Here is a 288,358-nt window from a genome sequence, read left to right as displayed (position 1 = left end):
TCTGAAGGCCATGGTCTTAAGGCCCAGAGACCTTTCTAGAATGAGATCATTTTATCCTTAATGAGTTCTAGGGAAGGAATGTCTTGATGGTCAGTTTTGTTTTATTTTTTTTGTAAATGAATCTTCAAGATCAAATGTAGGAGGGTGAAAAGATTGTATCCCAAATAAAGTCTATGTGTTATATAGTTTTTAACTGTTTATGGTTTTGCTTTTTAAAACAGTTTTTGTATATCATTTGAAAATTTAAATGAGAGTTGAAGGTTGAAATCAGCTGTTTTTTTTTAACTTTCACTCTACTAGTAGCAGTGTGGCCAAGGTAACACAGTGAGGTGAAAGATGCTTGGGCTCTTTTTATGGTCAAGCTGGTTTTGAGTCTATTACTAGCTGTGTGATCTTGGACAAATTACTTAAACCCTGACTTCCAGTTTTCTTAACTATTAAAAAAAAAGTTGGGGAGTATAATAAGAATTATAGATAATGTTTGGTGTGTGTATGTCTGCCATTTGGTAGATAGGTGCTTGCTTTGTGGTAGCTGAGAATATTGTTAGTAAGTTGAACATCTGTATTGTAGCTATAGAAACACAGTCTTCCTTATGGCTGACTGCTTAATAACACTTCCACTACCTCGCCCTGGGAGTAAGAATTGGGTTCAAAGTGCTGTTTTGCCAGTTTGGTAGCCTTAGAAATAAAAGCAACCTTGATGGGCCTCAGTTTCATTATCTAAATATTGTCATAATCATAGTCTTTATGTTCTCTAAGATCTCCTTGAATTCTAAAATTCTGTGATATTAGGAAGATAACGTTTAAGTAAAATGTGGAAATTTCTAATCTTGACATAACATTTACCAATGACTAACTTTTCATAGCAGCTAAAGTTCTTGTATCATAAACAGAAAAAAGAGTTACTTAAATGTCACTAAATTTAGAGTAAATTTGAAACACTTGCCTTGTTCCAAAAAAAAATAAAATTGAGCTTTGAATTTTAATACCTGCATCCTCTCATTGTAAAGAATTCTTTTATTTGTTTTAAAGTTGAGCAACCTCTTGAGAAGTTATTTCTCTTAATAAAGAGTCCATGTTTATAATAGGCCATTTTCAAAAGACCTGCATACTGCTCTGTTTCCGTCCTCTTTTAGAATACAGTCATTGCTCATTTGAATGTTAGTCTGCCAGGTTAACTAAGAGTACCACTTATGCCTCTTTAACTTGTTTCTTAACTCCAGAAGTTTTACTCAGTTATTAATAAGCCACGAGATTTTTGATTTGAACGATAAATCATAGTGGGACAACCAGACAGTATATGCCTGTTGAAACACACAGTATACTTCTTGCCACAAAGATTTGAGTAAATCTGATTAAACCTTTAATTTCTAGCTTTATAGTATTGTGATTGGAAAAGATGCTTGTTATTATTTCAATCTTAAATTTATCGAGGCTTGCCTTGTTTCCCAACATATGGTCTGTCCTTGAGAATGTTCCACGCGCACTTGAGAAGAATGTGTATTCTGCTGTCTTTGGATGGAGTGTTCTATATATGTCTACTGGTCTAGCTTTTCATTTAATTCTGCTGTTTCCTTGTTGATTTTCTGTCTGGGTGATCTATCCATTGATGTGAGTGGAGTGTTGAGGTCCCCTACTATTATTGTGTTATTATTAGTATCTTCTTTTAGTTTTGTTGATAGTTGCTTTATGAACTTTGGTGCTCCTGTGTTGGGTGCATAGATGTTTATAAGTGTTATGTCTTCTTGATGGAATGTTCCTTTGATCATTATATACTGGCTCTTTTTGTCTCCTTTACCTGTCTTATCTTGAAGTCTGCTTTGTCTAATATAAGTGTTGCAACAATTGCTTTCTTTTGTTTGCCATTTGCTTAGAGTATCATCTTCCATCCCTTCACTCTGAGCCTGTGTTTGTCATTGGAGCTGAGATTTGTTTCCTAGAGGCAGCATATTGTTGGGTCTTGTTCTTTAATCCATCTCTCCACTCTGTGTCTTTTTATTGGAGAATTCAATCCATTTACATTTAAGGGGATTATCAGTATATGGGGGCGTAATGCTGCCATTTTATCACTCGTTTTCTGGTTCTCTTGCATTTCCTTTGTTTCTCCTCTTGCGTATTTTGGTCTACAAGTCGAGTTATGTAGTTTTTTATGTTGTGTTTCTTTGTTTTCCCCTTATTTATTATTTGAGTCTCGGTTCTGCTTTTTTGTCTAGTGGTTACCTTGAGGTTTGTATTCAAAATCTCATGGATAGATAGTCCCTTTTCTGATGGCCTCTTATTTCCTTAGACTAAATCAATTCAGTCCCTTTCCTCTTCCTCTCCTAAGTTGTTTTTCTCACTTACTCCATCTTGTTATATGAGTTTGTGGTTAAAATGACAAGATTATCTTTGTTTTTGGTGTTTTCCTTCTCTTTGTCTTTAATGCTATACTTGAATATTTGCTATACTGCTCTGATTCTGTCTGCCTTTTTATCTCCTTACTCTGTGCTTGTAACCCCTTTCTACCTTTTTTTTTTCAAGTATGAGGGCCTTCTTTTTTTTTTTTCCAGAAAGATTAGCCCTGAGCTTAATATCCACTGCCAATCCTCCTCTTTTTTGCTGAGGAAGACTGGCCCTGAGCTAACATCCATGCCCATCTTCCTCTACTTTATATGTGGGACGCCTACCACAGCATGGCTTGACAAGTGGTGCGTAGGTCCGCACTGGGATCTGAACTGGCAAACCCCAGGCCACCGAAGCAGAATGTGCGAACTTAACCACTGCACCACTGGGCCAGCCCGATGACAGTCTTCTTGAGGATTTGGGGGGGGGGGGGGTCTCGTGGCTACGAACTCCCTTAGCTTTTGTTTGTCTGGGAAAGTTTTTATTTCTCCATTCTTATCTGAAGGATATTTTCACTGGATAGAGTGTTCCTGGCTGAAAGTTTTTGTCCTTCAAAGATTTGAATGTGTCATTCCAGTCTCTCCTAGCCTGTAAGGTTTCTGCAGAGAAATCCACTGAAAGCCTGATGGGGTTCCTTTGTAGGTTATTTTCTTCTGCCTTGCTGCCCTTAGTATTCTTTCTTTGTCGTTCACTTTTGCCAGTTTCACTGCTATATGCCTTGCAGTAGGTCTTTTTACATTGACATATTTAGGAGATCTGGTAGCCTATTCCATGTGGATTTCCATCTCCTTTCCTAGGTTTTGGAAGTTCTCTGCTGTTATTTCTTTGAACAAGCTTTCTGCTCCATTCTCCTTCTCTTCTCCGTATTGAATACCTATAATTCTCATGTTGCACTTCCTAATTGAATTGGTTATTTCTCAGAGGCTTTCTTCATTTCTTTTTAGTCTTAGTTCTCTCTTCTCGTCTATCTGGAGCATTTCAACGTCTATCTTTGATTATACTGATATGCTCCTCTGTCATGTCCACTCAAGTGTTCAGGAAATCCATATTTTGTTTTATTTCTTCCATTGTGTCTTTCATCTCCAATATTTCTGATTGATTCTTTATAGTTTCAATCTCTTTGTGAAGTAGCTCCTAAACTCGTTGAATTGTTTTTCTACATTCTCTTTTAACTCATTGAGTGTTTTGATGATAGCTATTTTGAATTCTTTTTCATTTAGATTACATATTTCTGTGTTCTCAGGACTGATTTCTGGGTATTTGTCATTTTCTCTCTCATCTGGAGATCTAATATAATGTTAGGTATTGCTAGAGGGAGTGGCTCTGTTTTTTCTCATCCTGGTGTTATTTGGTTGCAGTTACTGCCCATCTCCACTGGGTGGGGGTCAAGAGCTATGTATTTTGAGCACTCTGCCTTCAACCAAAATCCTAGCTGCCTGAGCCATGCTGGGTGGATGGGGGGAGGGACGCTTTCTCTTGCACGCTGTTGGAATTTGCTTCCTCTGCTCTTGCTATCTGCTCTCCTGGAGTGTTGGCTTGATAAGGTCACCCCCCGTGAAAGCTTTCACCCTGGTAGAGGGCTTCCCTCTGGGCTGCAACGGCCCTCAGGGATCCTGGATGTTCCCACAAACGAAAGTCCCTTCCCCTGTTCCTTCCCTCTCAGAGGCCTTCTGTGGTCCTGGATCACAGTCTTTGGGCGGGGAGTGAAGTTTTCTCTTACCCCATTCCACCTTCTCCAGGGGAGGCTACACCCTCTCAGTCCTTTGTCATATGGCTGCGTGGGTCTCTCTGATGTTTTTTGTGTTGTGTTTGGATGGCCTCTGTTGGAGTATCAATGACCTTCTCGTTGTATGTTGGATGGGAGAGATTACTGGGAAAGCTTACTCTGCCATGATGCTGACATCACCCCTGATTAAACCTTTAGAGTTAACTTCCAGTCTATAGGAAGTGTAAGGAATAGAGGAATATATTAACGCCAAAAAGAAACAAGATAGATACAGAATCAAAGTCAATGTAATGAACAAAGAGATAAGAGTTTTAATAGATTAAATGGCTTATTTTAAACTATTTCTGGGTAGGTTCACTTTAGCGTAAGCTACATATTGCTCAGAAAGAGTGAATATTATTCAAATATTTATTTTCCTTTTGTGATTATTTTGTTTCAAAGCCCATAAAATCCTATAGGTTTTTTTTTTTTTACTAAGAAGGACTTTCTAGACCAGACTTTTTTGTTTTGTTTTGTTTTGTTTTGTTTTGTCTGAGAAAGATTTGCCCTAAGCTAACATCTCTTACCAGTCTGCCTCTATTTTGTATGTGGGTTGCTGCCCTACCATGGCCATGAGTTGTGTAGGTCCGCACCTGGGAACTGAACCAGGGCCGCCAAAGCAGAGTATGCCAAACTTAACCACTACGCCAACCAGGGCTGGCTCCAGATTTATTTGTACTTTAAGGAGCGTGATGAACTTAACGTTGTCTAGTAATAGGTGATTGTAATGTTCATAATTTTTTTTTTGTCAGGAAAATTTGCCCTGAGCTAACATCTGTTGCCAATCTTCCTATTTTTGCTTGAGGAAGATGGTCCCTGAGCTAACATCCATGCCATTCTTCCTCTGTTTTGTATGTGGGAGCTGCCACAGCAAGGTTTAATGAGTGGTGCATAGGTTTGCGCCCGGGATCTGAACCTGCAAACCCTGGGCTGCCAAGGCAGAATGTGCGAAATTAACCACTACACCACTAGGCCAACCACCATAATTTTTGGCCGGGGGTGGGGGCAGTTTGTTAAATGGATGAAACTCTGTAAGACATTGTTATCATACATGTAGGTTCTTTTCTCTCACAACTTTTCCGGTTATGGGTATTTGTGAAAGACACTGTGTAAAAACTGCTAAGTTATATACTCTTCTAGAAGGCAATGAAAATGAAGTTCTGCTTTGTTTAATCTCGTGTACATGTTTATTATATTTAAAGAACACAGTCAACTACTAATTTATTATTTCTTTTAGCATTTAAATCTTAATGAAATTTGTTACTGCTCCAGATTCATAATAAAAGGGCTAGACTTTTACTGTCCCATATAGTAGCTACTAGCCTGACATGACTTTTGAGTACAGCCCGTTCAAATTGAGATGTGCTGTAAGTGTAATGTATGCAATGGGTTTTGAAGACTTAGTATGAAAAAAAGAATGTAATATTTCAATAATTGTTTTATACTATATGTTTGAGTGATATTTTAGATATGTTAAGTAGAATATATTATAAAAAGTTATTTCACCTGTTTATTTCTACCTTTTTTAATTTGACTACTAGAAAATTTTAAATTACCTATGTGGTTCATGTTATATTCTATTGGGCAGTGCTGGGCTAGAATATCACAGTTTTCCTACTACAATGAAACCGTGAGGTGGGGATTTCTGGTCTTTGAGAGATCACAGTGAATGCATAGTTTTAAATTTTTAAAAATCTTTTGTAAAAATAAAAAAAACTGGAATCACAAAAGAAAAAGGCTAATGACGGCCTCTGCAGCAAAACTAGATGAGGAGGTATCCTCACAAACCCCGGAATATGGGTAGGTTGGGTAGCAGGACCCACACAGATTGCATGTGGAAGAACTCCTGTGTGGCAGGAGGAATAGAAGGGGGAGCCCAGAAACACAGAAGTCACCAACAGCTCCCAAAAGGAGAAGACATCACTTTGGTTGGGAAACTTGAGCAAGCGATCTGGGAACAACTGGCAAAATTGCCTCCGGTCACAAGGCAATGCAGAACAGACCATGGGGGTTAGATTAGAAAGTACTGGGGTGGATTTTAAGAATCTCAGAAATTTCTAACAAAAACTGCTTTTGAGAAAGAGTGCAATTCTAAAGAAATGCTGCCAGAAATAGAATCCAAAATGAGCAGCGCAGAAACATGAAGTTTGAAAGTAAGGGAAAGTTGGTATTCAAGCTAGGGGAGGCATACATAGGAGCTCAATTTCAAAACAGTGGTTCTGGCTACACAGAGAGGCCGTGGTTTTGAATAGTTGACTTTAAGGCCAGGGAGGGAGCCTGCAAGCTATGAGGCTAGGAAAGCTACTTATGCTCACCTCCACCCCCTATGTGGAAGTGTCCTCCTACTGCACATGAAAACCATTTCATTTAGACATGAGAAACAGAAAACAATTTCATTTAAGCCCCATAAAATGTACTGTAATCAAAAAAGATTAATATGACGACAGTGAAAGCATATCAGAAAAATATGTTCACAAAGCAGATGAAAACTATAAACTGCGTTATAAAATAAACTAAAGGAAGGTAATAATATTATTCAACTATGAATAAAGCAGCATAATTCAGAAATAGAAAAACTTGGAAATAAAGTAATAAAAAGAAAACTTTTAGAGCAGAATAGAGACTAAATTAGAAGGAACTTAAAAAATAGACAATACAGTAAGTACAAGCAAGAAAAAGGGAATATGGGAGAGAAAAACAAAAAGAATTTGAGAGAAAATTACAAACATAAAAAGATAGGAAGAGAATAATAATAGTGTAATCAGAGTCCTTGAAGAAGCACAAAACAAAAGAAATATTTAAAACAAATATCAACGAACCATTTATTGCTGATAGGAATGTACAATGGGTTCAGCCACTGTGGAAAACAGTTTGACAGTTCCTTGAAAAGTTAAATATAGAATTATCACATGACCCAGCAATCCCACTCCTAGGTATATACCCAAAAGAATTAAAAACAGGTACTGAAACAAATATAGGAATACACATTTTCATAGCAGCACTGTGCATCATTGCCCAAAGGTGGAAACAGCCCACATGCCCATCAATGGGTGAATAGATAAACAGGCGGTATATACATACAGTGGAATATTATTCAGCTATAAAAAGGAATGAATACTGATGCATGCTATAACATGCGTGAACCTTTGAAAACATTATGCTAAATGAAGGAAACCAGACAGAAGATCATGTGTTGTATGCTCCCATTTGTATGAAGTATCTGTAATAGAGGAATCCAGAGACAAAATGCAGATTGGTGGTTCCCGGAAGCTGGGGACAGGGAGAATGGGGAGCGACTGCTTGATGGGCAGGAGGCTTTCTTTTGAGGTGATGACAGTGTTCTAGAACTAGATACAGGTGGTGGTTGTACAACATTGTGATTATAATAAACACGGAATTGTTCACTTAAAATGGTTAATTTAATGTTATATGAATTTTGCCTCAATAAAAAACAAATTACCAACCAATTCACTCTTAGCAAAAAAAACTATCAACAAAATTTTCCTGTAATAACACAGGATTGAATCTGCATATTGAAAAAGTACACATGGACCTAGAATGGTTAACACCAAGCTATATTTTAGTAAAATACTGGGCTTTAAAAATAAAGCAGACAAAAGACCAAATCACTTATAAGAGAAAGAAAAGATTAGGGTTGGATATCTCAATAGCAGCATTTCATACCAGAAGGCAATGGAGCAACATATTTAAAATACTCAAGGAAAGAAAATGTGAGCTAAAGATTTGATATTCAGCCAAACTGACTTCAGGTATAAAGACTATAAATAAATAGTTATGAACATGCCAGAAATTAGGGAATATCATTATGAGACCTTTCTGAGAAATCTAGCAGACAAGAGAATGAGCTGAAGTCATCGGAACAGCTTTGGTAAAATGTCTTTTCTAGTGAAACTAAGACTATTGGAGTTACAGATGACAAAATACTATTTAAATGTTATGTGCTGTATGCCCTGCAATACAAATACAGAGCAACTATCAATGGGATAAAAGAGTGTTTTGAAAGTAGTGTAAGCTTGTAGGTGTATAATTGCTCATAGTTATTAGCTGGAAATAGATAACACTTTATTAAATGCTGGAGAGGAGTGAGGGAAGGGTGAAGAAAATGTTACTAGCTAATTTCATGACTGTTGATAGCAGGGATGATATCTTAAATACAATCTAAAGAGGAAATTAAGGATATTATCTAAAAGTAATTATTAGAACAAATGTACAAAGCTTCCAGAATAATAAAATATATGTATTTTAAAAGCTAGCGAAGAACAGTGAAGATTTTACGTGTGTATGTGCTATATACAACTATAACATGAAAAATATGATGAAAGGTTAAAAATAAATAGGCAAAATTATACCAGGTAAATGCAAATAAAATGAAAGCAGAGGTTGCAAACTCGATAACAGAAAAAGTAGAATTCAAGCCAGAAAGCTTTTAGTGTGAGGAGGAAACTATTGACATATTGAGCTACATTAAAATTAAGCAGTCTGTTCATCAAAGGACACCGTTAAGAAAGTTAAAAGACAAACCACAGAATGGGAGAGAGTATTTGTAATTCATACCCACCAAAGGAGTTCATAAGAATATGTGTGTATGTCTGTGTGTGTGGGTGGAAAGAAAGAAAGAGTGAACTCCTATAAATCAGTAAGAAAAAAAATAGACTGGGGCTGGCCCCGTGGCCGAGTGGTTAAGTTTGCGCGCTCCGCTGCAGGCGGCCCAGTGTTTCGTTGGTTCAAATCCTGGGCGCGGACATGGCACTGCTCATCAAACCACGCTGAGGCAGCGTCCCACATGCCACAACTAGAAGGACCCACAGCGAAGAATATACAACTATGTACCAGGGGGGTTTGGGGAGACAAAGGAAAAAAATAAAATCTTTAAAAAAAAAAAAGAAAGAAAGAAAATAGACAATCCTGGGGCTGGCCCCGTGGCTGAGTGGTTAAGTTCGCGCGCTCCGCTGCAGGCTCCCCAGTGTTTTGTTGGTTCGAATCCTGGGCGCAGACGTGGCACTGCTCATCAAACCACGCTGAGGCAGCGTCCCACATACCACAACTAGAAGGACCCACAACAAAGAATATACAACTATGTACCGGGGGGTTTTGGGGAGAAAAAGGAAAAAATAAAATCTTAAAAAAAGAAAATAGACAACCCTGTATAAAAATAGCCAAGAGACTTGAATAGACACTTCACAACAAAGGAGAATATCCAGTGGTCAATAAACATATGAAAAGGATGTCAACCTTATTAGTGATCAAGCAGGTTTAATTAAAACTACAACAAAATGCTACTACAGACAGAACCCAACTTACGATGGTTTGACTTATGATTTTTCAACTTTACAATGGTATGACAGTGATACGCATTCAGGAGAAACCACACTTGGAATTTTTATCCTTTTCTGGCTAGTGATGTGCCGTAGGATACTCTCCAGTGATGCTGATGCTGGGCAGCAGCAGTGAGGGTAAATGACCAGTTCACTTAGAACCATTCTATACCCATCCAACCATTCTTTTTCATTTTTGGTACAGTATTTGATAAATTATAGGAGATATTTAATACCTTATTATAAAATAGAGTTTGTGTTAGATGATTTTGCCCAACTGTAGGCTAATGTCAGTGTTCTGGCCATGTTCAAGGTAGGCTAGGCTAAGCTATGATGTTCAGTAGGTTAGGTGTATTAAATGCATTTCCATTTTCAGTATTTGCAACTTAGGATGGGTTTATTGGGTTGTAACCCCATAGTAAGTTGAGGAAGAGCTGTACATTCCTGCCAGAATGGCTAAAATTAAAAAGCTGACAATGCCAAGTGAAGACAAGGATGTGAAGCTATCAGAGTTCTCATACATGGTGGGCATGTCAGTTGCTACCATCACTTGGAAAATTGGCCTTTTCTACTGAGGTTTAACATATTCATACTCCAACCCAGAAGTTTCCCTCCTAATATATACTTAACAGAACTGTATTCAGTATGTACCAAAAGACAGGTTCATAGCAACATCAGTTTAATTGTCAAAAACTGGAAACAGCACAAATGTCCATGAAAACTAGAATGAGACTGATAAATTGTATGTTAATTTAGTGAATACTGTATAGCAGTGAAAATGCGTGAACTGCAGCTGTACAAAACATGAATGAATTTCATAAACATACTCTTGAGGTAAAAGCCAGAGGTAAATGAATGCATACTCTATGACTCTGTTTATATAACATTCAAAAACAGGCAAAACTGTCTATGGTGTTAGAATTGAGGGTATGACTCTGAAGGTTTCCTTTGTGGGTGGAAGTGGAGGTAGTGACTGGGAGGAGGTCACAAGGAGAGTCCTAGGGAGCCAGTACTACCCTATTTCTTTATCTGGGTGGTAGTTAAATAGATATGTTTATTTTCTGTAATTCATTATATATGTATTTCTCTAATGTAAGTTACACATGAATAAAAAAGTTGTAAAAAAGGAATGAAGTTCTTCTGATATGGAGTGATCTCCAGGAAGTAAAAAAAAGTAAGATGCAGGACAGTTGTTCATATTATGAAACATTTTGATTTGGTTTATAACGTGCAACTTCATTTTTTATACCTCTCATGATGCCCCTGACTGGTTATTACCCAAGCCACAATCTTTGGCCATCTGCTTTCCCTTAAACTTGGTCTTAGCATATTAGTTCACATCTCTGTGCTCCTAGTCCCAATTCATCACTTGTTTATTTATTTCAACATTCTATGGGATAGTTTCTATTGGTTATATCATAGTTGACACAAAAATCAACATGTCTAAAACTTAAACTCGTTGTCTCTTTTTCTCAACTCTAAATTAGCTACTATCCTAATCTTACTATTTCCATCCATGGCTTTACTGTTCTCTAAACTTGAAATATTTGAGTTATTGTTGACCTAATCGTCCACTGAACATCCAGTCTGTAAGTGTCGCTGACACTTGCCTTTCAGCATTGTTAAGTGCTTTATTTCCGTTTACAAAGTTACCATGGATAACATGTCATTTATAAAGCTACAATAGGGTGTTGCTGGTGTTCCTGTCTTTACCTCCTTACCTGTAAATGTTGTGTTGTTAAAATGTTATTGAGAGAAAATGTTCCAAACTTATATAGTGATGATGCTTGCACAACTCTATGAATACACTAAAAACCCTACTGAATTGTACACTTTTAAAAGAATGAATTTTATGGTATGTGAATTGTATCTCAATAAAGCTGTTATTTAAAACAAAAACTAAAGTGCCATTGAGAGCATGTGTTGATTTCCTATCAGATTAAATCTCAGTTTTGGTTCATCATCCAAAGCCGTTCATTGTATCCGTTCTCTTTCCTACCCAGTCTTGTCCAGCCTATCAATGTATCATTTCTCTAGGTAGTCTAGTCTCCTTGATAATACCATCTTCCTGTTCTAGTAAATGTTTCATATGCAGGATTAATAATCTTACAATAGTCAAAGCCATGGATATTATGCCTTGTTTAAAATTAGGGAAACTTGAATGGAGACAGTGATTTATCTGGAATCACAGGGTTAGTATTTGAATTCATCTCAAATTAAAGATATTTGTTGAGCATCTTTTGTGTGCTAGGCAGTGATTGGTGCAGTTGGAATATAGAGAGATAATCCAATCCTGTGGTCCCTGTACTCAAGAATTTACCTAAGATGCTTCTAGTCTCTCTCTGCTTCTGCTAGTCATCTTCCCATCTCTAGACTGCTTTACTACTTCTGTTTTGTCCTTCTTGTCATTTAACTTTAAAGCCCTTTTAAACTCTTTTCCTCACTAACCCTCTTTAAAACCTTACTTTAATTTGAATTCCTTGGGACCGTGCCAATTCTATATATATCTGTAACTTGCCACATTTTTCTTTAGCTGGTTCACATGCATATTTATCACCTCAGTTGATATGAAAGTTCTCAAGGGCATATATAATTATCTATAATTTAAAAGATATTTTCCACAGTTTCTTTCTCGTTGTGCCAGCATAGTTCTGGGCCCCAGATGCTTAGTAAAATTATGTTGAATTAAATAGAACGCTAAGGCCTGGTCTTGATCTTTAATCTGCCGGCTACTTGGGAAAATGAAACACACACAAGGGGCACATCCTGTCCCTTCAAATTGAATGGGTGACTGGTTCTGTTACACTGTAACAGTTAACTGTATGTCAGATTTACCTCTGGTCTTTAGGCCCAGTATAGCCTCAGTAGCTTATACCTTAGCACCTAAAATAACTTTGCTAGAGAGTGGTTGGGCTGATTTGGGCTGGTATTCTCTGGGGTGAAGACAGAGCACCGCTTATTGGCCTCTCCTCTAATATACTATTACTGTTAGTGGACCACTATAGCACATATTGTCTCTACAAGATGATAAACTATCCCATACCTGTGTATTTTCATGAACTTTGTAGATAAAGGTGAAGCAGAAAAGTCTCGAAGTGAGCAAAGTAAAATGGAAGTAGCATTCTGTGTTATTAGAAGATGTTTTATCATAGAGTTCTCTTGCCACTCAAATATCTTACTCATACTATTGACTTGTCAGTTTGGGTGGATATCCTATAGCTCCGTCAAATAGTGGTCTTCTCGTATTCATCTATTCATTTTAAAGGTGTTGTCCCTATGTCATTCTTGAATAATAATTATTAGAATCAAAGAAAATTAAGCATACTTACTGTTTTTTATTGTTGTTTCATAAGGCGCAGTTGGTGGATCTGAAATCTGAACTGACAGAGACGCAAGCAGAGAAGGTCGTATTGGAGAAAGAAGTTCACAATCAGCTTTTACAGTTGCACTCCGTTCAGCTTCAGCTTCATGCTAAGACGGGTCAAAGTGTTGACTCTGGTACCATTAAGGCAAAATTGGTAAGTAATTTAGAGGGTGACATATACTTAGATGTATTTTAGATGATGAAGAGGACAATTTTTAATGAAGCTTTTTAATTATAAAAGGTAATATGTGCACATGGTGGGAAATTTAGAAAAATAACAGGAAATGTACAGATCAATGTGACCATTAGCAGTCTTATCCCCTACAGGTGAATATTGATAATATCAATAAACAACTGATACTTAGCATAAGATTTTTCCTATTTAAAAATACATGTATGGATATATTTAAAAGATGTTTATTATAACATAAATAGTTTTTTCCCTACTGTATCGTTAGGATTAACTTCAGCTGCATATAACAGAAATTCCAACTAACAGTGGGATTATTTTTGAATAGTACAAGTTATTTTCTTTCATTTTCTTTCTTCTCTTAAAGAAGCCCTGAGACAGGCAGTCCAGAGGTGATATGGCAGCTCCACAGGTGTCAGGGATCCAGGTTCCTTTTGTTGTGCTCTGCCATTTTAGCCCATGATTTCTCTTCTCGGGATTTCTTCATGTCTATATTCTAGGCAGGAAGAAGGAACATCTAAGGGAAGTGCAAAAGGATGCTTCCCAGCTGCATTAGCCTTCTTTAAAGAACTTTTCATGAAATCTTCCTTAACAAATTTTGGCAACCAATTTAGCCATCTCATTGGCTGTCCCTAGCTGCATGTCAGTCGCATGGCCACCTCCAGTAAAATTGGAGTTCTGTTAATCAGGAAGAAGGGGAAAATGGAGTTGGGTGCCAACCACTGGCTTGTTTTTTCTTTTGCTGTTAACATACTATAAGTATTTTCCCTGCCGCTGAGCACTTTCTAATGTTGGCATAATGTTTCATTGTATAAATTTTCTGTAATTAACCAATGCCCTCTTAATCCATATAGGTTGTATAAAAAGAAATGTTTTTGTAACTCATTTCGGTTCTACCTCATGTGTATTTTAAGTTTGACTGGTTTTCAGTTAATTCCATTTGATTGGTTTAGTTAGTTTCTAATACTGGTATGTTAAAATTGATTTAAATGAATATTTACATTCTCCTAAAGTCCTTTTAAATTCTGAAATCCTATGAATCTAAGTTAGCAGTGTTTTTTTTAATTGAAATGAGTCAAGATTCCTAACTGCTTCTTTGGAGTATTTGATGTTAACATTTAGAAACAATGTACATTTTCACTAGAGAAGAATTTATCTGAAGTTTTAATAGTAGATTTGAAACAGGCTGCTACAGTGGAGAGACATTGAATCAGGTAGGTTAATTCTGATAAAATATTTTAATCGAATATTGTCTACTTGCTTATGGATTTGTAAATATATTTGTTCTAACAAACTTTACCCAAATGGTAATTCAACATATGAGAATTTTCCTTGTAATGATTATACCACTAGATAAATTCTTTTGTTTGATATTTTTCTAATTATAAAACTTTTTTCTTATATCTTAAGTCTGTCCCCTCTGTGGAGGAGCTGGTAAGTATGCCGTTTCTGTTTTGCTTTAATATGTCATGCTGATGTCTTCTTAGTGTTTTATTTGCATATTACATGTTGTCACTTTGTATTTGAAAATGATGTTGATGGCAATTTTTTATTGTGTCAATACCTGAGAAGTTAAGAGGGTGGCCCATTGCTCTTTTCTCACTACACGTAGTTAAAAGATTTTTCTTTTGTTTGTGATTTGTAGCCATTATTTGTGGATAATCAGTTTTTGACTTCTGAGCCTTGTAACTTGCTCAAACCTCTACTTCGGAAGAGCAATTGGTTTTCCCACTCTAGTGTTGTGAACATATATTAAACAGGCCTAGTTTGTTCTTCCTTTCCCCAGAGAAAGAATGTGCATGTTGGTTTCTTATTCATCCACTGCATGTGTTTTAACTTTTCAGCAGTCTTGAGAATAATTGTGTGGGCTTTGAAACAACTGAATTTTGAAACCCATTATCAGAAATTATTTTAGAAAATAACAGTATATAAATTCTTAATTTTACCACTACCACAACCTAACCAGGTTCCATTTTGTCATATGGCTTTCCTCCTTTTGAAAATATACTATTTGGATATCTGAATACGAAATGAACTTCTTGGCTTTTACCTAATAATAAACAGGTTAAAAAAAAGTTTTTTCTTTAAATCTAGAAGTGATTAACTGCAGTTTTCTTAGTCCTGTTCTTGCTTGCATCTGTTAATTTCAGGCCTGAGAATTTTTCAGATTCGTTAGGGGTTTGAATTATTAAAGCAAAGTGATGGCTTAATGTGTCTCTCGTATTTCATAAGTATTATCTAAATAGCTCATTAAAGTAATTGTAAATAGGTAATCCTCAACATAAAGTTTATTTAGCCCATAAACCAAAGAATTCTTGGTCTTCTAGGGACTCTTTTTCTGAAACAAATAGCATTAACCACAATAAATGTCATAAAAAAGAATTTTGTTCATCTTATCCAAACTGTGGTTTCTTTTGGAACTGATACCTGCCCTTTCAGGAAATAGGTTCTGAAATAAATTGAAATTTTAATAATTCCAAAGTTGTTGTAAAAGGAGGATTCTAGATTATTAGTTCTTCAAACTCCTTTAAAACAGTATCTAGAAATTATGTCCTAATGGTTATATTTTTTTTACAGAAGTTGAAAAAGCCTGCTAATTAATCTTCCTTCTTTTACATACATATCACATTTTTGATCAAAGAAGTGATAAATATATCCGACATTTGGTAGTTGTCATTCATTTTAGCTTGTATATTATTGTTTTGTTTTTAAGATTGTGATACTCACTGCCTTGTATTTGAAGATGTTATATATTGACGTTTAAATGTCATATATTGATATATGGTTGTCAAAGCAGTTAATTTAGTACCAAGTATAGTTAAATTACCAAAACAGTTAATTAGTACCAAAGTATATTCCATGAATTGCTAAAAGTTTGCTTAAGTTTGTTTCCCAGCTTCTTAATATCCAGAATTAAAAGAGAAATAATTACAACGATCAGTACCCATGCAATAGTAACAATATCATTTGCCATTTGCTCAAGGGAAACAATTTTTCCTGTTGCTAAGGTAGATCTTGAAATCTCATAAAGGGGACACGGCAGTATAGTGAACATTGCCTTCCACATCTTGTCAACAAATATAACCATATTTTCACAGGGTTTATAGATTCCATAATTTAATGAGTCAGTAAGAGCACTGTCTGACTTACAGAACAGTAAAAGCAGTTTTACTTAGGATACATACAAGTTTGCAGTGTTTGGATGGTTTTCTTGATCCAAAAATGACCCTTAAAATATCTTCTGGGGCCCTTATGCAACTCTCAGAAGGGTTTTGTTGGGCCATACAATTTGTGTGTGTGTGTAAATTCAAATTTGATTGACCTTAGGCAGGATTTTGTACCTTCCATTTTCCACTCTACTTTGTCCTGTATCCGCCTACCTGTCCTGTCCTTGGATCCTGAAGGCATTTACGTTTATAACCCTTATGATAAAAATTTAATGGCAAAGATCTTGAGGTTATATTCTCTGGCTAACACCTGTTAATTCACATATATGGACTATCTACCAAGCGGTATATAGGATGGCATCCTTTTATGAGAGCTGAAATGGATGTGCATCCTTCCTCATAGTAGGCAGGTGAGGTTGATATTTTCCTCAGAAAACAGTTCTTCATTCATTTTAACTTATGAACGAATAGATGAGCCAGATCCCAGAGTTCAGTGCTAATTGACACCGTAGATACGCTTATCTGTAGGAATGGATAATGTGTGAAAGTTTTAATGCAGATGTTACCAGCATTTTTCCATGACCATAAAGTTTTTTTTTTAATTAGAATATCTGTTCTAATTTAAGCTTTGTAAGTTTCTTGTAGTCCTCTAAAATCTGTTAACTATAGAATGTATCTCTATGTAGCTGAATGGTTTTGTCTTGCTCTATATAATTGTTGCATTAAAGCTAATTAAATGTTTGGGCACAACCACCAGAGTGATTATTTTTATTTTCTTTTACTTTCTTGAGTCATTTTCAGAAAATAGAGAGCAGATGCAATTATTCATTGAAGCCACTCCTGTTAGTATGTGTTAGCATGAACTTAGCGAAGACTACTTCTCTTAGTATCTTCAGTATCAAGATACCCCAAAACATGCAATTGCCTTATCTAGAAGTGGTTTGAACACCTTTAGGTACTAGTTAAAAAAGAACTGGGTGCAGATCTTTGTGTTCCATTTTACAGAAATGAAATGGTATCATATTTATCATATGCTTTCATTGTTGGTATCATAGACTGTGCGCTTTTGTGTATTTTAAGGAACCTGGTCTATTGCTAAGGAGTCTTAAAAGTATTATTGCTACATTATCTTTCTTTTAAAAAATTACAATAGGAGAGAGAACTTGAAGCAAACAAAAAAGAAAAAATGAAAGAAGCTCAACTTGAAGCTGAAGTGAAGTTATTGAGAAAGGAGAACGAAGCCCTTCGTAGACATATAGCTGTTCTCCAGGCTGAAGTCTATGGGGCAAGACTGGCTGCCAAGTACTTGGATAAGGAACTGGCAGGAAGGTCTGTACAAATAGTACCATTTGTCCTCTTAGCTGACACATTGGATCTTTAATGAAGTTGGCTCTTATCTGTTGTGATAAATTAGTCTTTACCGTAAGAAGTATTTTACAGTTGGCTATAGCTTACTGTTGTTAACGAAGTTAATATTGGTAGGGTTATATATTGCAGATTTATTTAGTCACACTAAATAAGTATTTCTGGTGCGCACACACACACACTTTGATGGTAACTTGCTGTGAAATGCTGACAACTCTAGAGCTGCATTTTCAGCCGTTCCCGGCCTTGACACCGGAACAGATGATGTTCACGTGGACAGCTCGACTTCCATAAGGAATTCTTTCTCTGATCACTGAAACCCAATGTTTCTTGCCCCTCAAAAACATGTTGGAATGACAGTCATTTTATCAAAGTAGAGTTCTGTTTGCATTAATTTTTTATAGTGAATTATTCATGAACTTTGGTAATTTATTATTAGTATTAAATAATTTTCTGCTCATTGTTTTAATGTCACATTAAGAACTGATGTGGAGCAAATAAAAATGATATATATCCTGTTGAAGTGCACATTTTCTAATAACTTTTACCACATTTAAAATAATCATTTTATAAAAAGAAACTATCATTAGAAGAAATGTACAGTGAGCCTCATCTAAAGACTAGTATCCAATAATACCTGAGTTTGATAACCTACCTTGATTGCATGCCAAACAGGAAAGACGTTAATTGACATTAGTCTCATAAATTATTCTTTAGATGTATTTGAATTAACTATATGATTAAAGAAGGTCTCATTTCTTCTTTTTTTTTAAACTAGTTATCGCTTGAAGACATCTGTCATTTTCAGAGTTTTCATGTTTACAAAGCTGAGAGACATCAGGAAGTTCCTGAGTATTAGTTTTATTATCGCCTTAGATTTATGCAAAAGCTACTTTTGTTTAGTGATTCTTCTGAATTACCTCTATAGTATGCCTAATGAAAAACTAACTGAATTAACTCTTTTCCCGATATGAAGGGTCCAACAAATACAATTACTAGGACGAGATATGAAGGGACCCGCTCACGATAAGCTTTGGAACCAGCTGGAAGCTGAAATACATTTACATCGTCACAAAACCGTCATCAGAGCCTGCAGAGGACGGAATGACCTGAAACGACCGATGCAAGCACCCCCAGGCCACGTACGTTCGCTTTATTACTGTTCTCACTCAGCCTCTTCCTTCTTTCTTTAGTCAGAAGTCTTCCCTATTTTTTTTATTCTAGTGCTATTTAAAACCTTTATTTAAAAAGTGAAAGTGGGATTAAACTTATTTAAAACAGACACATATTTAAAGTTTCCACAACCCATAGCTCTTTATAGAATTACTAATGCCCTGAAAGTGATATTTCTGAAGACAGGTGAACTGTTGCTAGCAAATGCATATTGCTAGTACTTTGGCTCAAAATTCAGAATTTTCCTGGATCATGATTAGGCATGTTTAAATTTATTTAAAGTTTAGCAGAAAGTGTGGTCATACTGATAAATTGGCCAATATTTTGGGTAGTTCTTTAAGGGAATTTTTGGTAACTAGATTCAAATATAGTTTCTGAACTAGCATTTACACCTGTTTGGTCTTGAATTAAGATGGAATTTGAGATCTGTATCCAGTTGTCTGCTTCTGTATCCATCATTGTACAGGAGCTTTCCTTTCTATCTGGATAAAGCTTTATAAAATTTCATTACAACAGCTGCTTGATAATACAGACTTTAATATAATAAAAGCGTGTCTAACTCCTACCCAGTGGTTTACATATCGTAGTACCAGATAAAGGATGGCCTTAAATAGTAAAATTATTTGTTGCCTCGGCAAAGATTATTGTAAGAAGAATTGATATATACATGGAGTTGGTAGGAGAGAAGTGGGAATTGCAATAAATCTTTATTCCATTGTCTTCTTTGAAACATTGGTGGTCCCCATTAACTTCTAGGCAGTGGCCAGCTGGCAAAAGTTATTTTATGCTAAATAAAGGAGTATGAGCCTTAACCTGATAATCATGGGATTTTAAAATAAAATGGTGGACTTAATAAGATTTAACGTTATTTTGACCATTACTTTGGTATAGTGAAGAAGATATTTTGGAAGAAGGCCTAATTGGAGTCGAGATACATTAGACAGATACTAGAGAAATCCAAGGAGAAAGTGATGAGAGCAGGGGAAGTGCATTTGAGAGGAAGGACAGGTTTGAGAGGATTAGAATCAATAGGACTTGGTGTCTAACTGCTTTTGTTTAAGTAGGTGAGTGAGAATTAAGAGTCTAGGTTTTTGGTTTGGGCAACTGGGTGAAATGATAAAGCAAATAGATTGATAAAGCAAATAGAAGAAAAGGTAGGTTTTGGAGAAAAGATGTTGAGATAGTTTTAGACATGTAAGTGTTTGAAGTCCCAGTGGGACAGCCAAGATATATCCAGTTGGCTATATGACTCTCAAATTCAAGAGAGAAGTCTGAGTTGAAGAAATATTAGGGAAATCATCCATCTCTTGTAACTGAAACCATGGAATTGATTAAGTCACCCAGGGAAAGTATATAAAAAGTGAAAAGAACAGGAGGCCAAGGATGGAAAGAAACTTTTATGGAGTAAGGGAAAGAAGTGGATTACCAAAGGAAGAAGCCTGAGATGGAGCTGTTAGATACAGGCCATCGTGGAAAGTAGTGTAACAGAAACCAAGGAAAAGAGAGTTTCAAGGAGGGAGTAGTGAACAGTATCAACTTTCTGCAAGGTTCAAGTAGGGTAGTGACTAAATAAAGTATTCATTGGATATAGCCATACTGGTTACCAGTGACTGTGGAGAAGACAATTTCAGTGGAGCAAGTTGGGGCAAAACCCTAATTATGGTGACTGGAGAAATGAATGTGGGAGCCAGGGAAGTAGATGTAGTTAGGCTTAACTTTGTTTGGAGGTTAAGGAAAGATGGAGGGGGGATAGTGGCTAAAGAAGATGGGGGATGATTGAAGGGTTTTTATTTTGTTTTGTGTTTCTACATGGTCAGTATTTTAAAGCTGGAAGAGGCTTAGAATTTATTTATATGCTGAACAGGGAAAGAGTAAAGCTACCAGAGAAAGAATTACTGACGGCACAAGGTCCTTTATTTAAGAGGTAGACACCACACCTCAAGGGAATGAAGAAGTAATTAATGATCCAGTTGGCAATTTATGTTTCAATCCTACGAATCAGTTAAAATGGATGTAGATCTTTAAGATAGTTTCTAGTGAAGATGAACAGTTACCCCCTTTTATTTCTTGGAGATATTTGTTCATCAATTCCTGGCGATAGTTTCTTTTGTAATGTCCTACAATTTAAAAAGAGAGGTATTAGTATTAAAGAAATGAACAAAAGGGTAAGAAAATCATCTATACATTTCACTGTATTAACAGAACAACTATTTTTGCTTTTCTGTCTGTTACTGTCTTTATACTGTGTATCAATTCCAGGAAATTAATAAAGATTTCTAGAAGCAAATTACATAGCGTGGGTTTATTCTATTTGGTATATTATTTAAATAGTACTAATTTTCCTTCTTTTTTCCCCCCAAATAAGGATCAAGACTCTTTAAAGAAAAGCCAAGGTGTTGGTCCAATTAGAAAAGTTCTCCTCCTTAAGGAAGATCACGAAGGCCTCGGCATTTCAATTACAGTAAGAAGTAGTGCTCCCAGTCTCCTTTGCTACAGTTACCTAGTATAATCATGCTTCTTTCTTGGACATCATTGGCAAGCAAAGTATTCTGGATATATTTTCTAATAATAAATTTATTCCCATGGGCACCAATGCTTTCATGTAAACTTTTTTTTTGTATGTAAATCTTCCTAATAACTGTGATATATTACTCTAGTAATAGTATTACTGTAGTAGAGGTATTGCGTTAGTAAGCATAGTTTACATTTTCATTATGACTCAGGTCATAGTTCTGTCCCATATCCTGTGATCCCTCCAGGAGCCTTTGAGAATGGATGTGACTATTTTCTTCCATGTTAAATGGCTCCAGATTGTATTGTTCTTTTCTCTATAGTATGTGTTATCTTCCTCTTGTCTCATTTCTTTGCTGTCAGATTTCACTGGCCCTTGGGTCCAAGTATTCTTCCTTTTTAAATTTGATACCTTCACAAACAGTTGTCTTGGGCAGCATTCCTGAGAGCAATCTGTTATAAAGTACATGTATTTGGAGTCATTTTGCTGTTGTTGAGAGCTGTGTTCCAGATGAATGGATACGATGGCTTTACTCTAATTTTCATTGGGTAATACTTAGGCACTTCCTAAGGTCATTTGCTTTCTGGTATTGCTTAATGTAGGAATGTTTCTTATAATAAAAAGTTTATCCGATGGGTACTTATTGAACACCTACCTTTTTGAATGCACTGCCCTGAAAGAGCATAAATTTAGTAGGATAAATTATGTATATATGTATACATATATATATATGTATATATATATATATACTCGCACACATGCATGAATAACCATGGCACAAGCTAGAAAATGAAAGGTACCAAATACTGCATTTCATCATTTCTATGTTTCACATTTAACGTCTCTTAAATTGAGATTCATCTTAGAATCTTATAGTTATTTTTGTGGTACATAAAATAATGGTGTTTTTATCTTTCATAGTGATTTAGATTTGATAAAAATCTGTTAGTGCTGTGGACTACTAATACATAAAATATTTTTATTTATGTTTAAAAGAGTTTAGCCGATTGTAGTTTTTTAGTTTTTCAGGGGTTTTTTTTTTTTGGCTCTGGAATGTGTTTTAGAAAAGCATATGTATGTTGTTAGTCATTTTAGTCAGAGGTAACTCTTTGGTACTCCTAATAGTTAATTTACTAATACCTAAGTAGCAAATAAGATTTCACTCAGCATACACAGTATTGGTGCTTATTGAAATATATTTCTGGGGCCTGCCCTGTGGCCAAGTGGTTAAGTTTGCATACTCCACTTTGGCGGCCCAGGGTTTCACTGGTTCAGATCCTGGACACGGACATGGCACCACTCATCAGGCCATGCTGAGGCGGGGTCCCACATGCCACAACTAGGAGGACCCACAATTAAAATATACAACTATGTACTGGAGGGATTTGGGAAGAAAAAGCAGAAAAAAAAAAAAAGATGGCAACAGTTGTTAGCTCAGGTGGCAATCTTTAAAAAAAAAAAAAGAAATACATTTCTAAGAAAATATTTTATTGTTAGAATAGTCTGTGACTATACAAAGAGTAAACTAATTTACTGCTTTTGTTTATTTGTTTTTTGGTTAGGGTGGGAAGGAACATGGCGTTCCAATTCTGATTTCTGAGATCCACCCTGGGCAACCTGCTGATAGATGTGGTGGGCTGCACGTTGGTGATGCTATTCTGGCTGTTAATGGAGTGAACCTAAGGGATACAAAGCATAAAGAAGCTGTAACCATTCTTTCCCAGCAGGTGAGTTCCCTTTACCTTTACGTAATTAAAAGTGGATCTGTCAATTGGTTCTTTTTGAATCTGTTGAATATTTTATACTTTCCTAGGAGGTTTCTCAAATACTGAAGTGTTTATATAAAGATACTAGTTTCCTTTGATTTGGGGCTTTTATCAAAGACATTCAGCCAGATTTACTGAAAAAGGAGATTTTATTTGTTCTTTTCCACAGCTGTGTAACTTTGAGCAGGTTACTTGAGTCCTCATCTGAGAGCAGTAAGGATTAAGTATGTTAATACACATAAAGTGCTCAGAGCAAGACCTGGCACTTAGAAAGCCAAACAGCATTAGTGACTAAAACACTGTACAAATATATTATAGAAAAAACAATGCTAGAAGTGTATTGATTTTATAGTCCTAAATGTTAGAACTGAAAGTTCCTTAGAAATCATTTAGCCCAACCCACTTACTCTAAATGAGTAAACAAAAGTTCTTAGAGATCCAATGATTTGCTCAAAGTCTCAGAGCAAATAAATTAGAGAGTTTGGATTCATATCCAAGGGTCATATTTGTTATCCAGTATCCTTAAGGTGTTTTGTTTTGTTTTTTCTTTCAAGAATAGGGTTAAGGGAATTCGAAAGACGGTGGTAGTACACTGAGATGTTTGTTGGATCATCAGTGTAGTATGCCAGTGTTGAGTTGAATTTCCGAGTTGGAAGTGAATTTCTAGCTCATTTGGTTCAACTCTACATGATGCATAAATCTCTACAGTATCGCTAATTAAATGATTGCATTTAAGGGAGGGTTTGTTGATGATAAAGCAGTCCATTCCATTGTTGTATATTGCTGATTTTGGAAAGCTCTTCCCTCTTATTAAGCCTAAAATCTGTGTCTGCATTACAGCTACCCACAGACCGAATTCTGTCACCTAGAACTTTACTGAAGACTTCTGCGTTATCTGTCTCACCAAAATGATATTTTTAAAGCATTATCTGTTAAGGGAGATCTAAGAATGCAACCCTAGCCTCTTTAAGTTAGTGTTTTCTTAACCCAACTTTGCTGTCATCCAGTGGCGTAAGAGTGGGTGAACAGCAGCAGTGGTAGGCAGTCATAAAGTTTTAAGGAAATGCTAATAAGCACATATTAAAATTCTGAAGCATAACTTTAAACTGCTGGGAAAGAGCACCAAAGAGACTAACTTAGTGAGGAGCAGTGAAAAATGGCATGCTTTCTTCTGAGCAAAAGCAGGCCATAATTTTCAGAGTTGTAAATACCAGACTTGTGTGTAGTGATTATAGTCTCTTATAAAATGACAATTATAGCTTGGAATTTTTTTTAATGTAAAATAATCTGTAACTTTTCACTTGAACATGAAGTTGTTAAAGACTAACAGTACACATATTCCACGTGTAGTCCAGTGTGGTAGGAAGAGCAAAGAGCAAGGACTTTGGAGTCAGATTTCTATTTTTCTGTTTTTACTTGTTCATCGTATTGGAAGTTACCTGCTCTCTCCAGGTCTCACTCAGGTTTGTCATTCATGTAAAAGAGACTACAATAGGGTTATTCTGAGGATTGAAGGATATAATTTTGCACAATAAATAAAGGAATTTCTGTACAATATTACTGAACATAATACCTTGATTAACACTATGTCTGGTACTCAGTGAAAGTTAAGGAACAAAACCCATTCAATAGGACACAAGACATCATTGTACAGGTTTCTTGAATTAGTCAAGGAAGAGTTTATGCGATGCCATTAAGTGCAACTTTAATATCTGACTATTTAGATGATTTGCTGAATTGCTGTGTAAAGTACAAAATGGCAAAATGACTTTTAAACAGAACATTGGTTCCAAAAATTCTGTAAATTGAATAGTTAACATCCTTTTTTATTTTAGGTCTATTAACAAAAATATTGTGATCAGTAGAAAGAGCTATTGTAATATTAAAAAGAAATTACTTGTAGAGAGGATTCGTGGGGTTGATCTGGACACTTCTGAAGCTTCTAAGTTCTCCTCCATCTCTCGAGATTCTAGAATTTCATTATTTGTTGTCTTGAAAGGAGCTGCATCTGAGGGCTGACTACTTCTCCCCAGCCCAAAGAATTTGGAAATCCTTTTTTAATTACAATGTTAATAACTTGACTTCCTCATTTTCTTTCCCCATTTTAGAGAGGAGAGATTGAATTTGAAGTAGTTTATGTGGCTCCTGAAGTGGATTCTGATGATGAAAATGTGGAGTATGAAGATGAGAGTGGACATCGTTACCGGCTGTACCTTGATGAGTTAGAGGGAGGTAGTAATCCTGGTGCTAGCTGCAAAGACACAAGCGGGGAAATCAAAGCGTTACAAGGTAAAAATCACTCTAAAAGTTATTATTAATTATTTACTATTAATAAACTTTTAAAATATAAAAGCCTGAGATGTTCTCAGTAACACTGATTTAATGATTCACTAACAGAATGCATGGCTTTCCCTTGCTTATACTTTTATTGTACGCTGGTAACTATGCCAGAATTTTATTTACATGTAAGTTTTCCTAGATTCATCTTGGGCTTTAAGACAAGTACGTTACTTGAACTACAAGTGATCCTTGAAAAATAAGTAAAATTCAAGTTTTGTAGACTCTGAAAAAAGACCAACAATACCTTTTAGAGTAGATATATCCTAATGTCATCTTACTGTCTTAATGAAAATTCTTCTGTCATAATACAATGATTTATTAACTAAATATGAGTAAGTGATTAGACTGTTGTCTGTGATTGTTTTTAGAATCAGTATATATGATCTTGAGGAGTTTTGGTTTGGTTCGTTTGCTATCATTTATGCATATTTTAAAGAAAAATTGTTGCACTTTCTTTTACATAGAGCAAAGGTTCTTAAATTGTGATCCGTGGACTTCTGGGTCCCTGAAACCTTTCCGGAGCTTCATGAAGTCAAAACTTTTCATAACACTACTAAAACATTTCTCTTTTTTTGCTGTGTTGATATTTGTACTGACAGTGCAAAAGCAATGGGGGTAAAACTACTGGTGCCTTAGTACGAATCAAGGCAGTGACACCACTGCACTTACGACACTTCTGTACTAGTGACGCCACTGTACCGGTACTCTTTGTTTTCTTCCTTGCCGTCCACTCAGAGTAAAAGAAGAAGAAAATGCCAGTTTCACTTAAGAATATCCTTGTTGCAATAGTAAAAACTGTTCCTTTTATTAAATCTTGATCCTTGAGTGCATGTTTTTTATATTCTGTGTGATGAGATGGGAAGTATGCATAAAGCACTTACTCTGCATGCTGACCTACGATGCTCGTCTTGAGGAAAAATACTTCAGTGATTAAGTTGCTAGCTGAATTAGCCATGTCTTTCATGGAAGGCAATTTTTACTTGAAAGAATGACAAGTTATGGTTATTCATGCTGTTTGGCAGCCATTTTCTTTAAAATGAACAAAGCGAGTCCATCACTTCAAGGAAAACAAGTGGCAATACGGTTATGCACTGCATAACATTTCAGTCAACGATGGAGCACGTATACAATGGTGTCCCAGAACCTTAATACCATATAGCCTAGGTGTGTAGTGGGCTGTACCATCCAGGTTTGTGTAAGAACACTGTGATGTTTACACAATGACAAGATCACCTAATGACGCGTTTCTCAGAATGAATCTTTGTTATTAAGCAATGAATGACTATTGCCAGTGATGAAATGTGAGGTTTCAAGTGAAAATTAGAATTTTGTAACATGCATCAACCACCATGAGCTTGACAGCTTCCCAACACTTAAAGAACTTTTCTAATAAGATTGCTGGTGATATTAATGAATGCGATATTTGATATGGTAAAAGGAAATGTGTCAGTTTTTGGAATTGCTACATAACTGAGTGATCTTATGGTTTTCAAATGAGCAGTGCATGATGTTATAAAATCCTTTATGGGTAAAAGAGCCATTCAGAGTGCAGGATAAACAAATGGATTTTAATGTAACAGAGTGTGAAAAGTTAATTGATAGGGGTTTCAAATTCTGTATTGTCAAATTTTGGTATAATACCAAAGAAGAATATTGACAGTTATCTGAAAAGGCTGTTAAACTACTCTTTCCTCTTCCAACTACATATCTGTGTGAAGGTGAACTTTCTTCATACGCTTGTAGCAGCTTGAGCAGAAGCAATTGTGAGAATCCAGCTATCTTCTGTAAAGCCAGACATTAAGGATCTTTGCAAAATTGTAAAATAATACTACTCTTCAGACTAAATTTTTTGGAAAATAGAGTTATTTTCACTAAGCAAATATGTTATTTATGTTAACATTTATTGGGTTTATTGTCATTTTTAACGAATAAATTTTTTTAGATTTCTGTTTTAATTACTAATATGGCAAATATCAGTAACCCACATAACATTAATAACCCACACGAACAGAAGCTCTTTGGAGTCCTCAGTACTTACTAAGAGTGTAAGGGCATTCTGAGACCAAGAAGTTCGAGAACTTCTGGGATAGAGTTTTATAGTGAATGGATGAACTTTTACCCTTTTGGTAAGCCTGTATGTTATGAATTATCTACACAAAGACATTATTATTAAAGCAATGATTGCTCTCCCCATGTATCTTGAACAAAACCATTGTGGCAGGATGTCAAAACCTTACACTGTTGGGCTGTTCTCCCTATGATCTCATTGTCTTTCACCCTTTGTGCTATTTTCTGTCAGGACTAGAAAGCTTGTGCCCTCCTTTTTTGCAGCTGAGGCTAAAAGACTTCTCTGTCACCTATGTAAATTGCAGACCACTTAAAATGTGACTCAAATACCCAAAAATGTATATACTCTTAGGATATTATTATTAACTGACTCAGATCACAAAAAATAAATCCTTTGGTTATTGTTTAGCACATGTCCATACTTCATAGCTCACTAAACAGATGACATGGTCAACTCTCATTTACTTGTAAGCCTATTATCTATTCTGTAGATTAACCAAAATTAGTTTTAAATTTTATCTGGACATTGTCTTGCCAACAAACTAGAATTTTAGCGATAAACTAGCATGTGCCTCAGTGAAATGAAGTTAAATAATCTGAAAGCAAAATGTAAAAGAAAATCAATTTATAGTTCAGTAGCAGTTTGTGTAAGTGTTGACTGAATTTTATGATTGTGTGTATCGATTCTAAGTTTCATGGAAAATATGCTGGGAAATTTTATACAATTTTTAGATAGGTCCAATAGATAATATTAACAAATCCGTCCAATGTTATCTGCTATAAGAAGGAAGCACTTGATTAATCTAGGGCCCGTTATTTGCCTTATATTACTATCATTAATTATAGTGGGCCTGCCTTTGTGTTTGCTCAATAAAATTGTGACTTTTTTTTAGACTTAGAGAATGTCTGCTTTGTTCTCTTTCTTTCAGGATTTAATAAGAAGGCAGTAACTGATGGACATGAAAACGGCGACCTAGGAACTTCCAGTGAAACCTCACTAGAAGACAGTGCTTCTAAGTTAGATGATCTGCACAGTGTGTATCAGAGAAAATCTTCTTAAATTGACTGTACCCCCTGCAAGGTTGTTAATGAGACTGTTCTGAATTTGGGGCATTAGGGAAGATGGTGACAGACTACACAAGATCAAGGGAGGCTGTTTGTTGCCTAAATGAAAGGCGGGTACCTCAGGGCTTCACGTGAGCAATTCTAGATGCATAAAACTCCATGTTTTCTGCGGTATACGGTAATTAGCTATTGCATGTAAAGCAATTTGATTTCCTGAAAATTGTAAAGCGCCAAAGCATGAGTTTCCCAAAGGGATATTACTAGGCTCTTAAGTACCAGGTGAAGCACTACTGTTTTGTTTGGTTCCTTTCCACTTAGTAGAAGGACAGTGCTAACTGGAATATAAGAAATAGCCTTTAAATACAAGAGAATAAATGAATTCATATTATATATTGCAGAATGTTAAGTGCTGTGTTTCAAAGGACAGAACTTGACTCAATGAATTGCAGAAAAGTAGGCTTGACTTAATTTTTTTTTAAACTGAAAGAATGATTTTAGGTTTTTTTTTAATTTATTGTGCATCCTGATATCTAAATCAGTTCTTAATCATTTCTTGTAATGAGTTTGCCTTTCAGCTTTATTCAGTGCAGTACGAAGCAGTTTTCTTTAAGGAATCCTTTATCAATCAATGCTGCACTAGAAATAGTTTTCAAAAAGTTGTTGTACATCGTACTTTCCTGGTTTTTAAAGAAATGCAAATGAGGGTAAAATATCTGTTCACAATTATGTTGATCTGTGTGCATGGTTATTGGAGCATCACGTGATTACTGTTTAGTCTCAAAGCTTTTTTTTTTCTGGGATCCACGAAAGACAGTTTTACACATTTTGAGTTGTTCGCAAAGTTTGTCTTGTTGTGATAGTCCTGGCACTTAAAGATACATTTTTCTGGCAGTAAAAGCTTAAATTTATTACTATGTCAACAAAATACGTTACATTCAAACAGCAGTTTTTTCTCAGAGTAACTGATTTGCCAATCATCTCAAAAGCTGAGGCACTGGTCATCAAGACAGGGGAAGACATTTTGATACAGTAATTGCTTTGGTTGGGCGTTTCACGTCAGTGTGATGTGTGACTAAAGCGCTTTTCATATGCAAACTACAGACGTGCTCCATCTCTTATCCCAGGATGCAGCATAGAGTGCCTGCCCTCTTATCTGCAGGCCCCTGAACCCAGCTGGGGAGTAAAACATTGCATTTAAAGAGGTGATAGTTTTGCCAATATCACTGTTTTATTAAAGGTTACACATATTAGGGGATATTAAGTGGGGAAAACCTACAAGGCTTTTAGAGTATTATCAGTATCTTCATTTCTAATACTCAGATGTTATGTGCACTATATATTTGTTCATAGGTAAATCTATAAAATGTATATACTTTATTTGGTGGTTTTGCTATTTATGAATTTTTGTTTTAACTTTTGCTCATTTATGGCTTGTTTGGGGTGGGGTTTTGTTCATCTGTATATCACCATGTTAATTTGTGATAGAGATGCAATTCATAGTGTATGTTGTTATGATATTAAAATGCCTTAGTGTAACGTTGCCTCTAAGCAAAAGCTAGTGTGTAATTGTACAACTGACTGAGCAAGCTACATGTTACTGTTTGCTCCTGACAGGCTAGGCCTCTTAAAAGAAAAAAGTATTTTTTTCTTTCTGCATTCCCCCTACTCCAGACACATACCCCATGCATGACATGAGATCTGCAAACTGGATTTTAGCCGGTGTGTTCATTTACTCAAAAAAATGTCCATGGTAGCATATCTGAAACTTTTTTGTTGTGACTTGGACCGTATTATTATTATTTTTTTAAAACACAGATGGGATGGGATGACCTTGGCATTTTTTCAGAGAATATCCTTTATTTACTATGACTGAATCCTTAGGAAATACTAGCTAAAAACCTTTTGATTTTCAAGAACTATCTAATGAGTCTATAAAGAGTTTTTTAGAGCCTTGAATTGGCATTTCTGTGAGGATGCTGTGTAATACAAAGGAATGTATAAGATGCGATATAAACTCCTTGCGAGGGCTGATTAGCAGAATGAATAGTTTTCCAGGTAGTTTAAAATTGTACAGGTCTGTTGCCTTTCCTTCCTGCTTCGCCTTGGTTTGCAGGCCTGTGCAAGAGCAGTGTTGGTCAGAGGGTCCTGTGAGCTGCCTGGTCGGTGTTCAGAAAGGACCCAGTTCAAAGTTCCTTTTAGAATATATGGCTTTTGGGGGATAAACTAAGAATTATAGACTTTTTCCAAAGGACTGAATGAGAAGCGGTTTTTATATTTTCACACTTACAGGAAAGAAACTCATAACACTCAGGTTTCTAGGACAAAACCAAACAGATCAGGAGAGAACTGTTGCAAAGCCATTACAGTTAAAAAGTAAAAAGAAAAATACACAAATGCATACATAAACAGAATAGCTGAGGAAAACTTTCAGTAGAGTGTGAAGGTTGTGTGTATGTGTGTATTTACATTTTGACCTCTACAGTTCTCTTCTACAATATCTCTTGTGAATGAGATGGAAAAACAACATTTGAGTTAGGAGACTTGTTAAAATAGATTGAAAGAAGATGAAAATTTTTTGAGTCTCAGTAATTATAACTGAACAATTGCCAAAAATTAGCACAGCTTGTCCTTGGTGTTGGTTTTATTCCCCCAACAGTGGACTTATTTTGTGTTCGTGTTTAGAAATGAAATATATTGATTCACGTGTAAGTTGCACATTATTTGACATCTCCATTATGTAATCCACTATTCCACCTATCCAGTCTTCCCCTTAGGGTCAGCCTCAGATCTATAGGATTTATGACAAATGTATTATATCTAGTTGAGTTGAGTTGAGTTTAATATTTTTTTATTAGCTTGTAAATAAAGATGGCATCTTCTACATTAAAATGGTATTGATCTCATTAAAAAAATAAACATTTCACGTTTCTTTCACATTAAATATTTTGGTTTATTATTTATTTCCATAGCTTCTGTTATTTGTACCAACATGTCAAAAAGTCCATGCAAAGGCTGAACCTAGTTACTATAGTGGAACATCTTTTTTTTGGTAGGAATTAACTGTTTGATCTTGGGATCTGTTTAATATGAGTTAGCTAAAACCATGTGGGTTGGCAGGAGCTGCCAGAGCAACTGTGGGACCAATTCTGTGTTGAAACTTAGCAGATGGCAGAAACCCTGGTCACCTTAGGTTAGTTTTTTGTTACAAATATTGATGGCCAATGTTATATATGAGGATAATGTTGATAAAAATTAGAAGATGAAACCTTAGATACTATGTCAGAGGATGTTCTTCAGTTTTGTCATCTAAGCATATATAATTTAGAAGTTCCCAAATTATTTGTAAAATAAGTTTTAGAAGCATCTGTAAACATTGTTCAGTCTCTTTGCATCAGAAGTTTTACATATTGTCATTTATAGTCAGCCTAAGAACTAGGTGTAAAATGTTTAGGAATACCTTAAGGTATTTGAAGTCAATCAGGAAGATAAACTTACAAATGGTATTTTACTCTAAGTATTAATTAATATAAATCATATTTCAGAAAATTACCTGCCGTGAACATTTAGAAATACTTATTTTTTGTCATGGACTGACCTTGATTTAGCCCTAATACAATGTGCTATCTTGGTGTCAGTTTAAAGTCCCCACTCCATGAAGCAATTTGGAAAAGTCTTTTTCCAGAAGTCACTTGCATAGGATATTGTTCAATTTATGAAATGTAAACGATTATTTGATTTTCATTGTTAATCAGTGTTCTGTTTTCGGTGGTTTTATAACTATTTTTAACTGAAAGGTATTGCAAATTACCATGTGCTGTTGGTGCTAAATATTTGTTGGATAGCAGATCTTCAGGCATATTTCGAGAGCTATAACCACTGTTGTGAGTGTCTCAGATCTCCAGCAGGAGGGAGCATAACTGACTGAAGGAAGGCCCGGTGGCTGCACTCTGAAATCCGTCCCTGTGTCAACACAGAGGCTCCGCTTCTCACGCTGCTGCCAGCCAACGACTGCTCGTGACGAGGATGTTATGACTCCTGACTTGGGCTTGGGGCCTCCCTGACGGTCTTGCCAGACTCCTTTAGGATTACGTTATAGTCTAAGATGCTTTCACTGAACCTTCCTCCTTTCATTCACCTGAGGTCATACTTGTGTCAGGATCTGGTTGCCTCCCAGCCTCCCACCAACCCCAGCCCCCTCCCAATTTTCCCTCACCAGCGTTGCCCTAATAAATGTCATACCACTGATTTCTTCTTGGTCTTGGCGCCTGCTTCTTAGAGAACCCAGACTAACACAAGTGGACCTGGAGTGACATCTGACGAAACAGGTTAATAGGAGATTAGGAACTGGCTCATCCCACACTCAATGGGTGAAGAGGATGACATCCTGGTCAGTAAGTGGGGTACATATGGTCCTTAGCACAAGCTCATGGCTCAGTTACTAAATATTTCACAGATGGTGTGCAGAAAAGAGGTAACACAGCAGGCTTGAAACTGTTTCCCTCAGAAAGACCTGCTTAAAAGGTTCGCCTTTGACCAGTGTCCAGCAGTTTGGATTTGGGGAGTGTTCCCCCGATTTCCTAGCTGTAAGGGTGATTTACTGTGCCTGAAATGTGTGTAGAAACAAGAGGGTTTATGTTGATCATCTGCTTTCCTTCTGGGAATCTGGATTTTGGTACCTGCCAGGCAGAGTGTGCCTATGTGGCTGAGCCTGATGAACAGCATGGTGACTCCCCTGCCCAGGCTCAGGCAAGCCTCCCTGGGGGGCAGTACTTTGTTCGTGATACACATCAGTGCTGGAGCAAAGAAGCTCATCCTACGTGACTCCATTGGGGGATGAATCCTGGAGTTTGTGTGTGGTTTCTCTGGACTTTGTTCGTGGGCCTTTTCCTGTTACTGATCTTGCTTGGTGTTCTTTCTCTGTAGTAAATCATAATTGTGAGTACAGCTCTGCTTAGTCCTGTGGGTCCTAGCAAATCATGCAAACTGGGGGTGGTCTTGGAGACCCCAGATACAGGTGGTAACTTGGGCAAATGTCCCCAGGGAGAGGAATTCTCTAGAAGTTCAGTGATTCAGGCATTTGATAAATATGGGGAGAACAATGTCTACAAGAACAGCAGAGTTGGCTGGTCACTGCCAGGTTGAATTGATGACCTTTAGAAGGGTAATGAGAGACAGGGCTGTTATCAACTGGTAATGCCAAAATATGAGAGCCAGAGGACCTCCGGGGAGCTTAAAGGAGGCCTTTTCTCCTGCAATGGAAGGGTTGAAACAGCCGAGCTTCAGGCTGAACGTCTAATTGTTATGTCGCAGAGGTTCAGAGAAGAATGTTCAGCCAAGTTTGGTCTGTTTTGTGAAAGTCAGGCCCCTGGTGGGGAAACCTAGAAGCCTGAAACATGCCATGGGGACTTTTGGATGGACGCCCCTGAGGATGTTGACTCCACAGTCCCTACGGCACCCTCTGGTCTTGCAGAAGTACTCCACCCTTCCCTAATAAGTCACCTGTGCTATGCTAGAGATGCTGCAGAGGCTGCTACCCCACCCCCTCCCCCATCCCCTCAGACAATAACTGCCTCTATCTACCTGGGAAGGGAGGAGAGAGACTAGACACCAAAAATGTAAGAATTGCTAGCATGTACTGACAGGATCCAAGGGCGTGTTACTGGGATTGGACTTCCAGAGTGCTGATCAAGGACTAAACTCTCCAGTTAAAAGAAGGAATTTCAAAGTGGAAAAAATAATCCAGCAACAAGTTGTCTATAAGGAACACACCTAAAACATAAGGACACAGGAAATATGAAAGTGAAAGGATAGAGATACAGTGGCCATACATTTTCCAAAGGCAAGCTGAGTTAGTTAAATTCATATCAGAAAACGGGCTTGAGGAAAAAAAAGCATTATCAGGGAGAGGGAAAGCTACTTAAATTCTTAAAGAATCAACTCACTGCAAAGTTAAAATAATTCTTATCTTGTATATACCAATTTAAAATAGCCTCAAAATATAGAAAGCAAAAATTAATAGAACCACAAGAAAATTATAAAAAGCAATCACAATAGTGGGAGGTGACAACAAAACTTTCAAATAGGAAAGAAGAAAGATTTGAACAGACAAGATTGTTTTAAAGTACAAGTTAATAGGGTATTTGATTGTAAAAGACCTCTGGCTTATAAATAGGAAGACAGATGAATGGACTGCAAGAAGAAAAATTACATAGACAAAATGTAAAACAGACGCTAAAACTTGGATTCTATGCTTTGGGAAGGTAACATTTGCAATTTGCTAAAATGCCAGCAGGGGGCAGCAGGTTCCAAATGTGATATTCTACTTCCGCCTATTGTTAGAGCCGGAAGGCTTTATGAAGATTATCAAATAAAATACTCTTTATTATGAGGAAGAATAAACTGAGGACTAGAAAGTTATATCACTTGTCCAGGGTCATGCAGCTAGCCTCAGAGCCGGGACTCAATCCGTCTCTTGAGTCTACTTTAACAGGCCGCATCCAAAAAGGGAAAGGGGAAATAGAGATGAAATCGTCAGCTTTTCAGGTCCTCCCAATAATTATCTGTATTTCTCTTAAGTGGTGCAAGGTTTGCTGGACCCTAGGATTGATTCAGTTTTGATTTTTTTAAATGATGGTTGAGCTGGATCTGAATATCACTAGAAATAGTTTTCTTTGGTTGAGTGGCTGGCTGGTAGAATTCAGGAACTCCTGAAGTTACACAGTAGATTCCCGGATCCTTGAAACTACTGCATTCCCCCTCCCCCATGCACAAATGCCCAACTCCTGTGTGCGTAAGTCCCGTATTCTTTAGGAAGCAAGCTTGCAACAAGGATATTTGTGACATTTGGGGAGGTGTCATTCTCACTCGGTGCCTTTAATGTCATCCTCCCCACTGTTAAGGGTATTGTGAGCTCTACCAGGGGTTTTAACAAATGGCTTGTCGGCTTCTGAAAGCAAAAAGACAGTAGAACTAAGAAAAAAAAAAAATCAAAAACTGAATTTTTCAGGGGAAAAAGGCAATAAAATAGATAAACTGCAGGCTAAACTAATCATGAAAAAAGAGTAAAGGCAAACGTAAAAATAAGAAATAAGGGAGAAATAGCCACAAAAGCAGAGGAATCTAAAAGAATAATAAAACACTATTTTGTTCAATTCTATATGAATAAATTTGAAAACTTTTCTAAGCGAATGTAACTTATCAAAACAAGTTTTCAAATCTAAGCAGATTGCCATAGAAAAAATTGTCGGAGTGCTGCCCCCCTCAAATCACCACAATGTATGATTTGACAGGGCACTGCTACCAAACCCTTACAGAGCAGGTAGTTCCAACGCCCAGCAAGAGAAGAACCTAAAAAGTGAAGAACACTTCTAAATTGTTTTTGTCAAGCCAGTGAAACCTGACAAAGACTGACATAAAGAAAGAAAACGAAAGGCCTGTCTCACAAAGGAATGTTAATGCAAAAATCCCAAATAAAATGTTATCAGCGCAAATTCTGCACCACTTTTAATGCACTCATACACCATAACCAAATATTTAATATTAGGACACCTAATGATGTAATTAATACATGGCTGGGTCTACAGAGGGGTCCTAGGGAAGAAAATAATTTGCTTCTAAGTCTGTAGATGCTGAAAACATTGGTCAAAAATTCAACATCCATTCTTGGCAAGGGAAAAGGAATAAACGTATGCTTTCTTTACATAATAACATATTCCTCAACATAATCTATCTCTGCCCCAAACTCAGCATCATGCTTAGCAGGGAGATACTAGAAGCATTTAATATGGCAGTGGAGATACTGCCAATGGAATTAAGTGTACGTATAAATACTGTAAAAGAGGTTGCCCCAGCACTATTTGCAGACATTATGATCACACTTCCAAAAACCCAAGAGAATCAACTAAAAACTACTAGGAAGAATAAGAAAATTTAGGAGCTGGCCCAGTGGCACAGTGGTTAAGTGCACACGTTCCGCTTCGGTGGCCCGGGGTTCGCTGGTTCCAATCCCGGGTGCAGACATGGCACTGCTTGGCAAGCCATGCTGTGGTAGACGTTCCACATATAAAGTTGAGGAAGATGGGCACAGATGTTAGCTCAGGGCCAGTCTTCCTCAGCAAAAAGAGGAGGATTGGCAGTGGATGTTAGCTCAGGGCTAATCTTCCTCAAAAAAAAAAAAGAAAATTTAGTAAAGGAGCAGCATATAAACAGAAATTAAACAGGAAGAAAAAATATATATAATAGCTAATACCAACATGGTACTTACCATGGGTCACACACTGTTCTAAGGGTTTTACATGTATTAACCCTTGTAATCTTCACCACAACCCCATAAGGTATATACTATTATTATCTCCATTTAGAAATGAGGAAATGGAGTCAGAGAGAGGTAAAATAACACTTTCTTGGTCACACAATTGGAGCAGAATTTGAACCCAGGCAGTCTAGTCCCAGAATTCACATTTTTTCCACTAGGGCTATATTGGCTCTTGATATGTTAAAGGAGGGGGGGGGAGGGTGGGACCATTTTCAATGACAACAACAATGAAAAACAAGCACAAATTAAACAAAAAATGTGCAGTATTTATATAAAAACCATTTAAAATGCCCTGAAAGGATGCAAAAGAAGTCTTGAACAAATGGAACGGTTTACTATGTTTTGCGTACACGTATAACTGATAAAAATACAAATTACATTAGGAAAAGAATGAATGAGAGGTAAGGCATACGAAAATGTGAAGCATAGGAAGATCATGCTTGGAGGAAAGAGGATAGGTAATTAGAGGGGCTTGGGATATTAAGGGAGAATTCTTTACACGTGAGAACACGTTTATAGGCTGCGAGGAAGATATCAGTTGAGAGGGAGAAGTTGAAGATGAGGAAAAAGGGGGTGATCGGAGCAAAATCTGAGATGATGGAGGAGGCAATGAGAATTGGGTCCCAGGAGAAGGTTCCCGACACCTTTCCCATGGACACAGGAGGGAAGGAGGAAAGGACTGGAGTGGACACAGCTTTTTTATGGGAAGACGGATGAACAGGCAGTTGTAGGATCTGATTTTAATGACTTTTCTAGGTGAAGGAGGTGGCAAGATCTCAGGGTAAAGGGAGAGTGTGGAGAGTAGTGTTGCTTTGGAATAGTTGCTGAGGGGGATGGGAAACGAAGCCCATCAAGGATAAGGGAAAGGGTTGAGGAGAAATGGGCCCCAGGTAAATTGGAAGCTAAGAGTTTGTAAGAGCCCTGGTGTGAACAGTTATGCAATATCCTTCTGCTGCTGTGAAGGAGATACGGAGATGATATCCTGAAGGGGGCTTAAGCTGCTGGGGCCTCAAGGTTTGGGGTTCCTGGAAAGACAGTGCAGTGAACATGCTGAGACAAGACAGTTCAAGTGATGGATGGGGAAGGAAATGCAACTTAAAAAGTTTAACAACCAAAGGAAAATGACGGGATCTAGGCATTATTTTTTTTCTTTGTTTTTCTTACTGAGGAAGATTCACCCTGAGCTAACATCCTCTATTTTGTATTTGGGTCACCAGCACAGCATGGCTGATGAGTAGTGTAGGTCGGTGCCCAGGATCTGCACCCACGAAACTGGCCTGCTGAAGCAGAGCAGGCGAACTCAAGCCCTAGGCCACTGGGCCAGCTCCCCCATTAAATATCTTAATGAAATCAGTGAATAAGTAGGATGAAAGGTAATGAATCAGAAGATTAGGAGGTTTTGAACAGAGGCAGAACTATTAAGATTTCAGAGCTGGAGTTTTTGCTGATAAGAAGAGTGTGGACATGTGTGAAGGTGGTTTAAAATGGAGTGGAAGACAAAAAAACCATGCCAGTGACCATGTTGGACACTGAATTCTCCAACATGACTGTAGGGGAAGAACCGAGAAGACCTTGACCTAGTTGGACATCCTCAATGAATGGAGAAAGTGGCTTGGAAGATATTAGGTGCAACAGAGAAGACAAGATGGGAGAGTAAGGCGGCATGCGTATCATGAAGGTAGAGAGTTTTGAATGGAAGTGAAAGAGTGAGGATGGAAAGGGAAATGGCATCAGGAGGAAGGTGTGCATTCCCTCCGCGCCACAGCGAGCACATTGGTGGAAGAGAAAAGGTAACCTCCACTTGAAAATGACTCTAAGGAAAATGGTGTTGGAGGACAGTTTAGACTTCAGGTTGGGCAGAAAGAAAAGCAGTTAATAGGGATTAATCACCTACTGTGTGCAAAACACTATGATAGAAATCAGACTTCACAACAGCCCTTTTATAATCATTTCCACGTTAGGGATTAAGAAGTGGGTTTAGAAACCACCAGTGTTAGAAGATAAGCTGAGGTATATTAAAAATTTTAAGTCTATTTGAGCATTCATGGATTCTAACAGGGTATCTCCAACCCGGAAGCGGTTAGGAGCGCCCCTCCAGAGGCACCAGGGGAAAGACGTAAACAAAGTGCGGAAGCAAATCATTTGATTGGCTGTAGCTCAAAGCCTAGTTGGCTGTTTGTGATTGGTTGTCCTTACCGTTTAGATTTCCTAACCTTGAGGCATTTACAAGTTTCGACTTTGGTTTGCTTCCGTAGGCCACCACCGCTTTAGAGCCACCTCAGTCTAGGGGCCTCCTTGTTTAATTAAACAGCAGTAATGTGCTTGAGATGGGTAGTTAAAAAGATGAAATCCCAGGTGAAACGAGTTCTATATGGTTCTAAAGCCTGTGCTATTTGCAATAGATACACCATCTCCTGCCTGTTGAGGAGACATCATCCCAGCAAGATGGCAGAACAGGTAAGATGAAAACCTGTCTCTAAATTCCTAGGAATGCTATGTAAAATAGAATCAGAATCCTTAAAAGGCCCAGCTCATCTCAAGAAACAAGGAGAAATACCCTGGTGTCAGAATCAAAGAAGAAATTGAAAAACAGAAACACTGGAGCGTCTGGGCTGGGGAGGGTTTCAGCCACTCAGATGCTGGGAATTCAACCTCCATGACGGGATAGGAGACAAGATTTGGGGTTAGGCATGGCAGGGAGTTGGAACAGAGAAAAGGTGAACCCCCCCAAAATCTTCCCGATAAGACAGTGAGACAACAAAGGAGGAATGGCCCCGGATGACAAGGAAGTCTCTTCTGAGAAATTAAGAGCCTGGGCCTGTGCCTCACTCAGGTTTGGGTTGAAATTTTCAGTACAGTCTAGGAACCACCATCCAAAAGTTAAAATGAAAACTGATGCCGGGCTGGCAAGATACCTGGTTTAGGGTTGCCAGATTTAGCAAATAAAAATACAGGACATAAATAATTTCTTAGTATAAATATGTCCCCAGTACTGCACAGAACATAAACTAAAAAATTATTTGCTGTTTATCTAAAATTCAAATTTAACTGAGTATCCTGTATTTCATCTGGTAACCCTACCTGGTGTACCTGACAGATACAAATGCAAAACCACCGGGAACAGACATTATTATGAGATTTTCACAAGGAGGGAAAAGCCCCGCTAAGAAAGGTTTCAAAAATTTGAAACCAAACAGAGAAACATGCATCATGAACGAGGATCAGTAGAAACAACAAACAGGACGGAGCCTCAAGAACTTGTGACCATTCATTCATGGAACAAATATCTATTGAATACTGATCTAAGTGCTGGGGCTATGCAAGGAACAAAACAGACAAAAATCCATTCCCTCAAGTGGGAGAGAGATAATTAGCAAGAAAATAACTAAAAAATGCACTCTGTATTAATGATAAATGTTAAGGAGGAAAGTAAAGCAGAAAAGGAGATAGAAAATGTGTTCAGGGAGAAATCTACAGGTTTTGGAACCGGAGAGGAAGGAAGACTTCATGGAGTTTACATCTGAGTGCAGACTTGGAGGTCAAAGAACAAACTGAGCAGATATCTGGCGAAGAGCTTTCCAGGAAGAGGGAACAGCAAGCGCAAAGTTTTCAGGATGGGTGTGTCCCTGGCATGTTATAGCCAGGAGGTCCACATGGCTGCAGTGGGGTGAACAAGGTGGGGAGAAGTAGAAGATGGGGTCAAAGAGGTGACAGCATGATGGGGGTGCAGATCACAGATCTGTCCTGTCCGATTCAGTAGCTATCAGCCACATGCAGCTATTTACATTTACTAAATTAAATTAAAATTCAATGAAATTAAAAATTTATGCCTCAGACACTCTAGCCACATTTCCAGTGCTCAGTAGCCACCTGTGGCTAGTGGCTACCACATCGAGAAGCTTGGAGAACATTTCCATCATTGCAAAAGTTCTACTGGACAGCATTGAGAAATATAAATCATTGTCCAGACTTTGACTCTTCTCTTACCCTAAATGAGATGAACATAACAGAACGATCAGAAAGAGAACATGAAATTAGTGTGTTGCAAATGATTAAAAGAAGGAACAAAGCCCAAGAAAATACCAAGACAGTGTAGAAAAGGGCAGATTTGAAAAAGAATCAACAGACCGAGAAACTAAAAAAGAATTGAAATCAAAACCTCAGTGGCTAAATTAAACAGCAGATTAGATAGCAGAAGAGAGAATTAGTAAACTCGAACATAATATGTAATCTTAGACAGTGCTTCCTGTGGGCCAGACAGTGCTCTAAAACCTTCATTTAATCTTCACAACAGCCACAGGCAGGTGGATAGTATTGTTTTTCCCCAAGTAACAAGCAAGGGAACAGGCGCCGAGAGATTACAGCTTCGTGTCCAGACAATCTGAAGTCTGTGCACTCACCCACCACGCCATATGGTCTCCCAGGAGTTTACCCAGATGCAGCCCAGAAAGATAAAATGATGGGTAATAAGAGGGATCAAGAGATTGGGAGGGGTACAATGAGAAGGTGCAGTAAGTGTCCAGTGAGTTCCAGAAGGGGTGAGTAAAGAGAACAGCAAAGAGGCAAGTAGTATTGGAAAAAATGATGGCTGAGAATTTTTCATAGTTGATAAAGATGAATCCTGAGATTCAAGAAGCACAAGTCCCAAGTAATACGAATACAAATGAATTCACAACTGAACACATGGTAGTAAAATCGCAGAATACCAAAGGCAGGGTGAAAATCTTTAAGGCCTGTAGAATTTATTCCCAGAACAGGGAGAGGCTGGGAGAGAGACCATAGCGGAAGAGATCTGTAGCGGGTAGTGAACATTGGGGTTTGGGTGCAAGGAAAGCGCTGAGTGACTGGCTGGGCTGTGTTTGCAGCAGGGACCACCAGCAGGACTGGATTCAACCCTAGCTTCCCATTAGCGGGACTCAACTGCTCCCAGGTCCTGGTGGAGCCTAGGCATGCTCTCTTGAAACTCAGCTAAGTACAGGGGAACATTGCTCTCAGAACCTTCATAACTATTTCGTGCCTGAATGAACACAAGAGAAGCATTTTGAGAATAGTGAGGCCAACCAGTGGCGACACTTGGACTGCTGAACTGATGTATCTATGAAAGGCTATTGTGAGTCTATAGTTGTGCCCCTAATAAATGTGATTTCATTTTCCACTAAGAATCCAAATCAAGTATAATAAACACAGAACAATCTCTTACCATACTTTCTAGATGTTTTCTAGGCCGATCATAAATATTAAATAAAAGTTTAAATAAGAGTAATAAAGTTCAGATCAAAGTTTCAGCTGCCTCTATGGACAGTGTAGTCTTGTCTGTCAGGGTAGATGTGTTCCAGCCACAATTATAAGTGACAGAACGCAATCTTTGCCTCCCAATAGGATTTGATAACATAGAAGAAACCAGACAATTAGAATTATCTCATTCTTGCCTTATCATATGCAAAACAGTGAAAAAGAAAGACCTAGTCTTTTCATGCTCTTATCCTCTAGTTGAGGCTTGGCAGTGGGCAGCATGTGTCAGACCTGTCCACTCACCCACTCTGGTCCACAGTGAGGCCATCTTAAGGAAGTGCTGTTCCAGAATAAAGTACTGTTTTCCCCTTTCTGTCATGATTACGTCATGAGTTCAGAGAAGAGATGTGATGGATGAACACAGCTCCATTGTAAAGAAGGCTACCCTTAGGAGCTATACAAGTCTGTTCTTACGGACTCAGATTTTAATACTAAAATGCTACACACAGCTCACTAAGGGCCTGGATCAGAAAAAAGGCCTATTATAGAACAAACACTTTGATACATATTGTCCCAATTAATCCTTATCTGTAAACCTTGGAAGAAGGCACATTAACATCATTTTTACACATGAGGAAACTGAGGCTCAGGGTTATATAATGACAGACTGAGTATACAAATGGATCATAGCCAGACCATGAATAAAAAAAGATCTGTGACCCACAACCTACAGCAGTAAGCGCAGGAAACCAACCCCTTATCCACAGTCACCAGCCCGGAAAGCCAACCCGCTATAAGTCAGACTGGTAGAGAGTCAGACCACTATCTCTGGTAACAATCAAGGAAGCCAAACAATAATGCCTGCAACAATCGACCCCAAATTGCTACATTTGATTAATAACTGACAGCTTCCCTCATTTTTGTCCCTGCTTCCAACTTCGGACCAACCAGAGAAAGCCAAAAATAGACCCCCAACCAATTAAATAGGACACCCCACTTCTGGTTAATCCATCCAGCTCCTCCAAACAGCGCACACCGGAAGTCTTCCCTTTTTCCACTGTAAAGCTCTCCCACTCCTCTGCTGCCTTTGGGTCTCTGCCAAAATGCAAGTGATGGTGGCTAACTCCCCTGCGGCAGGAAGTTCGGAATAGCCTTTGTTTGTTCTTATTTGGTTTGTCTTCATCTGTTTCCACAATAGCTGGCCGAAGATCCCTCCGCTATCGTGTGGCAGATCAGGATCTGGAACCAAGACCTATCCCACTCGGAGCCCCTGTTCTTTCCACTGTCCCACTTGCCCTTTAATGAAGACTGAGCCTCAAGCGCCTTCAATAGCCAGCCCAGCAAGCAGGGCACCAATGAGAGGCAGGGGCCCTTTGATTTGGCATAGTTTATTGTAATTAGTATGCATATAAAACCATGTAAACGCCACAAAGTAAACAGTTTACCCTCCCCAATAACCAACAGATAGTCTCCAGGACATTCCAGCACCCTTACTATTTTAACATTTATATGTTTCACAGAAAGCCATAATCATACAAACAGGATTACAATACATTTTTTAGGGAAAGGATTTTTTGGTCCACATTTTCTGTTAAAACACACACACACTTTCCTCTTTGGCAAAAGAGGTTAAACCCCCCACAGTGAACAGACAAAGCAAACTCAGATAAAAACCACTTCATATGAGGTACAGCTGAGGTCTGGGCTCATCGGGAAGGACAGACACAGACTCAAGGGGAAAACTGTTTCTTACAAAATCAGTTCAGTTCCCAACCATCTCCGTAGAAAAGCTCCACGCAGATCTGGCCTGGGTCACTTTTGTAAGAACCCACTTCAAATCACTTTTCTGTTTCAGAGTATAATGTGCTATTTCTGAAGAAAGTCATGAAAAGCGTGGGCCTCTGACCTCAGCAATACTTTTAACCTGAGGTACAAAAGCCTCGGACACAGTAATTCAGGCTGTCATTGCCGGGCCACCTTCATTCAGTTTGTTGGGAGAGCAGTTTTGGTTGCTCTGAAGTCTCAGCCTTTGGCTTGGCAGACAGTTTGAAAAGGTGGACTTGCATGTGAAAGCCACACGGTGTCTACCAGGCCCCAGGTGAGGAAGAGGCAAAGTGTGAAGAGGCCAGCCCCTCAGGCCAGGGCAGTGAGGGCCCCCGGCAGGCCGCAGCAACCTCCTGCTCTGTGCCAGCCCTGACAGCCCCCCCACATCCCCACCCAAAGTGGAGTCTAAGGAACAGGAAGCTGCCGAGGTGGTTGTGCTTGTTTGTTTTTTTAAAAACTATAATCATAATTGCTAACAACCACTCTGGTGTGCTTTTCATGCTTCAAGTAATTTCATTCCTTCCAGGAGAACGTTAACAACACTCTTAGTTCTAGTTATCAAAGGAAAGGAAATGAGCCACACAAACAAGATTAAGTTTAAACAGACCTGCTGCTAATACAGTATCAGATAAATTATATTTAAAAAGTGAGCATACTATTCTATATGTATTTGCAACAGCTGCATTCTCTCACTTAACCTCTGTGCGGAACGAAAATCTGATAAAGCTAACTTAAGTTACTTTAATTCTTGTTAAATACAACTCTGTACAGATTGCACATTTTACACCAAAGCAGCTCAATATCACAGTTAGGGAAATGAAAATGCCATCTGAAAAACCAACAGACTCTTGCCCTAAGGGTCAGAACAAAACCAGCTGCACAACGTTGTAAACAGTAGGAGAGGTGGTCCCAAGGATTCCACCGCAGGATCCTAGTAAATTGCACGCACGCACGCAGACACGCACACTTGAACCCATCTCCCTTCTTCCAGTGCCGCACAGCCCGACGCTCAGTACCACAGCAGGTTTCTTTCACATTGTGTTCACAAAAGAGCGGTCATGGCCGTCTGGTTGAGGGGTCGGAGGCAGTCTCTGGGGGTCGAGTAAGCATCACCGGTGGTGGGATGCAGCTGTGGCTTCTGATAGTTGGCATCAGCGCGGTCCGCGGTTACGCAGCCGCTGGCCTTGGGCTTATCGTAGCCCGGGTCCGCGGGCGCGGGGCTCTGCGGCATCTGGTAGCCCGCGCTCGTGGCGCCGGCCCCGGCTGCCGGGGAGAAGCTGCCAGAAGACAGGGAATGTTTGTGCGCTGGCCTGAGCCCCGGGACGCGGTAGCCGCTCTGCGCCGAGAAGGTGTGCGCGCGGGCCAGGTGCCGCTCCACGATGGGCGTGGCGTACTCGGGCTCGGGGTTGGTCAAGGGCAGGGCGTACTCGTGGCGGCCGGCCGGGAGAGGGCGGTCATAGTGGCTGCCAGCCTCGGCGCTCGGCCCTGCCTCGCCCGCCTCAGTGTCCATCGGCCGGAAGGTGGAGCCCTTCCTCGTGACTGTCCCGGTGCCAATCATGAGAGGCTGCTGGTAATCTGCAATGGGAAGAGCAGACCAGACACATTTGTGCAGCGCACTGATACACCGACGAGCCAGGTGTTTGCAGAGGACGTGCTCTGCTGAACCAGCTCTCTGCTGATGCTGATAACGTGTACTAGGCACGATGAAAAAGACGGAGATGTCAAAGGCATAGATGCCACACGCAGGGGCTTAGACAACCATACTCCTGCTTTAGGAAGCCTCAGAGGGTCACAGGAACCCCGAGAGGCAGAGATGACGGTTAACCATCTCTAGGGGTATGAGGAAAAGCACTTCATGGAGCTTTTAAACTGGCTCTTGAAATGCCAGATTTTGGAGGTGGAGGTAGTACTGTGAGAAAAGGGAAAAATGATTAAACAACCTATTAACCATGAAAATAATCAAAGTTTGATGTGGCCAGGGTATGAGGGACATGGAGTAGTTTAACAGGATATAAAGACCAAAATTGTAGGTTGAGACCAATGATAAGGATAACACTCACATTTATTGAGCCCTTATTTCTGTGCCAGGCATTATTCTAAGATATTAAGATATCAACAAATTAAATCCTCAATAACAAAAAAAGTACTATGAGGTGGGGACTATTACTCTATTTTTACAAATGGAAAACGACTTGAGACAGATTAAGTAAATTTTCCAAGACCACAGAGCCAGCAGCCAATGGAGTCAGAATTCGAACATATGTCCCAGGTGTGTGCTGTTAACCATATTCTAGAGCATGGAGAGCACTGAGTGTTTTGCTAGGAAGTTTGGGTAATTCTGTAGAAACCTACCGAGGATTCTAAATAAGAGAGTGGCACAGTTAGAGGTAACTCTGAAGGCACACTGAAGAAGGAAAGATCAAAAAATGAGAAGGAAAAAGCAAAGAGAAATGAAACACAAAACTCACAAACTAGGGGACTCATGGTAGCCTTGGAAAGGCCACACTTTGGAGACAGGAACCAGAGGAATTTATTACCAGTGATGTAGGCTATGAGGAAAGAGGGGAGCCAAGGACACTTCCCACATATTAAGCCCAGAAGACTGGGATGCACATTTGCGAAGCTGCTTAGAAAATGAACGCAGGGAGCATATGTGGGGAGGGTTAGGAACGATGAGTTAAGATTGTAGACCCCCTGAGGAACTGTGACACTTGCAGGTAGAGCCGTCCAGCAGGCGGAAATTACTGACTTATTGGGGACTGGGAGGGAAATCTGGGCGTGAACAGCAAAGTGGACAAATACTCAAGGAAGGGCTCTGCTGGAAGTTCTGGAGTGGAGTGGGGGAAACTGCCTGGGGGAGACTGCAAATGAGTGGGTGCAAGAGGGGAACCTGGGGCCTTGTCCATTTAAGAAGCCCAAGAACGACCATGAACTGAGGAGGGGGAACGAAAGGAAGAGGACAGAAAAGGGGTTCTCCCCTCTCCTCGCTTCACCCCCAAGGTAGAACTTGAACTGTCAGGGACAAGGAACAAGGGGATGATTTTGGTTGTAGGGATTCTCTCTTTGCCCCTGAAACGACCCAAGCAACTTCCACACTGGTACCTTTCAGATTTGGCATATGCACGCTTCGCCTGGGAACTTCTGGTTCGGCAGGCCTGGCGCATGGCCTGAAAGCCTGCATCTAGCAAGCTCTCCTATGATGCTGATGCTGCTGGTCCTCAGACCCCACTTTGAGTAGCGAGAAACTAGGGCAGTGCTACTCAAAGTGTGGTCCGCAGACACCTACATTTCAGAGAACTGTTTGTGACAGGTCTGCCAAGAGATAAGCACCCACCTTGAGAGCAAGTGTTTAGAAACTGACAGCAATTTGAGAGAGTAATTTTATGTCCATTGAATATATTTTAAAAAATCAGAGCTTTGTATTTTGTATGTCTTTTTAAAAATTTCATTATTATTACTACTTTATATTGTATTTTACAAAAGTATTTGTCCTCGGAATAGAAATTTAAAAAACAAAAGCAAAAAACAGATCCTTCCCCATAGACGGCTTGGGAAACTCGACTTTCGACACTGGCTTGTCAGGGACACTGAGGCCATCGTAACACCAGACAGGTTCCTTCATCTCCTATCTCCTTTTCCTCAAGGGTGGGTGCTGTGCTTAATTCATCTTTCTAGTCCCTCTTGCCTAGTGCCTTAATCAAAACCTTGGTAACAAAAGTAGATAAATTAAGGGCTTCCAGATTTTAGTGGTACTTCAGTGCCATTGCTCTGGATGTCACATAGCCACTGCTGGTATAAGAGCCTTGGCTGACTGGGGCTTTTAAGAAATATCTGTGTGAGTTTGTAACTCTGTGCAGGGTGCAGAAAGAAAACTTCACCATTACTGATTTATTGAACCCCATCTAAACAAAAAGATTTTACTCTTATGTCTCTCCTGGTCTCCCTTCCCCCCTAAGCAAGTACCTCCCATCTAATAGCGCTGTCACGGAGTGGCACACTTACCTGCCATGTCACTTGTGATGAGATCTAACTTTTGAGTCATCTCCTTTTCATTATCATAGCTGATGGTAAACTCAGCTGACTGATGTCTGGCGAAGGGATATTTAATCTGCTTCCAGCAGTCTGGAATAAAGATAACATGAAGCAAACTAGTGTCTCAGAAGTGCAATGCACATACTCCATCATGCGTTCCTCCGTGAGCCAGAGGGCAGGCTGCCCCTTTGCCGGCTGACCATGATAAATGCACAGCCACCACTCTTCAGGTGTGTGGTGGAAAGAGCATGCTGAGGACATTATGACAACAGCAAACACTATCCCAGACAGGCTGTCCACTGTGCCTTTAAATGTATTTGTGTACACATCAGGTCCCAGCTTGTCCCTATGTTAGCACGTCTGAGCATGGTTTTCCAGAATCTGAACTGACGTGGCATTCATGACCCAGAGGAGTCAACACAGCTGGCTGTTTAAACCCTGTGGAGGCGGAGTTCCAAGTGGTCCTTGAGGTTCTCAGGGCTCCCGCCCTGTTGCCCTCCCTCTGGACCACAGCTGACTTGTTGCTTGGGCATCCTGCATCCTAGGGATTCTCTGGAACCTGAACATGAGTCCTGCCTCGTCTTTCCCCCACTTTCCCAGAGTGGAAAACACAGCGGAGCCTGGAGATGCTGAGAGCTAGATGATGCTCACTTCACAGACGGGTTTTTATAACTTCTCCCTGGTGACAGGCAGTGTGGTGGCCTAAACTCCAGTGGCCAAAAAAATGAATGTTGATAAATGATGGAATGATGTTGAACAAAAGTAAACTGGCCATGAAGACTCTGAATTAAAATAGAGATAGGATTCAATATATTCCTTCCTTGTAGATTTGCTGACTTAAAGGCTAGAGATCTTATTCTTTTAATCATATAAGTGTGGGCCACAGACCTGTTTTTAATCAGCGGAACCTGTCTCTTCCTCAAAGACAGAATAAAACTGTAGATGGAGTTTTCAACCCACCTGTTTTCTGAGCCGTAGCTGATCCATAAGGACTTCCTTTCTTCTTCCTCCTATTGAGACAAAAAATCCTACTGAAAAGGTTTCTAAATGATAAGTACTGTTTATAAAATAATACTTGATACATTCTACCGCTACCCAACTTGTTTTTAAGACAGAAGGAAACATTTTATCTTGGAAGAAGTGATGCTGCTTTTGTATACATAACATCTAAAGAGTCAACATTGTGGTCTTGTGATGGTTTACACAGTTAGAGAAGAAATTCAAAAACGTAAAGTCACATACTTTCTAAGGGCAGCGAAGAGTCCCATTCCAGCAACCAGCAGGGCAAGGAGCGCCAGCGGAAGAGCAACGGTTGTGACGTTTATTCCTAAGAAGGGGGAAACCAGTACATTACAGCAGAAGTGAACGGCAACCAGATTTCATGATCTGAAACCGAATATTGATTTGAAAGGTCATTGGCGGCTTAATATGCGGGCAAAATAAATACATGCTAGGCCTTTACTGATATTGGAAAGCAAAAGGAGAGGACTCAAAATCCTGGCTAAATTTTAGGAAAATAAAGTTTACCTTTTTTTTTTTCCTCCAAAAGTAGTTTCCAATTTTCCCTGGGGATTGACATTTACTCTGAGCTTTCTGCTTGGATCCCATTTACACACCAAAAGTTAGAATTGAGGGGGAAGGGTTAACGCTGGCCTCCCCGCCGGGAGCTGTTCAGGCAGGGAAATGATTTAAGCTCAGCGTGAAGCTCTCGGCAGGGCTGGTGGGCGGGCTGGGACCTGTACAATAACAGAGGCAGGAACCCCGGGCTCCGCATCACCAGAGCTTTAGAACTGTGGGCTGAAAGGCAGGGCAGCCTGCTGACCTCAGACAGCAGTTCCACTTTGCTGCATGAAACACCAGACTGTGTCTTCCTACAACCTTTTCTGCTTTTTTAAAAAAGGAGGGCACTTTATTTAACAGCCACTAGAGCAGGCCCCAAGCTTGTGGAAACTATGCAAACTAAAGGAGAAATGTTTATTCTTCACCCTTCTTTATTTGTGATCCCAGGGAAGAAAATAAAGGGATAACCAGGAGTAGAAATGTGTGGTTCATGAAAGGGCGAGTAAGGAACTTAGAAAGGAACAAAATTTACGTAAATAACAGCAGTGCTATTTATTAAGAGTGGAAATTTGGGAAAAATTTAACAACTTAAATATCCAACCATTAGGGAATGGTTAACTAGATGATGGGATATAGATGATAGCCGTACGAAAATATACTCTAAAGGGGCCGGCCCGCGGCCAAGTGGTTAAGTTTGCATGCTCCCCTTTGGCGGCCCAGGGTTTCGCCAGTTCGGATCCTGGGCGCGGCACAGACATGGCACCGCTCGTCAGGCCATGTGGTGGCGGCATCCCACATGCCACAACTAGAAGGACCCACAACTAAAAAACATACAACTATGTACTGGGGTGATTTGGGGAGAAAAAGCAAAAAAAGACAAAAAAAAAGATTGGCAACAGTTATTAGCTCAGGTGCAAATCTTGAAAAAAAAATCACACATTAAAAAAAAGAAAAAAGAAAATATACTATAAAGATAATAATTGTGCTTTTCAACTATTAATAACATTGAAAAATGCTCATAATACAATGTTAAGTGAAAAATACATGCTACAGAACAGAACATATAGTATGCTACCATTTTGTCTCAAAGCTGTAAATATAGTTGACTGGATATAGCGGAATATGGTGATCTCTAGATCTGTGGATGCTGATTTATGGCTGCTTTTTATTTTCTTATTTATATTTCTCTTATCTTTCCAAATTTTATAAAATTAATATTCAAATTATTTTATATTCTGAAAAAATAAATGTACTTTTAATGTTCATTGCTTGAACAGATTGTACATTTATATGTTCAAAATTTGGAAAGTATAAGGTACAGAATATAATATCTACATTCTTACTTCTGTTCCTTCTCTCAGGAAGCAAAATTATGTTTCTTGACATTCTTCCAGAGACACTGGAATGGACATATATATTCATTCTTTATTTCCCCCTTTTGACACATGTGGTAGAGTGCTACATAGATCCCAGGCTTATTTTTTTAAGTTGTCAATATATCTCAGAGAGCTTTCTATATTACTAACACATTCTTTTTTATGGCCGCAGAGAGTGTTCCATGGTATGGATGTGCTATTATTTTATTTTTCCATAAAATATTTACCTAGTGTTTCAAGGGCACATAAGTTTGCTCCCAATCTTTTTCTGCTTACAATATTGCAGTGACTAGTGTGGACATACATCATTTTACACATGGACAGATACCTCTGGACCATCTGCTTCTGGATATGTATATGACAGAGAAAAAAAATTTTCTTGAAGCTACTGTAATATCAGATGGAAGACTAGTTACACTCCTTAGGAAACCACAAAAGAATAACTGCTCTACCTTTTGGTATTTCTTCAGAGGGGATGGCTTCTCCTTTAGTTGAACCAACAGTATCTGAACTTGTTTTGCGCCACACCATTGAATCATTACCTGAGAGAGACAAGATGTTGGAAGGGTCACAATAGTAACAGCAATTCGTGAAAGGAGAAGACCAGAATCCAATAACTCACTGACTCACTCTGAGTCCTACCTTGTGTAATCTGGCAACCTATGAGCTCCACTTTCAGGGCTATCCTCTGGTGCCACGTCTGGGGGACAACTCGCACATATCTGGCCACAATGGGAGGGATGAAATTGTTCCGCACTGGATCCCGAAAATTAGAGTTGCCCTGAAACACCTGTAGAAACAGGTAACTTTTACCTAAAGATTCTATTAGTTGGTTTTTAGGTCTATCAACCTACTCATACCTGGTTATATGAAACCAAAGCCAGGATTCAATGACTGTTGCATTTTTATAGACACTCTTTTTTTTGTTTTTAATTTTTTATTTTTTGAGGAAGATTAGCCCTGAGGTAACATCTGCTGCCAATCCTCCTCTTTTTGCTGAGGAAGACTGGCCCTGAGCTCACATCCGTGCCCATCTTCCTCTACTTTATATGTGGGACGCCTACCACAGCATGGCTTGCCAAGCAGTGCTTGGGTCCACACCCGGGATCTGAAGTGGTGAACCCCGGGCTGCCAAAGCAGAACGTGCAGACTTAACCTCTGTGCCACCGGACCGGCCCCCAGACACTCTTGATATTGAAGATACAAGGCTTTGCAAACAAAGGCCAAGTTATCTAACTAGGGTGGTGCTGTGAATCTGTTTTCTGGAAACACAATATTTGAATATAATGTTTCAATATAATTGTTGAATATAAATGTTGAATATAATGAATACTGAATATAATGAAAATATTTGGAGGCCTGCTGTCCTACCCAGTTTGTTCCTGCAGAGTCTTTCTTACCTTCTCTCCGTTATTCACAATTCCCTTATAGGTCCTCCACTTGGAGTTGTTGTTTTTGAAGCTCATCACAAAACTCTTAACATAAAAGTTGAAATTTGACTGTGTGGATCCTGCGGTCCTAATCCCTTGTAAGAAAATATTATTTATAGGTCAGTTTAAAAGTATGTTTTATATATACCATGTATTTATAATTTCAAGTTTCTTTTCTTTTGATTTTCTTGTTTGAAATCTCAAATCACTTTACAGGCCAATTTTTCTTATTTCCATCAGAAACCCGATCACAGCTGAGTGTTTTCACCTTGACAATATGCCATAAAAAGCTTTCACCATTAAGGTATCGGCTGTGTAATCTATACATCCATATTTACAACTGCACACAGGTTTGTCCCACAGAGACAACATGACGATCTGTTACTTTTTGTTTTTTAAAGATTGGCACCTGAGCTAACAACTGTTGCCAATCTTCCTTTTTTTTTTCCCCTGCTTTTTTTCCCCAAATCCCGCCCCCCAAGTATATAGTTGTATATATTTTTTTTATTTGTGGGTCCTTCTAGTTGTGGCATGTGGGACGCCGCCTCAGCATGGCTTGATGAGTGGTGCCATGTCGGCCATGTCTGTACCTGTTATTTTCTTTTTCTCTCCCAAATCGATCTCCAGCCACTCTCGTTGTTTGTGGTTCTTGCTGCTGTCTGCCGAAGCCCATGACGGGCCTTGGTCCTGGAGTCGGGCTTGGCCAGGAGACCAATGAACTTGGTCTCCAGTCTCGTTAACCCACTGCCAAGAGGAAGAAGCTCTGATTTGCCTGTCAGGTTCCAAACTCAGGGATCTGGTGCAACCTGGAAAAAAAGGGCAGGGAAATATTTCAGATATGCACACAAAATGAAAGCCCCCCCCAAAAGTGTACCCCCTTCACCTAGAATTATTCAGTTGATTTACTTCCACTGCGATCTTCAATTAACTGTTTAATTACTAGTTTTTTAATGACCCAGACTTGCATTTGACTCGTTTGTACTACAGTGCCTCGAATTTGTTGCTTTCCTTTTTAATAGATCTCATCAAAGTCACATCCCCTATAAGTGACATCTCTTTGTCCCCACTATAGATTTTCCTTTCTAATCTTCTAAACTCGCCCTGATTTGAACAAAGTGCAAGGTGTCTTAAAGGGTTAAAATGCTCAGGTTCTTCTCACTTGGTCAGAGTGGGACTCTGTACCCTTGAAGAGCGGGTACGTCAGCTGACCTGAAAATCAGTAAATTGTACCCAACATCACCTTTAGGAGCTTAACTATACCACGTCCAAGGCAATGTGGAGGTAGCAAATAAAGGCCACACTCCTCTTCCTGGGCAAGGAAGACACACTCATATTATTCTCCTTGAAATATTTGACTTTATGTGAGGGAGAATATTTACACAGAATATATTCCATGACAGAGGGGCTAAAAAGCCTTTATTTTATATACTAATTTTCAATTATTTAATTCAAGATAACCATCAAATCAAACTGCACTATTTAAAAGCTTTTTCTGTTAAAATCTAACATAAAGGAATTTGTCTTAAAATGAATGTCATTTCAAGTTTTCGTTCTTTTTGGCAAAAGTTTGAGAGCTTAGATTATAAAGAAAAATATTATGCTATTAAATTATAAACAAAAATATTTTCTGCTTAATGCTAATTGGGCTTATTGTCCTGTGTGTTTTTAAGTCACAGCATACTTGGTACTATGTGACCTGTGGAAAAAAGAGAAAAAAAATCCTTTAAATATAACATCTGAGGGGTATGGAGGAATAAACTACTACCGAGGATTTTACAAGATGAAACTCTTAAGGAAAGCGTGATCCTTACCATTGGAGGTAAACAGAAATCGCTTGTCTGACAGGGAACCACTGGAACAATAAACACAAACATGAGGAGGTGAGTGGGTTAACTGGACCTTAATGACTGATACAGCGCGATAGCACAGGGCTCAGGGCCTTTCCACGCCTCATGGGACCCTCCCAGCACCCTGGCAAGGCCGCTGCTACTACCTTCATCACTGGTATTTTATAGATCAAGAAACCCAGGTCCATAGAGGGTAAGCAACTTTCCTAAATTCAAGTGACAAATGGCCAGGAGTCTGAGACGTTGCTTTTGAATCAAAATCCTGTGCTGTTCCATCATGCCACACTGTACTGGGAAGGACTGTGCACATATAGTCTCGAGAACAACCTTAAATCCCAGTTAATTAATACACGGTGATGGGGGCAGAAAGGATCACTGCCCTGAATACTCTGCTTCATCGGTCACTATAAAGCGTCACAGTCACTGTCAACAGTCAAGCACCATCAAGAGAAATGAAGAGGCCTGGCCACTTGTAGAAGAAACAGCATGTCATTTGCTAGCTGCCTTCTCTCCAGACTTCTCTATTCCTTCCCTGGGGGTCCTGCCCCCGGAGGCTGGCTCTAGGGACAGTCTTTCTCTCTCCAGTCACACTCCTACCTGCTCCAGCAACCGGCACCAAGCCATGAACCAGCTCCTGCTTCTGGATGACACAGGACAGCTGGAAAAAACTCATAGCTTCTCACTGACCTGGCCAGAACTGACCCTCAGTGCTGCAAGACTGTCTTCCTTCTCATTCGGCCTTGACCCTCAGATCTCTGGACCCTTGCTGTCCCACAGCTTATACTACTCTCAAGGGCAAACTTATCAAATTAGCCTTGTTCTGCAGTGGAGAAGAGTCCTATGGCCCGAGACCATATTTACCTTTTTGTAAGTCCCTCACCAACTCACTGGTGTAAAAATACTCAGAACAAATAGAAAATTTGGAATTCTCAAGATTTTTGGGCATAGTATTTACTATATTAGATACTAGAGGTAAACACACAAAATGGTAGATGTCACTGTTGGGTTCAATTTTTTTTACAGTCTGGGAGCACTGCTCGTTATTTTAAATGTTTGGCTCTGCATTACATATGGCAATAAGGCCAGGGTACCGAACTGTGAAATCCACAGAGAACCCAAAAATAGTCTTGACCAAAGGACGAGCCCCTTCCCATCAAAAAAATTTCTTTTAGAAGTAACAAGTAATCAACCTCTCTCCAGAATAGATTTTCTCTTTCATATTCTTTGTCTACCAGCAGACTGAGATGCCACAAGCCCCAGGACTCCACATAAAGGTTCTATTATAATCTCTGTGTTGAATACAATGCAGGCATCAACTATTTCTCACATGAGAAAACGCAGACCCACTTGGGTCATGGGGCTTGCCTCAGCGGAGCCAGGGTGAGGACCCAGCTCTCCTAAACTTTAAAGAAAGGTGCATATTGTTGCAACTCATACTTAAATTTTTATTAAGATTTATTTAGAGCCTCTCTTTTGGTTTTTCCATTTTCTCCAATGTTCCAGCACTAACTATTACACTTGAAATTTGGCTCAAATAAGCCCAAATAATACCACTGCCACCCTAAGGGCCTATATTGGCTCTCACAGCCATAAAACATTAAAATACTTATTTTGTTGTTGTTGCTGAAAAAGAGAAGTTATGAAGAAGAGGAGAACTTTGGAGCCTGAGAAGAAGACGCCAGGGAGGGCTCTGCTTCTAACAGCTCTCTGGCCTGGCTTTCCTCCGGCATCAGCTGGAATGTTTTTCTATTTCACTCTATTAAACTAATTGAATAGAACCACTTAGAGAATTCTATAGGTAAATGAGCCTCCTCTTTTAAAAATGAAAATGCCCTAGGGAGGTTGGAGTTCTGAGGCATTCACACATTAGGGAGAATGAACTCCATCAGCTTTACAGGAATCGCCTGGCTTCCCAGAGGGCTGTAGAAGTAGTCAAGAACAGTCTGATGTAAACAGAAAGGAAAGGCTTCCCTGCGGATGGCTCCCATCGTCCTCGGTATGAGGTCAGCCCTCTTCCTGATTCCATTCTGGTCTCCTCAAATCAAGGAAGTGACCTGACCCGGGATGAATCCCAGAAGAACCCTCGGTATTTACTTTAGGGACTCGTCCTTCCTCAGCTGCAGTGCTTCCTTCTGTGTTTTTTCCTGAACGCCAAACAATTGTGCGTGGGAACAGAAGTTCAATGACCGCACGCACAGTGGTTCCCCAAGAGCAAAACAGCCCAGATAAAAACAACTGCTCCCTGAAGAGTTGGGAATCGAAATGAGTGGAAGAGACTGTGTTTGCACACAGTTTACTCTTCTCTGCTCGGTACAAATGTCAGGGCAAAACACAGCTAGAAGCAAGAAGGGACCTTTCTATCTCCTCCCACCAAAACAAAAATCAGACAAACTGTTCACAGAACTATAGGGAATGCGGAGCCAAGCTTTTCCTAATCCATGAATGGTTTAGATTTCTGTACTCTTATTTTTGCAGCAAAGCTTAATTTCAAATTATATAAAGTGACTTCATGTGTATTAAGCCCAGTTGATGTGGCAGAAGTAATTGAGAGCATAATGTCTACTTTTACTCAATAGTTTTAATAATTTTTCTTCAAAAGTAAAATAAATTCAAGTTAAACTTTTTACTATCCTATTTTTCTACAAAGAAGCATTCAAACATATACAAACAAAGGCAAGAGATTCCAAAAAACAGATTTAAAGCTAAAGGCCAATTCTTTGTTCCTATCTAGAGATAGCAGTCCCCAACAAATCTAGGCCACAGCCTAATATCTTCCTGAAATAGTGCCTAGTATCAATGGAACAAACCAGAAAAAACATAAAAAGAAATAGATCCTCAAAAATCAAGGTCAAGCTGACATTTAAAGCTTACTGTGTATAAGCAATATGATTTTAATGTTCCAAAGAGTTTGAGGCAAATATATAAGAGAAAAAAATATATGTATATACATACGTGTGTGCATATACGTATCTATAATATATGTGTGCATATGTATATAAAATTTTATTTATATAGAGCACATATGTGTGTACATACATGTGTGAGTAGAGTGTGTGTATAGTATATATACACACACACACTATACACACACAACATATATACACATATACATAAATTTTATTTATTTGAGTAAGGATTTAAGTTTCTAAAGGCATCCTGTTACTAAGCTTTTGGATGTTACACTTTGGCACAAATTTGGGACTAATCTGTCTTTGAATGTTGAGATAATACCAAAAGAACACTTTGGGATCTCTCATAGCTAAAAATCCTATCCGGAAGGGAAAGTAAATGGGAAGGTCATGGCAGGCAGAGAACACCAAAACAGAGAAGTGAGCCTGCATGTCCGAGTGTGCAGCACGCGCCCTGTCCTTGGTGGATGACCGCTTTTTATAGGGTTGCATACAGTATCGTGTGTGTTGCTTGTGAAAGGGTTGGACCGGAACATCCTCTTCAGTTACCCCTAGCCTCGCACCCCTCAAACGCGGAATTGCCAGTGGGAGCTCTGCCTTGACTCTACTGGTGTCCCCTTAAGCCTTGTTCCTGCCTTCCATCAAAACCAAGGCTCGCCTCCTTCATGAAGGAGACCCCACCAACTTCTCCCCCGACTTCAGCCACCGTTCCCAAATCCTCTCTCCTATGAGCCTAGACCAACACCCCCAATCCAGAGATCCCAAAGTTCACTTGTGAGTTCATAAACTGATTCTTTGGAACTTAAAATTCATTTTCTTATAAAAACAACATTATAACTTGGGGTCAGAATCCTTATTTGACCCACAATATCGTTAAACTGAACTACAATACATTTAAATAAAAAGTAGAAGGGGAAGGAAAAAAATGATCACGGGGCTGGCCCCGTGGCATAGTGGTTAAGTTTGGCGTGTTCCGCTTTGGTGGCAGGGTTTGTGGGTTCGGATCCCCAGCATGAATCTATAGCACTTGTCAGCCACGCTGTGGCACCAACCCACATATAAAGTAGAAGAAGACTGGCACACATATTAGCTCAGGGCTAATCTTCCTCAAGAAAAAAAAATTATCTGGGCCGGTCCTGTGGCCGAGTGGTTAAGTTCATGCACCCCACTTCAGCAGCCCAGGGTTTCACGGGTTCGGATCCTGAGCACGGACATAGCACTGCTCATCAAGCCACGCTGAGGCGGCATTCCACATGCCACAACTAGAAGGACCCACAACTAAAAATATACAACTATGTACTAGGGGGCTTTGTGGAGAAAAAGGAAAAAATAAAATCTTTAAAAAAAAAGCAAAGAAAAAAAATTATTGTATAACTTTCTCAAAATGACATTAGAATCGCTATATTTATGCTAACTGACTTGGGAACCTCTCCACCCCACATAATACAATTTTTTTTTTACCAGATAAGACGGTCCACAACCCACTGTGAGAATGGAACAGTAACATATGATCACATTCTGTCTGCTTGCAAGAGGGAACTAGGGTAAAATGGCAGGGGTAGGGGCATCTACACACAGACTAGTGAGAGGTAGAAGAAATGAAAGGCCTACAGCCTCTGTCTTGTGCCATATTCTTGGAACTAAGACTATGTGGCAATTTGTCCAAAAGAACAGAGTTACAATAGGAGGAAGACATTTCGGGGCAGATAGAGAGGGAGAGAGCAAGAGATAAACACAGTGGTTTGAGGAGCCCTTTTCCCTGACTAGGTGTCCACCCAAGGGGAGCATCCTTCTGAACCATTCTAAGCTGCCTGTTTATATGGTGGACATCTGGGCCACAAAGCGGGCCTACATTTAGTTCTAACAGTTCTAGTTTTCCACTCCAAAAGCTGAGGAAACATGAAAGCATTAAAAGCTGAGGTTGAAATGTTTAAAGCAATTGGCATGGTTTTTTCTTATGAAGCTGAAGGAGCAGAGGACACATACCAGAGAAATTAACAACAACCTTAACAAAAGCCAGGTTTTATTCACTTCCCAAACCATTATTCATCATTAAGAGATTGCCTCTGGGGATCTTCTGGGGAGCTCCGTGGTTCTGTCTGGGTTTATTTCAGTCCCCTAGCTCCTTCAGTATCTTCGGTAATATTGGAGACAACCAGTAATTTACTAAAACTGGAAAAACTAAATAAGTTTTATTCTCTCCCACTAAAGCACCTGAGAGTAGGAATACTCCTCTGCCCTGGGACTCCACATTTGTGCCATTTTAATTTACTTGTCAGCATAACCCGTGAGCTTTTTTATTGCTACATTTTTCTTCACATAGACACCATAAATGCTGCTCTAGGCACTCATGCATATTCTTCTCCACTGACAAACCCTTGGTATCACATCCTGCTGTCCTTTCAAAATTGTGAGCTGATTAATTATGCCTTCGGGGTTACCTTCCACTCAAAACAAAAGGAAAAGTACTTACTCCCTTGAGAGCACGCCATTGGCCAGGATTCCTTCATATCGACTCAGCCCTTTGCGCTGATGCACGCTGATCTGACCACCCAGTTCATCTGCAATTATTCCGGCATGGATGGCAGCTTTGCACAATAAAGAGGTCTGAAACACAGCAACATCATCAATCATAGCTTACTCAAGAACACATTTAAAATACAGTGGGAGTTTTCCATTTTGTTATAACTTGTGGTCAGGATCCCTATTTGACCCATGACATTGCTAAACTATGATTCATTTAAATAAGAAGCAGAAGGGGAGAGAAAAAAATTATTGTATAACTATCTCAAAATGACATCAGTGTCCATATTTATGCTGCCTAACTTGGGAACCTATCCACTAGGAAGGTAAGTAGGTAATTTACAGTAGTGGTGGCCCCCCAGTGAATAACACCTCCCATGGCCATGCCTGGTATAGTCACATCCCACACTGACTCTGCACTGGGCCATGGAGCTTGCTTTGTTCTGCTGCAGATAACGTGCCTAGCCAACTGCCATACACATCAGTGAGCCCACCTCAGACCCTCCAGCCCCAGATGACCCACCACATGACTGCAGCCACAGGCGTGATTCCAGGCAAGGGGAGCTTAAGAACCGACCAACTGCTGACTACAAATTCATCAGCAAATAAAATGGCTGTTACTTTCGGTCACTCAGTTTTGGGGTGACTCGTTAAGCAGAAATAGATAACTGATCAGTTTCTTACATTTGGTTTCCCAGATACAAATCCTAAGGATCATTTGAGAAAGTGAATCTTTCATACCACAGCTTCAACATACAATTAATTTAGACATTTAACAAGACATCAAAAACAAAATGGTAATGTTTGCCACAGAACATGACATGGAACAGCAAACTTCATGAAGTTCTTAGAGCGATGATGAGCAACCCAGGGCCCACAGCCTACATCTCATTTCCTGAATCTCCTCTGAGACAGTCAAACAGCTGACACCTTTCAGCCCTCCAAGGCTGCAGGTTGGTGTGACAAACCAAGCAGGAGCACCTGACTAGGTCTAATTAGCAAGTATCTCTGTGATTGGAATTGGCCCATTGGAGAGTGGGGCTGGAAAAAGGACTAGAACTTTCCCATGGGGTGCCCAGGCTCGGAGGTCTCCGTGAGCACAGTACACAGGTGGGAGGGTAATTAGGCAGCCAGCCCAGGACTGAGGGGCTGAGAAGCATCATTTTCTAAACAATGCCCCACTTCTCCATGACGGTTAATGCCAAAAAGAGAAAAGCAGCTCTTGAAATTGTGTCTCAATAACTGGACTTGGGAGTTTGTCTTTGTGTTACTGACAATGTTATTTACCTTATTTTCAAAGGAAAATTCTCATAGATTTAAGCTACAATATTGGGACGATCAATGAAACAATCCATATTTTGTAATTAACGTTGCTGTAATAAAATTGAGAAGTTTCATGATCTTCAATTTAGATTCACATTTCCCAAACTAGATTAGATTTGGCAAAGTGAGTGAGTTTTGCAATGACTACTATCATAGGCAAAAGAAGGGGGCGATTTCCTGACAGAGAAGAAATATGAGACTGCTGAAATACAGATGCAGATACTACCCGTCTTTATTTTGGGGGAAAAAGGAAGAAGAAAATTAGGGGCCAGCCTGGTGGCACAGTGGTTAAGTTCAAGCGTTCTGCTTCAGCGGCCTGGGGTTCCCTGGTTCGGATCCCAGGCACAGACCTACGCACCGCTTATCAAGCCATGCTGTGGGAGGGGTCCCACATGTAAAATAGAGGAAAATTGGCATGGAAGTTAGCTCAGGGCCAATCTTCCTCAGCAAAAAGGGGAGGAATGGTGGTGGATGTTAGCTCAAGGCTAATCTTCCTCAAAAAAAAAAAAAGGAAAAGAAAATTAGAACAGAAAAAGAATGTGCTCTTTAAACCAAACAGGCAGCTTGCATTTTTATTTTTCCTGAACTTTCTTTTCTTAAAAAGCTTTCTCATCCCTGTTTTAGACTCTTGGGGTGCAAAATGGAGGAGCCAATTGTAATGGTAGAGTCCAGAATGTAAACTCAGCAATTTAGCTCATCATCCTAGCTCTGCCTCTACCTCCACTGGGTGTGCTTAAGTCATTTCATTGCTCTGGACCCGGCTTCCCAATTCATCTGTACAATGAAAAGTCTGGCCTGGATGATGTCTAGTCTCTTTTCTAACAAGTCTGTCACCTTGTGATTGTAAAGGGCAGTCTGTGTACCTATTACAGGGTCCATGCAGGCCTGCCTCTCTCTCTTAGCCCCAGGATGAAAAGCAAATTGGTCCAGTGGTCTGCTGGGCAGCTATTCCTACGGTCCTGGGATCATCTGTCTTCCTTGGAATTGGTCTGGGAATGGGATGGCCTTCATCCCGGGAGCCCTGCCCTGTGGAGAGCTCTCACTGGACTCGGCACGTTCCAGGGCTCCTTGTTACCAGAAGACAAGTTCACAGGTCAACAAGCAAGGGGACCTACCAGCCAGCAAATATTCTCCTATCCCACAGAACACAGTATTGAGGAACTCAGTGGTATATACACTTTTTATGGAATTTATTTCATTGCAGCTCACATTTTTCCATAATATTAAGTGCAGGCCATAGGCTACAACTCCAAGAGAATAACCACCAGATCTGGCTCCCATATTATTATGGTAAAATTGTCAGCCCTTCTAGGATTATTTCCTTAAAAAAAAAATCACTTCGCCACCCACCAACTTAAGTAAAATTGATGTTTACTTAAGTTGGGACTTTTTTGGTATCGGTTTACAAAATTTGCATTCATTGAACCTAATTAAAAAAAAATCCCCTTTTGAACAGTGAATTTATACTTTGATTTTCTGGCTATTTTTGAAGTCTAAACTTCACTGAAATGTAAATATAGGAAGGCCACATCACTGGCCTATGTTAATTAGTGAATTGCTTTAAACAAACTCAAACAAAATAATTTAAATGTAATTCTTCAGGAAAGGGAATGCAACAGACAGCTGAGGAGAACACCTGCATGGCTCACAAAATTACAGGTTGACGGCACTAAACATTTCTAAAGTTCACTAAGCCACAAAAGGCGGCCACACAGATCAGCTGAGGTAAGACCAAAACAACTTTCAAAGCAACTAGCAAATCATGCCAGAATTGGAGCATTTTTCTTAAATCTTTTTTAGGAAAAATCAACTTGCACTAAAAAGTACTGACATAGTATTAAAAGGAAATTTTAATAAAAAAGAACAGCCAGGCATTGCTTAACGACAAGGATACATTCTGAGAAACGCATTGTTGCGGGTTTCGTCGTGGTGCGAAGATCACAGAGTGTACTTACACAAACCTAGATGGGAGTGCCCACTGTACACCTAGACTATATGGTACTAATCTTATGGGACCCCTGTTGTATATGCCATCTGTCATTGACCAACAAGTCGTTATGCAACACATGACTGTAAATGTTTTAGAGTGCATTTAATAAGACCCGAATAAAGCACATGTTTAAAATGTTAGTGGAATGATGGTAAAATGTTAAATTATAAAACTATATTCTTCATTCTACCTAGGAATTGTTTCTATGTTGCTACAGTCTTTATAATTACCATATTGATAACATTTTCTTTACAAAAGTAATACATATCCATTACAGAAATGTTGGAAAATATGAAAAAAATAAAATCACTCATATCGCCATTACCCAGAGATAATCCTTCACTGTTATAAGGTAATTCCCTCTGCCTTTTTGGAGTTGTGTACAATAGGCCTGGTTTCTCCCCTTGTCCTCCTAAGCTGGAGGCACACTATATGTACTGTCTTTTTTTATCTTACAATACCTCTTCAACATTTTTTAGGAATGGAGAATTACTGAAATGAGTTAATTAAGCGATATCTTTCACTTAAAAGCAGATGGTACAGGCAGCAGGCTTGGGAGAAGATGCCAAGAGAAAAACGGTGCTGGAGGTTTTTTATTTCTGGTTTCCAGGTGAGGCAGATCTTCAAGAGAGGCCCATCCCACTTAACTGGCATGGTAAGCATACACAAATATGGATGCCTTAATACGTTAGTCAAGCAGACAGAACCATGGACTCTTAGGAATTCAAAAAGGTCTTTAAAGTTCTCCACTTCCTGACAAACCCTCCCTTTCTCCACCCCACAGCACCTTCTCACACATGCACAGGCCATCTCTGACAAATGGTTGTGACATCTGCACTGAACACTTCCAGTAACCAGGGGCTCACTGTTTGCAGAGACATCCTATCCCACTGTGCACTCTTCAGTAGTCCTTCAATGCAGCTAAAACTGGCCTCCCTACACCTTTCATCTGCTGATCCTACTTCTGCCTTTTGGAACAACAGAGAATGAACTCATTCCTTTTCTATTATTGCTCTCTAAGACAACATTATTTCTTCCCTGACAGAGAGCACCGTTCCTTCAACAGCTTCTCTAGTAACTTGTTTTACAGATCCTGTCATCCTGAGGTACAGGATATGCTTTGGTTTTGCAAAGACGCTTCCAGAAAAGACTTGCTAGACCTGAACATACTTCCAACCGCGAAGGCACCATGGAGGACAGACTTTAAGATAAGCCTCCTGATATCTGCCTCCTGGTATTCCCCGCTGTGTAATCCCTTTGGGTGTGGGGAGGAGCTGTGGCTTTCTTCTAAACAACAGAATACGCAGACGTGATGGGATGCCACTCCCATGATAACGTTATGCAAGACTGTAACGTTTCTTGCTAGGAGACTCCCTTGTTAGGCAACTCTTTCTTGCTAGCTTAGAAGAAGCAAGCAGTGACATGGAGAAGACCCACATGGAAAGGAGCTGAGGGCATCCTCCGGCCAAAATCCAGGAAAAACTGAGGCCCTCAGTCCGGCAATCCATGACTAACTGACTGCTGCCAACATCACGTGAGCTTAGAAACAAATTCTTCCCCAATTGAGCCTCAGACGAGACAACACCCCAGCTGACACTTTGGACGCACCCTCGTGAGACCTTGAAGCAGAGAACTTAGCTAAGCCATGCCAAAACTCCCGAGGCTCAGAACATGAGAGATAACACATGGCTGTTCTAAGCCTCTAAGTTTGTGGTAATATTGTCATGTAACAATACATATGTAACACACCCGCAATATCGACATACACAAAAAAGGCACTAATCAGACTTCTTTGAAGAGATTGGTTTTCAAAATACAAAATTTCCCTCCAGATAAAAATCATTCTAAAAGCAAACGGTGTAAAACCAGTCCGTGAGTCAAAGAGGAAACCTGTTGGCCCGCACTTGCAGATCATGTACTCAGATCTACGACGCAGGAAACCATTTACCTGATACATTGAAAAAGACAGCTCTGTCAAGAGGAGCCAAGATAAACAATTAAAGTAAGAAGAGACGATGCTATTTCTCTTCTTGTACATAATTCTTAAGTTTCTTGCATGGGACAGGAAAATAATAAAAAGTTTTTATTGCTGGGGGAGAAACTATACTTCAACTTTTTATTTCTCTTAGTTCATTTCCTAAAGTCATTTAGGGATAGCCTGTGCCAAGTATATTTTCAAACTGAGGGAGTATAAATCATTTTAAATTCAAACAATTTATAGGCCAAATGAATATCCTGTGTCAATCTTCTAAATAAAGACAATGCATGAAAAAGGAAACAGAGCAAAATAACAAAATCTGCTGCTTTCAGAATCAAGTTGCACTAAAAGCAAAAATTAAAGCCAAGTTTTTTTCTCCCTGCTAAAGATGAATTATCAATCTCCTAGAACATGTAGGTTTTCCCCGTTAAGGAAGACACATGTCAATAACTCTTAGAAACTAAGTCCCATCACTACACAGATTTTCACTTTGCTAATAACTTAAGCCAATTCCCATAAACTGTAAACCCAACTATTTTAAGTAATAATGTAAACTTTAGAAAATCAGATATCAGATTTCCAGAATAGAAATCCGTAAATAGTAAGAAATGAAGGATTGTGTATCTGCAGACAGGGCATACACTTCAGAAAAATGACTTCTTGTGAATTTGTTTTTCTCCGCGAACAATGTATATAACCCAGAGCGTCTTGTTAGGCTTAAGAAATTGAGGTGCAAGGAGGGAGGGGAATAACATATAAGAGTAGGGCAGATGGCTTCACTGGCCCCAGACACAACGTCACTATTCTGTGACGTGAATGCTCATGTCCTTGGCTATATTACATGAACCAATTAGAGCATTAAAATAAAAATATAAATTATAACAAAAAGGACGACCTCTTAAAAAAAAGGGATGGAATTATACTTCGGTGTTGAAAAGGATTTTGTTTACTGTTTCATTTACAGTCAGCTTAACTGGAAATGCTAAAAATAGGAATGAATGCATGAGTAATTTTGATTTTTATACTTATTATTTCATTTATTTATTCCCAGAAAAGAGAGAATCGTGCATCTAGCTACAGAGTTTTTTATACCTTATTTGACTATACTTTGTAATGCATTTAGGCAGAGCCATAAGCACTTACTCTTTTTAATTTCCTTCCTGCCATAAAATTTACCTTCAATTACTTACATCTCTATATCCATCCACCACATTCCCAGAAATGTCTCCTGCTATGTCTCTACAACCAGCTGGGCAGAATTTGCTGGAAAAAGAAAATAAAGAATTTATATTTTATTAAATTACACTTCAATTAAAAAGTATTAAATTATACTTAAAATTATTTTCCCTCCTCCATAGAACATGAGGGAGGGAATATCTTGCTTAACGACAAATCAGAAACTTGATTTGTGAAAATATAGATTAATCTAAAATGTAGTAATCTGAAGGCAAGTTTTACATAGTAATTATTTCTTTTATATAAGGATTCATTATAAACTCTATCAAACAATAAGCTAATGCACCTTAATTGATTCTAAGATGTCCAAGAAATATTTTTAAGAAAAAACGAAAGTTTCTAAACACTATATATAGCATTATCTTGTTTTATGAAAAGATATGTTTAAAATATATAAAATAACAACTTATGTTTTCTATGGATAAAAAGAAGGAAGAACAGCTCTGGATTTTCTCCAAGAATAGAATTTTGAGGAACTTTCACTTTCTGTCTTAACTGTAATATCTCGATTCACTCTATTAGTACTACCCAATAGGAACGTAATGGAAGCCACAAATGTAAATTTAAATGTTCTAGTAGCTATATTAAAACAGTAAAAAGAAACAGGAAAAACTAATATTAATAATATATTCTATTTAATCCAAAATATTCAAATTGTATTATTTCCATAAGTAATAAACAGAAAAAATTATCAATGAGATGTTTCCAGTCTTTTCCCTTTTGTACTCAGTATTCAAAATCTGCAGTATATTTTATACTTACAGCACATCTCAATTTGGACTAGCCATATTTTAAGTACTTAATAGCCACACATGGCTAATAACAAACAGTGATGGTCTACCTTCATTATAAATTACTTTTGTAATCAGAAAAAAAGGTGTATATATATTTTCCAGTTTTACTGAGGTATAATCGACAAGTAAAATTGTAAGATATTGAAAGTGTTCATTGTGATGATTTGATATATGTTGCCCATCTAGTTAATTGACACATCCATTATCCTAAATATTTTTACATATCAAAATATGTATTTATATACACTTATACACTTATATAAATACATACACATATTTATATAAATTTATACATATTTTTTGGTGAGAAAATTTAACTTCTACTCTCTTAGCAAATTTCATTATAGTGCTATCAGCTATAGTCATTACGTTACACACTAGATCCTCAGACCTCATTCATCTTATAGCTGAAAGTTTGTACCCTTTTACCAACCTCTCCCTATTTCCCCTACCCCTCACCCTCTGGCAACTACTTTTCTACTTTCTGTTTCTGTGAGTTTGACTTTAAAAGGTGTATTTTAAAATTAGGATTCCATGTACTTAATAGTTATTTTTCAAGCAAACTTCCAGAATCATGTCATGGCAATATGGTATGGTTGAAGAAGCTTAGAGCAGAGTGACGCAGGCACTGGAACTATCTAGTTAGCTGTACGACCCTGAATATTGCATATAATCCCCCTTAAATTCAGTTTCCTCATCTGTAGTGCCTTAAAGCGTCAACATATCAATAGATTTTCAGGGACAGCTCTATGTCTATGAAAAACATGCAAAAGGAAAGTCAAACTATTCTAAGAACATTGACAACTTTGAAGATGAATGCCACATGCCCTTCTCTCTATATATACCACATTGCAGTAATATTTACTTGGTTTGTTTAAAAAGAATTCACCAGCCCAAACTGAATCCGAAACAGCTGTTGCTTTTATTTCATTTCCTCTGTTTCCTCCTGCTAACTTAGCAAATTAGATGTGTAACACCATCTAATTATCAAAACTACCCAAATAAATGCTTCATAATTCTTTCCCATTGTCATTATGGAGGCCAGCATTGCAGCAACAATCAAGGAAACAAGAAATAAAAATAACGAGGAATCTACTACATATTTACAATTCCTTATCCTAACCCTTAGAGCCAGAAGTATGTCAGAATCTAGAATTTTTTGGATTTTAGAAAAGTAAAACAGTGCCAACAACATATATGATATAAGATCCCAATGAAGTCTGCACATATTAATCAAAAACATTAATATCTCTGAATCACATGAATAATCACATTAAGGCAAATACATGAAGACTAAATAGACTGGTTAATTTAGTCCAATTTTGCTGTCAAACGAATCTAAGGTCACATTAATCAGGTATTGCCACCAAATGAGTTACAAAAACCTTCTGACTTTTAAAGATTTCTACATTTTACAATCACAGATGAAGGACTGCAGACTGTGCTGGTCATCATACCTCATCTTTAACTAAACACTACAGACCGGCGGGGCTACAGCTTAGATGATCTGGCACCATAACATCACCCTGTAGGCCTGAGTATGTTCCTTTCTTTAGGAGGATAGGAGTGACCATTGATGCCCAGAGGCCCTATGACCACTGGGAATATATATATGGCTAGAGAGATCTCGGAGAATGTCTGTACATGTCTACATTGGATGAATGGCAACTTTACAGAACAACGTTTAATTATTGATCATTTTCGTTTTTTCTCTACTGAACTTAATAGTAGTTAACACTAGAGTTGATTCCACATATACAATAATCTCATTTATTAGAATGTCTGAGATGGTTAGGATCATGGACACTTGAACATGATTCTGTGGGTATACTTATTAAGTGTGTAGCCCTGGGCAAGTTACTTAATTGCTCTGTGCCTTTGTTTCAGGGTATAACAGAACCTACCTTGCAGGCACATTGGAGCATTCACATGAGTCACTTCCATGCGAATACCAGAGAGCTGTACCTGGCCCTGAGAAAGCATTCTAGGGAGTGAGAGTTGTTAGTGCTGCTGCTGACAATGATCTCTAGACCAGTGGTTCCCAACTGGGGGTGAATTTTGCCCACCAGGAGGCATTTGGCAAAGTCTGGAGACATTTTTGGTTATCACAACTGGCATACAGCGGGCAGAGGCCAAGGATACTGCTGGACATCCAACAAAGCACAGAACAGCTCTTCGCAACAAAGAATAGCCAACCCCAAATCTCAGTAGCGCCAGGGTTGAGAAATCCTGCGGTAGACTCTTTGCCTTCACAGACGAGGAAACGTATATCAAAGAGATTAAGTAATTTTTCCAGTTAAAGTAAAGCCAGGATGAGAAATTTCATCTCTTACTCTCAGGAGGTTTCTCTTTTGTGGGAAAGACAAAATGAACCTCCTCCAAAAGTGAAAGAATTAGAAAAGTTGCTCCTAAATGCCGGCCCAATGAAAAATGCACCCTAGACTCCTTTATGGCTCATTGGTACTGGAGTAGGCCACAGGGCTCAGCAAACTGTGGCTCATGGGCCAAATTCAGCCTGCTTGCTTATTTTTGTAAATAAAGTTTTATCAGAACACAGCCACGTTCATTTGTTTACATACAGCCTGGCTGCTTTTGCATTACAGCAGCAACAGAAACTGTATGAGTCAATGTCAAAGAGACTGCATGGCCGACAAAACCTAAAATATTTACTATCTGGCCCTTGACAGAAAAAGTTTGTTGACCTCTGCTGTATAAGAAACCATTTCAAATATTCCTCGTTAGTTACAACACAGACGATTTTTTTTAAAAATTAAGTACAAATAAGGTATTTTATCTGATTTAATGTCAAGGAAAACAAAATTTTCAGCAATATATGACTGCAGCATGGCTAGGACACCTATATTTACCTGTATTCTGTCTTCATGTAATGGTTAGCTCGTTCCAAACATGTTATTAAATCTGTCATAAATAAAGATAATTGCAATTAGCAAACTGAATGGAAGTCAGGACACTCATGCTTGAAAGACTTTTTTTTTAAAAAAGACAATTTTTAAAAAGCATTTATTCATTATCTAGTATCTGAATTCTCCTGTTTAAACATAAATCAAAACTGAGAACATTGTCCCCAGAATTTAATCAGTTCCCTTCATTTCTCTTTTCTACCACCAATGATAATTTTCAGTGGTTATCCAGTGAATAATAACAGAATCTATTTCCAAGAGAAAAAGCAACACTGGTTAGTTACTATCCACTACATACCTACAAGGATCATGTGTATAACCTCCCTTGGCAGGAGGGAAACAATTTCAAAAGCCCAATGTGGTTCATAGAGAAGGCTGAAGAACATTTTAACTTAACAGTTTAACTAATGGCATCTGGGTGACCACAGAACCAAGTGTTTACTGAGAACAAAAATAGCCTGTCAACTCTGATCAATGAGGACCAGGGAGTACACTCTTTTTTTTGGTGAGGAAGATTGGCCCTGAGCTAACATCTGTTGCCAATCTTCCTCTTTTTGCTTAAGGAAGACTGTCGCTGAGCCAACATCTGTGAAATCTCCCTCTATTTTGTATGTGGGATGCTGCCACAGTATGGCTTGTTGAGTGGTGCATAGGTCCGTGCCTGGGATCCAAACTGGCAAACCCCAGGCCACCAAAGTGGAGCATGCAAACTTAACTACTATGCCACCAGGCCAGCCCCAAGGAGAACACTCTTTGAACTAACACTCACCAATGGAGACACTAAGATACTACGGATTTTGATGCATTTAGGCCAACCTAGTACAGTTTCCAAAATATGCCACACTTGCTGAAAAAATTCTTTCCTTCCTTAATCATTCAATAGTTCTCAGGGAGCAATATATGGTGAACACTGGCCATGCTGGGGCCTGGTGAGAATGGTCAGATCTGATTGGCTGAGAGGGAGATGAATGGTGCATTCCCTTCCCAGAGTATCTCTGCCAGACTGGACTAAGAGCAGAAACTTTGGGCACCTCTGTGCCCCTGGGCAGACACGGAGTGGGCTGCATGGTAATTACTCTGGAGCACAAGAGGCCTGGAGGCCATGCTTTCCTCTCTCATCAGTGTTCCTATTCCCTTTCTCTCCCACTCATGTGTCAGCTAGATGGTTAGGGCACTCTGATACTCACGTGCCTCCTGTGCTGGTGCACTGGTGTGTATATATGGGGGTGGGGGTGGGGGGTCACTGGTTAAAAGACTTGTCCTTTGAGTTAAGAAAAGGGAAGGGGGAGGGCTCCAGAGAATAGCCAGACCTTAGAAGGGTCAGGAGGGTAGCCCCAAAGATGTGCCATTCCAGGATTCTAGGAAAATGAGATTGACCCTCTCCCACATGAGTCAGCTGATCAATCTCATGTGTACTATAAAAGAATTCAGTTCAGACCTAACTACTTACAAAGACATTGCTCTCTTCCCTCACATCTTAATTCTGTATGTGAGGTCACGATTCTATCCAGAGACGGTGAGTAGCAAGAGAAATTCTACGACAGACAAAGGTTTACAGATTTATGATGATTCGTCTCCTATACCTGGATGGTCGCTGCTGGCATAGGTCAGCAAAAAACCCCGCCCAGAAATGTGGGATCCACTCTCAAAGCGAACAGTTACTTCACTTGTGTTCAGCAACAGTTCCTTGGGAACAGTCATACTTCCACAATACGGACCTAAAAACAAAGCACACTTGTGGCACATGTTAAAATTTAGACCAGCACAAAGAATCAGTATATGGCATTTTCTTCCTTAAAGGTCAAATTTACCAGACAACACTTAATGTAAGATTCTAATCTTTACTCAACTGAAATTTTGCTTAATACCAAGACTGATGCTTAGTGACTGAATGTGAACTCAATTCAATAGATAAGCCAAGGGGGGAAGTAGCTAACTCTAGATAAGCAATGGGTTGGAACTAGTTCATTGTGAACAACCCAAGAGATAGGTTTTGGTTTTTGTAAAAAGAAGACTAACAAACAGAGGTAAAAACCATTAGGCAGTAAAGAAAACATTATCACAAAGGTGATATTCTAGGGGCCTCCTAAATTTGCTTAAAGTACAGTCTAAATGTTTATGTCCCTCCAAAATTCACATGTTGGAATCCTAATGCCCGATGTGATGGTATTAGTAGGTGGGGCCTTTGGGAGGTTATTAGGACATGAGAGAGGAGCCCTCCTGAATGAGATTAGTGCCTTTATAAAGGAGGTCCCAGAGAGCTTGCTTGCTCCTTCCTCCAGGCGAAGACACAGCGAGAAGGCTACGAAAGTGGGCTCTCACCAATGGCTACACCGAATCTGTCAGCGCCACGATCTTGGACTTCCTAGCCTCTAGACTGTGAGAAATAAATGTCTGTAGTTTATAAGCTATCCAGCCTGTGGTATTTTGTTATAACAGCCTGAACAGACTAAGACAGGTAGTCAGGAAAGTGTTATCACATGAGTAATATTCTAGGGGCCTCCTACATTTGCTCAAAGAAACTCACAAATTCCATTTTTCTGAGGTTCCAAACTTAAAAGACTGTCTAACGCATGGTAAAAATCTTATTCCCATGCAGTTTATTTATTTCTCTCTCTTACAGTAACTTCTGGTTAACCCATATAATTTATTTTGATTTGTACAATGAGGTTTATAAAAAAGCAGAATAATTTCTAAAGGCTTTTAGAATACCATAGCATAAATTATGCAGTTAAGGGTATAACATATTGTTTCTAGAATAAGTTGCTTGAAAAGCAATAGGAAGATCACTGAACTTTCAATAGACAAAATTAGATTTGGAGCTAAAAAAAAAAGGCCTTCCGAAGACTACTCAAATTAAAATTTAGTTTGTAAATGGTCATGTACTCGAGACATAATAATTTCTATGAAAAAAAGGGTTAGCAAGCAAATTTTGAAGAGAGGTATTCTTCATCAACTTCTCCCCAAATAAAACAGTATGGAAAGAGTCAACAGCATCAGCAATGACAACATCAGGTTAAGAGAGGAAGAAGGGAAGAAAAAGGCCACTCTAATTCAATGCCCATAAAACTGGGTTACATTAGCCAAAACCAACAGAGACCAAACTGCTGAATGACTCAGAGGATCATGAACCCAACTAATAAGCATTCCTCTCCCCACATAAGGGACCGGATTTCCCTTTGGTCCTGTCTAGGTCTCACATTCTGAATATGTAATAGAATAAAAGAGAAATGCTGTGTGCCTACCCTCATGCCCCAAATCTCTGTTGTTCCCTATTACTAAGTTATGGCGAAACTCAAATAAACAAGATCACTTTCCTCTTTAGAAATACTCACCATATATAATTACTTACATGAGTTAATTCTTGCAAATTACATAGAATAGTATCTAGCATATAATGTGCTATATAAGTACTTATTAAATAAATAAATGAATCTATTAAAAAACAAACAAATAATGTATGCTTTCCTTTTAGACTGTGTTCCATGGGGTCAGGAACTTTTCTATCCATCACTTTATCTCCAGCAGCTTGTACAATATCTGGCATGTGGCAGCCTTCCAAATATTGTTTGAACTGAAATGAAGTTATATGTTCTTGTATTTGAAAAAGTCAGTTTTTAAAAGCTATCCCTGAGGGGGCTGGCCCCGTGGCCGAGTGGTTAAGTTCGCGCGCTCCGCTGCAGGTGGCCCAGTGTTTCGTCGGTTCGAATCCTGGGCGCGGACATGGCACTGCTCGTCAGACCACGCTGAGGCAGCGTCCCACATGCCACAACTAGAGGAACCCACAGCGAAGAATACACAACTATGTACCGGGGGGCTACACAACTATGTACCGGGGGGCTTTGGGGAGAAAAAGGAAAAAATAAAAAAAAAAAAATCTTTAAAAAAAAAAAAAAGCTATCCCTGATTATAAAGATACATAAAAACATTCAACCCTGTCATTTAAAAATATCATGAAGTCAGGAAGAGAAGAATGGACAAGCAAGAAAGGAGAGAAAATAATTGGTGTAATGGATATATGGATTTTTATGATCTTTAATAGTGCTCACAAGCATGGTAGATAGGAAATTTATACTAAATCCATTTTTGTATACTAAAGTACAATAAGAACCACTTTTGCAAAATTAAAGTGAGTCAGATTACTATGCTTGACTTTTGCAACTTATTCTGTTTCTTTTACATGTTTGAAAGTGCTTTGTTCTTTGCACAGATAAGAAGTGAAGATACTTGCTTTGCAAACCCGAGAATAAACATGAAATAACTAGTTCCATGTTGCTATTAATAAATTAGAATGTTTTTCTACCCACATTTACCTCTATCAAGAGGAAATAACATAGATACTCCTCTCCAAATGGTCATGACAATACTAATCTCTCTTTAAATTTCTATAGCATTCCAGCTAGTTCTAACAAAAATGGTTGAGCTAAGCAAGTCTAAATCGACTATCAGTGAGAACTTGTTTGCAAGGTTTTTTTTAAAGATTTTATGGAACAGTTGAAAGGAAAAGTTGCAAAATTGTATATTTTTTATACAAATAGATAAGAGTGCACACCATCACACTGTTTTTCTGCAATACTTATGATTTCCTAGACCCAAAACGTGTAAATATAGTAAAACACTAATTTGGCTGCATCCTCCCAAAGTCATGATAGGCATGTAAATATTTCTGGAAAAAGTTCAAAGAAAGAAAACGTAAACACACACTCCTCTAATCCTCCTTACCCCACAGGTACCAAGCTCTCTTATATTCTTATTGATGTGCCGCAAAAATGTAACTAAACCCTGAAGGGGATAGAATATACCATCTCTATATAAATGCCAGCATTAAAAGTTATTTTGTTCATCATCGCACAACCATCACAATAACAAGAGGGAGCTTCAGTCGAGGGTGGGGGATGGAAGTTGAGGATTGGCTGCTGTACTGCCTGGGGCAAAACATCCAAAAAAAAAACGGCCTGTCTGAAGGTCTGACAGATAAAGATTCCTTTTCACAGACTGGAAGTTAATAACTGCATTCCTAGAGTTAAAAGGGAAAAGAGATGAAACAGAAAAAATGTGACTGGCAGTGAGAGGGAAAAATAATTAATGGGAAACCACTGAAGGATCCTACAAGTCTGTCTGTCCTAAGCAATGTTCTATTTACAGCCAGACTCCCTTGAGGATGATATCTTTTCCTAAGAAAGCATTTCTCCACCCACATCTACCCCAACAATAAATTTCACCGTTAGTACTCTCCATCCTGACTTTTCAAAAGGGTCCACACCTGTATTTAAACATTCACAGAGACAGTTTTGTTGGAAACCCAAATGGAAGCTTGCCGACTTCTAACTTGACCATGGTTATATTCTCCCCATCCTGGCCAGTGTCCCTGGATTGGTAAACCAGCCTCAATTTTCAGTCACCCTGGACCCTCAACCCTACTTAAGAGGGTCTGAAGAACTTGAGCAGACCTAAAAATAGGACTCACAGCTCTGCATGGACGTGAACCTGTGGGTTGCTGTAGATATTCAGTAAGTTTTCTTGTTTAACCCGAGGAGGACTCAGAGGTCCAGAGGATTTGTGAGCTTGTTTTACAGAAGAAAGAGAATGCCTTCGGGGAGGTTGCAATCACGGGATGACCAGCCCCCAGCCGCCCTCCCACTTCCCTGAGCTCTATAAACCCCCCTGCTTTCTTCTCTTGTTAAGGCAAATTTGAGAGAACCCATCCTCCTGCCTTCTCCTTTTGGCCAATTTGAATAAAACCTTTCTCCACGTCCAAGCACCTAGGGCTCAGTGATTGGTCTACTTTGCATCGGGCACACGAACTTGAGATTAAGAGGTTCAGTATCAGATGTGTGCTTCACAACCGGCAGTGCTGCGTGTTTCATAGCACTTGGACTTCCCATCCAACTCCTATCTTCCCTCACCTCTATCTTTGTCTGTGAGGCAGGTTCCATCTTACTTTGCAGTTGCAAATTCCCATCAGACTGAGGCACAGCAGAAAGGCTGTTCATCAAGTAGGCAGAAAAATCAGGAAAAATAAATATTTCTATCTTTTGTGTACATAATTGGTAGCCCTAGATTGTGGGAAAGGTTATCAGTGATACCAAATGGAATGGCATTGTGGCATTTGGCACCAGACATGAGACCAAGCCCGAGTAGATAATGGACTGATTCCTTGGACCATCAGGAACCGCAGGAGCTGCCTTTTTTGAGTGACTCTCAACATATCCCCTGTTTGGGGCTACTGTTCCATGAGCAGCTGAGAGGGGAAACCGTTTATCTTTCTATGTTTGAATAAAAGAAAACTGTCCTACAAAGAAGAATGAATGGTCTGCCCAGAGCCAAGCCCGGAATCCTCTTAATTCTGTAGTAATCTGACAATTTGTGCAGCAATTTATAGTACTGCTCCATTCTCCATGGACTGTCTGCCTCAGTCTCTGGACTTACTATTATAAGGCAATGATAGTTTGGTTAATAACTGTTCCAAGTCATTTCAGGCGGTTCTGTGCTTTTGATCTTGAAACTGATGAAACTAAATTATTGCTTCATCTGTGAAAGGGATGTATTTAGAAAATGATATGCATGCTGTTAAAAAAACAAAGAAACCCCTCCCCCTCCATAACCACACTCTCAGTGGTGAAAAACACTGCAATCAAATAAAAACCTAACTCCTGAGAGATTTGTCCTAAATCAAATTGAACAACAACAAAAGTCTCCTAAAAACCTTCATTAACCTTATGAACACCTTCATACACATTTAATTTTGCATGACAGATAAGAAGATGCTGGTGAGCCTCCATGACCTTCCCTGGGAGTGCCACTGGCAGAGCCAGCTGCACAGCACACTACCAGCTGCCAGGAAAGTGGTACCCGGCGCGGCCAGCATCTGTGTTCAGAGACGTGCTGATGAAACAATCTCCAGAAATGCTGAAGCGGCAAACGCCATTCGACTTGTGTCCATTTCCATTTGTTTTTCCAGTGCAGTCAAATGGCAGGGTTTGTCCATGCTTGCTAATTGCAATAGGGTCATTGTACAAAATTACAGAATTTTTCAGGGCCATTTTCTTTGAAAAGGAAGGAAATTAGCATAAAAAAGGGATATTCCTGGACTGGGCCATTAAAACCATAGTCACGTAAGAATGTAAGTGGTATCCCTGGAGAGTTTCAGTCTCTGGTTCCCAGACAAAAATCAGTGACAGATGATAAATGAACCAGGCGGATTCCTAGACAAAGGTGCGCCTTTCCTTGGGGCTATGGGACCAAGTCAAGAAGAAACCCACCTAGGCCATTACTTTTCACCCAACAAAAGATGGCAATTACTGACAGTAAACCAAAGTGTGTCTCCAGGGAAGTATCTAGGGAGAAGGAGGAGGAGGAGGCCAATAGCTTTTTCTCCTTGAAGCTTATGGTTATGTTAATGAGACACCTAGTGTGGATCATTCTGGCGGGTACAAATTTACAAGTTTAAGGTTCTTTCTAAATTCTATCTTGGCATAAAAGGCAAAACAAAACAAAAAGCAGTCCTCCTCAAGAATTTCCACAAAAGTAGCCCCAATCATAGAGGAGAATGCGCTTCTAGGTCTTTGAGGCCCAAAACAACCCTCCTCAAACTGGAAATTTCTTTGAATGCTTTTGTTTTATTTTTAAAAGTCATAAGAATTGTGCATTCTCCATAATATTTTTGTGAGATATAAACCATTTGCAAAATAGACACTGCCAATCTTACGTTTTTCCCTATGTGGGATTTTAAAAAAAAATCAACAAACAAGGCTAATGATTAGATCTTACTGCAGTATTCCAGATGTGTATCATTCTAAAAAATTATCACAGAAATCTTGTTGCAATTATGAGCCAAAACACTTAGTATTATTTCCTATTTTTCCCATTCCTCTTGTTCCAAGTGTAGGGGAGGAAGACATTTCCTCTTCCCAAATGTGGGTCCGTCTGGCCAGAGAACGAATTAAATTCACATGAGACAGAATAGCAAGAGAAAATTAAACAAAGCTTTATGAGGAACCATGGCCCAGGGCCTTTATTCCAGAAGGAAGAAAGGGCACCGAAGAAGTGGGGTGCACATAGTGGTTATATACCCCCAAACAGTGTGTTTCACATGTGATTGAAATGTCCCTCCCACAATAGTCACAAGATTGCCCTGTCGGCACAGTGCCTGATGGACACAGCAGGTAGTGGTCTGCTGTCTCGATGGGCGTAGCAGGAGCCAAGTCGATTGTCTGGAGCTGGGCGGTCACAGGTGAGTGCAGCAATCAGTTCCTATCCTAAGGAAAGATGCTTAATCCTTAAGAAATGCCAACATTGGGAGGGGGAGGGAAGTCAGTTACAGGAGGTTACCAGACTAGCACAATAAAATGCAGATTTAAGTTCTTGCCTTTGGTATTGATTAAGAGTTTCTAGAGAGAAGGTCATCTCCTTTCTTATTCCTGGTACAGAGAGGGAGGCACCTTTTACAGCTAGAGATTTACGTTACAAATGGAAATGTGTCCCAACAAGGGCAAGTTCCATTCCTCAGAGCCTCCTTCCCTGTCCCAGTTTATCGAAAGCAATCAGCCCCAAATAATCCCGATGCCAAAGAGACATATGGTTAAAAAAATATCGAGGGTGGAGGTGGAGGTACAGGAAATGGAAGCGAACAATTCTTGAACTTCCTGGTTTTCCTATTGTGCAAATCACTTAGCAGAACACCACTAATTTAACTGACTAGAATTAGATTCCTGTAGTAAACCAGGTTCTTTCTATCACTGACCACAATGCCTCCTTAAGCAGTTTGACTAATAAGCATTTTTTAAATTTCAAATTAGTACTAGTCCTCTGTACGTGAGTGATTTCTCAGAACTCCATTTTATTCTCAGGATACCCCTATGGGGAGGCCTGGAGAAGTTTCCATTTCTTCCAGCAAATGCAAACAAAAACTATAGCTCAGGTCTTCTTTATGCACAAGCCATGGGATCAGATGGCTTTTGTCACACAGAAATTGGGATGGCACGGTGCTTAAGAGCGGGGTCTCTGGAATGAAATGCCCAGACTTGGATCCCAGATCTAGTTAAGTGATCGTAAGCAAGTTACTTGAGCTCTTTGAGCTTTAGTTTCCTTATGTGTGAATGTTAATAATAGACCCTCTCTCCCAGGACCGTTGGGAGGGTTACATGAGTTAGTACCTCTCAAGTACTAAGCCCAGTATACAGCACATAGTTAAATGCTCAATCGCAGGCACCTTCTTTACTATTTCATGCTCTTTTCTATATAATAAGCAGAGTCCTAAAATTATACATGAATCAAGACTTTAAATGTTGAAATGAAGAGGGGATGTTCATAGGTAAAGGAATCTTACTGTGACTCTTCCTATGCTGTGAATAAAGACACTCTAGGGGCCGGCCCGGTGGCACAGGGGTTAAGTTCGCATGTTCCACTTGGGCGGCCCTGGGTTCGCTGGTTCGGATCCCGGGTGAGGACACGGCACCGCTTGGCAAGCCATGCTATGGTAGGCATCCCACATATAAAGTAGAGGAAGATGGGCACAGATGTTAGCTCAGGGTCAGTCTTCCTCAGCAAAAAGAGGAGGATCGGCGGCAGATGTTAGCTCAGGGCTAATCTTCCTCAAAAAAAAAAAAAGGCACTCATTTTCTTTTGTAAAAACCCGGATTTTTTAATATATATTGTTCGCCAAAATCAAGCTATATGCAATCAGATTCATTAAACATTGATTGAGCATCTGCAGTTGTAAGACTATGCTAAGCAATGGGGGATACTAGAGAGGTGAATAAAATGCAGTTCCTTGCTCAAGCAACCTCATATCTGGTAGAGAAGCTAAAATAATTATCTCAGCGTGAGATTGGTGTTCTACTGAAGGCTTAGAAAAACAACATGAACCCAAAAGAGGCAGTGACCGGGACTGCGGATATCAGAGAAGTTTCTAGGGTAGGTAGCATTGGATGTGGTTTGCCTTTACTCTGTGTATGTGTGTGTGTGTGTATTTGGGCAGAAAAGCAGGCGAAGGAAGAGAGAAACAGACACATGGAGATAAAACATCAACAAATGTACCAGGGCGATGCATTTAGGAAAAGGCATGGAGATGGTGAGACTCAGAGATGAAGTAGAAATGTGTCTGGGTAGAAACGAGTGAGCCCTGAATGCCGTGTTAACAAGGTTTTGGGGACAGTGGGGCACAGTTAACAATTTTGAAAATAAAGGAAAGAAAGAAATTATGAAAACGATATTTAACAAGATAACCTCAAGCGGCCTCGAGGAAATGGGAACTGGCAAAAGGAGAGGGGAAAAATCAGGAGGCTCTTTTAATACGAAATCGATGCAAAGAGGTGGACTGGCAATGGCAGTGAAAACAAATTAAAAAGACAAACTCAATATACTACGAGCTTGGAGAATATGTGTTCTCTGCTTGTCTCACAAGGATGGGTGGAAAACATCTGTACGTAGAGTCAGTTCTGGCTCGTGGAACCCCTACCACGTGCGTGGAATGATTCGGGCAAATGTAGGTCACGAGGAAAGCCTCAGGAGGGGTGGAGCAAGATGTGCTGCTGCAGCTCAGCCTCTGCGTGGTGGAAGGAGAGTGCTCAAAGCATTGAGACGGGACCAGTGTGTTCTCTGCTCTTAGACATCTTAGAGAAAGAATAAACTGTGTGCAAGACAACTGAAGAGGAGGGGAAGAAAGGGGAGGGGGAGGAGAGGAGGGAGAGGAGTGATGATGGCTAACATACACTGAGTGCTTATTATGTGCCTGACATCATTCTTTTAAGATATATATATATGCCTCAATCATCCATATATGGTAGATACTCTTATTTTGCCCCTTTTAAAGATGAGGAAATGGAGATACAGAAAGATTAAGTAATTTGCTCAAGGTCAAGAAATTAAAAAAATAAGCACTAAGGCAGGAATTTGGAGCCAGGCAGTCTAATCACAGAGTCTACACTCTTAATCACACATGAAAAATCAAGGCAGAAACAAAAATGTTCATCTCAATCCATTTTGAAGACCAGCCTGGTTCTACTAGTCCACAGTGACCGAGGTGGGTCAGTCTAGGCGATTCCATCAGAACAAGGTCCTCTGAGATCCTGAGGAGCCAGTACCTGGTTCCCACCAAGATTCCTCTAGCAGGTCTTGGGGGGAGTCCAGGGACAAGGCTAAACTCCACCCACTGGGGGAAGATCAACTTTCAGGGGAAAACTGGGACCCAGTCAATCTTCTTAAAATATCAGAAAAAGAGAAATGATAGTTCCTTTGGGGTCCCAGTGAGCAGTGGTGACTCTGAGTGCATTCAAATCTCTGGGTCCTTTGTGGTCAGCAAGACTGGAAATGGAACTTCACCAGGGGGCAAGTAAAGGTTACAAGTCACCAAAGAGTTTTCAAGTTGAGAATAATCATCTTCAGTATGAATTCACAGGCTTCCCTCTTCAGTGTCACAAATAAAACAATGTTAGATATTTCACATTTTAAATGTAAATATATTGGTGTGACACAATGCTTGAATCAGCACCTACTTTTCCCCCAAGTTTAAGATATTTTAATGTTTTATATAACTAATCTCTTATTATTTTACATCGGTACTAAAGCAGCAAACTGAATTGCACTCTAAAGCAATTTTAAATTTAAAGAAATGTTATTTAAATAGACTCCCTGTTGGAATCTTCAAATTCCAGGTTTAAAAGTGAATTTGTTCAACCCTAGAATAGCTTTGGCTTCATTAGTCAAGTTTCCATGGTCTTACGTGCTCAAATACAAGATGAGCACATCTTATATTTTGCAAAATTATCCAAAATTGTCCTCTGAAAAGAAGGCATCACCTTATGTTTGCATCCTTTCAAAGTTTCATATAACATTGACCTCTTTGAATGACAGAGAACTATTTAGGGAACACACTCAAAATAAATGAATGTAGTTTTGAATGCAAAAAAGAGTCTACCTGACAAAGGCAGTGGAAAGGGGAGGCAAGAAACTTAATGTAGATTCAGTTCTTATTCCTGGAGGATATATGACTCACAATTTCTAATGCTGGAAAATGTGGTAAACAAGCCTTTTAAAGATCACTTGAAAAAGTAATAATCTATGTTTGCCAAAAATGCGTAATCTGAATTTAATCATGAGGAAACATCAAATCAACCCAAATCAACAGATGTTCTACAAAATAACTGGTCAGTACTCTTCAAAACTATACAATAGATGAAGAAAGACTAAGCCAGGATCCCAGATTAAATGTGTCTGAGGAGTCATGGCAACTCAGTATTTCCTGATCCTGGGTTGGATCCTAGACCAGAAAAGGGACATTAGCGTTTCTTTTGAAGGTAGTCTCAGCAACTTTGGTCTCGTAAACAAAACCCCAGAATTCCCTTAATTAGAGTGAAAATAATCTCTACTAAGCAAAGTATGACACTTCTTAAAGATTCTTTTGGCCAGGATATTGGCACACGTGATCTTGAAAGTCAGTACATATATTTTACATCCAAGAATTTTTATAAGTTTAAAGTGAAATTTGTGTTTAAAAATATCTTTAAAAACTTATTTTGTAATTAAAAGAAAACATATTTTCCAGAGTGAGGATGATATACTTTACTTGATCAATTTGCTGCTTCCTGGAGATTTCAATGGTATTTTGAAAGGGAGAATCCATGTTCTAGCTCAGTCAGAGATATCTAAGTACCTTCTTCTAATTGATGCTTGAATCTGAAATATCAGCCATAATTAAATACACAACAAACAGAATAATAATAACCCCATCTTGTCTGTATCAAGCCTTTTAACATCAATGAGATCAAATGCATGTTTTGCCTGATAACTGGGAAAGCAGGCGTGGGTCACACTTGTTTACACGGCACATTTTGCTACCATGAATATGGTTTAGAAAAGCCTCCAAAGCATGTGAACCAAACATTTACAACAAAATTGGCATGGGAGTGAACCATTAAAAATGACTGCATAATGATTAAAACTGGACAACTTCAGCATATTCACAATAGTTAATGCAACCACATTCTAAGTACATCCACTCTTGGCAGAGCTTACAAACACTAACGCCAGAAAACATTATTCTTTTTCAAAACATTAACTTCACATTCAAAAGTCTGATAGTGTGGGAGTCTTAAAATCTCTTAGCAATGGGTTTTATAGGAATTAATTGGTTAATGAAAAAATCAAGCTGGATAAACTAAAACTATTCAGCTATTTCAGCCAGACATATACTCACTAGAGACATCACACACTAGAATTTCAGCAAGTATTCCAGAACATACATTCCCCTCTGCTGCACTTCAGCTGGGACTGCCTTGCACCATTGTCCCTGGCAATAGTGCTGTGAATCCCTGGGACCCTGTGCTGACACTAGGGCCCTCCCTCTGCACTCATGCCAGGTCCTGTGGCCACAATGGCTGCAGAGGAGCCCCCTACCCTTCCGGGGTGCTGGGCAACAGCCCCATAAGAATGCTGGCTCCCTGAGCTTGGAGGCAGGCAGACAAAGTACTTCCGCCTCCTCCTGCTCCCTCTTTGTGGATGCCTGCCCTCCTCAGGGAGGTTCCAACTGACCGGGGACTATTTTAACAAAGTTGAAATATAATCTAGTTAGTGGTTTTGGTTTAAAGAAATCTACTTGTTTTTCATTAAGAAACATACGTTTATTAAAGAAAAAACAGAAAGTAGTGAGAAGACATAACAATCCCCACAGTTGAACTTTCTAAAGTTCTACTTCAACATTTTACTCTTCTTTTATCAAAGGTTTTATTCTACTGTTACAACATAACTATATATTCATATTTTACCTAACTCTGTATCATAAGCAGCTTTCCATGTAAACAGTCTTTTAAACAAGTAGCTGTTTAATAGTCCAAGTAACTATAACATGTTTTACCTAACTGGTTCCTTGTCATTGAACTTGTCGATTGACTTTTAAAATCATTTATCCACTGAGCATCTGCAACATTCAAGTCACTGGATTAAATATTGTAAGTACACATGTCTGAATAAGTGGCTCCTCCCAGAACACTCTGAAACTTCAAAACACACAAATGGACACATGCAACATATATGGTAGATGCATGTGTGCGCTTGTCTATGTGGCCCTAAGCCATTTAATTCCTTTTGAATATGCTTATAGGGTCGAAATAGTCTAACTTCCTTTCCACGTATCCCTTTCATTGCTAGTTTTTGTTATCCTTGTCTGCTGGATTTGCCTTAACATGCCTGATTAGAAAATTTTTGAAGTAGCCACAAAAGGAAGAAATTCTGAGCATCATTAACTATTTTATCTTAAGAATATCCCCAACCAAAAATATTCACGACACCTGCCTTTTAGACAAAACTGCCGGATGATGCACTGTTGGGCTGGTTGACCTGGGAAGGGTGCTAATACACTGGTTTTCTTTGAGTGGTAGGACTGGGAGAGAGGAGCAGACATCTAGAAACACATGTCTCGAGGCACAAAGACATAGATATAAATTTTCCTTTCAGCCCTTAACTAGCTGCGTGATGGCCGGCACGTTACTTAAATCTCACTTTCCCTACTTGTAGACAGGAGTTGGTAATATTTACCTCGTAGGGTAGATGTAAGGATTCCAGAAAATCTGTGTAAAGGCCAAGCATGTGCCTGGCATACAATAGCCACTGAATATGCTTATTTCCATAATAAGCATACTGTTTTTACAATATAAACATAACTGTATATAAATAAACCTGAAGAGAAAAGTTAATTTACTGGGCTTTATTGCTACAAGGGAATTGTAATTCATTACTCATTTCCTAGTGAAGAGTCTAAATCTTGAAAATTTAAGAAGCTAGAAATATGAAATACAGCATCCTGAGGCCAACCACGATCATCTTGTAGCCTAGCTCCTAACATGTAGTTAATCCCAAGATTTTCCTCCTTTTTGTATATTTGTGTATATATATCAAAGACGAGGGAGTAAACCCCTGGGTGTGGGAAATCCACATCGCTTCTCTAATCCTGCTTCAGGACCACTTGCTTCTCCTTTCTAGCTCTCCCTCAGCCTCTGAGGTGAGAGAGCCCCAAAGCAACAGAAGCGATTACGCTGCTGCTCTGTCGGAAGGTGGAATTAACTGCTCATCTTCTAGGAAAGTAGATGTTTCCCCAGACAGACAGGTATGGAAAAGTCATTTCTGGCCCTGCAGCACATTGCCTCACATTTTACACTAGAGCTCTGATACTCAATGTCCTCCTCCGAATCCTAATGGAATTTCCTGGCTAATGAGGGATTCCCTGAAGTGTGCCTCTGTAAGTTAATACACATTTGATTACAGAGCTAACTGAACAGCAAGTGTTCCCAGGGGCCTTAAGCATCCCTGGAATTCTCATTTTCCCATCTGAATCAAACTAGAATTAAAAAGTTGCAACCAATTATATGAAATCAACCATCTTTACTCTGGAAGAGTAATTCAACCATCACTAATACAGAGATAATATTCCCAAGGATAAAAAATCTTCTATTTTTTTTTCCCCCAGGGGGGCCAGGTAAATTTAGATCTCTGAACAGTCTCAGGGCTAGTCTGGGCTTCCACACTGGGAGGAGGCACAGGAGTGAGGAGACAGCTCTGGGCGCAGAGATGAAGACAGCCTCGAAAGCTGGGTGTGTTTGAGAAATTGCCTATACAACTAACAGGTGGATAGGGTTTAGCCTAAAACCTCTATCATTTTTGGAGGTGTACGAACAGAGAATTTCAGAAAATCTCTAATCTCAAAAGAACCTGTATATAAGATTTTGTCTCTCTTTTAAAATTATCTAAATCCAAGCTGTTTCTTCAGGCTAAGGATCGTGGAGTCGTCACAATGATTTCAGACTCCAGAGAGCTGACAGCAGACCCCACTGCACAAAAAGCTTCATTTCAAAATGTTCTTCTGGAAACTATCCTTTGCACTTGCTGTTCCCTCCTCCAGAAAACTCTGACCCCAGACACACGTGCAAGGTCCATTCCTCACTTCATCCGGGTCTCTGCTCAAATGTCCCCTAATTAGAGAAGTCTTCCTGACCATCCCATTTGAAGTAGCACAAACACTCTGAAAAGTGGGCTCTATGTCACCTAAGGGTGACTTATTTTTCTTCCTCACTACTTCTCATATTAGAGATGCATTTGTTTGTTTATTTTCCACTCCCCCAGCCACGCTCTGCCAGCGTAAGCTCCATGAAAGCGGGAACCTTGCTTTTTCACTGCTATAATCCACCCCAGTTCTTCACAGAGTATTGACCCCATGATCACTGTTCAAGAAATATTTGTCACACAAATAAATGAACTGTAGATGTTTCAGTCAAATACCAAATGTTTCCAGTTCTCTTCCCAGCAAGATATAAACTCAAAGCCTCTGAGACACACACACAAGGCTAACTCTATCTCTTCAGGAGGCTTTGTTGCAGCTTAGGAAGCGAATGTGTCCATGTGAGCTACTCTGAGAGTTCACAGAAAGCAAGGTTCTCTTCTAACCTTCCCAGGCTATGATATCATTTAACACACCACTTGCCCTCTCTCCAGATCTCAAATTTTTTCATGCTCACAGAAACCTCGATCTCTTTCCTTACCATACTGATGAGAAGAGCTGGTGAAGAGAAGGTAGTCAGAAGCACAGGTCTGGGATTCAATATCCAAATCCCCCAACCTCAGAATCAGTCTCTTCCCCTTTGGGACGCTGATAGTCTTCTCACAAACAGTGTGATTGGGGTAAGTCCCTGGATAATTCTTAGATGTCATTGTGCCACTGTCCTGATAGGTCACGAAGTGCCCACAGCCATCACCTGTTAAAGAAAAAAAGGATAAAAGAGGTAAGTGAAATGAATTCTGACTGAGGATTTAGAAGGCCCAGTATAATCTCCATCTTATGTATTTTATTCTTTCCTTGGAGGGAAACGCTTAAAAAAAAAAATGAAGATGGAATTATTGAACAGTGTCAACTGTTTCACTTTATTTCATGTCTTGTTTCCCAGTTTAACCTTCTGAACATTGCTGATCAAAATGTTTCATAAAGTAGAATGGAAAGCCCTTAGCAAACATACCATTTAATTATATTATTTTTTCTAACCATTGATCCATCTACCCATCCACACTTGCAAAATAGGCCCTTTCCATTCACAGATTTGCCATTTGTAGTTTTGTTTATTAGCAAGCCAATGTCATGAAATAACATGCAATGGAGCAAATAATATTACTTCTAAGAGTTATTGTCCTGATTAAGTGAGATAATGTATGCAAAATGTTCCTGGTAGAATCTGAGGCTCATGCTGAGAGGACTTTGTTTAAGAGCATGTCATTCAGCTGGGGACTAACAATCATTCAACATTCACATCTCAGTTAGTGACAGTCACAGATTTGAAGGTTCATCATAGACTCAGGATACAGCATTAAAGAGTGTCAAGAATCTACTGTATTAAGCGCTTGCCACATACCAGACATGGTACTGTTGGAGACACATAAAAGCAGCAATGCTTGCTTCATAGAACTCAGAGTAAAACGGAAGATAGACACATGTTTGAATAACTATAATACTAGTGCTATGTGCCATATCAGGAGCTTAAACAAAGTGCTGAAGAAGCCAAGAAAGAATCTATTTCAGTGAATTATCAATACTTCACCAAAACAAGACATTTTCTTAAGACTTCTGAATAGGAAAATTCATCAATTGACCAACACGTTGCTCCAGTAGATTAGAGACCAAGTTAACCACAGAAACATCTAAGGACATGCACAACTGGGTGGGCTGCAGGGTAAATGAGCATCCACCCCGTTCAGATCATCAAATGCCTGTGGTCAGTCTGACTTCACATAAACAAAGCAAGAATTTCTGGCCTTAGCTAGAGGGAGAGAAAGCAGAAATCAGTTGGAGAAGGAACTCTCTGAGGTAGTAAAAGAAGGCCTTCCCATCCCAAAGTCTTCCAAGCAGAAGCCCCAACTTGGGCACCCTGGGAACTGAAGCCCAGGGCAGCCAGCCTTCTTCCTCTCCCACCTATTCCAGAGCTAGAGGTGGATTTGCCTGGGGCTTCCTTTATTCTTCTTCCTTCTTACCCTGGGCTTGCAGCCCAAATGATAACAGAGACCTAGACAAAAAAAAGAACTCCAGAATCTACCCCGTCTCAGCAGACAAGGTCTAGGGAAAGGATCCACCCATTATCCAGAAACTTCCACAAGATTTCAGCAGCCCCAGCCCGGAGGTTGGATTGGAGGAGAGTTGACTTTAAGAAGCAATGAATGAGAGCAAACCAGGGGGAAATGCAGATAGTTCAGATAAAACTACTATGAAACCTTGAGATCCAGGCAGAAGAAGTTGTGGAATTTATATGGCAGGCAACAGGGACCCATAGAAGTTTCTGAGAAGGGAGATAATGAAACAGGTAAAAGATGATTGAAAAAGATGATCAGCCTGGTTGGGTAATACTACAGGAGCCAGACTGCAGGGAGAATCTGGAACAGAAGAGCAGTAGGAGGGCTAGGAATGGGGGAGCTGGAAAGGGAAGGACGGGAAAGAAAACCAGAGCGAAATTCACAAGAAAAAATCAACAGACTCAGGGTTTGGCTAATTACAGTGGGTAAGGCAAGAGTAGGAAAAAAACTGAGATTCTGAGTCTGGAAATGATTGGAACACTGAGGCTAATATAGATAGAAAGAGAAGTCCAGACAGGGAGCAGGTTTGGGAGCCAAGGTTGGACGTTTGGTTGTAAGTTTTAGGTGACAGCTATATTCCTTGGGCTCTCTGGCAGTACAGACACAATTGTTGAGAAGTAAATGAAAATTATACTAGAGTGAAGCATGTGGTGCAGAAACACATAGTGCACAGGGTTCTGATGTAAAATTTGAATTATTTGCCTGCTTTTAAAGGCTTTAATTTAAAAAATCCAGTTTATAGTTTCTCTTGAAAACTGGCAGACATGGCAACCATACCTGCAGACATTCTCACAGGGCTAGTGATATGGTGGCTGCCCCTTTAAAGGAGACAAATGCCCTAGCTCCCCACCAGGTCCTTGCCACTCATTTCTAGGACCTGCCCCACCTTTGGAGGCATTGATTTTGAGGACTCTGATAGAGCAATCCTAGGGTACCTTGTGTACAAACAGTTACACATACAAATATACACATACAAATATACACGTAACTAAGCCACCAAGATATTGCCTGTCAAACGTTTAAATGCTCCTTCTCTTAGTACTAAAAAAATTCTCCTTCAATAAGAAAAGAGAGAGTGAAAACTTTTTCCAGAAAACACAGCTAAATATGAAAGGAAGAGCAATTATACTTGAATCAACCTACACATGATTGTACTGTAAATTTTATTTCAGTGACATGTCACGGCAAAGGAAAATCCCAGGGTGTCACTTTTATTCAACCCTGTAATTATGCTTCTTTCCAATCACTTCTCCTCTGGAGCCCAGGAGGAAGCTCATTTCACCCAGCAATACTGGCAGAAGGGGAGCAGGTTTAAGTCTTCAACACTCCCATCACTACTTTGCGTGGGGGATCTGTGCCTCCTTAGAAAAACCCCCCTCTTCCATTAACTATCAGAATGAAACTCCATGAGTCTTTGCTCTGCCAAAGAACCTGAATGGAACTGCTGAGTCCTAATTTATGAAAAAGCGAACTGTCATCAGATGTCAGAATTCAACTCTTGCCTACGGAAGTCGACTATGTATGGAGTTTTCCGTAGCAAGCACTAACAGTTTATTCCATGGGTATTAACTACATTGGAATTTTCACCCTGTTGTTCTTCCGAAGTTTTGATGACTTCAAAGGACTAGATATAGTTAACAATTATGTATTATATACTTAAAAGTTGCTAAGAGAGTAGATCTTAAATGTTCTTATCACAAAAAAGGAATGGTAATTATGTGAGGTGATGGAGGTATGAGCTAACACTGTGGGGTTGGGGCGGGAATAATTTCACAATCTGTAAGCGTATCAAATTAACACATTGTTGACTTAAACTTGCATAATGTCATATGTCAATTTTATCTCAACAAAGCTGGCGGGGAAAAAAGGACTAGAAATATGCCAAAGGGGAAAGTGGAAAACTGCTAGGGAGACAAAATGCCTACGGTATCAAGTATTGAATAAGGCAGATGCATGCAACTGACAAGCAGAAGCATTATTCCCATGACCTAATCCTAACACTTGCGTAGTTTAACTCTCATAGCCTAACTCTAATTAAGAAGTCTATACAGAAAGTGAAATATGATGTACCCTTGAAATTTACACAATGTTATAAGCCAATTAAAAAAAAAAAGAATCATTGACAAGGAAGAAGACAAAAGGTATTTAAAAATCTGTCAGTTCATGTTGCATATCTTGTGCATCAATGTCCATATCCTGGTTTCGATATTATACTACAGTTTTGCAAGATGTTATCATTGAGGGAAACTAGGTAAAGTGTACACAACACCTCTCTGTATTATTTCTTACAACTGCATGTGATCTACAGTTCTCTCAGAATAAAAACCTTAATTAAAAAATTGAAAAAGAAAAGTCTGTCAATCTAGGTAAGTTTGGCTGGCAGGGGGTAAAAATGAGAGGGCTTTTATTTTCTATTTTGTACTTTTCTATACTGTTTGGATTATTCCGTATGTTTCTTCTATTTTTAATTCAAGTATTTATACAAATTTGCAGTGAAAAGACCTATATAAAATGACAATGAATAAAGCAGGCCATTTTTATTCTAAAATCTCTTGGTACCAAGCCCATTATCCAAGTTTTTCACATTTGTCTAACGAGCGTGGGGTGTTGAGTCTGAGGGAGGCTCATGATATATGCCCAAGTTTACAGAGGAGAAAACAAAATGTATATGACTTGCCATAAGGCTACTGAACTGAGGGTAGATCCTAGACTACAATTCCCAGATGATCTAGCTAGGATTTTGTCTCGCCTCTTTATTCTGATTTTGTAACACATGTGTATTTGTGTTTAATCCTGGAAAATCACCAGAACTGCTGCCCTATCAGACCTCCCTTTAGATACTTTCACAACATTCTTCTGTTAAAATGAACAGCTCCCATAAGATGTGACTGACTCCAGCAATGATTATAAATAGATGGAAAGCCATTGGGTAGAAGGCTGATGAAGAACTTTAAAATTGAAGTATCAGGTGTGTCACCATCTAAACTTGAAGATGGATCTCAGTGTGACTCCAAATGAGACAACCAGACATTACGTGTCTCCTGAGAGGATAAAATGTGCTCTATGCACCAACAACCATAAAGTACTCCTGCCCAAAAGCGAAATCCATGAGTCAATAATGACTCTGAATCTCATCAAGGCTTCAGCCTACAGCAAATGCAAGCGTAGAGCACAAGTTAACTGACATCACAGGGAGGCCATTAGCCGAATCCAGGGTGTGACATTCTAGGTGCAATTGACCCAGTTTCTTCGACAATGAATTGGATAAATAGGCATAAAAAAAGTATTCATTTTAGATTAAGGAAGCTGAAGAGCCACAACAACCAAGTGAATCTTGTTTGGATCCTGATTTTAAAAACCAACCTTACAAAACCACTTAAAAAAGATAATTGGGAATTAAGTAATACCAGGAAATTATTATTGATTTTATTAGGTATGATAATGGTATCGAGGTTGTGTAAGAAAACACCTTTCTCTTAGGAATGCCTACCGACATACCCAGGGCTGAAATGGCATACTGACACGAGGTCTGGGATTTGCCTTAAAATACTTCAGCAAAAAAGGGAGGGAGCAGGATAAATGAAAAAAGATGGGGAAAGTTGATGATTGCTGTAGCTGCATGAGGAGGGGTCCCAGGATTTTTAAAAAATTAAAATGAGAAGAAATAAAGGTCAATCTTTAAGGGAGAAAAATACAATCTTCGTTTTACGATTAAGCTCCATGTGGTGTTGGGAGGTCTGGTGAGCAGCAAGCCCCAGTGATGCAGCAGTGTGAGGTAGCCGCGACATGAAACTGCCGCCTGCCTAACATCAAAGTGTGTGTGTGTTGCGGGGGATCATGTGGAAAGAAGGGAGAAAGAGGAAGCTTCGCCATAGGGAATTTGTCTGCTCTTCAAAAATGGCTACCACACAATGTTTATCTTTTTCTTCCTTCGAACTGTAATTTAATTGCCAAAGCACACGATGACTAAACTATGTATCATTTCCTCCTCTCCAGAGACTGAAAGCTCCTTACTCTGTAGAACATTTGAAGGGCAGTTCCTCTGTGATGGGCCTAAATCCTGGGGTTTGCTCGGAGCCATCGCTGGTTTGTGAGACTAACCAACAACCTCTTCTAAACAATTTACAAAAGCAGTCCTGGATGGATGCAGTTTAGATTTGGGAAAAAGCTGCAAGCACTCATTAATATTTTATAACTCCCCAAGCGATCTCTACACAAAGTTTAAGTATTTCAATTCTGAACATTTGGAAATAATCTAAATTAGAAAAGAATATTCAAACTATGGTATCTCCGAGCAATGCGATACTAAGGAAAAGTTAAGGCCATGTTTTAGAAGACTATTTAATTTTAAAACAAGATAGAGCACACACATAGATATGAAGGAAAAACTGTTTAAAGTGTTTATTTTTATGGTGTGGGATTACAAGTGATTTTCATTTTATTTATACATTTTCTAAATTTTCTACAATATGAATACATTATATATAAATCAGAAAAATAGTATAATTAAACATATCAAATTCACCTAATGTTCTTTGCAACATTAAAGGCTACTTTCAGCATTAGGCTTAAGATATAGCCCGGAAGAACTCTCTGTAAACCAAAACACCCAAACTGTCATTAACAACTCACTCAGTGAACAACTAGGAACTTAGTATAAGGCAGTTCCCATCGAAGGAGCTCACAGTCAAGGGGAGAGAGAGGTATGTTAAGGAGTAAGTGCTCAGAGTAAAGTGTCAGAGATATGGGCTCTGTCAAAAACAGAGATATGGGCTCAGTGTCTGTTCTCCAAATGCCTGAAATGAATCAATATGCCTCTGTCTTTCACTCTTTAACATCAGCTATTCCAGAAGTGGAGATATACAATGTATTTTCTAAATAAGCTTAAAACAAATCCTTAGATGCTTGTCTACACGAGTCAATCATTTATTTAGTCTACTCTAATTCCACCCACTAAGAAAGAAAAACAATAACTTCCTTAAAAGACTATTTCCCTTTGATAAGAAATCCTGTTCCACTAACAGAAAAGTGAAATTAAGATATACCTGATATGGATTAAGTTTTGCAATACTACAAAGCACGATTTAGACTTTAACAGAAAACTTTTAAATGAATTGCACTTGGAAAATTGTTTGGATGAAGTAAAATGAATACGGCAAAAATACCCTTAAGATAAATTCTTAACTAGTCCCTAAAATAAGACAGCAATCTTCAAACTTTTTTATTATGACCCATAGTTAGAATATAGATTTTTCATCACAACCTAAGAAAGCACACACGCATACACATGCATAAATAACACAAAAGTCTAATGTTATAGTTCTTTTTATTATACGTAACGCACTGTGAATTTCCTAGTCTACTTCATTCCATTTTTTTTAATTAAAAGTATGCTGGTTGTGCCAAGTGAATTTATTTTATTGCCTACTAATGGGTCACAATCTGCAATTTGGGAAACAGTGCTCTAAAATATCACAAGAGTGGAACCATTTCTAGAAACACAGTTGTATTCTTGCTCTTCCTAACATTCAAGTTACAACAGGACTCACCCATGCACAATCATCCGTGTGTGGGTGTGAGAAAACTTCTTCCCATGTCTAAGATCAAGCGAGCCCTTGATGACTACAATCTCTTCAACCACAAAGGGGAGCTGGCAATTATTACAGAGCTCTTTGTCTGATGGTGAGGTGAACAGATTTCCCAAGGTATTACTAATTTCATCGTCAGCCATCCTCTCTCATGAACTGCCCTTCTCCAATGGTGCTTCACTTTTTTTGTGTGTGTACAAAGGAATGAAAAAACAAGGGAAAGATGACCTTTTTACTCTATGTGAGAATAAAAACAGGAAAACAGAAATTTTGATGATAAAACTTTAATTACTCAAAATCGCTAGATTTCCTGAAAGGAAAAGGGATAACCTCATGCTGAAAGAAGTCACAGCTATAGACTAGAAACACGTGACCAAGTTCTGCAAACCTGTCTAGAATCTCTTTAAACCTTGTTCTCACCACATATAAAATAGATGCTAATGATATGACTAATGATCTAATGAAGATGATATTTTTGCCTAAGCAGATGAAACACATTTGAAAGTAAAATAAAAGGAAACACAAGGGACTTTTTGTCAAACGTCTCTCTGTGTAAAGTCTCAACACAATGTTTCCTATCAGCTAAAAGAATCACTTAAAATAAGCCAACTTATATGCATGAAAATGAAACATATCATTTCAAGAGGTCCTCTCCGAGACTCCCTACATAATGTGAGACTATTTCCATCAGTGTGCAAAGACATCAATAATTTTAATGTTAACATATTAAAAAGCATCACTTATGCCCAATGGAAAAAAAAAATCCCAAAACCTAGTTTAATGCTATTCTTTAATGTGCTATAAGTAAAACCAGTGAAAAATCCACAGTTCTTGGTCACTCTCCAGGCTTGTGATTCCTAAGAAAAGATAAAAGATCACTGAAAGTGTTGTGGGTGTGGGAAAACAGGGTTTGAACACCTATCGTTTTTCTAATTTAAAATTATTTCCATATACTTGGGAAGTGACAGAGCACAAAGGTTACAACACTGGGTTCCTGCCCAGTATTGGCTGTGTGGCCTTGGGTGAGTCCCTTTACCTCTCCAGGCTTCAATTCATCATCTATATATAGAGACACAAGAATATTATTATATAGAGACCAGGATAGTGCCCTACTCATAGGGTTATCATGAGCATTAAATGAGATAATACTACAAAAGTATAAGAGCATAGAGGCTAGCGTAGAATAAGAATTCAATATATTTTAATTACTACATTTTTATTTAAAAATATTACATATATAAAGTATCAAGAATAGTGCTTTGGACTGGCCCTGTGGCCGAGTGGTTAAGTTCACACACTCTGCTGCAGGCGGCCCAGTGTTTCATTGGTTCGAATCCTGGGCGTGGACATGGCACCGCTCATCAAACCATGCTGAGGCGGCGTCCCACGTGCCACGACTAGAGGGACCCACAATGAAGACTATGTGGCTATGTACCGGGGGCTTTGGGGAGAAAAAGGAAAAAAATAAAATCTTTAAAAAAAAAAAAAGAATAGTGCTTTGAATTAGCTGACTTTGTCCAAATTCCATCACTCATTGGCTCTACGATTTAAGTTACCCATTTTGTGTGTATCAATTTTCCTCACCTTTAAAATGACCAACCATAACTGAGTGAGGTCAAGATGAATGAGGCTGTGTGTGGTAAGTGCTCTAAACTGCCAGAAAGCCTAAGTGGAATGCCTCCTTCAATATTTATTCAGGGCCTGCTAACTGCTAGGTCAGCATCTCCCAATGAGGGCACTGTGGATTCTTAAGTCCTTAGGAGGTTTACAAGGAATCAAGCCTTCATCTCCAAAAAAGAGTTGCATGGTAAATGAGCTTACAGATTTCCAGCTTTTCTTCACCACAGGACACGGCAAAGCTCTTGCAGTGCACAGTGAACTCTAACAAGAGAGCAGTCTGTAAGATTCCCAGGCAACTCTTCCTTCAATGAGGATTTCCTGGGAATAGTGTTCTGGGGGGCACATTGACCACCTCCTGGGGTAGGCTCTCAGAAGTGGGACACAGAGAGGTCCCTTAACAGGGCTTCAGGGATCAAAGATCAGATGTGGAGAAGTGGATTTTGGCCTTTAGAGTTCTAAAAATGATACTGAAATTGTAATATGTGACTCTGATATTCAAAAGACTTTTCCCATGGTCATTTTTAAGTTACAAGTGCTTTGGGGGAATTTGCAACAAATTGGACACATTGTTTAAGTTTCTTAATTTTACAGATGAAAATGTAAACAAAAAAACTTGTTTGTACAGCAAAACAAGTCTAAGACAACCGTTTTATCTCTGTTAAATAGATGCTCAGGATAAGGAAGTTGGAGAAAAGTGGCTGCTGACCTTTACCAATAATATCAGGATGTTGATGTACTGTCCGAGCTCCACTGAAGTGGAGAAGAAGTGTGAGAAATCTTTCCTGTCTCTAGAACATGCTAAATTTCCTACCTTGGTTCCATGTTAAATATGCATGTTGCCAATATCCAGATAAAGTGTAACTGGATACTGGCTTTTCTCTCTGGAGTCCAGAAATTCCAATATTACCAAGTACAGACAAAGTTCATTTGAGTTTTAGAAGGTAAAACTGTAAACACACACGTGTTTTCACTCATACACACACGTGTATTTTTACTTGCACAAATAAATTTTTCAAAAAATCACTAAGAACCAAAAAGCTATTGGAATAGGAAAAAAACATAAAACTCACTGTGAAAGGGCTCTTACTAATAACTAGTATTTACCAAGCATTTATTGTGAAAAGTAACAGATACAGAGTGTTCTAAGGAACTCTATATTATCTCATTTAATCTTCATGACAATCATATTTGATAGATATTATTAGATCCCTTTTTAAAAACTATGAAACATTTCACACACACACATACATACAGAGAGATGTATACAAAGAGGAATATCCTAAACATCCAAGAATATAGCCCATAGCTTATGAATGGGACATTTCCAATACAGCACAATCAACGCCCACAACCCTCCTTCTTCACATGTCCCTATTATTCCTGTTCTGTGTGAAGAAGTTGAGGCTCTGAGAAGCTGGGTACCTCAGCCCAGGTGGCTGAGCTGGCATTTGACCTTCACCTGTCTGACTTCAGAGACCGTGGAAGTCAATCACCATGCTCTAAGGCTGCAATTGCTGATGTGACCCATCTTAGAGGTAAGGAAACTGAGGCAGAGCAATTTAAGATTTTGCCCAAGCTCATACTACTGCTGAGCAGCAAAACTGATATTAAAACCACATTACATTTATTTATTTATAGTCCTACTCCCTTTGTCGCAAAATTAACATGAGGAAAATGGCCATGTTTAATTCACGGTTTCTTATAAAACCTACGATTTGAGAAATTCCATCATTCTCTCTTTTTAATTATTCAAGTAAGTACTTTTCACTAGACTATTGAGGGACTAGTCTAAGGAGAGGTGACTCTTTTACCTCCAACAAACGTTGTTCATTTGGCTCAGCACCAATGTGGCTCCTAAAAGATGCTCTGTAAACGGAAGTTTCAGTGAATTAAAAAGGCTGCTTCTCAAACTTCTGTGGGCACAGTAATCTTCTGGGGATCTTGTTAATATGCAGGGCCTGGAAATCCTGCATGTCCAAAACGCTCTTGGTAATGACTGCTGGCTGGTCCCTGTGAGATATACTCTGAGTCGCAAGAGACTTAAAGAGCCCTCATTATTAATAGGGATCTGCAGTGAATCTTTTTAAAACTGAAAAATTCTTGAGATATCAGTTTTGTATGGTTTTATTTTCATATCTATTCCTAAAATTGAAACATATCTATATTTTCAATTCTCTGGCACTTATATTCTCTCAAGATTTCATTTATAAGCCGACAACAGGCAATAAAAAATGTCAGGATCTATATTTAAGGCAGGGTGGTATTTCTGACAAGTGGACAAGAGTATCAATTTAGGAATTATTTGAGCATACAGTGGAAAATACACAAAGAAATAGGATGAGGTTTGTGAGAACATACGCGTATGCACCATAAATAAAGAAAAGGCAATCAATGTTTACTGACCAGAAAATAGCAAATCTCAGTTGGCAGAGAGATGGCATCTTCCCATACACCTACTGAGGTATAAAACATAAGAGCTGAGAGAGAAAAAAGAAACCTAATAAAACTCAAATCATGTTGCACAGTCCTGAAAATTGTCCTGCCTTTGCACATCCTGCATTCTGCACTGCTGAATTTACCACAATGCGATAAAAGCACATGGTCAGTTACTAACCGGGATTTGGAAAAGGCTTACTATTTCTGTAGCAACTGTGATCATCTCTAAGAGAAACCAAAGACTATTAATTTAAAACTTTATTGCATAAATAACCCCCTGCAATTGTGTTCCTCCAAGACTTCTTTTCTTTAACTTGCTCTCTCCTGGACATGAGCTTCCCTTGAAGATGAAGAGCAGGAGAGCATCCTAAGGCATCTAGAATCGTAGGACACGTGCCTGCATCCCACTTTGGACACACAAAGTGAATGTGCCCGGGGCAAATGATTCAATCTCTCTGAATCTCAGTTCCTTCAACAGCGCTCAGAATTGTTGGGATTAAATTAGATGCAGAAAACACTTGATAAATCAAAATATATATGAAGATAGGGTTTTAAATTTTACTCACATAGAAAAATCTGACTGGACAAGCAACAATGATCAACGGATGCTTAAACACTGAGTGAAATGTTGATGGGGAAGAGTAGCTTGACTGAGTAAGAGACTGTCACCCCACAGAGTATTTGTAGGTCATAAGGAGAAAGGTAACTTTAAAATGGAGGGATCAAATTGTCACTTCCTGAAGTCAGTGATCATTCTTAGCATCATTAAAAGTGGGGCAATAACAACAACAATAATAATATATGCATCTTGTGATACAATTGGCAGTACATGGCACCTTGAAGGTACCTTTAGCAAAAACACTTAGCCTGACTCTGATCAAGTTTTTAGGTCTAACTTCAGGTTTATACAGAAATACAGGGGACAGTGCCCCAAATAAAAGACACATCAGTCAGAAGCAGTCAATTCAGTTTAGGATGTGAGCTGTGTCACAGGACAACTGAAGTGATTTCCTTGTAGGAAAATAAAACTTATACGGGCAGGGGTTAGGGTAGCTTAAAAGTGACTTAAGAGACATAACTAATTGTAAAGTGTGGACCCTATTCAAACAAAGCAATGGCAAAAAGACAAGTTTAGGTTAACTGGGGAAATTTGAATATGACTTGATTATTAGATGATACTAACATATTACTTTTGATAATTTCAGGTGTGCTCATGGCATTTTGGTTATGAAGGAAAATGTTTAGAGATACAAGTGAAATATATAGGGGAGGAATGCCATGAAGTCTTTAATAGATTTTAAATACCTCAGGGGAAAAACAGTGTCTGTGAAGATCTTAATAATATAGCACAGCAACTGCAGCAAAGAGGATGAAAAGGAATAAGAAGAAAGAAGATGAAAAAAAAAGAATTTCCTACCCAAAAGGCAAGAGGGTCTCAAAGATTTTTAGACCCTTTTGAGCTGGCAGAGACAACAGGTACACAGCCATTTCTCTTTCTGTAGAGTTCAATTTTGGTCTCTTGGCAAAGTGAGGGCTTTCTAGAGGCAAAAAAGGGGCAAATCTTGGTCCATGTAATTCTCAAAATAAGCATCCTCCATTCTAAACTCCTCAGAGTGGGAGCAATTCAACAAACACATCTCATGTCCAGTGGTCCTCGCCATGTGGTCATACATGAGGCTATTAAGCCTCAAAAGTTTCCTCCTTTGGGCTGAAATCAACCACATTTCAATGTGAGGTGAACTTGCTTTATGAAAAGCAATAGGAAGGCTGAATTAAATCCACTCAGCCATTTAAAAATTGTGAGACCCATGGAGATGTTTATCTATTTTCCCTATAGAAAACTGTATGCACTGGTAATTCAAATTTAACTAGACTTCATAACTTTTAATATCTGTTGGCCTTGTTCTTTGTCAGAAATAATAGTTTGTTTTCTCTACCTTTTTTCAAGAACAGAGTGCTCCATAAAAATCATTTACACACAACCTTTAGGCACATCCACTAAACACATTGCACCATGAAATGGAGCTATATAATACTGGTTTCCAAGGATTTTAATTTTGCAATGAAAGAAAAGAAAGTATCATTTTCTCTTCCAGTAAAATGTAAATATGTTGGACATTGAATAAAAAAGTTACAACAGTGGTTGTAACTTGAGTTGGAAAATGCTGCATATAAAAACAAATACGGTTCTCAGTAAAGATAAACTCTAAATGGTCTAATCATGGACAAGGTTGAACCCTTTAAATACAAATTAAGACGCTCATCCAAGAAGGACCAAGAAATACTACAGCTTACCTCTCTGATGCTTAGTACGTTTAAAGTTAAACACAGATACTTTTCTCAAATAAAGTATGTATGGACAAGCAAATTACTTCTGATTTCATAAGCAAGGAAGAGTTACTGGAATCACATAGAAGACAAGAATCTTAACAAGACTCACAGCTGATCGGCCAAGAGAAAATCTCCACTTTCCTGTCGGATATTCCTCAGTAGCAAGAAATGACTTGAAAATGAGTTCTTGGTTTCCCTGAAGGCTAATTCTAAAAATAAGTAGAACTGTGGATTTTTTTTTCCAAACAGTATGGTGAAAAGCTTTTAATAAAATATTAAGTTGGAAAAAAGCAAGATATAAAAGCATGTAGAGACTAGGCAGCAGAGTGAGTTTCCAGGTATTAGTTTTATCGTACTTTATACCTTAGGCATATTTTATAGATATAATTTTGTCTACTTAATACTTACGAAAAACAAATGGTAGACAGTAGACTGTATGTAAGTGTGTGTGCATACATGTGTATTTGTTGTGGGGACATATATTTGTGTGTGTGTGTGTGTGTGTGTGTGTGCACACCAAAAATGTGGTCCTTAGCGGTTCTCCGTGTAACATCTTCCTTCCAGGATTATGATATATTGGTACAATATTAGTTATCAATACCCTGCTTCATTCCTCAACTATTCTGCCTTGTAAGCATTAGGGAAGATCTTTGGGAAAGTAGTGGAGAAAGTAGTCAGGAAAGAAAGCCCCATCCTGAGAGAAATTTATTCCAGGTTAGCTTTATAAAAAGGGAGGGATTGGGTCACGTGGAACCACTTAGCTGTTGCCTAGTTTCCAGGTTATTCTTTGCAGCTTTTCCTACCAAAAAAATCCAGCTAACCTAAAATTACTATATGCAAGCACATACAAGACAAAGACATTTCTGCAAATATCAAGTATACTGTCTCACAGCATACAGCTCCCAAGGAGACAGTACATAAAAACTAGATTAATAGATTGATAGAAATGGCAATAAACAGTCAAGGCATACATGACAATATGGCTTAACACAGTGCCAACGTCACAAATGCCTAAACGCTATTCCCAAATGACCTTCGAGGTGACATAGGCCCCTGATGTCCTCAATGTGTAAGCATCTAAGATCTTAGGGGACCCGTGACTCACTTGGTCCAAACTGGTACCCAACTCGCTCCTCTATTTTCAAGACTGCCAGCACTTAACTCATCGCGGCTTTCCTGGGGTTGCCTGTAAGGGAGTCTCCGAGATCCCCAACTCCTTTTCAGAGCTGAACTTAGTTGTTTCCTTGAATACACACACAGTGTTTCTCAAGACATCACAATAGTCATGTACGTAATTTCTGTCTAAAACAATTTAGTGAATATTACTCTTCACCTCATTCTCTCCAACTCAGCCACAGCATTCACACACTGACTCAGGAAACAGTTATCTGGAGCCTTATCAGCGGGCCCTATACCAGGTGCTGGTGGTGAATAAAAAGATTCTATTTCATCCTTGCTTTCATGGATCTTAGACTCACCCCTCATTTTTCTCCCTCCTTCCCCCCAGAGAAAACCTCTCCCCTTCAATTCCCACTGAAAGGCAAGTTTGGCAGTTGGTGCTGGATTCAGCATACTGAGGCTCATAGTTAGTTAGAGTGAGTTCGTTAGAGTTTATTTCCACACGGGTTAGCAATCGCCATGTGGTTTTTTTCTCATCCGTTCAGTCTCTCCCACTCCGCCACCCCGAAGGCAAACAACTATTTTTCATATACAGAGAATGAACATCTGGAAGATGACATCAACATGACTCTTCAGTTGCAAAAAGGCAAAATTACTCCATAGTCTAATGAAAAAAAGTCTGAAAGTCTGGCAATATTTTTCCTTTCACCCTCAAGGCCAGACTTTGAATATAACAGAATGTGTTCTTCTATTTTAAATTCGTGTTTCCAGACTTTTTATTTACAAACAACAGCTGGATTAGACATACAGCTTCATTACTTTGTCTCGTTCAGGTTTTGATTCTCAACTAGAGTCGGCGCTTAGTCTTTACAGGCGGGCAGGAACTGTTGTCACTGCTTCTCACTCCATCCTCACTGAGCACCCATCCCCTACTGAGCAGCATCATGTGCTGGCCACTGTTCAAGGCACAAAGCTCCTCACAGACCTCACATTCTCATAGGGGAAGACAGATAAATTAAAGTGCAAATTATGTACTCAGTGAGAAGATGGTAAATGCTCTAGAGAAAACTGAAAGCAAGGAAGGGGAATGTGGATTTTTGGGGATGGTGAGAGGGTTACAAGTGGTTAGGGCAATTCTCCCGGAGGAAGCAACATCTGAACGAAGACTGAAGGAGGAGGAAGTCATGTGGTTATTTGGGGCATGATTGTTCCAGGCAGAGGAAACAGCACATGCAAAGGCTCTGAAGTAGAAGAGTGCCTGATAGCTTTGAGAAATAGCAAGAAAGCCAGCATGGCAGGCAGTATGGGCAAGCGTGGTAGAGAATGAGGTCCGAGACACAGTGGGGGAGGTGGAACAAAGGGGCCCCCATATTTGTCAAATTAATAGTAATAAACAGTAATGAATACTAAGATAGCTGGCATTTATTGGCTCTCACTATATGCAAAGTGCAATTCCAGATAGCTTATGTGTATTATTTCCTTAAAAATGCAAAACAACCAGTTGCTCTAATATATAGAAGAGTTGACTTCATGCTTTAGGGGACACAGAGCAGTAAGTTCAAAACTAGAGGAAATAGTTCCCTCAACAAAGTTTTTTTCTTTTTTTCCTGTCTTAACATAACTAAACCCTTTCCTAAACACTGGAATTAATTTAATTTCCCAATGCATCTTAAAAATAAAAACAGAGGCCGGCCCAGTGGTGCAGCAGTTAAGTTCGCACGTTCTGCTTCTCAGCGGCCCGGAGTTCACCAGTTCGGATCCGGGGTGTGGACTTGGTACCGCATGGCAAAAGCCATGCTGTGGTAGGCATCCCATGTATAAAGTAGAGGAAGATGGGCATGGATGTTAACTCAGGGCCAGTCTTCCTCAGCAAAAAGAGGAGGATTGGCAGCAGTTAGCTCAGGGCTAATCTTCCTCAAAATAAATAAATAAATAAATAAATAAATTAATTAAAAACATAATTCCTTATAAATGTCAGATGTCTTGCTTATTTCCAAGTTGTGGTTTTTAAATATGATTTTCAAGTCTGTTTCAGTACCACAAGGTTAAAGGGTTCAATTTTTAAAAAGTTAATAAATATGGTTTGGTACACTAATCAGAGTTCAAATCTTGCTTTAATAACATCCTTTGATTTGTTTAATGAATCCTTTAACATAACTTCCTCCTTTTCTGAAATATATAGTGTTTCAGATGTTACAAGCTCCATCTACTAGAGCCAAAAGATACGGTACACATTGTTCTGCTGGCATGTTCCCTTCTTCCTACTGTACTTTCATTTCAAAGGCATCCTTTTATATAGAAATAAGCATGCCAAGGGAGCTGGGCTTGCTACACAAAATGAGTTAGTGGAAGCACCAGTAAAGGACTTCTGGAGACTCTTTATTACTCAGTTTCCACTAACTAGGAACTAATTTGAAAACATCTCCTAAACACAAAGAGTTTGTTCAGTTCAGTCCCCAAAAACACTTATTGAGCACCTTGCTCAGGTGCTGTGATGATAAAGACAAGCCCAGTTGCTGCCCTCGGGAACTTGTGGTCTACAGGGCTAACCGAATCCCAGACCTTTGAGATGATGGAAAGTCTGGGCAAATGCACATGCTGATGCAGAAGGTGCCAGAATAGACTTGTGCTTACTTTTTAAAAAGCCACTCACCCAAAACAGCAGGTAGCTGCTGTCCCATGTCTAACCAAATATAAAGGAGTGATAACTTAAAAATAGACCTTAGTAACAAATTAGAGTTGGGCAGAGTTTTAAAAGCAATTTTTGGGTATCCAATTCTCTGCTTAGAAGTTTCCTCAGGGATTAACTGCTTATTTTTATTCTTCACTAATATTTAAATCACAAGGAGGAAATCTTTAATATCCATTTCTGAGTATTTTCGTGAAGAGAGAATCAGGGCTATTTAGTTAGCACAAATTCATCACATGAATTAAGGATATTTTATTTGACAAAACATAATCAAGGTAATGAGACCTGACTATGTCCAAGCCTATGGATACATACAAATTGAATCAATACTAATGATGAACTTACATGTGATATTATGTAAGCTCAAAAATCATGCGAAACCATCTGTGTAAATATCTAACTTTAGTTAAGTGGGTCCAGAGGAGGAGAGCATAAGAAGGAACAGAAAACAGCCCAAACTCTGCCCATTTAGGCCTAATGTCTGGTACCTGGCAGGCTATGAACACTAGGAGGGGCGGACTTTTTTTTAATAAATTGAGTAGAAACACCAGATAGGCAAGGAGTAGCCCTACAAAGGAACCAGCATAGCTTCATGGGGTCACCAGACTCAGACATAAAACGTTTGAATAATTTAATTGACTTGGCTTATAAATATTCAGATTTAATTATCATATTTATTTCCTGAAACATAATGCAACAAATGAAAAAGACTAATATTAAATTGCCTATGACACAGATGGTAGTGCTTTATCATAACCCTCACATTATAAAATGTTTCCACCATTTCAAAACTGATTTGAATCAGCATTACCTGGGGAAACCTTTTAAAAGTGCATATTCCCAGGCCCCACCCACTGGAAATTCTGATTCACTATATGAGACTGGGGCCTCATAAAACTTTCAGAGAGAGTGGTTCTGATCAGGCAGGTTGGGGAGCCAAGAAGCACCAGATGAAGCTGACTCCAAGAACAATGAAGGTAAAATGTAATAAATGGTGTCTTCTCAGCCAAAACAGACTGTTGTGACAAGGCTGCCCTCTTAGCATCTAAACATTGAGAGCACAAATATCACTTAGGACCACCATCCAACTACAGAGCCAGTAGAATATCTCAAGACCTAAAATAAGTGTGCACGCTTACATTTATGGAAATTTGAAGAATAAGGGACCAATGGCTAATTGGGAAAATCACAGATGTGAGAAACACTCAGAATTCATTGATTATGCCTCTTCATTCAACAGGTGTCAGAACTGGAGTTCCTAGTATATTTTTTTTTCCAGGAAACGTCCCAAATCGAAGTTTTACTTTTTTGTGTGACTGAATATCTACACTTTTATTGGTTCTTTTAACATCCTAAATATGTAGGATGTTTCGTGGAAACTCAAATGATATCTTCTTCCAACAGTCAATTGCAATAAAGTTGCGAATGTGAAGCTCAGTCAGAATCTGAGCAACCACGCTGGTTCCCAGAGAACTGCTCTAGAGAGCACCCCGCTGACAGCCTGGCTGACCACACAACATGTCAAACCGCATTTGGAAAGATGCCGGACAGCTTTGGCCAGACTCGCACAGGGCCACATTGCTGGCAACACTAAAGGTGCATCTTCAAACAGGGACTTGAGAAACATTTTTTAAATGCTTAAGACAAAAACAATATCCTACATATTTAATAAAAGCGTACGTATTTATTAAAATTTTACAATATGCCTAGCATTCTGCTACAGTTGCCAAGACATACTTTGTCTAAACTTTGGTGTGTTTTTTTTAAACAAATTGGTACATAAGCAAACTTAAGAACCACTACCAACGTCTTGAGTATCAATGTTTCAGACTGGGAATGGATACACAGCTCAGTGAAAAAATGCCAGCATTTGGTTAGTTTTGATTCTTGTTTCATTAGAAAACACCGAGCGAGGGTGGATGTGGGGGAGCTGTCAAAATATTCTGGATAGATCTGCGGCGGCTGAATAATCTCAGTTGCATAGGGGCAGAAGTAGGGAAGGAGAGAAACAAGAACCGAAGAAACTCCGCAGAAAGCTGCCCCTTGCTATCAATAAAGACCTAATTAACAAGGATTTCTAGGCTGGTAAAACAGTTTACTGCTTTAATCTAGTAGATATGCAGAGGTAAATTCGGTTGTGGCTTCATTAGGTCCAACTTGGAGCCAAGGGCCAGGTCCAGAGAAAGACCAGCCTGGTCAGGAGTCAACTCGCTAACACCCAAGAAGGAGCCGAGCCACACGATTCGAGCTTGGGGCTCAGGCAGCACGCTGGTCAGGTCGGCCCGCCGGCTCGCAAGGCCAAGCGGGGAAAGCTCTCCCAGCCATTCCGCGCAAGCCGCAAACGCACACGCTGGGATTCCAGCCGCGCGCAGGGAGAGGCGGCAGGGGGGCCGCCCGCGCAACCCTGGAGCAGCTTCCAAAGGGGGATCGGGAGACGCGCCCCCGCACACGCCCCTCCCCTAAGACGCCCGGGGTCGTCAGCTCGCGACCCCTGGGCCATGTCACTGTTCTGGAGCCGGCGGAGTCAGGAAGTCTGGAAACTAAGTGAGTGTGGCTGCGGGGGCTGCGAAGAGAGAAAGTGGGGAAGCGCCAAGTTGATCCTCTCGTTTGCGGGGGAAGGAAGGAGTTTGGTCGGGGAGCGATCCGAAGGCAGTAACGGATTTTGTGCTCCAGCCGCCGCCGGCCAGACAGAGCAGGACTCCGCGGGGTGCAGGCGGCGACCCCCGCTTCCTCCCGCGCCCCGTCCCTCCAGGCCCGGCCCGCCCCGCCGCCCGCCCGCGCTCCACTCACCCGGCTCCGCCGCCTGCAGCCCGAGCGGGGCGGAGACCACCAGCAGCAGGGCCAGGAGGCCGTAGCGGGCAGCCCCCGCCAGCGGGCGTCCGCCGCAGGCGCCGGCCCCCATGGCCCCGCCGGGCGCCAGCCTGGCAGGCTCGGCCTCCCCTTGGCGGGCGCCGCGCCGCCGCTGCCCGAGCCCGGCCGCCTGCTCCGCGGCCGAGCGCGGCGCGGGGACTGGGCGCAGCCGCGGACCGGCCCCGAATCCCATTGGGGCGGCCCGGGGCCCAGCCCGGCGGGGGCGTCTCCCGCCCCGCCCCGCCTGTCCCGCGCGCCGGCCCCCAAAGGAGGAAGTCGCGCTCCCGGACGCCGCCGGCGGTCCGTTCTAGGTACCCGGCGCTAGCTGATTCACTCTCTCCTTTTCCTCCGCTCCTCCTCCCGCGGTGCACGTGAACCTGGGACCCAGGACGACACCTGGCCGTGAGACCTGCCCCTAGCTGCGCTGTTCCCGGATCCTCCCCGGAGTGCCTGAGAGCGCGCTGGGTGCGCCAGAAAGGCTGCTCTCCTCTAGGGCTTGGCCGGCCCTGCAGAGGTGAGCATGCCCGTGCTAGCAGCACTGGGGGACTCGAAATATTGTGATGATCGGAGGATGATGGTGACAATCCAGATCCAGTTCAAGTCCCTCCATTCATTCACAAGTTATGAAGTTCCAGCAGTGTGCCTGCCTGGCACAGTGTTAAACCCTGTGGCACTTGCAGACGTTAAACATAATCAAGCAATATATAATACAAATTGCAATCGGTGACGTGAACAGTGCGCGTGGAGCACATTCGGGGAGATCTGGCAGGCGAGGAGACCGCGGGGGAGGAATCAGCCAGGAAAGGCCTCAATTTAAAAGTGGTGTCTAAGCTCAGCCTCGGGGAGTGAGTGGGACTTGGGAGAGCGGAAGGCGAGGGACAGGAGAACAGACACAATGCGTAAAGGAGCTGAGGGAGGAGAGGGCCGGGGTGGCTGGAGCACAGTGAACAGGTGGGTGCGTGGCCAGAGGTGGAAGCCCGAGCACGGTGCAGGGGCCGGAACGTGGAGGGCCGGGAAGGGCACGTAAAGTACGTTTGACTGGATCCTCGGAGCGAGGAGCAGTCACGAAAGGTTCAGACGGAGGAGTGTCACGATCTGATTCTCTGGGGGTGTGGAGAAAGGCTTGGGGGAGGTCAGGTTGAAAGATAGAAAATTACAAGGCTATTACCGAGTAGCTGAATGGGGAAGTGGTAGTGGAAATGAACGAGGACACATTAAATATGTATTTTAAAGACTCTAACATCTCCAGGCCGTGTGCCGTCCTCCAACGCCTCCTCTGCGCGCGGCCATACCCTTCACACGCGCACCCGGCGCCCTGCAGGTCCTGGGTAGCGCGCAGCCACAGTTCACCTGCAGGTGCCCAGAGCGGGAGGTACTGCAGGCGGGGAGGGAACAACGCCCCCCTCCGGAGGTCCAATATTGGCCCGTCACGTGCTCTTTGGATACCCAGACTCTCCGTGCATACATGCATTCCTTTTTTTCCTCTGTATTTTTTAACTAAAAAGAACACTGTTGAAATTTCAAATGAAATTGTCTTTGGGAACTTTGCTTTCTCAAAGGCAGCAGAGCTTAGAGGAAAGGACTAGAGCTTTAGAAATGAGGTTGATCCACGTCTGCATCTCGGAGCAGCCACTGACTGGGATTGATTCTCTCTGGGCTTCAGTTTCGTTGGGGAGTATAATATCTTACTTTCCCAGCTATCACAGAGACGAAGTCAAACATGTCTATGAAGTTCTAGCATGTAAGAGGTATTCGATAAACAGTAGGTTTATCATATTTGTATTGAAAGTAAATTCACACCCATGAAAATATTGAATATTCTCACACACAAAACATAAAAAGATACTTTGATACGTTGAATCACTGCCTAACTCCAGCTTTCCCTGTTTGTTCTTTCTCTTCGTTGTAAGAAGGCGAGTTTGTGCAGCTGGCCTCGGGCAGGTGTCATTCTGTGAGCCATGAATGAAGAAAGACAATGGGAACACTGTTGACCAGTGAGGAATCCACAGGGAGAGGCAGGTGGGCTCCTAGGGGTGACCTTTCCCGTCTCAGATAATACCTTGATGGGAATGGAGTCATGTGTTTCACACCAGATTCCTAAGCCAGATCAGAGGAGAGATTTAGGATCTGGTAACAACGAGAAAACAAAAAGGCCAGCTGGATCCTAGTGCTTTCCTTATGCCATTCCTTTCTTGAAAAATAAAAGAAATTCTCTAGTTAAGAAAAGCATAGTGAAAGAAAAATATGAAAATACAACAGATTATCAATTATATTTTTGTATATAAGAAAATAAATAGATCTCACTGAATTTTTATACTTGAACCACATAGACTTTCATGTTAAGAATGTGTACCTGTTCTATTCTTCATAAGATTCCATTTTGATTTTTTTAATAAGGCATATGGAATGTTAGAACTTAAAGTTCTGAGATTTTTATTTAAAAAATTATCATTGTTCGGATCCATCTGCAGATCTCATATACTAAGATTAAAGAACTGCTTATCACGTGAGTCATCTCTCTGGAAGGGTCTCTCTGAAGGCCACTTCACATGTAACCCCTCCCCCACTTACCATCCGGTCTTTCCGTATGTTGCATATCTTACTGCAATTTATGCTTATGTTTGCTAGCGTTTCTGTAAAAATAGAGAGCAGCTGGTCAGGGCTTCCTTGGTTATATATAAGATATGTATTCTGCATTGCTTAGGTAAGATGGAATTTAAACAGAACTGCAAGCCTAGTGTTATTCTAAAGTAGTTAGAAGGCTTTAGCTTGTGGTTCAGTGTAACAACCTCATCAATTTTATCCTTAGCATTGAGTAACCTTGACTGTGACTCTATGAAGAAGATCAAATAAGATATAAATTTGAAACCCTTCCAGGCCTCTACTTCCTCAGTGCTCTCCCTTTTCCAGTTCAATTTAATAAATACATTTTAAACATTTGCGATATGTGAAGCAATGTGATGGAGATACAATGAAAACCTACAAGTACCCCTCTCTCCCCCACATTCATGATCTAATGATAGAGGTTTGAGAAAAGTCATTCTGTAGGTTGATAAGTACAGTGATAGGAGAGGTTCAGGGTATTATAGAAACACACAAGAAGGGTGTATAACTGGATTTCAAAAGCCTGGAAGGGTGTGGGAGGGGAAAGGGAAAGGAAGATGGGAATTAGAAGGAAAATGATGTTTGTCAGATGAAGAAAAGAACTTGTGAGAAAGTTCAGAAATAGAGAGCACACGGTGTTTATAGGAATTGAGCCTAATTCATCAGGGCTGGACCAGTGAGCTTGAGACGGACAGGAGTCTGAGGTGGAATAAGAGGCCAGAGCAGGATCTCAGGGCTGTATGGGCAATCGGAGATAGGGAATGGGGAGGAACTTGCTCAGATTTGCATTTTAGGAAGACCCTCCTGGCTGCAGGGTGGGAAATAGATTGGAAAGAGAGGCAGGGAGACCAATTAGGAATTTGTGACAATACTCCAATCTAGAGATGATGGCACCTTGCCTCTTGTGCTCAAAGGACGGGTCCTTGGACCAGCAGCATCTGCAACACCTGGGAGATTAGTTGAAATGTAGACTCTGGTGCCCATGCCTGCCAGGACCTCTGGACCAGGATCAACATTTTAGTAAGAGCCCCAGGTCAGGATAAAGCCATGGGTAGATCTGAGAGATGGTTAGAAGGTGGAAACACAAGACATAATTGAGTTTTAGGATGTAGGCAATGAGAGAGAAGAAAGATTAAATTTTCAACACAACAGCCAAAGTAATTTATATCACCCAGATTATTTCCTCATCTCTAACTCCCTACTGACTTTTCAAAAACTTTGGTTGCTGATGGTCATTAGGTAGCTGTGTCATCTAAGCTGCAGGAGGGATTCTTAGGTGCTGTAGCTCCCTGTGGCTAGATCTTACCTTCTGGTTCTCTCTTTTTTCAGAAAAAAAAAAAAAAGGTTGTTTTGGGGTTTTTGAAAAAGATTTTATTTTTCCTTTTTCTCCCCAAAGCCCCGCCCCCCATACATAGTTGTATATTTTAGTTGTGGGTCCTTCTAGTTGTGGCATGTGGGACGTCGCCTCAGCATGGCTTGATGAGCAGTGCCATGTCCGCACTCAGGATGCGAACCAGCAAAACCCTGGGCCGCCAAAGCAGAGCGTGTGAACTTAACCACTCAGCCACAGGGCCGGCCCCCTGGTTCTCTCTTTTGTGGCCCCAGAAACTTGATTTTTGTCAATGTGTTTTAACACATTGACAAAATCTTTGGGATATGCTCCATGAATAACTTAATCACAGAAGTATGTAAATCAGGGTCAGTGCCAATTTACTAATTAACACAACTATAAAATGGCGAGGGCATTCTCTTCAGCCTGAGAACACCCTTGGAAGCTAGAATCCATCCAACGTTGTTAGGTGGATATGAAAGAAAACAAAGGCTGATTATTTGAGTGGTTCTAATGTTTAAAGGCAACCAAGTAAGAGTGCTGGATCCTTCCTGCCCCTCACTCCTGTAGGTAAAAAAATGATTCTGACACTTATTCAAACAGTAAGGAAGACTAACTTGGGGCTATTGCAATAAGGTCAAGACTATGGCAATAGGGGGGAGAGATCAGGCTTAATAATGAACTATAGCAAAGGCAGCTGGGGCTTTGCAGCCAAAGAGCAGAGTGAGGGGGAAAGAGATGGACAATTACCAAGAGGCAACATTAAGGATAAGGGGATTCTTGCTAAACCCACTTAACAGGATTCTTTCTGAAGACAGGTCAAGGCCTTATACATCAAAGGTGGAGGATGAGGAACTTGATCAGATATCAAGGGTGGGAAATTCTCTCCAAACTGACTTAGCAGGATTCTTGCCAGAGCCGGACTAAGCAGGCTGACGAGAGGGCCCCAGGATGAGGCCTAGTTGAAAAGGGAGTTCAAAAAAGCCTGACTTTAGTTTGGTCAAGGGAAGAGTCTTTGTCACTTCCATGTGGGTGTTTCTGCCACCAGCACTGAGCAGCTGGAGTGAGCAGGCCAACCCCAATAGCAGAGCTTGGCAGAGTGCTGTCAGTATTTGCCTCTGAAACTGGCCTTTCTCTAGTTTCCATTTCTTCTTCAGATGTGTTAATGTGATAATTAGGCTTCCCTCTGTCTAGGTTTCCTCTCATGTTCCCTCATCCTGTTTCCAATTCATTATTTATTGATTTATGATGTAACTTTCAAGGGACAGCCCTATTTTCAAGTTCTTGTTGCCTGCAATACATTTCTGTAGTTTTAAAAAATAGTTTTTGAAGCACATTCATATACTTGACCTGAACTGGTTCTTAAGACTGTTCTAGGACAGCTGTTTCTTGATTGTGTCCCCAGGAAACATGTTTATTCCCACTGGGAGATTTATAGAGCACTCAAAGCTATAAAGAAAAGAAACTTATTTACTGAACCTATTGTTTCCCAAATGTATTTAAATTTCATTTTTGTTTTCTATGTTGTAGGAGGGGAGAAGGTGGGTAACCGCATAGTTTTTATTTTTTTGTTTGTTTGTTTTTTCCAAATACATTCAGTGGAGAGAGAAGAGATACAGTGGGGTGGCTTTACCCCCCAGGCTTAAAAGAGCCCATGGCTGACCAGTGGTTTATTTCCATGCTCTCTAACTTCCCATGATGTTGAGATGGAAGTGACGTGGACTGCTGTAGGAGAGGTCCACGCTTTGCTGACATCACAGTTCCCACCTTCAGCCCAGAGACGTGGACCATTTGCCTGGGTGAGGAGGGGAGCTTGGAAGCTCCTTTCCACCCACCTGGCTGAGCCAGGGTCTGTGTACTCTGGACAAATGCTCCTGGAATTACCATGTCTATAATAGCTGTCATTCAGAACCCCCAAGGTAAAGGAGAGCCCTCAGCCTCACTCATAACAGCCACAAACTATTGACCTGAGGGTTGGCATCAGACCAGGGAGCTGAGTCTCAGGCTCAGCTAATGGGCTCCAGTGCCTCCCCCTTTCTCCTCTGGCCTCTCCATCTGAGCCTAGAACCTAGGGAGGAAGAGCTGGAGAGGGAGCTTAGGGAGCAAGGGATTCACAGGGAGAGGACAGTAGGAAGCAGAGGGTACCTAGTGCAGAGAGAGAGCCCTAGGGTGCTGGGTTGCAGGGTCTCCCAATATTGAGGCCGAAACTGACCTTTAGACCTTCAGAGTATGGCTACTGAGATTAAAACTGATGTAGTGAGAGCTGGGGAAGCTGAGAGGAAGGGCTAGAAGTGAGCAGCCCCCAGCACAGCCCCACCCCTGCCCCCAACTCTTCTGATGTATGGACATAGGGAGGCTCTGGATGAGGAGTCAAGGACAATTGAGTCTAGTCCTGGCTCCACAAACTCTGTGACCTGGTCTGAGTCTCTCCCCCTCTTTGGGCCTTAGCCTACTCAGCTCCACAAGGAGGAGGCTGGACTGGACCTCCTGCAATACTTCCTGCTTGGACATCCAGGATGCTGTCCTGATGCTAATGGGAGCCACTGGGGAAGTGGAGGTGATCCTTGGGAGCTCTGGAAAGCATTATTGGAAGCTTACAACATTAAATAAACAAACAAAAACTTTCAAGGAGAAGTGGCTTGCATCCTCTGGCCTCCCCATGTGACTCTCAGATATTCACCCCTGAGGGCTGAGGGTTTCAAAGAACAGGAATCTGGTGTAGATGAGGTGAGAGTAGGACAACCATGAAAACACGCATGAACCCCTCACGGCGCCTACAGTGAGGGAAATCATGAAGCTTGGGACACATGAGGGCTCTCCATTCAAAAGCCTGGGCCATTTCTCTCAGCTTTTGCTAAGAGATTAGGTCCTGATTTTTATCTTCTTCCCTTCTCCCTACATCCCTACATGTGATTTGACTTTACACTTTGAAGAAAACAAAGACCATCGTAGCCACCAGTCCATTTAAACAGCAGATACATTTCTTTTAAGCAAAAGGATAAACGTTACAGCAGGAAGACCTCAGCAGAAGTGTCTGGCCTTTCCTAAGATCCCTTCAGCCCTCTCTCTATACAGCGTTTGTAAATTCCATGCAAACTTACCAATTCTTATCCTGATAAACATCTTGAATATGGAAACTCAATGAAGTTTAAAATAAAAAAATCCTAAAGATGAGAGAGAAATGGGACTACTCCTATTAAAAACTATCATCCTGGGGCAGGCCGGTGGTGCAGTGGTTAAGTGCGCATGTCCCGCTTCAGCAGCCAGGTGTTCACCAGTGCGGACATGGCACCTCTTGGCAAGCCATGCTGTGGCAGGCATCCCACATATAAAGTAGAGGAAGATGGGCACGGATGTGAGCTCAGGGCCAGTCTTCCTCAGCAAAAAGAGGAGGATTGGCAGCAGATGTTAGCTCGCAGCTAATCTTTCTCAAAAAAACAAAAAAGTATCATCCACTTTTCTTTTCTGAAGCCTTTTATCTCCTACCTTCACAAGTTTTTTCTCAAGGAAATGTCCTCATTTAGTTAAATACGTGAAGGATTGAATTTCTGCTTGTTTGAGAGACAGGCTTTGCCTTTTCAAAGACAATGCTTTCCATTTTCTCTAAAAATCTTAATGTTTTTGTCATATTACTTAAAAGATCATGATTCCAGACCTCAAGGAGATGATCACAGGTTGGAAAAAAGAGATAAAAATCTTGAAATTGAGAAGTTGGCTAATCTTTCTACGCAGAGGTTTCTAAGTAAACAGAAAAGCCTTTATGGGTTTGATTCAGACAGCTTTATTTAGACAACAGTTCCCTTAGTCAATGGAATTTGTATTTGAATAGAAAGCATAGAATTAGGAGACTGAGAGGCAGGTTGTAATGAATCAGAAGACTTGATACTTTGTTAGCAGAGCTCCTGTTGGAAGCCAGGCTCTCTCCTTTTCCACCACCTCCCCGCTCCCCGCTCTGAGCAGCTCTTTGCTGCCTTCTCAAGCTTACCAAATGAGATCTTTAAGGATATGGGCTTGGCAGACTGTGGTTAAAATATGAGCTAAACAGTTTCTCTTCCACCCCCTTTCTACTCTCTCCCTCTTTGCAACTTTAAAGGGTCCTCCATGCTTCTATAAATCACGTTTTGCAAAGCTTTGCTCTCTTCTTGTAGCCTAGAGATGCCTTTGGGATGATAAATGGTCATATTTTAACAGAGATTTATTTTTATAAGACAGTGTCTTAGTTAGTGTGGGCTGCCATAACAAGTACAGTAGACTGGGTGGTTTAAACAATAAAAATTTATTTCTCGCAGTTCTGGAAGTTGGGAAGTCCAAGATCAAGGTGCTGACAGATTCAGTTCCTGGAGAGAATCCTCTTCCTCATTTGTAGATGGGTGGCTCCTTGCTATATCCTCATGTGACAGAGAGAGCGAGAGACTGTCTCTCTCATGTCTCTTCTTATAAGGACACTAATCTCATTCATTAGGGCTTCATCCTCATGATTTAATTACCTCCCAAAGACTCCACCTCCAAATTCCATCACGTTGGAGATTGGGGCTTCAACATACGAATTTTGGGGGTGGGACACAAACATTCAGGGCATATCAGAGGGGCTATTGAAAAACAACAACATCAGTTCAGCATTCCTGGGCCAATGTTTTCTGTCCCTCCTTGAAGGTGGGTCCAGTTGGCTTTATTCCCTGAGAAGTGGAAGACACTCAACTCTATTCTTCACTTAAAATGGGACTTGCGATTACGTAGCATTCATCAGATTTAGATCCTGGTGACTCATCACATCTTTATGCCCATATTCTTAAGTCTTCTCCCCTATTGACTATAACTGGGATTCAGAGCACCAGTTTAGGGTGTCTGGAGTTGCCAAACCCTCCCTGGGAGGGCAAGCTGGTCCTGCTTTTCACGGGAAGGAGGCAAGTCCACCTGATTTCCAGCTGGAGACATAGAGGGCACCATCAAAGACAAAAAGGAACAATGTTGGGAATCACTGAGACCAAGCAAAAGGTCAAGACTAGGCCAGAAGTAGGATCAGGATGTCCGAGGACAAAGTCTACTTGTGAGAGATGGCAAAGTTTCCATCATGCCTCTCATGCCTGTCTGACCGAGGTATGAAAAACAGCTTCACTGCTCAAAGAATACAAGTACGACAGTGGAAATGACAGGCTGAGGAACTGAAGGTTTTCTTGGGATCTCAGCAAATTACCCCTACATAGTATGTTAGGTCAGTGGCTCACTTCTGCTAATATACAAGATTGAGAGGATTATTACCTTAGAGAAATTTGTTTCCTTACTACCTGCCTGGCTCTCATGACAGTGACATTTATTTTTCCCTTTTTCTTCTGCATGTTTGAATATCACAGAAATTCCATAAGCCTCCTAATTCACTCTGCAGAAAATCTGCTCTAGAAATGTACTATGTGCTGTGTTATCAAAATCTGTTATTTAGAAAGAAGCAATCAACCTTATGATCTAGGAAGATAGATTGGACATATTTTTCTTTATTCCTCTCACTAAGTACAACAAAAACCCTGGAAATCATATATAATGCAAACATAAGAAGACTCTGGAAGAGGGAGAGAAGGCACACCACCTAGACACATTGGGACCCAAGGAACAACATGGTGGTGAGTTCCTTGGGTTTTCTTTTTGTCTAATATATCACAGATTGGAGCTGAAGAAGGCTGAAACCAAGAAACATCAATGGGAACAGACCAAAAAAAAAAAAGAAAAACGATGAAAGACTGTTCCCTGTAGTCAAAGGACCAGAAAAGTGGAAGCATAACAAGACAGAAGCTATTAGACAATCACCTTTCTACCCTTGCCTGGACCACAGATAAAACTGTGGCCTCATCCACACCCACACCAGCAAAGGCAGAATGGGGAGCCTAGACTTTCACCTTCATGAAGTTGTAATGATGCATCCCAACACCCACTCTGGGGTGGTGTTAGAAGACAAAGTACGGAGCTGGGAATTTTGTCCCCACTGGCCATTAACAAGCTTTACTTTCTGCCCCTGCAGTGTCAGTGGAGACCACATGGAAAGTCAGAATTCCTATCCCTTCCCAGGAGTGATGAGGATGTGCCCCCTGCCACACACACCTTGGTTGTCATTGGAGGTTGAGTGGGGAACCTGGACTTCTGTCTCTACCTGGAAGTAATGAGGCAGCACACCACTCTTCCCCTGCTTGAGACGTGTCAGAGAAAGCCAGCCAACACAGAAAGTTTAAGTCAGATCCAGAGTCTCATAATATAACATGAAAACACCCAGGTTGCAACCAAAAATCACTCATGATACCAAGAACCAAGAAGATCTCAAATGGAATGAAAAAAACAATAAGTAGATGCCAATACCAAGAGGATAGGGATTTTGGAATTACCAAAGAAAGATTTTTAAAGCAGCCATAATAAAAATGCTTCTAGGAGCAAATATGAACATGTTTGAAACAACAACTACTAAATAAAAAGCCTCAGCAATAAAATAAAACACAGTAAGGAGAAACAAATGGAAACTGTGGAACTGAAAATACAATAACAGAATGAAAAGTTCAGTGGATGGGCTGAATTCTAGCAGAAAGGAGGGGAAAGACAAAAGAATCAGGAACTGGAAGATAAAACAATAGAATTACCTTATATGAATAATAGAGAGAAAATAGACTGAAAAAACACGAATAGGGCCTCAGGCACCTGTGGGGCTATAAAAAAAGATCTAATAATATTGTCATTGGAGTCCCAGAAGGAGAGGAGAGAGAGGCCATGACTGAAAAAGTACTTGAAGAAATAATATCTTAAAACTTTCCAAATTTGTCAAAAGATAGAAACCTACAGATTCAAGAAAGTGAATGAATCCCTAACAGTATAAATCCAAAGAAATTCATGGAAAGACACATCATAATTAGACTTCTAAAAACTAAAGACAAAAAAACAAAAAACAAACAGAAAAACAACAACTTGAAAACAGTCAGAGAAAATGATACCTGACCTATGAGGGAGAAAAAAAAAAAACAGTTAGAATGACAGCAGATTTTTCATCAGAAATTATAGAGATCAGAAGGAAGTTGCACAATATTTTCAAGTCCTGAAAGAGGTCAGCTGGAATCCTATACCCAGAGAAAATGTCTTTCAAGAATGAAAAAGAGATTGCCACATTCTCAGAAGGAGGAAAAATAAGAGATTATGTCTCCAGCAGTTGCACCTGAAAGAGTGGCTAAAGAAGTTCTCTAAACAGAAAGGAAACAATAAAAGAAGAAACCTTGGAACATCAGGAGGGAAGAAAGAATGCGGTAACCAAAAGTATGGGTAAATGCAATAGACTTTCCTTCTTATCTTGAGTGTTCTAAGTTATGTTTGGTGGTTGAAGCAAAAATTATAACACTGTATGATGTGGTTAAAAAAGTGACTTGAGAGCTAAGAAAATTACCAGAGACGGAGAGGGACATTATATAATGATTAAAAGGTCAGTCCATCAAGAATATGCAGCAAGCCAGCCCTGACGGCCTAGTGGTTAAAGTTTGGTGCTCTCACCACTTTGGTGGCCCGGGTTCGTTTCCAGTTGCAGAACCAAAACCACGCGTCCATCAGTTGCCACGCTGTGGCAGCAGCTCACATGGAAGAACTAGAAGAACTTACAACTGGGATATACAACCATGCACTGGGGCTTTGGGGAGGAAAAAAAAAGAGGAATCTTGGTAACAGATGTTAGCTCAGGGTGAATCTTTCCCTGCAAAAGAAAAAAAAAACAGAAAAGAATACCTAGCAATTCTAATTGTGTATGTACCAACAACACATGTAAAATGTTTTAAGCAAAAACTAATAGAAGTGAAAGAAGAAATAGACAAATCCATAATTATAGTTGGAGACTTCAACACACGTCTTTCAGCAATTGATAGAACAACTATATAGAATATCAGAAATTATGTAGAAAAAGTCAACAACATCATCAATCAACAGGATCTGTGTGACATTGAATAACTCCACCCAACAACAGCGAAACACACATTCTTTTTTTTTTTGGTGAGGAAGATTCCCCCTGAGCTAACATCTGTTGCCAATCGTCCTCCTTTTTCACTTGAGGAAGATTATCCCTGAGCCAATGTCTGTGACAGTCTTCCTCTATTTTATGTGTGGGTCACTGCCTCAGCATGGCTGACAAGTGGGGTAGGTCCACACCTGGGATCTGAACCTGCTAACCCAGGTTATCAAAATGGTGGGTGCCAAATAAACCACTATGCCATGGGGCTGGCCCCCACACGTTCTTTTCAAGTGCCCACAAAACACATACCAGGTCAGACTATATCTTGGCTATAAAACAAACCTCAATCAATTTAAAATAATTGAAATCATACAGAGTGTGATCTCTGACAAACTAGAAATCAATAACAGAAACACTTCAAGAATTTAGAAACGGAAATACAAACTAAGCCCAAAGCAAGAAGAAAGAAGAAAATAATAATGAGAACAGGAAATCAATGAAGTTAAAAATAGAAAAACCACAGATAAAACCAATGAAATAAAGTGCTGAATCTTTGAAAAGATCAACAGAATTGAGAGAATTCTAGCAAAACTGACAAAACAGAGAGAAGATACAAATTACCAATATTAGAAAGGAAAATAAGGACATCTCTGCAGACATCAAAAAGATCAGAAGGGAACACTGATACTACAAACAACTCTATGCATATAAATTTGACAACTTAGATGAGATAGACCACTTCTTTGAAAAACATGAGCTACTACAATTCATTTAATATGAAAGAAGTAATTCGAATAGCCCTACAACTATTGAGGAAATTGAGTTCACAATTTAAAAATTTCCAAAAGAAGATCTGCAGGCCCAGATGCTTTCACTGGAGAATTCTACCAAACATTAAAAAAATTGATATCAATTATATACAACATTTTCAGAAAATATAAAAAGAGGGAACACTTTCTAATTCATTTATGAAACTAATTTTACCATGACATCAAAATAGACAGTAAACAAACAAAAAACAAAAAAATACAGACCAGGGGCTGGCCCTGTGGCCAAGTGGTTGAGCTCCCACACTCCACTTTGGTGGCCCAGGGACTCACTGGTTTGGATCCTGGGTGCGGACCTAGCACTGCTCATCAGGCCATGCTGAGGCAGCATCCCACACAGCAGAACTAGAAGGACCTACAGCTAGAATGTATAACTACATACTGGGGGATTTCGAGAGAATAAAGAAAAAGAGAGGAAGTTTGGCAACAGATGTTAGCTCAGGGCCAATCTTTTTAAAAAATACAGACCAATATTGCTTATGACTACATATTCAAAAATTCCTAACAAAATATTAGAAAATAGAATTCGGCAATATATAAAAAGAATTATATACCATTACCAAGTGGGGTTTGTGCCAGAGATGTGAGGTAGTTCAATATTTGAAAATCTATTGGTGTAATCCACCATATTAGCAGGCTGAACAGAAAAACTTTCATACTCATTTCAACTGATGCAGGGGAAAGAATTTGACAAAATTCAGCAGTCACTCATGAAAAAAACTCAGAAAAATAGAAATAGAAAGGAAATTTCTCAACTTCACAAAGATCATCTATGAAAAAAACCTACAGCTAATGTCATACTTAATGTGAATGCCTAATGCTTTCCCACTAAGATCAGGAACCAGGTAAGGATGTCTGTTCTTACTGATGTTATTCAACATAGTACTGGAAGCTATAGTCAGTTCAATAAGGCCAAAAAAAAGGAAATCAAGTGCATACAGATCAGAAAGGAAGAAATAAAACTATCCTTGTTTACAAATCACACGATTGTCTATGTAGAAAATCCCAAGGAATCTACCAAGAGTTTCCTAGAACATGTAGTAAGTGGGCTTAGCAATGTTGCAGGATATAATGTAAACATACCAAAATCAGTCGTATTTCTATATACTAGTAGTAAATGTGGATGTTAAAATTAAAAATACAATACCATTTACAATCGCTCGAAAAATAAAATAGTTGGCGTAAATCTATCAAAACATGTACAAGACGTATGCTGAAAACTACAAAATGCTGATGAATGAAATCAAAGATCTAAATAAGTGGAAAGTCATACTGTGTTCATGGATTAGAAGTCTCAACATAATAAAAATGTCAATTCTCCCCAAATTGATAAAGATTAATGCAATTCATATCAAAATCCCAGCAAGATTTTTTATAGACATAGACAAGATTTTCTTAAAATTTATATGGAAAGGCAAAAGAACTAGCATATCAATTTTGAAAAAGATCAATAAAGTGGGAAGAATAGGTCTACCCATTATCAAGACTTAATGTATAGACGCAGTAATCAAGATTTTATGGTGCTGGAAGAGGGATAGACGGACACAAAGATCAATGAACAGAACAGAGAACTCAGAAATAGACACAAACAAGCATGCCCAACTGATTTGTGAAAAAAGTGCAATTCAACAGAAGAAAGATAGCCTTTCCAAGAAATGGTGTGCTGGGGCAACTGAATAGCCACAGGCAAAAAAACCCCCCACAAAAACCCAAAAACCCAAAAAAGAACTGAACCCAAGTTTTATATCTCATACAAAAATTAACTGAAATGGATCGTGGTCTTAAATGTCAAACATAAAACTAAATTTTAGGAAAAAACTTAACAGAAAACCTTTGGAAACTAGGGCTAGGTAGAAAGTTTTTATACTTGGCACCAAAAGCACAATCAATAAAGGGAAAAATTGATAAGTTGAACTACATTAAAATTAAAAACTTTTGTTCTGCAAAAATAGCCAGTTAAGAGGATGAAGAAATGTTGAGGAGTGAGAGAAAATATTTGCAAACCACGTATCTGACAAAGGGCTAGGATCTAGGATGTATAAACAACTCTCAATATTCAACAGCATAAAAACCAAACATTCCAATTAGAAAATGGGCAAAAGACATGAAAAGACGTACACCAAAGAGGATATTTGAATGGTAAATAATCATATGAGAAGATATTCAACATCATTAGCTATTAGGGAAATGCAAGTTAAAACTATGAATTATCAGTACACACCTATCAGAATAGCAAAAATAAAGATAGTAAGAACACCAAATATTGGTGAGGATGTGGAGAAACTGAATCACTCACACATTCCTGGTGACGTTACAAAATGCTACAGCCACTCGGGAAAATCATGTGGAAGTTGCTTAAAATACTATACATGCAACCACTATATGACTTAACCATCACACTCCTGGGCATTTATCCTAGAGAAATTAAGACTTACGTTCACACAAAAATCCATACACAAATGTTTATATTAGCTTTATTCATAATAGCCAAAGACTGGAAACAACCCAGATGTCCTTCAGTGAGTGAACGGTTAAAGAAACAGGGCTGCGTCCATACCATGGAATACTGCCCAGCAAGAAAAGGGAACAGACTATTGATACATACAACAACTTGGATGAATTTCCAGATTCATTGCAGATTATTCTAAGTAAAAAAGCCAAGCCTAAGAGGTCACGTGTTATATGATTTCATTTATATAATATTCTTGAAATGACAAAATTATAGAAATGGAGAAATTGGTATACATACATACAGTCAACGTCAATATCCTGGTTGTGAAATTATACTATAGTTTTGCAAGACATTCCCATTAGGGAAAACTGGGTAAAGAGTATACCAGATCTCTCTGTGTTATTCCTTAAACTGTGTGTGAATCTATAATTACCTCAAAATAAAAAGTTAAATTAGGGGCCAGCCCCATGGCCGAGTGGTTAAGTTCACATGCTCCGTTTCAGCGACCCAGGGTTTTGCTGGTTCAGATCCTGGGCGCAGACCTTGTACTGCTCATCAAGCCATGCATAGTCGGTGTCCCACATAGCAGAGCCAGAAGGGCCTACAACTAAAATAGATGACTATGTACTGGGGGTCTTTGGGGAGAAGAAGAAGAAGAAAAAAAATGGGGATTGGCAACAGATGTCAGCTCAGGTGCCAATCTTTAAAAAAAAAAAGGAAAAACTTTAAATTAAAAAAAAAAGCTATTGAGGATGCACACTGTGCTGAAAGTCCCACAATAAGTCAGGGCCACAGTGAAACATCTTGTGACTTCCATGTCAATCTACAGACTAAATCAGTTCGGGCGCTTGCCATCGAGATTTGAGTTTAGGCTTGTTTTAGGGTGAGCTTGAATTGTGAGTTTCTGAACAGGTCTAAACAGACCACTTTCTCTCTTCCCATTAATTAATCTACTGCCCAGAGTCATTTGGTTTATATTCACCATAGGATTGGGGGAAATTTTTGTTCAACTTATACTCTGTTAACAAGTCTATCTACCCACACCACCCAATACTAAAAGAAAACAACTTTTCTGTTGAAAGCAAAAAGGTACTATTTCTATGCAGATAAAATAGGTCATATGAATCTTTCCAACTTGATTGTGGGGGAAACAATACACGTGAGTAGCTGACCCTAAACTGTCATAAGAAGAAATATGGGCTCATTTTGGTGTCAGAGACAACAAAAGTACAACCACAAAGCAAAAACAATTTAGAAATTTGATTAAAAAAAATTAAGGATTTCTATTTTGCAAAGGACATACTGAACACAATTTGTAGATAGATGAAAGGCGGGGGGAAGATATTTATAACTCCTAAACAGACAAGGAACCAACATTTGGAATACATTTGTATCCACAAATGACTCAGAAAAATCCAGAAAATGTTACAGAAATGGGCAAAGTTTATGACATATTATTTATAGAAATCTAAATGCCTAATATGTATATAAAAAGCTGTCCAAAGTTGTTGGTAGTCAGAGAAATGTGAAATTTAAATTCAATGAGATACCAGCTTACACTCAAAAGAATGGCAAAAATTGAAAGTTAGATGATATAAAATTTGGTGGGGATGTTGGGTAACAGGAACCCACCTGCACTGCAGGAGAGAATGTAGACTGGCACAGCCATTACGGACAGTGATTTGGCAGTGCTCAGTCAAATTAGGTACCCACAGCTCTGTGACCTGCCCAACACTATTATTGGACATGTACAAGGATGGAGACAAATCAAGATGCCTATCACTTGGGAGAATGAGCAAATGAAATGTGGTGGTTGCACACCTCGGAGCACTATGCAACATTTAGAAGCAATGAACTTCTTTGAAGCAATGTGCATATAACAGCACAGACAGATCTTAAAAATATGGTTAGAGTAAGAAAAGTAAGACAGAATGAGACCTTGTGTATATAAGTTTATATGAAGTTTTAAAATACACACTCAAACAATAAGACTTTTTATAGAGTTGCATACAAACTCAAGAAAACATATAAGCCACATTAGTGTTGTTGCCTGTCGTGGGGAAGAGAACAGGGACAGTGTATAAATAAATAAGCAGAAAGGGGCTTTGTATAGTCTCTTGACATTGATGGTACTGTGCCTTGGGATGAGGAGGATTAGCTCAATCCTCTGCACCTGAGCTAATTAAACAAGGAAGCAGTGAAGTAATGGAAGGCCAGTTGTATACGAAATTGAAAGCTGAGATGATTTAATGTAAATATCAGCTAAGTGGAATTGGTAAATTAGGAAAGATGCGTTAGGCGTGCACAGCTCAGCTCTTTCCTTTTTTGTTGGGAAGCAGCCTTCCTCCTATAGGCCTGCTTAGGTCCAGGGCTATCTAGGATTATGTGGGCAAATCTCTCTAATTCTGAAGTTTAATCAGTAGTTCCAATTGGGTCTTACCTTTCCAACCAAGGTCTGTTGGTAATGGCTTCCATTTTTACTTAAATCGTTTATAACTGGATCGGGGAGAGGAGTGCTATTTACTGGGAGCACTCTCAGACTGCAGCTGTCATAGACACCCACACAACCTGAACTTTGCTGTTTTTATTATTTGGCAACCAATTTTCCTACCCGGGATAATTCTCACCATTTGATCTTAACCACCTGGATCAAGGTTCAGCCTGGACTTGGCAAAAGGCAGTGTACTGGGTTGAGCAGTAAAGGTAAATGTTCTCACCACCTGAGAGGAGTGAAGCTGATATCAGAGCTTCATATCAGAGCCTGTTGACTCAGGTTTGTGTGTAAAATGAAGTTTAAGGATTAAACAAGCCTGCTTATCTGGCTTCACTGACTAATTTCAATTTTTACAATTTTACCCAGGGTGTGGTATATTAGAAGGAAGAATGAAAAGGGTGCTGCAGGCATGCTGGGAACAAGGGACAGTGAAGGAGGGAGCAAGGGGGCCAAACAACATATAGAAACCTTAGTGATCAAGGAGGGCCTCTGGGAGCACGATAACTGATGGCCCCAAACCTCAGGACAAAGGTGATTTCTGCTCAATGTATCCTGTTCAATTAGGTGGGAAAATATCTGTAATAATTTTAATAGATTTCCATTAAAAATAAAAAGACATTTGAGGTACTGGCCCAGTGGCATAGTGGTTAATTTCGTGTGCTTTGCTTTGGAGGCCTGGAGTTCATGGGTTCCGATCCTGGGCACAGACCTACACACTGCTCATCAAGCCATGCTGTGGTGACATCCCATATACAAAATAGAGGAAGATTGGCACAGATGTTAGCTCAGGGACAATCTTCCTCACACACACACACAATAAATAAATAAATAAATAAATAAATAAATAAATAAAGTAGAAATAAATTTGACATGGTTAACTTCAGCTATTTGAAAAATTGACAGTGTGTCACACCTAATTCCCCAAGCTTGTGTGATAAATAAGTTAGGATTTGATATTACTATTTTAAGATAATTAGTACATGTACAAAATTGGCTTTTGTACTCTTAAAAATGTACACCTTCTTCTTCTCTGCAGTTACCTAAGTAAAAAACCCAAGTTCATTATTATGGGTTCCACGGTCTCTTCTAAAACCAGTTAAACATGTAAGTGCTTTAAACAAAGAAGAGTCTTCAATTTAAGCCATTATTTGGAATGCTCTGTTGCTTGCAGAATGTTGCGAACTTGCAATATGTGTAGTTGTATTATGCAACTGCAGACTTTGATCAGAAACACATGATTAAACAGTAATCTGCAATAAATTTATATTACACATATAGTTGGGTTTGCAAAATTTCTTTCTAACTTAGAATGGTAATCATGACTTTTAACCTTTAATTTCTTCAGATCCAGTTTGAGGAAACTGTTACTATGTTTGAAAACTTTGCTGGCAATAATGTTTCTAATATGGTTAGAAACCCCTGTTCCAGTGTCTGTACCTTGATCTCTGTAGTCATATTTACTCAGATGCTTGAATCTATGTGCACTGAATTAGAAGTAATCAATATAAATATGAGTAGACATCTTTATAACAGAGTAGAAATTTGCTGGGAATTATTTATCTATCACATACACTCTAGAAGCCAAACATAAACAAAATTTTCGATTATTTTTCTACTTAAAATGCAATGTGATTATTGTAAAAGGTAAAATCTGTCAGAAGTATAGGACAGAATTAAGGTCTTCTGTTTTCTTAATTCCTTTTCCTCACCACCCCCACCCCAGAAAACCATTGGTACCTTTTCATGTGAATTCCTCAAGAACTTCCAAAACTGAGCCTTGATTTTGCCACAGGAACACAGCTATATAATTATTATTTTATGACTATTTCAACCACCATATGGATAAAATTTTTAAACGCAGATAAAATTCAGTTTATGATATGTAAAGTTATGATGCAGACTTTGAGGAATCATTTTACAGTGTTGGACCTGACTCATTTGAGATTCCAGTCTTCAATACAAGAAGAGCTGGTTAGGCTTGTTTTTCTTGGTTCCCACAATCTTCTCCTGGCTCAATCAGCTTTGCCTCAAATTATTATACACTCAGTAAAAACTTGCATTTGCACTATCTATATATTTTTACTTTCAATAATTCTGATAAATTACTTTTCTACTTCTTTGTTGGCAAAAAGTCAGCTAGTATAAGCACCTGTTGCTTAAACTTTGATGAAAGCAATAGCCGCCTCTGTCAAAGGAAGAAAAGCTTTTGGGATGGTTAGTATCAAGTTCTTTGGGTCCTGGATAGATACAAAAGCTTAATGATTTGTCATTTTACACTTTCTAGTATATTAAAGAGGTGGATAACTGATCTCTGTTGATTTGCAACCAAAATTCTTGGCATATCTAATGTGGTTGGGTCAGTATAACTAGGAGAGTAATCTCAAGTTTATATTTCCAATTATCAAGGCTTAATTAAAGTGAGAAAACATTTACTAAATAAATGAGTAAAGGTGCTTATTAAATAAATGGGTAAATAAGTGGCTCTAACAACGATTTTGTAAGATTTTTCTCATCAATAGCTGAAAAGCCAGATGGTTCTAAGTCCATTCATTAATTTATTCACTCATTTGTTGTTTGGTTAGTGTATCCATCCATCTATCCATCTATCCATCTTTCTATCCATCTGTCTTCTCAAAAAGTACTTCTTTGAGCACCTTCTCTTCAGGTGGCACTGTGAAATAAACAAAGAGAGAAAAAAAAACCCATAAAACATCAATGGCATCCCCAAGAAGCTAAACATCAACATCCTAGTTGTCATTCTCAGAGTGAATTTTTTGAGTAGTGTTTCTTAAAAAACAAAAACAAAAAAAGCTGTAAAACTGATTTATATAGGCCTGAAGAGAATTGCCTTAGAAATTAAAATTAGAGTTAAAAAGTTCTACTTCAAAGCCTCACCCTGGAAGATCTTGATTTGGAGGGTGAACTGTGAGTTCTTGATCAACTTGCTTTACTTTTCAATGCTGGATTCCTCATCTATAACAGAGAGATAATGAAACCTACCTCTCAAGCTTATCAGGACTGTTAAGTGAGATACTATACACGAGAGCCTTCGCAATTCCAAAGTGTTGTACAGTTCTAAGGAATTAGTCGCTTTTAAGGTAGCTTGATGAAGTAAAAGCACATTCTCCAAGGCATAGAGCCTTTTTCTTAGTTTTTGCAAACACTGCTAATGGTTAGTGGCTTTCTGCTCCACGATAATCAGTTAATTTTTGCAAGTCAAGTTAAATCTGTATCTAAATATTCTTTCTAGTTGATTCAAGCGTGGGATAGGGAGAGGGCTGGAAGTGGGGAAGATGGGCGGAGGAGAGAGGGAGCGCTGGAATGTGGGTGAGAAAACAGGAGTGGGCAGTAAGAGATGGTATGCGGAGTGGTAACGCTACAGAGTTGGCCTTACCATGGATCATCGTGCGCTGGTGGTCCTTCTGGAACTGATCATCTCTGTCATCCTGAGAGCCCGTGGAAATTTTGAAAGCACACTTTAAAATCCTAGAATGTTAGTTCTAGAAGAGAATGCACAGTTATCCATTTCAATCTTCCCATTGGGGAAGAGAACATAGTATCAAAGAGGTTAAGTGACTTGGTCAAAGTCACACAGCTGGTTAGCGGCAGGGACATATAATTTGACATAAGCTGACTTCACGTAGGGCCATTTAGAATTCTAAAATATAAATTGTTGAACTTTTATCTGTTCTTCTTCTTAAGTAACGTGTGCAACAGACGTGAGATTCATCCTTTGCCTGAATCACCCTGGTGTCAGGATCAGTGAGGGGCTGGGATAAGTGGGGCTCAAGCACATGCTACCAGGACACGTGTGACCTGCACTAATACATTGACCACAATTTCCACTCCCAGAAAGACCCTCCTGCTATGAGAACTCTCTTATCTCTCTGTTGGATTACATCTCACATGCTATGATTTCACTTTTGATATTACAATGTTTACTTTCATTTGCTTTAAATTAATGAATGTATTTGTTTACTTAACAGAGGAATACTCTGTAATTTTCACTTGACATTCTAATGTGTGCCTTGGTTGACCCTAGGTTTCCTAACAATGAGGACCTTCTTTGATTGGGTATAGATAAGACAGGTGATGGTGAGAGGGATATTTGGACCACAATGTGATCCCCTAGTCTCAGCTCCAGACTGCTCAGAAAATCCCCAATTCAGTGCCATCATTTCTCTCAGTGCCCCGTAACGTATGTTCTAGTCAAAGCCATCAAATGCCTCTATCATATTGCTTTTGGCCAACATTTTTTGCAACAGATTTTTAAAAAACGTATCTTCACTGCCTTAAAAATTATAAAAGTAATAGATTTACAAAAAATTCAAGCAACAGAAATGAATAGAGTAGAAAGAACCTTGAAATAGGGCAGGGTTAGGGAAGGAGAAGAGTCAGGGATATCTATAATAAAAAATAATGTGGGGGGCTGGCCCAGTGGCACAGTGGTTAAGTGCAGACATTCTGCTTTGGTGGCCTGGGGTTGGCTGGTTCGGATCCTGGGTGTGGACATGGCACCGCTTGTCAAGCCATGCTGTGGTAGGCGTCCCACATATAAAGTGGAGGAAGATGAGCACGGATGTTAGCTCAGGGCCAGTCTTCCTCAGCAAAAAGAGGAGGATTGGCAGCAGATGTTAGCTCAGGGCTAATCTTCCTCAAAAAAATAGAAAATAAAAATAACGTGGCCACTATCAAAAAAGCAAAAAATAACAAGTCTTGGTGAGAATGTGGAGAAACTGGGACCCTTGTGTACTGTTAACAGGAATGCAAAATGGTGCAGCCACTATGGAAAGCAGTATGGAGGGTCTTCAAAAAGTCACAAACAGAATTACCATATGATCCAGTAATCCCACTTCTGGTTTCAAAAGAATTGAAAACAGGATCCTGAAGAGAGATTTATGCACCCGTGTTCACTGCAGCATTATTCACGACAGCCAAGAGGTGGAAGCAACCTAAATGTCCATTGACAGATAAAGAGATAAAGACAATGTGACATCATAGAGATGTTAGCTAACCCTACGGTGGAAGTCATATTGCAATATATAAATGTATCAAATCAGCATGTTGCAAACTTACACAATGTTCTATGTCAGTTATATCTCAAGTTTAAAAATGTGGTATAGACACATACAATGGAATATTATTCAGCCTTTGAAAAAAAAGAAAATTCTGTGATATGCTGTAAAATGGATGACCCTTGAATACATTATGCTAAGTGAAATGAGCCAGTCACTAAAAGACAGATACTGCATTATTCCACTTAAATGAGGTATCTAAACTGGTCAAGCACTTAGAATCAGAAAGTAGAATGGTGGTTGCCAGGGGTCGAGGGGAAGAGAAAATGGGAAGTTGTTTTATGGCGTTTTGGTTTTCCAAGATCAAAAAATTCTGGAGATCTGTTATACAACAATGTGCGTATAGTTAACACTTAAAAATTGTTAAGATGGCAAATTTTATGTTATGTACTTTTTTATCACAATAAAAATAAATAAAACCAAGAGACCTTAAAACAAACAAACCCCAGTGATTATATTCTGATGGAGGGCAAGTATTCTGTCTTAGTCGTTCTAGGGCTGGGGCCAGCGCTCTCCAGCTTTCTCCCTTGTGAGCTAGGGCCCGTGACCCTTGTCACTCTGCTGTGCTGCATCTTGGGGTAGGGATGCGGCTGTTTCCCAGACAAGCCCCTGTCGTCTCTGGGTGAGGAGCCCCAGCAGCAGGAGACTGTGCTGCGGCAGAATTAGGCCGGGTCCAAACCACGCTCCACACTGGGTGGGTCACTGAGCCTCCCAGCCTCGGTTTCCTCCTCTGCCCCTGTGGATAACATCCACTTTGCAGTGTTGTGAGGATTAGAAGCTAGCTTTGTTCATAAAGCACTCAATAAGTCATATAACTATTCTGACTGTCACCTTCGGGCAGCTCTGGTTTGACTTTCAAGGCCTCTGTTAGCGGTTCAGACTCTCAGTGGTCCCAACAGGCAACTCAAGCGGAAGTTTCTGGGGACAAAATTTAATGAACTCAGAAGGCTGACATTGCATTCCAGGGCAACTCAAAACAGGCTGTTTATCTGAATGGGCCTTTGAAATCTGTTATAAAGGTGAGCAATCATCCCTAAGAGAAACATCAAAGACGGGGCTCTCAAAAGCATCATTCACATCAGAAGGGCGCTTGTGCAGCGCATTCTCTCCAACAGGAAGTTATTACATACACTTCAGGATCTATTGAGAAACTCTGTGAGTGGGAAGTCCCTGGCCTCTTGTAGAAGAGAGAGAAATTGTATTAACTACTTAGCAACCGATCACTTCACACATATCAGGCAATATGATTTAAAGAGCATGTTATTTAACCCAGACAATACGTTAATGTTTTTGAGGAAAGCAGCTTTCACAGTCTGAAACACATATTTTATGCCTAAAAGATCCTCTGCAGTAAGTGGATTGCAGTCCTGGTGGGCCTTGTTAATATTAAAAACAATGTTAAAAAACAAACAAAAATGACTCCACTCAATCTAATTGTGATTATTCGGTGGTTGTGTTGAGAAGAGTTGGAGAAACGGGCATTTAGTCTCAAAACAAAAGTTCATAGGCAGAGCAGGATAAGGATTTAAACGTATGCTATCTTATTCTCTCTTAGATTAGCTATTCACTGTCTACACATCTGAATTTCAGCAATGCCATGATAACGCCTGAGTCAGCATGGGCAAACAAAAGACAAAGTAAGACTAGGACGGAAGACTCCTAGAAGAAAACAGATTCCAGCATGAGGAGCCCTTAGAGATCAGATTGCTCTTCATTCCGTGGACGTTGTGACATGACATAAAAAAGGAAGAGCCTGTGGATATGTCACTCGATTCATACTTAGTCTGTGTTTTTTCCTTCCCCCTTTGCTAATTTAGCCTTATGCAGCTGAATCTGTGGCGCTTCATTATTAGCTGGCCTGGTGCACCAGTTAGAAATTGTAACACGGAAGCTGCTTTTCTTAGCAATTTCAGTGTTGTCTTTTTGTCATGTGCAAGAAAGTAGCCCATACGTCCCTTTACCCCAACCTTTAATGACGGGAACAAATAATAAAACAGTTTCCAAATCCCAAGTCTGTTGTTGTTTGCAGGAAAAAGTATATATTTTCTTCTCGATTCCTTTCTTAATGTGAATAGGACATATATGTAGTTTGTGAATATAGTCCACAAACACTGGGTTAATGCTAATGGAGCCAATGCAAATTAAAGGTAATTGTTTTCCTAGATAGATAACTGTTAAGAATATTCTAGAAGGAGATTTAGCACCCAAAGAGAGGTTGTACTAGAACTATGTTTTCTCACTTTAAGAATTTTAACACATTCATGTGTCCAGATTGGTATAAATCGTGTAAAAATAATTGTTGATGAAAATAATCCATAACAAATCTATAAATGAAAATTTGAGAGAGTTTATTTTGAGCTAAAATCTGAAGACCATGGCCCGGGGCCTTTCTTCCTGAAGGAAGAAAGGGCACCAAAGAAGTGGGGTGCACAGAGTGGTTATATACCCCCAAACAGGATGTTTCACATATGGTTGAAATGTCCCTTTTACAATAGTCTCCAGACCGCTCTGTCGGCACAGTGATTGATGGAAACAGCAGGTAGGTCTGCTGTCTCCGTGAACACAGCAGGGTGGCAGTTCTGTTGTCTGGAGCTGGGTGGTCACAGGTGAGCTGGGTGGTCAAAGGTGAGCACAGCAATCAGTTCCTAGCCTGAGGAAAGATTCTTATCCCTAAGGAAATGCCAATGTGGGGGGAAGTTGTACCTTTATCTCAACGGCCTTTGTTCTTGCCATAGGAAATGTTTTAAAGCAGATATACAATGCGTGCTCAACAGCCACAGTCAGCCCCTTTTGGAAAAACAAAGTCAGGCCGACTTAGGTTTACACCAAATGGCTTCCTCATATACTCCAATATATCCTATTGCTTGCCATTTTTGTCATAATTTATTTTTAAAAATCAAGTATTGAAGCTATGAATGATTAACTTAAAAATAGAGAAGATTCGAGATTATCCTCGTAATATCCCTGTCACTCATCTGAATTTCTATATCCTTTGTTAAGTGGAGGGAAAGGGGTAAAGTTACATTCCATGAAATGTCATGGGCATGTATACCATCTGAAAACGTGCCCCGTTCTGTGTCTTTTGGTGGAAAAAAGGTGGAAAACATTGAATTTGTGATTTGTAAGGCTCCTAAGAGTCTATAATTCCATCAGAAGCAATAAAAAAAGGCTTGAACCAACAGCCTTTAATCAACTCTTTGATTACATTTGTATTTCTTGTCTTAAGCCTGTGGTTTGGAGACATCAATAGTTAACCAGATTTGGCTGTTTCCTACTGTAAAACAGAGCCATCCATCTCACAGGTGGTTGATTGGCCTTATCCATTTCCCTGTAAAACTACATAGTTCAAATGAAAGATAAGGTTTCATCAATAGAGCTTTTACTTTAATTCTGTTTGGGTTTGTGGGGTGTCACACTGCCACCCTGTGGACATGAGGCTTTTCAGCTTTTAGGGAGGTCATTTAATTATTAACTAGGATCCTGCCTAAAAAATATGCAGGACCATCAATTGTAGCAAATGTGCCAATCGAGCGGGGGTTTTTGATAATAGGGGAGGCTATGCATGTGTGGGGACAGAGGGTATATGGGAAATCTCTGTACCTTCCTCTTAATTTTGCTGTGAACCTAAAACTCTTCCAAAAAATAAAGTTTTAAAAATTGTCACCCACACACACAAAACGTAATAACTTTGAAATGAGTATATGTGAAATTTCTAGGCCTTGTTCCTCATTGGTTCCTGCTAAAATGAAAGTATATAAAATGATAGTTACTGCTTAAGCCACTGTTTAAAAATATAACTATACCTTCACCAGAAACCACAAAACTTATCCCAGGAAGTGGGCTTTTCTAGAATTGCCTTCTGGGCCAAGTCCCAGTCTAGATGACCAACTGTTCTGGTTTGCCTGGAACTGAACATTTTCCCAGGACAAAGGCCTTTCAGTGCTAAAAATGAGGAAGTTCTGGGCAAGCCAGGAAAAGTTGATCGCCCTAAGGATGACACACGTAGTGCTGTCTCGCCCAGTGATTTTAGTGTTCTTCGTTTCTAGGAGTTTGTCGCAGACTTACGGGAGATCACAGTAAGCTCTTTAGGGGAAAAGGAGAGTCTGATGAATTGCAAGTAAGTGAAGCCAATGTTATCAGCAGCATTATTCATAATAGTCCCACAATGGAAGCAGTCCAAAAGTCTGTCAGCTGTGGAGTGGATAAATCAAATGTGCTATATTCATAGGATGGAATATTATTCAGCAATAAAAAGGAATGAAGCACTGACACGTGCTACAATGTGGATAAACTTGAAGACATCATGCTAAGTGAAGGAAGCTAGGCAGAAAAGGCCACATGTATGATTCCATTCATATGAAATGTCCAGAATAGGCAAATCCGTAAGACAGAAAGTATATTATTGGTTGCCAGGGCTGGAGGGTGGGGGAATAGGGAATGGCTGCTAATGGGCAGGGGCTTCTATTTTGGCTGATGAAAATGTTCTCAGATTAGGTAGTGGTGATGACTGCACAACTTTGTGAATACACTAAAAGCCATTGAACAGCACATTTAACTGGGTGAATTGTGTCACATGTGAACCATATTTCAATAAAGCTGTCTAAAAAAAAAATAAATAGATCCTGGGTGTCATGCTTCCACTGCAGCAGACTGTCAGCAAAAACGACAATAAGTAGTATGGAAATAAACGAAAAAGAATTCATGTGTAAAAGTTGCCATGACTAACTCCTTTCGAATCTGTAAAGTGTGGAATCAATTAACTTGAAGAGGATTTAAGAGGGTTAGGAAGGCCCCAATTTCAGATGCAACCTTTGCTTGTTTAGATATTTGGAGATTTAGTGTCAGATACATCTGGGTCCGACTCCTGGCTCCATCACTTAACTGCTCAAGCCTCGATTTCTTCTACTGAGAAATGGGTTTGATAACAGTGCTGGCTGAGTTGAGTTGTAAGGAGTACAGGAGTGCAGGTCTTGAGGGGTCTCGTTGGCCTCCTGAGACTGGATTCTCGTGGCTATGTTCACACTTCTTTTTCTATTGTTGTCACCCCAGGTACCGACCAAGTGCTGAGTCTGGGTGAAGGAGTGCCTCCCCTGCCAGGGCCCCTGGGGCTTTTGTCTTTTGGCTGTGGTCTCAGTATGTCAATGAGCTCCTTAGAGCTGCCATTCATTAGAAATTCAAATCAGCAGATTGTTGCTGGGAAAGCTTTCTGCCCCAGGACCTTGGGCAGCTCCTGAGGCTGGATGATGGACAGGCTGTGATATTCTCGAGAATCTTCTTCCTGAAGAACCTGCTCCTTTCTTCTTACGCTATTTGTTCCTCCTTCATCTTTGTTTTCTTCTGGCCAGCCACTAGGCATTATTTCATTTTATGATTCATACTGCTACCTTTTGCCTTATATTTAAGATGCACTCATTTCTCTAGTACTCCAAAACTTGGGCAATTAACAATGGTTTTAAGTTTTAGTAACAAGAAGTTTCGGTTGACTTCTTTCAGCTTGTCCCTCTTTTTCTAGTATCATCCAATCCCCTCTTCTTTACCTTGCTTCACTAGATGTGGGCTTCGTGAGGCAGGAAGCCAGTCCTCACAGGCACCAACTGCCACAGGCCTGGCACACAGGACGTGCTTGTTGAATGCTTACTTGAGGTGAGCAAACCAGTTAATTAGTAGCAATGAGCCGTTGGGATAGGGGACAGAATTCGATGCAGTGTTTGTCATCTTCCCCTGTTACTGCCTCTCCCCATTCTCCTGGATGTCTTCTTCCCTCAATATTCCTCTCACTCAAAGTCTCTGAGGTGGTGAATCTGTGGGAGGAATAAAACGGATTGTTTTTAAAGTGCCTTGGAAAGGCCTTAACTCAGATGCCTCAGACTTGGCATCACCGTACCACTAATTTTTTGTTGTGCTTGAATCACAAGAGTTCTGTGGAGTTGTAAATGTTTGGGGGGTGTGGACAAGGCATTTCTGGAGAGGGTCTTCCGGGTGACAGAACGAGTTACAGTCTTAAGCAGTCAATCAACTTCAGGAGGGAAACTGAGGAAGGGTTCCTGGCCATCACTGTCCATCCTGATGCTCAGGGTGGGAGTGGGGGCGGCAGTGCCAAATCTAGATCTGGCCCTGGTTCCTCCTTCCGCAGGTCAGAAGGAAATCACGGAGAACTCGCCTGCAGGGGTCAGCCCCGAGGCCGAGTGGTTAAGTTTGCGTGTTTTGCTTCAGTGGCCTGGGGTTCGCCAGTTCGGATCCTGGGCGCGGATGTACACACTGCTCATCAAGCCATGCTGAGGCAGCATCCCACATAGAGAAACTAGAATGACCTGCAACTAGGATATACAACTATGTACTGGGGCTTTGGGGAGAAAAGAAAAAAAGAGGAAGATAGGCAACAGATGTTAGCTCAGGGTCAATCATCCTCACCAAAAAGCCAGCCTCTTTCTGCAGGAAATGAAACTGTAAACAAAAAAAAACAAAAAAAACTCACCTGCAAGGGCTCCAGGGAGCTCAAGAGATAACTGAGCTAAATCTCACAGGAGAATGAGGAAAATCCATCTGAATAGATAATCCACCTAAGATCGAAGCAGCTGAGGGAATCTGCTGAACTTGTGCTTTAAATAGGACCCATTTTGGGAATTTGTTAATGTATTTAACTTTGAAAAATCCCAGTGAAACTCAATAAGATAAAAAAAATCAGCATACCTTAAGGATAGTCTTTTAATAACAGTTAACACTAATAGCTGATGAAACACTTTAAGAAAGTCTAAAACCACAGTGAATGGTTTTTAAATGTATTTATTTAATAAATATTTGTTGAGCAGTTATTAGGTTGAATCATATGAAAACTGACATTTTTTAAGGTCAAGATGTTCAAATATCAGTCTTTTCACATGGTTCAACGTATTAGCTAAAATAACTGTTTAGGGAATCAGCAGTGAAAACTTCTATTCTCAAGGGATTTATAATCTAGTGTGGATTGCAGCCTTTAGACAAATAATTAAAGAGTAATCAATCAATAAATAATTACAAGTGTGCCAACTATGAGCAAAAAGAGCCTGCAAGGAGCCAGGGGACCATGTAATGAAGAAACCAAACCTAGTCTGAGGGGTCAGTGAAGGCGCCCCTGGGGAAGTGATGTGAGAGATGAATAGGATGAGTGAGATGGAGAAAGGCGTGGGTCTTCCAGGCAGTGGGGATTGATGGGGGAAGGCCCACTGGGGAGGGTAGGAACCGGAACGTGTTCTGGTTGGTTGGAGGGTGATACAGGAGGAGAGCAGAGGGAGAGAAGCTGAACAGGTGGGTTGAGGACAGCTTTGTAAACCACATCAATTTTAGGGATTTTAGATCGCACTATTAAAATATAAACTGAGGCAAATTAAAAATTTTAAGAGTTTCTTTGAGCAAACATCAATTTGAATGAGACAGCACCAAACCGGAAGAGGTTAGGAACACCCCCCCTAGACCAAAGCTAGGGGAAAGCCTTTCATAGAGAAGAGGTGGAAGTAAAGAAAGAAAATTGCTTGATTGTTTATAACTTAAAGCCTAGTTGGCTGTTGTGATTGGTTATACTTAGATTTTGAATTCTTGACCTTGAGGCATTTACAGGCTCAGGTTTTGGTTTGCTTATGTAGGGCACCAAAGAATTAGAGCCACTTCAGTCTAATGGATTCCTTGTTAAATTAATTTAACAGTTCTAAGAGAAATGGGAAGGCACCAAAGTGTTTTAAGCAGGGGAGCAATGAATGTTTACACTGTGTATTGGTATAGAATTATTTTCACTAGACTCTCTTGTTTGTTGACATTTCCAAGTGCTGCAGTAAAGTCTGAACAGAATGAAGTGTCCAAAGTCTGAATTGGTGTCCAGCAACCCAAGTCTTGGGAGTTTGGAAGACTGTGCACCTGGCCCTCTAGACAGAACGTCCACTCCTGACAGGGGCAGCGCTTGTCCTGGTGAACAGAGCGGCAGCTCTCTTGCCACAGCCCTCACAGCTGGGTTGCTTGAGATTCACTTACAGGCTCTCTTCTTCCTCTGGGAAACTGACTATTCAGTTTCCTCTAGGATGGAAGCAGAGATTCAGAATGGAGGTGGCATAGGAAAGACATCCTGGTTCTCTTATAACCCTTGAAATAAAGGACCTGAGTGGATCAGCTGTTGAGAAGTCCCCTCAAAACAGTTGGGGCAGGGGGGCTGGCCCCGTGGCCGAGTGGTTAAGTTCGCACGCTCCGCTGCAGGCGGCCCAGTGTTTCGTTGGTTCGAATCCTGGGCGCGGACATGGCACTGCTCATCAGACCACAACTAGAAGGACCCACAACGAAATATACAACTATGTACTGGGGGGCTTTGGGGAGAAAAAGGAGAAAAATAAAATCTTTAAAAAAAAAAAAACAGTTGGGGCAGGGTTTTGGAGTGAATGTTTCAGTGAAAATTCAGGGCAGATATAAAAGCAACTGAAAAGGCACCATAATGACTACAGTAGCTGATCTGCTTTGTGCTATCACACTACACATCACTCTGGAACACACAGCCATCTTGGCTACACACAGTGCACGTGGTTGGGTAAGACTAATATCTGGGGCAAATTTTACTGGTAATTAACATCCCTGTGCTCCTAAGGCTTAATGAGGACCCCATGCTTCCCATGTGGGTTGCATAAGCTACCAAAAAATCTATAAAGTTATTTTTCTGATTTTTTGACATTAACATTTTTCCAATATGATACCCATATTCATCACCCACAAACATTTTTGTGTCACCTGCAAGGTACTGGGCTTCATTTTTATCTGTTATCGTTTTATATTCTTCTTGTTTTTATTATAATGTATCAATTTAGAAGTTCTTGGCTAAGAATCAGAATATCAAATTGAAAATGTCTTGAACAACTCAAGTATAATCTCACTTAAGTCTGGAAGTAGGTGGGCCTAGTGTTAATTCAACTTTTCACTGATTTTTTTTTTATATTAAAATTTGTTATGGAGTAAAATCCTAAATCAGTATGAATTTTAAAGCCAAAATTGGAGACACAAAGAAAATTTGAGCTCATGAGCAGCTCAAAGCTCAAAACTCAAAGTCCAAGTCCAGAGATGGGCTGCATCCCCTCTTAACTCATTAATTCTTGTTTGCTGTCAGGATGCTCCCAGGGAGAAGAGAGAAAATCACAGGGCACAGTTATCTTGTGGACAAGGTGGTCTTCATGATTAGAATAGTGCAGTGAAGTCTAGTTATTTCACACATGTTAAAGGGACTTAATTGGATCAACTTTTCACAATTCCAGAGATCAGGGAAGACCAGTCTGATTAGTCAAACATATTGACCAAATGACCTGTCTTTAGGTAAACAAGAAAACCCAAGTTCAATGTCATAAAGATAATTTTAGTTCCCAAGAAAAGCAAGCTTAGCAGACTGCCCAAACCCTATTCCGTCTTTGATCTCTTCCTGGTAACTCCTTTAACTTGTAGACGGTATATTTCATATATTCTGAGAAATAGCTGGTGCAATGTAAATTTACTTAAGGAATGGTACTATTGCAACTCATACTAATACACTTAAAATATTGCCATTATCCTCAAGAGCTTTATTCAAATCCCCAAACTGAGAAATGATTAGTTATAACAGCAATTGGAATGCGATCTCCTGTAGTTCAGGGATTGTTTCTCTCCTGTGTTTGATTATTGTTTTTGTGGGGTGGGGTGGCATGGGTGGGGACTCCAAACTTGAAATTGATAGAGCTAAATAAAGTACATTTCTTCCCTGAAAGGAGCAGAACCATTCTAATTAGATATTCCAGTCCAAAAAAAGAAAGAAAGAATGCTAATGACCCTCTGGAAACGTTACCTGACTAAAGGCAGGATAATGTCAATGTCAATGTTAAGGTTATGGACTTTAGAGTTGGGTAAATTTGGATTTCAGGCCCAATTCTGCTACCTCCTATATGTGCAAATCCAAGAAACTTCTTAAACCTCCTCAGGCCTCAATTTTCTCAACTGTAAAATGGATATGCTAACAATTATTTTACTAAATCTTAAGAGAATGAAACCAGATAACACACATAAACCATTTCTCAGTGGGTAGTACACAGACGGAGCCTGTTAAGTGTGGATTAAGGGAACGGACCTTATGTCTGTTTCACAACAGCTATGGTTCCATGTCAATCCCAAACTCATGGGAGAAGAAAACGACTAGAACCATTCTGAATTATATGTATATTTCGACACAGGGAAATTAAATTTTAATATATAAATATAAAAATTCATAGAGCATATCTTCAAAAATCCAATTGCAGAATCTCTTTTCCTTAATGACTATCTTTTTAATGAGAGCCCTGCTTGAGGCCCCCAAAGCAGTTTTCCTCCCTCTTACCAGGCAGATAAAGGGCACACAAGCTTCCTTGATGACGTCGCAGCTCTACACCAAGCTCCACTCACCAGGCTGTCTGCCATGCACGACCTGATGCCTGTGGTTTGAACCTATCTGCCCAGTCTTCCAAGCTCAGTCTTTGAAATGGCAAAGTAAATATTATATTGTCCTCTTGTAGAGGGGTTTTGCAATCATTTTGCATTCTAAAATTTCTCTTTTTGTATGGAAATATGCCATTGGAAACTTTGTCTGAAATATGTGTTGCAATATTTGCAAATGTGCATCAGGCGATTTAATAAAGAAGTACAGATCCTTGCTAAATCTGAAGTCATGGTTTCCTAATACTCCATCCTCTCTGAACGTAAACAGTGCTTCTGTTATCACAAGAGCAATAAGAACTTTTCAAAGAAAGCACTTTGCTCCCAGCCATGGTCTTTACCGTCAGTGGTCCAAGTGCTCTCCTTGAAAGTATGTGAGAGAGATTGAGAAACCTTTTTATTGAATAGAAATAGCTAAAGAAAACAATGTTTGTGCAAATGTTTTTAATCTGTGAGCAGACAACCCTGTTATATTAGCAAACACTGGTTGACTGTTCCAATTAAAATGACAATTTTATTTCTCTTTTAATAATAAACAAAATTACATAGAGTTTACATAACATTATAATATTTAAATTAGCGACCTGCAGACTTACTCTTCTACCCCCGCAAAGCTGTCCTTTTCTCCCTTTAGAACTCATTACCGTTATATCACCTTAGTCCACATTTGGCTTGTGTCTGTTTTGTCTTCCTCCAACCCTTACCCACATGAAGACAGGGATTTTTATCTGCTTGGTTTGCTGTTGTGTTGACAGTGCCTTGCATGATCTTTGACAAATGATAGACACTCAATAACCATTGAATATTCATTCAACAAATCATGATGACTAATTTAACCTTTGACCTGAACAACCTGAACATCTAAAATGACAAAATTCTTAAACATGTGAAGACATTTATTAAGAACTTACCGTGGGGCAGATACTCAAACGTTGAGGTTGAATCTGTTATTATCTCCATTTCCAGATGAGGATATCGAGGCAGACAGAGCTTGAGGCACTCCCAACCTCACTTGGCTCGTAAGTGGAGCCAGGATCGGACATAGGCTAATATGGGATTCCGTGTTCTAACTACTGCACTATTTCCAGGAGACAGAAAAGTTGAGGGCTTTCGCGATAGGGACCTGTTGTGGAGGGTAAGAGAAATAAAATGTGTTGAAACCTCATACCACGTCTATAGCCTAATAAACTCACCAAACATGTTGAAAATCAAGAACCATTTCCTGATGTACCAAGAACCTCTCTTTACCACTGCAATAATTTTTGAAGCAAAGAAATCTGAAAGATTACCATTCTTCTCTTTCCTAGGTGAACTTTGACGTATTCTTGAGAAGAAATGTTGAAGTCTGAAGTCAGTATTCAAAGCTAATTGGTTTTGTGCTCAGATCAATTGGTCATAACTGGTAAACAGTCATAAATGATGTAATTAGTGAGTAGTAGGGTTTCCGTTTTTTATTCCTTTTTTGTTGGTTTCTTAGTTTCTGTAATAAGGCCAATGTTCAAATTTTTTCTCATGTCAATCACCACTTAATAATTACAACTATGATCACACATTTCTTAAAGTAGATGACTTCACGAAAAGGTGAAAGTCCTGGGGCTTGGTTCTGATGAGTCAAAGTCTCTGCCACCCTCAGCTGCTCCCTTCTCTCATCTGGGATCCCTGACTCAAGGAGCTCCATCAGCGCTTTCGCTGCCCTCCGCCCACCATCTGTACCGGAAAGTTGTTTCCTTTTCTCTGCCTGTATTTTGCTGCCTGGAGTAAGGGTTTGAAACAGCAGCAGTTCTGGCCCAAGAGGATGGTGGTGGTGGTAGCGTGCAGGGGGTGATCTGCAAAATCATTGGTGACGCTGTGAGATACTGTGCCATTCCTGGACCTCAGTGCCTCAGGGGGTGGAGAAACTGTGTTAAGAACAAAGGTTGGGGGCACTCTTGAGGGAGGAGAACAGTGAAAACCCTGTTGTAGGCTCTGGCTCCTCTCCATCTGGAGGCTGCGAGAGGAGGAATAGGTTCAGGAGCCTGACTTTGCTTTGGAAAACCTCTTAACCTTATTACTAAGGGCCAGCTTTAGGTAAAACGTTTAGATGGTCATCCAATATCCGGTCTCAATCCCTGGAAATATGTTCCATAAAGACACAATGTCTTTTAGTCTACAATTAGACTTAAAAGGCTCAAAAATGCAAAATTTGGGAGAATTAACGAATAAAAAGCAATGCTTTTGTTATGAAGAGGAGTTAAGAAGGCACTGGGTGCCTGGAAGGAGTGGTGGTAGGCCATCTTAAATCTATAGACAGCAGGGTCAGGACAAACCGTGAGGGTGCCAGCATGTGGCACACAAGAGTCAGCCATGGAGGCTAGTGGATCTGCCTGGAGAAAGTGCAGCCAGCAGCCAGAGCGTGTTAACCAGGTGTCAAGGAGCAGATTATTCGTGAAGAAACAAACTTGGAGATGTCTAGCAGAAGTTTATGGAACTCCAGACTCTAGGCCGAAACTCAATACATGGAAGTGAGTCACAAGATTAAAGTGATTAACCCAGGAAAGTTGACGTGGCGGAGTCTTCATCTATGCAATGAGGGCACCTTAAATTCTGCCCAGTTGTAGGACTGACGGCCCAGCCTGGGGGCACGGGTGAGTCAGCTGTAGACGGGTTCACCCAAGAGAAGCTGCAGGCCACGGGCGCAGAGGGTCAGGGCAGCAGACAGGGAAGGTGCTGTGACGTGCATACGAAGAAACTTCTAAGGACCAATGGATGTAATACACTCTTATTGCAGTGTATGTCTCATAATATGTGAAACAGAAAAAAGTAGCAAGAAACAGATTTTCTTTTAAGAAAAAACACACCACTCAAAGAAAAATACTTTGGTATATTTCTATCCATTTTTCCTGTTTTATTTTACATAGTGAAGACCAGTCTCAGAATATATTTACAGTTTTATATACTTTCTATTCTTCATTGGGCTGATTTTTAATAACTATTAAATAACTTATACAAAGAAAGAGCAACCACTTAAAAACCAGCCTTAGAACTTTATGCTTCTGAAAAGGCTTCAGACGTGGAAGTAGCAGGGAAAAAGTTTCTGAACAAGAACAACAACAATAATAAAATAACAACAATAATAAAATCCCCTGAACATTCAACGGTAAATAAGTACTTGTGAAGAGCCAAAAAAGACCCCAAATTATGTCTTTCCTTTGTGACTTCATCTTTCTTTACACCAAGCAAAAGGCAAACAGTGATTGATCCCGTTTCCATTGTCAAGCCCTGAGGAAGGAATGCAGAGAACAAGGATGTCAAATAACTCGCTTTTGCATTTCAACCACCAAGATCCTAGCCTAAAATAAAATCTTGATTTGATAATTAGGTAGCACAAATAAATTGCAGACCAGAAACTGAAATTTATTTGTGTTTTTTAGCTTCCATTCCTCTAGGCTGGGACCTTGACTTTCAAAACTCAAAAGCTGATTAGTTAACACCTTCTTTCTTTGCCCTCTGTGGCATCATCCCTTCTCTGAGGCTCGAAGATGAGATGCACTGGGTCCAAGGAAGTTGAATGGGGGACAATAGCACCCCAATTGATATCACCAAATATTCCACCAAAGAAATAATTATTGCCCTGGTGATAACCAGCGTCTCTGTGTTTTGGCCAATTTCAAGGCTCAGCTTATATGCTGTGGGAGACCATGATCAGGTTTTGTAGTGGGCCAGATAAAGTGGCAAGAGATGATGGCAGAGGGATGTGCTAGAGTAAGAATTTGCTTGCGCGGCAAATTCTTAGGCCTTGAATGTTGACATGGTCCCTCTCCAGCCTAATAATATAATGAGTCCTTGCTTGGGACTCCTTTTGATGACTGTAAAATTTCATTTCCCTGGAGTTACATGATGTTGATAGAGTGCAACTGACTTCGAGGATGTACATTTTATTTTTTCAACAAGTAGAATTTCAGGACTAAGATATATTTGATCATGTCAAATCTATTCTGTTGCTAACCAATTGTAAAGCTCATTCTAATGAGGCAAGATTAGAAAATGGGAACATTTTAACAATTTCTCCTTTCACCAGGCCGCCTCACTGATTCAATCTATGAACCAGGCCATTGTTCCAGAAAGTGATCTCTTAATTGCAGAATTGATCCCATGGGGAAGTTGACTTATTGTAAAGGATTTTATAGGAGGTCAATCTTATTTGTTAGAATAAAAATTTAATATGTGTACCTAAAATTTTGTTAAAAGAATTTTGGAGGAACTTGTTTGGTCTGAATTCTTGTGATATATTTAGAGTATCCTATTATAACTTGAGATGAATTTGGAGGCTTGTAAATCCTATACTTTCAAATCCTAAAAATGATTTTTTAATTTATTTTTTGACTCTGTAATATGTACACATAGTACAAAATTCAGACAGTACAGACAGGTAGTCAGTGAAGAATAAATCCTTCTTCTTCTCCCTCGAGGAAACCACCGCAGTTGCCTGTAAACTTGACCGCCTCATCCATGGTGGGTTGCTATACAGGCAACCCTTGTTTGCAAGGTAGTGAGGGATGGTAAAAACCACTGTGCAAGCTGAAACCATGCGAAGTGACCTTAATAAGGAGCGGGAAAAATTGTGATTGTTCCTTGAGATCTTCTCCTCGTCCTACGATTTAATTCAGAGAGGCTGTCTTTTCTATGCCTTGGCAAATTGCTTACTCCTTTCTAAACTTGGATGAGTGTCCAAATTTTAGCTTTTGCATTTTCAATGTCATGAAATATCTCCAAGGGGTCCTTTATTATGAAGTTTTTTTGCCAGTGTCGCTTCCTCTGGGACATCTTCCTTTTCATCACAACCACTTTCCTCATTTATGTCAATAAATTTACCTTCACTAAGTTACCCTTGCTGCCTATCTAGAATCTGTTTAACAGTAGCAGTATCAACATTCTCCTAGTCAGCTGTTTCTTCTATAACTCCATTCACATTTTTTCCTATTGAGATGTAATTGACATATAACATTGTATCAGTTTTAGGCATACAGCACAATGATGTGATATATGTATATATTATGGAATGATTAACAATAAATTTAGTTAACATCCATCACCACACATAGTTACAAATTTTTTTCTCATGATGAGAAATGTTAAGATCTACTCTCTTTGCAACTTTCAAATATACAATGGAGTATGTTTACTATAGTCACCGTGCTGTACATTACATCCCCAGGACTTATTTATCTTATAACTCTAAGTTTGTATCTTTTGACTACCTTCAGCCATATTCCCCACCCCCGACCCTCTGCCGCTGGCAATCACCAATCTTCTCTGTATCTGTGAGTTTCGGTTGTTTTGTTTTAGATTCCGTGTATAAGTGAGATCATACACTATTTGTCTTTCTTTGTGTGACTTGTTTCACTCAGCATAATGCTCTCAAGGTCCATCCATGTTATGGCAAATGGCAAAATTTCCTTATTTTTTATGCCTGAATAATATTCCATTGTCATGCTCCTCATTATGATGTTTTGGTCAATGATGGACGGCGTATATGACTACGGTCCCTCAGGATTAGTACCACATAGCCTACATGTGCAGTACCTGGGTTTACGTAGGCCATTTGTATATCTTAGTTGGAAAAATGTCTGTTTAGTTTCTCTGCCCATTTTTTAACTGGATTGTTTGTCTTTTTGCTACTGAGTTGTATGAGTTCTTTATATATTACGGATATTAACCATAGATAACTTTTTAGTTTGATGTAGTCCAACTAATTTATTTATACTTTTGTTGCCTTTGCTTTTGGTGTCAAATCTACCACTTACATTTGATTCAAATTTCACTTCTAGTTTTATCGCTTTTCATTTATTTCTGCATTTTTATCATTGTTGGCCAGTTCCCTCCCTCAATTATCCATTTTTCTAATGTGATTTTGTAAATGTCATGTGGATTTACCCCTGGGAGACAGCAAGGCAACACAACTACACACTTTGCTGTCTGTGTGAGACACAAATCACAGATGTGTGGAGAGTGACCAGTCACTGACAGCCTTTGAAAGGAGTGACGTGATTGGCTCTGATCTTAATATTCACCTGTTACTTAGACCTAATTGGTGGATGGCAGAGATAGCAGAGAGGTTTGTACTTAGTACAGTTACTCAAAGTCAATATATTGTGGTAAGTGAAATCTGAACTAGGTGGTTCGGGGCCTGGTATTATTTAACCAAACTGTGGTAATTGAAATTTCTGCATTTCAGAACCATGCAAGGAATGACTACTTATACAATGGCAGATTGTTCTTCAAAAGTGGTGCAAAACCTCTCCCATCCTCCACGTTCTTCTAGAATCTTGCCATTCCCACATCAAGAGGTGGGGTCTAATTCCCCTCTCCTTGAATCTGAACAGTTTTGTGACTATTTGGTAACCAATAAAATGCAACTAAAGTAACTGCATGATTTCTAAAGCTGAAGCATAAAAGACAACACAACTTAATGCCTGAGACTATCGTTCTATGAAGAAGGCCAAACAAGCCCGTGTGGAGAAATCATATGCAGAGGATATGTAAACTGATTGATCCAGTATTATATCATTGGACTTTTAGGCTGTTTCCAATCTTTTGCTGATATAAGTAATTCTGCAACAAATATCTTTGAACACTCCATTTTTCATGAGTGGGTAAATTCCAAAAACCAGAATAAACACAAAATCTTGAAATTGGAAGAATGATTCTTTTCTATATCCCATCAATAAAGTTAGATCAAGTGAGATAAAGGAATGTACTTAAGTTTTCAAGGAAATGCTAAGTGGTCCATTTTGTTAGTGAAGTAAAAACTACAATATTATTTATGCTAATGAGGCAAAAGGCACTGGTAGCACAGTGAAGATAAATTTTGCTGGGATGAGAAAATTCTTTAGGCAAGGTAATTTATGCTATGACTTAAAAATGTATTTTGTGGAAAGATGGCCATATTTCTCTGAGCAAGAAATCAGATAGTTGTATATTCTTTAAGCTACATTCTTTAAAATGCAGAAAATGAACAAAGAGTGAGAGGATGGTGGGGAATGTTTTTTTTTGGAGGTCAATTCTGGAGTCAGTACCATTCATCTTTATGTTGTACACCAGTTTTGTCAACGTTTTCTAAAAGATGTTCAGCTCAAAACAAAACCTCATGCATGAGATTTCTCATTTCTCACAATGAGACCTTTATGCCATTAAGTAAAGGTTAAGTTACATTAGCATAATTTATTTAAGAAGACAAGGAAGTTTATTTGATACTTTAGATTGTCAAGAAAGAACACTAACACAGAAATATCTGGCCTTAAAGAGTTAACCCTCAGCAATTTACAAAGTAGCTATTCAGAATGATTTACTTCCGCACTTTGCAGATTTCAAACCCTTTGTTTTAGACTTCAGCTTAATTTAACTTTATCTTGATGCTAGGCTATTTGAAATTTGTACAGTATTTCCTTTTCCAGACAGCTACACTTGTACATATCTTAGGTCTATGATGGTTAGTTTCAGCCGTCACAATAGATCTGATAAGGCAGTAGTATTTTAGTTAATATGTAGCAAAGTTCTGAAAGCACTCTAACAAACTTCCTTGTCTTTAACTCACCCTTAGAGTATTACTTTCAGCTTTGTTTGCTTTTTAATTTTAAAATATGTATTTGGTTTCAAGAGGTTCTGTTTGTACTCTCTGCTGCATCGTTTGGTTTAGGCGCTTCTATTTTTCCGATAAGTCTTTTTTATAATAGTGCTCCTGTTTGCTAAGGTGTGGATGGTCAAAACCCAATTTCCTGCATTGCTGAACCAGGCTCAAAGGAGTGAACTGGTGGATGATCCACCGAAGTGTTCCGGTTTCAGACTGTGCACATGTCACACTCTTGCTGACATGCAATTTGTGTTTTCTACTTTGCTTAATTTCCATGTGAAGCACTCTTCTAAGACCTAACCTTTAGTCAGTGCGTGCCTCTCCTTATGGGAGTAAAAGGAAGCTAAGTTATGAAATAGCTGTCATGTGAATGTTACAAGCTATCCAGGATTCAAAGGTCTAAACCAAAAGATCTAAATATCATTTTAAAAGGCAAAGATGTTCTAACACGTCAAAGCAAAAACAAAAATCCACCAGCCATTCTTTCAACTGAAGAGATGAAACCCAAAGAATTCGTACAGCAAAATGGAAGAAATTAGAAGAATGATCATCTAAAAATCCGCCATTGGTGAAGTGATGAAGAACATTTACTGGCTTATTCTGAAACTTTTCAATTTTGCGACTCTTGGCTGCATATGGATTTCTGCGGTACAGTGTACGGTTTTAAACAGCTGCCTAAAGTCATGTGTAATGAACCTGGTAAGTTTTACTGGTCTAATATTTGTCTTTGCAAGAACTAGAACATGTAGAACTCCGCTTGTTCTAAATGATTGAATTGTCTTCTCTTTATGAGAAGTTTTCTCATGAGAAATAGCACCAAGTTAAAAAAAGAGTCTTTTTCCAAAATGAGTTAGGAACATTTATAATTATGGAAGCAGGGCAGAGCTATTTTATTTTTTTAAGTTATCTGCTTATAGATAGTTTTGGGGGGGGCATGGGGTTTGGGTAAAGGAGGCTTAAGTGAAATCTATTTTGCACGCTTTAAGAAATATCAATTCAAACTCATTTATTATGAAATCATTTATATTTGTCTTGAACCATGAAATAGGTTTGGCCACAGGGCAAAGCCTGCTAGTTGCAGACAGCAGTGCTATTTATATTGTGGATGGATGGTTGTATTGGGAGTTGCATGACCCAAGGAAGCAGAGGCAGGTGCCACATGAACAACATTTTATTTTAAACGCAAGAACTGTTTGTAAATTCCTTTATTTCTATGTGTGCATTTGTAATTTTTTCAGTAATGAGTTTTTTTCATATGGAAATTTATGTTTTCCTTCTCATTTCTGGATGTCATCTTTCCTATGCGTATTGTTTCATGTCTTTTCAGTTATCGTGACTTAGTTGTGCTTAAAACAGTCTCTGAATCAACTTTGAAAACCAAATACATTCTAGCTAGGGAAAGACACACTCTTCTAAAGGCAAAGTAATAGTATGATAGCTTACGTGTGATACTACTTATAGTCATACTTTTTAAGATAATGAAAGTACCAAGTACAGTACTCAGTATTATGCTGACATATGGGAGACAGAAGTCTGTGGCAGATTAAAAAAGAAATTTACTTGTGATAAATTCTTTTAGTTCAATTTAAATTATGGTTTAAAACACTACTTAGGCTTACTGGGAATAGTAGCACTTTTTTTTTTTTTAACTTTTTATTGAGATTATGATCATTTACAACCTTGTGAAATTTCAGTTGTACACTATTGTTTGTCAGTCGTGTTGTAGGTGCACCACTTCGCCCTTTGTGCCCACCCTCCACCCCGCCTTTCCCCTGTAAAAAGTTCGGTATTTTATATAAATCTTTGCTGGAGTCTTCATTGCTGTTAATGTAGAATTGTATGCTTTAGGTTTTTATAGTCATAATCCAAACTTAAAAATGGAAGAATGGGACCATTAAATGTTTTCTTTATTAAAAAATTTAAAAATGTTCTCTGATATAACAAGAACACATATTCATTGTAAAATATTTATAAGATAGAGAAGAATAAAGGGAAAAGTCCTTAATTCCACCACTGTTAAACTTTGATTGTATTTTTTTCAGTGTTTTTCCCTCAAATATGTATATAATTTTACACACAGTTGTGCACCCAGCTTTTTCATTTAACATTATATTGTGAGTTTTCCCTATACCCTTAGGTATTTATGGAAACAGGATCTTTAATATATTCAGAATATAACACCGTGATGTGTTTGCTGACTTCCCTACTATCAAAACTGATGCTATTTGTTTCCATTCTTGTAGTCTCCATTTTATTTTATTTTATTTTATTTTATTTTATTTTATTTTATTTTTAAGTTCAGTTCAGTTTCATCTTATCTTTCTGTGTGGGCTCCTTGAGTTCAGGGGTTGGCAGTAGGAGTAGGCAGTTTCTTTGTTGAGTTGCCTTCCGTTCACCACCCACAGAGAAAGGCACAGCTGATGTGGAGATGACTGCAAGGGACACGGTCTACCAATCTGACTGGTGGCTGTAATAAATGTTCTCCATCTGGGCCTCCCACACGCGGCTGGAGGGACAAAAGCCAGGTGAATGAACAATGAATGTAGCCGTGGATCAAGGAAAAGGATATGTAAAGTTCTTGAGTTTATTATGAATTTTGTTTCTGTGCCATCCTTTTCAGCCTTGACATTGACTGTGAAGGTCATCTTTGATTGACTGGGTAGTTTTTGATATTGAGGCATCTTTGCTTTTTAAAAAGAAACACCAAAGAATCTTGTACAAAGGAATGCTAGAATTGTTGTCCAAAAATGCACAAATCATAGGTCTACGTGTGAGCATGGGTACTGTACATTAATTGATGGATCTGTACATATGCGTTAAGTGTAATAACTGACAATGTTTTTGAATTATATATGCCGTGTGCTACAGAGAACAAAAAATAATTAATGTTCTTCAGAACACTAGTGTTGTGAGATCTTTTATGAAAAAGAAATCAAAGAGATTCATGGTCAATAATTTATGGAAATGCTTTTTACCATACGCTCTTTTGGTAGCTCCACAGGGCACAATAGCATATTAATGGCTTTGTATAATCACAATTTTCTGATATCTTTGACAACAAAACTCTTTTTTTGAGTAACAAATCCAAAGAACTGAGGAACTAGCATTGAGAAGTGCCCTGTGAGAAGAATCAGTTCAATTCAATAAAGGACTGTTAGAAACAACAGAGTTCAGAAAGTTGTCCTATTGGAAAATATATACAAACATCAGTACCTTTCTTGTATATCAATATATAACTTTATAACAAGATAATGAAATAAAACCATGATCCAAAATTTCATAAAATATTCAGAAATTGCACAGTTTGTATTGGTGTAGGAATAGACAGACCAGTGATACAGAACACAGTCCAAAAATAAAACCATGTACATAAGGGAGTGTAGAACATGATAAAGATGACAATTCAAATCAAAGTGGGGCTATCCATTTACAATAAAAAATAACTCCTTCCTTTGGTAGGTGAATGGATAAATAAACTGCGGCACATCCAGACAATGGAATATTATTCAGAGCTAAAAAGAGGTGAGCAATCAAGCCATGAAAAGACATGGAGGAAACTTAAATGCATATTGCTGAGTGGAAGAAGCCAGTCTGAAAAGGCTACAAATTGTATGATTCCAACTACATGACATTCTGGAAAAGGCAAAACTATGGAGACAATGGAAAAATCAGTGGTTGATGGGATGGGATTTGGGGGGAAGATGAATAGGGAGAGCATAGAGGATTGTTAGACCAGTGGAAATACTCTATACCATCTTATAATGATGGATAGATGTCATTATACATTTATCCAAATCCATAGAATGTACACCACCAAGAGTAAGCTCTAAGGTAAACTATGGACTTTGGGTGATTATGATGTGTCGATGTACACTCATCCTTAGTAAAAAATGTACTATTCTGGTGTGTGATATTGATAATGGGGGAGGCTATGCATGTGTGGAGGCAGGGGGCATATAGGAAATCTCTTAATCTCAATTCTGTTGTAAACCTAAAACTGCTCTAAAAAAATTGTCTTTAAAAAAAGGATTAAAAAGGCCCAACTCCCTACGTCACCAACAGATTAAAATAAATTCTAGGAGGTGTTAAATAAAAAGGTGTGATTTAAATACAAACAAGCAAATAACAAAAAACAAAACAAGACTTCACCCCATAAAAATATTAGAATAAATTAGGAAAGAATATTTCTATAATGTTGGAGTGAGAATGCCGTAAGAAGCCTGATTTGAAAATCCTTGGTCCCTAAAAGAAATTATCAATGAATTTGACCGCTTAGAAACTTAATCTATATGACAAGAAACAGAATACAATAAAAACCAAGCCAAAAAATGGAAAAAAGTATGACATATTATATACAAAATTTTACCAAACTTTATACATGAAAAGTATTCAAAATAAGTAAAAAGAAGAAATATAAATGGCTAAAAGCGTGTGATAGGTATTCAACCTCGCAGCAACCATAGAATGCACAGTAGAAATGAAGATCAATTTTTCTTCTATCAGACGGGCAAACATAGAGACATTTATAGTTGGCCAAGTTTGGGTAAGCCAGTGCTTTCACATTCTGCTGGTTAGGATGTAAACTGACAGATTTCTAGAAAAAAATGAGTTAATAAAAAACAAAATTAAAAGGAAAAGTATACCTTTAACCCCGCGCATCAAGAAATTTATCTGAAGAGATTATTGCATAACTCACTAAAGGTATGTCTGCAAAAGGCTGTTTATAGCAAGTTTGCACATAGGATTAATAATAGATTTTTAAGTGCCTGGCACTGTGCTCTAGTAATTAATACATTATTTAATTGAATCCTCACAGAACCTTATAAACTAAATATTATCCTACTTATGTCTCAGATGAGAATACTAAGTTTAGACGGCATAGGTAACTTTTAAAATATCGCATAGGAGCAATTGTCCTATGTGGGATGTAAATGCAGATCATTCTGCTCTGTTTCATCTATTAGGGTAGGAAGTGAAGAATGAAATTAGTTCCTGCTGAGGTGGGCAGGATAGAGAAGCTTGTGCCAAGAAGTAGGTGTTGGGTTAAGAGAATTTAAGATCCGGGACTGGGATTGTGTGTTTTAAGCAGAGACTTTGAGCGGAAGGAGCTGTAGTAAATCAGTGAGGATCTGAAGTCCCGAGTGAACAACGTGGATTTGGTGCCGGTTACAGGAGGCAGCTGTGCTTTGGTTAAGACTTCAGGGTGCGGAGGCAAACCACCCCCTCCCACTCCCGTCAAATCCTGACTCTTGGGTAATTTACTAAACGTCCCTGTGACTCAGCTGTACAATGGAATTAACAAGCATACCTCCCTAAAAGGGCAGTTGAGATGTTGAATGAGATTTAGTGTAAAACACCTTGCAGGGTGCCTGGAACCTAGGAGTCACTCCCCAAGGAGGAAGAGGTTGGAGAACCAGTGGAGATTAGGGGAGAGTGTTGACAAAATCTGCTTCATCAGAACCCCGGGAGATCCGACTCCCGAGGCTACCCTGCCCAAGACCACTTGACGGGCACTTCATTCAGCCTATTAAATGTAACCTTGAGAGCTGCCAAAAGGATTCGATACTGTTAGAATGTAACTTTATGGTCATCAAGAGACATCTCTGTTGACTTATTGCTTAAAATGGAACACGAAAGCTACTCAGCACTCACCCTTTCACTTTTATGAGCCAACATAGATTTCCGAAGGGATAGGAAAAAATTCAGTTTAAATTCACTATGTTACACTTGGTTGTATATGATTGTGGTTCAATCATATAAAGGAAAATCAAAAGCTTCATTTTGGACAAAATCATGAAGACAAAGTACTATGAAACGTAGTTGCACAATTAATCTAAAAGATATAGTTCTTACACTCTAAATACTAATCTAAAAACAGAAACATATCAAGCATCCTTAAATATAAGTGATTAGGGAATGGAGTTTAGAGGAATCTTCATTCACACATCGAATGAGAGGAAAAAAGGTAACATTTGTTCTCTGGTTCCTGTGTCTGATTATTTCTCAAGTAAAGCCCCACAATGCTAAGTCATTGGATGATGCTTCCAAGGGACAGGACTTCTAGGGCATTCCTAGGTAGTAGGCTATCTTGAATTCATGGATTTATTCCTTCAGTATAATTTATTGAACACCTATTATCCGTCAGACACTGTGCTGGGTGCTGGGGATAGAGTGAAGAGCAAAATGGATGGTGCTTACGTGGAAGGGAGAGAGAATGCTCAATGAACTTAGTGATGAACGTCTTTTCTCTTCCCTCTGAAAACCATGGACTGTTCAGAAGCTCACAACAGATGCTTAAAATCCTTTGGATATTCTCCTGGACCATATCTTGCTTGTAGTGCTGGGTCAGCCAAGGACAGATGGCATGTCCCTTGCTAGATTAATCACCTCTGTAATTCAGTGGTTCAAATTCAGCAACTTTTAAGGGGAGGTTCTAAGCAGTACCAATTAGATTACTAGAAATATTCACTTAGTTTCCCTTTGCTCATAATTCTAAGTCAATCAGTGAGGCAGGTTGATGATTAGATCATATCCACGTGATGCTATTCGGGTACACATCTGATTATCATAAGCCCAGTATTGCCGTCCTTTGTAAGCCCTTCTGTATGTGAAGGACTCTACTCAAATAATGACCAGGGAAAGGATGAGCAACTTAGAGAGCTTTTTCCCTTAGTTTCCGTTTCTTTTCTTTCCCCCAGCACAAAAAAATTCGTAAAATTTGTGAAAATTGAGAAATAAACAGTAATCTGATATTTTACTATATGTAAAATTCTGAGTTTGTATTTTTCTCTATTCCTTATAAGAATGCTTTAAAAAAAGAAAAATCTGAACACAATTCATCTCTAATCCAGGAGTCCTTCGACTTGATTAATTGACTAATGTCACAGGTTTATTTAATGCTGTGTGAGGCTCTCTCCAGTGTCCTTAAACACTTTTTATGGCCACACCCCCACTCCCACCATTATCATTTCTGTAGAATTCTTAGGCATTCTATCTTATAATTGGCACTGGCATTATGTCTGATTTCAAGACTGACCTAATGACTTTAAAACATTTGGCTCCTTACTTTACAGTTAGAAAACACTGAGGAGGCGACAGTATTCCAGGAAGCTTTAAAATAAAAAGATGTGGCAGGTAGACTGAACACAGGATCGATAGCTGGTGCTTATTACCTCCTTCTTTATTTCAGGGCAGGCAGCTTGACAGTGGCACACCACATAATCTGAGTGAACCGGTGAGTAATTGCTCCTGTTGTTAAGAACTTCACCAGTGTTTGCATTGATAAAAAAAAGGGACAATGGTCAGGTTTTATTACAGTAAGGGTAATTCCTAAATATAATCTCATTTACTTGTCCCTGCTGAGGAAGGTCAATGGGAATTAGTGAGAAGTCTGAATCATAGATTATTCAAAAAGGAAGTCAGGGACAGTGTGTTGAAAGAGCGACAAGTCCATGATTTTGATTCTACAGAGCTGTGTGGCTTTGGGCACATTACTTAATCTTTCTGAGACTTAGTTTCATTATGTGTTATCTGAAAGGGTTGGATTAAGCTGTCTCCAATGTTTCTTCTAACAATTACATTAAGGTTTTATTACTTTTCTGCACCTGTATCCATTTATTCAACAAATGTTTAGTGACTCAAAGTATAAGTATGAAGCAGGCACTGTGCCAGGTAATAGAGACTTAAGAATGAATAAAGAAGGGTCTCTGTTTTAAAGGACTCTCAACTTTGTAGGAGAGACAGACACATACTTAAAACCACTGCCAGACAGTGAGGTGAGAGCCAGAATAGCCGTGTGTGTGAGGGGCAAAGAGAATACACAAGGGGAAAAGTACTTGCCTTCATGGCCTTTGAACTAAAACTAGAAAGAGAAAGAACTTTCTAGAAGGACTAAGAGAGGAAAGGGTCCACCAGTGGGAGCCCTTTGTGCCAAGACACAAGGTTTGAGGTAGCCCAACTTGTTCAGGAAAGGAAGAGTATTTCAGCTTGCATGGAAAACAGGATATGTGTGTGGAGGTTAGGAAGGTGGGAAGGTGGAAGACAGGTTCGGCAAGTGAGGTGGGACCAGATCATGGAGAGCTCTGTATATCATGTTGGTAATTTGGTTTAAATTACACACAGAGTTTTAGGTAAGAGAAGAGTGTAATTAGGTTTTATTTTAAAAAGATCACTCCAACTGTAGAAACAAGAGAGGTCCCTCATGAGGCTGTTGGCAAGTAGTAGTGGGCACAGAAGAAAAGTAGAGGCAGTGAGTGAGTGAGGAACCCAGATGGATTACAGGTAAAGAAGAAGTGAGTCAATAGGACCGGGTGATGGATTGTCCCTGGGAGGGGAGTGGGATGAGAGAAGGAGAAGATGCTGGCTCTTGGCTCGGGCAGCTCAGAAGGTTGAAGCATATTAATGGAAACACAAGAGAAAAAGCAAATTGAAGGGTAGAAATGGGGAATTTAATGTTTCTCATGCTGAATTTGAGGCACTTGTAGGGACTTACATGGAGATGTCTAACGAGCAATTGGAAATCTGAGTCTGGAGCTCAGGAAGGAGCCTCAACTGAAGTTCAGATTTTGGGGTTCTTGACACCTACAATGACTGAAGCTGAGGTAGTGGCTGAGCTCCCTCTTGGAGAACTTGAAGAGCCAGAAGGGAAAAAGCTGAGAATAGGAAACAAACACAAAAGGGGTGGGGAGAAGAAAAAAGAGACGGCAAAGGAGAAGGAACTGAGAGGAAGAAGGAGGGCGTACAGGTGTCGCCGCGCTCTGTGGAATCACGGGCACAGACAAACAAGTGAGGGAAGGAGAAACGGTGGGATCTGCCTAAGAGCAGGCCACAGAGGCAGCTTTGGGAGAAGTTTCAGAGCAGCTGTGGAGTGAAAGCTGGCTAGTGGGCAGGAGATTTCTCGAACTGTCCACTTATTTAGGTTTTGATATGCTGCCTTCTGGTGGAGTCCCTGGCTTTGAGTTTTGCTTGTCTCATGAGGACACCCCACGGACCCATGATATGCTTGATGCCAGGCTGTCCGAGACTTTACCTGCTGTCAACCACCCAGCAGACAGTGTGCTCCTTGAAGGTCTGGCTGGGCCTCCCACCCCGGGCTGAGCTCCACTCAGCAACCCTGCCGCCCTGCAGGGAATCACGCCAGGCCCTGCTCTGTCTGTAGACACGACAGCTCTGCTGAGAAGCCCAAAGGTCCTGATCCTTTAGAGGCCACAAATTCCTTTGTAGATTTCTATTTCTAAAACATTTTTTTGTTACTATATTGCACTTTCAAGTGACAAGAAAAGTCACCCTTCTTCAGTCACCATTGCCTCTTCTGGTCTCTTTCAGTGCATCCAAGGATGTCGTTTTTGGAACTCTGTAGATCAGGAAAGCTGTGCTTTAAAATGTGTAAGTATTAATTATATTTCTGTTTTGATACTGGTTCCCTCAAGAGAAGAGTTGTCTAAGAGGATTCCTTTTTGAATTTCCATTGGCTTTCAATTAGTTTGCTTGATTCAAAAGGAAAAGTATGATAGCCTGAGTAATACGGAGTAATGGAAAAAAAGTTGAGATCAACATTATTAATGCAACTGGAGGCCGAGGGAGGTTAATGCAAACCACGGAACCCGGGGCTGCCCAGTTGCTCCAAACTGTAAAAGCCTTTCAGGAGAATGTTAGGTATTCGTTAAATTTCCTAGTCCTGTGCTTCTCAAATTTTAATACGCAATTATCTGGGGATCTTGTTAAAATGCAGATTGATTCAGTGGGTCTTGGGCAGGACCTGGGGTTCTGCACTTGTCCCAAGCTTCCAAGTGACATGAGGCCACACTCTGGACAGCAGGGCCCTACCTAGGTCATGTCCAAAGTTTCTCTAATCCAGAGGTCACGGACACCTGGTTTACCCCACTTTATGTAGGAAATGCATCCCCCAATACTTTATTTTTCATTTTTGATTTATCCTGGCTTTGCCAGTTAATGTATGACTTAATTAAAGTACCTAACCCCTTGGCACTTTACTTTCCTCGTCAATGAGTTAGGATAATAATTGAACCTCCCTCCTAAGGATAGTGCCTGATATATGGTAATTACTCTGATCTCATGGATAAGAATTTTGTAAATTAAATGTTGGTTGCTTGTTCAGGTTGTTCAAGTCAGAGATGAAATCAGTAAGGATCGCGGTAACTTTGGGTCATATCATTTTCTATTAATGACAAATTATAGCACTGAGATTTAAATAAGGACATTAACCTATCCTTATAGATATAGTCCTCATAGCTTTTCTTGTATAGTATGTCCTCGCAGATCTCTATTACAGGAGTTCCTTATGCCCACTCTCTTGTTTGTAACTGTGCGCTTCATAGAATGGAAGTTACCAAAAGATGGATCAGGTGCTATCTGGGCTTTAGAACTATCATACACTCTAAAAACACTTTTACCTCTCCTTGGTAGCACTTTTTACAAATTGCAGTTTAAATCATCATTTGTCTAGTTACGTGCTTGATATCTTCTGCTCTGACATGTCAGCTCATCCGGGCAGAATGCTCTCTGTCTCGTTCACACTGTGTCCCTTGCACTGAACACAATGAGGGGCACATAGCAGATGCTCAGACAAGACTTGCTGAGTGAATGAATGGGAAGGGACTTTTGTTGCTGGAAACAGTCCAGGAAGCAGAGTGGATGCTGGATCGCCCAGTCTGGACAGAGGAAGCGGCTGGCCTTTCCTAGCAAGAGCTACTGGTGGTTTTCATTTCAAGTTCTGTCTCCCCTGGGCGCCTGCCAACACTCCTTTGTTGTCTCACCTGGTCCATCATGGGTTACCTCTTAGTTGACTGAGATTTTCTAGTAGACGTCGCGCTTCATCATTTTTCCATTGAGGCAAACATAATTTTCACAGCTGTTCGTACAGCGGCTTTCCTGGGCAGGAGGCCCAGCGCTGGGCTCGCTTGCTTTTGTTGGTTTTATTGGTTATTTGTCAATTGGTGGGACAGAAATTAACTTTGAAAAAATGTATAGGTAAGTGTCATTAAAATTATTTACAACTTTAAAGATTTTAAGTAATTTTCCTTTCCTTTTTTTTTCTATGCAGAATGATACCTATGCTGCTGTTTGTGAGGTGAGCTTGCAATCACTTACAAAACAGATGTCACCAAACCCCATGCCCTTATCTCTTGCGTTAAAAAAAGAGTGAAGGGACCTGAGTCATTTTCAGTGCACGGACACATTCTTCCTGGGAGTGCTATGACTCTGGGCATAAAAAGGACTGTATAATTCCATTTTGACACAAATATTTGCTTTGTTTCCTATCTCTATGTGCACATAAATACTGTATATATAAGCGTATATAAGTGTGTGTACACCCATGCACATGCGCCTAAACATGTGTACATATATGTGACTCTGATCTGGTTGGAAAGGTTCTTATTCCTGAAGCCTGGGCAGGAGAGGGTGGGGGGAGAAGGAAAGTGGCACATGTCAGGATACCCTTCTCTCTGCTGATTTCATTTTCTTCCCCACAAAGCATGTGCTCTCTCATTAAATACAACGCATTAAAAGAAAACACTTTAGTTGCAATCTTCCTCCTTATTCAACAAACTCCTTTGACAACATTTGAAACACAGCTTTGTTTTTGTTTCCAGCCATGATAAAAGGGACTTTCATGCTAACTCTGGCTGCCCAGGTCTCTTTTCACTTCCCAGGGCCCCCACCGGAGTCTCCTCCTCCGGCATCTGATCTCCTCTCCTTCAGAAAGACCTTAGGATTTCCATCTTTTCCTATTCAATCTTCTTCAGCTAAACATACCTGTCCTGGATTCCACAGCCCTCAGAATTCATTTTAGGTTATTTGACAGTAAGTATTTATGATGAGGCTACATTATTTCTCAGTTTTAAATGTCCTTGAAACCGGAGAACAGAACTATTTTATCTTACCTGGGGAAGGAGTACAAATTATCATCCATTAGTAAAATGGAAAAATTTCCTTTTAATAGAGGATAAAAATAAAAACAAAAACAATTAAATTGAAACATTTTCTCAATAGTCTGTGCTTACTTTATACCCGAGTGATTTTTCCTTGGGAGTGGATGGTGGTGGGGGTTGGCTAAGAAGAAATACAACCGAGGGGAGAAGCTGCCCCATATGTAAATAGACAAAGATCTTTCCTGATTGACATTAAAAAGAAAAAACGACTGCCTGAGAATGCTTTTATGTGATTAAAGCAAAATTAGCCGAAAAATAGTCCCTAGGAGGATTGTGTCTAGAAAGCCAGAGTGTAAGTCTTTTAAGCACTGAAGCAACGCAGGATTGGCTTTCCAATGGGGTAGTTCCCTGTCATCATTATACTGCCCAGTTGTCTTATATAATGTAAATCTTCTCTCTCAGTGTTGTAACGTACAATTATTCTCTTCCTTTCTATTTATACTTTACTATTTCACACTTTAAAATATTACGCTTTAAATAACGTAGAACTGAACAGCAATACATGCTCTGTAGAGGCAGAGATAGATACATAGATATTTTTAACTCAGCTGCCCACACCTTTAGGAAATCAAACTCTTCAACTATTAAGGCTTCAACCCAGGAAGCTTGGAATTTTTGCACATGTTCCTTGGAAGAAATAGTCTTAGAAGTGATGGCTAAGCAAAATATAACTTAGAAAATGACGTTAGCAAGTGACAGAGGTTATCCCTGATAATTGATAACACAAATTAGATTATACCGTTCCTAAAAACCTTTTTATGGCTTCTTGCTGCCGTTTGAGAAAATGACAAACTACCAATGTCTGATGGCTCCTCTGCCTCATCTTGCCCCCTCTCCCTTGTTCTCTGTGTGGTCACACCAGCCTTTCCCTCTTCTTTGACTATACGAGGGACAGTCCTGCCTCAAGGCTTTTGTCCTTGCCACATCTTTGCAAGCCCAGCTCTCTCTCACCGCTCAGGTCTCGTCTAAGTCCTGACAAGGACTTGTCTCAGTCCTGACTTAACTGAAGTCAGTCTTCTTCCTGCCTACGTATGTCTTATGCCTTTGACTTGTTTTACTTTCTTCATAGCACTTTTCGTTATCTGAATGTATTTTATTTTTAAAATTTGTTACTCTGTGACTGTCTGTTGCCTTCTAAGGAATTGTAAATTCCATGCAGGCAGCAAACTTACCTGTGTTGCTCATGGCCAAGTCTTTAGAGCCTAAAACAGTGCTTGGCACATAAAAGGTATCCATAAGTATTTTTTGAATGAATGAATGATTGTTTTAGGAGATGAAGCCACAATTCACATGGAAAGGCTGTACTAGGGACATCCCAGGGGGGTGCTGGGGTATGTCCTCCTTGTGTTAAGGAATAAGCAAAGGCACTGGCAATACATGTGCCAGTCTGGGAAACATGAGAGTGGAGCCAGAGGAACAATGATAAAGATGATCTTACTACTATGGGAAAAATGAGAATATAGATGGGAACAGAGATAGCAGGCTGGTGTAGCCCCTAGGAAGACTGAACTTGGCTTCCGCAGTGGGAATGGCAGCTCAGTAGCCTGGAATATGCTGCATAAATGCCCCATCCAGGGGCTTTGGGCCCAGATTCTGTGAATTCCTTAAATCCAACTACCTTTAGATTCTCTCCAGGCAGCTTGACCTTGAGAAACACTGGATAACTTCATTTGAAGTCCAATGTTAGGTTGAAAAGAGAGACAGACAGACAGACAGACGGAGAGAAAGGGAAAACCTAATCAATGGCTTTGCCTCCACTTGAGATAACATTTAAACTCCTTAGAGTACAAATTTCCAGTTATAAGATTAACAAATTCTGGGGATCTAATGCACAGCATGGTGATTATAGCTGATAATACTGCATCATGTACTTGAGTGTTGCTAAAGGAGTTGATCTTAAATCTTCTCACCACAAAAAAGAAATGGCAATTGTGTGATGGGACGAAGCTGTGAGTGAGCTAATGCTGTAGTGGAAATCATTGTGCAGCATATAAATGTATCAAATCAATGTGTTGTACACCTTAAACTTACACGATATGTCAGCTATATCTCAATAAAGCTGAAAAAAAATACAACTTTCACAAAAGTAAACACAAAAAATATTTAAATTCCTGAATAGATCAGAATTTTATGATCAATTTTCCCATGAAAAAATGCAGGAAAAATAGCCCACGATTTCCCCGATAGTCAGGACTAACTATATTTCCAAATAAACATTATTCCATTTCTTTTCTTCTTCCTCAGTTTTCTTTCTTGAAAAAAAATCCCACGTTACATGATAATTTTGCTGCCCCTTGGTATATTTATTCTCTCCAGTTAATGAACGTGGTGAATGTCTTTTACTGAAACCTGCATAGAAGATGTGAAAAGTATACTAAGCCCTTAAGTTAAGTAATCCTGAGTGCAAACTGAGGTATTTAAATTAATCCTTAACTAAGCAAACCTGGGCTTATCAGGCGCCACTTCCTTCGATTGCACAGATCAAACATTGGACGCTAGTGTCTGCCAGCCACAGCCCTTCCCCACCTGGGATGTTGAGGGCAGATGCATTGTGTCATGGTTTCCACTATTCTCGTGAGAAACAATAGCATGTTGTCTTAGATATTATACTTACAAACTGAATGAGAGCAGGAAGGTTGATCATGATTGTGTTGTAGTTTTACAATGTGTATCTTTTCTCCAAGTTTTTTTTTTTTTTGTAACTAATGTTAATGCATCTATTAAGAGTTACAGGAGATTTGTGTTAATCATCAAAATAGTGAGAGAAACTGTTAATCATCATTAAGTTTTTGTAGACATTAAAATTTAATGTTGGTATTAAGACATCCATTAAAATGATGTTACTATAAAGTTTATAGTCAGTTTTAAATTTTCCAAAGAAGGCATGGATATATGAAATAAACAGGCATCATTTTAGGCTGGAGTTTTAGGTTATTAGGTCACTAAACCTTTGCCTAAGATGGTAAATGTAGGACTATGCTGTTGAGCTCAATGTTTTTTCAGACTAGGGGGTGTCACCCATTAGTGGGTCATGAAATCAGTTTAGTGAATAAAGAGTCACAATAAACAAAATGAAAGAGAATAGAATAGAATAGAATACATCAGAACATATCAGATTGCATCACAGATATAGGATTTCTTTTTGGGGTGAAAATGTTCTAAAGTTAGATTGTAGTGATGGTTGCACCATTCTGTGAGAATACTTAAAATCACTCAACTGTGTATTTTAAATGGGTGAATTTTATGGTATGTGAAATATCTCTCAATAAAACTGTAAAAAAAGGAAAAAAGTAAGCACCGTTTCAATAATCTTTTTTTTTTCAACATGTATGTGTATGCTAAGTTGTTTTTGTTAAACGTATTTTGGAAATTGGGAAGTGGTCAAGAAGTTTGACAGGTACTCTTCTAATCGTACTAGCAAATGGGAGCGTTAAGTACTACAGTTGAAATAATTGATATACAGGTATAGCTATATATCAGGCAGGCAGATTTCAAAATTCGGTTGAAGCTTATCAGCAAAAGCAGTACAGAGGCTGCACTGACTGACGTGCTACCTGTCTTCCACAGCGAGAATCGTGTGAGGTTGGCTGCAGCAGTGCTGAAGGTGCGTACGAAGAGGAAGTGCTAGGTAAGCAGACACACGCAACTATTATTGAAACTAATCTGCACCACTCTAGGGACCTGTGCACATGTAAGGACAATGAGCCACCTCTTAAAATATCTAGACGTCTATATCTCTCTATGATTGATCTATCTGCCTGTCTATCTATCTATCTATCCATCTATCATCTATTCATCTATCTCAGTAATTTCAAATGTGGAAGCCATTTTGATATAGATTCAGCAAGACTCTTCTTTCAGAGCAAAATGGAAGAAACACAGCACATGACTGATGTTTAGAACTTGAAATTTTGCCTTCAATTCAGTAGATGCCTTCACTTTTATGTTGATGAGAGACAAATGTGAATCCTGAGCCCACTCGATGTTAGGAAATGCCCCTGTGTTAATGAACTGAAAGTATAAGAATATTTTATTCAATGCACCTTTCATTATTGAGCTAACAGTTATCCAATAGATTATTTACTATAGGTATGGCTCCCTAAAAGACTCTGGGAAATTTGCAGAATGTACAGAAGCTATACTTCTCAGCGTTAGAGTTTGAGTAAGCGAGGAACTTGGCTACCGATGTCTCCAGCTCCATCTGCCTGATTTCAGAGCAAGTTGGGTGTGTCTAAGTGGCTTAACCTAGTGTGTTAATTCTCTTGTGGTTTCTGAAGGACTAATGCTTTGATTAGTCATAGCCTGGATGTTAGCAATTATCTTCCAGAATTCCCCAGAGTCTCCTTCCACTGAGAGAGAGACCGTTCCATCCAGAGTGGGAAACGATTGGCTCTTCCATAAGTTGCAGTCCTTGTTTCAATGGCTTGATCCTTACTCTCAGAGGCTGATGGAAATTGGCAGGAGGATCTTGCCTTGCCGTCTTGATTTGCCTCTGCCCTTTAGTGTCCCACAAAACACCCTCCTTGACATTTCTATGGAGAGGTAGTGATATTACATTTCTTTTCCTTTCGTGTAGTGGGAGTCAGCTGTGGATAAAATGTACATTCTTTGGTTTCAAAACTGCCTGAGGTGCCCAGAGTATCACATCTACCTTGAGGGTAGGCATGGGGGATTTTAAATATTCAAGGAAAACACAGGGGTGGTTGACATCTGCTTGATACCACTGGAACCAATAGCTGGAGGTAGTTTATGGATGGATTGCACCTCAATGGTTGCACTACGTTCCTTTCTATGATATCTTATCTTTGCAATGCTGGGTTTTTTGGTGATTGCTGTGGCAAAAAACAAGTACCATGAGAAACTCAGCGCGGAACAGGAAATGAGGATGGGGGTGCCATCCCCATTCCCCAGCCAATATTGGAGAAGTTGTGCAGTGCCCACTAGACACACAAATCCCAATAGTGTGCAGTTATTTTTATTTAAGGATAAAATAAATATATTATCATTATTATTTTTATTAGGAAGCTTAGCCCAGAGCTAACATCCACCGCCAATCCTCTTTTTACTGAGGACGATTGGCCCTAAGCTAACACCTGTGCCCATCTTCCTCAATTTTATATGTGGGACGCCTGCCACAGCATGGCCTGATAAGTGGTGCATATGTCCGTGCCCGGAATCTGAACCCGCGAACCCTGGGCCACCAAAGTGGAGTGTGTGAACTTAACCACTACACTGTTGGGCTGGTCCCAATAAATATATTATTTTATCTTTTATTTATGTGTTTTTTTCCAAACTTCTACTAAGTTGTTAGGGCATGGCTACTTATTGTTATAATACATAATAAATGGAACTGTTAGGTAATTCTTTTGGTGAGGGAGTCATGAAAAAATTACTGAGACACTAAAGATGCCAGAGCTGAGAAAATTTGGGAAACTTTGATTTACATCCTTTTCTTATATTCTAAGATTATACTACCAACTTTATACAATTCTGTTACAATGCATGTATAGTCAGTGCTTTATTTAAAATTTCCCATTGGTTCTGGATGGATGTCTATGCACCACTAACAAGTGAGATGTACCAAGTCATTTGTGCTTACATAAATAAAGACATTTGTGCTTACAGACCGTATCCTTAGTTTGGATAATGAATCTTTTTGTCCATACACCTGAGACCCTGTTTATCTCTAACACACCTCATACCTGGTCCATTTATCTGTGAGTCTGCTATATTATTCTATTTTGGATACTCTCCATGTCCCTTTTCCACAGGGTGGGGAATGATAATAGCTAATAATATATTGAATAAAAATAGCTCTTATGTATTGACCATTTATGAGTCAGTAATTTATAGGTAAGTAATTTAAGGTAACTAAATAATTTTAGGTAACTTATAGGTATTAGCTTTTTTGTGCACTCAGGTATAAATAATGTTATTATCCCCATTTTATACATGAGAAAAATGAGGTACAAAGTGTAAATATTTGCTTGGGGCTACATAGCTAATGAAGGATGTAACTTGAATTTTAACCCAGCTATCTGATTCCAGAGCCTTTTCTTACCCACTCTGCTAGGCACTGAACGTAGTATGTATCTCAGTTTAGCTTCTCTTCCTCATTTGGTTCACTCTTGTCTTGATATTTTAGAATAAACCTATTTTACCCCTGTTTTTCCATGTGCATCACTATGGCTTTGAAACATATATCTACATTTAGCTATGAAATTTACATTTACTTGTACTTACATAACTCTGATCTCTTCTGCTCAGCTCTCAACTTACATCTTTTCTGATGCCTCCTGCTTCTTCTTCTTTACTCTGCTGACAACTCCATCATTGGACTCCTCTTCAAGGTATCCAACAGCATATTTCCAATGCCTGCCATAAAGCATCTCACATAATAAAAGAGGGGAACAGTGGAACTGTGTTTTGCTTGTATAGTTATAATTAGCCAAAAATGAACCATAAATAGAAGAATTAGTAGAGAAGGGTTGTGCTAAGCCTCTCTGTGGTCTAGACCCTCAAATGACAATGGCTTAGTTTTTTTCTTGGTCACAGAGTGTTTTAGTAGTATGGCCTTTAATTAGTCCAGATTCAGTATCTATAATGATCTGAATTGTGTCAATTTTTCTTTTAACCGAAAGAGTAAAGTTATGGGAATTTGTGTTTAACTATTTTAAGCTCCTTACAAAATTTACCATGTTTTCTCAATCTTAGTAGTGGTTCTCTTTCTATAACAGAAAGCTTATCCTCTAAGATCAGGAACAAGGCAAGGATGCCTGCTTTTGCCACTTCTATTCAGCTTAGTACTGGAGGTCCTAGCCAGAGCAATTAAGCAAGAAAAAGGCATCAGATTTGATGGCATCTATAAAAGGCATCCAAATTTGAAAGGAGTAAGGAAATTATCTTTGCAGATGATATGATCCTATATGTAGAAAACCCTAATGATATCACAAAAAACCTTGTTAGAACTAATAAACAAATTCAACCTAGTGGTGGGAAATGAAGTCAACACTCAAAAATCAGTTGCATTTTTATACACTAATGATGAACAATCTGAAAAGGAGATTTAAAAAATTCCATTTACAATAGCATTAAAAAGAATAAAATACTTAGCATTTAACTTATCCAAGGAGGTGAAAGACTTGTAAAATGAAAACTCACAAAACATTTCTGAAACAAATTAAAGAAGACACAAATAAATGGGAAGATATCCCATATTCATGGATCGAAAGACTTAATATTGTTAAGATGTCAGTACTACCCAAAGTGATCTACAGATTTAAAGCAATCTCTATCAAAATTCCCAAGATGTTTTTTGCAGACATAGAAAGATCCATCTGAAAATTCATATGGAATCTTAAGGGACCCCCAAATCCTGAAAAGAAAAACAAACCCAGAGGACCCACACTTTCTGATTTCAAACTTAGTACAAAGCTCCAGTACTCAAAACAGTGTGGTATGGCATAAAGACAGATATATGGACCAATGGACTAGAATAGGGAGCCCAGAAATAAATCCCTACACATGTGGTCAAATGATTTTCAACAGGGCGCTAAGACCATTCAATGGGGGAAAAACAGTATTTTCAACAAATGCTGCTGGGAAAATTGAATATCTACATGCAAAAGAATGAAGCTAGACCCTTACATACATCATATACAAAAATTAACTCAAAGTGAATCCATGGTCTGTATGTAAGATCTAAAACTATAAAACTCTTAGAAGAAAACATAGGGCCGAAGCTTCACAGCATTGAATTTGGCAGTAATTTCTTGCATATGACACCAAAGGCACAGGCAACAAAGGAAAAATAGACACATTGAACTTTATGAGACTAAAACAATTTTATGCATCTAAAGATACTATCAACAGAAGAAAAAGGCAATCAATAGAAAGGGAGAAAATATTTGCAAGTCACACATCTGATAAGGGATTAATATCCAGAATATATAGAGAACTCTGAAAACTCAACACTGAAGAAAACCAAACAATCCAAATCAAAAATGGGTTAAGGATTTGAATACACATTTCTCCAAAGAAGATATACAAATGGCCAATAAGCACATGCAAAGATGTTCAACATCACTAATCATTAGGGAAATGCAAATCAAAACTACAATGAAATTCCACCTCACACCAATTAAGATAGCAACGCTAAAAAAAAATAGAAAAGTAAAGTGTTGACGAGGATGTGTAGAAATTGGAACTCTGTGGATTGATGGTGGGAATGTAAAATGGTATAGCCACTGTGGAAAACAGTATGATGGTTCCTCAAAAAATTAAAGATAGATTACCATACGGTGCAGCAATTTCACTTTTGGGTACATACTAAAGAGAACTGAAAGCAAGGTCTTGAAGAGATATTTGTACACTCATGTTATGCACCCATATTGAATTCAGAATAGCTAAAACACGGAAGCAAACCAAGTGTACATTTATGGATGAACGGACAAGCAAAATGAGATATATACGTACAATGGAAAGTTATTCAGCCTTAAAAAGGAAGGAAATTCTGACAAGTGCTACAACGTTGATGAACATTAAGGACATTTGCTAACTGAAATAAGCCAGTCACAAAAAGACAAAAGCTATTTGATTCCACTTATGTGAGGTATTTAGTGTAGTCAAAATTATAGGGATGGAAAATGGAATGGTGATTGCCAGGGGCTTCGGGGTGGGGGAGAGACGAGGAATTATTGTTTAATTAGTAGACTTTCAGTTTTGCAAGATGAAAAGAGTTCTGGAGATAGATGGTGGTGATGGTTGCACATTCTAAATGTACTTAATAGCACTGAGCTGTATGCTTAAAAATGGTTAAGCTAGTAAATTTTATAGCATGTATATCTTATCACAATAAAAAATTGAGGAAAAAAAGGAAGCTGAAGCATTAAATTAGTCACAATTTTGGAAAATAAAAAAAGTAAGGTAAAATAATTTTATCCCAGTAGTACATACCATTCAGAATTCTAGCCCGTCATACAGAGCCTGGGAAGTAGCATCAATGGGCATGTGCCGCTAATTGTAATGTCGCTAGTGTTTAGAACTCATGAAATATTTTGCAATACAAAACAGCTGAATTTAGAATTCTTTGGAGTACGATTACTCAAACAAAAAAAAATAATTGACAAGATGGGCAATAACAGTAGAATTATAGTGTAAAATTTCAAAAATGTCTCCGGATACTTGTCCTTGGGCAATGGAGGTTCTGTTGTGCCCCAGACGTGCCCTTGGCACCCGTGTCCTCGCCGGTACAGAGGTGGTATTGCAGGAGAAAACTAGACTGTCTCAGAACACTCCATCTTGCTAGCCTATTAAAAAAAAAATACTATCTTAGCGATAACAGTGAGTTCTTTGGGGAGAAAACACTGCCAGACTGACTGACTGATTTAAAAACATAAACCAATTGAATATGTGCATCAGTCGTTGTTCAAGTATTGTTGGTATTGCGGCAAGATGGAGTGGTAGCAAGATGAATGTTGAGAGCACTAGGTAAAACAGGCGCCTTCTCTCCTGCCTGGACAGACGGGGTGCATGGTGAATGAAATCTTGTTTTCTTCCCAGAAAATGCAGACTTCCCCACTGCACCCTTTGCTTCTTCCATTGGAAGCCATGGTGTGACATTACGATGGAAACCTGCCAACATCTCTGGGGTAAAATACATCATTCAGTGGAAATATGCACAACTTCCTGGAAGCTGGACTTACACAGAGGTATGAAAAGCTGCCCATGTACCTAAACACAGGCTTTTTTTCAAGTTCTTAAAAGTGCCAAGTTACTACATATGATTATAGGTATAAAGACATTCTAGAGAAGATTCAAGCGTAAAATGAGTGGCTGGATTAGATGAACTTTAATCTCAGCTACTCTGTAACATGTTAATGCTCAACCTTTTATTTCTGATGGAAAATATATTATTGGACATATGTATTATTCCTTCAGCACAGCATCACATAACCAACTACTCATATTATTGGTCATTGTCTGCTCATCCCATTTATTTATGTATGTATGTACGTATTTATTTCTTTTAAAGATTGGCACCTCAGCTAACATCTTTTGCCAATCTTCTTTTTTTCTCTTTCTTCTTCTCCCGGCTCTCCAGTACATAGTTGTGTATTCTAGTTGCAGGTCCTTCTGGCTCTGCTATGTGGGATGCTGCCTCACCATGGCTTGATGAGTCACAGGGCCAGCCCAGCCCAGCACATTTAAAAGGATTCTAACTAGGCCAGGGAGGGCATCCAGGGCTGCCCTTTTAGGAAGGCATGAGCAAGTTCAGAGAAAAATAGTCCCAGGATACCAAGTATATTTTATAGAAAAATTAAAGTGAAGCCTGAGGTAAATGCCAAATAATTGAATCCATAATTTTGCAATTTTGAAGCAGGAAAGCATTTCTGTGTGAGTTGTGCAGACTGATGTTCTGGATGGCTCGGTTCTAAGCTCCAGCCTCCACTCCATCTGGTCTGGCAGGCCTTGGGTCACCCCATATCCGAAAGGCCATCCATCTCCTGCAAACTACTCCGTGCTCTTGAGTCACACTGTATGGTGGTGAGTCGACAAATGCTGACGCTTGATCTCTCGTTGATCCAGGCTGTGTCTGAACTCTCATACGTGGTAGAGCCCCTCCATCCCTTCACTGAATATGTTTTTCGAGTGGTTTGGATCTTCACAGCCCAGCTGCAACTGTATTCACCCCCAAGCCCCACTTACAGGACTCATCCTTCCGGAGGTACGGCGTGCACACATTCCTTCGTTAGTTGATGCATTAAAGAAAAGTGCTGTGTGTTATGATAAAAGGAACATTTTGAGGAAGGTCTGGCCTTTAGGGTCTTGGAAATGGGGAGTGGAGGAGGGGAGATTCAGGTCACAGTATTAAATAAGGTGGTCAGAATAAGCCTCAAGAAGCAGCTAAGTGTTATGGAAGGTTTTAAACCAGAGGAGTAATTGCTTCATATGCTCCTTAAAAAGATAATTTTGGCAACTATGCATAGAATGGATTGAGGGAATGAGAGAGATTGGGAAGTAAAAGGGTATAGAGACCAGCTGGAAGGTTATTATAATATTTTAACATCTTATCAGAGATGAGTACAAAGTACAGTGAGTGTATTGGAGCATTTTCTGATTTCTTCCTTTGGAGATGTGACATCCATACCAGGAAAAGGATTCAGGCCTAGAGCCTTTTAGGGAGGCAGACACTCAGGAAGAGTTTCTGGTGCTCCCAAACTTGGAGTTAGTTGAGGGGACCTGGGAGGACTTATTCCAAGCCAGATGTTAGCTGTCCCCACTCCTCAGTTCTGGAGATTCAGCTGTGTGCAGAGACCCTCAGATTGACGTAGGCCTTGGACCTAGGTTGGTTGGGGCGTTTCCCCGTTCTCTGAATAGTGCTCTCTTCTTGCTTATCAGATTTAGGGTATGTGAGGTCACCTCTGCAGATTATTCCCTGGCCATCCTTACAACCTAGGGTCAGACACTGGCCTAGGGCCATGTTTGAAATGTTCCAGATCAGAGTAGAATACATGGATCCTTCTTTGTTCAAAGCAATGCCTCCTGTACTCCAACAGTGCTGGAACATTTTCCAGTGCTGGAGAGATATCACAGTCTAAGGCCCATGGCTAGTCAAATCAAAGTAATGAGGAAGGTAGCTTTTGCTTTGCATTTCTGGGCATTTCTCTTGGATGTACAAGCCCACATACCCTGCAGGTGTTCTAGACTCTGTACTGGGTGTCCATTCCATGGATGGTATCTCATGCTTCAATTCTTTCTCACTTTTCTAGTCACCTCAAACATATAAAGTACGTTTTGTGTTCCATTGCCTCGTTGCTGTTCTCTTTTAGCTATGGGAAATACACATGATTTTAGATGGTATTATTGCCTTTTAATTGGGACCCTTACAAAGATAATTTCTTTACCATGTGGAATGGTTATTAGGCAAATACCTTGCCTAACCTGACCAGCCTTTCATGGAGGATTTTTGAGGGAGAGATTTGGACAATAACCACAGCTCGCCATGTAGGTGGCATCTAACTTGCTTGAAGTGGAGCAGATCCTGTCTGGGCATTGACCCTAACGAGTTAGGGTTTTTGAGATCCTGATTCGAATTCAGTAGAAGACGACTCCTACTTCCCTGTTCACCAAGGTGACTGAGTGCATGGAGCAGAGGAGTGATGCAATAATGTTTGTATTTGCCAAAGACTAGTCTGAGAGTCGGGAGGAATTGTATCAGACAAAGGCTGAGAGATCAATTAAGAGGCCTTTAAAAAACTCATCCAGTGTAAGAGTTGAACTGTAATTTCTTCCAAGTCTAACGAATCAGGGGTGATGCAGAGCATTTGCCAAAGTGTTCCCAGGGAGAGAAGTCTACTCAAGAGCAAAGTGACATCAAAGTATGTCTTTCTATGGAAATAGGACGTGAAAGAGTGAAGTTTCAGGGAATGGGAGGTATGAAAAGTAGGTGGAGACATGAGTGGTAGACAGGCTGTTCGATCATTTGTTTTCCTTTCTGTTCTTTGCCACTTAGGTAGCTCCTAAAGTCTATGAGTGAACGCTTAATTAATTGATGCATGCTCCTGTAATGCTTTGCAAGAGAAGAGCTGCTAACACACAGGCACAGTTAACCTGGCTTCCAGGGGACCTTGGGAGCTGGGGGAAGGAAGGTATAGTCTGGGTCTGCAGAATTGATGCCAACACAGGTGAAGCAGATTGTTCTGATTCAGGCTTATCTGAACCTGTATCTTTAGCTGGAACTGCTCAGGCAACAGCACTCTAGTGAGTGAAATGCCCCAGGACGTCCTCCTTTCAGCTCCTGTGAATCATTGACTCCAGCCTTGTTACCAATTCTCTTCTCCTTTCTAAGCTGGTTCCATCCCACGTTTCAACTCATTTAGGTCCCTGGAGATTTTTAACGACTTTTTTCTAGAACGTTTATCCTATTTGTATTCTTCCACGTTGAATTTTATTTCACAGATTAGAAGTGAGGAAAATAACATTCAAAAGAGTCCCTTACAGAAGTAGCTAACTGGTGTTATTTAGGGATTAAGAATTGCAGCTGGTAGATATCTCACTGCCTTCTCCCTATCACTTACTTTGAATATTAATAAAAATATTTCAATTATGCTGTTTTCAAAGAACGAGACTTTTCTCCTATCCTATTTATATTTTCCCTTGTCACTTTTCCACTCATTATGTCTCCATTATCTCTTCCAGTTCCTGAAACTGCTCCTCTCATTAGAAATATTGAGAGCTCCAGTCCCGACACTGTGGAAGTCAGTTGGGCTCCACCTCAGTTCCCAGGTGGACCTATTTTGGGTTATAATTTAAGACTGATTAGCAAAAATAAAAAATTAGATTCAGGGACACAGAGAACCAGTTTCCAGTTTTACTCCACTCTGCCAAATACCACCTACAGGTAAGAGTTAAGTGGGGCAAAGATAACATAACCTGCATGGCCGCAGGCATGATAACTAAGAAATATGGCTAAAGAATAGTTTAAATGTATTTTGAGAAGTCCCATTGACTTTGTGCTGTGGATTTGAAGTGATTGAGGTTTTCCTCAAGTTTTATGTTTATTAGATTACACCATCCTAAGTAAAAACATTCTCAAGTATTTCTTTTCCATTCAGAGGATCCTTATAAATATGGGCTAACAAAGACATCATAAACACCATGAATACCATTTCTTCATTTAAACATGAAAAAAGTAAGGAGGTGAAATTCTGTTAATGGTATTTTTTTTTAACCGTTAGGGGGATTATTTTATTATTGTTAGCTTTTCTAGCATTTACTAAGACCTCTTTAAATTAGGGTGGGAATGGGGGTCATGCAGATAGCAGAGTTCAGCTTTTGACCTCCATGACCCTGAACTCTTCTATGGGGAATACAAACAAGGATGTGATTGATGGTCGTTTTAGTGCTGAGCAGCGGCACCAAGTAACTAGATACGTGCATTGCCATATTGTCCTTTAAATAGAAACATTATTACTCCTTCTATTTTTATCTCATGTTCACACCATGCCATGTGAAACACATCTCTCCAAATTGTTTTTGGAATAGGTTTTTTATTACAGCAGTAAATGAAGTTGGTGAGGGGCCGGAAGCAGAAGCTAATATTACCACTTCATCCCCAGCAGGTACGGCCCAAGGATGCTCCTTCTGTTTCACGGGAGCTGAGGGGGTGGCAAGGGTGGGTTCGGATCTTAGAGGTCCTGGGTCATCTGGTATTCCTCAAGAATCTACCTCTTCTGCCCAAATGAACATTGTCCTTTGGATACTTCGTAAGATTTCAATTATAAGTGAGTCCTAGTATTTGACAAATAGAAGTTAAGTTGTTACATTGAAAGTTTTCACGTTAGGATTTAGGAATTTAAAAATTAGAACAAAACAATTTAGTGACTTAAAAAATACAGCCTCAAGCAAATGCTTGGTTTCAGTTGAAATCACTAGTGATTATGACTCACATTTACACACTCAGGGGACCATATAACCTTTCTACCCTAACTCCCATTTTATATTATGCATCATCTTTTAATACGTATCAGATATCTTTTTCTTCCAGTATCCTTAAGGTATTTAAATATGTCTGGACTTAATAATTTACATTTTACCATTTTGAATATTCAATCTACCAAATTAACTTTTGTTATTATTCTGTAAGTACCGTATTTTTGGCTTTGGCATTTTAATGACTGCCTTGAGAGACTGAGTACTTACTGCGTGATGCCTATGTGGGCAAAGTAATAAATGAAAATGCTTTCTAAGAAGCACCAAAATATTTTGGGGAAACTAGTAAAAGAGTTTGAATAGCATCCAAAGATTCCGAATTTTCAGACTCTCCTTTCTATTTTCACTAGAACCCCATTTGCTGATTTCACTGCCCCTTACCCTCACAAGCCAGTGGGTATGGAATGTTATCTATCACGAGCCTTTAGTTTTTTTTGGCTGTTACTAGACTCTAGGAAAGGAGAGGTATTTTTGTTATGCAAGAAGCATCCAAAGGGCGAGTTAAATATAGATGAGGCTTAAGGTTTTTGTTACTGTGATTATTGCATAACATTTATTAATTGCTCTAAAAGTGTTCATGAGCACACACGGCCTCAATCCCCAATGGAACAGAACATTAGGCAGAATTCTGCAGTCCTCAAATTTCCTCTAGGGGACTTTTCTCCTGCCTCAAAGGAAGAGATAATTGAAGATGAAACAGAGACTACCAATGTCTGTCTGTATGTGTGTTTGTAACAACCCACTCTGGCCTGGGCTGGACCACCTCCACCAAGCAGTCAATTTCTCATAGCTGAGGATAATGAGCTGAGCTCCTATTGGGGCAAGGCTGTTGAGAACTGTGATACCCCATGCGATATCATTTTGAGGGCATTTAGGGGCACATATACATAAATCTTACTTGATTGACACTCTACTTCCTACCCCAATCATAGAATAGTGTGACGAAATGCCCCAGTGCCTTCAGAGAAAAGCTTGCCAGCCTCTTTCATGTGCTAGTCCCCTTGCTTTGAAGGGTGGTATGGATCTTTCTCGTGTCAATGTGCATATGGTGGGTCTATCTGTAAATTGTGCTGCTGTTTTAGTTCAAGAAGAGGAACAGTGGCTCTTTTTATCCAGAAAAACTTCTCTACGAAAGAGATCTTTGAAACACTTGGTAGATGAAGCACATTGCCTTCACTCAGGTGCTACGCACCATAACATTACAGGTCAGTATAATAGAAAAGAATGTTTCCTTAGTAAAAAGAAAGATCCAGATTGACTTCCATTTTAATCTCTTTGTTAAAAATTAAAGAAGTAAATTCTCTTTCCTGTAAGTTTTTTGTCTGGTTGTTATATGATAACACACATGTATTTGCATGGCTCTTCTAGGAATATCAGTTCATGTCCACGAGCAAGTTGTTTATTTCTCTGAAGGAACTCGCATATGGGTGAAGAAGGCCGCCAACATGTCTGATGTCTCCGACCTGAGAATTTTTTACGGAGGTTCAGGGTTAATTTCTTCCATCTCCATAGATTGGCTTTATCAGAGAATGTATTTCATCATGGGTGAACAGGTTAGTCTGAGAATTTAAAGTGAATAACTAGATACTGATACTCATATGCATATCTTGGCCTATTTACAAGTAAACACAATTCTTTCTTTCATTCCATAAATACTTACTGCATATTTACTATATTTTAGACACTAACAAGGAATCATAGACCTGGTCTATAGGTGATTCTAGACTATACGTAGTACTAGTCCTGACCTACCATTAAATCATCTTTATTTGAGGTTTTTCAGACCCATGAGTTTATACTAAGCTTAATTCACCTTCCGTAAGATATCGGTGGTGCCTGTATTATCACAAGATAAGACTGCCAGTCATGATCAAAGTCAGCTGCAGGCATTTGAAATTACATAATGACCAGGGGTCATTGGTAGGTCTCCGAGAATAAAATATTACTGAAATCTTTGAGAAGACAGTCTTAATCTGTTTCAAATTTCCTTCTCTGAAAGGGACAGGCTTATGGCAATCACTACGGCTGGAAACCCATAAGCGTGGATACAGCTTAAATATTTAAAATAGTCGAGTGCCTCCATATCCAGGAAAATGGTTACTTGTATTTCACCGATGATAGTAAGATATAAACTCATTAGGATATAAGATATCGAACTGACTTCTAAGAGCTTTTTTATGTTTTTGCAAAGTGCTCAGTGAGTAGCACAATTAGAAGCCCAGAACAGATGCTCAAGAGACACTTGTTGGCCAAATTTAATATAGACAGACACTAATCCTACTGATGTATTTTTGATTCTCTAGGTATGTGTCTGTGATTTAGAGAACTGCTCAAACATTGAGGAAATTACTCCTCCCTCAATTATTGCACCTCAAAAAATTGTGGCTGATTCCTACAATGGGTAAGTGTTAGCTTTGTAAATATGAATTCTCTTCCATTGGCAAGACTCTTTGGGAAGCTTGCTTGCTAATGAAGCATTATAGCACCAGATGAGCCCGTCTATGTATCTTATTTCAAATTTAATTAAATCCAGGAAAAGTTTTCATTCTACGGAGCCAAGAGGAAATTCTTTCAAACCCGATCCAACTTTCTTTCAAAGTTGGTTTCAAACAGCTTCTCTAGTTAAGTAGTTTAGTATTTCACTGTGAAATATGGGTAGATGGGAAAGACCCCTTGTCTGGGACCTGGAGACCTGGGTTCTAGTCCTGGATTTGTCACTATGACAAATGACTCAGGGTCTCCTTGCCCCCTCAATGCTCCCTGTAAGAACCCCTCTAGCCTGTTTTCTCCTTTCATTGCACGCTTTCTTTTCCTGAACAATTCAGCAGCAGTTCATATCTCTGGTCTGATTCTCACAACTTTCAAGAGGCTGGTTTAGTGAGAACGCTGCCAGCAACCACCTAGGAAACAGGAATTGATGATTGACAATAAGTAAAAATTTTCCATTACGAATAAGTATTTTTTCCCTTGCCACAAATGAAACGGACACATTTTAGCTCAGTTGTGCTGCTAAATTGCACTAGGACCTGGAGCAAATAACTTCATGTCTGTGACCTTTGTTTCGTCCATCTGTATTGGGAAGACAATAATACCCAGTTGGGTTATTTTGAGGATGAAATGAGGTATTCTCTGTGAATATATTTTGTGATCTCCAAATGCACACAAAAGCAAAGGATGAAAACTAGAAAGTTATTTTGGAGTTATTATTTCTATATATGACCAGATAATAACAGGTTAGTAAATAATAAACAAGGCCAATGTTTGTGAGATTAAACTTTTTTCTTTTCTGTAGGAATAAAGTTGTTTTCGTTTTGAATGAAAAAAATACAGCCCATAACCCTTTTATTTTTCACTAACTGATCTTCTTGAAAAAAGATTTCTCATTATTGATTTAAAATGAAGCTTTTCTATTCATATTCATCTATACTAGGTTTTTATTTTAATGTCTTAGGTTTGAATGAACAACTGAATTATAAAATACTTTTTAAAAAACCCTGTGATGTAGAGCAAGCCCTTTGGACTCTCTGGATCTTGTTTTCCCCATTTATAAAAGTCTAAGATCCTGTGAAATATAACTTTGTTGCTGGCAATGACATAAAATGACTCATTCTGAAGATAACTCCACCCACTAAGTCGGTCACTCAAAGTGCATCTCAGTGAGGTCTTGGGTGGCTCTTTTTTCTGTGAGGATAAAATTGATTTGTGCTTAGATTTTGAAACGGGACTAGAAATGATAATAATAATTAATAGTTATCGAACACTTAACATATGCTTCTAAGTGCATTAATTCCAGTAATTCATTTAATCCTTGTTCAACCCTATAAAGTAGATACTTTCAGTATCCCGATTTTGTAGATAAGGAAATTGAAGCAAACACTGGGCTCCAAATTAGGTGCTTTTTCAAAATTCGTCCATTGGCTCCTTTCTCCTGATTGCTGGGTGGCCCTTCCCTGATGTTTTGGTCACTTGTCGGGTATTTCTTCATGATTTGTAAAATGGCAGCCTTGTTGCCTCGCTCACTTGTAAATTCTACTTAAAAAAGCTTAGTCTACTACAAATGCAAAGTAGTTTTGCTAGGTAGTTATAGCAAAATAGTGACTATGAGGTTTAAAAACAGTAAATGTTTTAAATGTTTTTGCTTTCTTCCGTTTTATCATTCACAATACAAGGGAAAATTTATTGACACACTTAGAGTTAAGAATTTGTGTATTTTGGAGAAAAGTGTTTTATAATAAATAACGTGTTCAGCCATGTAATTTTTATGTGATATGCTCTCTTTTAAGAGTAGACTTCATTAGAAAGTCTTTAAAGAATCTTTCTGTTCTTAAACTTTGTGATTCCTTAAAAAGCCATGTATAATAATTAGGAGACTAAGCATTATAAATGAGGCTGAAATTTACCAATGTTCCAACGTCTAATTTAAATGAGTAGAGCATATCCTTAGGAAATATCTTTACCCTTTTGTACCTTGGGAAACCCCGTACTTACTGACTCTAGAGGTATGTGGTTCTTATTGCCCAACAGGATAAAGCAGTGGCTGAGGAGGTTACTCATCCACCCTTGCACTGAGTCACACAGGCTTCTTTTTTTCCTGTCAGGTATGTCTTTTATCTCCTGAGAGATGGCATTTATAGAGTAGATCTCCCTGTGCCATCTGGTCGCCACTCAGAAGCCATGCATATTGTGGAGAGTTGCACATTAAAGGACTTTGTAGTAAAGCCACAGTCCAAGCGAATCATTTACTTCAATGACACCGCCAAAGGCTTCATGTCAACATTTCTGGATGGCTCTGCTTCCCATCTTGTCCTACCTCATGTCCCCTTTGCTGATGTGAAGAGCTTTGCTTGTGAAAACAATGACTTCCTTGTCACAGATGGCAAGGCCGTTTTCCAACAGGACCTTCTGTCTTTTAATGAGTTCATCGTGGGATGTGACCTGAGTCACATAGAAGAGTTTGGGTTCGGTAACTTGGTCATCTTTGGCTCCTACACTCAGCCGCACCCCCTGCCCGGCCGCCCGCAGCAGCTCTCAGTGCTCTTTGGCTCCCACCAGGCCCTGGTTCAGTGGAAATCTCCTGCCCTCGCCATAGGAGCCAGTGAGTGCCCTCTCCTCAGCCTGGTTACTGACTTCGCTGGAAGGAGGGGAAAGCTTGAACTACTTGATATTGCAACTTAATTTTGAGAGCCCATGTACGATTATTCAGTGATCACCCAGAAATGCTACTTAGCTCCAAAAAAACCCCACAAAACCCCAGAACCAACTATTTATATCTTTGTTCTGCATTTATTGGTTTTACTTTGGGAGGATCTCTATATTTCCCATGTCTATCCCAACAGAACAGTTCGAACATTTCTTGGGTGTCTACTAGGAGCCAGGCACTGTTATTCTAGTCTGAGTGAATATATTAGCCAGGGACATAGAGCGCTGGGGTTGAGATTTTGTGTCCATGGAGATATTGCATGAATTTGAGCAACTCCCTGAAACTCTGTGAACTTGTATGTCCATCTCTGGAGAGGCATCGTGGTGGTGGGCAAGCAGGTGGGTTCTGGGGCCAGCCTGCCTGGATTCAAAGGCTAGTCTTGCCATTTATTAGCAGAGTGGCCCTAGGCAAGTTACTTAACCACTCTGTGCATCCATTCCCACCACTGGGCAATGGAAATATTAATTATATTTTTCTATGGGGTTGTCATACAGATTAAGTTAAGATGCATAAGTAGAGCACTGAGAACAGTATCCAGCACAGAGATAGGCAAACTTTTTCTCTAAAGGAAGGAGCAGATAGTAAACGTTTTCAGCTTTGTGGGTCGCATGGTCTCTGTCACAGCTACTCAGCTCTGCTGTTGTAGTGTGTAAACAGTCATGGATAATACGTAAATGAGTAACTGGCTGTGTCCCAGTACAACTTCTTTTACAAAACAGGCGGTGGGCCAGATCTGGACTGTGGGCTGTAGTTTGCCAATCCCTGGTACCCTAGAGTGTTTAGCAAACATTGGCCATTTTATCCTTTAAGACTAAGTTAATTTATGCCTGTTTGCTCTATATCTCAAAGATGGCTGAAAATGAACAAGCAGGGTTTTTTTGGTATTGTTTGGGCTTCTAGGAGGAAGGTGCTATACAAACCCTGGGAATTATATTAGATTCATCACTAAGCATTTGTTTATTAGAAGTGTGGTTACACCTGGTGTTGTTATAGAGCATCCCTGACTGTTCCATGCAGCCGATCGTACAGCTTTGACTGAGGAACAGTGTCCTCTGATTTGTTGGGAATGATGTCTCCTTCGATGGGGCAAAATGAGTGGCCTGGGAGGAATGTACACTGTCCTAGTCATATTGTCAGATTAACCCTGATTAGTGGGGTAACAGGTATTACTGCCCAATAACCCTCCCATTCAAGGTGAGGCTGTAGACAAATTTACTGATGATCCTGTGTGCCCTTGCTGACGTCATCCCGGTGAGTGATGTTCTTTAACTCTTCTGATTAGGCCCATCTGCCTGGCAGAACTGGACATATGAGGTGAAAGTATCAACCCAAGACTTTCCTGAAATCACTCATGTTTTCTCTAACGTAAGTGGGACCATGCTTAATGTACCTGAGCTGCAGAGTGCTACGAAATACAAGGTTTCTGTGAGAGCAAGTTCTCCCACGGGGCCAGGCCCTTGGTCAGAGCCCTCGGTGGGTACTACCCTGGTGCCAGGTGAGAAAACGTTCTTGATTTAGGGAGTGATTCTGACTAAAATGTCTTACTTTCTGTGTCCTTTGAAATTCCTCACCTCCAATGTAGTAGAGAAATTAGAATGAGAGTTCGTTGATCTCTTGAGTGTGTGTTTATTATCTGAGATTCGGAAAGCAAATAGAGCACTGTGTGATATTTAATTTAGGTATCTAACCTGCTATTTTAAACTTTCCAAGATATTTTTGAGGAAACAATTTAATTTTCTTCTTCTTCCTGGCTTGCTTCTTTCTCATGGTTTATTAAAACATAATAATAATGAACTCTGAAGGTTGTGGTGAGAGAAGTTGAGGTGCCGTGACTTCCATCCCCTTGCCTGAAAGAAAACAGAAAGATAACTGTACAATTCATACTGCTGTTGTTTCACAGTTGCTTCTGGGTCGTCTGAATGTGATCAGGGCAACCAATAGGAAAAGCAAAAAAAAAAAAAAATTCTGCCATGACCATGACATCGCTATAGAGGCAACATCACCACACATTTCTCTTCGCATTCGATTTCAAATATTTGCATAAAAAATCAGAAAGTATATTTAACATGATAGATGATTCTATTAAGCAGATACAGTTACTCATATCCTTCCACAGTGTTTTTCAAAATGTTGATATTCTTTTACCTTACAAAGGAAATCTTAGGATATAAGGTATGTACCTAAAAAAGTGTGCTTTCTGTGATTTTTTTTCCATTTCTTCTTTCCAAAACAGCTTCAGAACCACCATTTATCATGGCTGTGAAAGAAGACGGGCTTTGGAGTAAACCATTAAATAGCTTTGGCCCAGGAGAATTCTTGTCCTCTGATATAGGAAATGTGTCAGGTAAACAGCAAGTCCTTTGTACACTTGGATAACAGGTTTCTACTCATAAGACTTCCTAAGCTGGTCAATAAATGAAAAAAAATTGAGAGTTTTGGTATTTGGTCAATAACGAAAGGAAAAAATATTGATTGAACTATACCATCAGCGATACAATTAAGAAAATGTCTGTTCTCAAGTAGGAAAGCTATTTATTATTTCACAAAATATGAGGTTATTTACTGATTTATGCCCATTTCAGGAAGGCTTTGATATACTTCTCATGTGTCTCAATCTATCAGTGTCTTCTCATAGTAACAGCTTATCTGTTCCACTAAGACAGCTATACATAAGTAATTTATTATGAGTTTTCTATGAGACTGGAGAACAGAACAGCTGCATGAAGTTCTAAATAAAGTGTAAGAAAGAATTTCATGACAACAAGGATTATTAACTAACAAATGGGTAATTTTGCCTAGAAGACGTTAGAATGGAGATAAGTCTTCTTTGTAGGATAGTATAATGGTGATCTTGTCTGAACATGGCATCTTCTGTAAGTATTTAATTATCTGATCTATTTACTTGGCCGTTGAAAATACAGCAGCGCTTCTGACCAACATAGGAGTTGGACTTAGGAAGTAGTGTGGTACTAATGGAAGGAATGATGCGGTGGAGGTACCTTGCATCTGGGTTCTCCCTCTTTTCATCTGTCAGACCTTGGGTAGAATAATCTCACTGAGTCTCTTGTTCACGATGTCAGAAACGGGGATAATTCCTACTTTGAAGCTTTGTTTTAAGAGTTAAGTGAGATATGTAAAAGTGCCTGGAACGTTTGGCAAAGAAGAGATGCTCAATGAATAGTGGTTCCCCTCTCTAATTCCAGGGGTTAAGATTTTGGGATAGCATTACTGAAATATTCCTGACAGGTTCCTGAAGTTCTAGCGAATATTATGTTTGTATATGCCTTAAAATTATATTGAGGTGCGTGTGTGATTTGTTGACTCGCCGTGACTATGGCATCCATGAGAAAATAACTGCTACCGATTCACTTTGCTTTGAGACATGGATTGGTATAACAACAGCCTCTACTACAGCGACACGAAGGGTGACGTTTACGTGTGGCTACTGAATGGGACGGATATCTCAGAGAATTATCACATACCCAACATTGCAGGAGCAGGGGCCTTAGCTTTTGAGTGGCTGGGTCACTTTCTCTACTGGGCTGGAAAGACGTATGTGGTAAGTTATAGCTTGGCATTCTGGATGTTCTAGAAAAATACCCACCCACTTCGGTGACTTGACTGTCATTTCCATGATTTTTTCATACTTGTGTACCACCTATGCTACTTTTTATTTACTATTTGTCTCTAAACCTACTCACTTTTTTATTGAAATACATTTATGTGTAAAGGAAATTTTATATCACTATTTGATATGCTCATTATATATTTTCAATAATATCTTAAAATAAATATATTAAATTCTTCACCAATGATGAGTCATTGTCCTGGAGGAAGATGACACACTCCAAAGGCATGATTAAAAGAAACTAGGTGAAGGGATTACTTTCAAAGTTGTGGACAGGGCTAAGGAAAATGAGCAAAGGATGGTGAAGCACGCCCTGGGTCAGCAAGGGTGGGAAGATATTCCTGCCTCCAGGCATAAAGGAGAAGGAGGAGAAGGACCTGGTCAGGGTTGTAGCTTTAGGGGAGCTGCTGACATGAAACTCTGCCACTGTCAAAATGTATAGTTTGGCCTAGAGTGATCTAGGGGAGTAAGTACCCCACTCCCTCTTTCCTCCTGGCCTCCAATCTTCCACCAGGGCTTCCATTGGCCGAACCTCACTGGAAGCCAGAGAACAAGGGAGTCCATTTGATGCAATCCATAGAAGTCAGCCCTCTGGGGGCACAAAGTAGGGTGGAAAGTGGACCTGGAGGCAAAATGAAGACATCCTACGCATCTGTGTACTGGTACACTTTGAAGAGAAAGATGGTTAATGATGAGAACCCTGGTCTGACAGATCAAGAAATATGGTACTGAAATCGTCTTCTAATCAGGAGGGCACTTGTGGTCCATTCATTTATTCATTCAATGATCATTTCTGTGTTACCAATGTGTTTAGAACGCTGAGAACAGACATAGTAGGGAACATAAAGTAAATAGTAGATGCGTCCCAGCTCTTTTAAAAAAGATCAGCTTTATTGAGATATAGTTCACATTCCATTAAATTCACCTTTTTACTGTGTAAAATGCAGTGGTTTTTAGTATGTTCAGTGTTGTGTAACCATCACCACTTGCCCCTGCTCTTTTGATGTGATAAAAATGCATCCATGAAATAGAAGCAGCACACAAAGCAATGCGTTTAGAGGCAAAACAATATGGTATAGTCTGAATTCATAAGTGCCAATGACATGTAGGCAGAATGGAGTCGATGGGATTAATGAGAGAATGCTCCCTAAGATGGGTTAGTTTGAAAATAGTTTTGAAGGAGGAAGTGGAAAAGTGGATATAAAACTGGTTTCAAGTATTTGCTTTGTCTCTTAAAAAACTGTTTAACTCTAGGAAAAAATTACTTAACTTCTTTGAACCCAGTTCACTTGTGAAAAAATAGGGAATAGAAATCCTTTATAGGCTTAATGTGAGGGTTACAAGAGCTATTATTTTAAGGATTAAAAAAGGAGTACAATGCCTGGCACATAACAGGTGCTCAATAATGGCAGTAACTAATATTAGGGAAATATACTGATAGAGGGGCAAGGAGAGGTGTCCTCAATGACAAGGATGTATACATCTTCTTTGGGAACCCAATCAAATTCACTATTACTCAGCAGTGTTTCTGCTGTCTGGATGTGTGATTAGGAAGAGCAAGTATTTTAACTGAAAATAAGTTTATCTCTCTTCTCTTTAGAGACATGAACAGAGATAAGTTCCATGAGGGCAGGTATCATCACTGTGTGCTATGTTTCCAAGGCTTACCACACTGCCCAGCAGATAGTGCCAATAAATATTTGCGGTTGAACGAATGAATGGGTGAATGCAGCAATTTACTAATTATTGCAATAAACTATTCAGGAATAATAATGTCATTAGAAAATCATTAACTGACTGTATGCTTATGTTTCATAGATACAAAGACAGTCTGTGTTGACAGGACACACAGACATCGTGACTCATGTGAAGCTATTGGTGAATGACATGGTGGTGGATTCAGTTGGTGGATATCTCTATTGGACCACTCTATACTCAGTTGAGAGCACCAGGCTAAATGGGGAAAATCCCCTTGTACTACAGGCACAGCCTTGGTTTTCTGGGAAAAAGGTAATAAAATAAAAGTAATATCTGGGGGCCGGCCCGGTGGCACAGCCGTTAAGTGCACACGTTCTGCTTCGGTGGCCGGGGGTTCGCTGGTTCGGATCCCCGGTGCAGACATGGCACCGCTTGGCAAGCTATGCTGTGGTAGGCGTCCCACATATAAAGTAGAGGAAGATGGGCACGGATGTTAGCTCAGGGCCAGTCTTCCTCAGCAAAAAGAGGGGGATTGGCAGCAGTTAGCTCAGGGCTAATCTTCCTAAAAAAAAGTAATAATAAAATAAAAGTAATATCTGATCACTTAATAATACTAAATAGTGCTATTGTATAGTTATGATAATACTCTTTCTGCTTATTATGAGTAGTTATGGCAGAATCTGAAAGGAAATACTGTTACAGCAAGATCTTAGTATAAACAGAATTTCTCTAAGTCTTATTTGACTGTCATAATTGATTAAGTTAAAGTATAATATGAAGATTTTAATAGTTTGCTTGAATTGGCCTACACTTAAAAGTATTTTAATTTCTAACTGATTTTATATTCTTCAGGAGTTTTATTGGATGTTTTAGGGCTTCTTTTTGGGTGGGGATTAGGTATTTCATTATTTTCAATCAATTTTGGGTACTGACCGCTCTAAAAACTGTGTGACCCCTAAGCAAATTATTTGGCTTCTCTGTGTCTGTTTCCTTATCTGAAAAATGGGAATATGAACAATTGTTCCACTTCTTAGGGCTGTTGTGAATATTAAAGGAGGTAATTTTTAGGAAGTTCTGAGAATAGTTCTGGGTACATGGTAACTACTCATTTGTTAAGCGCTTATTATTGTAATTCAATCCGAAAAACATACCTGATACAGGAACATTTATGAAACAAATGTTACTTCTTCAGCTTCTAGAAATAATACCAATTTTTCTTGATCCTATTTAGCTACCCTCTAACTATCCACCTAAATTTCTGAATTTTGTTTTTTCTGATCATAATGATAATATATGTCTATTGTAGGAAATTTAGAAATTACAGAAAAGGATGAAGAAGAAAGAAATCATTCATACTATTTCTAACTAGGATATGCCTTAAGCTTTTCATCTTTTTTTTTCTGTCTTTAGAGATAAGATATACATAATACAGATATACCAGATCATTTGTAAACAAACAAATTATTGACTCACTTGATGGTGAATTCCATAGAATATATGGGTAACAATAATTTTTGCACATAGTGATTATGATGCAGATATTTAAAACAAATAGAAATTTACATACCGTATTCAGAAATTAATCATTCTTGTCAAGTAATGAAAATCCCTTAATTCTGTTTTGGAACCACTTGAGTCTGAATATAAAGAAAGTATATTTTTTATGTCTCAAATACAGATGCTAAGGGAAAGCACTTTCATTTTGATAAAAGCATATTAAAGATAATATTATCTCAAGAGTAACTTCCTCTCCACCCCTGGGGTCTTTGTCAGTAATCTCCCTACTGCCCTGATCTGGTAGTTTGAGTTGTTTCCACTCACGAAAGTTCTGGAGTGGCCCTTGGGACTTTTCTGTAAATGAGTGAAGTCATTATATTTCTCAGCATATTTGGGGGAAATAAACCTTTTCTTAAATTCCCACTCCAAATCCTCTTACAGACTGGCAAGTGCTGTTGCTGCTTGTGAAATCTGTGTTCTGGTGCCAGGGTTTGATGTCTTATCCATCTGCCTGCATTAATGCTAGTGGGTGTTTTGGAGGCAACACATTTTGCACTGAGCAAAGCTCTCCATCTTGCTGTCATTCCTTTATATGTCGCTCACATATTTATCATGAAGTCATAAGATACTTTGCAATCATAAGGCATGATAAACTACAGGCAGCCAATTCTTTATAGAAAGACATGGTATTTGTGTGATGAAAAGAGAGAACGAAGTGAGAGATTCATCTAAAATGAAAAGATATTTTTTGCAACATCTATGGGTCGGGCGTATAGTATATAGTAAGTTTTATCACAGGATTAAACTTCAAGGTTTTAGTTTAGATCAAAGAGATTATTTCCAAAGTATGGGTGTTACTGGACATAGCAATGGTTACCAAAGATTTACGGAACACCCTCTGGCTCTCTTTAAATATGGGCCCAAATAACTGATGCAAAGGAATGGAGTAATGACCTTACACCTGTAATTTACTTGTAGTTTGAATAGTTGTGTTCCGACAAAGGGAGGTGTAGAATCTCCTTTTTTAAGAGATAAAATAGAGTTACTCTGGAATTTAGAAAACTCTAGTGTATCTTATTATAAATAACCAAACATCTCATTATAAATTAACCTGATTTCACTTTCACTGAAAAAATAATTAACACATTTCTTTTAACCTGAAGCAAGGACATATTCAACTCCCAAAAGGCTGGGAATCGCTAGAATAGTTTTTTTACCTTTTGGGAAAGGAGTAGCTTGAGTTTTCTTGAAGACAGAAGGCTGTGTGTATATGGCAATTGAAGGTTCTCGTAGTCATGTGGCCCAAGATTCTTTCTTTGTAGCAGGTCTTGGGTAACCTGTCAGCAGGCACTTTTAGTTCTTGGATACCTTATGGTATTCTCTTGACATGTTTCACTGGCTCATCGCTTTTATACGCTGCGGTATCTTGTAAAGATGTAGTAATCAACTTTAATGCTATATGACACCTCTCAGCCTTTAGGTCTGCTATAGATAGACTCCAATACCCTGTGGGCAGACTCCTGGCAATCTTAGCTTATTTGAAAAATACCTATAAAGCCAAAGAAAGCAAAAAAGACCTCTTGGATTGTAACTTCTATCTCATGCACTCTATTGCATAAGAGGAGCAGTCTTTCCTCAGTCCTCACCTAGACAACTAGACACCAAATTAAGATATGGATTGTAACAAGAAGACAAAAAAAGAGTTGTCATAGGTGGTTTTCAGATGTCAGCTGGAAATAGGACCTCATATGCAAATGGCTCTATCCAATTACAACACAGGGTTTTTATCCATATGGGTCCTATGTTTTTTTTAAATGTATCAGTATGTTTTTGGTTGTAATTAACAGATAATACAATTCAAAATGGTTTAGACCATTGGTTTTCAAACTTGGTGGCATACTGGAATTATCTGGGGAATTTAAAAACATACTGGGCACTGGGTTCCATCCCTGGAGATCATAATTTAATAGGATGCAACCTGTAAATCAAGATTTTTTTAAAAAAAAACTCCACAGCAATGTGGAGCAATGTTTGAGGAAAAGTGATTTAAACAACAATTAAATTCATTGGCTTATGTGGCTGAAGAGTGCAAAGTTATGGCTAGCTTTAAGCAAGGCTTGGCACAGTGCCTCAAAGTTTCTGATTCTGGAGAACCTGGAATGTGGTTGATAATTTATATTTGTAACAAATTCCCAGGTGATGCTGATGCTCCTGGTCTGAGAATCATACTTTGAAAACCACTGGAGCCAAGTGTATAAAAGTGAATAACAGATAGTTCCTGCCTTATGGGCATTTTTAGGAAACCAGTGCTTATATTCAAATTATTTAGGCATATTCACATAATTTTTATATTCAGTGAAAGGCAAAAATCACTGAGTTTATTATTCCAAAGAGAATGTTAAAAAGAAATCTATAGGTTATTCACTAAGGTATCTTTCAAACATGTATGATTCATTTTCTTACCTTATTTTCTATTTAGGTAATTGCTCTAACTTTAGACCTCAGTGATGGGCTCTTGTATTGGTTGGTTCAAGACAGTCAGTGCATTCACCTGTACACAGCTGTTCTTCGGGGGCAGAGGTAAGTAACGTCCCTCAAAGGCAATTGATTGAGAATAAGAGAATGACTTGCCCCTTGGTTATAAATGATAATGCATGAGAAGTCATTCTTTCAATGAACATTTACTAATTATCCACTGTGTTGCAGGCATTGTGCTCGTGGGGAAAGACAGATTTGTAAAAAACAAGTTACAGAAGACTATGGTAAATACTGTGATGGGTATAGAGAGCGCAGTGGACATGCTGAGGAGGATGCTCCTCAAGAGCCCAGGAAATGGATGGTTTTTCTGCTTCTTAACAAAGTCGAGTGTACATTATGGAGTTAAGACAGAAACCATCCTATATGTCACACCTGAAAACTGAAGAGGAAGGGACCATATGATTTTTCTTCTTGATCTATGTCCTCAAACTAAGCCCCCTGACCTTCTCTTGTTGGCATCTCCACATGTTCCATATTAGCATTGTCAGAGATTTTTTTCTAGTATTTTTTCCTATACTTCTTCTTACACTTTTGCTTTTTAAAATTAGGCATAATATATGTAATATATAACACTCATTTTGAACATTGTCTTTATCTCATAGACAGATTCTTTTGGCAATCAGATTGCCAATACATGTATTTCTAGGCAAAGGAACGATTCATTTTCTACGGTTCATAGGTGGGAAACTAGCCAGAGCTGCTTGCCATAGTTGATATAAAATAATTGATTAATCAAATTTGTTGTGTATGTATTTATATGCATTGTATGTTTATATACAAATGTGTATACTGTTTCATAGTTTCTCTGATTAAGAGTTTTTCCGTGAACCAACAAAAAAGCATTTTTAAGTCTAAAAGTAATCTTGGCATTGTCTTCACAGACCAGGGGTTCCTGGCCTTTGTAAGATTAGACTCTTGAATGCCTGATGAAGAGCATGGATCTTCTATTTCAGAGCACTCAAACACATCCTGAAGCCCTCTATGAACTCCCTGGGCGTTCAAGAACCCAATATTAGAAATCTCTGCCCTAGAGCATGACCTTCTGTTTTATTTTAACCTTTTCCTGACCATCTCTCTAATTAACTATGTGACATCAGGCAAATTTATGCACATCTCTGGTCTCAGTTTCCTCATCAATGAGATAAAATGATTTCTAAATTCTCCCTGTAAATATTATTCTTGAACGGTTTTATGTCCTATATTTTAATTTGAGATATGTAATTACTGCTGTAAAGTTAAAAACTATTGCCTATTTACACTAAAAATAATAACAAAAATGGATTTTTAGCACAGGTAAAAGTAAAATATATGAAAAACATGAAATTACTTAAGTTAAACATATATCTCCCCTGCCACCCAGTAATTCCATGCCTAGGTATTTATCCAAGAATATGTTTACAAAAAGCCTTGTATACAAATATTTATACAATTTATTCATAGCAACCAAATTCGGGAAGCAATCCATCAAGAGGAGAATGGATAAGCAAACTATGGCATATTCATGCAATGGAATACTACTCAGCAATAAAAGGGTAAAACTAATACACATAAGAACATGATTGAATCTCAAAAGATATTATGCCAAGAAAAAGGAGCCAGACACGAAAAGCACATATTTCGGGGGCAGAGGGAATTGATTTGGAAGGGGTACAGGGAAATTTCTGTGATGATGGATATATCTGTCTTAAAAGCATTCATCAAAAGTGTTATAATGGAACACTGAAGATCTAAGCATTTCATATTACATATGTACAGTGTCTGTACATCCCAGAGGGCTGGCTTGCTGGAGTTCTCTGAGGTCCCAGATCCTTAATTGTCCAGAGGATCAGTATCATTGGATTGAGTAGGTGGAGGAAGGACATTTCTCCTTTAAAAGTACATTTCCTCATCTCAAGGTTAATAATGTGTCCTTGTATGCAGTGCAGCAGCTCTTGGCAAGGTTACACGAAGGACAGGCACTTTTTGGCTCCTAGTAAGTCTTGCCTGTTTATCACATCAGCAAAAAAAAAAAAAAAAAAAAAAAAAAAAAAATCTGTGCATAGAGTCAGGGATTCCAGAGCCATCTTGCAAGCAGAAAATTTTTCCTAATATGTAATCAAAATTCGTTCTCCTACGTTTTAAATTTCTTGCCTTTGGTCTAGATCAGCACTGTTCAATACAAATACAATGTGAGCCACGTATGTAGAGGCTTTCTCTGACCAGACTGCATTAGGTCTCCTTGTTAAGGAACCCACTATACCTTTCCTTTTTTTATTTTTTGCTGAGGAAGATTTGCCCTGAGCTAACATCCATGCCAATCTTCCTCTATTTTTTAGTATGTGGGCTTCCAGTACAGGGTGGCTGCTAACAGAGTAGGGTAGGTCTGAGTCCAGGAACTGAACCCCAGCTGCCGAAGTGGAGCATGCCGAACTTAACCACCAGGTCATGGGGCTGGTCCTCAACCTTTCTTTTTACGTGCCATTCACAGTGTAGTTATTTGCTCATTACCTGCCTTTTCTGTTAGGCTGTGTATTGTATGAGGGCAGAGATTGTATTTGTCTTATTTACCACTATATTCCTAGTGGCTAACACAGAACTAGGCACATAACATTATTTGAGTGAATGAATGAATAAATGAATGAATCCTCAGTAGAGTAACCTCAGCTGACCTCCATATATATCTCATGTTTCATGGAAGGGTTTACGTTTTTATGATTTTTTTGCTGAGCTTTGCTTTAAATCCAGCTGTACCTGTTGCTGAGGACTGAAGGGTCTGAAGTACTCATTTCCTGAAAATGAGGAGGTTGTGCTGAATCCCAGAAGTCAAGATTTTCGGGGCAGCCCAGGAGATTTTCACAGGAGAGGAGTCTTCAGCTGGAAATGAGAGGCAATCTAGGCTAGTGGTAACTAAGAGATATCTAGTCTCACTCTGCAGGGAAATCTTCTGTCCTCGGAATTCTGAAACCAACAATCAGCCCTGTGAGCAAGACTGCCGTGAGCACACTCACAGGCCGTAGGCTGCGGCAGGTCTGTGGTTGGTCCAGAGGGCCAGCCTTCTCAGGCCAAGTGCCTCCTGCGTGCTTCTTTCCACCTGGAATTTGGTTTTATATCTCTCACAAGGTTACTGGAAACTTCTAATGAGAAGTGGGAACAACAAAGTGTATAATTAGACAAGTGGGTGAAAGTCCAAAAGACAAACCAGATGCTGTTTACACAATTGAATAGGTATGAATAAATAGTGTTTTACTAGAAAAAGGGCTATGGGAATAGTACTAGCGAACATACTTCTTTATCACGTTGACAACTCCCAGCTATGGTCCTCTGAGACAGTTTCAGTTTTTGCAAGGAGGTATTGTAAAATTCTGAAGGCTTGTATTTATTTTGACTTTAAATGTCATTCTTTATACTCTTCTAAAGAGGGGGATGTCAACGCTTTAAAAAGATTTAGAGACATCATTAAAAAAAAAGTCAAACCACCACTCCAAAATTCTGAGAATCACTGAGATAGTTTTTATTGAGTACTAGGCAACTGGAGTAATTTTAGAAACAACCAAAAAGATTTTTAAAGTAAAAATCATTGTAAAATTCCCCATCATTGAGGAAAAACTCTAAAAGCAATTTAAACAATAGTCTGTTTACTTGAATTCCCTGGTTTGAAAAGGACCGTTTTGACTAAGCTGTAGAAGTTGCTAAGTACCATTGAAGCAGCAGATGGTTGCGAATAGTGCAAAAAGAAGGACCAAACAGACTGAAATAATGGATGGTAAGTAAATAAGAAGACTGGCCAAGAATAGGAGGGAGGCAAAAATCACAGGTGTTTATTAAAATCTGTGTAACACTCTTGCCATTGCAATATCACATTAATAAGAAAAGCCCTAGAAAATTTGCTTTAGGTGTACTTTAGGAAAAATGTAAAAAATCCACTTGAAATGGAACTAAGAATAATGACAATTATTGTTGCAAAGTGTTTCTTCTTTGTTTTCATGTCCGCAAACACATCCACTCACAAACACACGTTCTATTCCGTGCCTCAATGTACCAGTCTTCCTCCACTCCAGACACAAGCACTAATTGGTGTCATGTTTTAACAGTGTTGGGAATCCCATCATCACAGAATTTGCAGCCTGGAGTACTTCCGAAATTTCCCAGAATGCACTGATGTACTACAGTGGCCGACTCTTCTGGATCAATGGCTTTAGGATCATCACAGCTCAGGAAATAGGTCAGAGAACTAGTGTCTCTGTTTTGGAACCAGCCAAATTTAATCAGTTCACAATTATTCAGACATCCCTCAAGCCTCTGCCAGGTACAAGATTTTATTCCTGCTTATCCTCTCTCCTCTGTACTTTCTATTAAATAAATGTTCAGGTTGGGATTTTTTCTTAAGAATTATGTTTTAAGAGGAATAAGGCTTTAGCAGTTTCTGTTGGTTTGCTTGCAGTCAGTTTACTCTTAACCCAAATTTATAGCCTGAAACACTCAGAAAAAGATGATTTTCAGGATCTATTAGAGGAAAGGAAAATTTTGTTTTCATACTAATTATTAGAATTTCTATTGATTTTCCATGTTTCCTATGATGATTGATAATCCTAAATTCTTTCTCTCTCTTTTCTTTCTTTTATTCCATAGGGAACTTTTCCTTTACCCCTAGGGTTATCCCAGATTCTGTTCAAGAGTCTTCCTTTAGGATTGAAGGAAATGCTTCAAGTTTCCAAATCCTGTGGAACGCTCCCCCAGCAGTGGATTGGGGAGTAATTTTCTACAGTGTGGAATTTAGTGCTCCTTCTAAGGTATGGCATTGGTTCTAGTAACTTCTTCTCAAACAGACTGTACCACCGCATCATTCCTGCCCACACTGATTTCTACTTTCTTCACTTAGCCAAGCCCATGTCCCTTGTTATTCTTGTAGTGTTTGGTTATTAAGATTATTCCTGAGAATCTTTGTTTACAGCCAGAATCTGTGGTTAATGTTAACAACTGAAATGTTAGATCCACTTTAGCTGGTCTAAGTGGAATAACATGGAACTTACCAATATTAGCACTTTTAAAATGGCAAGGTTTGACTTTACGTGAACCCAAGTTCGGAGATTTTAGTTAATTAGGAATAAAAGATTGTATGATTCTCTCCCTAAGAAAATAATGTTTTGTGCTTATATTTTAGTTCCTGGCTAGTGAACAGCAGCCTTTGCCTGTATTCACTGTGGAAGGGCTGGAGCCCTATGCCTTATTTAATCTTTCTGTCACTCCTTATACCTACTGGGGAAAGGGCCCCAAAACATCTCTATCACTTCAAGCACCTGAAACAGGTACAGGGGTTGAAATCTCTAAAAAAATTACAAGACAGAATCTTGCTTTCCATGATCTAAATGGATAATTAATAATTTTAAAAAATAAGTTTCAGTTTTATAGATGTTTTTAGATTCAATACCCTCTCAATGACTTTTTGGAAATTAGAATGACACAATTAAAATAAATCTGCGTAATTTATTCCAAAAGGATATTTCAAAGATTTCTTAAAGACTGTTTCACTTGATTGTAATGGCAGATAAGAGGCAGAATCCCTGTTTCAGGGAATTTGTGAAATGCTCCATCAGGGAAAATGGGCATTTAAGAGCAGAGAGAGTTTTGTGAAAGGCAGGCTTCTCTGGAAATGTTCTCACAGATGGTAACTTAGAATCTTCTGTAGGTGAATAACTGATGTCTAAATTCAATGTATTTCTTTGGAATATATTTTTTAAAGGATACTAACCATATCTTTACATGTGTATGTTACTTTAAAGTGTATAAAGCACATTTATATGTATCACTTCTTTATTAAACATTTATTACACACCTAGCATTGTGTCAGAAACATCATTTCATTTGATCCTCACACAGCTCTGAGATAGGCAGGACAGGTGTCATTATCTCAATTATGCAAATGAGAAATCAGAAGCCCAGTGGTTGCCCAACATAAAATAACTGGTAAGTGGCAGGGCTGGGGCTTCATCTGGACTTTTCACTATAGTTTTACCAAATCTCCATTCAGTCATTTTTGCAAGGGTTGGCAAATGAGAGTATCATACTGCTTTAATTTATATAAACTTCCTAGCACAGGACCTGGCAGGCGGTAAGAGCTCAATAAACATAGACATCCATTCACCATTGCATTTTTTTTACTGTTAAGATTCTTTCATCAATATTTATCCATAAGTCTCATAACAGGAACATAGTGGAGCCTGGGAAGGTTCTGGAGCAGTTAGCATTTGGATCCAGGTATGCTCTCTTTGAGATTGTCTTGGGATGTCAGCTTTGGTTGGATTCTTCTGTGGAAATGGACTTGACTGCATCCATCAGGGGATGAGCTGGGAATTAGGCTCACCAGCACTCTGCTGGATGTTGAGGGCATAAGGAAGAATGATAAGATTTGCCCCTTGCCTTAAGGAAATTTACAACATAGTCAGGAAATTATTCAAACTGACAAATATTTATTAAGCACTTACTGTGTGCCAGTCCTATACTAGATCTGGGGGGATTTAACAAGGAATAAGAAAAAGTGCTTTCTCTGATGGAGCTCATAAAACAGTAGAGAGATAAATGCATATGCTGCTAATGATAATAGAAATAAGACAGTGAGAACTGAGTAGCAATGACATACAGTGAATAGACAAGACTATGAAATCTTCACCTGTATCAAGCTGCTCAGCATTCTTAGGAGAAGGTGATGCAAGAGACTAGTATGGCCAGGGAAGGCCTTTGGGGAGTGGAAACTTTAACTGGGCTTTGAGAGATAAGGCAAGAAGAGGCACCCTATGTGAGTACGTGTAAGAAGGCCTGGAGATTGGATAACTTTGATAATGATGTGAGTGTTGAACATTAAGAAGCAATGTGATTGGAGTGTGGGAGTGGGAACAGACCGTGTGGAGGAATCCTAAGAAAGATGAGGGACATCTTGGATGGAATGACTTGGAAATCAGGCAGAGGAATTTCTTTTGATTAAGAAAGAGAGAAATTAATTAAAGAACTAAGAGGGACTAAATTGCTTGATTTGGCTCTAGAATAAATGGCAACTCCCAAACTGTACTCTTGGGGGTGCTTCTTCCCTCCTTGGGGGAGTTCAAAGTGAGAGGAGCTGCATCCCTGATATACTCTATTTTACACGCTGAACTGGCTAGAGGCTGGGCAGAGTTATTGCCTTCCTTCCTGGTGACTCAGTCAGGAGGAGAGTAAATACTGTATTTTACAAGGAGAACCAGCCACCTTCCACCTATACAGGGCACAGACAAGAAAGACGTGCCTAGGTGAGGGTAAGAGGGATTTGGGCTGGAGAAAAGGAAGATGTGCTCAAATGTCAGGATAGGTTCCTGAAGAAATCTATGGAATGTTCTCTCCTGAAGATCTTTAAGAATATGATAGACATACCTCAACTGCCTGGAATCTTTATGACTAAGTTGCTCCAGACCCCCATCATGAGTGGTAAAAGTCAACCTTTTGTTCTTTTCTGCCCTATCTGTGTCTCTGCTTTTCAGTTCCATCAGCACCAGAGAATCCCAGAATATTTATATTGCCAAGTGGAAAATACCATGACAAGAATGAAGTTGTGGTAGAATTTAGGTGGAATAAGCCTAAGCATGAAAATGGTGCGTTAACAGGATTTGAAATTTTCTATCAAATATCCAACCAAAGTGGTGAAAACAAAACATTTGAAGACTGGATTTCTGTCAATGTCACTCCTTCAGTGATGTCTTTTCAACTTGAGGCCATAAGTCCTGGGTACACTGTTGCCTTCCAGGTACGAGAGTGAAAACGAGGATACGGGTGTCTTTTTTTTTTTTTTTTTGAGGAAGATTAGCCCTGAGCTAACTGCTGCCAATCCACCTCTTTTTGCTGAGAAAGACTGGCCCTGAGCTAACATTCATGCCCATCTTCCTCTACTTTCTATGTGGGACGCCTACCACAGCATGGCTTGCCAAGCGGTGCCATGTCTGCACCTGGGATCCGAACTGGCGAACCCCAGACCGCCAAAGAGGAATGCCGGCATTTAACCACTGTGCCACCGGGCCGACCCATAGAAGGGTCTTAATAGTGCAAATAGAAGGTTGATTAAAGAAGTTGGTTAAGAATTCTGCCACTCTGTCAATAGTTTGAGGTACAGTGTGATCTTAGAGGTTAAGTGGGCAGCAAAGGTATAGAGCGGAGAGGGGACAACTCGGGTAAAGGACACCTTGACAACTTTCTTACTTTCAGATTCAGAACAAATTATTATTTTTTGACTCGATCACTATAGGCCATGTACCATGGTAGGTTCATTTATAGTCTTTATTTGATCTCATTTGATCCTCACACTGTCTATGAAGGAAAAGCCATGTCCCTGGGTGTATCAGTGAATTACTCAAGCTGCATGGCTAGGAAGTAGTGTGTTGTAGTCCAGCTTCTGGAGTCCTTTCTATCGTATCACATCACTGCTGTGAATCATCTAAATGCCCCGACTCAGAGCTACCAATGGAAGTAAAAACTGAGGGTCTGGGTAGCTGACATCAAACAGTTATCACCTAGCTTCTGATAGAGGAGAAAGTCAGAGAGAATAGGAATCAAGAAAAAAAAACTACTCCCACCTCATTTTGGCATTTTAAATTTAATATGAAATAGCTTTCCTTTTACGATAGACGGCTCAATAATTTTCATATCCTCATTAAATACCAGGTTGGTGACAATGTTGTACATATTTAGAGTTATTTTCCATTTCTTTTGAGGGAACACAATATTTTGGAGAGTGGTTTTAGAGGTCTGAGTTTCCTAGGATCTGTTTTCTTTTTGTTAAATTCTAATTTAATAATTATTTTAATAATATATTAGGTCTACATATACTAATCAAAATAGTTGTACCTCAAAGTTAAAGATGATACACATTCCTATTTGTTAAGAATTATGTGAGTTCCAGTTAAATCCATGTTCTGGTTAAGTGTATCTGTCTATATGTATATATAGTTTCAAATCCCAGCTGCCACAGAACTGTGCAAAATGATATGCATGGATGTGCATGAGTTTTACTTAACATGGTCCTGTGCAAAAGAGAAGACTGCTTGATATATATATATGTAATATATATACACACACACACACCATACACAGATAGTAATATATAGAATATAGTCAAATGTATTTACTACTAGAAGTACAATAGAAGTAATCCAATATTTTGTTGATTGAAAGAGCACTTAAGAATCTATCTTTCAAGACCATCATTATGGGTGTCAATTTTCTTTATAGATCATTGTACGTATACAAGGGTTGGAAATGGAAATGATTTATTACATAATAAAAGACATAATAAAAATTGTTTTTTAAAAAAACTTTGTCGGGGCCGGCTCCGTGGCCGAGTGGTTAAGTTTGCGCGCTCCGCTGCGGTGGCCCAGGGTTGGGATCCTGGGCACGGACATGGCACTGCTCATCAGGCCACGGTGAGGCAGCGTCCCACATCCTACAACTGGAAGGAGTGCAACTAAGATATACAGCTATGTATGGGGGGGTTTGGGGAGATAAAGCAGAAAAAAAAAAAAGATTGGCAACAGTTGTTAGCCCAGGTGCCAATCTTTAAAAAAAAAAACCAAAACTTTGTTGTTAGGATGCAGCATGGCACAGTGAGAAGAAAAGTATACAGACCTCAGAAGACTTGGTTCATATGTCAGTTTCTACATGTGTCTTGTAGATAAATTACTTACCTTAATTATCATCCTTGTCCAGTTTCTACTTTTAGTAGTTGTGAGGATCAAAAGAGCCAGTGCATGTAAAAGTGGTTTGAAACGTACAATTCATTTTCAAATATAAGGTTTAATCATTATTTTCTTTTCAGAAATCTTTTAAAAAAGCATGTAAATTTATGTGAAGCGTCTAGTTGTTGAACTCATGATTAAGTGAAAGTTTACCATAATTTGTATAGTTTTATTTCTGTTAATTATTGTATATAACTTAATTTTGGAAATAGCTGAAGAATTTTTTTAGAAATTAAAATTTTTTGCCATAGAGAAGTGTGCCATTTCTTTGTCTTTTCTAGACAGGAAGACTCACCAACATGAGTATGGGGCAATATTTTTCCTCTTAGTGATTTATTGCTATATACTTAGATGTAAATAACTATTTGAAACTATTAGTGGTATGTCTCAAGAGTGTGAAATGAAATAATAGTTTGTCTCAGAACTTAATTATTGCCACTGAGGACATTGTTGAATGCAACTTTTTGGTATTCTCTTCTTTCTTTAGGTTCGGGTCTTCACATCTAAAGGACCAGGACCATTTTCTGACATAGTAAAGTCCAAAACATCAGGTATCTGTTATCTAAAATCTGTACAAAGAACAATTAGTGTTTTAAAGTCATTTTTGATCCTTCATATTCTCAGGCATATGAATGCTGTCTCTGAGCTGAAGTTAAAGTCAAATAAAACAATCAATTTTTATCATCCCCAAACATGCTTAAACAAAGCTAGGCTTAGAAAGCCTCAGCAGTTTTGATTGAGGCTGGTGTATCAGATGAACCCAAAGGAGACTCGTGGATTTCAAAAAGGCCTGATATTGAATCAAACGATTTTGGTAAACTAAAGTTATTTTTCTCATACATATTATCTACTTATTTTTTGTTTTCAGAAATCAACCCATTTCCATACCTTATAATTCTTTTTGGAAACAAGATAGTTTTGTCAGATATGGATCAAAATCAAGATGTGTGGAAGTTTTCGGCAGAAAGAGACATCAGTGCCATGGGCTACACAGCTGATGATGCGATGGGGTATTATGCTCAAGGAGACTCGCTCTTCCTTCTAAACATGCACAATCTGTCCACCTCTGAGGTATTTCACTATGTAATTCTTTTGGAAGAAAGGAAGTAAAGTATTTGCATGTTATACCACCCTGTAATTAAAATGACTGGCCAGTGGTTGAGCCATTAAGATTAGAATGGTTGAAAAGGGTAGATGTGTGATTATTTAGTCACAAATGAATACAAATTAGATTTTGGGCAAATGTCATTCAGGATTAATTTAACAGTTCTTAGATTTAGGGCATTGTGTTAGTTCCTGGAATATAGATTAAAAAAATCGCAGTCCTTGAACAAACTCAGCCCAGTATGAGTCTAACACTAGGGGGACAGTATTGCATAGTGATTAAGAGGGTGAGCTTTGGAATCTGTCAATCTAGAACTTAATTCTGGCTCCACTGCTTACTATATTTGTGCCCATTGGCAAGTTATTTAACCTCTATGGTTACATAGTACTTTATCGTAGGATTCTTGTGATGATTCAATGAGATAATCCACATAGGGCACTTAGCACAATGCCTGGCATATGGTAGGCATTCACTGAATGTTAGCTAGTAGAGAAGACAGACAGAAGAGAGGATAAATGCTATCTATGCTGAGGGCAGGATGTGGTGGGACACAGAGAATGGATGCTCAATCGGGTTGAGTGGTGGCGGTGGGGGTAGGGAAAAACATCTTGGGTACAAAGAAGAGGAGCCAGGTGAAGGTGGGGGAAAGTTGAGGGAGTAGGAGGTGCAGAGGCAGACAAACAAGAGAGCCAAAGCGTGTTCAGGGAGCTATAAATAGAGGGAGCTTGGAAGGGAGATGCGAGTGAGGGTGGAGGAAAGGCAGGTGGCAAAACTGGAGAGGTAGGCAGGAGCCTGAATATAATGGGCCTCCTTCACTGTGTGAAGCAGTCGAAGGAGTTGAATGTCAGTCTTGAAGCCAACATCAAGCCATTAAAGAAATTTAATGGGTCATTAACACTACCAAGTTGTGTTTTAGAAAGACCTATCTATTAGCAGTGTGAATGATGACTTAGAGAAGGTTAAGTCTGAAACAATTAAAAGACTATCACAGAAATCCAGACAGGAAATGTTGGGGCAGGGTGGGGGGTGGGGAATGAGAGGCAGTGAGGTGAAAAAAAGAGAGGATAAATTGGGGAGATACTGAAAATGGGACTAATTTACTAAGGGTAGTAATGGGAGGAAGAAGTCAAGGATGAACCACATTTGTCAGGATTCCTCCTTGGGTGAGTGTTGGAAATTCATAAAAATAGAAAATGCAAGAGAGATGGGGGGTTGGGGGGTAGGTTGATGAGTTCTGTTTTCTGGGATCACTCATATGGAGACGTCCAGTAGGCAGTTTGATATTTCAGTTAGTAACTCAATGAGGGATCCTCCTTGAAGATGTGGATTTGTAGCACTGATCTATGGGTTATAGTTGAAGCCATGGTAGTTGAAATTAACCAGGGAAAATACTCAATGTGAGAAGAGGACCAATGTTACAGTGGCACACAATCCAGAGTTGTTAAGGTTTTGGATTACAAAAGACAACTGCAGTAAATAAGTAATACGAGTGATTACAGAAAATTCCTCAAACTTGAAAAAAATGACCACTATCTTCTTGGCTGTGTTTTCTACCTATTGTTAAGATTTTCCGAGATGCACTGGTTTTTGATATCACAATTATCACAATTGACTGGATTTCAAGGCATCTCTACTTTGTGCTGAAAGAATCACAAAATGGAATGCAAATATTTGATGTTGATCTTGAACACAAGGTGAAATATCCCAGGAAGCTGAAAATTTGCAACAGAAATTCAACAATAATCTCTTTTTCTGTATATCCTTTTTTAAGGTATGTTAAGAGTGAGTATCTGTTTCTATTGTGATGAAATAGACATAGATATATTTAATGTGATATCTTTGCCTTATTAAAAGTCAATGATGGGAAAATAAGTGCTTAGAGTTCTTGACTCATTATATTAACTTATAGTAAGTAATTCTACATATAAATTATGAGCCCACAACCACAAATATGTAAACTTAATCCATACTGACAATTTCACTAACCTAAAATTAGATTAATTACCAGCAGGAAGCCAAAGCAGGTTTTTATATTAGTGAATTCAATAATGTTCTCAGTTGGTAAGGACAAGAAGGGAATTGAGATAGTGGCAGATGATGAGAAGGATAGATGGCAGCATGTCTTGTATAGAAAAAGCTATTCTGGGCTCATTCATCTTTAATTAATGTCCTTATAAGATGAGTTTTAAGGCCTCCATTCAGCAACTGAATAGCAGTTTCTCAGGCTGGAAAGATATATTTTGTTTGTGCCATAAGCATGTTTATAGTTTATTTTGAAACTAGATTGTTAACTAGTATTAAGAAGCAGAGGGCCAGCCCTGATGGCCTAGTGGTTAAAGATCAGTGTGCTCCACTTTGGCAGCCCAGGTTTGGTTCCCAGGCACAGAACCATACCATTTGTCTGTCAGTAGCCATGCTGTGCAGTGGCTCACATACAAGAACTAGAAGGACTTACAACCAGAATATATACTGGGACTTTGAGGATGGGAAAAAAAGAGGAAATTTGCAACAGATGTTAGCTCACAGTGAATCTTTCCTAGAGAGGAGGGGAATGGAGATGGGTGTTGATGGAAATTATGCAAATATATTTCATATTTACAGCCATTAATAAGCCATTTGATACAGCACCTAAGGTGATTATAGTCCAAGGCTTTAGTTGTAAACACATTTATTGAGAAATCATTGGAAAATGCTACAAACACGACTTTGTGTGACATCCTGCATCTCAAAACAGGGTTATTGGACACTAGGACATGTTCTCTCCAAATGCTGCATTTGCCTCTCCAATCATTAGGAATGATTGATCTTCATTAGAAACTAATATTTGCAATGATATGTTTTACTCAAGTTGGTGAGTCTCTTCTTCCCCCTATAGTCGCCTGTATTGGACAGAAGTTTCTGATTTTGGCTCTCAGATGTTCTACTACAGTGTTATCAACCAGACCTTCCACCGCATTCTGCAACCCGTAGCCACAAACCATCCAGATGAGAGGGGCCAATGTTCTTGCAATGTGACTGAATTTGAATTAAGTGGAGCAATGACTATTGATACCTCTGACCTAAAGAATCCACAGATATATTTTGTCAAAGGGCAAGAGATCTGGGCCATGGATCTGGAAGGATGTCAGTGTTGGCAAGTTATCGTGATGCCTGCTCTGCTGGGTAAGACACCCATGTGTGTACGTGCATCTTCATTAGTAATGGCAGCTCTTCCTGTCCCATTAAAAAGGGCTTACATTCCACATTTGCTCAGAAGAATACATGCTTGGTATTTGCTTTGGACCACACCAAATGTTCTTATAGAATTCAAGTCAAGTTGTTTCCAGGCAAATTGTATCTAGGCATGCATGTAATTTTCTGGATCTGTGGGGTTTTTTTTGGTGGTTCTTGTTATTTTAAAATTAACAGTAGAGCTACAATTGATTGAGCTTAACTATATATTCTAAGCGTGCTACTAAATGCTGTATCTCATTTAATTGTCAAAACACCTTGATGAAGTAGAAAATAGTAACCTCATTTTACAGATGAAGAAACTGAGGCTGAGAGAGGTAAGGTAACTTGTTCAAAAAGCCACAATTAGTTAGTAGAGGAACTGGGGTTTGAAACTGGGCCTAATTAGAGCATCCACAATCTTTCTATGATCCCATTGACTCCACATTCAGCGTGAGCTGGTCAGTACTTGACAGGTCTAGCTGTTGAAATTCACATGCTTGTAGAAGAGGAAATATTCGAAAGTCTAAAGTGATTAGGAAGTCTTCTAATTGGGAGTAATTGTAACAGAAAAAAATACTCTCTAAATACCCCATAGATTCTCAAGAGTCTACTTCTCACTGTCCACTATAGTAATCGCTAGTCACACGTGGTGATTTAAGTCTAAGTTAATTAAAATTAATTAAAATTAAAAATTTAATTCCACAGTCACACTAGTCACATGCCAAGTGCTCAAAAACCCTAAGTGGCTAATGATTACTGTACTGGGCAGCATTGATATAAAACATTTCCATCATCAAAAGTGCTATTGGGCATTGCTGGTTTATATAGTGAAGTTTTGAAATTGCAAATATGTGTGTGTGTGTTATAACTCCATACATGGTTTTGTTGAAATGTCACCCAGAGCCTTTTAGAAACAAAGCCAATATACTTTCAATGGGCTTAAGAGTAGAGATAACGTTTTGAACTTCTCTTATCATGAGAATTACGTGTTTCTGTTGAATCCATGACAAAGACTCTTTCCTTAATAAATTTTAGTTAGGCTCCTCTGAGCCGTTTTCTCAACCAGGCCTCGACCCTGGCCTTCTGTGTCCATCCTTGCTGAGTCCAGTTTTAGCAAGAATCCTGCTGACTCAGTTTAGAGAGAATCCCCCACCCTTGGTATCTGATCAAGCTCCTCATCTTCCACCCTTGATGTTGTCTGCCTTTAGCAAAAATCCTATTAGGCCAGTTTCACAAGAATCTCCCTCCTGCTGAGATCTCCTCTTAGTAGTTTTCTATTCACTAACCTCCTCACACTGTTTGTTGGCTGTAAATACCCAGCTTTGTTTGTTGTGTTTGGAGTTGAGCATGTCTCTCTCTTCCATTGTAACAGTCTTGAGCAAAGTCTTCCCTACCATTTAAACAAGCGTCAGAAAATTTTTCTTGAACATTTAGAAGAATTTTCTTGAACATTTATTAACAATGAACAATTTAAAGAATTTCTTTAATTCTTCTTGTGTCTGATACACAAGAATTATCTAATGGGTCATTATCTTATGGGTCCATATAGAACTGGTCAGTCTTTCATGAATCCATGATTGAAATCCATAATCCTAAAATTAGAATGACTTTATAGATCATTTAGCTGACATGATACTGGAAGAAATTCCCTCTACGAAAACAGCCTTGCTTGAACATCTGTTTATAAAAAATTTACCACTTTATAAGGAAGTCTGTTTAATTTTTTTGGACAATCCTATTTTTTAAAAATATTTGCTTTTTTTTTTTTGAGATTGGCACCTGAGCTAACATCTGTTGCCAATCTTTTCTTCTTCTTCTTCTTCTTCTCCCCAAAGACCCCCAGTAAATAGTTGTGTATTCCAGCTCTAGGTCCCTCTAGCTGTGGCATGTGAGACGCCATCTCAGCATGGCCTGATGAGTGGTGCCATGTCTACGCCCAGGATCCGAACTGGTGAAACCCTGGGCCACCAAAGTGGAGCCCACGAACTTGGCCACGGGGCAGGCCCCTGGACAATCCTAAATATTAGATTTTTTTCTTATATTTAGCCAAAGTTTTCCCCCCATTCCTCCCACTTATTGGTCTGATTTCTGACCTCTAAATTTACAAAGAATAAATCAATCACTTTCCACATAATACCACACAACTATGTCGAGACAGCTGTCATAGTCCGTTCTAAGCAGTCCCTTTAAAGGAAAAATTCAAGTATCTGTAACTACTCCTCAGGTGATGTGGCTTCTAGATCTTTCTTTGCCAGAGTCACCCTCCTGTGGTTTCACTCCAGCTGCTTAATAGCCTCTTAAATGTCGCCCCCATAATGACTCACCGTATTCTCAGGTGTTCTGGTCAGAGCAGTGGGCCTCTGACTTCCTCGGTCTTCTTTTCCTGCAGCTAAAAGAGGCATCAAGTCTTTGTCTGCCTGCCTTGAGAAATTTATAGTCTTTTTCATGTTAACTATTATTAAGCCAGATTTCTTTCGTTTGTTCATTTCTAGAGTTGATCTTAAACTTGAATTCAGGATGTTACATTTGTGCCTAGTAAATTTCAATCGATTCCCTGACTGTTGTGATATTTTTGAATTTTAAGTCTGTAATTGAACCTACTAGTGACAGAAAGAATCATGGTATTATCTGCAATTTTGATAAATATGTTTACTGTGCATTCATTACAAATCACTGATAAAAATATTGAGCAAGGCTCTGAGCCCTGTGCCCACCATCTGCTCCCTCCCTTCAGGTAGAATCGTTTGACATGGGGTCACACAGGTAAGTCGTAAATCCTAGCTCTGCTGTTTACAAACTGTGTGACCTTGAGGAGATTATTTAACTCTCCAAGCCTTAGTTTCTACTTCTACAAAATGAGGCTAATAGCCATGATATTTGCCTCATTGGCTTGATATGGAGCTAAAATGAGAACATATCTGTCAAATCCTTAGCCTAATGACATAAAATACAAGTGTTATTTTTTCATATTGAAATAATGGGAAGATTCAAAATTTAGCAGAAATGATACAGAAAAAGGATTTCATATGTTGTTTAGAACAGAAAACGTAAGATACATATTTTGTTATGTTCTTTATTTTATGTTTTTAATCAATAGGACAAACGTTTGTTAGCTTAACAGTGGATGGAGAGTTTATATACTGGATCGCCGCAGGGAAGGACAGTACACAGATTTATCAAGCAAAGAAAAGCAATGGGGCCATCCTCTCCTGGGGGCAGGCCCTAAGGAGTAAGCATATCCTGGCTTACAGTTCAGTTCTGCAGCCTTTTCCAGGTAATAAAGTCATGTTGTTAATCAGCTTGTTCTCCCAGTTTAGGGTCAGAAAAGTCTCATAGTGTATGCTTCTCTGGCGCTGTCCTTCCGACTCCTTTGTTGTGCTCTCTGCATTGTTCCAAACTGTCAAGATTTGGTGCATAGTGCCGTTGCCGATTGCCCTCCATCAGAAGTTCTCTCTGTGTGTATCCACGGCTCAAGCTGTGGTAGGCAGCATTAGACGTGGAAACTTTTGTCCTGTCAGTCTCTCTGCCTGTCCTCTTTCTCTTCCCAGTCTCATAAGTTCTCTTCTTTCTGTCTTTTTTCTCCTGTGACCATATTTTAAACCTCCCAGTGGTATCAAAAAGCATTGCATAAAACTTCAGGCCTTTTTCAAGGTAAGCTGGCCTATTTCTTGTATGTCAGCCATTTAATGTGAACTTTTGTGCTACCATTTTTATTAAGTTCCTGTCTTTTTAAAAAATGTGTCACTCATAAAGTTTTTTAGTGTTGTGCCCCTAACTCTGTTTTCCCCATAAGCTCTGTGGATTTTATTGAGCTTAAGGCAATGACTTTTAGGAATGCCTGTATCACTTCATGGCAGAACTGACAAGATATTTTCTACTGAGAGTCACAATAAAAAGAGTTTGGAATCTAAAACCCAATCAACCAAAATCAAAAACAGCATTACATAGCCTCATGGGTGACATTCAAACCTCAAGTTGTTTCCGAGTTTTTTCTCAAGCTCTCTCTGACACTAAGATGACAATGTCATTCTAAATTAAGTGTAATTCCCTCTTAGAGATAGAAATGAATGAAACAAACCCTCTTTGCTTAGATATATTCAATTACAAAAATATGTAAATCATACAATATGAAAAAATTGCAGAATTTTTAACTAAACTGAGTGCATATTTTGATAAAATAATTTATTTCCTACTTTGAGACATTTAAGAGATTTAAAAAGTCCATGATCTGTTTGAAAGTAAACACACACACATCCTAAAAGTAGCATGAGTTTCCATAATTGGAATTCATTTAAAAATGTAATTGATATAATGCTCTCATTACTTTCTTCAAATTAAAAAAGGGCCAATTTATTTTGCTTCTGTCTAGGTACATTAAGGGTGCTTTAGCTCCATCTGCTGGAAGTTCTAAGCAATTACCAGTTACCTTGCTCCGTTTTTCTGAGGCTGAAGAGCGTTTGCAACAGTTCAATGTATCTTATCTTCAATATATCTTCAATATATACTTATAAGTTAAATGAAAATAAAGATGATATTACCCTCGATGTCAAATAAATATGCTGTTCCTCTCATTCATATATGTGTATATATTTAATCTTTTTTTCTTATTATTTTAGATAGAGCATTTCTGTCTCTAGCTTCTGACATTGCAGAGCCAACTATACTTAACGCCACTAATACCAGCCTCACAATCAGATTACCGCCCGCCAGGACAAACCTCACGGAGTATGCCATCACCAGCCCTACTCCAACATACCTGGTTTATTACAAAGAGGTGAATGGCAGGGAAAACAGCTTGGAACTGAAATATAGAATGCTGGTAAGATTGGAGCTGGTGATCTTTGTCTTTTCATAAGATGCTCTCTTTTGATATAAAATTCTCAGTCACAGTAAAATATTATCTATATTATGTTCTGAAATGTGCTATTATGCAACTTTTTACAGCTGACTCATCAAAACGTATTGTGTTCTAGTCTTTTTTGTCTAGGAGTAAGTTAAGCTTCAAGGAAGTATATTAACTCCAACCAGTTGGCGGATGGCCATGGTGACAGTTTCCTGAAAGAACTGAGTTTGTTACCCTCCCTAATTATCTATTTATCCCTAGAAAGTGATAGAGACTTGTTTTTGTGAACTTTCAGCAGGTTACAGATTGAAATGTGAGAAATGAATTGGACAAAAAGAGCATTACTTTATACATCTTCTCCAAAGCATATATCTAATGTAAAAGGTGTATATTATATTTTTGTCTTTTATTTTATGTATGTTGTGAAATGTGCTGTTATACGGGAACTATGTCTGTTTTTATTCATCATTGTATTCCCAGCACCTAGCGTAGCTCTGGGCATTGTAGAGACATTCACTAGATATTTCTTGAATGAATGAATGAATTGGCACAATTCATTCCATCATTGGTGCTGGTGTTTCAGTTGCCATCCTTGTGATGGAATCATATGTATCCAATATTTTGCTTTGTGCCTATTATTTAATCAATTCGAAAGGTGAAATTGACCATCATCTATTGGACATTAAACACTTTATGCAGAAAGTAGACCTGATTTTTGTTACTTCCCTTATTTTGTCTGTTTTTACCTTCCTTTACACATTTCTAAGAGGAGTTGTTTCAGAGACAGATTTGATCATTTGGATGACCAAGATTCGCCTTGTGGCATTGAACATTTCTGTTATTAGAGCTACTCTATCTTATTGTTTTCACACTAATTAATATGGGTCAAAGGCAGTGGTTCTCAACCTTGACTGCTCATGGAGCTTTTAAAATCTCTGGGCCCCTGCTTCACCCCAGACCAATGCAGTCAAAATCTCTGGGAGTGGAACCCAGGCATCAGTATTTTCCTAAAACTTCCCACATGGTTGCAAAGTCCAACCAAAGTTGAGATCCATTGGTCCAAGGGAAGTCTTTTTACTTTCTTAAACTTTATTTCTAAGAATGATTAGATAATGTAGCTTAATCTTTTATTGTATTCACTTGTGTGTCACATCCTTACAATCCCATCTTGCTGAATTTCTAATGCAATGCTAATGAAACAGTGTCCTGCTCGGGGAATTTAGCTTCCTACCTGAAATGAGGATGCCACAGAATTGACTGAAAACTGCCAATCATTTGGCATTTATTCTTGGAGATATTAAACAACTCAGGTCTGGGCAGGTTAGGACAGTGAACATTGTCACTCATGATCCATGATTAAAAAATATATTAACTTTTTTAAATTTCCTAATTATTTCTCCCTTTGATTGAATATTTTCTCCCATTTTGTACTAAAACAAAGAATCAGATATTGATTTTTAAAAATTAATTACAGGAATTTCAGGAGAGTATAGCCCTTATTGAAGGTTTACAACCATTTTCAACGTATGTGATACAGATAGCTGTAAAGAATTATTATTCAGATCCCTTGGAACAATTACCTCGGGGAAAAGAGATTTTGGGAAAAACTAAAAGTGGAGGTGAGTTATGGACATGGTGTCCGTTTCTAGAGTGCTGTTTTGTGATATATGTGATGTAAATATCTGTATATGTTTTTTTATCTGAATTCTAAGTAATCTTTATTATGTGAGCTTTTCTAAGCTTAATAAGAAAAACGTATTTGTTGAAAAGTACTTTGAAGACTTGAATTTTGCTCTAACACCAGAATAGGATGAGTAGTATTCCATCAAAATGAAAAGCAACAAGAAGGTGAAACATTAGAATCAATAGTTTGAACAAGAAACACATTCTTTGGTCTCACCACACAGTGTCACCCTCTTCCCATATATTCATAGGTCTCTATACATGTGGTGTGACAGGAAGATCAAGCCTTTTTTCTGCGTATTTTACTGAGGGCACGAGATTTAAAGTAATATAACATCATTGCCTTAAAGAAAATGCATCTAGAATCTAAAATTGTCTTCTAAGAGGTGGTGATTATTATGAGGTGATGCCATTTCTTTCAGATGCCTCTGATGACATTAAAAAAACTCACCTGAATTGGGTTATTCATCATCATAGGCCATATCCTTGAGCTGGAGTCAGAGAATGATTTAGTCATTGGGCAAAAATAAGCGAGAGCCTTTCAGGCAGCCTGCTAACTTCCCATTATATAAGTGGCTGGCTTTCCTTTGGAACATCTGTCATTCATTCTGCTCACATGATACGATTTTTCCTCAACAAAGACCCCACTACTTCTTTCCATCTTTCAGTGCTGTTGCAACATCCCTTATCATGCGTTGCTATTTATTTCAGTACCAGAGGCCGTTTGGCCCATTAACACAACCGTGCGGTCAGACACCAGCCTCTTTGTATCCTGGGGAGAATCTCACAAGCCGAATGGGCCTAAAGAGTCAGTCCGCTATCAGCTGGCCATCTCACACCTGGGCCTAATTCCCAAGACTCCTCTAAGGCAAAGTGAATATGCAAACGGAAGGCTCGCTGTCCTTGTTACTAGCTTGTCTGGTGGAAAACTATATATGTTAAAGGTACAGTCAGTGTACTAGGTACTTGTATTGTCATTCTCAAGCACAAGGTTCTGAAAAGATTAAGCAATTGTTCTTTTTCACAAAAAGGTTCTGGCCTGCCATGCCGAGGAAATGTGGTGTGCCGAGAGTCATCTTGTCACTGTCGAAACGTTTGACACACCAGAGAAACCTTACGCTTTGGTTCCAGGGAACACTAGTTTGCAATTAGATTGGAAGGCTCCGTCTAATGTTAACCTCACCAGATTTTGGTTTGAACTCCAGAAGGTAGATCTCATCATATACTTTGATGCAAATCTTTGTTTTCTGGTATAAAATAAATAGGAAGGCCTTTTTCATATCTCTAGAGTATTCTCTTGTATAAAGTGACAATACATTTGACAAGATTCTTTGATTTGGGTTTGGCACATAGAAGCTGTAAGCTATCTAGACTAATTTCTGATGGAAAGAATTCCCAAAGAGGTTAATTTGCTCTTAAAAGGCTCAGTGTAAAAGGGTATAAGTTATGGTTTACTGATTTCATAATATTTTACTTAGTTTAGACGTTATCAACATGGTTCTCTGGTTTAAAGTCCATAGCAATTTTGTGTTTTCTATGAAAAAAAATGAAAGAAATGAACAAATAAGAAAACCAAAACCTTGTCTAGAAATGTTTTTTCAATCATTTAAGGGCTGTGTAGCAACAGGAGAGAAGTAAAATATAAAACTAATTTATTCAAAACTAATTTGATCTGGGCTTGTAAACTTTAAGTAGTTCCTCATCTAAAATCTTCTTGCTTTAACTAATATAAAAATATCCACTGAATTTTAAAGCATCAATTAATCTGCTTAATTCGCTATTAGGGAAAGTCTACATTGATTTTTATATTGACACACTTAGAATGGATTAAGTTTTATAATTGCTACATTTCATTTTCACTATTACATATTTGTGTCTCCACATTTGTAAAGATTGCTTAATAAGGTTTTGTTCAGTGGTAACTGAAAAACAAATTAATATAGTTGTGGCCTCACTTTTCTTTAAAAATGGAATTGCTTCCCGGGATGGTTTAAAATTTTACTATATAAGGTATTTTTTATGATCCTGTACTTTTTAGATAAAAATTATGAAAAATATGAAACAGTGATAAAACCAAAGGCCACAGTTTCATCGGACTTTTTCCCTTGAGCATATTTATGATGATTTGTTGCCTTTTTAAAAAAATGGTCATCTCATAAAAATGCAGCTAAGTTGGAGAAATTGAAAGATCGTCTCTTTTTGGACATCTATTTAAGTAAGCTTAATGCAGTTCAGTTTAAATTCAAGGGGAGGGATGTAGAGTCCATTTCCTAGATCAAATAAATGAAATGGGGAAGGACCTTAGAAATGATGACTCTCTAACCTCTCATGTTACTGATGAGATGTCAGAGACCCAGACGGGCGCCATGATGAGTCAGATATCACCAGCTAGGCAGAGGAGGACCCTGGGGCTGATTCATCCCTACGGCAGTCCTACTTGGGTGCTATCCATGGAAGGAATATGAGTCATTAGTCACCCACCCCACTCCTCAAAGTCTGGGAGAAGAACAGCCGACAAGGACCACGTGGTTCAGTCCTTATGACTTTCATACAGTACTTTTTGTTTCAAAACTTGGTCCACACAGGTTTCAGATAGACCACTTAGAAAATCATGAAGCTAAAAATGTAAGCTACTGTAATTGCTACATGTGTGACCATTGCTAAGTACTAATTGATGAGCACTGTAGAAGGCTGTGTTCTGAGGGGGTTCCTGAGTGACATCTAGTCAGAAAGTTCTACCTCCTTTGAGCAACTTGAACCTACCTCATGATGGTAGGACAGCTAGGAATAATCCTATTGATTCTCTGAGGGGAATCAATATTGAATTGAAACTCTGAAGGGTGAGTGGTGAGGGTGAATACGTGTCTAATTAATGTTTTTTTTTTTAGAAAGAAAAGATGGAGAAAAGGGTAAACTTCCAGTCTTCATCTTTTCTGTCAAAATTTCCTTAGATGAAAAATGAGGGAATTAGAGCACAAAGCTAAATTTCTATCGAGGTCTTAAATTCCACAGATTCTTTATCATAGCAGTGTATAGAAGAATATATTCAGTTTAAGATTGAGGAGAAACAAGTAATTTCACTTTGGTAAATTTTTTTTTTCATGGAAGTCCATTAAAATTGTATTTTTCTCAGCTGTCTGGGGAAATCCCTACAAGAACCAAACAAACATTTCTGAAGTTCCGGTCTCTGAGACATCATAGTCTGCACCATTTCCCCCACACCCTCGCCCAAATAATTTGAAAATCCCTCTGTGGTAGCCTTCACCCCTGCGCTTGTTGGCCTCTGACAAATGGAAGGTCGACTCCCTTGTGATTTCCTAGGGTGGCCTGTGGCACCTCTCCAAGCTGGTGGTCTGCCCAGAATATTTGTTGCTGTGGTAAGGCCAATGCAGTTTTCCAGCAGAACCCTTGGTCAAACATCTCCCTGACATTCCAAGGAGCTCTGATAATTTCTGGATGGTGTGGAATATTAGGTCATCCAGACTATCCACTTAAGGTAGTTACTATAGCAGATCATTCAGGATGCAGGACCAAAAAAGGCTAAAATTTTTGAGCCAACAGTCAATTTTTTTTTCTCTCTCTGTCTCTCTCAGAGGGTTCAGAGCAGATCTTAAGGATCCAATGCATCTGTTTCATTAGGCTTTATGTCTCAGTGGAATTGATACATTTATGAGTTTAGCAGGCAAGGTCTCTGGCACCAGCATTTGTTTTCTTTCACTCCCCTTTCTTTTTTATAACAAGGCGGTCCGCTTCCTGAAGGTGCTATAAAGAATCATTCCTAACTGAATAGAAAACTAATATAAAGTGTTCATGCAATGAAATGACATGACCTTGTGAGTGCTAAATGAAAAAGGAGATGTAAAGTAAGGTTTATTTATGGAAACTGACCTTCTTAGGAAACTCTACTGGGGAAAATACACTAAGAGCCCTTGACAAAATGCCACATCTTCTGTCTTTTCCTATTTATACATTGAAAAAAAATCACCATTTTCAAATACAGGTATTAAAGGTCCAAATATACAGATTTTTAAAAAATAAATGTCACAGAGAAAGAAGTTTAAGATGGCTGTAATTAGAGACCCAGTGTCTAAAGTGAAATGAAAGTGAGATTTCCTGTATTTAACTTCTAACTTTGCTACTTAGTGGCTGAGAGATGGTGGGCAAAAATTTCCTTCTTTTAGGGAACTAGGCTTTCTATATATAAAAGTAAGAAATGCTGGCTGGATGTCTGGAGAGAGTTTTGGGAGGAAAAACTGAATGTTTAAACTTTTAAGTCATTGTGGACTTCTTTAAAGAATCAAAATATGTAAAAATATTATTTTGAAATTAGCAAATCCATGGAATTGAAAGTATCATTGTTTCGATCAATCATTGTCCCTCAGCTGTGAATTTGCATTCTTAGCCATCCTGATTTAATGTCAGGGTCTATGATTAGAAATAACAACAAGTAGGGGGCTGGCCCCGTGGCCGAGTGGTTAAGTTCGCGCGCTCCGCTGCAGGCGGCCCAATGTTTCGTCGGTTCGAATCCTGGGCGCGGACATGGCACTGCTCGTCAGACCACGCTGAGGTCAGCGTCCCACATGCCACAACTAGAGGAACCCACAACGAAGAATACACAACTATGTACCGGGGGGCTTTGGGGAGAAAAAGGAAAAAATAAAATCTAAAAAAAAAAAAAAAAAGAAAGAAATAACAAGAAGTCACGCTCTGAGCCCTCCCCAAGGATATGTAGTGAGAGATGTATGTCCCACCTTGGACTTACCTTAAGAACTGTCATTCAAGTCAATTACAGCTTATCAGAAAAAACAAAAAAGGTTGTTGGTAGTGAAGATACTGTTTGGGTTCAAAAATACTCGTAAAGAACTCATTTTTTAACAGAAAGTAAACTTTATGTTTTCATTGCTTGCCATATGCTTGTGAATTTCTATGTATAAGAAAGTTTTCTTAAGGAAACAAAAATGTTAATTGAGGCTTCTTTTTCTAGTGGAAGTACAATGAATTTCACAATGTCAAAGCTTCGTGTAGCCAAGGTCCTGCTTATGTCTGTAGCATCACAGATCTACAACCTTATACTTCCTACAATGTCCGCGTAGTGGTGGTTTATAAGACAGGAGAAAACAGCATCTCACTTCCAGAAAGCTTTAAGACTAAAGGTCAGTACTAAGATACTCAACACTCAGAAAACACTACAAGTTTCTCGATTCCTTTATCATCACATTTCACCAACCCTAGAGGTGGAAATTTTGCTTAAAAGAGTAAATTACTATTTCTAGAGCTTCAGTGAAGAAATTGAAAAGAGATAGGAGTCCTTACAGGCAGTAAGGAGAGAACACTGACCTGGTGTGGCAGGATCGTGCACTGAGCCAAATTATTTTGCCTTTTGATATTCTGATTTCCTGTCTAGCTGGGATATTTTGTAGTGAGAACTAAATGAAAAGTGTTACTGAGTGTTCCGCAAATATTTACTTACTGACTACTATATTCCGGTTGCTAAAAATAAAAAATCTAGAAAGTATATTAAATTAGTGTTCTAAAAGGTATACATAACTCCTTATAAGAATTCCTGTAACAATCAAGCGAAAATGCTCCAAAGCTTATAATAGTTTTCTTTATTTGCATCATTTATTTTGTGTCAAGCAAAGATATATTATTACTCCTCTCATTAATCCATCTAATCCATAGCTAATAAAAACCTCAGATGCTCATTTAAAAGTATGTACTCATATGAGAATATTTCTGAATATTTCTTTAATGTATTGGACTTTCTCCTTAGTAAATATATTCTATAGAAAGATGTTATGCAGAATATTTTATACTTCTAATATGTCAATCAGCATTTTCTTTTGTTTCCAAAGCTGGAGTCCCAAGTAAACCAGGCATTCCAAAATTATTAGATGGAAGTAAAAATTCAATACAGTGGGAAAAAGCTGATGATAATGGAAGTCGACTTATGTACTACATCCTTGAGGTCAGGTAGGTCTGTTCGTACAGGTGCTTTGTAAACTACAAAGGGCTAAACATTTAAGTTTAAGGTATTATTAGATCACAATTAAGAATATTTATGAATATGCATCTGTAAATAAACATGAAAGATCCTTAGTTTAAGGACCTTGCGTGCATGCTTACATTCCTTGCTCAAATTACTAGCGGTCAGCCTTGACACTCCAATTATAGGGCAGATCACATCATTCTTCTCAGAAATCTGCAACTACCTGTCAAAATTTTATGGAAATAATTCAATCATTGGAGCATGCAAGTAATATTTACTTAATATCTATTCTGTTCAAGAAACTGAGCTGATGTTTGATGTTAGATGATGATATACACGTGAATTTCTGAGGATAATTTGTTTTAGTCAGATGAATAATGTCTGGTGAGAATTGAAAATGAGGTAGGTGTTTTTCAGAATGTAAAATCGGGTCAAAGTCTGAAATGGTCTGACGCGTAGAGGTCACACAGCATTCTCCAGCTCTTGAAGATTATTACCCTTTGTAGTGTGTTCCCAGGGCCTGAAAGTGTGCCTTCCATGGAAACCATGCAGCTGATGAAAATATGCAACCTCAGATGCGGCCAGCATGGGGAGCTCTGTGAATCATAACTGGCTGAGATGAACTGATTTCATGCCAACTTGAAGGGAGAATTCCAAATTCCACAGACACTCCCCTCACGGGACTATGAAGCCATCTTTTAAGACACTCCAAGGACAAAAGTCACTTCCATAATTATAGTCCTGGCAACTTGAGCTTTACGTCTATTTTTGCTTCGTCTTGCTCTGGCATTCCCATAACCTTAAAAAATTTTCTTGCTCATGCTAGAGAATTACGTTGGCCACATTTCTAACTGAAACTTTGAAATGTCTGTTCCTGTTTTTCATGCAGAGTGAAATACATTCTGATCTATAGAATGGCCTTGGTAGTCTGTGAATGTCATGTTCACCAGCCAGGCCACACCACAGTCTTGCTAGGACCCTATTACGGAGTGCATAGCTCCATAAATACTTTGCATTTTCTTGCCTCAAGTCTGTAGCTTCAGGACAGGTACCACGCCATAATAGAATGAATTTCTGTGCCTTCAGTATCTCAAAGTAACCTCTTCAGTCAGGACACTCTAGTTAGTCCTGGTGTACTCGCTGATGGTGCAGAGGCAGTGGTTGTGCAAAGTGCATGAACTTGGAAGCTAAACAGACTGTCTAAGTTTCCTAGGGCTGCTATGACAAAGTACCATCAAATGGGTGGCTTAAACCAATAGACATTTATTCTTTCAGAGTTCTGGAGACTAAGAGTCTGAAATCAAGGTGTTGGCAGGACCATACTCCCTCTGAAGCTTCTAGGGAAGAATTCTTCTTTGCCTCTTTTTCGCTTCTGGTGATTGCTGGCCATCCTTGGCTTGTCGATGCATCACTCCACTCTCTGGTTCTGTTGTCACATGGTGTTCTCCCTTTGTGTGTCTGTGTTCCCCCATGTGTGTCTGAGCCCAAATTTCTTTTTTCTTGAGAGGGCACCCTTCCTTGGATTTGAACCTACCCTACCTCAGTATTGACCTCATTTTAACTTGATTACATCTGAAAAGACCCTATTTCCAAACAAGGTTACATTCACTGGGGCTGGGTGGGTATGAATTTTGGGAGGACACTATTCAACCCAGCACACAGACCCTGTTTAAATCTTTGTTTTCTTCCTTTTTTTTTTTGAGGGAGATTAGCCCTAAGCTAACATCTGCTACCAATCCTCCTCTTTTTGCTGAGGAAGACTGGCCCTCAGCTAACATCCATGCCCATAATCCTCTACTTTATATGTGGGACACCTGCCACAGCATGGCTTGACAAGTGGTGCATAGGTCTGCACCCAGGATCCGAACCAGCAAACCCTGGGCCACTGAAGTGGAACATGCAAACTTAACCGCTGTGCCACTGGGCTGGCCTCTGTTTTCTTCCTTTTTTGAACTTAAGTTTCCTCATCTGTAAAATGGGGTTATAATCTCTACCTGTCTAGGTTGTTGCGAAGACTCTGTGAAATGAAATAACATATGAAAAGTACCAGTGTGTTGTGTTGTAAATAGAAGATGCTCAACCAATGTCAGAATTCTTCCTTCTCTTCCTCAAAGGCCAATAATTGTGAAGAACCATTTTATAAACTTTTAAGGGTTTCTTTTTTTTGGGATCACAGTTGTTTGGGTTGAACAATGAAATTCCCAATACCTAACATGAGACTTCACAAAATGTACAAAAACACTGTGTCATAAAGCTTTATTCAGGATGGTTCCTAGGATGGTCATTAGCTCCTGGTAACAGTTGTGACCAACTCTGCTGCCCTGATCCTCTTCACGTTCTTGCCCATTTCCTGTCCCCCAGAGGCTCAGCCTTCACTGTCCTTGTTGCTCTTTCAGGACGACCACTCATTAGTAGGAGCAGAACTTCCTTTACATATCCCTTGCTTGCTGTGGGTGGGCACCAAGTCCTAAAACTGTTGCAGTCTGAAAAGGTTCAGACTTGAAAAGTTCATTGTCAGAACTGGAAGGCCTTGAGCTTGCCTTCAGCAGGTGATTCTGGTAAAAACCATTCCAGTCACGTCTTTTGAACCCATCTCCTGTGCTCTTTCCATGTTTCATATGAAGAATAACATGGACTGACTTTGAGGTAGAGTATAGGCCAATACAAAAGGAAGGAATGAACCTGGGAATTTCAGATATAACAATAACCTTGGTAGCCAAACTATTACACTGTCCTTACCAATTTTATGACCTGCATTTTATTTTATCCAGATATGTATATGTAAGCTACAGATGGCATAGAGACTGAGAATTAAGAAAAATAGAAAATTTCCAGTTAAAAATTATGGAATGATTGTGTTCTGTATTTGGAACTGTGAAGCAATTTTACACATTCTGATAGTAGGAAAAGGCTCTTCAGCTTTCTCTTGGCCACTGATTATTCATTATTTTCCTCATGGGCTGAGTAGGTTGGCTCCATGCATTGCTGGGATGACTTTATAAGACGATGCTGTGTTCTGTAGCCAAACCATGTGAAAGGAATGAGATCAAGGGTAGAGTGTGCAATAGGAGACGCTCTGGAGTGCTGTCATTAAAATGATATATGAGCTTCTAGAAATAACACATATGTTGTCTCATATATTTTCTGTATTTAAAATTTTGCTCTTTCTTTTGCAGAAAGGGTACTTCAAATGATTCACAGAAGCAGAATTTAATGTGGACGATGGCATTTAATGGATCTTGCAGTAGCATTTGCACATGGAAGTCCAAAAACCTGAAAGGAACATTTCAGTTCCGAGTAGTAGCTGCAAATACTCTGGGATTTGGTGAATATAGTGGAATCAGTGAGAATATTCCATTAGCTGGAGGTATGGTACCATGTCTGTCTACATACTAACTTATTATGCAGAGATTCAGGGGAAAAGATAAGTACATTGTTAACTTTAGGAATAAATTGGGTGACTGTATAACTTATCATCCAAACTATCGAACTATTCATTTCATCTGAAGTGGTCTTCCTAAAACGTCAACATCATCATGTCATTTTTCTCCTCAGCAATAATCAGCTACTCCTTAATGCCTGCCACATCAAGGTCCGTGCTCCTAGATAGGCTTCCAAGGCTGTCCACAGTCTGGTCTTTATCCAACCTTATTATCCTGGCCTGGTACTCTCATCTTACACAAAACAGGCCTAAAACTATACTTTGTCTGTTCTCCAGTATCTCTATTTTCCACTGTGTATCCTGTTTTAGTTTATGATCCATCATATTTCTAATCACACGGGCTAGAAATCTCAGTACCATATTTGGTTTTTCCCTCTTCTTAGTCACCAAATTCTGTTGATTTACCATTTTGATTTCTGTCTGATGAGTTTCTGCTTTCCTATTTCCACTTTGGCTTTCCTAATTTAAGCTATCATTTCTTGCCTGTGCTCTTGGCTTAATCACACAGCTGACAGTTAATCTAGCTGAAGCACAAGCCGGATCACTTAACCTTGCTTTGAAATGCCCCAAATGGCTCTCCATTCACTACCTTCAGAATCAAGACCAACTTTTGTGTGGCATTTAGGATGTTCTGTGATTTGTCCTCCAATTGTGATTCATCTTTCCTGATATTTATTCCTATGCTGTAGCCATATCAGACTGACACAAAGCTTTTATGACATAAGTTTCAGCCTTAGTTTCCTTCAGCCTAGAATGCAGGTTCCCACCACCTATCATTTGGCCCCTTAGCTGGGATTTCCTTTCCCTCACTTTCTGTCAATTGCAATTCTTCTCATCTTTCAAGGCCTGTCTTAAATGAACCAGTCATGATGCTTAACTGATGCTTCTTAGGCAAATGAATTATTGCATTCTACACACACAGAGCCAATTATTCTATATAAAACTTACATCATTATTATTTGTATTGTAGTTAGTTATTTGGATGAAAGCTTGGCAAACTTTTTCTGAAAAGATCCAAATACTAAATATTTTAGACTTTGCAGGCTACATTTGATCTCTGTAGCATATACTTCTTTTTTTAAAACTAATACTTTAAAAATGTAAAAATCATTCTTAGCTCATGGGCAGTACAAAGTCAGGCTGTACCAGTTTTAGCCCAAAGGCCCCAGTCTGCCAAGTTCTGGTCTGCATACTTGTCTTCTCTACTCAACTGAAACTACATGAGAGAAGGTACCATGCTTCCACGTTAATATTTCTCAGTTTAACGCCCATGGAATTAAATATGTATGAAAATGTTACAGAAGAAATAGTAATCCCAGTGATATAACATATGAAGACTGAGACTTCTTCGTCCCACATTCATTAAAAGATTATACATGTTTTCTCTGTCCCTCTAAACGGGAAGACTGGGTGGGTATATCCCAATGGTGTGTTGATAAACCAGCTCTTTGAAAAGAAAACAACCTTGACTTTGATTTCCCATGATATAAATACTCTCACCATAGATTATTTCAAGGTACATAGTTTAACAACTGGCTTGCAAAAATCTGGTAGGAGCTAGCTCTGATGTATCAGGCGTATCACTGGGACTATATAGCCGGATGCTGTGGGTTAATTTCTTTTTCTCATTTGTTTCATTAGATGGTTTTTGGATACCAGAAACAAGCTTTATACTTACGATTATAATTGGAATATTTCTGGTTTTTATAATCCCACTGACCTTTGGTAAGTAAAATAAGTTTTTAAAAATAGGTAATAAACTGTTTACTTGATCATACTAATTGATTGATCTTAGTTTACTTAATCTCCTGTATAAAACAAATTCATGAAATTCACATTGTTACCGTTCACTATACTTTCATAACCACTAACTTCTATAAATTGTTTTCTGGATCTAGGGAGAACAATTTTATGAAAAATACATCTGTATTTACACGTCATGGTGTACTTTAGATAAAGCTACTTGCCCAGCTTTAATATTCTTTAAAACAGTGTTTGTTTCTGATTGGCTATATAACATGTGTTTTGTGGCTAATAGTTTGAAATAAGTAAAAGAAAAATAACTCTGGGTGTAAAAACAGCATAGGATTAATGAGAGACCAGTGACAATCCTTGGACGGGATAGTTTGGGTCTCCAGGCAGACAGCCTGGTTTGGAATAAGCAGAGCCTCTTTTGCAGAAGATCCATTTCTGGCTTGTAAGACCCACTCCTGCTTTCAGATGTCTGACCTGCTTATTTCAAATCCCTGCTCATTTATAAATGACCAAGAAAGCAGAAGAATTAGATTAGGTAGATAGAAAACTGGCTGTTTCCCACTATTCATTTTATACTAACGCGTTAATCCTATAAGTCTTTGGGCTTTTTTTTAGATTTACTTTAATGATCAGAAAATACAGTGACATCCCCAAAAGGGTTGGTCAAGTATTGGGCCTATAGGGTTATCATAGTGGTCATACATTCTGGTTCTTTCCTATCGTTTCAGCATAAACATTAATAGCACTCTTTTCTGGTCCCTAAGGCGCCCTGGTTTGGATTATAAGATGTATGGTCACCCTATCATTATTAATGAGTCCCTGACATGCTGAAGCATTACAGGAAAGGCATGATACTTACCAGAAAAGAAGACTCAAGCACATATTCAGGAAATTGTGGCTTCTTTTTTTCATAAATAAGCGAAAGTTAGAAGGAAAAGTTTAAGGAAAAGTTACAAACATGAGACTGAACCCTCTCAGGATAAAAAAAAGCCAATATTTCACTGTGTTCTAAATCTTGTTCTTTCCCTACACTGATCGGAGTCATAAGCTATTAGAGAGCACACTGAAAGTTGAATTGAGTTTTCTTTTCACAGATTCCACCCAGATACTATCTGGAACTCCTTCAGCTAACTTGGAAAGCTAAAAATTTCAGCTGACCCTGATGGGATTTTAACCTGTGGTTCCAGAGAGTCTAAGTATTGCACAGCTGATGTTTTGCCACTAAGCCAGCCCCTCCAGAATTACCCATAGGACTGCAGTATATTTGGCAGTTGGCATATAGGCTTGACTGCTTGTCTGCTTTCCTACTGGGAAGGAGTATTACTTGAAGAATACTTCATCTGACCTTTGCTAGCCTACTTGTATATCACCATTGTTTAAACCCGTAACTCTAGTGGATGAACATGAGATAATTTCAGACAACCTATTGTGCTTTCAAGACATCCTATGGATAGCTGACTTTCTCAGGACTTAAAGGTCTTTATTCTCTTTGGAACTCATGGATTTTTGAGTATAGCTAAGCTAATTCGGTTCTTTGCTTTTAGCAGCGGTGCATGTGGTTTTATTAGTAGGAGTGTGCGAATGCATGAGGAAAGATTGAGTTATTAAAATCGTGAAAAGTTGCAATTGTTTTAAAATTTGTATTGTGCTGAGGGCTCTCATCTGTCATACTTAGTTGAAACAAGGCTTTAAAAATAAGCATTGACAGCCTTTGCTTTGGTGAGTGGTCATGTCTAATTTGTAACATTAGCCTTATGCTGGGAGCAGAGGAAAATATAAAACAGCAAAATACAATTGCTGACCTCGGGATCTTGCCATTATAGGAGGGAGGTAAGACATACCTGTGTGTAAAGATAAGTCGTGAGGTATGTGTTAAACAACGGAAAAAGGTAATAGTATATGAAATGTACAAGACAGTAAATAGAAGTGCTAATGGACAACCACAATTGGTCTTATAAGTTCAGAGATGAGAGATCAGCCGAGGTTGCAGAGGTCTCAGACAGTGTCACTTAGGATGTGGGCCCTTAAGCTGGACCTTTAAAAATGAAGAGGGTAGTGAGAGCTTTTCAGGTTTGAAAAATTACGCCAGCAAAGGTACTTAAGATCTTTCCTCGTGGGGTCCCACAGATGGAATTTGACTTGAGTAAACTAACCTGTTGGATACAGAAACTCCTGTGGAATAAAGTTGAAATTTTAATGATAATCTCACAAAGCATTCTTGCTGTTTTTAACTTCTGAGCCAATATTCTAGTATAGATGAGTGATCTTATTGACATAATTGTGTTTTAATCTTCAAAAAAATCACATCTTTATGATCATAAAAATAATTTTTATTCCTTGTATGAAGAAGACGAATATCTCATGATTCCCCAACTAGGGAGGACCACTGTAACATTTGGTGGGTTTCATTCTAATGATTTTTTGTGTGTGTTTGAGTACGTGTATACGAACAACAATGGATATGCACTCTTACACTCTGCACTTTTTAATGAAAGTGTGCCCTTATACCGAAAGCATTCCTTAGGTCTACTGGGGAGTGTAACCTGGACATACATGGACTCACAAATGAATTTGTTTCACTAGTAATTATTACACACATTTGTTTTGGTTTACTTTGAATCTAGTTTACGGGGGATTTTGAGAAATAAGTTCTGATATAAGGGACTTCAACTTGTTTATAATAGCGATTAGAAATATGTTAAGTGACTGAGACGTGAGATGAAAAGTGAGGTGGTATAAGTTATATGTTTTTATATGGCTTTGTACCTGGATTAATTAGTTTTTTTATTACAGACATAGGTTTCAGTCAAGTTCTGTTATTCCACCAATAGTGTTCTTATATATATAAACTTTTTACGTGCATTGTTAACGTTTCCTAAAGGGAAAAGGAAGGAATGTTTTACTTTGTAAATTATGTCCTTTTTCTTTATAGTCTGGCATAGAAGATTGAAGAAGCTAAAAACTCCCAAGGAAGGGCTAACAGTTCTCATAAACGAAGACAAAGAATTGGCAGAGCTGCGAGGTCTGGCAGCTGGAGTGGGACTGGCTAATGCCTGCTATGCAATACAGTGCGTAACTGGGGCCATGATTATGGGGCACCTAGATGAAGAGTGGGCAACTACAAAGAGTGTGCCCGTGGATCCTGTGTGGCTCAGGATTGTCCTGGCTTATGCCCATTATTCTGGCATAATTATTAATAACACCCCCTCTACTCTCAAATGTGACCTGGGATGGAAGGCAATTATATGGTTATCCTATCCTGAGGAAAATAAGCAAAAATTAGTTGTTTTCCAGTATTTTATCATGTTATTCAAAAATAAATGAAACAAGGAGATAAATACTATGTTGAAGAGAGTAGATGGTAACATGATTGGGTCAACTGGAGGCAAATGGAAGAGAGGAATTCCAAGGGTCTGGCGCATGTGCTGTTAAGTCAATCTTATTCTGTTTTCATAAGTTGTATGGTGATTGCCTACAAAAACTCTTTAAGACAGATGAGTTTTGAACTTCTGTAGTCATAATAATTAAAGAAAATATTTAAATATCTTTTTATACAAGACCCTGTAATATGGTCTATGTAAAAAGGAATCACATTGTCATAGGCCTTGAAATTTATAATTCAAAATGTAAAAAGGAAGGATTTGAAGAAGAGAAGTGATCTAAATTAGCTGTTCAGAGGTGGCTTTTCCTTGAGAAATTACTTAGCACATCTGATTTCAAGATTCTCTTTTAAAAACTCAAAGCATTTTCAATGCAGATGCATTTTTTTACCTGTTAATGTTCCAAGTGAGAAGCTTGGCTTTCTAAAAGTTAACCTGATGGAGATGGAGTTGATTTTTGAGGTCATGGTAAATTTTGTTTTACATAAGAGATCAGGTGTGTGAACGCTTTTTAGCTCATAAACCCAGATGTATTTACTACTAGTTTGCAATAGCTTTTTACACAAATTGGTAACCTGAAGACACTGATAACTTTAACAAAACAAGTTACAGCAAAAAAATCTTGAGGCAATGCACACACAGGTATGTTTCTGTCAAAATGAAGCTGGCTAAAGCAAAGTGACATGGTCTGTCTGGGTTTTGAAATAGGGAAGGAATATTCTGGGTGATGGAATAGAGAAGAAATAGGAACGCAAAATTCCACATCACTGTATCACATAGAATGCACTACAGTGTTGCAAAGCCATAAGACTTGTCTTTCTCATATTCTTTCTGTCTCAAACACTAACACCACCACCAGCTTGTAAACCATACACATTTTGGGAGACCAAAAGCATTGTTATTTTCCAGCACTCTTCCGACCCAAGAGGAGATTGAAAGTCTTCCTGCCTTCCCTCGGGAAAAACTGACTCTGCGCCTCTTGTTGGGAAGTGGGGCCTTTGGAGAGGTGTATGAGGGGACTGCCGTGGACATCCTAGGAGCTGGAAGTGGAGAGACGAAAGTAGCAGTGAAGGTAATGTGGATCTTTCCACTCCTCAACATGTTGCGTCAGCATATTTACATGGATTTACGTGGATCCAACTATTACAAAAGATGAGGGATCTTCATTTTAGAAGTAGTATAAGGTAGAAACCTATCCATGGCTATAGAAATCAGGTTTTTTTTTTTTCCATTTCCTACATAAATTCTGTAATTACTAGTTACCGCTAAGGGTACTAATTAGCTAAGGCCTGGCAGACAGTTTTTCCCTTCAAACATACTATAAGAGAACTAGGGTTGTAAAGCACATCCTCAGGGAACTAGGTACTAGGGCAGATAGTAAATATTGTAGGCTTGCTGGCCATACGGTGTCAGCTGTAATTACACAGCTCCGCCATTGCAGTGAGAAACCAGGCATAGTCCATATGTAAACAAATGAGTGTGGTTGTCTTCCAGTAAAACTATACTTATGAAGACTGGAATTTGAATTTCATGTCATTTTCATGTGTTATGAATTATTCTTCTTTTCATTTTACTTTTTCCAACCATTTCAAAATGTAACATCAATTATACCTCAATAAAGCTGGAAAAAATAAAATAAAAATGTAACAACTATTTTCAGATTACAAGCTATACAGAGATAGGTGACAGGCTGGAATTAGTCTTCAGCTGTAGTTCGCTGACTCCTGTACTACACAATTGTTCATCAGGATGTATTTAATGTAGTTTTAGGGAAGCTAAAACTCTCCTATTTTTGTAAAGCTTTCTTTTGATAAAACGGTGATAAGTCTTTTATGTAATTGAGCAATATCCCGAGCACTCCTTGTTAGAAATTTATTACTTTGAGGGTGGGCTGTACAACCAGAAAAGTTGGCAAGATTCTCTCCATTTCCAAATGATATCATTTAATAGTCCTTTAACTTACTCCTCAACTGGTTTAAACAAGTGTTTATTTTTCTCATTATAGCAAGGTGACTGCTGGCTTTGGTGCAGTACTGTGTCAGGTCAGAACCCAGTATATCTGAAATTCTTTTGACTTTGTACTGTGTGTGCCTCATGGTCCCAAGATGGTTGCCAAAGAATCAGGCATCACATCTCCATTCAGGCCAGGAAGAGGGCGGTGGATGGTGTTAGATGTATATGTTCAGGAAAGTAAAAGTATTCCACAAGCTTCTCTCCCCCTCAGCAGTTTTTCCCTTACATCTCACTGACCAGAACTGAGTCACATGACCACCCCTATTTGCAAGGGAGGCTGAAGAACTGCAGAGCATGATTTTCATGATTAGCTTAGACCAATTGTCTGGGACCGGGCACCTTGCCTCTAAGAAAGAAATTAGGGTATTGTGAGCAAGGAAGCAGGGGGCAACAGATATCGAGTAGAAAACTGAAAATTAAGATATTGGCCCAAATGCCAAATTTGGTCTCTTTTTAAAATTTCTCTATTTTGGAGGGGCTTTGTGTAAATATTACTACATCTTTTATCTATCAGGTTTTCCTACTCAAAGACTAGAAATAACACGGGCTAACTTTTACGTTTACAGAGCACACGCACTTGCACCACCCTTATCCGTTTCCAGGTTTCAGAGCGGGTGTGACAAAACAAAACAAAGATTGTTTCCATTAACCCCTGGGCTCACAGAAAGGCCTGTGATACTGACTCCTGGCTTGTTTTTATGTTGCACAGACTTTGAAGAAGGGCTCCACAGACCAGGAAAAGATTGAATTCCTGAAGGAGGCACATCTGATGAGGTATCAGGGCAGCGCTGAAGTAATTTTCCCTTGATTTGAGTAGGAAGCTTTTACATCTGATTGGTGGGATTAAATTTTTTTTTTTTAAATTGAAGTATAATTGGCATACAATATCATATTAGTTTCAGGTGTACATCATAGATTCGATATTTATGTACATTGTGAAATGATGACCTTGATGTAATGGATGGATTTTTAACATTCAAAATGACAATAGGTCATGCCCAAAATAAACATGGCTGAAGTTTAAATGGAAATGGGTCTGTAGTGACAAGTATTGCCTGGAAGCTAGTCTCCTGAGCCGGGGTGCAGGCGGTCCTCAGGCGAAGGGTCTTTCTTCCTTTTACCTTCAATAAGAAGCATGTTTTGCAAGTGAAGCTGTTCTGAAACTGTTTAGCTGTAAACATGCTTACGTTTTTCTAAATGTGTGATAATGAGTCAAGTAGACCAAGTAAGGGAGTGTTCTCTGAAGTACAATGATGTCAGCGAAAATATCCCTTGTCTTGGTAAATTGTCTTCAAGGTCAGGGTCAGTTAATGGTTGTGAAAACTGCTCAAAGACAGCTTAAAGGGAGGATGTGAGGCAGTGGTCGATGGAGTCCCGAGCTGTGGGTTCTAATCATTAGATCAGGGCTTACTTGCTTTGACATCTTGGGAAAAGAGTTGTAGCCCAACCTGCGTGTCTGAATTGTTTCTCTAAAATGGAGAGAATAATATTTCATACTTGTGATGACCAAAAACATAATGTTTTCAAATATCTTTTGAAGGAGGCTGTTAGTTAAAATTGCTTTCTTTTCCAAAACATAAAATATTTGAAAACTCACCCTATTCTATCCGTATGCGTTGGCCACTAGGGGTTGCCATGTTACCTCCGTAAGGCAAGTCCACAACCCAGCACTTAGAAAAAGAGGGTTTCATTTATTAGAGAAAAAAAAATCAGAGGTTTCAAAGGAAACTATAAATGAAGAATTGCTCTGTTCCATGAAGATCATCAGCCAGGACTTCATTCGCTGTCATGTCATCTTGCCCGTCTCTTTCCACCTTTTAGCAAGTTCAATCATCCCAACATTCTGAGACAGCTTGGAGTTTGTCTGCTGAATGAACCCCAGTACATTATCTTGGAACTGATGGAAGGAGGAGACCTTCTCACCTATTTGCGTAAAGCCCGGATGACGGCGGTAGGAAATGGGGTCCTTAGCATTGATTTTGTAACGCAAATACCCTATAATTTCCCATTAATTTTCTTTAAATTGAATAGTCGGCAGTTGTGGCTGATGGTAGAATCTCAGAAGACTTCTGTGGAAAGAATTGTTCTATTTCCTTCGTGTTGGATTAGGACAATTAGAACCCTGGGCTAATTTCTGGCATCTCCATGTTATTTGAGCCTGTTTTTAGTATTTAATGGGAAAATAGGTCCCTCACTGCCGGAATCATGTTTTCTGGGGAACAGAGGTTGTGTGGAGTTGGAAAAGGCACAGCTTTCTCTGTGTTTAATCTATATGCCTGTCTGTCCCAAACTGATATTTCCAGCCCTTATGTCTTTACTAAGTACCAGACTTACATGTCCCTATCCAGTTGGCTTATCTGTTTGGATTTTAATAGGCATCTCAAACTTATTTTGGCCAAAATAGAACTCTTGATTGATTTCATACATCCTCCTCTATTCCATTCATCTGATTCCTTGCTTTCTCTTTTCCTATACCCACACTAACAAGTCCTGTCAACTCTAGGGTTCTGCCCACAAAATGCCGCCCCAGTCCATCCTGCCTCCTCTCCCCAGTGCCTAGAGCGGTGCCTGGCACAGTGTGGACACCAGAAATACTCTGGAATGAGTGTGAAACGAGGGCCAGAGGTGACAGCACCTGCGAGAACTTACTTTCTATCTCAGATGAGAAACACGTGAGACAAAACAAGGAACTAAAATCTAAATCTGTAGATTTAAAAAATTTGTTTTTTATTTCTATCGATGTATGCTATTATGTAACTAAAAAATCGAAATTCCTAAATACTCTGCTTATACTGCTGCACATTGATTTTTTGATCTTAGGGGAAATCTGATGACCGCTTACTATGAAAGGCAAGAATTAACTCTCAGACTTATTCATGTACCAGCCCCAACCCCACCAGCTCTCCACACAAAGAAACTTTGCTTCCCCCATCCTCTGACAGTTATCACAATTTTAGATAAATCAGTATTGCAGGTTTACATTACTATGGCTATTTAATTATTATTTGTAGCTAAGTTACTCAAATGCTATGATTGTGTATTCTTTGCGAGGGAAGGCTAGTCCAATAAATGCCTCTTTTTTGCCTCCTTTGCTTAGTTTTCTATATTCCTAAACTCTGATGGAATTGTAGCACTTTTTCAATATGGTGAAATATATCAGATACTCCGGCACCTAATGATTTTTTTCTTGGATACTTCCCTCTTGGAGCCAATGCGGTGCTTCTCCTCCAGGCTGTCTACAGAGCTGTCGTCCTAGGGCTTTCCTTCACGTTCCCCTGGTAATTTCCACCTTGGACGTTTGTTTCCTTTATTCCATGACTTCTTTGCTCTATTTTAGAAAAGAGAAAGAATGCCTGTGAGGCAAAAATCTCCTTTTTTAAAAATTTCTCTTTTTGAGAAGATGTCCTTTATTCTTCCCTCACACTTGGTTGGTAACTTGGCTGGATTCTAGGTTGAAAATCACTTTTTCTCAAAAATAAATCGACTACGTCTTTGTTTCTAGCTTTTACAACTGCCTTTAGGAAGTCTCGCGCCATTCTGATTCCAGAACTCATGATCAGTGACCTACCTTTTGCCCCACCCCTTTGGAAAACTTTAGGAACTTTTCCTTATCTGTGATACTTTTTACCCATCTGGATACTCAGCCTGGAATATCATCCCCTTCAGTTTTGGGATTTTTTTTTTCATATTTTTTACTTATAGTAAATAAAACTCTTTGTTCCTCTATTTCCTTGTTCTAGAAATCCTATTTGGATAATGTACCACTTTGTTTTATGTTTTTGTTCTATTAGCTATTTTCTCCTATTTTCCAACTCAGTGTATTGTTTTCTCTCCTTTTTTTTTTTTTTGAGGAAGATTAGCCCTGAGCTAACATCTGCCACCAATCCTCCTTTTTTTTTGCTGAGGAAGATTGGCCCTGAGCTAACATCCATTCCCGTCTTCCTCTACTTTATATGTGGGATGCCTGCCACAGCATAGCTTGACAAGCAGTGCCACATCCGCACCCAGGATCCGAACCAGTGAACTCTAGACCACCAAAGTGAAATGTGAGAACTTAACCACTGTGCCACTGGGCGGGCCCCAATAACTCTGTGTATTTTTGCTCTCAATTCGAGAAGATTTCCTCAATTTTTTAATAGAATTTAAAATTTTAATTTTCCACAACTCGTTCTTATATTTTGACTGCCTCTTAAAATAGTATTCTGGTTTTTCCATACCTGCAAAATCTTATCTTTCCTAGGATACTAATTATAGTTTTTTAAAGAGTTAATTTGCTTTCTTCACCATCCTGCTTTCCTTTTTCCTCTTTGTTCTGCGATTTATTTTTAATGTGAGAAAGTTTTCTCAAATGTCTGGTCACTTGTGGCTGGTTTTCATATTTAGTAGTGAGGACTGAGAACTGACTGGAGCCTATGTATCTGTGGCAGCTGCTTTTTGGCTGTCAGGTGGGACCCTGATGTTCCATCGAGGGTCCCGTAATGACAACATCTGGATGTCTTCCCTGGAATATACCAGTTTCACCAGAGAGGAATCTGCGGGGCTCCCGCCTGAGCAATAAATGCCCGAGCCTCAGTTCAGGGAGTCAAGAAGGGGGAGGAGGATGCAGGTCTCCAGGCTCAGGATGTGGACGTGCATTTAATTCCCTTCTCCGTTTTCAGCACCGCGCTTTAGTATGACTGGTATCTTTGAACTTGGAGTTGCTCTGGTTCAGTTTGTGTGCGTATGTGTGTGCACATGTGTGTGTTTTCTGTAGAGGAAAACCTCCTGCTGTGGTGGCGGGATCCAGGATCTAGTTAGCCCTTAAAATAAACTTTTTAAAATTTTTATTTATTATTTATTTATTTTCTGAGGAAGATTGGCCTTGAACTAACATCTGTTGCCAATCTTCCTCTATTTTATGTGGGACGCCACCACAGCGTGGCTTGATGAGCAGTGCTAAGTCGGTGCCCAGGATTGGAACCTGTGAACCCTTGGCCACTGAAGTAGAGCACAAACTTAACCACCATGCCACCAGGCCAGCCCCTCACTGAGATTGTATTGTTGGGTTGAATGCATGAGGGTTGACTGCAACGAGGTCCATAAGCCTTAGTCTAGTACTTCATTTTTAGGAGCTCAATTTATGCATCCATAAAGTGGGATATTGAATCAAAAACTTTTTCAGGGTCCTTTTAGTTTTGATATTCTAAGATTGAATTAACATAGAAAAAGCAAAAAAAAAAAAAAAACAACTCACCCAACCTATCAAAATAATACAAATACATAGCCAGATACAATTTAATTCATCAAATTTTTGCTGCATGTTCATTATACAACAGTGAAGGATGTGGCTCTTGCTTTCAAAGGCCTTGCCGCATGGGAGGGAGGTAAGTCACATATAAATAACTCATTTAAGGTAGAGACTAGGAAGGCCCATTAGAGTGGACTGGAGGATATGCTGCTGAAGCACGGAGGAGAGAGAGATGATGTCCAAATGGGGAGACCTGGGAAGGCTTTGTGGAGGACGTCTTCTGTTTGGGACACAACCAAAGTGGGAGCTAGAACAGTCTCTGAAACTACACCCATGTGAGTTGTGAAAGGCTTTGACTGGGGACAGACCCAGATGGGAGGAGGTCTGTCTGGAGGGTTTGGCAAAAGATGACAGGTGGTAGCCCAGGGCAGCATCTGGAGTCAAAGAGGCCCAACATGGGGTGGTGAGGTGTCCCAATAGTTTGTCACAGGGGCTATCTGGAGCAAGTGATAGTTAGAGATCCAGGCAGGCAGGCAGGCAGCATTCTGGAAACCTGTCAGCAGGGAACCAGGCACTAGCCACCAGACTGAAGTTCAGCAGCAGGATTCTCTGCAAAGAGCGTCTTCACTAGTAGAGTAGGATTTTCCAAGAGCAAAGCAGGGTTCCAGTCACAGAGGAACCGGTGAGCCAGTCAGGAAACCCAGCTGAGATTCAGACACAGGCCAGGAGACAGGCGTCTAGTGGACCTGAATGGGGCTGTAGGGGATTGATTCTTGGGAGTAAGGTTGAGCCCAGTTATCAGATCTAGGTGTGATTGAGTGGGACCATGACAATGTTAAGTTCCAGAACATCAGGATTCTTCCTACTTTTGGGACATGAACTTGTCAAGGGAGGTGGAGGGAACAGCTCTTAAGAATACTCATCTATGAGGAATCGAGGAATGTCAAGGTTGGCAATCATTTGAGATACTCAGTAAAGGACATGGATGGAAATCAAGAATAAGGAGGGCATTCCAGGAAACAATGATGGCAGGAATAAAGAAGAGAGGTTGAGAAACTCAGAGCAGGTGTAAGGAACTGCAGGTGGCCCAGTGTGGCTGAAGCACAAATTGCGAGAGAAGAAACCATGGGAAATAAATGGATGTAAAGAGAGGCTGGTGAAGCCTGGGACTGCCATGGAGCCTGTGCTCAGGAATCTGGAATAGACTCTCCAGGCAGTGCGTCACAACGAAGTGAGATAATGACAGCTCAGGAGGCTGGAGACATGGAAAGTTTGAGATGCGTCAGATAGGGAAGAGAAAGGTCTGGATCAGGGTAAATGCAGAGAAATGGCAAAGGGCAGATAGAATATGGAGATAGCCTCTGGGCAGCAACTTCAGATTTTCTCCATATGGTCCTGATAAAAACTTCAACTGGCTTTTTTCATGTAGAAATTATTGCAGCTGGTACAGGCTCAACTGTGTGTCTGTGCCGGCTTTCTCAGATGAGAGGAGTAATCCGTGACCTTGAAATAGAGTATTGCTAATGCTCTATTGATGTTATAGTGTGACATTGGGCCAATAATTAAACTAGTTAGCACTGATTAAATCATTATTACTACTTAGGAGAGCAAGCACTGCTTATTAAGTGCCTGTTATGTACCAGCCAGATTACATGTCTTATCTCAAATCTATGCAGTCAGTATTATTAATCCTACTTTATATATAAGAAAGTTGCTTAATGAATTAAACAACATGAGCAAGTTCATGAAATTAGTAAGTAGTGGAACTAGGTTTCAAATCTTGGTCTGTCTGCCCTGATGTACTGGGATCTTCCCAACAAAGATCCTATATTGCCTCTGCTTACTAAATGCAGTCTTATTTACCTATATTTGGGTAGAAAGCACATAAATTTTGATCTTTTCTTTTTTGTTTGAATTCTTTCATTTTATATATATATATATGTATATATATATATAAATACACACACACACACAGTGCAAAATTAGTGCCTGTAATTTTTCTTTCATTTCTTGCAGTTTCATGGTCCTTTACTCACCTTGGTTGACCTTGTAGACCTGTGTGTAGATATTTCAAAAGGCTGTGTCTACTTGGAGCAGATGCACTTCATTCACAGGTACAGTGATATTCAAGATACAAAGTTCTTATGGCTATGGGCACAGTAATCACCTGTAGTTTGGGTAAAACATATAAGATAATTAAACATTTTCATTCCTTCAAAATAGCAATAATTTCTGCAAAAAGTCTCTCTTGTCCACAGACCCACTAGTGTTATTAGTTGTCTGATCTCTGGAACTTTATTCTTCTTCTTCTTATTAAATATGACTTCTGCCATAGGGATCTGGCGGCCCGGAATTGTCTTGTCTCTGTGAAGGACTATAGCAATCCCTCACGGATAGTGAAGATTGGGGACTTTGGACTTGCAAGGGACATCTATAAAAACGATTACTACCGGAAGAGAGGAGAAGGCCTGCTCCCTGTTCGGTGGATGGCTCCAGAAAGTTTAGTGGATGGAATCTTCACTACTCAGTCTGACGTATGGTGAGCTTAATAGGGCACAGAGAAACGTGGGCAGAACCATACAATGTCTGAGCCAGAAGGGATCTTGAAAGATCTTCTCTGTTTTTTACATGAGAAAACAGAAGACCAAAGAGGTTAAGTGATTTGCCTCAAGCTGAAGTGAAAGCTGGTGGCCAAAGTAGGACTGTTCCTGGGTCTCAGCAGTTTACACCCCTCCCTCCGATCAGTTTTCGTCCTTTATCTTACGAGTATATTGAAATAGATATTTACTTCAAGTAATTTTATTACTGTTTCAAAGTGTAAAGACCAGGATTAATAGGAATGGGTACCTATGAATTGATGTTCAAGTATGTGTCCAAATGCCTACTATTTGGGGATGTTTGATCGTCAATTTATAAGTAGACTTTAAATCATGGATCTCAAAAAGATTAGGACATTGGGGGCCAGCCTGGTGGTGCAGCAGCTAAGTTCATACATTCTGCTTCGGCGGCTTGGGGTTCGCCAATTTGGATCCGGGTGTGGACCTACGCACCACTTGTCAAGCCATGCTGTGGCAGGTGTCCCACATATAAACTAGAGGAAGATGGGCACGGGCACGGATGTGAGCTCAGGGCCAGTCTTCCTCAGCAAAAAGAGGAGGATTGGCAGCAGATGTTAGCTCAGGGCTAATCTTCCTCAAAAACAAAACAAAAAAAAGGATTAGGATATGGAGGAGGTTTAGATTTCTCTTTATTATTTGAATAGGATGTCTCATTTTCGCTTGTTGATCCCAAACTTCTAATTAGAGCTGCTCAAAATGTAAAGATTTGTCCAATAACTTTTAAGCTGCACTGGCCCTAGGAAAAATTGGGGATGAGATAAAACTGGTCCTAAGTGCTGCCAGTTTTTATTCATGCCTTCCCTCTCCATGTTTACTAGCAGTTAAACTCGGGGAAAAAAAGGTGAAATGCTTTCTTTCTCACCCCTAGGTATGCCTGCATATTGAGGCTATAAAAGCCTAGGTCATGGAGCTCTGCAGTGCAGGATCAACCAGGGAGGAGGAGCAAAGTGTGTGTGTGTGTGTGTGTGTGTGTGTTCATGCCCCCACTAAGCTTTCCTATCACCTTTGAAGGGTTGCTAGTAGGCAGTTTCTTGTTCTATTTTTCTTGTGGTCAACTTGCTTTTATGTCTCCCATTTCTTGCCAATAATGCCAATCACAAAGCAGACCCCTTTAGCCCCAGGAATGATTATGTTGGAGAAACTACTATACATCTTATGTTTGTAATAACTATAACTGAAGCAAACTCTTTAATATCCTTAGGTCTTTCGGGATTCTGATTTGGGAGATTTTAACTCTTGGTCATCAGCCTTATCCAGCTCACTCTAACCTTGATGTTTTACACTACGTGCAAACAGGAGGGAGACTGGAGCCGCCGAGAAACTGTCCTGACGATCTGTAAGTTAACATGTTAACCTAAGTACCCCCAAAACAAAAAACATGTGCACATGCAATCTTATGCCACATTGGTCCAGTATTTTAAAGTAAAAACTGGGATTTATATATTTGTATATATTCTACATAAATTGTAAATCAATTGCGGCACTTAATTTACTGAGTACACGATAGTTTCTTTTTATTTAGATGTACACATACTATTTCACCTTGGATACAAAATTTGGAAGAGTAAAATCTATTTATACTCCTGGTTAAGTGAATTTTAATAAATAAGTAAAAGCTCCTTGTGTGTGTGTGTGTGTGTGTGTATACACACATATTCATTTTATTTTGGAAGATCTGATTTGGCTGATATCTTAATCTGCATATTAAAAGATTCTATTAAATAGGAATATATTGCTTAAAAGTTGGACTGCCTTTGTTGATATAGCTGATATTGGGATATATTACATGTACTACCGAAAATTGTACAGATTATCTATTTATGAACTTAACGCAAAGTGACTAAGTATTAGTGACTCTATCAAATTGATCCTGGCCACTATTGAATTCTAATAAATTTGTGATGCTCAGAAGAGTAGGTGATTTTGATCTAATTATGAAAGAAAAACAAGCCAAGTTATTTTGCTGAGTACTAACTTACCTTCTTGTTTTAACAACCTCAGCAGAAATATCAAGTCTTGAAACTTTTTCCAAGAGGTGTTTTACCCAAGAAGTTTCTAAAACAACATGTAATCAACGAGTATCCACTCCTCTGCTATGTGCATGATACCATGCTAAGGATTGTATGGAATACAGAGGTGTTTAACCCAGGGCCATGGCTCTTCAGCATTTCAGAATATATTTTGGAAGAAAAGACACACACATGGAGCAGTTGGATAACAAGCCAACATGTAATAAAGTGCTAAACTGTGTGGTACAGACAAGTGCAAAAGGAATTAGCAGTATGCGGATACACACCATGGTTGCACTGCCTTGACTATGCTGTGTTATTCAGACTGGAGCCAAAAGATGATTAAGCACTGGGCACCTTGGTTGGATGCTCTACTGGTGAATGTTTCTGTATTATTTAAATCTTCCAGCTAGAAGAAGATTTGAATCACTGCTTGTTTCTGATTTAGCTTTTACAGGCTCTGGGATATTTACACAGAGATCAGATATACACACACCTGAACAAGTTTGGTGACAGTGCCTTAAAATATGATTCATGATCCTTTTGAGGGAGTTGGAAAAAATTCTGTAAGTTAGGGGTAAGCAATTACAGAAAATTTGAAAATCTGTGATCTAGGGCTTCAGGAAAAAACTCCAGCATACCTAGGTGTGAAATTCATTTTATTAAATAGTTAGCAAACTAATAACTGTTTTGCATCTCTTACACGTCTGTCAAACACTCAGAAATTTTCCCCAGAATTTCGATTGCACAACATTGTTATTATGCTGTTTGAATTTTGTCTGGTATATTTTCCCTGTAGCGGGTAATGTACCTCATCACAATTATGCAATTTTTTTGGATAGGCACTTTCATAATCAATCCCTGAATTATGCATTTTGATCAATGTGTTCACTTATTTTGTTTAGGGAGGGGCGTGGTGGGGAATTAATTGCCCCATTGTGGAGTAGAAAAATGTAGGTGTGTTGAACTTTGCTCTATCCAAGGTATCCAAAAATGCAACTAGAAGGATGAGAGGAAGGAGTGTTAGGAAAGTGCTAGAAATATATTCCTGACTATAAGTGGAGAAAGATAATATTCTATTTAACTTTGTCTTGAATAATTATTCAGTTGGATACGTTATTGCTCTAACTTTATAAAAATACAGTTTCCTTGAAACCAAAATTTTCCAATGGTGGTTTTGAAGTTCGTTTGAACCTTAGTAATTCAAAACCAAACAATGCTCCAAGCCCTCCAAGTGCCGAGTGCTTTCAGAGCCCAGGAAGGGTTAACCATCCATTGCCAACCAGGAAAACAAGCTGTGCTAGGAAATGGAGCTCTCAGCGATGCCATTCAATCTGGCCATGGCCTTAAGTTGTCATGATAAAGATTAACTACTCTCCTTAAAGTACAGAGGGAACTGATTTTTATTTGAAGCAGTTCTCGGAGATCACAGGCCCAGCTTAGAGAGTTGAAAGTCTGCATTGAGCCGTGCTGCACCTTCTATTCACTGCTTAAATACTCAGCACCTGGATGCACCCTGGGTCAGGTGAGCCCACAGATGGCTACGCTGTGCTCAGCTATTAATGGAATGCAGGGGTTCAGAGCATTCCTGCCCTTCTTTCCATAGCCTGGGATGCATGGTGGAAAGCCCAGTTCTCAGTATTCTCTTCAGTTTTTAGTTTGCACAGCAGCCACCCCACTCTGGAGAAGAGGGGTCAAAGGGCAATCTCCTTCAAGTGAGAGCTCTTCGGGATCCTCTGACACATGTATTGCAGTGGCAACTGGAACTACTGGAGAGTCTCTCAAATGTAGGAGGCGACAATGGGAGACGTGGAGATTCACCATCTTATTTTTACCTCTTAAAAAATATGTACACCTAGATGCTAATTGGATCTCTCAGGATTGGGTATAATGAGTAAGGAAGTTCTTAAAATCTGTATTTTACGTGCTTTGTTGAAAAACTATAGGAACTCTTCCCCTTCATACTGAAAGATGCCATGGAATTTTCATCTGTTGCTTTTCAATTGCTTAATGAATTCAAGGACTTTACTCATAGAGACTAAAAATGAACATGCTAATGAGTCTCATGCTATTTTGAAAAAAAAAATGGAGGCAAAGAGGAGTAAAGTGTTGGCATGGTGAATGGAAGAACTCTAACCCAAACACTTAGCTAAATGAGATATTTCAAGTATAGTAAGTGTGTATCTGTTTAGAGCTAGAACAACCGGCTCAAGTAAATTTTAAAAAAAACGAAGGACTTATACGTTTATTTAGAGTAATATACTTGAATATTGGTGACTATAACTTACTACAAGTATCTAATGAATGACGCTGAATTGTGAGAAGTGCATATTTGTAAGTAAAGACTCCTATGCCAAAAGTATAGTTGTTATTAGTTTATCTGGAAGATGTAAGAAATGCATTTTTAGGATTATTAAATTCTTAAAAGCCTCTTTATTTTATTCCATTGCCAGCTTAGTGCTGTTTAAGAGCACAAGTTGAACTCTTTACTTTTAAATGACTGTTGCTTTATAGAGCTCCTCTTTTCTTAATCTAGGGCAACTCAGTACTCATTTGTCCCTTGGTTGTTGGGAGAGAAAGGTTTTGTATGCTACCAGGTCATGTGTTTTTGCTGTTAAAAAATTTTAAAAAATGACTGGATTCAAAGTAAATTAAAGCCTCTATAGATGACAAAATTAGGAATATTTGCTCAAATAAATTACGTGGATTAAACAAGAGGCCAAACTTTTGGAGGGTAGTATGAGCGGGTGAGGTACAGAGTGGCTAAGTGACAACTCTAGGGATGGCTTCTCTCCCCTCCCTCCCTCCTCCTCTCCTTCCTTCTTCCTTCTTTTTCTTTCCTTCTCTTCTTCTAAGTAATCTCCGTTAAGTGTCTTGAAGTCCTTCATAGAATGAGGCTATAAATAGAGTAAATAAAAAATATAAATAGAGTAAATAGAGTAAAATAAAATAAGTAAAAACTTCATAATTGAAATATGGCAACTCTTGAGAGATTCTCTCTCTTCTTTGGCAATGTCTTTGAACCACAACTTTATTTTCAGAAGGATATGCTTCTTGTGGAGAATTATACTTTCCTTTCTCCTCTTGTCTCTTAGAACAACCATTAGGTTACTCATCAAGATTCTACTTTAATTATTGGTTTAAATTCCATGATTGAGTATCAGTTATAAGATTTTATTTCAACTTCTAATTATCAGTTATTGAGATCTTTGTATAATCTCTATATCTAAATGCCACAGGTTATAAAGAAATACGTAAAAGATTAGGTTCTCTAATTTTTAAGAAATAGAGCCAAGTTTGGCACTCTATATCCAGAATACAAATTCCTTATAATACATATGAAAAGTCATCAGATCAATATTAGTTTTCACCATAGTCCTCTGATATGGAATACTATGACTTGAGGGAATTGTTAGGAAATGAAAGAGACGGAAGTAGAGTTTGGATACCACATTATAATGGAACGCAGATTCCATTGTAATTCCTAAAATAGGTAGTAGCTGTTTTAAATATAACACCTGTAATGATTTCTGGGTTATTGTCACCTAGTGATCGAATATATCCTGCTCTAGCTCCATGGCCATTACCTTAGTCCAAACCATCATTATCTCTCACCTAGTCTTCTTTAATAACTTCCTTGCTTCTGCAGCCCCTCTATAATCCATTCTCCACGTGTATCAGCTAGAGTAATCCTTTGAAAATGTAGAGATCATGCCTGCTTAAAAACCTTCAACAGCTTTCCATTGCAGTGTCATAAGATCCAACTCCTAGCCTGGTCTGTGCGACCTGCCTGATTTCGCTTCCTCCTCTGACCTCATCTCTCATGCTCTCCCACTCAGTGACTGTTCTTCAGCCACACTGCTTTCTTTCAGATTCTAAAATGTGCCAACCTCTTTCCAAATTTAGGAATTTACACATGCCTTTCCCCTCTTCTAGTTGCTCCCTGACTCCTGTCCCCACCCTATTCCCATGACTAACATCTTATTTTCTTACAAAGTTCTGTGGCTTAAATGTCACCTCTGCAGAGGCGCTTTCTGTGAGCAACTTACCAAAAATGTTTCTCCTCTATTAGATGTCACATGTTTTTTAGTACTTTTAAAAAAGCTTAATTTGTAACTGTACGTTTATTGGTTGATATAGTAGAACTAAAATTTAAAATACTTCCCAATTTATCTTTATCGTTTCTCTCTCCCTGTCCCCTGTCTGCCTTATAGCTTCATAAAGTCAAAAAACAGAGCAGATACTTGACTTTTTTAGAAAATCAGTAGACTTGAAAACCGAGCCTGGAGGAGAAAGAGTTATCTAGAACCCTTTAGCTTCTTGTTAGTATATTAAATGCCAGGTTTGAGTAACTAGAACATACAATTCTATGTACAGATAATCTAATAAAAATTAGGAAGTGAGTAGAACCCTCACTCCTTCTAAACCCTGGAGAAGTGTTGAAAGAAGAGATCTTGACAGATAGAGGTAGGAGGGTGAAGATATTGGATATCTAGGTTCTGAAACCTCCTCTGTAGGCTGCAGTTAGATTCGATGTGGGCAACAGCAAGGGCATGGAGCAACTGCCTCCAGTTTCAGAGGATGGCAAGGAGATCATTGAGCAGGGACCCCCACATTGACTTGGAGAGCCAGAATCACGAGGAAGGTCCAGACAGAGACTGTCTAGCTTGTGCTTTCAAGCCTCCTTTGTTTCCCAAAGGTATGAACATCTTATTGAAACTAGAGATTTGGCCAAGGAGCACCCTGTGGGCCTGCAACAGAAGCAGGAATGGGTTCCCTGGGCCTTGTCAGCAGATATAGGACATGATGCCGTCTCAGAGAAGCCTGCAACTAGAGAGAGAAAAGGGAGGGTCATCAGCCCAGTGGGGAAGGGCCAAAAGAAAAGGTGAAGTGATTATAGACTAAAGATAGCAGCTGAAGCCTGCAGGATGGAGCAGACCAGCCACTCTGGGACACTCTGAGACTAGCAAAGATCTGGATGGCACAGTGGGCTCCAAAGGATCCTTTGCTGTGCCACTATAAGTCACATAAGACTTCCACCCAACACGTATCCTGAAACCATCTTGCGAAAGAGGACAGAAGGAGTAGGACTAGCTGAAAAATAAGAGACTGAGTTGTAAGCCAGAAAAGACTGAGAAATACCTAAAAGGGATTGTTTGAAATATTGGCTTGGACTAGGTTTTAAACTGCATTGTACTAAATGAAGTTAATGCTAGGTGCGGACTCTGAGAAAGACCTAATTAGTTACAGATAATATAAAAGAGCTACATTTTTTTCCTACTCATGTGGGTTGTAATGTGATAAATTTTGTCACCCTCCTACATTGACTATATGTATCCTCTACAAGGACGGGGGCCACACTGTCACATCCCTAGCTCTTGATATACTGCTTGGTGTATAATAAGCACCCAACAAATCTTTGTTGAATGGATGAGTGGAACTAGTTAAGAATGCTGCACAGACAATTCTTAGACAACTGTTACAGAAAAAGATAATTTTTAATCAGCCAGCTATTAATGTATAGGGATATGACATTAAATAACATGACAATGAAATAAAGAATAAAAGCGTTGGACTCAAATCTGGTTTCCACCTCTGGTTCTGCCACAAAACGTCTGTGTGGCTTGGAGTAAATCTTAGATTTTGTTTTAGATATCAACATATGAATATAAAGTCTTTTTAATCTCAGCTTCTTCGATAATTTTTTTTTTCTGAGGAAGATTAGCCCTGAGCTAATGTCTGTGCCAACCTTCCTCCACTTTATATGTGGGTCACTGCCACAGCACGGCTGATGAGTGGTGTAGGTCTGTGCCTGGAATCCGAACCCAGGAACTTGAGCTGCTGAAGCAGAGCATGCCAAACTTAACCACTAAGCCAGGGGCTGGCCCCTCTTCAATAATTTTTATAATTGTTCATTCCCTTATTTGCTGAGTAAACATTTTCCAACCATCTATTTTATCCATCTACTTATTTGGATCAAAAACTATTATTAAAATGTCAGCTTTTCAAAAGAAAGGTGTTGTCTAATAAAAATTGCAAGCCGCTGTTAAATAAGAAACCAAAACTTTTGTTGCAATTTAGTTATATTAATTGTGGAAAACCAACAATTACTCAAATTCTTTTCCTGTTAAAATGGCCTTACCTGGGTTATCAGTAATGATTGCCTAATGTTTGATATCCAATCACCATTTACTTTCATGTCTTTACCCACATATCCAGGTGGAATTTAATGACCCAGTGCTGGGCTCAAGAACCTGATCAAAGACCTACTTTCCATAAGATTCAAGAACAGCTTCAGTTATTCAGAAATTTGTCCTTAAATAATATTTCTCACTGCAGAGAAGAAGCAAACCCTACTGGAGTCATAAATGAAGGCTTTGAAGGTGAGTTTGATTCTTCTTCAGAGTTTTCTGGTTTTCTCTCGAGTGTGAACTGAACAGGGTTATAATGGGATGTACACGGAAGATATTTTGTGGTGGGTAAGAAGAATAATATACAGACACCATCTTCGTAATAGTTGTTTATTGTGCTCCTCTTTGAAAATAATTTTGTATTGTGCACTAAATTAAAAGAGAATAGTGATATGGCCCCTGGATTTCTAATCTAAGATAGTAAGGAGGGGAATTAGCATTTAGGTTATATTTTGCTGAGGTCTGCTCTCCTCCTCCTTGACCCCTCACACCACTTTGGACCTCAAGTGCAGAGTTGAGTTTACGATTACAGACTCTTAGGCTTATGGTACTTTATCATCATTGGTCTGTGCAGGGCTTCTCTTTTATTTTGTTTGTTTATTCCCTCTATCTCCATATTCCTCTCCTTTTCTACTTCCTCCCTCCTCATGCCAGGCAACCATTCTAATGTCTTTAATGTGTATCTTTTTATTTGTGTATTTTCCTTCAAAATGTGTATTGTATGCATGAATGTGATTATGTTATGCAATGCTTCTTTTCTTTCTTTCTTTTCTTTTTTATAACTTTATTTTTTTTTTTTCAAAGATTGGCACCTAGGCTAACAACTGTTGCCAATCTTCCTTTTTTTTTTTTTAAAGATTGGCACCTGGGCTAACAACGGTTGCCAATCTTCCTTTTTTTTTTTTTCTACTTTATTTCCCAAACCTCCCCGGTACATAGTTGTATATCTTAGTTGCAGGTCCTTCTAGCTGTGGGATGTGGGACTCCGCCTCAACATGGCCTGACGATCAGTGGCACGTCCGGCCCAGGATCCAAACCCTGGGCCGCCGCAGTGGAGCTCGCAAACTTAACCACTTGGCCACGGAGCCAGCCCCTCTTTCTTTTTTTTATTAAGCATTATGTTTTTAAGAGCCATCCATGTGGCTATGTATATATCTAATCCGTTGCTTCTAACTTCTGGGTAATTTTACTATGATTATTATAGTGGGTCATGCCTTGCTAAGGTCTAGAGTGATTACACAACTCCAGTATTTAGTAAGACAATGATCTTCTGGAACAATTCTACTGTGATGGACAGACTAAGCCTTTTAGTTCAATGAAGAGCATGAAACAGAATTAAGACATTGTATCCACTTAATTCCTTTCCAAAATCAGATTTGCAATACATTTGCCTAATTGGCTGCAGAAAAATGAATTTTAAAATGGTTCTCTCCAGCTGCTCTAGAACCTCCCATTATTAAAAGTTCACAGGGCCCTTTGTTTTTTTTCAAACGCAGACATTCTTGCTTAGAAATAAACCTGGTAAGATGGACCATGACTCAGAATCTCTCAGAAATTAGGCCTCTTGGTCTTTGCAGTGACTGATTATAAAATCCTGATGGCTGTCCTGGAGTCATCTCTCTACTGTAGCCCACGGCGAGAACATCATCTTGAGTGATGTAGCTAACTCATGACAGGGAAAAATAAGCCCAAGGACAAATATCTGCTTGTCTTTTTGCTGTGTTTCTGACTATGTATTTTGAGTAACTTCAGATCCATGACATGAATGGAGATAAGACTCTGATCACGTGACTTCTTTACTATAAACAGCTAAGTGACAGATTGGAAAGGGCTGTGCTTGCCTTGAGCCTACATCATAATGCTCATCAGAATAAGCCTTGTCAAGAGTCTCATAGTGGCTCCAGCTGCCTTCTCATAACGGAACTGAGCTGATTCTAAGAGTGGCAATGGCCGAACGCTCAGGAATGATAGCTGCTACTACAACCCCATCCTTTTGGAGGTTCTATACGTATATTTGCTTGTGGGAAGTTCTCACAGGCTAAAGAAAAACATACCTGTAAGCCATTCTAGATACTATAAAGTCCTCATTTTCTTAACATTTGCTTAATGTATTCCTCTCAATGAAATTTCGATAAAAATTTTAAAAAATTATTTCAACAGATGCTTGTAGACTTTTGCGCAAAGCATAGTGTGAAGCACCTCAATGTAACATGTTCCACTGTGCTACTTTAAAGAAGAAGTAGTGACAAGGATATTTCTTTCCCTTTAGAAACTAGAGTCAGTTTCTTTAATTTTGCTTCTACTGGTGGTTTTGACAGTTGTCCTTGTCATAGGACTGTGTCTCTATCCATAGGAAAGATGGATGTCACCAGCTCACTACTGAATTTTGCTCAAGCCATTGGAATCTGCTCCTGCTTGGCTTGGTTCTTGTTTGCTGTGGCTTCATGTATGGAAACTTTAGAGCAACCAATCTGGGGTGGTTTGTCCATATGTAAAATGAAATCCTTTGTCCCCAAGATAGATAAATGGCAGTAACTGGGTGGAGTTGAATGTGTAGATGCCTGAAAGGTAAGCGGAGCATGGTTTTTGCTTCCCTGGCATTCAAAGCATGTTTTTCTTACTAAATCACTGCTCTTATCTCTAGAAAGCAACACTTAACTGATAAGACTCTGATTTATTAAGATTTGTTTGTGAATATCATTTTGTAGAACTTATAAAATTAAATGCAGTCATTATCTTTTTAAAGGTTTAAAAAAGAATTTTTTTGTTATTTACATCAATCATAAAAGTTACTCCCGATTCTTTTCCTATTTTCCTCCTAACTTTTTCAGTAATTAATCTCAGTAATGATTCTTGCTATATCATTTTATAACTGTAAATAAAGATCTTTATTGTAAAAGTAATTTATGTTTATTGTTTAAAAGCATATAAAATTCTTTAGGCAGAGTGAAAGTCTCCGGCTTCCTCCTATCCTCACTCCCCAATGCTAGCCGTAGTTTGCAATTTGGTTATATACTTCCAGGTATTTTATATGTATATACAACCAATCACAGAAATATTCATTTGTGTATGTTTATATATGTACAGTCTGGATTCAGAATTAAAAGTTAGATAATCTAAAGGAATGAGTTGGATGTAGAGTCTCTGATCAGTTCTTCACCATTTTTTTTCCTTCTGTGGGAGTCCAGAGGAAAGATTCTGAATCCACACTGTGTGGCAGATGGGGAGTCAATAAAAGCCACTGGGAGGAGGTTAATCTTAAGCTGAGCTCTGCAGAGGTGAGGAAAAAAAGTATTTCAGGATAGAGGGAGCAGTATATAGAAAGGCAGAGAATAATAGAGATTGGGTTGTTCATAGAATTGAATGCAGTTTATCACACATGAGGGTAGAAAATGGTGAGTGATGAAATTGGAGGGAGAGTGGTCACACTAGTCAGGTAAGAAATGAAAATTAATGAAAGCTGGGTTAATGAATGGTAACATGTGTAGAGAGAAGGAAATGGAGTCCAGAGTTACCACAGAGGTAGGTATTACAGGACTTGGCATCTAACTGGGTGAAGAAGAAAGAGGAGACAATGGTGAATCCCAGTGATCTGCGAAACTAGGTGAAAAGTGTTCTTCCCAAAGATGAGGAACATAGGAGGAGGAACAGCTTTGCATATGTTTTGTTTTGAGTTGGCTACGGAATAAGTGGAAAAGCCCAGTATTCAGTTGGAAGGTCTGTCCGGTAAATCTAGGTAGTTGAAGCGAAGGGAGTAGATAAGGTCATTCAATCAGAGTGTATAGAATAAGAAGAGAAGTGAAGAGCGGATGGGACCCAGAAAATGGCCAGTATATGAGAGACTGACAAAGAAAGATGGTGGGCACACAGGTGAAAAGACAGAAAGAGGAGAGAAGGGTCATAAGAGAGTATCATCATGGAGATCCAAAGGAGAGCGGATCAGAAGGAGGGAGTGGTCAAATGCTGCAGAGGTAGAGTTCTATAGGGTTGCAAGGATTTTACAGTTGACATGTAGTGTATTGTAAAATTCAACTCTTTGCTCATGGCACCTTTTCCTTCTGATGTGTACAGACATTTTATAAAAATCACAGAGGCTGCTATAATGGGTATTCGAGGGTCTGAGAGCTTAGCTTTACTTTAGTCTTTACCAGAAGTCTCCATGAACCCTTGAGGAAAATCTTTTTACCATGTTGCATTACCTAGTCCATCTATGAGGCTGAGATGAGTAACAAACAATGGTCACACTAAATATACAGAACGAAATCCTTTTTGCGAATGGCTTTTAATTGCAATATTAGCTAATTTTATTTTAACTCTTTTTTATGTACCATTCATGAGGTTATGTGGGTTAACTCATTAAATTCTCACAACAGCTTTATGAAGTGAGTATTATTATATCACCATTTGACAGATGAAAAGACTGAGGCTTAGCAACTTGCCCATGGTCATACTGCTGAGATGGGCCTAGAGTATAACTCTATTCTAGAGCCTTCGCTCTCAGCCTTCGCAGAGACATGGTTGCAGTAAGGAAACTGTCCACACCCTCTCCCCACTTGTTACCAATAGTGTGCGACACAGCTGGGTATAGTGAAAGAACTCATTACCTATGGCTTGCTAGAAAAGATACACCACTTTGTCCTGGTTGTTTCAAATTTATTTAGGGGTCATATTGTTGGCAGACTGAATTAAAATTCCAAATAATATTTAAAAAAATAGAGAAGCAGACATAAATATGCAGAAGACTGATGCAGGAAAAGTTTAACAGGGAATATACTCAAACTGATAATTTAGGCAGAAAGAAGCAATTCTGTGCCATGACAGAAACAGAATTTTAGTTAAGGAGAAATTCACATTCTGTTATTTACAATGAATGTAAATCCTGAAGATAAAGACTGGAAAAGCGATCCGGGAGTCACTAATCAAACTGGGTAATTGCCATGTGACCGAACAAAAGCAGCCAAGAAGAGAAAAGAAAGAATGAAGGCAGAGTTTGCATATTTGCCAAGGGTGGAAATGATGGAACGGTGCTTCAAGGCAAGCCTAAACTTAATTACCTTTTTAATCAAAGAGAATGTGTTTAATAATAGTTTGCTGCTTTGCAGACTGGTGGGCATATTTAGCAAAGCAGTAAGATGTCTGTCTTCATTGTTATTGTCGGAGACGTATAAGAAAATAAGAAAGCCATTGGGAGGACTTTTGAGGGGGAAAAAAATAAAGGGCATTAGGATTACAGGGAGCAATAATACCATGCCTCTCCTATGGTCCTACTGACCTAATGGGGTGGAGAGAGGATAGAGAGAGAAGATTAGTAACATATCTGGGCATCTAGTAAAAATATCCCAGTGACTTCATCCAAGCATTTGTGTAAACATCACCTCATCAGTCCCGGAGAGTTCTACAGGAAACAAATCTAAATGCTCCTCTGCTGTTCTAAACATAGCCAGTCAGCCGGCATATGTCTCGTCTGTAAATACCCTGTCTTACTTGGAAGTCTTTATTTTAATATTTTCCTCTTAAATCACTGGTTGCTGAGTGCATGCTGTCCTTACTCAGAATCTCTGCTTTAGTGACCTAAAGGTTTTATATAAACAATCCCCCCCCACCCCCCCGCCGTCTCTCACAAGTTTTTAATGCAATAAGAAGATGTACTAATTGCTAAATGCTTGCCAGGGTCAAGTTACTAAGTATTGCTCTAAGTACTGTGAACCAATGAAGTAGTAAGCTAATGATTTTTTTTGACATATGGCGCCAGAATTTGTAAAAAGAATTTATTTGCCTTATATAAAAGATCTTTTTAAAAAATAATTCAACAGCAAGCAAAAAATTAAAATCATGTTTCAGCAGAAAGTTTCCCAATATGGGTTGAAGGTATGGCAGTGAAGCAGCTGATAATATGAGTAGTTAGACCTATGTTGTAGATTTAAGTTTTTGTCAAAATTCTAAACTCCTTTAGTCTAACTTCTTGAAGCCTTTTAGGAATATCATCCTAATTTCCTCAGTAATCTGGGCCACTGGACTATTTAAAGTTAAATATCCTATTTCTTCCTATTACTTTTGACATTTTCTATTGCTATTATCATACATAGCAAATTGTTCTTATGGGTTTCTCAGTGGCTATGAGTACATATTGACAATAATCCTAACAGTTGGATCCTTCCATAAATATTCAGTGCTCAGGTACTAACCAAACTTAACATCTGATAAAGTTATTTCTGTGGGGGAGATATTTTAAAACACAGTCTGACTATTCTTGTGGTTTGAAATATGCTATAATGATGTTTGAACAATGAAGACAAACATGAGATGATGCCCAAGAGCCTGTGAGCCTGTAGCTTGGCCATCTTGTTCTTCAGCAGTGGGGGAGGGTCTGCAAAAGAAAGAAGCACACAATAAGACACAGAAGGGTCAGTAGTTCACGTGCTCTTATAATAAAATGAGCTTTGTTATTCAGGTTTGCAGCTTGGTAAATAGGTAGATGCGTTAAATTCCATAAGGAAAAAATAGGTACAATGGCGCTTCCCCTAGCCCTTTGAAATTATTTAATTTTCCCTGTATTTCAATTTAAATACATTCCAAATAAGCCCAGCCATGTTGTTCATCAGGGTAAGTGTGGAAGGCTGGCAGCCACCCACACGTTTGGATGCTCTTATGCTTATGAAAAGAAAAGGAAGGACCCCTATCTATCGACTGAAATCTTTCTGATTTGCAAATGTGATACTTTATGAAAGGACAGTCATATTTCTGATCATAAACTTTTCATCCAGGTAGTAACAGCCAGGAATTGGAAAGCATGGATAAGAAATAAACCATTCCCTGAGCCAGCCGTGATGGTCTAGTGGTTAAAGTTCGGCACTCTCACTGCTTCCGTAGCCTGGGTTTGCTTTCTGGTTGCGGAAACACACCAGCCATCTGTCAGTAGCCATGCTGTGGCAGTGGCTTACATATAAGGACTAGGAGGACTTACAACTAGGATATACAACCATGCACTGAGAGGCTTTGGGGAGAAGAAAAGAAAAGAGGAAGATGGGCAACAGCTGTTAGCTCAGGGTGAATCTCTCCCTGCAAAAAACAAAACAAACAAAACAAAAAACACAAATCATTCCCACAATATACATTTGTGTATTTATCTTTTTGATTACCTAGAATTTTGTGAAGTGTTTCAGAAACTCTACTATTAGGTTTCAACAAGAATTCTCATACTTTTCTGAGTAAGGTCAGCCATTAAGTAGAGAAAGACAAAATAATATGAGCATAAGTGTGAAGAAGGTCAATTACCCCCTGGCTGCCAAGTTTTCTACTGTCACCCCCTCTCCCCACATGTGTGTCCAGAGTCTGTGCTTCTCAAGGACTCCTGTAGGGCGCAGTCCTCACCCATGTGGCTGTACCTCACGCAGCATGGCAGACTCGAGCCAGATAGTTTGGGTTCAAATTCTAGCTGTGTGACCTTGGGCAAATTATTTAACTCTCCTGTGCCTCAATTTCCTCCTCTGTTAAATGGAAGTAATACTAGCATCTACTTAATAGAAGAGGAATGAGTTTATATATATATATATATATATATATATATAGCTTAGAACAATGCCTGGTACACAGTAAATACCCTATAAGTATTAACAATAACAACTATTATTATTATTATTGTACTTCATGTCATTTTCCTTCTCCTTCAATGCTGCCATCTAAACTTGCCAGGCCTGTGTCCATTCCCTGTCAGCCTTTTGAGGTGATAAGCATGCTCATTTTAATTTATTTGCCAATTGGTGTTAATGATTTCATCTGCTACTTGTCCCAGGGAGACAGCTGAGGAGGCCTGCCACGCTGGCTGCCTAGCTGTTCCTTAATCCACATGCAGCATGCCCCTGCCTTGGACCCTTGGTCTCTCTCTTCTCTCTTCCTTGAATCTTTTTCCTAAGACATCCTCGCGGCCTAAGATATCCAATTCTCTCCTTTAACTCAGGTCTCTACTCGAATTTTACCTCATTAGAGAGGCCTTTGCTGACATCGCATCTAAAATAGCAGCCCCCTTCCATCACCACCATTATTCTCTTCCCCTTTTGCTGCCAAATTTTCCTTGCTCGTGCTTGTCACCACCTAATATAGATTCAGTTGTCCACTAACTTATTATCTGTCTTTCCCCATTAGAACGTAAACCTCAAAGAGCAATAAATATGTTATATTCAGTGCTGTATCATCAGCACCTAGAACACAGCCTGACACATAGTAGGCATCCAATAAATATTATCTTACTAAATGGTCAAATTACTTAATCTAAAGGAATACATCTTTAAAGGTAGATATTTTAGCTGGCGTGGCAGGATAAAACGGTAAGCACTTTAGACGCAAAGGGCCATCCTAGGGCCACTTAATTCCTGTCACAAAGACCATGACTGTTCCGCCTGTTATGGCAGAATAAACCGCCTCTGTGCTCTCACCGTATTTCACATATTCCTTTATTACATATAGCACACATCACCTTCTATAGTGACATTTCTGCTCCCCCACTAGACTGCAGTAGCCTCAAAGACAGGGAGCATGTCTTATTTATCTTTGTATTTCCTTAGTGGTCATCATAAATGTTTGCCAAACCAATGTACGTGATTGGTGTTATTATAATTCTCATACAGCCTGTATGTTACAAATAAAGGAAATCAAATACATGCTGGAATAACTTTTATATTTTTTTCACAGATGAAGATGGAAATGTGATTTCCTTGACTTCAGATGACAATAGGTCAATTGCTTTAATGGAAACCAAGAACCAAGAAGGGTTAAACTATATGGTACTTGCTACAGAATGCAGCCAAGGTGAAGAAAATTCTGAGGGTCCTCTAGGCTCCAAGGAATCTGAATCTTGTGGTCTGAGGAAAGAAGAGAAGGAACCACATGCAGACAAAGATATCTGCCAAGAAAAACAAGTGGCTTACTGCCCTCCTGGCAAGCCTGAAGGCCTGAACTATGCCTGTCTCACTCACAGTGGATATGGAGATGGGTCTGATTAATAGCTCTGTTTGGGAAATGCAGAGTTGAGATAAACACTCCCATTAAGTAGTTACTGAAAGAAAACCCTAGTAGAATGATAGATGTGTGGTGGTCTGTGACTCCGAATTAACACTGGGACGTTCCTGAATTCTAATCTTGGTTCTGAGAGCCATTTGGTTTCAGTTGTGACAATCCTTTTACCAACTGTCTAACCTTCAGCAGAATTCTGAGGTGAACGTTTAAGCATTTGGAAAGCTTAGAAAGACTCATGAGTCTGGAAGGGAAGCTGTTGTCTTTCGCCCTTGAGGTCCCTTAAACCATAGCCCACACTTCAGTCTGGGCTGTAACAGAAACATCTTGGTCAGATGGCTAGAGACAAAGTAGGTATGTTCAGAGACCTGAAGGAGGAGGATGAGAAGTGTGCTCAGACTGAACTATAGATTGTCTCAAAAGGGACAGAGGAAATGAGAAAACTCTCTATTTATGGAAGGAATCAGCATCTATGACATGAGAGATCGTTTGAAGAGCTATTACTTCAATAAAATATTATCTAAATGATAACTAAAATATTTTGTATTTTGGAGGCTTGGAACAGCAGCTTCAGTCATATTGAAAACAGGACCGTGAAGATCTCTATGTCCTAAAGTTTAGCAATTCCACTATGTCTGATTTTGTATAAAAATCGCTCTGTGACATGTGTGCTATTACGGAAATGAGCTAATATAAAGATCGTTTTTATTTGCCGTATCTATTTTATATATAAAATACTTAGGATTACACTTAGCATCAAATTGTCCTTAAAATTAATTATAATAATTATACAGTGTCAATTCAAGCTATGTGAATTTCAGCAACTATATGAAATAATAAATACTTGAATGAGAACTATTAAAAAAATTCTTCAGAGAAACGCTGACTTAAAGCCAGTCATTTTTGGTGCAGTTACCCATTTAAACTTGAAAGCCTCAACCACTCGAACAGCAACACTAGCGGAAGCATTCAATGTGTTATCCAGTTGCAATATACAGAATGTTCACTACATATAAAGAATACTTTGGTTACAACATTTGCTAAGAACTACTATGGAATAAGATCACGAATCTGTTTTCCCCTTGGATAATTTAATTCATTTTTAAACTTACCCACTACCTGAGAACCTGCACTGATGATTGGCTGAATGGTGAGGGACACAGAGAAATCAATGTGTTAGTTCTGTGATGAACAGGCCCCAAGGAAAGGTCCAGGGTTTGTGGCCACTCTGCTACATCTGTTATTTCCCTGAACAGGGCAGGATATTTTCTCTTCGATCTTTGACCTTCTAATGGGCATTTATCCCTCTTTTTGATAGCCCAGCATATGATGGGCCTTCCCGTGTCGGGGAATTCCTCTATCTTTATCTTCTGGGTGGGAGCTATGTTCCGTTTGCCTCCCCAAGATCTCTTGCAGATAAAGCCACCACCACTTAGACACACCCACCACAGGCTACTAACTGAGAGCTGAGGAAGCAAAGAAACAGGGACTACCTTAAGTCTTCTCTGGTGATGGTGGCAGCTGCAGTTGGTCTGGCTCCTGGCATCCAGTGTCCAGGGCCAGGAGAGTTGGCAGAGCAAGCTTGGAGCCTGGTGCCCCTGGCTGCAGGAGTAGCCAGATTGGACTGGTTCTGCTGTCTGCTTCTAGCCGGTGCTGCCAGCTCCATAGCCTCTGTGTCTCGTTCTCAAGCCCTCTCGGAGATTCTGTGAGTTACCTCCATATCCTTTTAATAAATGATTTTCTTTTAAATTAGTCAGAGTCAGTTTCTGTTGCTTGCAACCAGGACTTTTGCTCTGCCAGTGCCCAGGATCTTCGTTTTGGAATACCCAAAAGGATCAGAAGTGTATAGAAGAATTGGATTTTCAGTACAATGCATTTGCATTACAGTTTGGACAATAGAGAAATTTATAGAATGTCTGAGGGGAATAGTCCATAAAATATCACGTTTCAGCCAGAATATACGTACAAATCAGTAGTTTTAAAAACAATTAGTAGTGAATAATATTGGTAGAGATATTTAATGCAAAATAAAATAGTGGCTAAAATCTCATAGGTAAAATTTATTGTCAATAAAAGTAATTTGATGAAATACAAATGACTAGTAACATTGAGAACTGTGTAAGTTAATGCTGGAAAAAATAGATTTTATAATCAAGAGGGAAAAATTGACAGTGGCTAAAAATGACCCTTGTTAAAATGGTTTTCACTAAAAATTAACAGGATAATAAAATCTTATTCGTAAATTTTTTATCTGCAAAATATGACCTGCAAATATTAGACTTGGGAGAAATAATGGCTCCCAAAGGCAGAAGTTTTGGTAAAAACAAAGTGAAACAATACAAAAGCCGATCAATAAATCTAACCTTCATTTTAAATTGTTCAAGAAAAAGAAATAATCCAGTAATACTATTAAATAGTATTAAGAAAAGCATTTAAGTTGAAAATGAAGAATATTGTTTATGATTTAGCATTGCCAATTGAACAAAGATTTACCTAGATAAAATTAATATGTTGATATAACTCTGATGAAAATGCTTTACTCAAAACATCCTTGAGAAAAGAGCCTGTCGTGGGCTCAGATGCTCTCTGTGTTCCTCGCCCATACGGGTTTTCCCTGGCCTGTTGCAATCTCCTCACCTATTCTCTGCTTATCTAAATCCCACTCATCCTTTAGGGTCAGCTCATAGTATAACTTTTTGGAAAGGTTTGCCCTCAACTCCCTCCCTTCTCCCTTTTCCGAATTACTGTTGCCTTTCCTATCTTTACATCTCATTAGGTGGTAACCACATATGTTTCCATCCTATTTCTGTGTATTTTACCTACTTGAATAAATTGCAAGCTTTCTGAAGACATAGTGACATCTTTTAACCTTTGTATCTTCTCTAAGCCAAAATAGGTATTCAAGTTTAATGGATTAATTGGCTGATTTTCTCATCATTCTTTTCCAACACATTTCACAAGTCTTCACTTGGAGCTCATAGAAAGGATGCCAGAAAATTGGTCTAATGCAAGGGGGACTCAAGAGGATTCTTTGGATCCTGAGTTATCTCCCAAGACCTAGATAATTTATAGAAATTGGGGGACAGCTTTGAGGTTCATATCAGACTTAGATGAGGCCTGAAATTCTAGAAGCCCTTGAAATGATGGTGAACATATGTAAAGGAGGCAAAACTTTATTTTGTCATTATTAGTTTCTCCCCTGTCTCAAATCCACCTTTTATCCTCAGAATGGCCTTTATGGATGTGGAATCAATGTTAAGGTGCCCTTGACTTTTCTTTGACCTTTTCTCCTTGGTAAAAAGAAGCCCATCCAATTTTGCTTTTTGCACTTGGTCAGGGCTATGGGTTGCCCAAATCAGATGATCTATCCTGATCCTTCTAAGCTTCTTCAAAGGCAGAAGAATCAAGGGACCAAAATATACCACCCAAACTCTATTGTAAATATTTTAGGATATTTCCTTCCAGCTTTTTTTTTGCTTTCTTTCCCGATGTGAGCTTATTTTCATGGCTGAAATAGTTGTTGTATCTCTCCTGTTTTTTTTTCACATAACGTTATTGCATATGTTTTCTCTCTTATCATTAAAAATTCTTTGAAAATGTTTCTAATGGCTGTATAAAATCCCTTAGGATGGATATGCTGTAGTTTACTTCTCTCTTGTAGATCTATCCATTCATTCATCCACTCATTCTATAAATATTTATTGAGTGCTTACTAGGGGAGAAGGCAAAATAAATAAACAAACAAAAATATATATGACAATACATTAAAAGTATCATACACCGTGAACACGTGGGATTTATTCCAAGGATGTGAGAAAGGCTCAATATCTGCAAATCAGTGTGATACACCATATTAACAAAATGAAGAATAAAAAATCATATGATCATCTCTGTAGATGCAGGAAAAGTATTTGATAAAATTCAACATCAATTTATGATAAAAACTCTCAACCGAGTGAGTATAGAGGGAATGTAACTCAACATAATAAAGTCCATATATGACAAGCCCTCAGCAAACATCATTCTCAATAATGAAAAGCCTGAAGCTTTTCCACTAAGGTCAAGAACAAGACAAGAATGCCCACTCACACTATTTTTATTCAACATAGTATTAGAAGTCTCAGGCAGAGCAACTAGGCAAGAAAAAGAAATAAAAGTCGTCCACATTGGAAAGGAAGAAATAAAACTGTCACTATTTGCAGATGAGATAACATTAGATATAGAAAAACCCTACATACTCCATCAAAAAATTGTTAGAACTAATAAATTCAGTAAAGTTGCAGGATACAAACTCAATAGACAAAAGTTGGTGGCATTTCTTTACACTAATAACGTACTATCAGAAAGAGAAATTAAGAAAACAGTCCCATGTGCAATTGCACCAAAAAGAATGAAATACCTTGGAGTAAATTTAACCAAGGAAGTAAAAGGCCTATATATTGAAAACTACAGACATTAATGAAAGAAATTGAAGAAGACACAAATAAATGGAAAGATATTCTGCACTCATGGATTGGAAGAATTAATATTGTTAAAACATCCATATTACCCAAAGGAATACGCAGATCAATGCAATCCCTTCAAAATTCCAATGATATTTTTCACAGAAATAGAACAAACAATCCTAAAGTTTGTATGGAACCGCAAAAGACCTTGAATAGCCAAAGCAATCTTGAGAAAGAAGAACAAAGCTAGAAGCCTTAGGCTCCTGGATTTCAAACTACATTACAAAACTATAATAATTAAAACAGTATGGTATTGGCATAAAAACAGACACACAGATCAATGGAACAGAATAGAGAGCCCAGAAATAAACTCATACAGATATGGTCAATTAATTTCTGACAAAGAAGCCAAGAACATACAATGGGGAAAGGACAGCCTCTTCAAATAAAAGGTGTTGGGGAAATTGGCCAGCCACATGTGAAAGAATGAAACTGGACCCCTATCTTAAACCACACACAAAAATTAACTCGAAGTGGATTAAAAACTTGAATGTAAGACCAGAAACCATAAAACTCTAGAAGAAAACATAGATGGTAATCTCCTTGACGTTGGTCTTAACGATGATTTTTTTGAATCTGACACCAGAAGCAAAAGCAAAAAAAGCAAAATAAATAAGTGGGGCTACATCAAACTAAAGAACTCTGAAGAGCAAAAGAAACCATGAACAAAATAAAATAACCTACTGAATGGGGAGAAAGTATTTGCAAATCATATATCTGATAAGGGGCTAATATCCAAAATATATAAAGAACTCATTCAACTCAATAGCAAGAAAACATACAATCCAGTTGAAAAATAGGCAGAAGATATATAGACAGTTTTTGAAAAATGATATATGGATGGCCAACAGTACATGAAAAGATGCTCAACATCTCTAATCATTAGGAAAATGCAAATCAAAACCACAATGAGATATCGCCTCCTATCTGTTAGAATGGCTATTATCAAAAAGACCAGAACTAACAAGTGTTGGTCAGGATGTGAAGAAAGGAAGTCCTTGTGCACAGTTGGTGGGAATGTAAATTGGTGCATCCACTATGAAAAACAATATGGAGGTTCCTCAAAAAATTAAAAATAGAACTACTCTATGATCCAGCAATTCTATTTCTGAATATTTATCCAAAGAAAATGAAAACACTAATTTGAAAAGATAAATGCACCCCTATGTTCATTGCAGCATTATGTACAATAGCCAAGATATGGAAAAAACCTAAGTGTCCACTGATGGATGAATGGATAAAGAAATGATGGTGTATATATATATATATACAATGGAATATTATTCAGCCATAGAAAAGAACGAAGTCTTGCCATTTGTGACAACCGGATGGACCTCAAGGGCATTACACAAAATGAAATAAGTCAGACAGAGAGAGAAAAATACCATATGATCTCTCTATAAGAGAGATATATGTGGAATCTAAAAAAACCCCAAACAAGCCAAAAAACAAGCTGATTCATACAGAGAACAGATGGGTGGTTTGGTGGTTGCAAGAGATGGGGAGTGTGGGATGGGAGAAATGGGTAAAGTGGTTTTTTTGTTAGTTTAAATAAATTGAATAAAAGATTTTGAAAAAGTGTAATTTTTCAAAAGAAAAAAGAGAATGAGCGCAAAAAGGAAGAAAGTTTAGCAGTAAGGATTTTTTTTTAAAGTAAGAGAAAAAAGAGAGTGTACACTTGAGGATAAAATAGAAAATGAATTTGATTTGAATTAATAGCATTGCACCATATTGAGGAGGACTCAAACAATGTAAATTAGAAATATGACACTGAATTTCAAAAGGACATTTCCTTGCAGATGTTATCGGCGGATATACAGTCTACTCTTACCTTTCCTTCAACAGATGAGGAACAGAGAGAAGGAAGCAGAAGATAACTGAGAGTGAAAAAGAAATCACAATGTGAGACCTATTATCATTGTCAATTATTATTCAACTCAATTACTTGATTTACTTTAAAAACTATCCTCTTATGTATTCTGTATATTCTCTTTGGAGTTTCTTATTGGTCAATATTCTGATGCACAGAACACATTCCACTCCAGACAATTTGAATAAAAGGATTTATTACAGCATGTCACATGGCTTACAGAATTATTAAGATGATTGAATAAAAATCTGTAGCATGAGATTCCAGAATTTGTTCTCAAATCAGGCTGCCAAAGGAACTGCTTCTCCTGCCGTGATCAGGAAGCTTCAAATCAGGAGGCACCCCTTATCACATATGTAAATACAGGAAAGCCTCAGTCTGAGCTGCTAAATTACCTACAGTTACTGGTTCTGGAACAACATCACTGTGCTCCCATCAGGAAACCTCGTGCAAAATCAGGAAGCTGCCACTATAGCTTCAGGTCCCAAATCATGCCGCCTTTTCTACTATCAAGAAGCCATTTGCTCTAAATCATCTTCGGAGATGGAGTTTGGCTCCAGAACTATGCCACATTGGCTATAATCCACATGGATTAAGTATATGCCAATATCCCATTTATTTCAGTTCTAATTTCAAGTCTCATGGGATTGCATCTGTTGTAGAACCTGAATCAAACTTGGATCACCAGCTGAAAGTGAATTGGAGAAATTTTTGTTTTAGCTTTCTGCTCTCCATGGGAAAGGGAAGTCACACTAGAAGAAAATTGGAATAGATATTCTGAGCCAAACTTCCATAACTGCATTAGACTTCACTCTTACTTCTCCATGTTTATCTTTGAAAATTTCAAACTTTTTTTTGTTATACGGAAAATGACATATTTGTCCATCTTTGAGCATAGTCCCAAAGTCTAGAACATTCCTACTGTAAATAGTGCTTAATAAATATCTATTCAATAAAAAATATGCATATGACAAACATTATATATGACATGTAAGAGGATGCTGAGTGCTAATAGAAGTATGAATCAGGGGATGAGGCATAGACAGAGGGATAGAGAGTGAGGGTAATTGTTATTTTATGTAGGGTAACCAGGGAAGGTCACTCTGATAAAGAGATACTTAGCAAAGACTTGAAATAAATAAAAGAGTGGGTCATACGAATATGTCGTAGAGGAAAAAGCAACTTCAAAAAGCGTCCCTGAGACGGAAGCATGCTTTGCCTGCATAAGGAACAGCATGAAGGTTGGGAGTGAATTGAAGGAGAGGGGAGCGGTAGTGGAAGTTAGATCATACAGGCCATCGGAGGCCACTGGAAAGATTTTGGCTTTTTCCTTGAGTGTGGTACTGGAGAGTTTTGAACATATGAGAGACATGATTTGACTTAGGTTTTAAAAGGATAATTCCAGATGCCATGCGAAGAAGAGACTGAGATTAGGGTGAGGCCGAGAGGTAGAAGCAGGAAAATCAATTAGCCGGCTATTATAAGCAACCAGACAAGAGATGATGATGGCTTGGCAGTGAAGGTGATGAGACAGCAGTGAAAGTGATGGAAGAGGTTGATTCTGTGTTTCTTTTGAAGGTTTTGCTGACGGATTAGACATGGGGTATGAGAGAAGGAAAGATGAAGATTTTTAACTTGAGCAGTAGGAAGAACTGAAGTTACTACTTACTCAGATGCAGAAGACTGCAGGGGAGATGATTCATTCTGAGAGGCAAGATGGCAATCAGAAGTGCAGTTTGAGATGTGTGAGTTTTGAGGTAATTGTTAGAGATCTAAGGGGAGAGGCTGAGTGTGCAGTTGGAGAGGGGATTAAGGAGAGGGGTTCAGGCTGGAGAGTTGTCACTATGCAGATGAGGCTGAGACTCGTCATGAGACTGGCTCAGCTCAACCAGGATGCGCATAAGTAAGAGAGAAAGCCCAAGGACTGAGGCCAAGTCACTCCATGTTTAGATACTAGGGAGCTGAGGAGAGACCAGCAAAGAAGACTGAGAAGGAGGGATCAGAAAAATAGGACGAAAATCAAGAGAGGATGGAATCTTGGAAGCGAAGTGAACAAAGTTTTTGAAGAAGAATGGAATTGTGAACTATGTCGAATGTTATTGACAGGTAAGGTAACCACATGTCCCAGTTTATGTTTTTGTTCTAGATTAACTATTGCCAGTGTCCCTTTCACACTTAAAAGTGACCCGGTTCAGACCAAAAATTGTATGGTCTCCTGTGGCAGACATGGAGGTGTGCTGTTTAGACCATCTTTCAAGAGAACCTGCTTTGGGGAGTGTGGCTCATTGACACTTCCAGCTGCTGTACCTTCAGATCTACTGTGACATTCACACCAGGTTATGCTTCCCTTGAGCCATTTCCCGCCAATGACTGAACACTGAGGGGTAGTAGAAATGGGTCATTCCTCCCCGATGTGGACATTATTGGCTACTAACAGGCCATCTTGACTTGTGGACTCCCTATCACTCTGGCTGAGACTTACCCAGAACTGCACTATAATCTGAGGATCTTCTTATCCAATCCTTCCTTCTCTCTCTTTTTAACAGATATCAGATCTGCATCGCAATCTGAAGGCTTTCCCCACCTTTTCTTTATCCCTCTCCCTTTTTTCTCCCTAGGAATTTCCCCCAACGAATCATTTGTACATCTATTCCTCTTGGCATCTCTTTCTTCAAGCCCTTTAATTAATACAGATAGCACCAGGAATGGCAAGAAGACAGGTAACAAGATGGAGGTCTGGCTCAATCACCACCCAAGTGGCTAAGAGGACCTCATCATAAGTGATATAGGGGGGCACAGATAGTCCTGGGCACAGGTGGCAGCCCAAATGGTAAAAATTTCACCAGTGATGAACAAGGAAAATGTCCTAGTGGAGGGGAACACCTTTGCCCATTTGATGATTCAGGCGTTTGAAAGATATAGAGAGAATAACGCCTAGGAGAACAGTGGAGTTAGCTGACTAAGTTGGACTGATTCCCTGCAGTGGGATAATGAGGAATGAAGGATATGTAACAAATAAAGGCTAAGTGTGAGAGCTAGAGGGTGTCTTGTAGGTTAAAGAGAGGCACTTATAAACTGTAGTGTAAGAGTAGACACAGCTGAGGAGCAAACCTAGCATTTGATAGTGTTACAGAGCTCCAGGGATATTTAAATGGTCCGTCAATGTAGGTCTGTTGAGAAAACCTGGAGCCCTGAAACATTGGATGGAGGCATTTGGATGGATGCCTCAAGGATTTGGGCTCAGCAGACCACTCTGATTCCTGATTGCTTGTAGAGATGGCTCACCCCTCTAAAGTAAGAGCAGCACTTTCTCTGTACAGGAAGATACTACTGCGGCCTCTCCCCAGCAAGGCAACAGGTGCCCCCTCAGGAGCCGCATCCACCTCCTCTCCTGACTTCCACGTTGATAATAGGGTTAAATTTCAGCGTTACCTGACCAGGGATATGCTGGGTCTGATAAAGAAGGAAAGCAATTACATCCCAAAGGAACTCCAAGAATTAGCTAAAGCCTTGTGGTGGGAGCCACAGGAACAACGCTGAGATTACATTCTGAAGGTGCTTGAGCAAGTGGTGGAAGGTAAGACTGAATAAGCAAGAATCCATTCACTCAATGGACTTTGCTGGAACATGAGATTTAACATCCTGGAAAAGACCAAAGGAAATGGGGCAAACTTGCAGCTAGGTCAGCCTCTGAAGCCTGGTGAAAACAAAGGCCCATGCTGAGATTTCTTGTCGGGTGGTAGAGAAAGGAATAAAAAGGCGAGGGAAGTGGGAATGCTGGCACAGACATATTGTGTGAGGCCAGAAGACCCGCTGAAGGACTCACCATTCATGAAGGTCATCAGGAATATGCTGATGAGAAGGGCGCCTCACTAAACATCACTAAGAAGCTCAGTGATGGCCTCCTCTGCAGGCCAGAGCTGATGGTAGGAGAGATGATCCTAGATCTGGGCTTATTAACATCTGTGAGCATGATGCAGCCCTGAAATAATAGATGCCAGATGGCTGCACTTGACCACTAGAAGCCAGATGACCCCACCTCCATGGTGGTGGAGAGGCAGCCAAAGGGGCTTGACCACAGGGAATTGCAGAGAAGGCTAATAAAGCATGTTGTCCCCAGGGCAAAACGGACGGGCAACCAGTGCTTAACATCTACAATCAGAAAAAGGCAAAAATGGAGCAGTAGGAGGCTGTTGTGGTCATTCCAATAACAATCATGATCCTTGCCCAGATCCTGGATCTGAGCCAATTTTCAGATCTGTAACCCATTGACTGAAGAAGTGGATGGGTCCAAGGTGGAAGGATCCTATAACATCATCACAATATATACTGCAAAGATTCCCCCACAGGGAGCTATGGCCACCTACTTCAGAGGCTGTGCACTGGGGAAAGGGGGAATTCCCAGACATTTGAGACTATTGGACACAGGATCTGAGTTGTCACAGGTATCCAGCATCATCATAGCCCCTCTGTTAGAGTGGAGTCTAATCTACAGTGTGTCCACTGGGTCCATAGCCCCAGTGGCGGTCATTTCTCCACTCTTTAAATGTGTAATTGAGACTGACATACTTGGTGATTGGATCATTGGATCCTTGGTCTATGGGGTAAAATGTATCATGGTGTGGAAGACCAAGTGGAAACCTCTTTAACTGCTGCCCTCCTCTTTTCTGTCCCCTAGCCAAGATGGTAAGTCAAAAATAAAACTGAATCCCGGGGGATGACAATGATTAGTGCCACCATTAAAGATCTACAGGGTGCAAAGTTCATGGTTTCTATCATATCTCCATTTAATTCACCAGAGCTCCTGCATAAACTGCGTGGCTCCTGCAGAAGGACTGTAGAGTACCACGAGTAAATCAAATAGTAGCCCCAACTGCAGCTGCTATGCCGGATGTAGTATCTTTGCTAGAACATATTAAGAAGGCCTCAAGTACGTGGTATGTTCTTGGCATTGGTTTATCAGAGGATCTTAACTGATGTATCACCCTATTGATGAGAGAAGTAAAGGGATTACTGAGAGTTGATCTTCAGGTTTAGACACAGGGAGCTAACTGATCGCCTTGATGAGTGTGTGTGTAGTGGAAGCTAAATTAGAGCAGGGACAAGAGAAAATGGAAAGCAAGTGAAGAGAGCAAGAAGGTGACTCATTTAAGGCATTTTGCCATGTAAAGGGAATAGAGAAATGAGTTAGAAGTTGGAAGGAGATGGGGTCAAGAGAGGATTTCTTTTTCTTTAAAGATAGGAGATATTGCAGCCTACTTTATATTAACAGGAACAATCCAGTAGAGACAGAAAAGTGATGATGCAGGAAGAAGAGGATCTGGATACAAATGCAGGAAGAGGATATTGGATACTAATTGGCTTCTACTAAAAATGTCAGAACCTCTACCCACTCCTTTTGATATGAGGATTTTTTTTACTGAAGCAGGCTTCCAGACAGTTTTCCTTTTTTAACTTGTACTCCAAACCTCAGCTCAATCTATATTTTTAAATTGGTTTGCACATAATGAAATTAAAGAAATTAATGCAGTAATTTGTGGCTTTTCCCACAATAGTTGGTGGTACTTGGTCAATGTACTTAATATCTAGTTAAGAGGGTAAAGAATATTATAAGTCAAGAGTGATCTTTAGGGTTACTCCAATCTCCTGAACCCTGAACTTCTGTCACAAGATGTTACAAAATAAATGCCAAATAAGTGGCATAGACATTATGTGGTAAGAGTTCCGGTAAGGGTGAGACCACTCACCGTGTCTGGTGTGAAGACAAGCCTTCGTGGAAGAGGCAGAACTTAAGCTAGACTTTGAAGAGTGGATAGCATTTGAGTAAGAGGTTAGTTAGGGTGAAGGTTTTCTGACACCACGGGAGGTAGGAATTTACAAGCAACCCTCTGTAGTATATGAGAGTAACATTGCAGACTGCTCTAACCCAGAGGAACAGTCAACCAGAATTGTGCTTAAATACTCTGGCAATTTCTAGATCGTGTGCTGTTGAGCTGAAATCGCATGATGGTGAGCTTGACGTCCTTCTGAAAACTCAGACAAGATAGTTCCAATTTCATTCGGAGCATTGATATGGGCATACAGGACAAGAAACCCAAGAACTAGATCAGAAAGTGAAAAGACCACATGCAAAGCATTTTGTATAATGTTTTAGAACTTTTCTGTTTTGCATAAGGAGGAGAATAAACGGTGTGTAACTGAGTTCAGATTAGAAATTCCCCTATTATAGGAAGTGACAAAAATCAAATAAATACTCTAAAATAGCAGTAAAAAATGTAGTCAGAAGCTTGTATGATATGAAAAAATATATACGATTAAACTGTATAATCTTGTTTTATTTTAGCATCGAATGTCTTGCCCTTGTTGCTGTTCTGTGACACAGGGAGATTCAATGGTACCTAGACCTCCCATCTCATTCTCCAAAGACCCAAAGCCTCTGTTAACCTGCTGCCTGGTACATTTTATGGCTGTGAAGTGTTGTTTATTTTTCTTTTTAGTTTCAGTATATTTTACATCTCAAGCAAAAGAGGGAGTTGGCAGCATCCCAACGGTGGATTTAAAAAACTTTCGATAGTATTTATAATGACACCATTCCTTAAACATCAAATAACCAGACATCCCAAACTTCAATGCAAGATGATGGTGCCATTATTATCACTTTTTGTTTATTAACTAAGTAGTTGGGAACTGTTAAGTATAAAATTGTGAATAATTTTCCTTCTTACCAATTCCAGCCGAATACAACTTCACTGTGATTTTTCCTCAGGGTACCAGTCTGGGTTTTCCCTAGACTCTTTTCTTACTCTTCTGAAAAAGTATGAGTGAAGAATGTGTTTTTAGAAGAAGTCTTTGAACAAAGAAGAACAAATATCATAAGCTCTGTTCTTTATGTTTCTTACCGAAATCTGTCTGTTAATGCCCTTCTGTCAGTTTCTGAGTGTGGAGGAGAAATTGCCTGAGGTTAAAAACAGGATTTCACACTCCACAAAGCAAGGTGGGATAATCCTAATAATACAGAATCTGTAGACCGTGCTTCCAGAGATATCAGAAATTCCCTAAAAAAGCAGGTACAATAAAAAAAGGCATATGATACCAGAGGAAAAAATGTCCAATTGTTTTCTGGGATGGATTACATATTGGGTAAAATGTGCTAGAAGAAAATAGAACTAGTATTGTACCTAGTAAAAATAAACAGCAATAACAAAAAATAATTTGCTTTGTTTTCCATCCCATTTCTTGGTAATACCTTTGGCCCTGTGCCAATAATGTAGTTGCTAAAAATAAGGGCAAGGCTATAGTCATGAGAATTAGCAAAAAAAGAAATAAGCTCATGATATCTCATCAATTTTAACTGTTGTTTTGAGCAATTGTGTGTTTAGAATTTTAAGATACTCGATTTTCCTTTCCTGAGTGAAAACTGCTTTTGTTTGAAATATTCTAAAGAGGCTTCCAAATTATAAGGTAATTGGAACATTTTACTAGTTGTAAATACACAAAGAGACTAACGCACGTACTCCAAAAATAAATGTTGATAAAAATGTCTAATTGGTAACCAGATCATTAGAGTCATGCAAATATTGATCAGGAATCAAAAAATGTTAATTCTTCAGTTTTGTTTTCCAAAGTTTAGTTTACCTTTAACCTAAATGTCTTATATGTAATGATAATTATACATTTGCTAATTTATGCAGTTTTGATGGGAAATGGAAATAATGATGACAGAAGATAGTTTGAGCAAAATCAGTTTTGTCGTTTTGAAGCGTTGGGAGGTAAGTCGAACTAGAGCTCACTAGGAGAGCCTAAGAGCAAAATAAGGCAACAGGAAGTGTGCCGCTGCTTTTCTAGGTGAAACGAATGAATTCCAGTAAGGCAGAGGAAACTTGGACGTCTTATTTTTGTTTTAGAGGAGCTTAGTTCCTCTCTGGAGAACTCATAAAACACCATAATTGGAGGTAGACATGATACTATATTGTGGAGAACTTTAGATTTTTCTCTTATTGAGTGAAATCAGTTTTTTAAAGTGAAAAATTCCAAATAAAGGGTATTTTACCAAAGTAATAATTACTCTAGTAAATTCAATGTATATTTCTCTAAAGGTTAAGCATCAATTCTTCAGCAAATATCTTCCTCTTTCCCCCTAAAGAGAATTTGTCTATCTTCCTAAAGGGAGTTGGATTAGAGAGTCGCCTCTGCCGACTCTGCCAGTGGCCACACTGCCTGGACACAATGTTTCTGCTGGAGTGGAGGTCAAGGCTGGAAACAACTGGGAGCTGTTCCTGAAGGCTGCCTTGCCTTTTTAGGTTATGAGGGTCTCTGTGTTTAGGATAACATGATTGACAGCTCCACTCCAGCTCCAATTAGCACCCCATAATTTATTAGCTTCTGCTTTCAGATTATGCGTTAACTTCACAAATATTTCAACCACGGAAACAGCAGCTATCAAGTGTCTCTTTCCTGATCCAGCCCTCTGGGGCTGGAGTGAAATACAAGGAAAGAGCAGTACAGTTGGTCTGTCAAGTGAGAATAATCATTTGTGTCTGTGCCTGTCTGAGGGCACGGTGTCTCTGATTTCCCTTTAGGCCTGCATCAGTGTGTGTTTGTGAGACATTTGTAGATAGATTCTATTGTGTGGATACCGTATTTGTGTTATTAGAGTTTCAGTTATTCATGGGAAATGATGGAGAACTGGTGTGGAGGAAATGTGAAATTTACATTTGCTTAACCCTGTTCCTTGCGTAAATGTCAAACTTGAGTTATGTACAAACAGCAACTATAATAATGATACTGACTTTAGGACATTTATTCCTTTACTTTAGATTTTAGGGATATGTAATAAATAAAGAATAACAACAAATCCTAAAAGTCTTGCAAGGAAGAATGGAAGCATAGAGCAAAGACTTTGACAAGTACAATCAAAATGTGAATTATTTGCATGCAAACTATCAACAAAGTAATTTTATAAAGGAATCTTAGGTTTTTTGGTTTCGTTTATTTTTAAAGTCTTTTCAAACCTCTTTCCACTTTTCTTCCATGCTTTGACACTTAATGAATTCCATTTAAAAATGTAATTTATGGAAATAAGACTTATATGGAAAGCAGTTTGTCTAAGCTTTATTTTTCGTATCTCCCCCAACTCAAAAGTAATCAATTACGAAAGTGCTTAAGAAAACAGCTTCTTGGTTATTTTGATAGAAGATGTACGGGCGCCTGCACGTAAACACAGTTTGTGATTCTCAGCAAACTGGAGGTTAAAATCACCTTAAGGGTTGTTTCCCCCAATGCAAAAGGGTACAGAAAACGCAGTACTTACCCAGCAAGAGTGGCAAGAGAAGCTTCCAGTCAGGGAGTCTAAGTCCCAATACCCACCACCTCTGCCCTCTCTACCATCCAGGCCTGAATCAATCTTAAGTCATTGCTAGAATTTGCCATGCATTGAAATAGAACTTCAAAGGGGAAACGAGACAGGATGGCAACTCCTTTTAAACTAAAGGAGGAGAACAGATAGAGTTCCCTGTAGTTGGGTGACTGAGTTCTCAGCCAGAGGGCAATCGGCAAAAGGATTACTTGGTGGCGGAGAGCTGTCTCTCCCCTTTTCATCACCTCTCCCTCAGCCGAGGCTAAGTGCAAAGGGAAAACTGGGGGTGAGGAGGATGCTGATGCCAATGGGGATGATTAAAGAATCTAATATTTCTCTCAGACCCCCAACCAGGTCTAAGATATGTAAGAACATCATGTTTGTCTTCTCTCACATCATCCCTCATTCCCTTGAAGGTCCTTTTTTCGACTACTAGGTCCTTCTCTAATCTGCATGGTTTCATGAATATTAGTGAGACCGGCAGGGGAAATCACATTTTTCACAAATTGGTGGGCCTAAAGAATGTCAGTTAGGGCTCTTAATTCACCAAAGTTCTGTTTGATGCTCTTATTACACAGAACCAAGTCACTATAGTGCTTGTTCATCTTGCATTTCTACTTTGGGAATGTGTAACATGGAGGGAAACACTCTGCTCCATGTGTCCTCTGTGCCAGGCCGCTGCAGCCCTACTCAGCAGTCTGAACTATCTGTTTAGGACTGCCCCAAAGGCCAGTTCCAGTGAATGAGTCTCCTCACCAGCAACCTGATATTCAGGTCAGATGTGGCTAAGGAGAGAGGTTTCAGTAATCAGAACCTTGTGGCTGGGAAACTGCTCCCTGTGGGTTCAGCTCAGAGCTCTTGTGAGTGCTAAAGCACGTGGAGTGCAGGTAAAGGGCTTCTTCCGGTGGGGACTAGTTGGAAAAGATGTCTAGCAGAGAACGCATTCCTGTGCTTTCTTCTTCAACTACATACTCAGTGGCAAATTCTAAAAAGGGTGCTGGAACTTAGTGTATTTTATTTATGCTTGCATATACCAGTGATCCATGCCAATGGAACATGGATTAAAAAAATCCACAGAGAAGTCCAAAGTTAATTTTAGGTATTGCTTCAATGTCCAAACCTCAGGCCAAGTCTTACAAGACTTGGTTAGCTTGGGTGTGAAGAACTTCAGAGCAGTGAAGTATGTTAAATGCTGAAATGAGTTAAAAAGAGACGCAATAATTCCCTCCAGAAGGAGAGTGGAAATCTGCATCTGACCAGTCTACAGGTAGTGCCATTTGAGAGAGTCCGGACAATGTCCTAGGACAGCTCCTTTGAGACCTGGGATTCTGTAAAGTCTACAGTGTGTTGGTCTTTCCCCCTCTGTATTCATCTGTTGTGGAGGAGAAAGTAAGCCCAAAGGTGAACAGCCAAAGACAATCAGCAGTGCACAAGCAATTACTTGCAGTGGAGAACAGTGCAATCTCGGCGCCCGGGTGCCTGGGTTGGCATTCTAGCTCTGCTACTTACTCGCTATGTGACTGGGTGAATTATTTCTCCTCTGTAAGCCTCAGTTTTCTTGTAGATAAAAACGGGATCATCATAATAAATACCACCCAGAAATGTTGTGAGGCTTAAATGAATTAACCTATATATAAAGCCCTCAGACCAGTGTCTGGTGCATGATAAGCAATTACAATTAGTTATTACTGCTGGTATTACATCTGGTGCAGTATAATAATATAGGACCTTCCACCTTAGGAAAACCAGTAATAGGTCCCTGTAATGATCACAATCTGCTTCATAGCTGCCAACATGATAGAAAGACGAGAGGGAACTCTGCTAAGCCATGCTCTGAGAATGGTTCCTTAATTCCTCCCAACTCTTGAGACTATTATCCAAGATAAATTATATTAGCCTCTCATGTTATAATGAAGGTCAAGATTTGAACTAATATTTTTGTGCTGTAAATAGTCTACAAGGGCAATTTAAGCATACCACAAAATCTTTCTTGGGCACTTCAGGGAAAGAACACAAATAACTTTGGCAACAAAAGAAAATAAAAAGAGCATTAATTTTTTTCTTCCTAGTGGTAGGTTTGGTTTCTTAGCCTAACTTATTAAAATAGAAAATAACCAATATTTCAATAATACTTTTTAACTGATGACTCTACTGTCAAGAGTCTAGAATTTACGAAGTAACAATAACTCTCTTCTGGAGAATAATAAATGTGTATTTGACCGACTGGTGTGCAGGCAGTGCTTTCTGAACCATCTCTGCTTCTACTCGATAAACGCTAGCAGGTAAGCCCTGGGCTCCCATGGGCCATGACTTTCTCATCTGTAAAACAGAGAGGGGTACCTAACCTCTCATCTCCAGGGTTGATGAAAGGGGTTGACAGGTTTCAAAGCATGGCAAACATTTTGGAAAAACGCAAACATACATATAAAGTAATATTACTTAACTAACATCAGATCATACTACTATAAGTTATTTTATTCTGCTAGAGAAAACCTAAGACATTTATTTTCTTTTTATGAAATAACACAGTGATCTTGTAGTAAATAGACATCTTTAATGTTCGTTTCTTCTTCCTCATCACCTTGAGCTTTGCCCACACATAGACCCCTTCCCCTGTCCCAACACTAAAGTGACCCAATCATGACCATAGAGACTGAGAAAAATATTCGAGGTATTGGAGGCTCCATGGACATTTCTTCCCCTTGTGGTGATTCCTAGTTCTTCTTCATGGAGACAGTTGGGGTCTCTTGTTGCTTTTTTCATTCATAGGAGGATAGAAGGAGGGACAGAATTTGTGGGAGAGAAGGCAGAGAAGGGTTTCTTCTTTCATCATAAAATGTTCCTTGTAAAAAATATGATATATACACACACACATATATATAAAATATATCCAGTGCAATTGCAATTGTTGTGCCAAACACTGGGAAGTGCCACCTTGGTCGATGTATTTCTGGAGTTTTAAACAGTTGTCCCACAACAGCTGCATTTCAGTAAGACTTGGGCAGGTGGCTCCAGATAAGCCACTTGCCACTCACATTCAGGCTGAGGCTTCCATGTTCACAGTCCAAAGGGAAAAGTGTGTCTTTGTGTCTGGAGTGGGTGTTGTAGGGAGGGAGTGGGCAGGAAGGGAGATGGAGGCTACGAGGTGAGGAAGAAGGAATTAGCTTCTTTTGACTTCTCTACCACAGTCTTCGATGCAAAGACAAATACATTTTAAGTCTGAGGATATTGACAACAGTAGTGCTATGATCACACTACTTCATGAAGTAATTCACATCAGCATAAAAAATATTCACACTAAAAAGTCTTTTTCTTTCCCTCTTTCCCAGAAAACTTATGACATCATATCACCGAAGTGATCTCACCACAGATATTTCCAGTGGTCCGCCCAAAAGTCGTTAAACATAATTCAGTCTTTGGATCTGCTCTTTTGCCAGAAGGAATTACTCTTAGATGAAATTTCTGTCGATGTGTGTTTTGGTTTTCCCAGTACATGGAGAAGTTTGAAGTCTCTGCCTTCCCCCATGTCCTCATCCATGGAGTGAGAGGCAGAGATGCTGAGCCTCCTTGGCTGGTCAGAAGGGAAAGGGGAGGGGAAACCCTGGGTCAGCGGATCAGCTCAGGAGAGATGTTCCACAGAGGGAGTAGCGACGAGCTGCAAACCAAGATCAGAAGCTGTTACAAACCCACTCGATTTCAGCTTTGAGTGTCACCAATTGCACTCCGCAGAGACCTACAGGGAAGAAGGTGGGCTGTCTAAAACCAGTACAGATCCTTGCTTTTGTCCTGGGGTTGCAAACCTGAAAACAGAGAGAAAATAAAAGAGAGAGAGAGAGAGAGAGGGAGAGAAGAGAAAGAGAGAAGGAGAGAGAAGGGGTTGGGGGAGGGAAGGCACAAGATAGTTAAGGAAAGAGAAAGACAAACACCACTGTTTTATTGTGAAAGTCACAGAATTCATCTAAAGGGCATGAATGAAAGTAAAAAACAAAGCAAACAGAAATGTCAAATCTTCACTTGAGCCAAGGGAGAATGGGCAAACCTACCAGCCAATGAGTGCATTTATAATAGAACTATTTTTTTTCATTTGCCCTAAAAATAAAGCAAGCAAGAATAAACCCTTATTTGAATGTACCTTTCAAATTCAACCCGTTAAGCCAGAGACTTATCTTCAAAATAATATTCTTCCTAAGTTTTACCTTTTTAAGAAACCTATTTAATTTGACAATTAAGTCGATAATAGAGTCATATTTTTCTTTCCTTATACTTGTCATTAGGTGACAAGACCCCCTCCTCCTCAAGCTGTAGAGGATTTTAAACCACACTCTTTGCAGGTACTCCAGATCAGCGCTGTCCAATAAAAACACAATGGGAAACACAGGAGTAATTCTAAATTTTCTAGCAGCCTCGTTGAAAAAAAGTAAAAAGAAACAAGTGAGAATCTTAGTACGTAATGTATTTTATTTAACCCAATATATTCGATATGCAACATGCTGAAAATATTTCAACATGCAATCAAAATAAAAATATTAGTGAGATGAATTTTACATTCTTGTTTTGTACAAAGTTTTGAAATCCAGTGTGTATTATACACTGTATTCCAGAACATCCCAATTCGGCCGCCACATTTCAAGTGCTCAACCGATACATGTGGCTAGTGGCTACGTGATTGAACAGCGCAGAGCTAGAACCTTTGCAACAAACGTTATTTTAAAAAATCCTCTGTAAAATTCACCAGCCAGCTTAGGGCAGGGTCCTGCTTTCTCATTCTGCCCACACTCATGGCACAGGGTCATGTGTCTGCTGCAACACAACCCTGGCACGTAGATCTTCGGGTCACAGGGGTTTCCAAGGAGAACTAGGGGCGTCCGGGACTCAGCCCAAGGTCGTCGGGCACAGGGCAGAAGGGATCCGGGGAGGCCAAGCTCCTCCCTCTCCCGCTTACCTGAATCCACGCTGAGGCCCAGACCCTGGGCCACGTCCCCCGCGGGGCTCGCGAAAGGTCCCCCGGGAGCGGCCCACGCGCCGCCGGAGGGCTCACTCTTGGCTGAGAGCTCGCAGGGTGGGCTGCCGGGCGCGGGCGCCGGGGCTGGCGCGAGGCGGGCCGGGCGCCCCGAGGCGGCGGGCATCAGCAGCGGCCCGTAGCGCGGGTCGAAGTGCGGCGCGTAGACCTCGTGCACGGCTGCGGGCCGCGGGTAGGCGGCGGCCTGGGCGCCAAGGGCGCCGCCCAGCGCGTAGGGGTGGTGTGGATGCGCGTGGTGTGGGTGCGCGTGGGGCCAGGGCTCGGCCGCGCCCTGGTGCAGGTGGCCGTGCAGCGCGGCCGGCGAGTAGGGGTCGGCGGCGGCGAAGGGCAGCTCCGAGTGCGCGGCGGCCAGCGGGCTGCCCAGCGGCGCGGGCACCGGCGCCTGGTACGCGCTGTTCCAGAAGGAGGCGGGGAAGCTGCGCTGGCTCATCGGGAAGGAGCCGTCTGGAGGCCGGCGAGGCGGAGGGCAGGAAAGGAAGAGAGGAGCATGTCACCGCAGGGAGACGGGGTGCTGACCCCACACGGCAGGAGAGCTGAGCGCGCCGGGCGCGCAAGCCGCGGCGGGGAGCGCACGGGCAGCCTGGCCCCTGGGGTGGCGCCTTTCTAAGCGGGCTGCAGCCTGTGGATGCGAGGTCGAGGCACAGCAAAATTGGGGCAGCCCCTTGGGGAGGAAGGCCGCGCCTCGGATTTTGCAGACGCGTCTCCAGTGCGGGAGACAGTCTGGGAGAGGAAGAGCGGAGAGACACCCCACCCCAGCCCTAGTTTTGGGGGCGCAGGGAGCTCCCGGGCGAATGCAGGCCGAGATGCCTCGGCAGCCGCAGGGCAGACACGGTCTCCCTTTTCCCAGCCCGCAGCCTTCTCCTCAAGCTAAAGATGCCTCTTTCCACTCTTGGTCGGCCGCCTAGCGATCTCACTACCGCCTCTCGCGTTTCAGTCTCCCTTGCTCCAGAAAATGTGCCCCTCCAAGGCCTCTGATAGACTGGAAGTCCATCGACATATTTCAAAGTCTTGCTATTATTAGCCTCCTTTCTAGAAACCTTCTTTCAAATATATCTTTTTCCAAGATCTCAAGCAACAGAGTAAACTAGACATATTCAAAGGGCAGCTGTATTATTTACATAGAGGGACACGAAGGGACAAGTCTTTAAGTTGTAATTAATAAACTTCCTGTACTAAAGCAGACGCCAGGAATAATAATTATTACTGTATCGCTGTTGACCCCTAGTGCCTGGAAGCATTTTAAGCGAACAGCATTTAGATCAAATTTGTTGCCTTTAGTGGGGAGGGAAAGAAAGACATTTAATTCAGGGGATTTACAGAGCACATCCTCCACGGAAGGCATCTGCACCACACACTAGAAAATAAAAAATGCTTCAACAATGCATTCGAAAGCAGTGAACTGTCTTCCTGTCAAAATAGGCAACTGGAGAATAAAAAGAATGTTGTGTATTCAAAACTAATGTTTTTTGGATCTTGTCTAGGCAAGGCTTGCACAAACGGTCAGACTCTTAAGAAAAAATGGGTAGGTGAGGGTTGTCATTTCCCTCCCAATGTAATATTTGTTTCCCGTTATACAACAAAGTTCTCATTTCTCAGCTTGGTGAGAAACTTTACCAAGTAGTTACCCTCACCTTGTCTCGGAAATAAAAGGAGGTTGAGATTTCAGAACAGAAGGGAGATTTAGTTGACTCGTCCAAGAAATCATTGTCCCAGGCAAGGTAAAGCGATGTGTTGTGAGAAACACAGAACAGTAAAGAGGGGGTGTGTTTAAGGAAAACCCTTAGAGATGGCTCAGCTGTGCCTAAGCTCTTATTTCTTCATTACTTTAGTTGCTTATTGAGAGACATTTTCTGCTTCAAGATTTCCCAAGCAACCGAAATCTGGCAAAAGGCATAGGTAGGTTATAGGAGACGTTCTTGAGCACATTTTACTTGCAGCAGGATCTAGGACTTTTTCCTCTGGGCAAATGTTCAGAAACTGGTGAAAGAGGGCGCTTTAAGTTTTGGTTGAAATCCTGTTCCCCCCCTCCGGCTGGGAGAGTGCTGGAAACCTCACATTTCCACAGCTCATTGACAGACATTTTTCTGTTTTGTCTCACAGTCATCTCCAGCAATAGTTAAGAAGGCAAGTATTATTCTAATTTTAGAGGCCAGTAAATAGAGTGACCTCAAAGAGGTTAAGAGACTTGCCCAAGGTCATACTGCTATGAAGTGGTAGAGCCAATGCACAAACCCAGGCCCCTCAGTTCCATGGGGAGGTCACTGTTCTGCTCTGCTTCTTCAAGGAGACGTCTTATGCCTGGACCTATTTCTTTACCGTCCCCTCGTCACCTTTTCTCTGACACCTAGTATTCTTTTAGCGGCATCTCCTCAAGTCCCTGTGGGAGGGCCCCAGGCTAAAGGGCTCTCTATCCACCCTTGCCAGTAGGACCCCAAACTCACCCCTCCAGGGCCCGGAGGTCCTCGGTGCTTTGCTGCTTGTACAGCTTGGGGAATAGCTGCTAGGCTGGCTCAGGGCCCTGCTGAAGTGCTCGTCCACCACGGAGCTGATGTCCCCCTGGAAATAGGTGAAGAGGACGCACCGGGAGTTGATGTACTCTGCCTCTGGTGGGCGCTCTTTCTCCGGGCTGCCTTCTTCTTCTTTTATACTGGCCGGAGTTTGGCTGGAAAAGGAGGAGCTGCCGCTGCCGCTGCTGTTGCTGGGGCTGGCGTTGCACTCCTGGGCTTCCTGCATTTTGGAGTAATAGGCTAGTTTCTGCTCAAACAGAGAAACAATAGTCAATTTCAAAAGAGACGGCAATTTGGATTCAGACTGCACTTCCTTATCCGGATCCCTAAGGTATCCAGGGGGCAACTGGCCTCAGTGCCTAAGCCCTGTGCTCAATAACGTGGGCTGCACAGTCAGCGGCCTCCTTAACCTGCAGCCAAACAAGGATGGGCTTCCTGGGAGGCAGATTGCCCTTCTTGGTGCCTCTGTCTTCCCAGAATTGCTGCCAGGCCACAGGGAAAGTTCTCTGAAGGTGTCAGGGTGAAGGTCCTGGAAGACGCCTAAGCAGCCAGGTTATGAGCTGAGTTTGACCACAGAGCCAGGCCTGGGGTAGATATATTTTTAAAATCAGGCTCCAAGGCAAAGGGCACCCAAGTCCAGTTAGGGCCTGACTGTTCTGTGCCTGAGAATCTGGGGCAGACTCACAAGATGCAGTATTAAGCATCCTCATGATGGAACTGGAAAATGCCAAAATCCACTCCCCACCACCAGGATGGAAAGAAAGAACTGTGGCAGAAGGTTTGAAATAGTTTCACTTAGGAAAGAATCATATGGGGAAAAAATGTTGAATAACATCATGACATGGATCATTTTAATAAATGCAAACTGTTTGATCACCCATAAAGTGTCCGTTTAAAAGTCTATCTCAGTTTTTAAAGAGATCTTCCTCTGAGTAAAGAAAAACCAGTGGGCTGTGAGCATTTCTATGGTCACCATCTGTATGCACATTGAGGAAACAAGTGATAAAAAGGAGAAGAAGATCTTGGCTGTGAGGTTGGCTAAATTGACTGATAGTGATTTAAAAAACCAATTGGAGTGCTGAAAACATTTTCTTAGAAATGAGCAATGCACGGAAATGCAATGTTAAAGCATTATGCAGGCAGAGATGGCCTCAAAGGGGGGCCCTGAACTGAAATCTTAATGCAATAAATTGGTCCAGGGTAAGGGAGGAGAAAGGACCAAACAGACAAAAACCAAATCCTCTTTCATCTTCGCAATAGTCCCAGCCTGGGAAGGAGCTCATCTCAGACACTGAATATTTATTTAGCAATATCACCACTTCCACCACATTCCCACTTGGCTTACAATGAGGGACTCTGGTGATTCCTAAAATTAACCTTGAGATGAAACAAACTTCTGGTTGGAAAGTTTAAAAATGGAGAGGAGGAGGGGGAAAAAAGCAAAACTCAAAACCTACCCATTCCATCACTAATTCATCAAGGCATTTTCCAATAGACATTCTGAATTTGCAAGCAAAATTGGCACAAGCAAGGACTCAGCGTTGGGATATATTTCAATTTCCCCGAAGCAGGAGTCCAAGCCCTCACTTTGCGACCTGCTGGGGACTCCTAAGGCCCCAGGTGTATGTTCTTGTTCTTTTCCTGGACTACCATCCTCAGTTTCTAGTACATCAGCTGAAGAAACAGAAAGAAAAATTGGTCGACCAGATGCAGCCCGCAGAAAAGAGAGAATAGAATAACTAAAGAAAACTTGAAGCGTTTGCAGAACCGGGGTTAAGTGGTCTTCTTAAAAGTGGGTTTGTTGAAGGAAGGACAGCGCGATTCAGTTACGCTCAAGAAAGCGAAATATTATCTATGAAGCTCGCCTCTGCTGGGTTGAGTCAATCGAATCACAATAATACTCCCCAGAACTTTAAAAAGCAAAGATTACAAAACCAATGCGTTCGTGCGGTTCTCTTTGAAACGAATTCTCTGGGTCTGGAATTACATTGGCCTGATCGCCTGAGAATTGAAGCGGAAGAAAAATTATGCCTTAGATAATAAGCTTGCAGGGATGACAACGCGGGTCTTTGCATCTTAGACAGAAAGAGAGACAGGCCTTCGCTTTTGTATTGTTGTCACTCTCACCTTTGGGACCTAAGTTTTATTTTCCCTGCGTGAGCTTTGCTCGCATCTCCCCGCACCCGCACCGGGCTCGGAAGAATCTGGAGTCCGACTGACTCTAAGGAAACAATCCAGCCCGCGCGATCCTCGTCTGATTAGTCCCAGCAAGACCTGAGCACGCATTAGCAGGGCTTAGCTGCCTTCCCGAGAGAGCAAACGGGCAAGCTAAAGGGGTTAGCTCAACCCACTGGGTGGCAGCGGTGGCAATCCCCGCATCCGGGCGGCGCCCGCCGCTGGTCGGACGCCCGGGACCCGCGCGGAGGCGCCGCGGACCTCGGGGTACAGGCTGTGCTTCCGGAAGCCGGGGCGCGCCACCCGTCTCCGAGGCCCCGGCCGGGAAGAGACACGTACCTGGTGGTACGGGGTGTAGGCGGCTGCGAAGTAAGGCTGGGGAGGACCGTAGACTTGGTACATAACATCCAGACAGCTCATGGCTCCCCGCAGCGGAGACGGTTAAGGGTTTTATTATTAACTCTCGATCGGCGGAGCGCCTGGATGCTACATGGGCGGCGCTTGGACCCCAGCTCCCGAGTTAAAGGCGGTGGAGCAAAGGGCAGAGCGCTCCGCGGCTCGGGATCCCGCTTGCACGCTCCCCTCCCGCCCCTGCAATTCCAGTCCCCACCGCGCTCCGGGATAGAAGCGCCCGGGCTCCCGCTAGTGGGCATTTAAACCCCACGCCAGGCGGGCGTGCTGACGCCACTCCCGGGCCGCGGTTGGGGAGGGAGAAGGGGGAGGGGGAACGGGGAAGGTTGGGGGACGGTGGGGGACAGTCGGGGACGGTGGCGGACAGTGGGGGACGGGAGGGGACGGTGGGGGGCGGGGACCAGGGGGAGGCAATGGATGAGCAAGGGAGAAGAGCCCGAGGGGCTGGCGCTGTTTCCCCGGGCTCCTCTGCGGCGAGCTTGTGACGGAGGCTGCGGCGAACTGCGCGGCCCCGAGCTTGAGCCCTTGGGCTTCGCACGGTGAATTGTAGGGATTTCCCAGGCTAAAGCAGGAGAGAAGGGGGAGGAAGAGAATGGGGGCTCGTACACTTGGAGAGATAGAGAAAGTTCATGCGTGGTGGGGAAAGGTGTTTGCGGGAGAGCCCCGGCCTCACACTGGCGAGTTGAGCGCGTGCGTCTGGGGGGTGGCGTGGCGGGAGAGATTCTGTGCTCTCGACTCCTGGCGACGTGCCGGGAGAGACTGCGCTGGCCCCAGGAATCCCCTAGAAGATCCGGGTCGTCACAGACAGGATGTCAGAGGAGTCCGGAGACTGCTCCCGGGCGCGGAGGAGCTCCCTCTGCGGGAAAAGTAGACGTGGCTGAAGCCTGTGCCCGCTGCCCTGCTCCACCTCCTTTGCGCCTCCTCCGACCGGGTCCACCTGCGGCCAGCTCCCTCACCTCAATTCCACTCTCTGGGGCCGGTCCCTTCTGGCCCTCTAGAATCCATTCCCGCTCCTTTCTGTGTGATGTCCTCCTCCCGAACCCGCTGGGTCCGCGTTGTTCACGCCCCGCCTCTGGCTCCTCCCGGTGCGAGCTGCTTTCGAGGAGTCCAGGAGGCCTTACCCTGCCTCGGGCCGCCCCGGGTCTCCTTGGCCGGCGTCCTTTAAAGTTTCGGTAACTTTCGGGGACAGGACTCCTTGGCTGCGAGAGCAATCATCCTGGGAACTGCGGGGAGGTCGGAGAGGGCCTTCGCTGCCTCTTCAGCCCTTGATACAGCAGCTGCGATTTTCTGTTTCGTTTTAGAGCTAGGTGAAAGAGGATGCGCTTCAATGTGAAACATGCATCTCGGTTCTCTTTCCCGCCCTGAGAACTCTCGTGGCTCGGACCTGCTTCCTGCGACGCTCTCCATCCTTCCGGCGGTGTGGGGGTACAGCGGAGTCCTCTGTCGTACGACTTTAGGATGGGTCAGGCGGCGGAAGGGGCGTTAGGGGAATAGTGGTGGGCCAGACTTGGCGGGCTGGCCTGGGGGTGGGAGGCTGGGGCAGAGGCTGGGAACATTGAGAGCCCAGACGCAAGGAAGAGGCAGTGTGGATTGCTGACGCAAGCGAACTCTAGTTATTCCCCAGTTTAAACGCAAAAAAAGTCTAACATCGATTCTCAGGCTATCAAAGTGGGAACAAATGCACCCTTAAAGATATATTTGTTTTCAAAATTTGAATATTTTAAGCCAAAGTGTTTCCGGGTTGAATTTTTGGTTTTGCCCGAATTGTAAATGAGTAATGGCTTCACGTCTCCAATTCGGTTTATAAATAGCCCTCCTGAGCGATTAGAGAGTTTCTTTAATTAACTATGATGTAATTTATTTTAAAGAAAATTAAAAAAAATAAAGACACTTAGTCCAGTTTTAGGCGAGCCTCTTTTTAGGGGCCGGGCTGCCGTGTGGCTGAGCTCGGCAGACTGCTGGAGCCTCCGAGGATTTAGGCGCACAGGTGAAGCAGAACGTCCTTCCCACCCCTACTCCAACCCTGCCCTCCCCCCCCCCCCCCCCCCCCCCCCCCGCCCGGGAGTTTTGGAGAAGGGCCACAACCGCTTATCTGTATATCCTCTGGGGCAAAAGAGTGAACCGTCACCCAGAGAGCCACAATACGCCCTCTTGGGCGTGGGGAGTGGGTGTTCAAGTCTCAGCCTCGCTCGCCCCCGCGGGGCACTCCAGCTGGTGGGGGCCACTCCGCCCCGCCAGGCGCCAGGACCTGGATCGGCCTTGCCCGGCCTGTGCGCCGGGGGTCAGGACTAAGGACACCGCAGGAGCCGGAGTGCCCAAGCAGCCACCGCGCCCCGGAGAGATCGCTGCCAGTAGACGCGGCCACCGCGGGTCACACTCCTTCCTTTCGCGCAGGTCCCGCTGTCCATCCTTGGACGCAGAAGTTCTTCTTTGGCTTCCTCCAGTTAGGGTATCTCTGGGCCGGAGCACCTGTCGCTGGAGCATCTGTCGCGGCGCGCGCTCCATCCCGCTCAGCCCAGCCTCGGCAGCGTGACAGGTGGCCCGCAAAACAGCGTGGGGAGAGCGACGGAGGCGAGCAGCGGATCGCACGTCTAGCCAGCACTCGGAAGCTTGAGTCTAGTCCTCGCTCACTTCCCCGTAGCCAGCTCCTATGCCCTGTACCCGCTCATTTTGACATTTTTATTTGACTTTGGCCATAGGACTAGAAGAATTTGGATTTCCCCACAAATTTAGGAGAAAATAACGACAATTTCTCCGAATCCAGCAAGGCTCAGCAAAATGTTAATTATTTTTGAAAAGGATTTATAGGAGCAGCGATTTCCTACCTTTTGAACTAAGAAAATGAAAAGAATGTGATGCCAGTGCCTAAGGCTGGTTTCTGTCCACATTTCTCAATCTCCTCTTACTTGAAACAGTTTGTAAAAACCTCGATGAAGCTAAGAAAGGTACTGGCTGCACAGGAATTTAAAGGAAGTGAACATCAATCTCTAATTTAGGCAGGAAAACAGTCCCCTCTCCCCGCAAATCCAAGGTCAAGGAAGAAAAATAAACAGTCTGTGGTTTTAAAATATGCCCACAGATTGGAGCAAGTTGTCTTCTGTATATCTGAAAAGCTGTCATTTACACGAAGGTGGTATTTCTCCATCTGATGAGACAGCTTCTTGTTTCTATGCTGAAGTGGAAAGTAAAACACAACTAAATTTAAACTCTGACTCTCCCAGCTATTCAAACCACCGGGACGTTAATACGTGAAAGAACACAAGTTTTAATTCAGAACCTTGGGAATGGGCTATAGAGGTGGGAGGAGAAAACTGGGGGAAAATTCTCTCACCTTTCTGCTTTCTCTCCCTCTCCCCCAGTTAATTTAGAAAAGTTAGACCAAACAGTTAAATGTCCCCGATCTTGGGTTCTGCGGACAAATGTATCAACACCCCCAGAAAGATCAACTCTTACCGATTGCATCTAATCTTTTAACTTTCCAATTGGGTAAAGGGAATATCAAAACTCCTTTAGAAATGGATTCCACTTTATGAGAGCTTCCTGGCAGTATACTGAGCTGCCAGGAGCGAGTTTGCCATACGAAAATAAATTCCACCAAGTTTCCTTTTAGTATCTTGGTTCTAGTGTACAATTTTGGCAATATCTAGAACTGTGAAAATAAAAGCTGCCTTTATTCTCTTTTGAATGAATACTTGTTTCAAGATAGCATCACAATGATATACTTTTTTCTTCAGAAGGACTGCCTCTCATTTTTTCTCAGCTAACTGACTTCATTACCTTCTGAATTCTTCTGTCCACCTCTGTCATCTTATTCTGAAAACTGCAAAGCAGTGGCTTTAAAGAAAGGATGTATGAATAAAACGAATTTGGAAAACTGATCTGCAGCCAGCCTAGGTACTGCCTAGCCTGCAATTTATTTGGATCACTGATTGTTGGCATTTTATGTTTCCTTGTGTGGCCAGCCAAAGAGGATGAACATGATGGTAACCTCATAGAGTTTCTTTTTCTCCTAACCCCCCCCCCTCCCCCCCCCCTCCCGCACTTCCCTATTTTACAGAGCGGAGATGTGTTTGGAATTTGGAGAGTAGTGAACTTTATTGTGTGGATTCCAGCTATTAGTAGTATTAGTTGAAAATATGTCTGCAAAAGCCAGATTTTTGAGCATAGTGTGTTATTTAGCAATGATACTCTAGTAACTAATGGAGAGTCTGAATGGTGATTTTATTTTAAGTAAACAAAGAAAAAGAGAAATTCCTGTACTCTGAAACCTTACTAAAAAGCTAAGTGTAGGAATTCCAGTTTGGATTAGTGAAAAACCAGGAAAAAGAGAGTTCAATTATTTCATACAAACTTTTATGAAAAGTTTAAAATTAGCTTTTAATGTTTTCAAGTAAAAATCCTCCATGGTCTGTCCTAATGAATAGATGAGACTACTTTGTAATTATTGACATGTATTTAATTATTATAAGAATGTTAAACTTTTCCTCCTTCATATTTAAAAGACTATTTTCGTGTTATGTACAAGTCAACTTTAGCTTAGGTGAAATAATCACAACTTTCTGAGTTTAGTTTTCTCTTGAATTCGTGTCAATGTCTAGTTCTAAGATTGAGAAATATATTTAATACCGTATTCATCTTTCAGAAATGAGTTTTTTCATGAGTCTCTGTGAAATATTTAGTATAAAGATATTATTACACCAATTCAATTCGTATGACTCAAACCTTTAAAAATGATAACATACAGATGACAAGAAGAAAAATTTGGAATAGATGTGTGTAGAATATTTTGGCTTGTTATATTTTTACAAGAGAGGAAAAGCTAAAAGGAAATTTACATTCTCTGCTATTTACTTGGACACAAAGAGTTAAGTCAGAGAGCATGTATCAATTATTTCTTTATAGGAAGTAGTTGTTTTTCATCTTTACTTGGCTGGAAAAGTCACTCTAATTACCTTTGATTTCTGATCATAGTGAAAAAATTGTTTTGTCTTTAACAATACACAGTTTCGAGGTAGCCTAGATACTAACATATCTGTGACCTTCCTTTTGTAAAATACGAGGGCATAGAGGAATTTGCAGATTCAGAAGGTGGAAGTAGACTGAAGGATTTAGAGTGTTGACAGAGATATTTGACAGTATTGGTGTTGATCCATTCCCAAACTTCTGTTTATAAACTTCATTTCAGCAGGATGCTAAAGGGATTAAACGGAGACCACAGCAATAACAGACAGAAGGTGAAGATATCCATCTGAGTGTGATGTCCTGTCGCATGCTTCAAGAGGTCTCGAAAGAGCTTCTTACAAACTCATTCACAGGAAATTTCTCTTGGCATGTGTGGAGGAACTTGTAGCACTGACTGATAGACTGGCATTGTCTGTCTTTAATTTCTTTGGTTATTGTGACTGATATTTAAGCAAATTTTGTCACGACAAAAATTAGGTTTAACTGTGATTTAAGTACAACGTGTAGTATGAGGTTTGATGGTACATCAAGGCACTTAGCCTAGCAGACCCCAAAGTAGACTGCACTTTTAATTTTTGTTCTTAACTTTATGCTATAAATACGGGGCATCATATTTTAAGGTGAAAGTCCAGTCGTTGACCATAAAATTTAAATTTCACCGATTGGTATTATTTTTTTCATTTTTCTTTATGAGAGGTGTGAATCACTCAAGTTGTAAAATAATCCAACTCATGACATTATCTGAAAAAATTATTGAAGTCTCAAAAACTTGAAATGTAAAATTTAAAGAATAGTATATTATTTTATATGCCACATGCAGAATATTGCCACACAGTGAATCAAAGTGGAAATTTGGCAGTTGTTCATATAATTTGGAATGAAAACCAGCTAAATATGACCAGGTAAGAAATCAAACTGAAAAATTCAGGTCTCAGAGTGAGCTTTCACCAAAGAAACTTCTTCCTATATTAGAAAAAATGAGTACTCATACCCATACTCCTATGAATACCTGATTCTTTCTCCAAACATATGTGTGCTCAGAATACGGCCATGACCTTAGTAATATCTGTTGGGGTTTGTAAATATTTTAAGAAGACAATGATTTTGAAATAGTTCAAAATGAGCATATATTTTTACCCCTTAGCTTTCTTTTTCTTTGTGGGTATTCAGTGGCAAAGTAAATTTGAAACCCTAATCTGCATCAATGTTTATAGCTTTGCCCCTGGGTATATGAGGGAGTGGCTATTGCAAGGCAGCGCTTCTTATTATTTTTAGCAATGAATGTGTTACGACAGCCTTTCAGTAATGCAGCATAACTCCATTACTAAACAACTATTGTTTTTAGAAAAATAGACTGTATCTGTGCATTTCAAATGAAGCACTAAATTAAAGCAACAGCACCGATAAGTTTAAGAGAAACAAAGGTCTTTTTTCCATCGGGTAGTAGACCTGAAGGCTTGGAAGAATTGTTTCAACAGAAAGGAAATTCTGATTGTAGCTGTCAAAAAGAAGATATTTCAAAGCACTTGTCAAGTAGTTATATAGGCAAGTAGCTGGAGAACTGGAAAGAAACATCGGCTCTTAAAGGGGAGAGGAAAGGTGGAAGGGCATGCTGCTGATTGCCACCTTTGAAACACACGAGGGAGAAGACTTAATCCCTGGGTGCCTGTAGCTCTAAAGGTCAAATACTTTGGGAACTCAGTCCACTGACCACATTTCCTGGGACATTACCCTGCCTTCTCTGTGAAAGCAAAACAGCCTCATCCTGATTATCTTAGTTACTTTCTTAAGAACGGAGGAGGCAGAAGAGTAGCATGAAAGGAGTGATGGACTGGATATCAAGACACTGGGTTCTGGCCCATGGTGTGAAATGTTGTGACCCTTTAAGCCCTTGGTTTGTTCATCTATACAATGAAGAAACTGGACTAGATGATCCCATCTAAGACATTTATATCTCCACACTCTGAAATTGGAACAAACTCATGTTTGATTTGAAAACAGTGTATAATATTTACAAATATTTCCAATGTGAGTGTTATTTCCAGCCTAAGATCCTTCTTGAGAATAGCACATTATAAAGTTCACTTGCAAATGAATAGTTCTGTGTTCCCATATTCTCACCAAGCAGGGGCCTGTTCTTAAAGTTTGAACAGAATTAGTTAGCCAGAGAACCTTTAGAATTCCAGGGAAATGTAATATGAAAGGGAGTTGTGTCTTCCAAGCATCGGGTAAGTGAAGTTATCTCTGGTATGTAATAGTGGAAGCAAAATTGCCCATTATGTCTCCTTTCTGTGGGCCCAAGTACACGTATGTACATCCAGCACCTGCTCCTTGGGAAATAAAAGTTCAATCTTTCTGAACTTTCATGAGACTGAGTACAGAAGGTAACCATTCCTTTATTTGGTAAAGTTGGGGCTTTGAAACTAGAACTTTTTCATTTTTATCATATTATATAATTACTGTATAATTCAATGTGTAGTAATATATAGCTTATTTAATAGAGGAAATAAACGTACTAGAATTTTTAGTTATAACATCCTGTTTGGTGACTAGTATCCACAAATTCCCCCACCCAGGACAGGTGAATGATTAAATACTAGATTTCTGGAAGAAAATAAGGGACAACACAGTATGTTAGGAGTCTTAGCTTAGATAGGAATTTTGTTATTTTGTTTATCCTAAAGAACATTTGAAAATTGCTTTCTGTAGAGATGACAGTGAGTGTACCATTAAATTCAACACTTTTGCTTCAAACCCATAGAAATAATAAAGAAAGTGTAGAAAGAGATAACCAGAAAACACGACTGGATCCCCAAACAAACATTCTAAGGCAAAAAATAAGGAAACTCAAAGCCACAAGCAGGGCTGATGCCCAGGGCTTGCTGGTCTCTGGGCTGGAAGCTGGCAACCAGGCTTTTGACTCCTGCAGGGGAATGGGACCACAAGTTCTGAGCTGGGCTCACCACCTGAAACCAAGGCTTGTTCTGGGGCTCTCACACCCACAAAGAGGCTGAAAAAATGGCTGCTGATCTGTTGCCATGCCTATATCTATATTAAAGCTCTCATCTGGGCTAGGCAGGAGGAAAAAAACAGCCTCATGACCAAGAACTGGACTAGACGGCCTTTGACTCCGTGCCTGGATTTTCATTGTCTTTGTTCTCACAGTGAAGCTCTTAAAAACACACATAAGACCAGGCTGTGGACTAAGATGTGTGCATGTGGTGGTGGGAGGGGTGGGTGGAGGTGACTGGAAAAGTCTTAGCAGGGAGGGCAAAGGTGTAAATACTTATATACTAAAATACGTTACTGTTATTTAGTCAGAGCTTATCATGTGAGGAAAAAGTACCTCTCAAACACAGACATATGTATTTTTGTGTGTATATATGTTTACATATCTATTTGTGTGTATATATGTGTGTGTGTGTGTGTGTGTATAAATATGCATATATATATCTCCAAAAAAATCAGGGTTCTCTTAGCAAGAGAAAAAGGGAGGATGATATTGGGTAGACAACTAAGAGTATCTTGTATGAATTAAAGAGACGTTTAAAATTCTATTGTTTCGTTGAAAAGAAAACATATAACATTGTTCTACAGAATCTACAGACAAGCTTTACCAAATCCTCTGTTTTACGCAGTGTTTGAGAGAATAGAAAAGGTCTTGATGTCAAAATTGGACAAAGAAACAAGAAAAGTTATTGACCAATATCACTGAGAAACACCGATGCAAAAATTCTAAATAGAATACTCTATCAATTTGCTTTCAGCAGCATTTAGATGAAGAAACATTGTGACCACATAGGAGGGTTTTATCTAGGAATTCAAGGGCAGAAAATCTATTAATTGGAACATTTCACATTAGCAGATAAAAGAAGAAAAAACCCCAATTATCTCAATGGATTGCGAAAAAGCATTCAGTGAAACTTAACCCTCATTCGTTATAAAAACCAAAACAGACAGGAACTTTCTTAATTTGATTACGGGTAGTCATCAGAAATATACTGTAAAAATCATACATAATGGATAAATTTTAGAAACTTTTCCATTAAAGATTAGAACAAGATAAGGATGCCTACTATCATTACTTCTGGTCAACATTATATAGGTCATCCTCAAGCCAATCTCATAAGACAGGGGCATAAAATAGGCACGAGAATTTGAAAGGAAGAGACCAAACGTCCTTATTTGTAAACAATGTGATTGTATACTTAGAAACTTTAAGATATTAGTCTTACTAATAGTGATAACCAGAGTAATGAAAGTTAAACCAATAACTTTTACAAGGACTTGGATTGGAAAAAAATTAAAAAGTCTAACAATCCCAAATCTTGGCAAAGATGTGGAACAAAGGAAATTTTCAAACATTTTTGACAAGAGCATAAATTGACACGGTCAATTTTGAAAGAACTTTGGCAATATATAGCATTATCTTGAAGATTCATATGACATTCAATCCAGCAATTTCATTTGTAAATATGTTTTCCAGAGAATTTCATGCACATGAGCACAAAGGATTATGTATAAGAAGTGTCTTTGAAGCATTAATTGTAATAGCAAAAACAAAACAAAACATAACAACCCCCCCTCAAAACCCCAAAGCAAAACAAAACCCAAACAGCTTACAAAAGTGGAAGGAATAAATTATAACATATTTATACAATATACAATACTCTACAGCAGATAGAACTGATGACTTATAATTACATGTATCAACATGGTTAAATCTCAACAGTACTGTCAAAAAATACAAAGTGGATGATAGAAAAAATACAAAACAGGATGATACTGTTTGTTTGAAAACCTGTGAAACAATGCCATGTGGTTCTAAGGGGACATATATAGGCACTAATAATATGAAAATTGCAAGAGAAATATGAGTGTTAATTTCAGGATAATGGTACCACTGGGAAGAGATGGAGATGGGAATAAGAAAGAGCTGCACAGGAGACTTCTATGATGCAAAACAATCTAAGTCAAATATAGCACAGTTTAATAGGCCTGGGGAACGGGTACAGGAGTGTTTTTATGTTGTTTTCTGTATATTTCCTTTGAAATATTTTACAAGATGTATAAGCAAGAATTATTATATATCTCTAGAGGAAAGTTTTGGGTGCTTCCTTAAGATGAGGTAATTTTTTTCTCTTAACTGTTGAATGAAGTTTGAAATGCATTTATCTGAGAGAGAGAGAAAAAATATCTGTCTCTTGGAGTTTCTGAAAACCTACACCCCACTACTTCAAGGTATACTTATGCATATAAATTATTTAGGAAGCCAAAGAAATAGTTGAATTTTCCAGTTAATCAATAGATTGATTTATACCTCTAGTTTCTTTGCGTAAAGGCTCTTTAGGCCGTTAAGGTCACTTAAGAAAAACTTTTATAGTTCAAATAACAACAAAAAGGTCTTTTGGGCATTCTAAATCGTCAGGGCTCCTAACAATTAATTTACATGTCACTGACACTATATTTTAGCAATAGCTTTAATAATAGATAACATTTTTGAATACTTAGTAGGCACTTTACACATATTTTATTCAATCTTTCTAATAGCCCTATTATCTTCATTTTATATTATAGGAGCTGATGTTTAGGAGTGTAATAATCTTTTTGAGGCCACAGAGACAAAAAATGTGAAAGACAGTACTCAAATTTGGGTTTTACTGATTTCACAACCTCTTCTCTAAAAGCTGGCTAGCACAGGTTCTCACTGAGAGTCACAAAAAGGATTTACTTAGATTTATGTTTTGTCTAGGGAATTGCTCCATAAACACTCAATTAAGATCTTAATGGTTGTATAATGTTCCAGTATTTACTTAACAGGGGCTGGGGTTTAAACATCTGTTAATATCTTAGACCTTGATAAACACTGAACTGTACAAGTAGCTTGAAGGTACTAACGAGATTTCAACAAGTTTATCACAGCAACATTCTTTGTATTTATTTTCTTCTTGTGTATAACAGATACGCCCTCATTATAGTCCGACTATAAGAAACTAAATTTGTAAATTACCTCTGTTACATGAAATTAGAGGCTACTGGCTATTTTTCTTAGGTTTATTTTGAACTAGATATTCTTATATTTTGTAAACAATAATAAAGGTCAGAGTCCCATGGGATAAGTGTAAAAATCATAACCTGAGTTCTGACCACCGCAAAATGAAGACCTGATCTATAAAATTCAGAGATTTAACAGAGTGAGAAAAGTATCTGAATTTTTTTTTTTTTTTGAGGAAGATTAGCCCTGAGCTAACATCTGCTGCCAATCCTCCTCTTTTTCCCGAGGAAGACTGGCCCTGAGCTAACATCCGTGCCCATCTTCCTCTACATGAGGGACGCCTGCCACAGCATGGCTTGCCAAGTGGTGCCATGTCTGCACCTGGGATCTGAACCGGTGAACCCTGGGCTGCCGAAGCAGAACGTGTGAACTTAACCACTGCACCACCAGGCCAGCCCCTGAATTTTATTTTTTTTATTAATGTTATGATAGATTACAACCTTGTGAGATTTCAGTTGTACATTATTGTTAGTCATGTTGTGGGTACACCTCTTCCCCCTTTGTGCCCTCCCCCCTCCCCCCCTTTTCCCTGGTAACCACCGATCAGATCTCCTTGTCAATATGTTAACTTCCACCTATGAGTGGAGTCATATAGAGTTCGTCTTTCTCTGACTGGCTTATTTTGCTTAACATAATACCCTCGAGGTCCATCCACGTTGCCGCGAATGGGCCAATTTTGTCTTTTTTAATGGCTGAGTAGTATTCCATTGTGTATATATACCATATCTTCTTTATCCAATCATCAGTTTCTGGGCATGTAGGTTGGTTCCACGTCTTGGCTATTGTAAATAATGCTGCGATGAATATAGGGGTGCAAGGGACTCTTGGGATTTCTGATTTCAGGTTCTTAGGATAGATACCCAGTAATGGGATGGCTGGGTCATAGGGTATTTCTATTTTTAACTTTTTGAGAAATCGCCATACTGTTTTCCATAGTGGCTGTACCAGTTTGCATTCCCACCAACAGTGTATGAGGGT

At 39.5% G+C, this 288,358-nt stretch overlaps 5 protein-coding genes and 1 long non-coding RNA gene across 16 annotated transcripts in view; 3 read left to right on the top strand and 3 right to left on the bottom strand.

Moving 5' to 3' along the window:
- GOPC (golgi associated PDZ and coiled-coil motif containing) overlaps positions 1-31,433 on the top strand; it is a 45,366-nt gene extending 13,933 nt beyond the window's left edge. For 2 of the 3 annotated variants that reach the window (XM_014866126.3, XM_070496140.1), the window contains 8 exons: positions 12,837-13,001; positions 14,448-14,471; positions 17,358-17,533; positions 18,546-18,711; positions 21,108-21,203; positions 22,817-22,981; positions 25,129-25,309; positions 28,357-31,433. In XM_014866126.3, coding sequence (XP_014721612.2) covers positions 12,837-13,001; positions 14,448-14,471; positions 17,358-17,533; positions 18,546-18,711; positions 21,108-21,203; positions 22,817-22,981; positions 25,129-25,309; positions 28,357-28,487 — 1,104 coding nt within the window. In that variant the 3' untranslated portion in view covers positions 28,488-31,433. The remainder of the gene's footprint in view (positions 1-12,836; positions 13,002-14,447; positions 14,472-17,357; positions 17,534-18,545; positions 18,712-21,107; positions 21,204-22,816; positions 22,982-25,128; positions 25,310-28,356) is intronic. The other variant, XM_014866127.3, reaches the window with a different exon arrangement.
- An 11,974-nt stretch (positions 31,434-43,407) lies between these two features.
- On the bottom strand, positions 43,408-106,724 carry DCBLD1 (discoidin, CUB and LCCL domain containing 1). The gene is made up of 15 exons (XM_044757226.2): positions 106,457-106,724; positions 86,311-86,523; positions 71,365-71,499; positions 69,728-69,779; positions 66,021-66,093; positions 59,490-59,623; positions 54,072-54,112; positions 52,851-53,066; positions 52,231-52,355; positions 51,473-51,620; positions 51,283-51,372; positions 49,137-49,221; positions 48,855-48,904; positions 47,865-47,984; positions 43,408-45,437 (listed from the first exon to the last, which is right to left on the bottom strand). Exons 1-15 carry the CDS (start codon positions 106,707-106,709, stop codon positions 44,905-44,907), a joined length of 2,268 nt encoding a protein of 755 aa, XP_044613161.2. The 5' UTR covers positions 106,710-106,724; the 3' UTR covers positions 43,408-44,904.
- A 40,730-nt stretch (positions 106,725-147,454) lies between these two features.
- On the top strand, positions 147,455-251,400 carry ROS1 (ROS proto-oncogene 1, receptor tyrosine kinase). Of its 5 annotated transcripts, XM_070496209.1 has the most exons (45): positions 147,629-148,006; positions 150,767-150,829; positions 154,497-154,541; positions 156,632-156,691; positions 158,370-158,396; positions 162,826-162,886; positions 168,820-168,968; positions 169,846-169,984; positions 172,459-172,660; positions 173,305-173,381; positions 174,834-174,956; positions 175,120-175,304; positions 176,055-176,152; positions 178,350-178,846; positions 180,234-180,446; positions 181,185-181,295; positions 182,332-182,510; positions 184,398-184,589; positions 188,254-188,354; positions 192,383-192,597; positions 192,921-193,081; positions 193,453-193,597; positions 195,800-196,062; positions 198,531-198,594; positions 198,912-199,114; positions 200,714-200,919; positions 202,024-202,310; positions 205,459-205,635; positions 206,978-207,180; positions 208,679-208,823; positions 209,599-209,831; positions 209,919-210,095; positions 213,872-214,040; positions 214,743-214,860; positions 218,053-218,243; positions 219,960-220,043; positions 223,006-223,141; positions 224,363-224,525; positions 226,176-226,240; positions 227,288-227,417; positions 232,710-232,807; positions 233,029-233,232; positions 234,513-234,647; positions 241,540-241,703; positions 250,200-251,400. In XM_070496209.1, the coding sequence occupies exons 12-45, from the start codon at positions 175,197-175,199 to the stop codon at positions 250,508-250,510; spliced, it is 5,946 nt and encodes a 1,981-aa protein (XP_070352310.1). In that variant the 5' UTR covers positions 147,629-148,006; positions 150,767-150,829; positions 154,497-154,541; positions 156,632-156,691; positions 158,370-158,396; positions 162,826-162,886; positions 168,820-168,968; positions 169,846-169,984; positions 172,459-172,660; positions 173,305-173,381; positions 174,834-174,956; positions 175,120-175,196; the 3' UTR covers positions 250,511-251,400. The 5 variants fall into 5 exon arrangements, 4 of the variants coding, with proteins under 4 accessions (XP_014721615.1, XP_070352309.1, XP_070352310.1 ...); XM_014866129.3 differs by lacking the exon at positions 150,767-150,829 and having other exon boundaries at positions 147,455-148,006; XM_070496207.1 differs by lacking the exon at positions 150,767-150,829 and having other exon boundaries at positions 147,750-148,006; positions 162,826-162,862.
- Positions 247,266-266,381, bottom strand: LOC139041774 (uncharacterized). The gene is made up of 3 exons (XR_011497654.1): positions 266,206-266,381; positions 263,621-263,702; positions 247,266-247,878 (listed from the first exon to the last, which is right to left on the bottom strand). It is a non-coding gene; the product is annotated as an uncharacterized lncRNA (long non-coding RNA).
- A 2,401-nt stretch (positions 266,382-268,782) lies between these two features.
- Positions 268,783-277,174, bottom strand: VGLL2 (vestigial like family member 2). Of its 5 annotated transcripts, none has more exons than XM_044757477.2 (5): positions 277,037-277,174; positions 276,292-276,925; positions 273,712-274,024; positions 271,193-271,714; positions 268,783-269,905 (listed from the first exon to the last, which is right to left on the bottom strand). In XM_044757477.2, the coding sequence occupies exons 2-5, from the start codon at positions 276,370-276,372 to the stop codon at positions 269,865-269,867; spliced, it is 957 nt and encodes a 318-aa protein (XP_044613412.1). In that variant the 5' UTR covers positions 276,373-276,925; positions 277,037-277,174; the 3' UTR covers positions 268,783-269,864. The 5 variants fall into 5 exon arrangements, with proteins under 5 accessions (XP_044613412.1, XP_070352314.1, XP_044613411.1 ...); XM_070496213.1 differs by having other exon boundaries at positions 273,712-273,997; XM_044757476.2 differs by having other exon boundaries at positions 269,863-270,050.
- On the top strand, positions 276,781-277,799 carry LOC139041808 (uncharacterized). The gene is made up of 3 exons (XM_070496455.1): positions 276,781-276,844; positions 276,914-277,535; positions 277,665-277,799. The coding sequence occupies exons 1-3, from the start codon at positions 276,781-276,783 to the stop codon at positions 277,672-277,674; spliced, it is 696 nt and encodes a 231-aa protein (XP_070352556.1). The 3' UTR covers positions 277,675-277,799.
- Positions 277,800-288,358: the final 10,559 nt, after the last annotated feature.

Source organism: Equus asinus, chromosome 24 (assembly GCF_041296235.1).
Source record: "Equus asinus isolate D_3611 breed Donkey chromosome 24, EquAss-T2T_v2, whole genome shotgun sequence".
NCBI lineage: Eukaryota > Metazoa > Chordata > Mammalia > Perissodactyla > Equidae > Equus > Equus asinus.
Note: the sequence above shows the minus strand (reverse complement) of the source record. Positions and strands in the feature narration are given on the sequence as shown.

What these genes read in the sequence shown, in the direction of transcription:
- VGLL2 (XM_070496210.1), bottom strand. Translation starts at nt 276,372, where the DNA reads ATGAGCTGTCTGGATGTTATGTACCAAGTCTACGGTCCTCCCCAGCCT. An exon ending in CCTACACCCCGTACCACCAG is followed by an intron (nt 274,025 to 276,291) that starts GTACGTGTCTCT and finishes CTGTTTGAGCAG; the next exon opens with AAACTAGCCTATTACTCCAA. An exon ending in GACCTCCGGGCCCTGGAGGG is followed by an intron (nt 271,715 to 273,711) that starts GTGAGTTTGGGG and finishes GCCGGCCTCCAG; the next exon opens with ACGGCTCCTTCCCGATGAGC.
- LOC139041808 (XM_070496455.1), top strand. Translation starts at nt 276,781, where the DNA reads ATGAGCAAGGGAGAAGAGCCCGAGGGGCTGGCGCTGTTTCCCCGGGCT. An exon ending in GGCTCCTCTGCGGCGAGCTT is followed by an intron (nt 276,845 to 276,913) that starts GTGACGGAGGCT and finishes GGTGAATTGTAG; the next exon opens with GGATTTCCCAGGCTAAAGCA.
- ROS1 (XM_014866129.3), top strand. Translation starts at nt 147,884, where the DNA reads ATGAAGAACATTTACTGGCTTATTCTGAAACTTTTCAATTTTGCGACT. An exon ending in TGATATAGGAAATGTGTCAG is followed by an intron (nt 181,296 to 182,331) that starts GTAAACAGCAAG and finishes CTTTGCTTTGAG; the next exon opens with ACATGGATTGGTATAACAAC. An exon ending in GTAAAGCCCGGATGACGGCG is followed by an intron (nt 227,418 to 232,709) that starts GTAGGAAATGGG and finishes CATTTCTTGCAG; the next exon opens with TTTCATGGTCCTTTACTCAC.
- DCBLD1 (XM_044757226.2), bottom strand. Translation starts at nt 106,709, where the DNA reads ATGGGATTCGGGGCCGGTCCGCGGCTGCGCCCAGTCCCCGCGCCGCGC. An exon ending in TGCCAGCAGCGACCATCCAG is followed by an intron (nt 69,780 to 71,364) that starts GTATAGGAGACG and finishes TATTTATGACAG; the next exon opens with ATTTAATAACATGTTTGGAA. An exon ending in TGGTGGATGGATATAGAGAT is followed by an intron (nt 59,624 to 66,020) that starts GTAAGTAATTGA and finishes GCTGTGTTTCAG; the next exon opens with ACCTCTTTATTGTGCAAAGC.